The 253,202-nt window shown below is 50.8% G+C and overlaps 70 protein-coding genes across 70 annotated transcripts; 33 read left to right on the top strand and 37 right to left on the bottom strand.

Moving 5' to 3' along the window:
* The first annotated feature begins 32,584 nt into the window (after window positions 1-32,584).
* On the top strand, window positions 32,585-35,189 carry CDEST_10139 (Putative BAH domain, AAA+ ATPase domain, ATPase, AAA-type, core, AAA lid domain-containing protein). The gene is made up of 4 exons (XM_062926297.1): window positions 32,585-33,096; window positions 33,147-33,583; window positions 33,665-34,296; window positions 34,352-35,189. The coding sequence occupies exons 1-4, from the start codon at window positions 32,677-32,679 to the stop codon at window positions 35,089-35,091; spliced, it is 2,229 nt and encodes a 742-aa protein (XP_062782348.1). The 5' UTR covers window positions 32,585-32,676; the 3' UTR covers window positions 35,092-35,189.
* A 1-nt stretch (window position 35,190) lies between these two features.
* On the bottom strand, window positions 35,191-36,809 carry CDEST_10138 (Putative WD40/YVTN repeat-like-containing domain superfamily). The gene has a single exon (XM_062926296.1). The coding sequence runs from the start codon at window positions 36,647-36,649 to the stop codon at window positions 35,192-35,194; it is 1,458 nt and encodes a 485-aa protein (XP_062782347.1). The 5' UTR covers window positions 36,650-36,809; the 3' UTR covers window position 35,191.
* Window positions 36,810-37,070: 261 nt separating this feature from the next.
* On the top strand, window positions 37,071-38,831 carry CDEST_10137 (Putative ankyrin repeat-containing domain superfamily). Its single transcript, XM_062926295.1, has 9 exons — window positions 37,071-37,251; window positions 37,326-37,404; window positions 37,475-37,500; window positions 37,562-37,690; window positions 37,754-37,856; window positions 37,931-37,944; window positions 38,017-38,254; window positions 38,326-38,420; window positions 38,488-38,831. The coding sequence occupies exons 2-9, from the start codon at window positions 37,350-37,352 to the stop codon at window positions 38,545-38,547; spliced, it is 720 nt and encodes a 239-aa protein (XP_062782346.1). The 5' UTR covers window positions 37,071-37,251; window positions 37,326-37,349; the 3' UTR covers window positions 38,548-38,831.
* CDEST_10136 (Putative TATA element modulatory factor 1, TATA binding protein) lies at window positions 38,683-41,419 on the bottom strand (the record flags this gene model as incomplete). The annotated part of the gene is made up of 3 exons (XM_062926294.1): window positions 38,683-39,639; window positions 39,715-41,177; window positions 41,266-41,419. 3 exons carry the CDS (start codon window positions 41,417-41,419, stop codon window positions 38,683-38,685), a joined length of 2,574 nt encoding a protein of 857 aa, XP_062782345.1.
* An 898-nt stretch (window positions 41,420-42,317) lies between these two features.
* Window positions 42,318-44,902, top strand: CDEST_10135 (Putative alkaline ceramidase). Its single transcript, XM_062926293.1, has 8 exons — window positions 42,318-43,359; window positions 43,430-43,468; window positions 43,525-43,672; window positions 43,750-43,889; window positions 43,967-44,032; window positions 44,099-44,360; window positions 44,428-44,430; window positions 44,503-44,902. Exons 1-8 carry the CDS (start codon window positions 43,255-43,257, stop codon window positions 44,631-44,633), a joined length of 894 nt encoding a protein of 297 aa, XP_062782344.1. The 5' UTR covers window positions 42,318-43,254; the 3' UTR covers window positions 44,634-44,902.
* A 227-nt stretch (window positions 44,903-45,129) lies between these two features.
* CDEST_10134 (Putative prefoldin beta) lies at window positions 45,130-46,468 on the top strand. The gene is made up of 3 exons (XM_062926292.1): window positions 45,130-45,310; window positions 45,396-45,562; window positions 45,708-46,468. Exons 1-3 carry the CDS (start codon window positions 45,281-45,283, stop codon window positions 45,868-45,870), a joined length of 360 nt encoding a protein of 119 aa, XP_062782343.1. The 5' UTR covers window positions 45,130-45,280; the 3' UTR covers window positions 45,871-46,468.
* Window positions 46,469-47,972: 1,504 nt separating this feature from the next.
* On the top strand, window positions 47,973-49,670 carry CDEST_10133 (uncharacterized protein). The gene is made up of 2 exons (XM_062926291.1): window positions 47,973-49,198; window positions 49,259-49,670. The coding sequence occupies exons 1-2, from the start codon at window positions 48,122-48,124 to the stop codon at window positions 49,490-49,492; spliced, it is 1,311 nt and encodes a 436-aa protein (XP_062782342.1). The 5' UTR covers window positions 47,973-48,121; the 3' UTR covers window positions 49,493-49,670.
* A 1-nt stretch (window position 49,671) lies between these two features.
* On the bottom strand, window positions 49,672-51,073 carry CDEST_10132 (Putative mitochondrial carrier domain superfamily, mitochondrial glycine transporter Hem25/SLC25A38). The gene is made up of 2 exons (XM_062926290.1): window positions 50,827-51,073; window positions 49,672-50,641 (listed from the first exon to the last, which is right to left on the bottom strand). The coding sequence occupies exons 1-2, from the start codon at window positions 50,996-50,998 to the stop codon at window positions 49,704-49,706; spliced, it is 1,110 nt and encodes a 369-aa protein (XP_062782341.1). The 5' UTR covers window positions 50,999-51,073; the 3' UTR covers window positions 49,672-49,703.
* Window positions 51,074-51,540: 467 nt separating this feature from the next.
* CDEST_10131 (Putative oligomeric Golgi complex subunit 8 protein) lies at window positions 51,541-52,860 on the bottom strand (the record flags this gene model as incomplete). Its single annotated transcript, XM_062926289.1, has 1 exon — window positions 51,541-52,860. The coding sequence occupies one exon, from the start codon at window positions 52,858-52,860 to the stop codon at window positions 51,541-51,543; it is 1,320 nt and encodes a 439-aa protein (XP_062782340.1).
* A 676-nt stretch (window positions 52,861-53,536) lies between these two features.
* CDEST_10130 (Putative TRAM/LAG1/CLN8 domain-containing protein) lies at window positions 53,537-55,485 on the top strand. The gene is made up of 3 exons (XM_062926288.1): window positions 53,537-54,344; window positions 54,412-55,080; window positions 55,145-55,485. The coding sequence occupies exons 1-2, from the start codon at window positions 53,862-53,864 to the stop codon at window positions 54,928-54,930; spliced, it is 1,002 nt and encodes a 333-aa protein (XP_062782339.1). The 5' UTR covers window positions 53,537-53,861; the 3' UTR covers window positions 54,931-55,080; window positions 55,145-55,485.
* On the bottom strand, window positions 55,425-60,259 carry CDEST_10129 (Putative SH3 domain, SLA1 domain 1, SHD1, sterile alpha motif/pointed domain superfamily). The gene is made up of 6 exons (XM_062926287.1): window positions 59,828-60,259; window positions 59,093-59,537; window positions 57,810-59,027; window positions 57,680-57,734; window positions 55,793-57,619; window positions 55,425-55,733 (listed from the first exon to the last, which is right to left on the bottom strand). Exons 2-6 carry the CDS (start codon window positions 59,288-59,290, stop codon window positions 55,708-55,710), a joined length of 3,324 nt encoding a protein of 1,107 aa, XP_062782338.1. The 5' UTR covers window positions 59,291-59,537; window positions 59,828-60,259; the 3' UTR covers window positions 55,425-55,707.
* A 387-nt stretch (window positions 60,260-60,646) lies between these two features.
* Window positions 60,647-64,319, bottom strand: CDEST_10128 (Putative AMP deaminase, metal-dependent hydrolase). The gene is made up of 4 exons (XM_062926286.1): window positions 64,162-64,319; window positions 62,477-64,080; window positions 61,301-62,421; window positions 60,647-61,241 (listed from the first exon to the last, which is right to left on the bottom strand). The coding sequence occupies exons 1-4, from the start codon at window positions 64,316-64,318 to the stop codon at window positions 60,881-60,883; spliced, it is 3,243 nt and encodes a 1,080-aa protein (XP_062782337.1). The 5' UTR covers window position 64,319; the 3' UTR covers window positions 60,647-60,880.
* A 213-nt stretch (window positions 64,320-64,532) lies between these two features.
* On the bottom strand, window positions 64,533-66,282 carry CDEST_10127 (uncharacterized protein). Its single transcript, XM_062926285.1, has 5 exons — window positions 65,933-66,282; window positions 65,843-65,868; window positions 65,767-65,783; window positions 65,366-65,709; window positions 64,533-65,303 (listed from the first exon to the last, which is right to left on the bottom strand). The coding sequence occupies exons 1-5, from the start codon at window positions 66,191-66,193 to the stop codon at window positions 64,704-64,706; spliced, it is 1,248 nt and encodes a 415-aa protein (XP_062782336.1). The 5' UTR covers window positions 66,194-66,282; the 3' UTR covers window positions 64,533-64,703.
* A 600-nt stretch (window positions 66,283-66,882) lies between these two features.
* On the bottom strand, window positions 66,883-70,659 carry CDEST_10126 (Putative protein phosphatase 2A regulatory subunit PR55, WD40-repeat-containing domain superfamily). The gene is made up of 6 exons (XM_062926284.1): window positions 69,114-70,659; window positions 68,981-69,021; window positions 68,777-68,874; window positions 68,054-68,705; window positions 67,401-67,996; window positions 66,883-67,314 (listed from the first exon to the last, which is right to left on the bottom strand). The coding sequence occupies exons 1-6, from the start codon at window positions 69,155-69,157 to the stop codon at window positions 67,291-67,293; spliced, it is 1,455 nt and encodes a 484-aa protein (XP_062782335.1). The 5' UTR covers window positions 69,158-70,659; the 3' UTR covers window positions 66,883-67,290.
* A 99-nt stretch (window positions 70,660-70,758) lies between these two features.
* Window positions 70,759-72,529, top strand: CDEST_10125 (uncharacterized protein). The gene has a single exon (XM_062926283.1). It carries the CDS (start codon window positions 71,526-71,528, stop codon window positions 72,525-72,527), a length of 1,002 nt encoding a protein of 333 aa, XP_062782334.1. The 5' UTR covers window positions 70,759-71,525; the 3' UTR covers window positions 72,528-72,529.
* A 729-nt stretch (window positions 72,530-73,258) lies between these two features.
* Window positions 73,259-74,098, top strand: CDEST_10124 (uncharacterized protein). The gene is made up of 2 exons (XM_062926282.1): window positions 73,259-73,547; window positions 73,641-74,098. Exons 1-2 carry the CDS (start codon window positions 73,261-73,263, stop codon window positions 74,083-74,085), a joined length of 732 nt encoding a protein of 243 aa, XP_062782333.1. The 5' UTR covers window positions 73,259-73,260; the 3' UTR covers window positions 74,086-74,098.
* Window positions 74,099-74,117: 19 nt separating this feature from the next.
* On the bottom strand, window positions 74,118-76,386 carry CDEST_10123 (Putative Mg2+ transporter protein, CorA-like/Zinc transport protein ZntB). Its single transcript, XM_062926281.1, has 6 exons — window positions 75,697-76,386; window positions 75,533-75,646; window positions 75,155-75,462; window positions 75,072-75,095; window positions 74,679-74,990; window positions 74,118-74,609 (listed from the first exon to the last, which is right to left on the bottom strand). Exons 1-6 carry the CDS (start codon window positions 76,202-76,204, stop codon window positions 74,274-74,276), a joined length of 1,602 nt encoding a protein of 533 aa, XP_062782332.1. The 5' UTR covers window positions 76,205-76,386; the 3' UTR covers window positions 74,118-74,273.
* A 378-nt stretch (window positions 76,387-76,764) lies between these two features.
* Window positions 76,765-80,280, bottom strand: CDEST_10122 (Putative DNA mismatch repair protein MutS, core; the record flags this gene model as incomplete). The annotated part of the gene is made up of 5 exons (XM_062926280.1): window positions 76,765-78,061; window positions 78,115-79,195; window positions 79,251-79,480; window positions 79,535-79,894; window positions 79,956-80,280. 5 exons carry the CDS (start codon window positions 80,278-80,280, stop codon window positions 76,947-76,949), a joined length of 3,111 nt encoding a protein of 1,036 aa, XP_062782331.1. The 3' UTR covers window positions 76,765-76,946.
* Window positions 80,281-81,077: 797 nt separating this feature from the next.
* Window positions 81,078-81,772, bottom strand: CDEST_10121 (Putative membrane magnesium transporter). Its single transcript, XM_062926279.1, has 2 exons — window positions 81,562-81,772; window positions 81,078-81,503 (listed from the first exon to the last, which is right to left on the bottom strand). The coding sequence occupies exons 1-2, from the start codon at window positions 81,615-81,617 to the stop codon at window positions 81,116-81,118; spliced, it is 444 nt and encodes a 147-aa protein (XP_062782330.1). The 5' UTR covers window positions 81,618-81,772; the 3' UTR covers window positions 81,078-81,115.
* A 725-nt stretch (window positions 81,773-82,497) lies between these two features.
* Window positions 82,498-84,170, bottom strand: CDEST_10120 (Putative High mobility group box domain-containing protein; the record flags this gene model as incomplete). Its single annotated transcript, XM_062926278.1, has 2 exons — window positions 82,498-83,739; window positions 83,799-84,170. 2 exons carry the CDS (start codon window positions 84,168-84,170, stop codon window positions 82,498-82,500), a joined length of 1,614 nt encoding a protein of 537 aa, XP_062782329.1.
* Window positions 84,171-89,734: 5,564 nt separating this feature from the next.
* Window positions 89,735-93,015, bottom strand: CDEST_10119 (Putative Zinc finger, PHD-type, Zinc finger, FYVE/PHD-type, Zinc finger, RING/FYVE/PHD-type). Its single transcript, XM_062926277.1, has 5 exons — window positions 92,438-93,015; window positions 92,285-92,379; window positions 92,109-92,226; window positions 91,961-92,059; window positions 89,735-91,907 (listed from the first exon to the last, which is right to left on the bottom strand). Exons 1-5 carry the CDS (start codon window positions 92,600-92,602, stop codon window positions 90,117-90,119), a joined length of 2,268 nt encoding a protein of 755 aa, XP_062782328.1. The 5' UTR covers window positions 92,603-93,015; the 3' UTR covers window positions 89,735-90,116.
* A 922-nt stretch (window positions 93,016-93,937) lies between these two features.
* Window positions 93,938-101,876, top strand: CDEST_10118 (Putative EF-hand domain, voltage-dependent calcium channel, alpha-1 subunit, Ion transport). Its single transcript, XM_062926276.1, has 6 exons — window positions 93,938-96,148; window positions 96,203-98,587; window positions 98,643-100,414; window positions 100,465-100,554; window positions 100,614-101,563; window positions 101,654-101,876. Exons 1-5 carry the CDS (start codon window positions 94,559-94,561, stop codon window positions 101,113-101,115), a joined length of 6,339 nt encoding a protein of 2,112 aa, XP_062782327.1. The 5' UTR covers window positions 93,938-94,558; the 3' UTR covers window positions 101,116-101,563; window positions 101,654-101,876.
* A 2,729-nt stretch (window positions 101,877-104,605) lies between these two features.
* Window positions 104,606-106,086, top strand: CDEST_10117 (uncharacterized protein). Its single transcript, XM_062926275.1, has one exon. The coding sequence runs from the start codon at window positions 105,423-105,425 to the stop codon at window positions 105,708-105,710; it is 288 nt and encodes a 95-aa protein (XP_062782326.1). The 5' UTR covers window positions 104,606-105,422; the 3' UTR covers window positions 105,711-106,086.
* Window positions 106,087-106,796: 710 nt separating this feature from the next.
* Window positions 106,797-107,114, top strand: CDEST_10116 (uncharacterized protein; the record flags this gene model as incomplete). Its single annotated transcript, XM_062926274.1, has 1 exon — window positions 106,797-107,114. One exon carries the CDS (start codon window positions 106,797-106,799, stop codon window positions 107,112-107,114), a length of 318 nt encoding a protein of 105 aa, XP_062782325.1.
* A 169-nt stretch (window positions 107,115-107,283) lies between these two features.
* Window positions 107,284-109,085, bottom strand: CDEST_10115 (Putative large ribosomal subunit protein uL2). Its single transcript, XM_062926273.1, has 3 exons — window positions 107,801-109,085; window positions 107,665-107,738; window positions 107,284-107,605 (listed from the first exon to the last, which is right to left on the bottom strand). The coding sequence occupies exons 1-3, from the start codon at window positions 108,786-108,788 to the stop codon at window positions 107,501-107,503; spliced, it is 1,167 nt and encodes a 388-aa protein (XP_062782324.1). The 5' UTR covers window positions 108,789-109,085; the 3' UTR covers window positions 107,284-107,500.
* A 346-nt stretch (window positions 109,086-109,431) lies between these two features.
* CDEST_10114 (Putative cyclin domain-containing protein) lies at window positions 109,432-113,261 on the top strand. Its single transcript, XM_062926272.1, has 6 exons — window positions 109,432-110,237; window positions 110,316-110,582; window positions 110,768-110,821; window positions 110,897-112,114; window positions 112,166-112,304; window positions 112,357-113,261. Exons 3-6 carry the CDS (start codon window positions 110,813-110,815, stop codon window positions 112,494-112,496), a joined length of 1,506 nt encoding a protein of 501 aa, XP_062782323.1. The 5' UTR covers window positions 109,432-110,237; window positions 110,316-110,582; window positions 110,768-110,812; the 3' UTR covers window positions 112,497-113,261.
* A 520-nt stretch (window positions 113,262-113,781) lies between these two features.
* On the bottom strand, window positions 113,782-115,310 carry CDEST_10113 (Putative chitin-binding, type 1, NodB domain, glycoside hydrolase/deacetylase, beta/alpha-barrel; the record flags this gene model as incomplete). Its single annotated transcript, XM_062926271.1, has 7 exons — window positions 113,782-114,127; window positions 114,199-114,239; window positions 114,289-114,339; window positions 114,390-114,447; window positions 114,502-114,817; window positions 114,873-114,892; window positions 114,955-115,310. The coding sequence occupies 7 exons, from the start codon at window positions 115,308-115,310 to the stop codon at window positions 113,782-113,784; spliced, it is 1,188 nt and encodes a 395-aa protein (XP_062782322.1).
* A 1,904-nt stretch (window positions 115,311-117,214) lies between these two features.
* Window positions 117,215-117,648, bottom strand: CDEST_10112 (uncharacterized protein). The gene has a single exon (XM_062926270.1). It carries the CDS (start codon window positions 117,489-117,491, stop codon window positions 117,231-117,233), a length of 261 nt encoding a protein of 86 aa, XP_062782321.1. The 5' UTR covers window positions 117,492-117,648; the 3' UTR covers window positions 117,215-117,230.
* Window positions 117,649-118,582: 934 nt separating this feature from the next.
* On the top strand, window positions 118,583-120,848 carry CDEST_10111 (Putative phosphatidic acid phosphatase type 2/haloperoxidase). The gene is made up of 2 exons (XM_062926269.1): window positions 118,583-119,434; window positions 119,502-120,848. The coding sequence occupies exons 1-2, from the start codon at window positions 119,187-119,189 to the stop codon at window positions 120,595-120,597; spliced, it is 1,344 nt and encodes a 447-aa protein (XP_062782320.1). The 5' UTR covers window positions 118,583-119,186; the 3' UTR covers window positions 120,598-120,848.
* A 263-nt stretch (window positions 120,849-121,111) lies between these two features.
* Window positions 121,112-123,148, bottom strand: CDEST_10110 (Putative casein kinase II, regulatory subunit, casein kinase II subunit beta). Its single transcript, XM_062926268.1, has 5 exons — window positions 123,031-123,148; window positions 122,791-122,967; window positions 122,410-122,724; window positions 121,950-122,195; window positions 121,112-121,827 (listed from the first exon to the last, which is right to left on the bottom strand). Exons 3-5 carry the CDS (start codon window positions 122,467-122,469, stop codon window positions 121,342-121,344), a joined length of 792 nt encoding a protein of 263 aa, XP_062782319.1. The 5' UTR covers window positions 122,470-122,724; window positions 122,791-122,967; window positions 123,031-123,148; the 3' UTR covers window positions 121,112-121,341.
* A 1,010-nt stretch (window positions 123,149-124,158) lies between these two features.
* Window positions 124,159-126,295, top strand: CDEST_10109 (Putative fumarate lyase family, L-Aspartase, fumarase/histidase, argininosuccinate lyase). Its single transcript, XM_062926267.1, has 6 exons — window positions 124,159-124,455; window positions 124,519-124,736; window positions 124,786-124,979; window positions 125,032-125,424; window positions 125,483-125,573; window positions 125,652-126,295. Exons 1-6 carry the CDS (start codon window positions 124,395-124,397, stop codon window positions 126,096-126,098), a joined length of 1,404 nt encoding a protein of 467 aa, XP_062782318.1. The 5' UTR covers window positions 124,159-124,394; the 3' UTR covers window positions 126,099-126,295.
* Window positions 126,161-126,656, bottom strand: CDEST_10108 (uncharacterized protein; the record flags this gene model as incomplete). Its single annotated transcript, XM_062926266.1, has 1 exon — window positions 126,161-126,656. The coding sequence occupies one exon, from the start codon at window positions 126,654-126,656 to the stop codon at window positions 126,162-126,164; it is 495 nt and encodes a 164-aa protein (XP_062782317.1). The 3' UTR covers window position 126,161.
* Window positions 126,657-126,940: 284 nt separating this feature from the next.
* Window positions 126,941-130,821, bottom strand: CDEST_10107 (Putative ribosome control protein). Its single transcript, XM_062926265.1, has 3 exons — window positions 130,103-130,821; window positions 127,864-130,041; window positions 126,941-127,811 (listed from the first exon to the last, which is right to left on the bottom strand). Exons 1-3 carry the CDS (start codon window positions 130,484-130,486, stop codon window positions 127,110-127,112), a joined length of 3,264 nt encoding a protein of 1,087 aa, XP_062782316.1. The 5' UTR covers window positions 130,487-130,821; the 3' UTR covers window positions 126,941-127,109.
* A 333-nt stretch (window positions 130,822-131,154) lies between these two features.
* CDEST_10106 (Putative WD40/YVTN repeat-like-containing domain superfamily, TREX component Tex1/THOC3) lies at window positions 131,155-133,319 on the top strand. The gene is made up of 7 exons (XM_062926264.1): window positions 131,155-131,706; window positions 131,771-131,844; window positions 131,911-132,149; window positions 132,204-132,570; window positions 132,627-132,671; window positions 132,733-132,969; window positions 133,029-133,319. The coding sequence occupies exons 1-6, from the start codon at window positions 131,594-131,596 to the stop codon at window positions 132,894-132,896; spliced, it is 1,002 nt and encodes a 333-aa protein (XP_062782315.1). The 5' UTR covers window positions 131,155-131,593; the 3' UTR covers window positions 132,897-132,969; window positions 133,029-133,319.
* A 1,076-nt stretch (window positions 133,320-134,395) lies between these two features.
* Window positions 134,396-138,221, top strand: CDEST_10105 (uncharacterized protein). The gene is made up of 7 exons (XM_062926263.1): window positions 134,396-135,171; window positions 135,291-135,657; window positions 135,713-135,790; window positions 135,871-136,140; window positions 136,195-136,858; window positions 136,909-137,151; window positions 137,202-138,221. The coding sequence occupies exons 1-7, from the start codon at window positions 134,874-134,876 to the stop codon at window positions 137,982-137,984; spliced, it is 2,703 nt and encodes a 900-aa protein (XP_062782314.1). The 5' UTR covers window positions 134,396-134,873; the 3' UTR covers window positions 137,985-138,221.
* A 288-nt stretch (window positions 138,222-138,509) lies between these two features.
* CDEST_10104 (Putative glutathione S-transferase, Thioredoxin-like superfamily, glutathione transferase family) lies at window positions 138,510-140,820 on the top strand. The gene is made up of 6 exons (XM_062926262.1): window positions 138,510-139,230; window positions 139,297-139,822; window positions 139,887-139,981; window positions 140,046-140,229; window positions 140,295-140,375; window positions 140,439-140,820. The coding sequence occupies exons 1-6, from the start codon at window positions 138,539-138,541 to the stop codon at window positions 140,817-140,819; spliced, it is 1,959 nt and encodes a 652-aa protein (XP_062782313.1). The 5' UTR covers window positions 138,510-138,538; the 3' UTR covers window position 140,820.
* Window position 140,821: 1 nt separating this feature from the next.
* Window positions 140,822-143,996, bottom strand: CDEST_10103 (Putative major facilitator, sugar transporter, major facilitator superfamily). The gene is made up of 8 exons (XM_062926261.1): window positions 143,449-143,996; window positions 143,141-143,229; window positions 142,809-143,079; window positions 142,705-142,726; window positions 142,557-142,639; window positions 142,051-142,495; window positions 141,470-141,943; window positions 140,822-141,401 (listed from the first exon to the last, which is right to left on the bottom strand). Exons 1-8 carry the CDS (start codon window positions 143,533-143,535, stop codon window positions 140,986-140,988), a joined length of 1,887 nt encoding a protein of 628 aa, XP_062782312.1. The 5' UTR covers window positions 143,536-143,996; the 3' UTR covers window positions 140,822-140,985.
* A 1,071-nt stretch (window positions 143,997-145,067) lies between these two features.
* Window positions 145,068-147,306, top strand: CDEST_10102 (uncharacterized protein). Its single transcript, XM_062926260.1, has 4 exons — window positions 145,068-145,920; window positions 146,077-146,201; window positions 146,257-146,925; window positions 147,018-147,306. Exons 1-4 carry the CDS (start codon window positions 145,709-145,711, stop codon window positions 147,224-147,226), a joined length of 1,215 nt encoding a protein of 404 aa, XP_062782311.1. The 5' UTR covers window positions 145,068-145,708; the 3' UTR covers window positions 147,227-147,306.
* Window position 147,307: 1 nt separating this feature from the next.
* Window positions 147,308-149,690, top strand: CDEST_10101 (Putative aliphatic acid kinase, short-chain, ATPase, nucleotide binding domain-containing protein). The gene is made up of 2 exons (XM_062926259.1): window positions 147,308-148,875; window positions 148,935-149,690. The coding sequence occupies exons 1-2, from the start codon at window positions 148,112-148,114 to the stop codon at window positions 149,419-149,421; spliced, it is 1,251 nt and encodes a 416-aa protein (XP_062782310.1). The 5' UTR covers window positions 147,308-148,111; the 3' UTR covers window positions 149,422-149,690.
* Window positions 149,691-150,235: 545 nt separating this feature from the next.
* CDEST_10100 (Putative Zinc finger C2H2-type) lies at window positions 150,236-152,221 on the bottom strand. Its single transcript, XM_062926258.1, has one exon. The coding sequence runs from the start codon at window positions 151,957-151,959 to the stop codon at window positions 151,060-151,062; it is 900 nt and encodes a 299-aa protein (XP_062782309.1). The 5' UTR covers window positions 151,960-152,221; the 3' UTR covers window positions 150,236-151,059.
* A 10,034-nt stretch (window positions 152,222-162,255) lies between these two features.
* Window positions 162,256-164,271, bottom strand: CDEST_10099 (Putative U4/U6 small nuclear ribonucleoprotein Prp31). Its single transcript, XM_062926257.1, has 2 exons — window positions 163,865-164,271; window positions 162,256-163,765 (listed from the first exon to the last, which is right to left on the bottom strand). The coding sequence occupies exons 1-2, from the start codon at window positions 164,192-164,194 to the stop codon at window positions 162,257-162,259; spliced, it is 1,839 nt and encodes a 612-aa protein (XP_062782308.1). The 5' UTR covers window positions 164,195-164,271; the 3' UTR covers window position 162,256.
* Window positions 164,272-164,438: 167 nt separating this feature from the next.
* On the top strand, window positions 164,439-166,825 carry CDEST_10098 (Putative tetratricopeptide-like helical domain superfamily, pre-mRNA-splicing factor Syf1). The gene is made up of 2 exons (XM_062926256.1): window positions 164,439-164,964; window positions 165,020-166,825. Exons 1-2 carry the CDS (start codon window positions 164,616-164,618, stop codon window positions 166,687-166,689), a joined length of 2,019 nt encoding a protein of 672 aa, XP_062782307.1. The 5' UTR covers window positions 164,439-164,615; the 3' UTR covers window positions 166,690-166,825.
* A 1,926-nt stretch (window positions 166,826-168,751) lies between these two features.
* CDEST_10097 (uncharacterized protein) lies at window positions 168,752-170,887 on the bottom strand (the record flags this gene model as incomplete). Its single annotated transcript, XM_062926255.1, has 1 exon — window positions 168,752-170,887. One exon carries the CDS (start codon window positions 170,885-170,887, stop codon window positions 168,752-168,754), a length of 2,136 nt encoding a protein of 711 aa, XP_062782306.1.
* Window positions 170,888-174,138: 3,251 nt separating this feature from the next.
* On the top strand, window positions 174,139-175,439 carry CDEST_10096 (uncharacterized protein). Its single transcript, XM_062926254.1, has 3 exons — window positions 174,139-174,379; window positions 174,451-174,933; window positions 175,007-175,439. Exons 1-3 carry the CDS (start codon window positions 174,306-174,308, stop codon window positions 175,227-175,229), a joined length of 780 nt encoding a protein of 259 aa, XP_062782305.1. The 5' UTR covers window positions 174,139-174,305; the 3' UTR covers window positions 175,230-175,439.
* Window positions 175,440-178,775: 3,336 nt separating this feature from the next.
* On the top strand, window positions 178,776-182,132 carry CDEST_10095 (Putative la-type HTH domain, winged helix-like DNA-binding domain superfamily; the record flags this gene model as incomplete). The annotated part of the gene is made up of 2 exons (XM_062926253.1): window positions 178,776-180,986; window positions 181,050-182,132. The coding sequence occupies exons 1-2, from the start codon at window positions 179,637-179,639 to the stop codon at window positions 182,130-182,132; spliced, it is 2,433 nt and encodes an 810-aa protein (XP_062782304.1). The 5' UTR covers window positions 178,776-179,636.
* A 3-nt stretch (window positions 182,133-182,135) lies between these two features.
* CDEST_10094 (uncharacterized protein) lies at window positions 182,136-183,619 on the top strand. Its single transcript, XM_062926252.1, has one exon. It carries the CDS (start codon window positions 182,205-182,207, stop codon window positions 182,604-182,606), a length of 402 nt encoding a protein of 133 aa, XP_062782303.1. The 5' UTR covers window positions 182,136-182,204; the 3' UTR covers window positions 182,607-183,619.
* Window positions 183,620-183,878: 259 nt separating this feature from the next.
* CDEST_10093 (Putative vesicle transport protein, Got1/SFT2) lies at window positions 183,879-186,123 on the bottom strand. The gene is made up of 5 exons (XM_062926251.1): window positions 185,798-186,123; window positions 185,165-185,710; window positions 184,827-184,947; window positions 184,320-184,470; window positions 183,879-184,258 (listed from the first exon to the last, which is right to left on the bottom strand). The coding sequence occupies exons 2-5, from the start codon at window positions 185,385-185,387 to the stop codon at window positions 184,106-184,108; spliced, it is 648 nt and encodes a 215-aa protein (XP_062782302.1). The 5' UTR covers window positions 185,388-185,710; window positions 185,798-186,123; the 3' UTR covers window positions 183,879-184,105.
* A 1,145-nt stretch (window positions 186,124-187,268) lies between these two features.
* CDEST_10092 (uncharacterized protein) lies at window positions 187,269-187,532 on the top strand (the record flags this gene model as incomplete). The annotated part of the gene is made up of 1 exon (XM_062926250.1): window positions 187,269-187,532. One exon carries the CDS (start codon window positions 187,269-187,271, stop codon window positions 187,530-187,532), a length of 264 nt encoding a protein of 87 aa, XP_062782301.1.
* Window positions 187,533-187,794: 262 nt separating this feature from the next.
* On the top strand, window positions 187,795-191,058 carry CDEST_10091 (uncharacterized protein; the record flags this gene model as incomplete). Its single annotated transcript, XM_062926249.1, has 6 exons — window positions 187,795-187,893; window positions 187,990-189,091; window positions 189,173-189,177; window positions 189,302-189,900; window positions 190,213-190,313; window positions 190,585-191,058. The coding sequence occupies 2 exons, from the start codon at window positions 187,795-187,797 to the stop codon at window positions 188,185-188,187; spliced, it is 297 nt and encodes a 98-aa protein (XP_062782300.1). The 3' UTR covers window positions 188,188-189,091; window positions 189,173-189,177; window positions 189,302-189,900; window positions 190,213-190,313; window positions 190,585-191,058.
* A 227-nt stretch (window positions 191,059-191,285) lies between these two features.
* Window positions 191,286-193,663, top strand: CDEST_10090 (Putative myc-type, basic helix-loop-helix (bHLH) domain-containing protein). Its single transcript, XM_062926248.1, has one exon. It carries the CDS (start codon window positions 191,477-191,479, stop codon window positions 193,103-193,105), a length of 1,629 nt encoding a protein of 542 aa, XP_062782299.1. The 5' UTR covers window positions 191,286-191,476; the 3' UTR covers window positions 193,106-193,663.
* Window positions 193,664-193,849: 186 nt separating this feature from the next.
* Window positions 193,850-196,748, bottom strand: CDEST_10089 (Putative nitrogen permease regulator 3). Its single transcript, XM_062926247.1, has 3 exons — window positions 195,572-196,748; window positions 195,128-195,524; window positions 193,850-195,073 (listed from the first exon to the last, which is right to left on the bottom strand). The coding sequence occupies exons 1-3, from the start codon at window positions 196,395-196,397 to the stop codon at window positions 194,098-194,100; spliced, it is 2,199 nt and encodes a 732-aa protein (XP_062782298.1). The 5' UTR covers window positions 196,398-196,748; the 3' UTR covers window positions 193,850-194,097.
* Window positions 196,749-198,364: 1,616 nt separating this feature from the next.
* CDEST_10088 (Putative protein kinase-like domain superfamily) lies at window positions 198,365-200,483 on the top strand. The gene is made up of 2 exons (XM_062926246.1): window positions 198,365-199,542; window positions 199,617-200,483. The coding sequence occupies exons 1-2, from the start codon at window positions 198,799-198,801 to the stop codon at window positions 200,136-200,138; spliced, it is 1,266 nt and encodes a 421-aa protein (XP_062782297.1). The 5' UTR covers window positions 198,365-198,798; the 3' UTR covers window positions 200,139-200,483.
* A 1,110-nt stretch (window positions 200,484-201,593) lies between these two features.
* On the bottom strand, window positions 201,594-202,173 carry CDEST_10087 (uncharacterized protein; the record flags this gene model as incomplete). Its single annotated transcript, XM_062926245.1, has 2 exons — window positions 201,594-201,749; window positions 201,829-202,173. 2 exons carry the CDS (start codon window positions 202,171-202,173, stop codon window positions 201,594-201,596), a joined length of 501 nt encoding a protein of 166 aa, XP_062782296.1.
* A 3,390-nt stretch (window positions 202,174-205,563) lies between these two features.
* On the top strand, window positions 205,564-210,673 carry CDEST_10086 (Putative Zinc finger C2H2-type; the record flags this gene model as incomplete). Its single annotated transcript, XM_062926244.1, has 4 exons — window positions 205,564-207,140; window positions 207,213-207,308; window positions 207,385-208,209; window positions 208,257-210,673. Exons 1-4 carry the CDS (start codon window positions 206,948-206,950, stop codon window positions 210,671-210,673), a joined length of 3,531 nt encoding a protein of 1,176 aa, XP_062782295.1. The 5' UTR covers window positions 205,564-206,947.
* Window positions 210,674-211,416: 743 nt separating this feature from the next.
* CDEST_10085 (Putative methyltransferase type 11, S-adenosyl-L-methionine-dependent methyltransferase superfamily) lies at window positions 211,417-214,347 on the bottom strand (the record flags this gene model as incomplete). The annotated part of the gene is made up of 1 exon (XM_062926243.1): window positions 211,417-214,347. One exon carries the CDS (start codon window positions 214,345-214,347, stop codon window positions 211,417-211,419), a length of 2,931 nt encoding a protein of 976 aa, XP_062782294.1.
* A 1,433-nt stretch (window positions 214,348-215,780) lies between these two features.
* Window positions 215,781-216,723, top strand: CDEST_10084 (Putative SUI1 domain, DENR family, SUI1 domain superfamily protein). The gene is made up of 4 exons (XM_062926242.1): window positions 215,781-215,970; window positions 216,030-216,049; window positions 216,116-216,203; window positions 216,263-216,723. Exons 1-4 carry the CDS (start codon window positions 215,904-215,906, stop codon window positions 216,676-216,678), a joined length of 591 nt encoding a protein of 196 aa, XP_062782293.1. The 5' UTR covers window positions 215,781-215,903; the 3' UTR covers window positions 216,679-216,723.
* On the bottom strand, window positions 216,682-218,160 carry CDEST_10083 (Putative borealin). The gene is made up of 3 exons (XM_062926241.1): window positions 217,859-218,160; window positions 217,547-217,805; window positions 216,682-217,492 (listed from the first exon to the last, which is right to left on the bottom strand). The coding sequence occupies exons 1-3, from the start codon at window positions 217,992-217,994 to the stop codon at window positions 216,877-216,879; spliced, it is 1,011 nt and encodes a 336-aa protein (XP_062782292.1). The 5' UTR covers window positions 217,995-218,160; the 3' UTR covers window positions 216,682-216,876.
* Window positions 218,161-218,669: 509 nt separating this feature from the next.
* Window positions 218,670-219,777, top strand: CDEST_10082 (Putative von Willebrand factor, type A, ubiquitin interacting). Its single transcript, XM_062926240.1, has 2 exons — window positions 218,670-219,118; window positions 219,183-219,777. The coding sequence occupies exons 1-2, from the start codon at window positions 218,828-218,830 to the stop codon at window positions 219,774-219,776; spliced, it is 885 nt and encodes a 294-aa protein (XP_062782291.1). The 5' UTR covers window positions 218,670-218,827; the 3' UTR covers window position 219,777.
* A 232-nt stretch (window positions 219,778-220,009) lies between these two features.
* CDEST_10081 (Putative trafficking protein particle complex subunit) lies at window positions 220,010-221,125 on the bottom strand (the record flags this gene model as incomplete). The annotated part of the gene is made up of 4 exons (XM_062926239.1): window positions 220,010-220,373; window positions 220,449-220,574; window positions 220,630-220,665; window positions 221,070-221,125. 4 exons carry the CDS (start codon window positions 221,123-221,125, stop codon window positions 220,010-220,012), a joined length of 582 nt encoding a protein of 193 aa, XP_062782290.1.
* Window positions 221,054-222,203, top strand: CDEST_10080 (Putative RNA polymerase subunit Rpb4/RPC9, HRDC-like superfamily, Rpb4/RPC9 superfamily). The gene is made up of 3 exons (XM_062926238.1): window positions 221,054-221,424; window positions 221,527-221,654; window positions 221,732-222,203. Exons 1-3 carry the CDS (start codon window positions 221,240-221,242, stop codon window positions 221,851-221,853), a joined length of 435 nt encoding a protein of 144 aa, XP_062782289.1. The 5' UTR covers window positions 221,054-221,239; the 3' UTR covers window positions 221,854-222,203.
* Window positions 222,204-222,576: 373 nt separating this feature from the next.
* Window positions 222,577-223,869, bottom strand: CDEST_10079 (uncharacterized protein; the record flags this gene model as incomplete). Its single annotated transcript, XM_062926237.1, has 2 exons — window positions 222,577-223,109; window positions 223,164-223,869. 2 exons carry the CDS (start codon window positions 223,867-223,869, stop codon window positions 222,577-222,579), a joined length of 1,239 nt encoding a protein of 412 aa, XP_062782288.1.
* Window positions 223,870-224,888: 1,019 nt separating this feature from the next.
* On the bottom strand, window positions 224,889-227,434 carry CDEST_10078 (Putative armadillo-like helical, CPL domain, pumilio domain-containing protein). The gene is made up of 2 exons (XM_062926236.1): window positions 227,024-227,434; window positions 224,889-226,949 (listed from the first exon to the last, which is right to left on the bottom strand). The coding sequence occupies exons 1-2, from the start codon at window positions 227,298-227,300 to the stop codon at window positions 225,115-225,117; spliced, it is 2,112 nt and encodes a 703-aa protein (XP_062782287.1). The 5' UTR covers window positions 227,301-227,434; the 3' UTR covers window positions 224,889-225,114.
* A 136-nt stretch (window positions 227,435-227,570) lies between these two features.
* CDEST_10077 (Putative RWD domain-containing protein) lies at window positions 227,571-228,628 on the top strand. Its single transcript, XM_062926235.1, has 2 exons — window positions 227,571-227,764; window positions 227,839-228,628. The coding sequence occupies exons 1-2, from the start codon at window positions 227,698-227,700 to the stop codon at window positions 228,459-228,461; spliced, it is 690 nt and encodes a 229-aa protein (XP_062782286.1). The 5' UTR covers window positions 227,571-227,697; the 3' UTR covers window positions 228,462-228,628.
* A 1-nt stretch (window position 228,629) lies between these two features.
* CDEST_10076 (Putative tetratricopeptide-like helical domain superfamily) lies at window positions 228,630-230,280 on the bottom strand. Its single transcript, XM_062926234.1, has one exon. The coding sequence runs from the start codon at window positions 230,000-230,002 to the stop codon at window positions 228,875-228,877; it is 1,128 nt and encodes a 375-aa protein (XP_062782285.1). The 5' UTR covers window positions 230,003-230,280; the 3' UTR covers window positions 228,630-228,874.
* A 236-nt stretch (window positions 230,281-230,516) lies between these two features.
* CDEST_10075 (Putative ML-like domain, transient receptor potential channel Flc/Pkd2) lies at window positions 230,517-235,238 on the bottom strand. Its single transcript, XM_062926233.1, has 2 exons — window positions 233,981-235,238; window positions 230,517-233,928 (listed from the first exon to the last, which is right to left on the bottom strand). The coding sequence occupies exons 1-2, from the start codon at window positions 234,691-234,693 to the stop codon at window positions 230,973-230,975; spliced, it is 3,669 nt and encodes a 1,222-aa protein (XP_062782284.1). The 5' UTR covers window positions 234,694-235,238; the 3' UTR covers window positions 230,517-230,972.
* Window positions 235,239-239,633: 4,395 nt separating this feature from the next.
* Window positions 239,634-241,959, bottom strand: CDEST_10074 (Putative DNA mismatch repair protein, S5 domain 2; the record flags this gene model as incomplete). The annotated part of the gene is made up of 1 exon (XM_062926232.1): window positions 239,634-241,959. The coding sequence occupies exon 1, from the start codon at window positions 241,896-241,898 to the stop codon at window positions 239,634-239,636; it is 2,265 nt and encodes a 754-aa protein (XP_062782283.1). The 5' UTR covers window positions 241,899-241,959.
* A 2-nt stretch (window positions 241,960-241,961) lies between these two features.
* Window positions 241,962-242,884, bottom strand: CDEST_10073 (uncharacterized protein). Its single transcript, XM_062926231.1, has one exon. The coding sequence runs from the start codon at window positions 242,685-242,687 to the stop codon at window positions 241,995-241,997; it is 693 nt and encodes a 230-aa protein (XP_062782282.1). The 5' UTR covers window positions 242,688-242,884; the 3' UTR covers window positions 241,962-241,994.
* A 244-nt stretch (window positions 242,885-243,128) lies between these two features.
* On the top strand, window positions 243,129-244,280 carry CDEST_10072 (Putative lumazine/riboflavin synthase). Its single transcript, XM_062926230.1, has 2 exons — window positions 243,129-243,586; window positions 243,704-244,280. Exons 1-2 carry the CDS (start codon window positions 243,381-243,383, stop codon window positions 244,092-244,094), a joined length of 597 nt encoding a protein of 198 aa, XP_062782281.1. The 5' UTR covers window positions 243,129-243,380; the 3' UTR covers window positions 244,095-244,280.
* Window positions 244,281-244,813: 533 nt separating this feature from the next.
* Window positions 244,814-249,241, bottom strand: CDEST_10071 (uncharacterized protein; the record flags this gene model as incomplete). Its single annotated transcript, XM_062926229.1, has 3 exons — window positions 248,637-249,241; window positions 247,768-248,288; window positions 244,814-247,409 (listed from the first exon to the last, which is right to left on the bottom strand). The coding sequence occupies exons 2-3, from the start codon at window positions 248,019-248,021 to the stop codon at window positions 244,814-244,816; spliced, it is 2,850 nt and encodes a 949-aa protein (XP_062782280.1). The 5' UTR covers window positions 248,022-248,288; window positions 248,637-249,241.
* Window positions 249,242-250,603: 1,362 nt separating this feature from the next.
* Window positions 250,604-251,905, bottom strand: CDEST_10070 (uncharacterized protein; the record flags this gene model as incomplete). The annotated part of the gene is made up of 1 exon (XM_062926228.1): window positions 250,604-251,905. The coding sequence occupies exon 1, from the start codon at window positions 251,153-251,155 to the stop codon at window positions 250,604-250,606; it is 552 nt and encodes a 183-aa protein (XP_062782279.1). The 5' UTR covers window positions 251,156-251,905.
* Between the last annotated feature and the right edge of the window lie 1,297 nt (window positions 251,906-253,202).

Genomic DNA, 253,202 nt, shown 5'->3' with positions numbered 1-253,202 from the left:
TTTACTTAAATCTAAAGCCTTAAGATAATACCTTTTTTAAAGCTAACTTCTTGCTTACAGCTAGAGAAGAAGATACTTCTAATATAGTAGCAGCTAAGTTCTAGTAATATATATTATCTTCTTAAGACCTTAGGCTTCTTTAATAACTTATGTAAGGTAAGTATATAAGCCTTTATAGATGTATATTTATTACTAGAGGATAGGCTTTTTAAGGTAGAAAGTAGATTTAAAAGCTTTATACTTATAAGCTAGCTAAACTAAGTTTCTTTATATAATCTTTTAGCAGTTAAAACTCTATCTCTTATAACTATTATAAAGCTTAAGCTTATTTACTTTTTAATAATAATATAGAAGTTTAAACTTATAAACTATACTTTAAGTATATATCTCTTTTTAAGAGGCTTAAAGGTAATAGTATATATAGTAACTATTACTACTATAAGACTATATTAAAATGTTTATATAGTAGAGCTAGCATCTAAAAGAGGTTTAAGTATAGCATCTTAAAAAGAGATAGTGTAATATACTATAGTAGTAAGGTAGATAGGTAGAGTATAATCCTTAGTATAATCCTTTAGACTATTAAGAAGGTATAGTATAACTAGTTTGTTTTTTAGCTATACCTTAATGCTTTTTAAAAGCAGAAGGAGATAATTAAGTATAACCTAAAGCAGTAGCTTAAGCTAAGTAACTTAGTTTTTATATATTAGTTTCTCTCTAAAGAGGTATTTAAAAACTATTTAAAGACTTCTTTTAAGATTATACTTTATTGCATTAAGAAGGATAAGTTAGAGCAGTTTTAAGAAAAGAAAGAAGGATATAAAAGTAAGAATAGCAGTTATATAGCATAATTTTAGAATAAAATAATAATTCTTAAATTTAATATAGTATATAGCTTAAGAAAGTAAGGTTATATATTTATATATTAAGTATATCTTTCTTAATCCTATCTCTAGTTTATATAGAAAGGTGCTAAGTAAGTATATAAACTTAAAAAAAAAAGGATATAATAGAGGAATACTTCTTAAATATAGGAAAATAATAAGATGTTTAGAGAATAATACCTTAATGTTTAAGTAATATTTGTAAAATATTAGAAAATAGCACACTAAAATAGAAAGTATTAAGGCTATAACATACATGCATAGTAAGCAGGCTAACATAGTAAGCAAGCTACATTTCCTACCCTCTAACGATTTTTATAAGTTAATTAAGCAGCATTATACAAAATTAATTAAAACTACTTATTATCCTCTTCTTTAGAGGTTTTTTAAACTACCTAACATGTTTATACGTTATATTTAGTCTTTCTATAATTACTATATTATTGCTTGCGCATTTTACCCCCCTTTATATAAGCCCCCTCCTAATGCATATTTTTGCCTCTAGCATTAATAACCCCCTTCTCTACCTAGATTACCTCTGCTTTAGCTGCATTAAGTAACCCTTTAAGATGTAGTTAGGTTTTTTTAGCCCTCTAGTGCTTACTTAGTATCTTATTTGCTATATAAAGCCTATAGCACTTAGCTTTAATAAGAGCTAGTTTATATGCTAACTTACTAATACCTTTAGCCTATAAGTTAACTACTTTATATAAGTGTATTAGTAAACTATATTAATAACTATAAATCCTTTTCTTAAGTAATATAGAGCTTTATATAGCGTTATATGCTGTAGTTAGTGTCTTTAGGTCTTAGGAGCTCTAGCTGCTTAGGCGTAAGTTAGATAGTATTAGCGTCTTTAGCTTAAAATCTAGGTAGGAAATAACTACTTTTAGGTTAAAAGGTATAAGGCTAGCCTATCTAAAACTAGCTTATACATTTTCTTTACCTATTAAAGTAAAAAAGGCTGCCTTAAAGGTAGGAAAGAAGTTATTCTTAGTAATATGCGTAATCTACATCTACATTATTTTCTTAATTTCTTTACTATATAATGCCTTTAGTAAACTAAAATAGCTAATATTAAGAGGCTAGAGCTTATATAATAAATAGAGAGGTATATAAAAAGTAATAATGCTATATTCCTTATAGTAATTATTAAACTTAGTAGACTTATAGCTATTATAGCTATTAAGGATTAGGAGCTGCTTAATACCTTTTATATAAGACTTTATATACTTTTTAAAATGCTATAGCTAATTTAAGCTAATCTTATTTGTAGTCTATCTATTTTTACTAAAGTAGATACACTATTAGAGTAGAAATTAGCTATTAGTATACTAAGAGAGGAGGTAATATTTACCCTTTATAATAACATATAAAGGTAATACTTAGCTATCTATATATATACCCTGAATAATAGAAACCTATTTATAATTACTAAGCTGCTTTATATAAAGCCTTCTACAGCAATTAGAGGTTGTAACAACCTTTATATGCAACAGCATTCCTATTAAGAAGCCTATCTTATTAAAATTATAAATATTATTATTATAAATTTTATACTTTATAATTATGTTTTATGTAAAAGCAAACTAAGCCTATATAATTATAGGATCTTTAGCTAATGCCCTTTAATAGTTAATTCTATATTAAAAATGCATCTTTAGTTGTAGTTAGCGTTATATAAAGTTCTCTACCTATTAGGGTCTAATATACATTGCGTTGCGTTTATTAAGGAGGCAATTAGCTATATCTTATATATTATTAAGTTGTAGTAGAAATCTTTAATTAATTAGGTTAATAACTTATTTAAGAATTACTATTTCTTTTAGCTTAGTTATCTTTATTAATTTTAATTGCGTTTTTTGTTATAGTAGTTATCTAACGCATTAGTATTAAAGTGTTATTTGTAGGATATTGTAGATTAAGGCTGCTTTTTGTATAGAAAGCTTTAGGTCTTTTTTTATAGCTTAAAGTGCAAGGATTATGCAGTTTTTATTTAAAAAAGAACTTATTATTGTATGTAGAGGAAAGTTAGTATAAAGGTAAAGAGGGTAGAAAAGAGGAAATGTAGCCTGCTTACTATGTTAGCCTGCTTACTATACATGTACGTTATTAGAAAATGTTTAGCTAATATTAATAAAATATTACTTAAATAACTTATAAATGCAATAAATATCTAATTCTTAAATCTAATATATTAATAAAATACTTAAAATATAGTCCTTATTTTATAAGGGAAGTTAAAAGATGTTTGCATAGCTAAAGTATAAATAGAAGTAGAATTATATAATAGAAAATTAAAATAATAAAAGGAAATATTAAGATATAAAAGTGCATCTTTAGAGTAGACTTTAGATATTAAAATTACTAAGTAAGATAAAAAAAACAATAGTTCTTTATTATAAATGCATTTATAATAAGAGCTAGTTAAAATATAACGCTAATAAGGTTTAAAGATTTTAGCCTAGTTATTATATTATATTTAGTAGCTATATCTTAAATCTAAAAGGTAATTTTTAAATTTAATTATTTAAAAACTAAGCAATATTATAAGTCTTAATAAGGCTTAAGGTAAGCTAAGTCCTTAGGGCTAGCTCTAGAGATTAATTAAGCTTATTTAGAAGCATAAATATTAAAGACTAAAAAGACTTTAGAAAAGTTTTTAAGCTGTATTTTATAGGTTAAAAGAGGATAAAGAAGCTTAATAAAGCGTTTTATTTTATCTTATTAAGAAAGAAAGTATTATAAGTAAGTTAGGTAGAAGTAATAAATAAGGATATTAAATAAGAAAAGTAGTATAAAGTAAAAAATAAGATTTCTCTTCTCTTTTTTAAGTAGGATCTATTTTAAGTAGAACTTACTATTTATAGTTAATAAAGGAAGGTAGAAGTCTTATAGTTATTCTTACTTATTTTAAATAGAGATATATTTATCCCTTTTAGTAGAGTCTATCTAAAGAAGAGCAACCTTAAAGTTAAAGGTTGTTTTAACCTTATTAAAGGTCTTCTTAATTACATTAAGGTAAGCTATTAATTTTATATATGCTCTTATAGTAGTATTACTTTTATTAATAGCCTATAGAAGTATAAGTTCTTTAATTTCTTCTCTATTATTATTATTAACTCCTTAAAGACTAGATTTAGACTTAAAAGTTAGCTATAGGTAGAAGATATTTAGATCTTACTAAAGTTTAAATCTAAGAATCTCTATATTATTAGGTTTCTATAGTCTATTTAGGGCTTAAATAAACTTTTTTAACTTTCCTCCCCTATATATAAAGCCTTTAATAGGTTTACCCCTAAGGGTTTTTAGTTAGTATAAAGATGTATTTAAAGCCTTTAAATAGACCTAGAAAGGCCTTTTCTAACGTTTCTTTAGCTTTATATCTACTAACTTATTAATAGATTGCTTTGTATTAAAGATACGCACTATATCTCTAACTTTAAGCCTTTCTAATTATATTTAACTAGCATTTTAATAGTTAAAACCTTTTGTAGTAGTATACCTCTTTTTAGTAAAGGTAATAATAGCGGTTTTATAGTCCTTATTAAGTTAGGTAAAAGCTTAAATTCTTATAGTAAGTTCCTACTTAAGCATATAAATAGAGTCCTAGTTAAGAATCCTCTATATATAAGTAAGGGTTTCTATTAGCGTTACTAGGTTATACCTATAGTTAAGGTAGAAAGGTAAAAACCTAGTAGCTAAATAGATACTAGTTTAATCTGCAAAAAGCGTAGTATAAAGGAAAAGCCTAAGGTTTTACTCTCTTTTATTTATCTAGATAGATAAAGCTTTTGCAATAGGCTTATGCTTAGTCTTAATAGTTCTATTAGCCTAAGGGTTGTATGCTAAAGTTACTATATAGCGCATCCTATACTTATTATTAAAGGTAATTATATAGCCTTTGTTTTTTAGGCCTTTATTAATAATAATTATCCCTATAAGACTATAGCGTGTAATAATTTCTTTCTAAATAAAAGTTGTAATAGTCTTTAAATTAATATTCTTTAAGAACTATACTTCTACCTATCTAGTTAGTAGATCTCTTACCTTAATAAGTTCCTATTTCCTAATAAATTAAACATCTAAAGAGATCTAAGTAAAGAGAAGACTAGCAGTAAGTAAAAAGCTATAAGGGTCCCCTATAAATTATCTATTATAATCCTAATAAGCTTTATAGGTCTAAATAATAGTAGCAATCTTATTATATATGCTAGGCTAAAAAACCCTATCTATAAGGTGTATATATGTTCCTTTATGTTAATAGTAGCCTTCTTCTTAGTAGGCTTTAATAATAAGTCTTTTTTAAATCCTTAGGTAGTTAATAACTTTTCTTAGTATATTTCTTTTTACTATAGGCTTAGTAAAAAGAAGTTTATTATAAAGTATATACTTTTATACCTTAACTTTAAATTTCCTATACTATAAGAAGTAAATACTAAGAGGTCTATATATAGTTAATAAGTAATAAGCAATCTACTTAAACTTATAAAACTAAACTTAAGAATTATCTAGTAGAGAGAGTAGAATAATTAAAAGCTTATTAATCTCTTTATTAAGTAAAGTACTATATGTAACTAAGGCTTTAACTATACGTTTGCTATTTCTATAGGTTTAAGTAATATTAAAGAAGTTATTAGATTTAATATTAGTAAAAAAGATTTAAGAATTAATTTAGTTATCTATTTCTCCTTCTGCTTTAGTATTTTAAAGGTTAGAAGGTCTAAAGGGTTTTCTTAAAAGGCTATTTGCAGCTAAGTTTATTATACTAAAGATATGCTTAACCTTAAAGTTAAATATATATATCTATAAGATCTAATAAATAATTAGTACACGTAAAAGGTTAGAAGCAGCTCTATTAAGCTAAGCAATAAAGGTTTTTGCATTAGTCTTAAAGATAAAGTAAACCTTATATAGGTAGTTGCAAACTTTCTTTAGTACCTTAAGAACCTTATAAAGCTCCTTCTTACTAGCATTATAGCTAAGCTTTAGCTTAGTCTATAAACTACTTTTAAATCTAGAAACTACATACTTACTATTAATTATTTATCTAAGGATAGCTCCCTAGCCTAGGCTGCTTGCATCTATAGTAAGGTAAATATTGCTACTATTAAGTTTATAGTTAATAGTAATAAGGATTAAGGTAGAGTAAAAATAAGTCTATAAAATACTTATAGCAGTTTGCTAGTTTAATCCCTATTAAAAGGTAACATTTTTCTTTAGCATCTCTATTAAGGGCTTTATAATAGTTAAAAGGTTTTTTACCTATATTTAATAAAATAAAGTAATTTTAAGAAAGGATTAAATATTTCTAACTAATTTATAAATCTACTATTCCTTAATTTTAATAATCTTAGTATTATTAGGCTTATAACTATTTATACTATAAACGTACCTAATAAGGCTAATAGATTCCTAATACTATTACAACTTAATAACTGCAATTATATATTTAGTAAGTTTAATATTAATAAGCATACTATTAAGGTTCTTAATGTACTTATAGATGTAATAATAAATACTTAGGTAGCCTTTAAGCTTTTTGTTATTATACCTAAAGGTTAGTCCTTTAATTATAGTATTATTAAGGAAGGCCTTATAATTATAGAGAATAAGGTTATAAAGGATCCTTATTATTACTTTTATAAACTAGGCTACTAAGTTTATAGCTCCCTATAGTAAAGCATACATTTAAAAGAGGCTAATAGGTGTAGAGAAGGTAGTAATATCCCTACTCTTTAGGTCTAAAGGGACTTAATTATATCCTAAAAAGAAGTTAAGAAGGGATAAAAGCTAGCATATAGCAAAGTCCTCTAAAAATTTATTAGCGCTAAGCAGCAAGGCTGCATCTTATAGGGTAATACTATTTATTTTAGTTACTAAGTTAATTAGATGCATCTTCTTATCCTTCTTTCTAATAAGAAAGAAAGGGTTTCTATAAGCAGTATAACTCTATTCTAAAATCCCTTTTCTAATTTAATCCTTTAGAATAGTAATAACGTTATTCTTTAGGGCTCTTAAGATAAAAATGCTTTTAGCCTGCTATACCTTATGTAGAATAGTCTTAATAGTTTGCAGTAAAGCAACTAATAAGTAGAGAGATCTGCAGTATAGAAACTCTTAAGTAAGAGCACCCTCTTAAGCCTTTAAAACCTCTATAAGAAGCTTCTTTTCTTATTTAAGTAAGTATAGTATAGTCTTAAAAACCTTATTTAAGCGCTCTTTTATTAGCCTTAATCCTTTCTCTAGAGTAGAGAATTTAAGTATAATTAGATTTAAGAATAAGATGCTAGGCTTAGTCTTAATTCTATCTTTTACTCTCCTCTATACCTTAAGTTTCTACTTTAGGTTGCCTTTAGGTATAGTGCTATTAGATAGGGTATTATTAATAAAATAAACGTTTTTATCTTTAGACTTATAAAGCATAAAAGCTTTAGCTAAAGGTAGTTAAATAAAGTTAATAATATAGTTTATATAGTTAATTTTAGTAAGCTTGCATTTATAAGTCTTATAGTATTTAAGGTTCTTTTTAGTTAAGGTTAGCATTAAGTAGTCTTTATTATTTAAGTATAGTAAGATATATAGTTAAAGCTACAGCTAGAGTAGTTTAAGTTGTATTTTCCTATAGTAAGGATAATGTAGCAAATATCCTTAATAAAAGAAGCTGCTGCTTAGTAAATAAAGATATTAAGGAGCTTTTTAAACTCCTTAACTAAAAAGGATGTTATAATCTCTTTATTATCTTTAAGCTAATTAGTAACCCCTAAGATGTTTAAGCCTGCTGCCTATCTAGGGCTGTTAATAGCAGCATCTAGTTTCTTTAGATAGAGAGGTAAGTAGCTAGATATTAATCCTACTAAGGCATTAGAACTCTAATATTACTACTAAAGTTATTTAAAAAAAAGGAAAGTAGAATATAAATTTTAGCGTTATCTATATAAAAGGATCTTCTAACTTAATCTTTTGCATACTTAAGCTCTATTTGTGTAGCAATAATAAAGAGAGCACTAAAGAGTATGCATTTTAAAGAGTAGCTAGTAAGAATAATAAAGAAACTAATATTATAGATCTAATAGTTACCTATCTAGATGTTTGCAATAAAGGTACCCTTAAGATTAACCTAAGGTATATTTAGGTTAGTAAAACCCTTAAGGCTAAAAGTAGTTAGTATAATAAGGTGCTAAAGGCTGTTGCTAATAACATATTACTTATTAATTATATTAATTATAAAGCTAGTATTAAAAATACTACTAATAATCTCTATAGTGCTGCTGCAGCTACTGCTAATAGAGACGTTAAGGTATAAGTATAATATAATAAATCTTAAAGTCCTAATTATTATTAAAGAGTTTATAATAAAAAGAGATTTCTTAATAAATTAAGTAGTAAGTTAGGTCTAAGAATAAGTTAAAGTATATACTACTGCTCTTAAGGTTATTAAGAGGCCTTTAGAATTATATTTCTAAATCTTCTTAGTAATACCCTTATATGCATTAAAGTACTTAGTAATAAAGGTCTTAAGTTTATTTAGTGCTTTAAGGTAGATATCTTTTTTTACTTTATAAGTAGCCTTAATGCAAAGCGCCTTATAGTATTTAGCTTTAGTAAAATTATTGTAAATAAAGCAAAAGATATTAACTAAGACTAAAATATTGCTTAAAGCCTTTTTTAAGACTATATTAGTAATAGCTTCCTTAAGATTACCCTTCTAGCTTTAAAGACTATAAAGTAAGTCTGCTTTATTTATCTTAAGCTTTATAGGTTCCTTTTGCATTAATAGGAGTTACTCCTTAGCTAGTTCTTAAGCTGTAAGTTAAGCAACTATAGTATCTTTATTTATTAGCTTAGTAACCTTAAGGCTAAGTAAAGTAGGACTTTAGGGAATTTAGGTTAATATTAGATCTAAAAATAATATATTCTTTGCTTACTAGGTGCTATAAGGTAAAAAGCAATTATTATTAACCTTTTATCTTTTTATAATAAAGGCTTTCTTTAGGTAGAGATGCAATATGCTGTTATAGTTGCTAGAATTAATAATAACTATATTAACATCTAGAAAGCTAGCCTCTTTAAAAGTTAGAGCAGGAGGTACTTCTCTAGCCTAAAGTAACTATATAATATATATCTAAGCTTTATTAAAAGAAGTATAAAAGTCTAAGTTATCCCTAAAGTCTCTTTAAGTAATTTTAAAAGTAAGATAGATAAGGTTGTTATATAGGTAGTCTAAAATCTAGTATATAATAATCTTATATACTGCTTAAGGTAGCCTTCTTTATTAGCAGTAGTTATTAATAATACTAAGCTCTAGAGGTATACCCTTAGGGTATTACTTAAGGTAGACTAATAGAAAGAAGATATAGTATAAGCTAGTACTTTAGTCTTACTAGTATATATAGCAGTATATATACCTATACCCTTTATTGCTGCATAAGCTATACTTATTAGGTCTAATATCTAGTTAATAAGCCTCTTAATAAGCTTTAAGGTTGTAACTATTATTATTGCTATATCCCCTACTACTATAGAAGCCTTAATTATTTTGCTTTTAGTAACTACTATAAGCTTAATACCCTCCTTAAGTATTACTATACTTAAGGTAACTCTACTAAGTAGTAATCTTATTAACTTTAGTAAAGTTAGTACTAAAAAGTTGTTTTAGCTAGGTATAAAAAAGTCTTATAATATTATTATTTTACTAAAGAAGTATTTAAATAGTTAGATTAAGGTAGCTAAGTTAGGTTTAATTAATACTTAAGCCTCCTACTTCTATAGTTATATTATTAAGACTATTACTAGTAGGTATAGTAGTATCTATAACTATATGCTTAAGGATTTACTTAGCTGCCTTTAGTTAAGAAGCAGCAGCAGTAATAAATTAGGTCTAAGAATTAGAGGTAGAGATTAAAACTATTTATCTACTAAGCTAGTAATAAACTATTTTATTATTTACTTACGTAAGGAGAACCTATTTAATGCAGTCCTATAAGGTAGTTTAAAGGTTAATAACTATATAGTAGAGGTGCATTGCAACAGCATTAATAGCCTTCTTAGGTAGATAGCAAAAGGTAATATAAATAAGCTCTCTATTTAAAACAATAGAAAGTATCTTAAGGGTAGCCTTAGTAAGAAAGCCCTTAATCTTATTAATAAAGCTAATAAGGGTATTTAAGTTATTCTTAGTAATTTAAGGTCTAAAAGTAGGTCTGCAAATAGCCTTATTAAGGTTATAAAGCTAGTTAACATCTGCAGCTTTATAAACTCTTTTAAGCTTTATTTTAGCTTAAGTCTATATTCTCTTTTAAACATATAATTTAACTATATATTAGTAGGTATTATTATAGTATAGGTAGATAGTATCCTAAAGAGTATTATTATTAATACTAAAGATCTTACTAATAGCCTTAAAGTCCTTAAGAAAGTTAGAGATATTATTGCTAATAAAGCAAGAGGTAGTAAGGTTATTCTAAAGAACTATATATAAGTTAGTAGGAGCTTCTTGCATTAAGGTTATAGCTTAGATTAGGTCTATAAAGTTGTTTTTAGTTATAAAGCCTTTAGTTACGCCTTTAGATTAAGGTTAGTAAGTTAAAGTTAGACTAGGTTAGGCCTCTAGGGCTAGCATATTATATTTAAATCCTCTAGATATATTATATTGTAGGTAATTAGTAGAGCTTGCAGTAAAAGTAGGGGTAAAGGCTATAAAGAGGTTGTTATTATTAGAAGCATCTGCGTTAAGTATATGCTGCTAGATGTTTAAAAAGGTATACCTACTTAAGATTAAGCTAGGTAGAGTAATCCTTATAAGTAGAGGGCTTAAAGTACTAAAGATATTTCTAGCCTACGCCTATAGGAGGTTATTTAAAGAGGAATTATAGTTATTAGATATAATATCTAAGAACCCTTATTATTAGTAGTAATAGTAAATTAGAAAGGTATAAAATATATATTGTGTTTCTATTAAGGTGTATAGTAGTCTCCTCTAAGCAATAGAGGTAGGTAAAAAAAGAGATACTATATAGGCTACCCTCTAACATTCCTTATTATATGCTTTTCTAACTACTTCTAGGTATATTATTCTTAATTTATAGGTTTTAGCTACTTTAATTCTTAGTGCTTATTGCTACCTTACCTCTAGAAAAGGTATTTATTTAATTTAGTATTCCTATAGTATTCTACTTATTTAGGCTTATAAGCTCTCTTGCTTAGCTAATTTGTAGGTTTAATCTTAAGCCTTTTCCTTATAGAGGCGCCTTTTTATACCTTCTTTATAAAGAAACAGCTATATTACTCTTAAGGGTATACTTTCTTTTATTTAGTTAATCTCTATTATTAATATTATTATATTAAGTAGTTATATTTATTAGAGGCTTAGCCTGCTCTTTATTATATTATTATAGCTCCTTTTAGTAATTATTAGGTAGTAAGAGGTCTCTTTCTACATTTGTTAATAGAGAAGAGGCTTAAACACCCTATGCTATTAGATTGCAATTAATTAAAGGTTTTAATAAGTAGAAGTAAGGCCTTTAGACCTAATTATATGCCTTCTTAGCTGCTCTCTAAGCTGCATTACTAAATTATAAAAGTAGATAAAGGAAAAGTTAAACTATAGAAGTAATCTTAAGGTCTACTTTAGTCCCTAATTAAAGTTGTAAGATAATATATAGCTATTTATACTTCTTTTCTTTAGATTAGGTCTAAAAAGAGGTTTATTATACCTACCTTATATTTTTCTTTATGATAATACATTATATTATATTATATTCTTTTTGTTTATTGTAATAGTGTTTATTTAAATAGTATGAAAGTATTTCTTCTCTACAGCAGATAAATTAGCTTAAAGAAACTAATCTACCTCTAGGCACTATTAGAATAGGCTACATATGCAAAAGCAGCACCTACTAAAACAACCTACCCTACTAAAATAGTCTAGCAGCATGCAGCGCTACTAGGCTGTTAGTAAGGCTAAAAGTAAAAGTAAGTCCTACTTTTATATACTTAGATTATTAAAAGTTGTAAGGTAATAGATAGAGGCTTTAATTCTTAGATCTAATTTACTTAAAGTAAGCAAAACATATTATAATTAATTAAGTAAAGTCCTTTAGAAAGTGTAGGTAAAGGTATAAAATTAATACTAATGTCTGCAATAGTAGTAATAAGTCCTGCTGTCTAGCTAAGCTAATCCTATCTATTATATATAATTAGATCTAAAAATCTAAGAGCTAAGTAGATTCTATAATCTTTTCCTCCTTATAGCCCTTATAAGCTATACTACCCTATTCTAATATAGCTAAAGACTATTAATAACCTAAGAAGCAGCAATTTTAACTAGTACCTAAGAAAAGCTAATAAATTAATATTACTAGCAAAAACACCTCTTATGCCTCCCTCTTATAGACTGCATGCTATAATAATAACTACCTTACCTACTAAGATAGTAAAGAATAATTAAGATAGTACCTTAAAGCCTTTAGAACTCTAGCTATAACCTAATTAGGCTATAAATAGATAGAGATATATAAAACCTCTAAGGAATACTAATAATAATATATTAATATCCTTTAATAAGCCTATTAGATTGTAACATACTAAAGGATCCTTAAGATAAAAAAAGAGGCTAAGAAGGATAATAGCCTTAAAAGAAAGAAAGAACCTTAAGAACAACTAAAGACTTTTGTAATAATGTAAAGAGGCTTTAGTTAGAAGCTTATACATAAGATTAAGAAGCAACTTAATAAGATGCTTTAGATATAATAACTTAAAGAAGTTAAGAGACTAGCACTTTAAGGCTTATTAACACTAGATAGCAAAATTAATATTACTATACTTAACTAAGTTGCAGCAGCTAACCTAAGAGATTTATAAATATAGACCCCTTAAGAAAGAAAAGCAAATAAACGCACTACAAGCAACTACCTATAAGGGCTAAATAGCTTAAACTATAATTTAAAAGAAACACTTAACTATAGAATTATCTCTAGTTAGTACTATAAAACCTATATTGCATCTAGCTCTAAAGAAGAGAGCCTAGAACCCCTAAAGCAACTAGAATACTAGATTATCTATCTACCTTAAAAATAATAATTAGTTAGTTTAATTTTATAGAACAGTACATAAAAGGAATTACCTACTTATACTACTTATGCTAAAAGACTACCTTTTACTAAACCTTAACTATAAGGACTATAAAGACCTCTTTTAGGTAGAATGCTTAAATAATAACTATAAGATATATAAGAAGGGTAAGAAGAAGTTCTACTTCTACCTTTACTAATATACTAAAGAACCTATTTAAGATATCTACTTATATAGATAACTCCTATTCTAGATAATGTAATACTATAAGGAAGGAAATATTATAACTTTTACTTTAGACCTTAAATACCTTATGTTATGCTATAATAATAATAAGGGATAGTAAGAATGCAAATATAATAAATGCCTTATTTACTTTAAACCTAAGGTAAAGGCTTAGCAAAAGGCATAAAAAAAAGAGAATTAATAGTTAAAAAACTAAAGACGCCTATAATAAAAGGGTAATATATAGTAACAACCTATAAGACCTTATATGCAACCTATAATGCAGCATATTTTAACTTAGATATTAAGATCTAAGAATAATAGGTATATGCAATTATTAATAGCAGCGCTTAAGGAAACTTTATCTTACCTAAATTAGTAAATAAATAATAAATACTATAGCAGAAGAAAAAACGCCTATATGCATTATAGATAGTTAAAAGAGAATAAGTTAAGTATAGTAGTAGACTTATTATTTTAAAGATAGTATACCTCCCTTTATAAGTTTATAGCTAGAATAAAGAATTCCTATTTAATATTATAGAGATAAAAGATATTAACGTTATTTTAGGGATTATATAGTTATAAAAGTATAACCTATAAATAGATTAAAGAACTAGCTAACTCTAATAGTTAGATTTAGTTACTAAGTAGTACTATAAGAGCTAAGCCTTAAATAAATCCTTTAAAGCACCTCTTAATAATATACTATAATAGAAACTACAAATATAATATATTGCTTATCTTTAGGAGATACAGCCTTTTAAAATAGTAGCTTTAGTAGCATTAGATTATAGATTAAACCTACTTTTAGTTATTTTAGAGAAGTACTAGAAGTATAAAAGACTATTTACACTAAAGTTAGAAATAAGCTTACTAAAATATAGACTTTATAATTATAAGATTCCTCTTATTAAAGGCTTCTATCTAAAGATCTATCTAATATATAGACTAAATAAAATAGAATATAAAGCACTTAATAAGTACCTTAATAAAAACTTTAAAAAGAAATATATTAAACCCTTTAAGTTATTAGTATAATATTTTATTCTATTTATACTAAAGAAAATTAGTAAGCTATAACTATATGTTAACTATTAATAGCTTAATAGCATTATAAAGAAGAATTATTACCTACTACTACTTATTTTAAAACTTTAAGATCTGCTATATAAAGCAAACTAGTTTATAGCCTTTAACCTTAAAGAAGCTTACAACTTAATTAGAATAAAGGAAAATAAAGAATAGAAAACAGCATTTTAAATACATAAAGGACTTTTTAAGTACCTTATTATACCTTTTAAATTTACTAATATACTTACTACTTTTTAAGCAATAATTAACTACATTTTTAGTAAATTTATTAATATATTTATTATTATGTACCTTAATAATATTCTTATCTTCTTACCTACTTTTAAGCTATATAAGAAATATATATACAAAGTCTTTTAGAAGCTTTAAGAAGCTAAGCTATTAGTAGAAGCTAAAAAATGCAAATTTTATACCTAAAGAGTTAATTTCTTAAGATATACTATTACCTTAAGATAAATTAAGATAAAAGTAAAAAAAGTATAGGCAGTTAGAGACTAACTTACACCTTAAAACGTTAAGTATATTTAGTTGTTTTTAGGATTTATTAATTTCTACTAATAATTTCTTAAAGGTTATATAAAAAACATATAATGCATCTAAAGCCTTATATAAAAAAACACTTTATTTAAATAGACTAAAGAATGCAATAATGCATTTAAGAAAGTTAAGTAATAAGTTAGCTTAAAACCTATTACTTAAATCCCTAACTTAAGTAAACCTTTTAAAGTTAAAACTAACGCCTTAAACTTTACTATAAGTAGACAACTTAAATAATATAATAAAGAAGGAAGATTATACCTTTATACCTTCTTCTCTAAAGCATTTTATAGACTAAAGTTAAATTACTAGATATATAATAAAGAACTTATAGTAATTATTAAAGCATTCTATAAATAAAGACTATAACTATTTAGTATAAAATATAAAGTCTTTATATATATAGACTATAAGAACCTTATATATTTTACAACCTTTAAGAACCTAAATAAATAATAAGTTAAGTAGTTAGAATTCCTTTTAAAATACAACTTCTAGATTATCTATAAAAAAAGAACTAATAATAGTAAAGCTAACACTTTTAGTAGAAAGATAGATTAAAAAGTCTTTATTTTAAAGGAAACATAAGTTATTCTTAAGATAAATAAGAATAAAGACCTTATTTTAGTATAGAAGCTACTTATAATTACTAAATAAGTTATAGTTAGTATAACTAATAAAATAATATATAAGATAATTAAAGAGATTTATAGTGCTTAAGCATATAGATACTAAGGAGTTACTAAAACCTAAAAACAAATTTAATAATACTACAACTAGTAAGTAATAAGATAAGATGTTATAAATGCAATCTAAGATTACAAACTCTATAAGAAAAGTAAAAATAGTCTATATAAGCTTTATAGACTTATTTAACTACTGCTAGTACTACTAGCAGCTTAGTATTTAATCTCTTTAGACTTTATTATTAAACTACTAAAGTTAAAAGAACTACTTATAAAGGTTTATTATAGTAGCATTTTAGTTATAATAGATTAACTTACTAAATATGCTTACTTTATCCTATATTTAAAAGTAAGTATAATAAAAAACCTTATGTATACATTTTTAAAATACATTATTAGTAACTATAGACTACTTAATAAAATTATATTAAATAGAAATAAGCTGTTTACTTTAAAGTTTAAAAATCCCTAATTTTGCAACTTAGTATAGACTACAAACTATCTACCTCTTTCTACCTATAGACTAATAGTTAGACTAAATAAATTAACTAAATACTTAAATAGTATTTATAATGCTATATTAACTACAGCTAAAATAACTAAATACTACTACTACTTACAGCCTAGTTTACTTATAATAGTGCAGTTAGAAAAAGCACTCTCTACTCTTTATTCTACCTAAACTATAGATTTAAACCTATAGCATATAAAGAACTATATAAAGGACTATAGGCCCTAAAGGCTGTAGCTAAAATCAACAAAATATGCAAAATCTAGATAAATATCTCTTAAGATTTAAAATTTATTAAAAAATAAGTAAAGAAATACGCTAATACTTTAAGGATTAAAGAACTATCTTTAGAAGAAGGAGATAGTGCTTACCTTATATAATAAAATATTAAAACTAAACAACCTAGTAATAAGTTAGACTATAAAAAACTTAGCCTCTTTAAAATTCTTAAGAAGGTTTTACTAGTTAACTACAAACTAAAGCTACTTAATATAATAAAAATCTACTTAGTCTTTTATATTATACTTCTTAAACTAGCACTATATAGATTATATACTAAAGACTATATTATTATTAAACTTAATAAACTAAAATATAAAGTAAAATAAATTATTAACTATAAGAAAAAAGATAGTTATAATAAATATCTTATTAAATAGAAAGGCTATAGATATAAAGATAATTTATAAGAACTAGTTAAAACCCTTTAGTACGCCTTATAACTGCTTTAAGAATATTATAACTTCTAGGTAACTCCTCTACTACTAATAGTCTTAAGCCTAAGAAATTATTACTAAACCTAAATAAGGACTAGTCTATATTATTAGAAACCTTTATAAATTGCAGCTTCTTTACTATACTATATTTATAAGCACCTAAAGCTAACTTTAAGGCATCTAACTTATTAATCTTCTTTATACCTCTATAGAAAGTCTTAGCCTAATAATTGCAAACTAGTTTCTAAGTCTTTTAAATCCTTACTAAACAACCTGCTGCTATTACTATTAAGGATTATAAGTAAGTAAGCTCCTTATAAAGTTTTAAAAGCTTACTAGCTTTTTCTTCTTTTTTATCTTACTCTTTTTGCTAAGCGTTTAACTTTTAAACTACAACTAAATTAGCTAGATAAAAGGATTTATATAAAATATAGCTACTTATAAGTAAATGCTACTAAGATGCTATTATAAGGCTTCTTTACTTTAATATAAGCCTAGTAAATAGTAAGAAGAACCTTTACTAAAATAATAAGACGCCTTTATGCAAAAATAGTAAGTATAAAGTATATTAGTAATAGTAAAATAAGCATTAAAAAACTTTAGAAGCATAAGATGCTTATAATCTTTTATCTCTATTTTTTAAGACTTAGATTTTAATTTTAATTTTTTAATATAAACTAATATAGTATTAGCATTATGAGAAATTAGGAAGTAAGTTTAATAACTCCCTAACTTAAGAGATACTACCTACTTATGCAGTCTAAAGGATAAGACCTTTAGAGAGGAGACCTAATATTACAACTTAATAAGTTATAAGTAATGCAGCCCTACTAGGCTAGGTAGGGTGTAAGCAGTATAGCATTTATATAGATAAGAAACAGGATTATATAAGTAACTCCTTAAAACAGAAGAACTAAGGAAGGTTATATGCAGATAAAAAGAACTAATAGATAATAAGTAGTCTACGCTAAGGACTAACATTTAGATTGTTAGTCTTAAAATAAAGACTAACTTTAAGATCTTAGTCTTAGTAATAATACTTAAGGATGTAAAGACATTTATTTTATATAAATAGATTACTTTTTATAGCTTTTTAGCAATTAACTTTATAATTATCCCCTTAGATACTTTTAGCACCTTTTACTAGTAACTAATGTTATAAGCTACTTATTAAGTATATAACTAATTACTATATCCTCTAAAGACTTAATCCTTTTAGTATAACTTATAGCACTATTTAATAGCATTATTGCCTTAGCTTCTGCTAATAGATACTACTACAGAAAGCTGACTGTAATATATAAGTAGATATAAATATATACTTTTAAGTTAATCTTATTAGTTTGCATTTAGTATAATACTTAAAATTAAAACCTATAAAGGCTAAAGCCTTAGCCTTAGAATCCTTCTATAGATAGACGTTAAAACCTAAAAGGGTATATTAGCTAACCTTCTTTCTTTTTAACTTATATATGTACCTTTAGAAGCTTTAGCAACTATTTACTAAAGCTTTAAGGCTAAAGAAGGTAGTAGATCTATTACTAGTATAATACTTAGTAAGCTAAAAAGGTATTACTATTAATATAGCATCTAATATATAAAGTTATAAATGCATCTCTATTACTAAACCTATAGCATTTATGCAAAAGGTAATTAAAAATAGCTAAAAAGCCTATATACGTTATATTTTAGGGGATAGAAAGGTAACAGTTAATACTATACTATTGCCTAAGGTTAATAAAGTAGTACTACTACTAAAACTATTAAATATAACATATATATAACGTAGCTGATAAGCGAGCGGATCAGACAAGCGAGCGGATCACCTTAACAGAATCTACGTGTGCTGCACGCAAAATTCTGTTATAAAATTGCTAGGAGTCCTTAACAATTTAGTAACAGAATGTCGCATGCAGCTTGATCAGATTCTGTTAAGGTGATCCGCTCGCTTGTCTGATCCGCTCGCTTATCAATTACGTTATAGTAAGTTACTTATTATAGTAAGTTACCTACTTCCTCTTCCTTTTATACCTTCCCTCTTCTCTTTAGCTTTACTCTATATATAATAATAAGTTTTACTTTAAATAAAAGGTATATTCTCTTTACACTTTAAGCTATTAAAAAAGACTTAAAATTATCTAACGTATATATATAGTAAGCTGCGCATTATAGTAAGCTGCGCATTATAGTAAGCTGCGCATTATAGTAAGCTGCGCATGTCTACTGCCTTTCTACCTCTTAAACCTTTACACCTACTTTCCTCTACATACAAACATAACTTGTTCTTCTAAAGAAAGCTGTATTATCCTTACCCTCTAAGCTATCTAAAAACACCTAAAAATGTCTATATAAAGAGCTGCCTCTACCTTTAAGGTTCCTAAATTAACCTTTTGCATGCAATGCGCTAGTATACTCCTATAAGCTAAAATGCAACTAAAATTAATAAAGATAACTATAACTAAAGAGTAGGTAGTTCTTAATTAAGTTATTAACTTAATTAATTAAAGGTTTTCTTTATAATAAGAAGATATATAAGAAATAGCTAACTAACTTCTAAATGCATGCAATAAGATGCATATAGAACCCTAATAGGTAGAGAACTTTATATAATGCATCCCTTAATTAAAAATGCAATTTTAACATTAAATTAACTATTAGAGGGCTTTAGCTAAAGATCTTATAATTATATAAGGCTACTTTATACTTATGTAAAATATAATTAAAAAGCATAAAATACTTAATAATAATATCTATAATTTTAATAAGACTAGGTTTCTAATAGGAATGCTATTATATACAAAAGTTATTATAATATCTAACTATAAGGAAGGGAAGGCTTTATATAAAGCAGCTTAGTAATTAGAAATAGGTTTCTATTATTTAAGGTATATATATAGATAGCTAAGTAATACCTTTATATATTATTATAAAAAGTAGATATTACTTCCTCTTTTAGTATACTAATAGCTAATTTCTAGCTATATAATGCATCTATTTAAGTAAAAATAAATAAATAATAAATAATATTAGCTTAGATTAGCTATAGCACTTTAATTAGTATATAAAGACTTATATAAAAAGCTTTTACTACCTTTTAATTTATAATAGTTATAATAGCTATAAAATAACTAACTTTAATAAATACTATAAAAAATAAAGCATTACTACTTTCTATATACCTCCCTATTTATTATATAAGCTTTAGCCTCTTAATATTAAGTGCTTTAGCTTATTAAAGTATTTATATAGTAAGGAAATTAAAAAGATAATATAAATATAAATTTTATATATTACTAAAGATAACTTTTTTTCTACCTTTAAAGCAGTATTCTTTACCTTAATAAGTAACAATAATATATAAGCTAGTTTTAAATAGGTAGGCTTTATACCTTTTAACTCTAAAGTAGTTCTTTCTTACTTAAATTTTAAGCTAAAGATGTTAATACTATTAAACTTATAGCTAAGCAGCTAAAGCTTTTAAGATGCAAAGATACTAACTACAGCACTAAAGGGTATATAAAGTGCTTCCTCTCTTAAAAAAAAGATTTAAATATATTAAGGTAGCTTACTAATACTAATGTATAAAGTAATTAACTTTTAGGCTAAAGGTATTAGTAAGTTAGCCTATAGGCTTACTATTATTAAAGCTAAAAACTATAAGCTTTATATAGGGATAAAGGTACTAAGTAAGCGCTAGAGGGTAAAAAAGAACTAACTATATCTTAGAGGGTTACTTAATACTACTAAAGCAGAAGTACTATAAGTAGAAAAAGGTAGTATAAATGCTAGAGGAGAAAATAACCTTTAGAAGAAGGGTTATTATAAGCCCTAAAAAAGAACAAAACTACTCTAGGGTACTTATTTTATTATAAGTACTATAGGGTACTTATAAATAGTATTATAGGGTACTTATTTCTATAAGGTACCTAATACTAAAATCTAATTAACTTAGTAGACATTTGCTACTATTACCTAATAAGGTAATAATAGCAATAGGTTAATAAGGTTAAAATACTAGTAACTAAGGTTAATAGGCTAAAATAAGCCTTTAGTCTAAGCGTTAACGTTAAAATAACCTCCTTAGTCTATTAAGGTTGAGATAAAACCGGATCTAAGGAATCCCTTAACTTTAAATAAGATAAAACCGGATCTAAGGAATCCCTTAACGTTAATATAGGACAAAACCGGATCTAAGGAATCCCCTAACGTTAATATAGGATAAAACCGGATCTAAGGAATCCCCTAACGTTAATATAGGATAAAACTGGATCTAAGGGATCCCTTTAACGCTAACCTTAATTATAACCCTTAAAAGGCCGGATAACTAGAAATCCGTAAAGTATAACGTTAAATATACTGCGGATCTAATAAATGCCGGTTTAAGGGCAGTTTCTAGTTAAAGTATAATAATAATCCTAAATAGGGCATTATTGCGACTTAGAAGGACTTTTATTATATATAGAGACCTTTTTTCCCTACCTAAGGGACTTAGAATTATCATCCTTATCACTATTACTATATAACAACAATAAAGCCACCTTTTAACCTATTTACCTCTTTTTACCTCCTTTATATTAGTCTTACAGTTATATAAGAGGTGCTAAACTATACATACAATAATATAGTAATTGTAGAAAGTCTAGATATAACGTATAAACCTATAAAGTAGTTTAAGATAGTAATAAAGAAGAGGGTAATAAGTAGTTTTAATTAATTTTATATATTATAGTTAAATTAACTTATATAAAAGATAGAAAGGTGGTAGATGTATGCAGCTTACTATAATGCGCAGCTTACTATATATATATATTATATAAAAGGCTACTTCTATTTATAATATCTTAAGAACAATACTTCATAACTAATATATTAGATAACTACTATAATAAGAAATTTAATTAAAATTAATAAAAATAACTAAGCTAAAAGAAATAGTAATTCTTAAATAACTTACTAACTTAATTAATTAAAGATTTCTACTACAACCTAATAATATATAAAACATAGCTAATTACTTTTTTAATAAATATAATATAATATTTATTATACCTTAATAAGTAAAGAACTATATGTAATGCTAACTATAACTAAAAATGCATTTTTAATATAAAATTAACTACTAGAAGGTATTAGCTAAAGATCTTATAATTATATAAGCTTAGTTTACTTTTATATAAAATATAATTATAAAGTATAAAACTTATAATAATAATATTTATAATTTTAATAAAATAAGCTTTTTAATAAAAATACTATTATATATAAAGGTTGTTATAACTTTTAATTACTATAAAAAGCTTTATATAAAGTAGCTTAATAATTATAAATAGGTTTTATTATTTAAAGTATTTATATAGATAGCTAGATATTACTTTTATATATTATTATTAAAAGTATATATTACTTCTTCTTATAGTATACTAATAGCTAATTTCTACTTTAATAGCATATTTACTTTAGTAAAAATAGATAAACTATAAATAAAATTAACTTAAATTAGCTATAGCATTTTAAAAAGTATATACAGTTTTATATAAAAGGTATTAAGTAGCTTCTAATTTTTAATAGCTATAATAGTTATAAGTTTACTAAGTTTAATAATTACTACAAGAAATATAGTATTATTACTTTTTATATACCTTTTTATTTTCTATATAAGCTTTAGCCTTTTAATATTAGCTATTTTAGTCTAATAAAAGCATTATATAGTAAAAAAATTAAAAATAGAATATAAATGTAGATTATATATATTACTAAAGATAACTTTTTTTTATCTTTAAAGCAGCTTTCTTTACTTTAATAAGTAAAAATAATATATAAGCTAGTTTTAGATAAGCTAACTTTATACCTTTTAACCTAAAAGTAGTTTTTTTTATACCTAAATCTTAAGCTAAAAACGCTAATACTATTTAATTTACACTTAAGCAGCTAAAGCTCTTAAGACCTAAAGATACTAACTACAGCATATAATGCTATATAAAGCTTTATATTACTTAAGAAAAAGATTTATAGTTATTAATATAGTTTATTAATATACTTATATAAAGTAGTTAACTTATAGGCTAAAGGTATTAGTAAATTAGTATATAACCTAGCTTTTATTAAAGTTAAGTATTATAAGCTTTATATAGTAAATAAAATACTAAGTAAGTACTAGAGGGCTAAAAAAACCTAACTATATCTTAAAAGGTCCCTTAATGCAGCTAAAGTAAAAGTAATTTAGGTAAAGAAGGAGGTTGTTAATACTAAAGGCAAAAATATATATTAAGAGGAGGCTTATATAGAAGGGGGTAAAATATATAAGCAATAATATAGTAATTGTAGAAAGACTAGATATAATATATAAATATATTAAGTAGTTTAAAAGACCTCTAAGGAAGAGGATAATAAGTAGTTTTAATTAATTTTATATAATGCTGCTTAATTAACTTATAAAAATCGTTAGAACGTAGGAAATATAGCCTACTTACTATATATATATATACTACTTTATTTTCTTTTTCTAGTATTTTACTATACTTCTTTTTTAAGAGTAAAGTATTAGTAAACTTTTACTAAAAAATATATTTTCTATTTTATTATATTCTATAATAGAAGTTAATACTTCTTTAGAGGGTATTTTATGCTAAAATGTTTAAACTAAATTAACTAAATTCTTTTTTATATAACTAAAAGTTAATAATACTTTATATTTTACTTAATAGTAAACTTATTTTAGTTTTATAAGCATTAAAAGTTATAGCTTATTTATACTAGTAGCTTTTTAGTAAGTGCTTACTAAAGGTTTAGCTTTACTTAAGAAGAATTTACTACTCCTCTATATTTAAACTTATACTAATTACTTTAAAGAGGTAGAAGCAAAAGAATTATAAAAGTCTAGCTAAATGTACTTAATTAAGTAAAGTCTTAATAGAAAAAAGTAAGTATTAAGCTATTATATAACTTTTACACCCTTTAGAGTACTATTATATAAAAATCACTATATATTTAACAACTATAGTAATAATAACTTCTTAACTACTACAATAAGTACTAATAACTTTACTTATTCTAGCCTTCTAATATCTATAATTAACTTTTATGCAAAATATTACTAATTACCTCCCTTACAGCTAAAAACTACCCTTTATACTTATTGTAATCCTTTATTAACGTCTCTAAGGCCTCTTTTTCTAGCGTTTTACACTTCCTCTTTAAGATCCTACTTTACCTTCTTATTAACTTATTAATAATACCCTTTAGCTTATTATTCCTTTTACTATATTATAAGCGTAGCGTTTTAGTACTAATAATTATAATAGCAAACTACTATAACTTTATTTATATTATAGTTTTCTTTAGGTTTATATTTTTAGCGCTATATTATTTAATTTTGTTTTTTTATAGCTAAAGATCTAGTATTATTATCTTAGTTAGATTATATACTTTATTATAGTTAGTAATAATACCTTATAGATTAAGGGCTTTTAATTTAGTGCATTTAAGTATATTAACTTAGTTTGTAGCAGTAGGTAGAATATAGAAGCGCTACTAGTAGGGATTATATTTAAGTAGTAGCGTAGTTTAGTTTTAAGCTTAATAATAGTATAACTAAATAATAAGTATATTCTTAGTTTAAGTATATTTTAAGTATTATAAAGGATTTAATAAGAAGGAAAGAAGCTGCTAGTGCAGCCTTATATTTAACGTTAATAATAAAGTTATCTCTATTAAAGTTGTAAAGCTAACTAACTACCTTTACAACCTTCTTAAAGCTATCTCTACAACCCTTATAAGCCTTTTGTAAAAGTAACTTATAGGTATACCTAATAAGTACCTTACTGCTAAAAAAGGCTTATAGGTAGTTATAGCTATTATTAACTATAGTTATTAAGAAGTTAAAAAGTTAATATTTACTATAGCTGTATTAATAGCGTATTTTAAAATAGAGATAATAGTTTATAGGATTAAGTATAGGATTTGCACTTTTACTATATATTTATGCTATATACCTTTTTAGGCGTTATACTTTATTCTTACTACTTAAGTAGAAGGATTAGGAGCTTACTCTATCTAAATATAACTTTTACTTAAAGATTTTAGCTATATAAGAATCTTCTCTTTCTATATAGAGGGAGTAGTTATAGCTTTTTTAAACAGAGTAAGCTCCTTATCCTTCTAACTAGGTAGTAAGGATAAAGTATAACGCCTAAAAAGGCATACAGCATAAACACCTAGTAAAAGCGCACATCCTACACTTAATCCTATAAACTATTATCTCTATTTTAAAATACACTATTAATACAGCTATAGCAAATGTTAACTTTTTAACTTCCTAATAACTATAGTTAATAATAGCTACAACTACCTATAAGCCTTTCTTGCAAAGGGCTTATAAGTGTTGTAAAGATAGCTTTAAAAAGGTTGTAAAGGTAGTTAGTTAGCTTTGCAACCTTAATAGAGATAACTTTATTGTTAACGTTAAATATAGGGCTGCACTAGCAGCTTCTTTCCTTCTTATTAAATCCTTTATAATGCTTAAACTATTATCTTATTACACTATTATTAAGCTTTGTAACGGTCCAAGGCGTGTGTATTTGCAACAGGCTATGGCGACTACTACGAGTATCCTCAGATGAGGATTAGAAGGGAAGAACAACAAATCTCCGCCTCGCAGCGGCCTGATCAGGGCCATGCGGCCCATGCCGCACTGGCCATCGGATTGTCGGCATCGTGGATTCCGTGGTGGGCCTGACCCGGGGTCGCCCGTGGCCGCGATATCCAGCAAGGCCTCATACGGGCCCAGCCCGTTACAATACCCCCCTCCTCCCCTTCCGAAGGGGGCCGTGTTTCTCTTCGTACTCAGCTAGTGCTATTGTGTCCTGAAACTGGCTGAGTGGTTCCCACGTCGGCTTCGCCCAACCCGTCCATTTCACGAGGACCTTCCAACCCCTACCGTGCTTCTTCTTATCCAGTATCTCCTGGACCTCGTACTCCTGATCAGGTCCAGACACAAGGGCGGCGGGTTGTATATCGTCCTGTTCCTGCGATGGAAAAGGGTCGTTTCCGGCATGCCGCAGGAGGGACACGTGGAAGACGTTATGTATCCCAGGCGGCGTGTCTAACCTGCACGCGTGTGTTCCGACTGTCTCCTGAACCGTATACTTGGCGTTCACCCAGTCCAGTTTCTTTGAGGGCCTGTCTGATTTCACATTCGTTAACCTGAGCCAGACTTTGTCGCCCGGTTTGAACTGATCGGACGGCTGTCGCCTCGCGTTGGCGTACAGTTCTTGTCGCTCTTGAGCCGTGGCCATGGCGGCTTGGGCCCATTCCGTAGCGTCCTTCAATCTCTGCACAAATCCTTCAGCTTTCGCGATAGGGGTGCTGTCGTCCGTTCTCAATGGCTCGTCCACCCTGATCAGGTCGATGTCGTATCCGTGGGTGGCAAAGAACGGACTCATCCCTGTAGATGTCGCCGGTCGGTTGTTAATAGCCATCATTGCCACTAGGGACAATTCGTCCCAATCATCCTGAGCATACGAGCAGAAGGCCCGCAAGTAGGTCTCTACTACTTGGTTAGCTCTCTCCGTGGCTCCGTCAGTCTCCGGATGGTAGGCTGTAGAGAGTCTCTGTTTGATTCTGAGGAGCTGACACAGGCGCCTCCACGTCTGACTGACAAATTGTGTCCCTCGATCAGTCACTATTGCTCTGGGGGTTCCGTGGTGTCTGATCAAGGCAGTAGCAAGAGTGTTCGCTGTTGCTTCGGACGAAATTTCCCACATAGGCTCCAGTATAACGTTCTTAGACAGCCTGTCCGTAATAACCAAGAGGTTCTTGTTCTTCTTCCTCGTTGTAGGTAAGTCGGTAATAAAGTCGAGCGATATCTCTGCCCAAAATCGCTCGGGTATCGGTAACGGTTTAAGAAGCCCTCTGCGCTTCTCTCTCCAGACGTTGCCTCGTCCACAAACGTCGCAGTTGCGGGTGAATTGCCGGACGTCCTGAGACAGCCCTGGCCAGTGGAACGTCCGACTGATCAGGGACTTAAGCACATCTCTGCCCGGGTGCCCTGATAACACGGAGTCGTGAATGCTCTGAATCAGCCGCGTTCGCAAAGGCTCGTAATGCGGGACCCATATCCTGTCCCTCCAGCAAAGCCGGCGTTTTCCGTCGACTGTGCACTCCGACAGCATGATAGGGATTCCCCACGTAGAGGGCAGCTGTTTGGCTCCTTGCTGTACAGCGTCCCTGATCAAGTAGTACCGGTTGTTGTTCTCTAACCCAACGTCCCACAGGCTCTTCAAAGGGTCGTCTTCGAAGGGGTTCACTGGTGGCTCAGTCCATTTAGGAGACTCGTCGCTTCCTCCATCAGCGTCCCCGCTTGATACAAAACCGGCCCTGATGGTCGTCTTGGTCTGATCAGGGCACCTCGGCCCCAGGCTCAGTACTGCGGCGCGGTTTACGCGAAGGCTCTTCCGTCCTTCTTTCAACAGCTGTAACTCTCGTCCTTTCAACCTGTCGTCCTCTTCCCCTAGGGGCATATCCTGCTCCCTTCTCGACAGTGCGTCAGGGGTAACGGCTAGCTTCCCGGGCCTATACTGGATAGTGAAGTTGTACTTAGACAGTGTCTCTGCCCATCTAACTTGACGTTCGGTCAGTTGTCGCTTTGTAGTAAAGTACTTAAGGTTGAGGTGGTCTGTGACGATGGTGAATTCTCGGACGCTTCTGAGCTCTGCGTCCCAGTGCTCTAAGCACCGTATTATGGCAAGCAACTCCTTGTCGTGAATAGGGTAGTTGCATTCCGCGGGGAGATTCTTCTTCGAGAAGAACGCTACTGGACGTAGTAGACCCTCTTCATCGTACTGAGAGAGTGTACCTCCGATCACATATCCGGAGGAATCCGTCTCTAGTACGGTTTTTCGTTCTGGATCCCAGTGCGCTAGTACCGGCGCACTGATCAGACGGGCCTTTAGGTCCTCAAAGGCGTCCTGGCACTCTTCAGACCATACGAACGGGGTGTCCTTCTTCGTCAGGGCAGTGAGGGGTCGGGCGACGGCTGAGAATTGGGGTATGAACTGTCGGTAATAGTTGGCAAACCCCACAAAGGATCGGACTCCCCTTACTGATCGGGGCGTTTCCCATAGCTGTATAGCCTTGACTTTCTCAGGGTCGACTCTTAGACCCCTTCCTACCTCGACAATGAATCCGAGGTATTTCACGCTTTTTGCCTCGAAGTCGCATTTGTCGATATCGATCTGTAACCCTGCCTCCTGCAATCTGATCAGGACCTTCTTAACCTTGCTTCGGTGATCTGCGAGCGATCCGCTCGAGTAGATCAGAATGTCGTCGATATAGGCAGAACAGAACTCATCAAGGTAGTCCCTCAACGTGTGATTGATGTATCGCTGAAAGGTCGCCGGGGCCCCAGTTAACCCGAAGGGTGTGACCATCCATTCGTACAGGCCGTACCGGGTGCGGAATGCAGTCTTCCATTCCTCCCCTGCCTTTATCCTGATCTTATGGAAGGCTGCAATAACGTCTAGCTTTGTTAACCACTTGGCTTGTGATACCGCCCTCAGCGTCTCGCTGATCAGGGGGAGAGGGTATCGATCCTTCTTCGTGATTGCGTTCAGACCTCGGTAGTCAACACAGAATCTCAGGCCTCCGCCAGGCTTCTTCACGAAAAGTACGGGGGCGGAGGCCGAGGAGCTGCTAGCTCTAATGAACCCTTTGTCCAGCAGGTCGGTAAGGGTCTTCCGCAGCACTATCAGTTCCTCCCTGGACATACCGTATAGTGGTCCCCAGGGGGCTTGATGCTCTCGGCCGTTGTTGTCTTTTTCCAGGGGGATCTCGTGGTCTATCCCCTTCCTGTGCGGCGGAAGCTTCTCGGCCTGATTACGGTCAAAGACCGGAAGGAACTGGTGATAGTGTTTAGGGAGCTTGTCTCTTGGGTCCGTCTTCTTCTTAGGGGCCAAGGCTTTCTCGATATCCGCGATACTTGCGGCAAAAATTCTCATACCGGTACCTTCCGCCGGGTTTTCCCGTCTCTCGCGCCTGATCAGGGCCATGAACACTGATGCCGCCTGCTTCTGTAGAGGAAACCGGTGATCCTCCTGCCCGGGTTTCCTTCCTTGTACCGTGTGGTTTGCTACTCCAATATGCAGGGAGTTGGTTGCTGGGCGGACGACCACATCATCGTCTTTCATCCAGGATTGTCCAAGGATCACGTCGTCCTCCTGATCAGGGATGACGTAAAAGAACAATCGTCGTCTCTTGTACCCGTCGATGTCGATGCTGGCGTACGTGACGGTGTCTATAGCCCCAGGCACTGTGACGTTGACCTGTTCGAGGGCTCTCGGTGGTATGCTGATACGCGGCAAGCGGAGTTTCGTAGCGTAGGTGTCGCTGATTGTGGCGTAAGTGAGGCACCCGTTATCCACCAAGGCGTAGGTGTAATGGGTGTTATTGATTCCGATGTTAACATAAAAGGGCTCACTATCCATGTTCTTCCTAACACTCCGCCACTCCTTTCTTGCTTCTACCTCCTGGCGGCGCTTTTCGCCAGGAGTTACTCTTTTCCCGAGTCTTCTGAGGTCTGGTCAGACTCCGTCTCGCTCGATTCCTCCGAGCTACTCTCGGCAACAAGCTTAGTCTTGGACTTCTTGACTTTCGACTTCTTAGTCTTTGCCTTCGGAGGTTTCTCTTCTACGTCCTCACAGTGCCGAGCGAGGTGCCCTGGCCTCCTGCACCTATAGCACAGGAAGTCTTTGGTCCTTACGTCCCTCTTCTTCCCTCCCTGGTCAGGGGCCTTGGTCTTACTGACCTTGGTAGGCTCCCAGTCCATCTTGTCGTGAGGTGGTCTTGTAGGGGACTTAGGCTTTGCCTGACCAGGGGTAGACAGCCTTCGTCGCTGCCTCTCTTGGCGTTCCTGAGAGGACTGGTTGTCTAGGCGAGATCCGATCTTCATTAAGAGCCTGGTGTACTCGGGGTAAGATTCCGGGATATCAGCCACGCTGATCAGGTGGCTGCGTAGGGTCGCATTCAAGGCTCCTTCAAGGTAGTTGATTCTTACAACGTCAACCCATTCGCCTCCTCCGCTCTCGGCCAGTTCCTTCTCGAACTTAGGGAGGAAAACAGCAAAGCTCTCGTACTCTTTCTGGCGGAGCGTTCGTAGTCGGCTGAGTGCCCTGGCCTTGGCGTTTGGGTCTCCATAGCAACTTTCCAGGTAGCTCATGAACTGGTCGGGCGACTCTTCTCCGTTTGCTCCACCCTGAGCGTAGTACGCTGACGCCATTGCTTGAGCTGTACCATCCAGCCTGGCGTATATATATCCAAATATATCAGCGTCACAGTCAAAGGCTCTCCTATCTAGGCGGATCTTTCCTTTCATCTCCAAGAACCAACGTCGGAAGTTTTTACGGGTACCATCGAACTTCGGAGGGTCGGGTATCTGGTGTTTTCTTCGGAGCGCGGTTATCGGTTGAGCCTGATCAGGGGGGGTGGAGGTTGCAGTCGTTGTAGGGGTCTCGTTTGGGGTCGTTGTCGGGTGCCTAGGTGCGGCTAGGGCTTGCTGCAGCAGTCGAATCTGCTCTCCGTGGGCCTCTCGTTCGGCCGCTTGGGTGGTTCGCATCTCCTGTAGCTGGGCAGCCAGCTGACTGATCAGCTGCACCAGCTGCTGTGGATTCTCAGATGGTTCGGCATTCATATTGCCCTCCATGTCGATAGCTCCCGCAACACACTGTGTTCTCTGGGGCTCTTCCGGTCTATCCTTTGTCCCGCAACCACAACGTGGTTCTGTTGAGACTGGACGGGGTACTCCTGATCAGTCCTACTCTGATCGGGTCCACGGGTTCTGTAGCTATTTTGGTTGACGGTCCCTTTTTCAACTAAGCTACGAGGCTCTGTCCTCCAGCCTCCGCCAGACCGCTACTTCTAGAGAAAGGCTCCGACGTCCTTAATCGCGCAGACTCTGGCCGTCCTCACTAGACGAACCGACCGTCTAGTATAGAGGATCCTGGTGTTTGGGATCTGAGGATAATGTAACGGTCCAAGGCGTGTGTATTTGCAACAGGCTATGGCGACTACTACGAGTATCCTCAGATGAGGATTAGAAGGGAAGAACAACAAATCTCCGCCTCGCAGCGGCCTGATCAGGGCCATGCGGCCCATGCCGCACTGGCCATCGGATTGTCGGCATCGTGGATTCCGTGGTGGGCCTGACCCGGGGTCGCCCGTGGCCGCGATATCCAGCAAGGCCTCATACGGGCCCAGCCCGTTACAAGCTTAAAACTAAACTATGCTATTAAATATAATCTCTACTAGCAGCACTTCTATATTCTACCTATACAAACTAAGTTAATATACCTAGATGTACTAGATTAAAGGCCCTTAATTTATAAAGCATTATTACTAACTATAATAAAGTATATAATCTAACTAAGATAATAATACTAGATCTTTAGCTATAGAAAAACAAAATTAAATAATATAGCGCTAAAAATATAAACCTAAAGAAAACTATAATATAAATAAAGTTATAGTAGTTTGCTATTATAATTATTAGTACTAAAACGCTACGCTTATAATATAGTAAAAGGAATAATAAGCTAAAGGGTATTATTAATAAGTTAATAAGAAGGTAAAGTAGGATCTTAAAGAGGAAGTGTAAAACACTAGAAAAAGAGGCCTTAGAGACGTTAATAAAGGATTATAATAAGTATAAAAGGTAGTTTTTAGCTATAAGGGAGGTAATTAGTAATATTTTGCATAAAAGTTAATTATAGATGTTAGAAGGCTAGAATAGGTAAAGTTATTAGTACCTATTGCAGTAATTAATAAGTTATTATTGCTATAGTTATTAAATACACATTAATTTTTATATTATAGTACCCTAAAGGGTAAGTAGTTGTAGCTTATGCGCCTTAGCTAGGGTATCTCTAACTAGTTACTTTTGTAAACTCTTATAAATAGGTAACTTACTATATAAATACATTATATAAATATATTAGCTATAAAGTTTATAATCTTTATAAGCTACAACCTTTATAGCTAAGGCTTTTTTAATTTAATTAATAATAATATTTAATATAAGTTTATTTTAGTCTTCTATTTATAGTTAAAATAGCCTTATAGAGTTTAAAGGTTAAGATATAGCGCTAAATATATTTAAGTCTTATTATATTAACTATATAGATTATTTCTCTAGAAGCCTAAGTTCTTAATAAATTACCTACTATATATTTATTAAGTTTATTACTATTATAAATACTCTATATTTTACTTCTTATAATATATATGCATAGTAAGTTGCCTATTATAGTAAGTTGCCTACTTCCTTATTATATATAAAACCCCTAGTTTTTAACTATTTTCTAAAAATCTATTATAGGTCTAAAAACACTAGATTTTAAGTCTTAGTATTAGATAAGAGTTAAATTATAGGAAATAATACTCTAGAAACTATAACCCTAACCCTATACCTAAATCTTCTATCTAGAGAGTTAGATAAGCTAACTTACGTAAGGCTGTATAATAACTAGGGTAGGAATTTCTAAAGTATTATTTCTTACAATATAACTCTTATTAAATACTAACACCTAGGATCTAGTATTTTTAGGCTTAAAATGGATTTTTAAAAAATAGTTGAAAACTAGGGGTTTTACATACAATAAGGAAGTAGGCGACTTGCTATGCGTATACGTTAAAGCTTAAGAAGTTATAATTTAGAATATATAAAAGGGTAACATACAAAGGGAAAGTGCTATTAAAAGGTAGTAGTATAGAAGTAAAGGGGTTTTTAACTTAGCGTACATTTTCTAGTAAAGGGTATATAGTGTAATGTTTGAATTCCTACTAGGTATATCTAGCGACATCTAACTGAACCCTGTTCTCTATTCACCCCCTCCTAGCTTGAGAATCACGCATGCTTTTGCGGCACATCACAATTCGACATCCGATCACTCACTCAACACTCGATGGCCTCTACCATTTCACCAGCAGCCCGCCGGAACCGTCGCCGGCCTGTCAAATCTACAGGGGTCGCGAGAGATGATTCAGACGACGAGCTCGGTATCGACGACCTTCCTTGGGAATGGATTTACGAATCTACAGACGCTGGAACTCCAGACCACACTAGTAGCGATGCTCAGAATACTCGAAAGCGCAAAAGAACCAGTGGCAAGGCTCCTCTGATCAAAGGCGCCCGGATGGGCAAATTTCAATGTCACATTGGGGATTGCGTTCTCCTGAAGGCCGAAGGTTCGAAAGAGGCCTGGGTCGCGGTTGTTTGCGAGTTCATGGAAGCAGATGATGGCGAAAAGGCAGCTAGCTTTATGTGGTTTTCGACAGAAAAAGAAATTCGCAACAAGGAGAGGAAACGGTTGGATTCTTTGCCTGTATGTTGCCCAGACGCAAGAGCGCCCATGCCGACGCTTACCATCAATAGAATGAACTATACATATCCCCCTCGTGGGACGTCAACCCCCTCGCTGCTATCAACGGCAAAGCTCTGGTTTTGTCACATCGAGACTTCTCATCAAGATACCCGTCAGGAAAGGTGCCGCGATCCTCGTCCGACTACGGGAAAACGTTTATATGCCGCCGTGCCTGCAACACGAGAACGGCGACGTACACCGACGAGTTTGAATGGGAAGACATTTATAATGCCAGTGAACGGGGCGTCTACAACTTGATTGAGTTTGTGAAAACCCATACCAAGTCGACTCGAAGGCGCCAGTTAGCACGAGACTCAACACCCGAGCAGCCGTATGCAACCTCGGATGGAGCCCAGGGTGCCGTAACACCTAGACGGACAGCCAAGTATGGGACTTCTACACCACGAGGAGGCAATCGTACAGTTACCACACCGTCGTCTCGCAAACGGTATGCAACCTCCTGTTTGCCAGCCTGGCTGAAGGGCTTCTTGTTCTCTCCACTGACACTGAACGTCCTTATTACTCCTAGAATCATGGTTAAGAAGACACTCGAATTCACGCCCTTGGGCACCAGAAAGCTGTCTCTAGACTACCTGCAGTCGTCGCCATTCCAGCTAGCCCGGTCCCAACTGCATGTTGCCTCTGTGCCAGCAAGTTTGCCTTGCAGGGAGAGCGAGTTCAGCATGGTGTATTCGTATTTAGAGGCCGCCATCGCGGACGGTATAGGAACATGCATCTACATTGCTGGAACGCCTGGAACTGGGAAGACAGCGACGGTACGGGAAGCTATTTCCCGTCTGGATGAATGCGTAAGGGCTGATGAGCTTGACGACTTCATCTTTGTGGAGATCAATGGCATGAAGATCACCGACCCTCACCAGTCCTACAGCCTTCTATGGGAGGCCCTCAAGGGCGAACGTGTCAGCCCCACACAAGCCATAGACCTCCTGGAGAGGGAGTTCAATAACCCCAGCCCTCGCCGCACGCCATGTGTCGTTCTGATGGACGAGTTGGACCAACTAGTGACGAAAAACCAAAGCGTCATGTATAACTTCTTCAATTGGCCGGGCTTGCGGCACAGCCGACTCATTGTTCTGGCTGTCGCAAATACAATGGATCTACCCGAGAGAACTCTCAGCAACAAGATTAGCAGTCGTATAGGTCAGTTCGATGGGTTTGTGAAGGGCATGTGAACAGAGAACTAATCTGAGCCCAGGCTTGACAAGAATTACTTTTCCCGGCTACAATCACGAACAACTCATGAAAATTATCCAGTCCAGACTTGAGGGTGTGCCTGGAAATGTTGTCGAGGCAGATGCCATTCAGTTCGCTAGCCGAAAGGTAGCTGCGGTAAGCGGTGATGCCAGAAGAGCCTTGGACATTTGCAGGCGAGCCGTTGAGCTCGCCGAGGCCGAGAGTCGGACCGAGTCTTTAGCAGCAGGCCAGAAGGGGCGGCGGCCCGTGGCGAGCAATGGCAAGGCATTCGTGTCGCCGGTTAAGGTCACAATAGCAACAATCAAGAGGGCGATCAATGAGGCAACCACCAACCCCACGCAGCAATATTTGCGGACTTTACCACTCGGACCCAAGCTACTTCTCAGCTCGCTTTTGGTCAAAATACAAAGAAACGGTACTATCGAGACGACATTTGGGGACGTCATGGATGAGTTGCATCGCATCATGAAGCCGGATTCAGGAGCAATGGATTCCGTCATCTCGGCCCTCACAACCAAAACGCTAGTAGGCGATGCCGGTCAGGTCAAGGAGAGCATGCGGGTGGCTGAGGCTCTGGCTCTTAGGCAGGCGGCGATCGAGCTGGTGAGTGCAGGCATCATTGTCTTGGAAGCGCACAAAGCGGAGAGACCTAGCAAGATGCGCCTCGCTGTGGGAGACGAAGAAATCAAAATGGCGTTTCGGGACGATGGCGAAGTAAAGGCCCTGGGGCTGCACTTTTAGGTCACTATACCACAGGAGCACATGTAGTAGACTCAGCAGTTGGGTATCTATTATTATGGCAATACAAGCCTTTTCCCATTGCTGTTCCGTACTTAATCAGCTAGTATTTGCGTCGCGCAAGTGTCGGCTGCCAATTAACTGGGTGCGATTCAGGGGTCGCCTTCTCATCTTGCTTCCATATTTTGATCGTCTTGTCAGCCTCTCCACAGATCAGACGCAGCCCAGAACGATCAAAGGTCGAGCTCATGATGCCTGCCTCAGCGTCTAGGGACCCTGGCTGTGCCGTGGTGTCGAGGGCTTGGAAGCGGTGACCTGTCTTCCAGTCCCAGAAACTCATGGAGCCGTTGTCGCCACCGGAGAAGAGTACATTTTCTTGGTTGACACTAAGAGTGTTGATGATGGCGTTATGCCCGTCAAAATTTTGCATGAATGCTCCTTCGGGACATTTCCACTGCTTGATGCTGCCTGTGCTCCCGGAAGCGAACGTGAACTCTTGAGGATGCGTCGCCAGCGCCCTGACGCCCTTCTTGTGGTGCGTCAAGACACCCATCGTCTTTCCGGCAGCTAGGTCCCAGAGCCTTACTGTTGCATCCAACGAGCCGGTGATAACCTGAGGATCAGCCTCCTGGCACTTGACGTCTGACACGGTCCCTGTGTGACCAGACAAGACATGGATGTTGCTTCTTGTTCGCATGTCCCAAACTCTGGCAACACCATCTCGACCACCAGTAACCAGTACGTCAAGAGTCGGATGGAGGGCAAGAGTGTAAACGCCACTGAGATGCCCGTGATAATGGCGGATAACCTTGTTCGTTTCAAGATCCCAGCACTTAACCATCTTGTCTTCGCCGCAGGAGAACAGATAGGGGTGGCGCGGGCTGACGGCGAGACCACGTACTGTCGAGATGTGCCCAGTCAGAGTAAGGCGTAAAGAGCCCGTGGCGAGATCCCATATCTTGATGGTCCTATCTCCAGCACCGCTAGCGAACCACTTGTTTCCAGGCTCGACGGCCAAGCTTCGTACCCAGCCCAAGTGACCCGAGATGACTCTCATCAGCTTCCATGGAGGATGCCACTCGGGCCCGTTTCCGTGTGGTGTTGAAGCATCTGGTCGAGTCAGGCTTGATGAGTCGGAAGACGGACGCTGGGAACCGTTTTCAATCGTGGCCACCTGTCGATTATTGGCAACAGCGACTCCGCCGCTGCTACTCTCGAGTAGCTTCTGGGCGGCAGGCTTCCGAACGAGTGCCTTTTCTGCATTGGGATGCGCCTTGCTTCTCCGGGATTTGGGAGGTGCCGGTTGTTTCGCAGCGAGGGCTGACGGGAGCTCCTGGACATCGACATACTCAAGTCTGAAGCGGCGTTCGGCGGTCGCCCTGTCGATAGGGTCCTCCTCAACGGCAAGATCGCCGACTTCAATCCGCTGTCGTTTCTTCGTGAATAAAGCAGGCGAGTCGATGTAGAGGGATTTGGTTGTCTTCTGGTTGCCGTCGAGGAGCGTTCCCAGGAGAGCTGTGTCGGACGCTGGCCCTGTCGTGTCGGACATGGCTACGTCCATCGAGGTCGAGAGCTTTGATTCGACAAGTTGTTCCGAGCAATTGGTAGCTGCGAATTAATCGTCAAGGCCTCGAGTAAGAGTCCCTCTGCCTGTTCACTACGATATGGTGGTTTGATGAAGTGGCTGAATATGCGAACGGCTAGGGTAGGTTGTGACGAAGACACCCTTACGCGTAAAACCTCTACTTAGAAATGCGCGTCCTACAGACTACCTATCTATCCGTAAGTCGTGAGCAAAAGTGAACGCACAGACCAATCCTGGCCAGAAGATAGATGATACCTTACCATATGTACCTTGCCCAGGACAGAAAAAGTACACAGTGTGACTTGAGAGTGGGACAGAGCACAATGCACCTGAGCTTCCTGTAGTTGAAGGCGTCTGTCTACTGCGCCTTATACTGACTGGCAAGGAGCACAACAAGTCATCGTTCCACCCATTCATTCCCTTGTCGCACTTAACTCCCATCGGCGTCCCGTCATTTGTTTCAGACCTGAGTTCTCACTTGTCACACTGCCTCATCCTTGAACATCGGCTTAGCTTGAACCTCCTCTTCAAGAATACACCCTCACACTCGGCCAAATTACCGTCGCCATCGTTCGCAGGTAGTACCCTCTTTGTCGCATGTACATTTAAAGCACACTGAATGTCTCCAGGAACACTTACATTACCTGTGCAGAGGAATAGTGGACATCAAGACGTAATGGACGAAACTCAAAACCGGTTCCCACTGCATACCGCTGCACGAGAGAGAAGAGGTGAGCCTCCATGCTTCTCCCAGCGGCATACGGCCTAAATGCATTCATTTTGGCTCACGAATCGGCATAGTATCGGTGGCTGAGACTATTCTCAAGGTGCTCCCTACTACGACGCTACTTCGAGGAACAGTGTGTGCTGATGGAAGGTGTTCTGTAGACAGAGCCCAAGCTCGCCACTCGGGAAGACGAAGATGGCAGATTGCCCATTCACTGGGCTGCATCATCCAACTGCATTGATATCATCGTGTTGCTTGCGCAATACAGCAACTTTGACCCGAACGTTCAAGTACGCCAGCTCGCCTTACCTGCTGTGCATCTTTCACACTAATCTTAACTCCTCTATGTATAGGATGGCAGCGGCTGGACGCCACTGATGATCGCGGCAAGTCTAAAGGACGGCGAAGCGCTCGTTAGTTTACTGCTTCAGAAGGGAGCCGATTCGAATTTGAAAAGTGAGATATCCACCATCATACCCACCCCCTTCTCTTTTCCTGCTATTGAGTCGTTTAACAGTTGCATGACACAGACCACAATGGACAGGTTAGTAAAGCAAAGCATCCCAGGGTTCTTCCCCTCAAAGGAAGCATAGGTGTCCTAAACCAGCCGACCTAGAATGTCCTCCACTTCGTGGCTTCCAAGAACAATCTAGATGTCGCGAAGACACTCATCAGTCAGGACTCTCCTGTGTCTACCAGAGTCCGCGACAAGCGCGGCCAATATCCCATTCACAGAGCTGCGGCCGTAGGCTCAGTGCCCATGGTGATGCTTCTAGTTAAAAACAAGAGCCCTCTCAACGCTGTCGACGCTTCGGGCTACACCGCACTGCATCATGCCGTTGCTGAGGGTCACGGTACGTGCCAAATATAATACAGACTTCGGTTTCGCATGATACGGCGGCTGCTTACATGTACGTGGCACTAGGCGATACAGCAGTGGCCTTACTCAAAGCTGGGGCCGAGTGCGACAAGAGAGACAACGACGGCTACCTGGCTTTAGACCTGGCTCCAGACAAGGAGGTCTCTGAAGATAGCAGTTCTCACCCCGTTGGATTGCAAGAACGACATCGCTAACAATTATTTCCAGGTTCGCCGCTACATAGAACGTGCTGCCGAGGAGGAAGGCATAGATCTGGGGACTAGGTAGTCAGGCGGCAAGCTGGACTAGCACGCCTTCTTGCCTTGACTAGCCGTCGGGGTTGTTGCCTCTTCATGTACATGCCATGGAACGCGGTTTGCCTGTCTCTGCTCCGAGCGGTCAACACCACACAACGATATTGTATTACCTGACCGTTCGCTCTACCAGGTCACGATACATGGCCTTCACATCCTGTACATCGGCACGCAGCTCGTCTACTAGTTCGCTCTTCTCCCCAAGTAGTTCAAGCGTCGTCTGGTATCTTGAATTCAAGTCTTCGACCTGACTCTCCAACTCAGAAACGCGCTTCGAGGCCGTCTTGCTGGATTCCAGCTCCTTCATTAGTGACACAATCTCGGCCCTGGCTTCGTCCCTTTGACCCGATATTCGCGTCAATTCCTCCCGTGAGGTCACCTTTTCCGCCTCCAGTCGACGGATGGCTGCGCTCATCCTCTCTACCAGCTGCACCGACGGCCCTGCGCCAACCGTTGATACCGATATCATGTCCTGTACCATCCGCGGAGACGAAAAAGTCTCTATGCCATCAAACATGTCTTCTTTCTCGCCCGCATGTGACGTGGGTGTTGGCAGTGAGTCCGGAGGTAACTCGAAGGATGTTATAGACGGAGCCACGGGGCGACTCGAGCCGCTGGGTTGCATTGGTGGCCTCGTCGGAGGTTGGCTCGACATTCTCCTACCTCCCGATGAACCTTCTTGAAAGCCGTCTGTTCCGTTGGTCGGAGTTGAGAACTTACGACCCTTCCCGGATGTACTCTGCAGCAGGAGGAGATCGTTGCTCATAGTGCGCGTAGGCACAGATAGCAATGGTGACTCAGGGCGACTGTGTATTCTAGATCCGGGCCCAGGTAAGTGGTCTTCTATCCAAGGCCGACGGTCAGAATCAGTTCTTTCACCCTTCCACACTGTTTGCTGTTGCTTTTCCAGCTCGGATTTCGCCTGTGCTAAAGCAGCCTCGGCGGCATCTGCCCTCTTCTGAAGTGCATCGATACGTTCTTTGTATGCTTCGATATCTCGCTGATGGTTGGGGAACTTGCTCGTCAGTTCCTGCAACTCCTCATCTTGACGCTTGCATCGGCTCGCCTGTCATACAGTCAGAATAAAGTTACACTGACTGAAGCCTCGGTCTAGTGCTCCGAGGTAGGTTAGTGTACTTACAGTTTCTCTGGCCTTTTTTCTCATCTCTGACTCTCGTCGCAGAGCATCATCCCGCTCACGTTCAAGGTTGCCAACCCGAGCAACCAGACTCGCTTCGATGCCTTGCCAATTCTCCGCGGCAATGGCATGCTGTGTTTGCAATGTTTCTACTTGGCGCAATAGCTTGGCCTGGGAATCCCCCACGGCGCCAGAAGACGCCTCCTCTGCGAGCGCACGCATCGCTTCCAGTTTACCTTCCATGGCCTGGATCTCCGTCTTCATCTCAATCTCCACCATACGGGTGCGCTCAGCCGCACGCACCGCCATTTCCTCTGCTTCGGCGGCGGCGACCTTTGATCTGTCAGCAGCCAAGTTCTTTTCTACCTGCAGTACAGCAATGGTGTCTTCGAGGTCCTTGACCCGACATTTCTCTGCCGCGAGCGCCTCCTCATTGGCCGTCGCAACGGCTAAGTGAGCCTGGTCTGAAGCCTTTCGAAGATCATCCCGCAATCTCTGGATTACAGACTGGTTAGCTGACACTTCGGCGCGCAACGCGTTTAACTCGTCCTGCATTCCATTTGAATGGATCAGCAGGGCTTGGTTCGATTGCTCGAGTTCCTCGACGCGATTGGCCCTAGTACGCAACGTTTCCATGTCGACTATCAGCTTGTCGTGGCGGGCGCGCAGTTCTGTTGCCGTCTTCTCGTCACCAGTGATTTGTGACCTGAGCTTCCTGATGATGGTTCGGTGTTTCTGCTCCATGGCAGCCAAGTTCCTCCCTTCTTCCATGAGCACAGCAATCTTTTCATCTCTTTCAGCGAGCTTCCGCTCGTGGCTGCCTGCCGGTGCTGCGGTAGCAGACTTTCGGGCGGCGTCAGTCGCATCCCGTGCCAAGAATTGCAGCTTTGCCTGGAGAGCCTCAAATTGCTCGACGTGACGATGTATCTCTTCCTGTTGTTCCTTTGCTGCCTGTCCAGCCATTGTTTCTAAAACCTCGACACGTGCGCGAAGCACAGAACATTGCGTGCATTGGTGGTCAGTACCCGCCGCAGCTTGGAATGATGTGGTTTCTGACATCACGGGCTCGGCTCTTGTATCGCACGTGTCGGTCACATCGGCAGAGGTAGTAGTCTCAGACTGTACCTCGATCTTCGCAGGGGTTTGAGATCGTTTGTAGTCTTGAGAGCCGCGTGGGGAAGCCGACTTGGGCTGCGGTTTGGGCTGTGTGGGATTATCCGGGGCGGTGGCCTCAGCCGGGGGTGATGCCAGGGCCGAACTTGAGACTGGACTGCCAGGGGCGTTACGATCCATCTGCAGCATACCAACTCCGGGACGTCCACCGTCAACGCTTGGCCGGGCACTCTGGGGGTCCGAGGTAATACTGCGAGCGTCGGATGCTTGATTGTTCTTGACGGCCATGGCCTTGGCAAGGCGCTCCTGCAGGCGGTCATTTGTACGACTACTAGTAGAGGATCGAGGCTGGTCTGTAATTTCGAGAGTCAGTCTTTGGACGAGAATGGCACGCCAGAGTTGTACTACGCAACAACAAGCGGGGAAACAAAGCCTGCTCACTGATTTGTTGCTCCTTGGCAGATGCTGGAGCAGATTGGGGCAGGTTGGAGCCGTTCTCGCCTTCTGCGAGAATGTTGTCGAGCCGGGCTTCCACGCCGGCGACGGCTTGTTGTAGAAAAGAACCCCAGCGTGTCGACTTCGCAGGAGCTGCCATGGTGACGACCGGATAGCTTGTAGTCTCCGTTCCGAGCAAATATGGACGGGGCTGGTTATGCCTTATGGCTGTTGCGGGATCCGACGACCATGTACATTTCGAGCCCAGTCACGATTTTGAGTGAGACTGGCTGTAGTTCGCGTGTTGTTGGTTCACGATCGATGTGAATGGCTACAACCGATGTGGTCGCTTTGGGAGCTGGTCGCGCGTTGTTTGGTAAGCGGACTGAAGTCGGATGGCAGATCGCGGGGACGATAGAGATGAATGGAGGCTAGAGACAGATGCTATTCCTCTTGTTGGTAGCTGGTGATGCACTCGATGCCCACTGAGTGACAGTAGATTTGATGGTTGGGCGCGGTGACAATGTGCATCCCTCGTCAGAGGTCTAGGTGGCATGCAAGGGAACCGGCGCAATGTCGGCCTCGGCGTATCTAGGCAGGAAGGGAGGGTTTGCCCAGAGACAGGTACGACGAATATGTATGTACCTTACCTTACCCTACTTAGGTAGGTAGGTAGGTAGGTTGGTGCTTAGCAGAGCGCCAAACTCGGGGCCTAGGTACCTACCCGGTGGGTGGGGGGCACCTTGCGCTGCGTACAATAGAGGGCACCCATGTGTAGTAGGCTAGCAGCCCACAGCCTGGGGAGCTGAGCTGGTTGGCATGCGAATAGAGAGGAGTTAATAGCATGCGTTCCTAAGGCGACAGAAATTAAAGCAACCCAGACACCAGAGGCGGCCTCGCAACCCGAAGTTTGCTCTATCAACCCAAGTCAGCTACTCGTCCCACGCTTGTCCGTTATATATTAGGTCGTCACATGGGACTGACGTTACTCGAACCCGTCTTGACGCCTACGACTCAAACACTCATCAATCAGCCTCAGCGAGTCAGCGTGAAGTACTCCGCTGCCTGGTTTACATGGCCCAGTACATTCGTCTCCGCACTTCAAAATGGTCCTACCACGAGCTCAGCCAATGTACCTTGCCCCGGGTACGTCATCTTACTAAACGTCGGACCTCCCACACCACAGACCGTAGGCAGTTCACTGTCAATGGTTCATAGACTAGGCGGTAGACAATGGACCGGACCCGAGTCGTGGTCCCGCGCATTTGCAACTTGCAACGTGGAAAGCGTGGAAAGCCCACACCCCGAGCGGGCATGGTTCGGGTTGCAGTTCTTAGGTTCCCATTCCTCGGGAGCTACGTTACGATCCAGTCTTGTGGGACGAGGCATTTGCTTCCCTTACTTGCCTATCTACACAACGAGTACTTTGACCTTTGCAGCCACAATAATCACCCCTGTATGCTGCTTGTTTCCATCTGTTCCGGTCTACATGCGTTACTGTTACTGGCGATCCCTTGACCTTGCGTTACTTACCTGCTTCTGCCTTGTGGCGCCCTAATTCAAGGTGTAGCCAATCAACCATTCTCGGGCAACGCCTCTGTTATTCAAACCTCCTCCGGACGACCCGGAACATCGCCGCACAGAGTCTCGCTCTCCTCTTCTTGCCAGCCCTCCTCCTGCTCTTGCCCTCTCACAGCCGTGTTTCTGGAATCCGGGGCCTGGAACCCGGGACCTGGAGCCTGTGTATGGAGAAAACTTGAAAATCCCTTCAGAGTATACGAACGGCCCTACAGCATTAACGTGCCAGTTTCATAGCCCTCCTCGCCCGAAGCAGGCTACTTCCTCTCGCCTCAGTGCCCTCCAAACGCTCGCTCGACGTTCAATAGCCAAACATAGCCCGGAACCGAACTCGGTGAACAACCACCGGGCTTTTGCTACATTGTCCGACTCTTACCTGCTTGACCCGCAGACGATATTCTCCAGTACCCGACCGCAATGGCATCGGCTCCGTTGTTCAAGGCTTTGCGCTTAGCCTACAACGATGACGTTTCGGACGGCTACTGGGGTCATAAGACGTCTACATTGAACTTTTGCGAAGAGGTGAGACGTGTCTTGCTGCTTAGTCGAGCCGGTGAGCACTTTGTCATTGACCTCTGCTCACATCACCCAGGACTATGTAGTCTCATACTACTGTGCTGAAGTTTGTAATGTGAGTAACCAACCCTTGGAGCGACGATGTTGCTAACCACGGCCCCTCGCCGCAAGACATTCACGAACCTTCTGTTCCTCTGGCTCGGTTTCAAAGGTGTACACAACTGTGTCTCTCAAGGACACCCGCGTATATTCCTCATTGCCTACATGGGTTATGTTATTGTCGGCCTTGGATCTACAGCCTTCCACACATCATTGAAATGTAGGCTCTTCACAATGGAATGCGCCCGTCGGCCTCCTTGTTCGTATTCGAGTACACTGCTCACATAATATACCTAGATCCAATGCAGATGGTTGACGAGCTCTCCATGATCTACACGACGTGTCTGATGGTCTTTGCCACCTTCTCGTTCTCGAAACCACCGCGTTTCGCCGTAGTTCTGGGGGCCGGCCTCGTTTTCCTGGCCGCCTTCATCACGGTGTGTATCTTTAGTCCCCTCAACTAGAGAGCGGTATCCGACGCCAGTGCGGGCCGAAACTGACAGCATACTACCAGTTTTACTACCACATGACTAAAGACCCCGGTTTCCATCAAGCCTGTTATGCGGCGTTAACGGCAACGGTAAACATGCCTGGTCCCAGACTCACACAGTGGGGTTTTACTCGTCATGACACTAACGCCGTACAGGTCGTTCTCCGCAGCCTGTATGTAATGGAGACCCAGCTGCGCCCGGTTCTTACCAAGAGGAACGGCGTCAAGGCCCAAGCTATCCTAAAAACCATGTGGATCATGGTTGGCACAGGTCTCGGCATATTCCTCCTGGGTTTCTTCATTTGGAACCTGGACAATGCTTTCTGCAGCCGCATTCGACATTGGAGGCGGCAGCTCGGTCTGCCCTGGGGAGCTCTGCTTGAGGGTCACGCCTGGTGGCACTTGATGACAGGAATTGGTATGTATGATGTCGTCCTTTCGTCCATACTTGCCTCTCATCGCCAACAACGCTAACATTATCTTAGGAGGTATGGATTACACGAGCCTTCGTGTCCGATGGCGGGGTTTCTGGCATCTCCATTGTGCTAACCTAACATTAGCATACTACTACATCACTTGGGGAATATGGCTCCGTAGATGCCTCGAGGGCCGCGAGGACGAGTACAGGCTCGTTTGGCCTAGGTCACTGTCGTCTATACCCCTTGTCGTTAGAAGAGGAAAGGCCGAATGAGAGCTGCAGTGGTGGGCAGGAGTGCCATGATAATGATCGAGATCACGGCACGACGGTGAGATTCCAGGACACAGCTGATGGCTTCAATGGTGAGGTAGTGTATCTCTGGATAAGATGCTGGTTGGATACCATGGCGTGATGTCCTGTGGTTAGATGTTATTCTTGCCGGACGCCGGGGACCTCTAGGTTTTAGAATTTCGGGTGCCATAGACAAGTCCTCAAACGACTTTATCTTATTGGAAGCTTGAGGCTCTATATTATTGATTACCCAAGATTACCCGATGTGAATGGTTCTGGGATGCGACGGCCGTGTCGTGCAGTGTTCGACCTATTGCATCATTGGATTGATCATAGCAAGAGCTTCAGGTCTACGTATATCTAATTAGCCACGTATGCATTTAAACACAATGCCGAGCCAATGAGCATATGCACTGACCCTCAGGTCATAGCCTGAGCTGTTGCCAATCTGAATGTGTACCCACAGCGATCGGTAGTACCTTACCTAAGACATCATTCACCACGACCTCGAACCCCAAATCGCAGCGACGTTCATGCACCGCTGAGCCACTCTAAAAAACACAATAGTCGTCCGGTCTTCGCCACCGCACCCAAATCCATCTTCAGAGGCATTGCAAACCTTGGTCAATATGTCTATCCCAAACCAAGCGCTCGAAAAGGTGAGAAAAAAGAGGGCAACCTGGTGCTCCTTCACTGGCCTGGACAGTTAGTTTCGGTCATGCTTACCCCCCCCCTTCCATCCAGTTGATCCGTGAGATCGAGAGCCAGGCCATCGTAGCCCAGCAGCAGATTGGCCAGGCTCGCACTCAGATGACGGCAAAGCAACGAGAAATGCGCATGGTGCACCTAACCTTGGATGAGGTGTCGACCGTGCCCTCGAGCTCGGGTGTTTATGAGGGTGTTGGCAAAATGTATGTGAAGCCCTCATTGTTAGTGCGCTGTCGATCCGCCCGTTCCAGCCGACATACCGTCCTTGACGGATGGCAAGGTGGTGGGACGGAATGACACAGCTTGGTGACGATTTTGCTAACGCTGGGCTCTCGAGGGCCGAAAAAGGTTCGTTTCGATACCCACCCCGCAGTTGAAAGAAAAGTTGGAGGGCCAGATCAAGGAGAGGGAGGGCGAGGTTGAGAAGCTGAGCCAGAAGTTGCATTACCTGGAGACGACGTACAAGAACAGCCGGCAGCACATTGACCAGATGCTCAAGGCACAGTCATGATGTGAATGTGCTTTATCGAGAAGAGCCAATGTCGGAGACGGACACCAGACCGCCAAATTATACTGAAGTAAGATGTATGGAAGAAAGATGAGGCTTTGCCCATCCTAAGGTAATCGACAAGGCCGGCGACAAGACGAACGTCTGTTCCCCAAGAACCAAACAATTACTGTTACAGGGCTCGACTCACGGATGGCCAACCCAACGTTCCCAGAGGGTCCCTCTTTGGGCGACTGGACATGTCAACATCAGGTATAAAATTGACATGGCCTATTCTTCTCATCTTTTGGAGGCACATGCTTAGCGTCATTGGAGTGTGACGGGAGGAAAGGGCCAAAATTAGTATAAGCAGAGCCAGCCATGTTATGCAGGCTTAAAGCAAACGAGAGCCTTGCTCTAAATGCAAAGCTGATACCATCTACATGCATAACTGGGGGTTGTATGGAAGACTTGATGGTGGTCTGGGTAAGGCAGTCTGGCAGGACAGCGAATCCCGCGTGACTGCGTGATTAGAGTATGGGATTAAACATGGGACGGGAAGTGAAGGTAGGATGAATCGATTGCTTCCAGACATGTTGATACGAGGGGAATAATACAATTCGGCCAAAAGAAGAAAGTGGTAGCTCGTAAGCCATTGACCCTGGCCCGATCCGAAAGCCGATGTTGAGAATTGGGTCTCATCCTTCAGCTCCCTAGGGCTACTTCAGTAGCCGCTGAGAGCGTAGCGACAGGTAGTTCGCGACAGATCCTATGCTCAGCCCCCTCTCACTCCGGACCTGTTCTTATATTATATTCTCTCCATTTACTGTTTGTTTAGATACATACGTACATAATAATGTACAAGTATATGTATATGTATAGTTGAGATGACGGACCAGAGGACACTGTTCTTAATGCAGACAAAATGAAAGTTGAGCCAATGGCAAGAAATCTGTCATCGAGAGGGCGGCAGGTAACAAACACCCCCCACAGCTGAACGCACAAGTCGTCATGCTGCCAAGGTAGTGCTGGCATGGAAGCCTTGCTCAACGCATAACAGGCGAGATCCTACGCTATTTGCCAGAATATTAGCCTGCGAGGGCTGATATTCAGCACTGAGGTTGTATGTGAGTGTAAGATTACCTGTTTGCGGGTAGGTACATAAGGAAAGGTGGGACGCAGATGCTACCTTACAAGCGTTGCCGTCGTCCCAAGGCTGCTCTGAAAATGGCTGCCTAGTCGGCTGATGTCCCAGTTGGCGGTGTCGTCCCATTTCACCATCACTGTCCAATCCCACTGTTGACAGGAAAGTGGGATCGAGCGTTCCGGCCCCCTAACGTTGGGAAGGAGAGTGGAAGCTTAAGCCACCCGTGGCACCGTACCCTGAACACTGAGTACCCGCCAGTCAGTAATCGTGCAGCCCTACAGCAGAAGGCTAGGCTATATTTAGCTAGAAAGTGGAGGTATGGTAAGAAGCCACGTCTTTGGACCACCGCCGGACGAATTGACTGCCTAGGATTGTGTCTTGTGCACGCCGACTGGCCCTCTAGCACGTACCGCCGACCGCACGTGAAGCGACACCACAACAGCGTCGAGATCCTCCGTCTTGGATGGTAATGATAGCCAGCATCCGCTGCTCGCCGTCCGAGCCACCAAAGCGGCTGTTGTCCCTAGTCCCAACTTGGGTACGATAGGCCAGTCAAGAGCGGAATCAGAAGTAGGCAACACACTGGGTGGACGCCATAATTACCAGCCTTACCAGCCCCTCCAGAAAGACCGCGTCTCTTCTCGTCTTGGGCTACTGCGTGAAGCAGCGCCCCTTCCCTCCTTGGACCCCTCCCCTGCCTCCTCACACTACCTGCCTGTATTCGTAGTCCGTCCTATCGCTTCCGACCCCTTGTCTCTTCCTCATCCCCCCTCCCCCTCCCTCGCACACGAACGTGCATACCGTGCGTCCCAACCGTCCTTCTCGACCATGTAAGCCGACTATCATGTCGCGCGCCAGACGAAGAAGGCATCTCGCCCCCCTCTCACCCCTGGTCGTCTTATGCCCTAAAACCAGAGAAAGCATAAAGGGCCACCAGAACTCACACCCCGCCCCCCTTTCCTCTGCTTATCTACAACCGCAGGTCTTGTTTGTCATTTCCTCTCGCCTCATCTGTCGAGAAATTGGACTATCGGATTTTCCTTCCGGCGAACAGCTCAAGGCTGACCCTCTTCCCAAGACAATCTCCGTGCACATTGTACGAAACTCGTCGTATCGCGTTATTTTGCAATGAGTAGTTACTACTCGGACTCGGATGACGTTGACATCCGCTTCTCCAGGCGTCGAGCGCCGTCACCTTCACCCGTCCACTACGTAGAAGCGAGGCCGAGGCCGAGAAGCTACTACCCCTCAGCTCCTCAGCAACCAGCTTTCCTGGCCCCGGAGCGCACAGTCATCACCACTCGCACCCGATCAAGGGAACGTTCTCGTGAGCGCCGCTCTACTCCCCCAAGCAGCGCGCCCTCGGCCCCAACACCAGCACCAGCACCACCTCCGGTCATCATCAATAATCGCATCTACAACGAACACTCGTCGGATGAAGAGGATGACCGCCATATGCAGGTCTATCACTCTCGTCACCGTACTCATTCGCGCGGTCACTCCTCTCACTCCCGATCGCCATCATCCTCCTACATGACCCGAGAGGACTACGAGGCGGAAAGGGCTCGCCAAGAGCTCGCCGAGTTGAGAATCACTCAAGCTCGCGAGAAGGAGGAACGTCGGATTCAAAAGGAGTACCGAGAAGAGGCCGAGCTACAGCGGGCAAAGCGTGATCTTGACGATATCCGAGGCCGCGAGGCCCGCGCGGCTGAAGAAAAGCGTTTCAAGACGCAGATTGAACTGGAAAAGTACCAAGAGGAAATGCGACTAGCAGATCTCGCCAAGAAGCGAGAAAAGGAGGCTGCCGACGCCGTGGAGCGTTACAAGAGAAAGGAACAAGAACGACTCTTGCAAGAGAAAAAGGAGAAGGAGGAGCGCGAGAAGGAGTTCCAAAGAAGACTACAAGAAGAGCGCCAAAAGGAATTAGACCGCTTGGCTAAGGAAAAGAAGGAGAAAGAAGAGCGCGAAAAGGAGTATCAACGACGACTCCAGGAGGATCTCATCAAGTCGGGTCTCGACGAAAAGGCGATTGCCGCTATTCTCAAAAAGGAGAAAATTCCTGAGTCTCCCAAGCCCAAGCCAAACCCCAATGCCGCAAGTGGCACTCTTGTCGCAGGCGGCCGTCCGACCTATACGCGCATGGCTCGGAGGCACCTGTCCATTGAGACGTTGAGAACATATCATGTTGAGTGGGAGCTGGATGTTGTACGTGGACGTCACCCTATGAAAGCTCTCGAACTGTACTTGCTAACTTATACGACTCAGGATCCCGACTATGTGCTCATCAAACGTTGGGTTCCAGAATGGGAACAGGACACGCTGTGGAGGCACACAAGATCACTTCGCGAGAAACGTTCGTCCAAGCTTGTGCTCGAGATTGAGGACAAGAAACCGCACAAGCATGAACCCGAGTTCGAGTGGGTTAGGAAGAAGAGTGACCGCAAGCGAAGTAAATCGCCAGCACTTCTCATGTACCTTGCGGGGGCCAAGCCGGCATGATTTATGAGAACCAAGTTAGTTGAGAAACCGTGCCCCGAAAACCCGTTAGGTGATCGGGATTTGGGAAATGGAGCCTTGAGAACTCGTCCAAGCGGTTCCCAGTGCCATTAGGCAACATATACCAGAAAGGGCGTCTTGTATCGGCGGCATAGTGCTCGTTTTGTGAGTGGGATGAGATGGGATTATTCATTCGGAGCACTCGGAGTCTATGCTATGGCTCTACTCCTGCCCTTACCAAGCTGGAGGACCAAGTACGCTCGGCTCTTCTAATCAATTCTTCATACACAGTCCAGGCCAACGCCGAACTCATTGCTTTTCTGCTCATACGGAGTGCCACTCCGTCTAACAGTGACCGTACTCCCTCCTCGCCAACCATCTTGCGGCAGGCTTGGTACATGTTCCGGTAGATGGCTGGCTGTAGCTGGATCCTCGTCTTGACGGCGTCAAAGGGATTGGAAACGACGGAGCAAGCGGCACCAGCCATAATGGCAGAGCTGAAGTTGACCAAGGTTGCATGCGATGTTTTGATGGTGACGGGGTAGTTCGAGCTCTGCCCCCCACTATCGATGGACAGACCACTCAGGCGCTTCTTAAGCAGCTCGTAGAATAATACATACATGCCTGCGTACGGCGCATCGCGGACCGCTGTGGCGCCAAAGCCCGCGAAGAAGCCTCGCAGGCCGTTCGTTCTGTAGATGTCGGATGATGCGCCGATCAGTGACTGGTAGGAATACAGGTTCGATTCGTACCGGACTTTGATGACGGTAAGAGGCATCAAGACGAAGCCGGCAAACGTGCGAGCCCCGGCGCCGGCCATAAGGTTCGCCGTCGGAGTGAGCGTCGGTAACGAGGATGAATGGGCCATCCTGTTAGCGGCGTCCTGACCCAAAAGATGGGATTGAGCGACATGTTCGCGGATAGAGTTGAGTGATGTGAAGTAGAGGGCCGAGCCGAAGCCGGTTCTGAGGGCCGACGGGACTGTGCCGCGCCAGAGTGTCTGAATCTTGTTGGGGGCGGCGGCAACGTCTCTGAGATACGACATCAAGGACCTGTGGCCCGACTGTTGCACGCGCGTTTTCAGTAGGTCGAGCGGTTGCAAAAGCACCGCCGATGCAACGCCGGAACCAAGTCCGGCAACAAAATGGCGAGCTGCAAAAAGCGGGACAGTAGATTAGCTTGAGCACCGGCAAGAGATGATTTGTGACTTGGTGTGGGCATCAGCAGCATCGGCGGCGGCGGCGGTGACATCACTCATAGTAATCAAGACAATAGTGAAGACCCAGGTGCAGTAGGTTCTCAGATAGATTCGATCGGAGAGTGAGTCCGTTACTTACATGATTTTGCCCGGCCAGAGGTAGCCGTCTGTTGAGACATTGGGTCGAGCTGCCGTGCCGTTTCGAATGTGTCGTCAAGAACTTTTTGGACGCAGTCTTCGAGCGGCTTTAAGTGTGAAGATGATTGTTGAGGTTCGGAGCCATCATGTCGCAATGTTGAGACTCGGGGCATGTGCGAGGTAATCTCAATGCTGTTGTGAGGGAGTTAAATCATGAATAGGGATCCCGAAGTCATGATGACTTTTTAATGAGTGACTACAGGGGTGTCCACAGTAGCTAGGGGGCGCTTGGCAAATGGTCAGGGATCTATGTGATCCGTCCTGACCCGGGGGGGGGGGGTTGTTATAGTGACAAAGGTGTATTATGTCTGTCCTCTCTCTGAATTACCAATCGTCTCGTGACCCGCCGTCAGCTCAAGGTCACCTGAGAGCCGAAAGCATCGTTAATTGTCCCAGCTCTTTCCTCATAATACATAATATAACGAATACTGATGTCTCCCCCCCGGAGGCCGCATATCTTATATATCAGGTGTGGTGATGCCATTGGCGGTGACTCCTTCACTGGCTATCGCCCATCCGCAGCCCTCTCTGTGCGTGTGGCCGCAGATGCAGGTAGTCATCCACTTCATCGTAGTTTCCCGTCATGTTTGACCAAAGAAGCGAAGCAGTACCAGTAAATCTCGGTAGTCTTGATGTTAAGCATGTTTTCCGTTCCTCATCCTTTCACCCCAGCTGACCTGTAATCACCAATGACCGACTCAAGGCGCCCTGACAGCAGCCGGTGTCGCTTGACTATGTCGACCCATTCGGATTGTTTTGTTACTCCCTCGCCTTCCTCGCCGAGCCCAGCTAGCAGCGTGCCGAAATCGCCACCAAGCCTACCCAAACTGCCTGAGCAGTATAACACCTGCGTCAGAATGCTGTCTCTCGCGACCTGGTCCTTAACCGTGGGGAGGTATTTTCCCAAAGTCTCGAGGAGCATCTCAATGAGATGGAGTGGGAACGTCGACAACGTCGACGGCAGGGGCTGGAGAGGATCTTGTGTGTCGGTGTTGGGTCGGCTGGCCTGATGGCCTGTAGTGGGGAAGATACTCCTGAACATGGAGACGACCCCGAAGCTTTGCTCACGAAAGATCTCGACATACCGTTTGAGGTACTTTTCTGTCTGCTGACCTCCGGACCAAGACTGGTTGCTAGCACCTTGCTGCCTGTGCCGCTCCTCATCGGCCAATTCACGGAGGGGCTGTAGAGCTCCCAGAGTCGCGTCCAAGGTGGCTACGCGGCAGCAAAGAAATAGCAGGGAGAGGGTATGCTCCTGAGATTCGCGGCTTGCGGAAGTCATCGAAGATAGATCAGGAAGTACTCTTCTTAGCCAGCTGACAGTGCGGAGTGACGCTGCCAACTTGAGCCCCGGGGACTTGAGGGCCGTGATAAGATCGGCCGTCATCTTGACGATGGCTTCATCGGCCTGGCGAGAGACTAGAGCGACTAGCGGAGAGTCCGGGTATAGACCGTGAAGCCTCCTGATATGGGCATTGAGGTCAAGGGCGGAGGCGTAGTTGGCAGGGATGATATTGATGGCCGAGGAAAGGAGTGTAGGGAGTTCAAGAACGTCAACGAGGCGCTCAACGTTGCGCAATAGAAGCAACGCACGTTTTCTTTCGGCCAGGTCCTCATTTTCGCCGGATTTGCTGTAAGTTGTAGAAAAGCGCAAAGCTTCCGCGTCAAGCTTGGGTATCGCATTGCGTAGGTCGGTGGTATCCGCGACCAAGGTAGGCAAGGCGCGGGTTAAGCTAGCATGATGTGAGGCTGAGTCGATGACTGATTTGTGAGAGCGCTTCGAGACGCCTTGTAATGAGAGGAGAAGTGATTGTGATGACTGAGCCAAAGATTGAGGCTCGGACGATGTCAGAGCCGCCGAGCTTTGATCAGCAAGATGGGACAAATAAGCAAGCTTGGTTGGCCGTGGTGTCGAGTTGGCGTCGACTCCGGGGGCGGGCCAGGTGTCGAGAAGATCAAGGAGAAGGTCAGCCATGATTGCAGTTGCTAAAGCTTGATGGTCACGTTTCAAGGACGCGATTGTAGTTTTGGGCGACGTTGCCAATGATGGGTATTCGGAGATGTGGACCGGAGGGGACGTAAACGTGGCCATGCGAAAGATACTTAGTCCTCTGAGCTGAAAGTTCCCTATCCAAGGTAGGTAGGTAGGTACCTAGGTGGTAGGTATCCATTTGTAGAGGTGGAGAACTGGACAGTTTGTATATTCCGGAACAAGTTTCTAGCTGAGGTAAGCTTGCCGATCCATACCTATCAAATGAACGAACATGCAAACGCTACCTGTTTGTACCTACCGTGATACGTCTCAAAATATACGAACAGCTTCCTCTCTTTCCTTTACGTCTTCAAACCAAGCTCACACACATGATAACATCATGGGGTACTGACTTTGCGGCGCATCCCATGCCGGTGTCACGGCTGCCGCTGTAGAAAACCGGAAACACCTGTCAAAGCCCTCAGTTGCTGCTCCGGCCCACCTGATACGACCACAAGCCTAGATCGCTTGGACTACACTGTACATGATAACCGTTTGACGCGACGCCTGCTCATGACGATTGCTGAGCCGTCGAGGTACGTACTCGAGGCCCCACCACACCTACCTCTTCAAGGGCTCCAAGCCTCCAAGGGTCCTCCTCCATCAAGCTTAGCTTCCCCAACAATACTCCCAGCTCCTCCCGCGCCGGTATTCCTCATCCTACGCCGCCCACGCTGTGTCGTACACGGGACCCTCGCTTCATACGCCATCTCGGCCCAGCATCGTCAGCTTCCAAGCATCTGACGGACCCACGGAATACCCGGTGACAAGGCTTTCTCCGTTCAACCAACCGCCGCTACATATTGAAAAAGAGACCACGCCCCTCCACCCAGTCCGGCGAGCAAACCAGCACGACTGTCTTTGATTCTTTTTGCCAGCATCTGTACCGCCTGGCCGTTTGCTTCGCCAAGCAGCATCGGGACAATACAAAGACGAACGATAGAATGAAGGACCCCTTCTTCATCGAGCCACTACCATGGCTTGTCAAGGCGACACAGCCTTTGGCTGACTACTTCTCGCTCCCGACTCTGCCAATACACGTCCACGAGGTCTTCGCCTCCGCCTTGCTGTACTCAGTCATATACTATCCGGTTTCGCCACTACTGTCACGTTTGATCGTTGGCCGCAAATACCTCGATCTTCCCCGAAAGAGAAGGATCAATTGGGACGCCCACGTTGTCTCTCTCGTCCAGAGCACTCTGATAAACGCCCTGGCCCTTTGGGTCATGTTTGTGGATGAGGAGCGCAGCCAGATGGACTGGCAAGCGCGTATGTGGGGATACACTGGTGCCGCTGGTATGATCCAGGGCCTCGCTGCTGGCTACTTTCTTTGGGACCTTGTGGTAACGAGCTGCAACATGGACGTCTTTGGCTTTGGCACATTGGCTCATGCCATCAGCGCCCTATTTGTCTACTCACTTGGATTCGTAAGTATACCCACTCGAAGCTCGTCTCTCCTAGTATTTCCCCTGACCCTGACCCTGACTCTTCCAGCGACCCTTTCTCAACTACTACGGCTGTGTTTTCATTCTTTGGGAACTGTCAACGCCCTTCCTCAACATCCATTGGTTTTTCGACAAGCTAGGAATGACTGGGTCCCGCGCGCAATTGTACAACGGCTTGATGCTTCTTTTCACTTTTTTTTCCTGCCGCCTTGTCTACGGAACATACCAATCGGTTAAAGTGTTTTCGGATATTTACGCTGCCATCAACGCTCACCCTGTACTGCCCAAGGAGATATCCCCAGAAACGGGCGCCATTCTTGCTCCGACAGGCGTGATGAGATTTGCGACAGATGCATCGACTGTTCCGACATGGCTGGCAGTGACGTACCTGATCAGCAACCTGACACTAAACAGCCTTAACTTCTACTGGTTCGTCATGATGATTCACGCGGTTCGCAAGAGGTTCCAGCCGGCCAAGTCGACAGACAAGGCAGCTCAAATCGAGCCCTCGTCTACAAAGGCTACCGCGCGATCTGGGCAACCCTCCGTTCGTCGGCGCAAAGCATAATATGGTCCAGGGGCTTGACGTCTCTATGTTTGAGCAGCTCAAGCAAGAGGCGTGCAGAGGGCAAACTGTGGACGATGCAGTCGCTTGGAGGATGCGACCAATGGTAATGACGTACGGATAGGCGAGGGAGATCTGTATTAACACATATCGGTATGATATTGCATTGCTGGACTGCACTGGATACGTACGGCCTGGAGTTTAACATTCTCGGTAGCCTTGGTCATGATTTAGTTTTGATGCTGGCCGCAGTGTCTGGTTGGGCTACGCCTCGACTTGTTTCTTTCTCTAAACGGCTATGCTGTTCCGTTGCTCTGCACGTCATCGCCTAGTAGTCTCGATGGAACGCACATCTTAAAGACGCATACTCCTTTAAAGGAGCGACATGCTCTAATCGAACTGTTACAGCCCTGGGGCAGAATGGCAACGACACTGTTGTTCATAGTGCTTTTACACACCATGGCGCAAACGTGTCTATCATATGTCGGCGCTGTTTCGGAAGGAAGAAAAGGGGCACACGATAGACTGGTATATACTGCATCAGGTCGTGGGTTAAGTAGGTTACTGATGACCGTACGTCCATCAAAGATCTATTAACGTTCTTGCTGAATAGTATTAAGTACATCTAATGCGTTTAGACTGTTGCGATGGCAGCGAGGATGTCTACAGTACACCTAAGTCATACAGTAGTGTGTCCAGGAAAGTAGAAAAACACAGCCGATGTATTCGCTCGCTTCGATCTGTGACATACGCGCCATCTGTACGTGGAAACATTCACGACTAGAAACCGAAAGGGTTGTTGGGAGCTTGTAGTCAAATTAGTGAGCTGCCACCTAGGAACCTTGGCCATGGCGTGTTCACTTACTTGCTTGGGAGAGATTGGCCCGCCGCCCCGTTGCCTGCGGCATCAACTTCTTTGCATCTCCCGTGACACCGAACCGGACCGGCGGAGGAGGGCCTGTCTGCTGCGGCATCAGGGGCTGGGTTGAAGGCTGCATAGAGCCAGCGCTGGCCATGTTGGTAAAGCCACTCATACCAGTTTGCTGAGGCTGGAACCCCGGCATGCCAGTTCTTTGCGGCTCCATCGCGGGAGGCAAGTAAGAGTTGATGTTGCCAGTTGGTTGTTGGTTGAAGCCCTGCATCGCACCAAATTGTCCCGGGAAGCCCGTAGGCTGTGATTCCATCGGAGAGAATTGGTTTTGTCGCTGGGGATCAGCGAAAGGGCTTTGTGTAGGCGCACCCGTTATCATTGGCTGCATTTGCTGCATGAACTGCCCACCAGTCTGCTGCATGCCGGGGTTGAAGCCCATGACCCCCGGAACAGGTTGCTGCTGAGGGATAGGGTAGGGATTCATCTGCTGCTGAGGGATCTGATGTTGCTGCAAAGTATACTGTTGCTGCAACCGCGCCTGACTGATGTCGTTGAGGCTCTGCCCTGGTGGTGCGACCTGCGTCTGGAATGCTTGAGAGGAGACGCCAGTCATCTGAGGCATTAAGGGTGGGGGCGCAAAAGCGCTCGGCTGGGCCGACTGAGGCGCCGACAAGGGTCTGGCGGGCGGAGGAGGCATCAGAGAGCCAGGACTCGTGGTGGCAAGAGGCGGAGCCGGCCGTTGCCTTTGCATAGTTTGCTGTGGTGTCTGCATGCCAGTCGGGTTCGGTCGGATGGTATCAAAGAATGACGGTGTGGCTCCCGCGGGCTGGGAAGCTTGCAACGGCGGCTGGCTAACAGCCGAGCTTAGGACCGTGGGCTGAGCTGTCCGTTGCGGTTCCAAAGGCTTTGTCAACAGCGACAGATCCTGCATAGACCCAGTGAGGGCCGGCACTTGGGCGGCCGGGGCTGGCTGTTCCGTTGATTGGGCAGTTACGGATGCAGATGAAGGTGCAGGGCGTGGCGGCTCCTGTGGATGTTTTGATGGCTTTACGTCCCATGCATCGTCGTCGAAGCCACCAGTTGCTGTGGACGTCGCAGGAGTTGCCGAAGTGGAGGCAGGCGACTTGGAATTGGCGTCTTCGCTGGGGCCGGTGCCCTTCGCGGCAAATGCCTTGGGGTCAACGACATCACTCGTCTGGACCGCTGGGGCCGGCCTCCCCTTCCTGGTGTTGTTCCGCAGGGCACCGCCGGGGCCGGAGAAGAGACCTCCAGATGCGCCATCACCTTCACCATTGATTTTGTCGGCACTGCTCTTTGTGCGACTGAACTTCTGATCCAGTGTTCGCATAACCTTGAGAACATCTCCCTCGCGAAGGCCCAAGTTACGAAGAACCGAGGCGTCGACGTCCGGGAGAACGCTTTCGTCCATAGAATCCTTAGCGAAGGCCTGGGCATATCGTTCGCACAACCCCACCGCAACGTCGCAAGAAAGGAAGAACTGAAACCAGTCGTACTCGGGCTTCTGAGGTTGTCCGACGGAGGCGCCAAGTCCAGCAGAAGGCGAGTCCCTGGCTGTATTGGCCTGGGAGGCCCTCGCCTTCTTAACGTTTGATAGTGGCTTGTCCTCATCCAATGAGATACCCGTGACCCGTTCGACATACTCAAGATCCTCGACCGACATCTTGGCGACGGGGACTGCAATCTTGACACCGTTCATCTTGTGCAGGTTAATCTTGCCGTCCTTAAGTCCCAAGAACTGTGCATCGACACTGAAGGATTTTGAACGGTCTGTCCAAGTGCGTACTTTGGCAGGATCCGGCTCTGTCATGAACACATCAGCAAAAGATGCACCATGCATGGACCGCGACATATTGTGCTTACTGGATTTGCCAGAACGGCTGCCGCCTTCGCCACGTCCGTTTTCTCGTTTGCTCCGCTGCCCATAGTTATTACCATTTTCTCTCGCCATAAGACTACTGCCTCGCTTTGGTAGAGGCATTCCTGGCCCTACCTGCTGTGAGCTGTCTCTTTGAGCGGCCTTGACAGCCTCTTTCGTCAATCTGATCTCTTCCAGTCGGTTCTGTTCGACAGTTGACCTCGCCGCGTTCAGGCCGGTGGTGCCGGAGGGCGGAGTGATGGAGCCTGTGACCTCGATGTAGCTGCTTGGGACAACGCCCTCCTTTCCATTCTTGACACGTCGGACTTGCCACCATTCCTCACTCTTGGAGTCGTCAATAATGATGACATCGTCGCCAACGGCAACGGTCACCTCGTCGTCACCCTGGGCCATGAAGTCATAAAGCACTTGACCCTTCTTCTGGGTCTTTCCGGAACCGGCCAGGATGACCTCGCGTAGCCCTTCAGCTTTGACGGCCCCAGCCAGTTCGCCCAGGGCGCCCACGATCTCTTCGGCTGTATCCTTGGCGCCCGCATGGAAGTCAACACTCTTGCTCGGCCTCACAAGTTCCAGAAAAACGTGTTTCCCCTCTCGGGAGTAGTGGGTCATTTTTTCCGCTGTCCACTCCTGAGACGGACCGTCCGACGCACGTTCTGGGGCAATCAAGATGTTTCCTGTCGCCAAGTTAATGCCGAGGGTAGTAGGCATCTTTTTGCGCTTGCCCATTACAGACACCATCTCGTTGATGTTGTACATATGAAACCCGCCGGGAGCGCGGTAGGGTGGTTCTTCGATGATTTCTGGGGAGTTGTCGTACAGATGAGTATCCATCGACCTCTGGGACTGAATACGCGCAGGTGCAGCCGGGGAAATAGGTCTAGCGGGAAGAGCAGGGCTTTTAATCGTCTCGTCGTCTGATGGTTCCGAAGCCGGAGACTGCGGCATCATGGGAGGGGTGGCGGCACGGGGAGGAGGGGCAGAACGGCCAGCCATTACGCCTGCCAGAGCTGCCGCGGGGTTATTGGCTTGGGAGCTGCTGGGTGCGTAAGTGGACTCAGACCTCTCGGAGTAAGTCTCTGTGTCGGTAGCGGCGGAAATAGAACGTGACGGCAGCGCTGGAGGGGGTGAGGGCAAAGCCACTGGCTCTTCGACCTCGCCCAGTTCAATGTAGTTGGCTGGAACGAATCCAAAATCGCCATCCAGGCCAACCAAAATCCAGTCGGGGTCCGACGTGTCGTAAACGTCGAGTACAGCATCCTCGGGGAAGGAAAGCTCCTCATCAGTCTGTCGGGTATATTCGAATAAGGCGCGTGCCCTGGCGACGGGTTGTGCCTGAAGCGCAATTAGGTATGCGATGCGACACGGAAGAGGGCGAGAACACTGTCCAATGCGCCTACCTCTTCAACGTAATTATTGGGGACAAGTCCCTCTGGTTCTTCTTCGTCATCGGCACTGGCCTTCTTTTTGGCTTTCCACCAGTCGTCTTCGGCATTCTTCTCAGTGACATAGAGGACATCGCCGTCTTTGATAGTGAGCTCGCCTGCGGCCTGAGGCACGTAATCATACACGGCCTTGTAGACTCCCAAGAAACCCATGTTGTTCGAGCTCTGGGCAGCGTGGTGTTGATGATAACGCGTGAGATAAAAATTAGGAGGGCGTCGGCGGGAAAAGACCGCAGATCATGGGCTTGAAACGTGTGAACGTAGACGGCTGCTCGCCAAACACGACAGAGCCAAACCCTCTTCGGTGGGTTCGCTGCTCGCTGCCGGCGGCGCCGGAGACAGGTGGAAATCGGAACTCGCTCGTGTCGAACAATCAGATGTGAAGGTGCTCCTAGATGCACTAAGCGCCTAAATTAACTCTTGCGCTGCAAAGCAACTAGGTCTTCCCAGTTGGGGGCGCGTCGGGATTGACGGGGGACGAAAAACCACTCTGTGTAACGCAAGATCAATATATGCTATGCTCACTTGCTGTAAACTTCCACTGGCCAGAAGACAACGAGTGCTATAGCAAGTCAGGGGGAAGGAAGCGCGGAAGCGCAGAACAGCAGGACGTAGACCGGGGCAACGCAGAACAATGCGGTGTATGGGTGATGAAGGAACCGCAATGAGAGGAGCGTCGGGATAGCTTACAAGTCGTGAAATGTGGCCACGGCTTTACGGCGCGTTTGTGTGTATCGGGTATCGCTATCTATCGCATGGGGTCGTCGGTTCGTGAGGAATGACGACGCTGAACCGGACAATGTCACGCTGTCGATAATTGGCACGTCGTGCTGTGCCACGGAGGGTTGGGGTTGGGCGGTGATGTATCCGTAAACGTAGGACGGATGCTGTAGGAGGCAAGGAAGCCAAGACAAGACAGCGAAAGAGGGAGATGCAGGTTTGCGCTCGAAGCGAGGTGAGGTAAGGAAGGTTTGCGTCAGTCGATCTGTGGTTGTGTGGAGTTGTGGTTATTCGTAAGGCATTCTTCTTGTGTTTGCCGGTAGTTGGTGAAGGGGAAATTCGGGCCCGTGGCCGATCGTGCTGCACCTGGAGTCGGAGAAGCTGGGCTTGGGGGGATTGTTTGATTGAGACTGGGCCGGAGCCTGTGGAGAAAGCGACAACAAGGAACTTTGGGGGAGGGGGTGATGTTCGCTGATGCTGACTGGATTAAAATGGGAGACAGGTGACGACTGCGGCCTGTATGCTAGGAATACAGCAGGTGAATGGCTGGAAAACGACTGTGGTCATTACGAGTGCATGCATAAAAAAGCAAGGCCCTTTCCTTGCTAGGTCAGTAGGTAGGTACCTGATGGAAGTGCCAACCTAAGGTATCTACGTGTAGAACCCAGGTACATGACGACATGACACAGGTACCTAAAGGTAGGTAGCGGGAAAACAACCGCCATCTGCAGCGATTCGTTCCCCGCAACCAGCCTCGTTTCTGGGCTCCCACGTAGTAGGTAAGTATAGGGATTGGATACTGATTGTTGCCCCCCAAATTGAATCGATGCCACTTCCAGCGGACTCGTAGATTCTAGCCAATGTACGGCGTAATGCAACTACAATTCAAGGTATCTCGATGGCCCGACCCCAACCAGCCAAGTACCTGTTTACCATACCATTTCCCGATTCCACGTTCCTAAACCTTGACTACATGGCGTCAAATCGACCGTGACCCTGTCTACAAGCAATCCTATCGCCTCACTAACTGCTGCCCGTTTGGCTTCGGCTGAAAACACCTGGGAAAAGCTTGGGATCTTGGCCTGATGTATGCGGATCATTCGGCCATGACCCTTCTCTGGACTGCACAAGACTGGAAGGAGATGCCACCACATCGTTCCGGAAGACGGCCGCACTGCCGGGCCCGCCCGGCCCCGCCATATTCTCGTTTTGCCCATCGGAATCAAGGGCAGGTACAGCAGCGGTCTCGCTAGCTGCGCTGCCGTGTTCGCGGTGCACCACGGCCTGGTGCCCGCCAATGATGCTTTGAGCTACGCTCTGCTGGTCAGCGGTAACAGTAGACTCAGAAGATCCCTTGGCGCTGTAGGCGATGTACTTGTGAAGCCTGCCATCTGAGTTAGCATACTTGCATCATTTGGTGAACACCTCTACCGTAAAACTCACATGTCACGTTCCTCCCTCAGGGTCTGGTATCTGAACTCTTCTCTACGGTCCGGCACGTTCGTCTTGACCATGGCATTGCCCGCCTTACCAGGAAGCTTGAATTTGGGACCAAGCCATTGTTCCTTGATAGCACTTTCAAACCCACTTTGCTTGACAGAGTTTTTTGCAAGCTCGCACATATCCACCGGGCTCAGCTTGTAGATCTGGGCCGCCACCGCGTACTCCTCCATCAGAGGTTCCTTGGTGAAGGCAAACTGCAGTGGATCATCTGTCGAGAGAGACACGTTCAACCCGCGGCGGAAGTACTGGTAAAACGGGTTTCTCTCGTAGGCGAGGAACAGCGCGTTGTTACTCAGCGGAGACATGGCAATCCCAATCTGCTCAAGGTAAAAAATGTACTGCAAGAGCGGAACCTTGCGCAGCAGCAGTCCATGGCTGATGCTGTGGCAACAGAGAAGAGCCACAGCAAGATGCTCGCTGTCACCGGCTTCACCGCAGTGCGGCCGCAACACGAACGTGTTGAACCCCCGGCGCTTTCGTAACGCATTAAGCGACGACATGTTGGCGAACAGATAGTAAAGCCAATAACTGTAGGGAGGGTTCTGCTTCGAGTCCCACACCTTCGGCACCGGGAACTTTTTGAACAGGCGACGCTCAACCTTGCTCTCGTCGTCGACGCTGTCGAAACCAATAACCCTCTGCAAAAAGACGTGAAGCTTCGGGTGGCTCGAAGGATCCCTAGATACCTCAAATAGAGGCTCGAAGACATTCTTCACCACCTGCTCAAAGGTGTCCATGAGGCCGCTCGCCTTGTACACATCATACAAGCGCGGAATCTGAATCAGCCACCGAACGTTGTGAGAGAAGAGCTTATTGTCGACAACCCAGGCTGCGAGTTTGTCCCACTCGTCGAGAGATTTACCGTAGATGGAAATTCGCCACTCCACCATCTGGTACTTGCTCGACTCGAGATCAGCAATGACCTCCTTGGTGATTTCGGCCAAGTATCGTCCGTTGATAAAGTTGTCCGTCTTAAGGAAGATTGTTCGAAGTCGAGACTCGCCAATGGGGTTGTACTTGAGGTTGAACTTGTCGAATCTGTGGAAAGAGTCGGTGTGCGCCTTTGGGGTTGGATTAGCCATCACGCTCATGGGCCCAGAATGGGTGCAAACTCACATGCATATCCAGAGTATCGATGGAAAGATCGTATGCGGTAAGGTTGATACTCTGGAAGACCTCTGCTAGAGTGAGATGCCGATCATCGCGATAGAGCACCACCTCATCAGGACACTTCTTCATCTTGCTCTTAATGAAACGCAGGAGATGCTTCTGGTTCATGCAGGCAGAGTGATGAACGTGGGTGTCGACCTTGCGCACATTGTAAAAGTCTCTGTGGGGCACTTTCTTACTGTCTGCCGTCTCTTGGTACTCGTTGAGAAGGGCATATAGATTGAACTTGCCCTCGAGGTACTGAAGTCGGCGGAAGGCAAAACTCTTGCTAGGCCCATCTGAGGAAATGCTAAGAATCTGGTCCAGATCCATGTAGAACTCTCGGATGGTAGGAACACGGACAATAGGAGCTCCGTTGGCCTCGGCTTCCTCGTCCTCGAAGACTTGGTAAACACCGCTGTCATCTAGCTTGAACGTCATCTTGTCGGCCGAGGGAAGGGGAAGTAGATCGTCCATTTTGAAGTCCTCGCCAATGTCTTGGCCGGGCTTTCGCTTCTTGGGTGTTGGCTTCGTCTCAACGTCAGGCACCTGACGACCCGCGTAGTCGCCAGCGGCAGGGGGCAAGACCATGCTGCCGGCTAGGCTGTTGGATGCACTAGTGATGTGCTCGGCGGTGGTCACAGCTCTAGAGCGCTCAGTTCCCCATGCTGGCTGGGGTGGAGGGGGGTAAATCGACCAGGACGGCTCATCCCTTGGGTTGTCATCCGGCCCCTGCAGAGAAAGCCCAATGTACCTCTCTCGGAGATCCATGATGCTCTGAATGTTCTTAGAGATGGCACTGAGCTCGGCTGTGATGTGAGGGTCCGTGTCCGAAAAGGCAGCTACGCCGAGGGCGGTAGGATGGTTCGGGATACCGGTATTCGAGCCAGTGTTGTGATCAAAATTCAAGTCGCATGGCTCTTGGTTTGCAAGTGCTTGTGAGCCTTCTTGAGAAGGACGACTCCGGGGAGGGGGCAAGCTCTCCGCCCCAAAATATTGGTAAACGCGCTGCTGAGTCGGTTCCGGTAGCATCGCGTCCTCGTGCGGCGACGCCTTCGCACTCGACGTACCGCGTTCCTTGCTCAAAGGGGACGAATCCATTGGGTGCTCGACCGCTCGCGGGCCGACGGTGAGATCGCGATGCTCCGAGCCGACGATGACGGGGCTGCCATGAGGAGGCGTGGAATGACCCTGAGACCACACACTACTCCCCGTCTTGAGCTGACCAATTTGGCTCCGTTGATAGAAAAGTTTGGCGTCCGTCTGGCTCATCTGGCGCTCCGCAACTGGGTCGTAAAAAGCAGTTCGGGTGGGAAGGTCGCGAGGAAGCATGCCATCCTGCAGACCAGCGCCGTCGTGACTCTGTCCGCGGGGTGATACAGGATCTGCATCTGACGGATGTACATCGTCCTTGGTTTGCCCTCCCGACCCCTCGGAGCCTGTGTCACCTCGGGAACCCTGAGCGGCTAGTTCGCCGTCAGAATCGGTGTCCACGTCATGGAGTAGGAACGTATTGTCTCGTTTGGGAGATGTCGAGGCGGATGTTGGGTCTTTTTCAAGGAAACTTGTGTCTAAATAGAGTGGTTCTATCAGCATGAAGCTCAGAGCTGAGGGAGGGATCTCGACGGTCGCATTTGGGACGAACGACTTACCAGCGTAAACATGCCAACTATGTTGATTTGGGGGAAGAGGCTTCAAAAGGGTACATACCAGCCATTTCGAGAACCTAGCCTTTAAAACCCTGTCGCAAAGTGTTGTAGAGCGCTCCCCCCCAAGAAAAAAAAGAAGAAACCCCGAAGCAAACATCATGAGCGATGGGCAGCCGAATTATGATGATAAGATTTTGGCCTATCGCTATCGCTGTACCGGTTAATCGCATTGATGGAGACACCATGTGGGATGTCGATTGGATAAGAGGCTTGGAGAGCGGTTGGCTCCGATCTCCGGCATACAGTCACGGCGGGGTCCTATAAGGGTGGAGTATGTCTACAATTAACTAGTTGGGTACCAAGCGGTAGCCATTGTCACGTATCTTATCCGTCCCTGTAACTCATTCCAAGCCGAGTTTGTGACTCAACCAAGACTCAATTTTTTCACGGTCCAGGCCCGTCGTGCCGAGTCACCATGATAAACATTGGTCAATTTATCTCTAATACTTGATGAGCACATCTACACCTTTACATAACGCAGGGCTCTATTTCGTATCCGACCCCTTCTGTACTCTCGACGTCTTGGCTCTAGAATCTAATGAGTATAGTCCTCCGGCACCGAAGACGATGATTGCTCCAACCAGCGTTCCCACGGCCAGGCGATTTCCAAAGAGCCATATGCTCAAGAGCAGGCTGACCAGCTTGCGAATGTTCAGCACGATGGTGACAGTCAGTGCTGAAGACACAGCAGCCAAAAGGTTGACACCCCTGATGCATGCGTACTGTGTAAGAACATTTGTTGCGAGGTACGCAAGTTGGCTCGGGATGCGAAATTTGGCCATTCCTCCTCCAGCATCTTCACCAAAGCCAGGGCCAGTAAGCTGTGCCAGCAACGGCAGCGATAAGGGTGGGCTGTCGGCCAGTCGTCGAAATTGACGGATCAGCGAGGGCGCAAATGGCAGGAAAAGTGGCAGGGATAACAAATGCGAGTAGAACAGGTTCTCTCTCCACTGAGGTCCGTATTTCTTGTACGTCTCCTCAGTGTAGAGACCCATGATGGCAGAGAGAACTTGCGCCACGAAGAGAATAATGAGACCGGTCCCAAACGCGGGTCTATCGCTTTTCTCGGCTGATTTTGATGAGTCCTGTTTTTTTTTTGGGGGCAATGTCAGCGCCTCTTCTTGATTAACCTTGTATTGTGGCTTGCCTTGGATTGTGCGTCCGACCACGCTGCAGTGATGACACCAAAGGTTAGAAGGACAACCGCTACAATCTGTATGCGCGAGTACTTCTTCCCGTAGAGGGTCCCAGCAATCATTGTTGTGATGCTTCCACCGGAGCGCAAAATAATGTGAACAGGAACGGAGATGTCGTAGCTGAAGGCGTGGTTGTTCAACACGTTGATGCTGAAGAACAGCACAATATTAATGATCCACCGGCGCAAAGGAACCCTGTTTTCCCGGATAAAGAAGGGAGGCCTTGATCCGTCAAATTGAGAGAAGTATCCGGTGATGGCTACGAAGAGAAATTGGACGAAGGTCAAGAGAGTTCCTATACACAGCGCTCGTCAGCACGCTGTCGCAAGTCAGCGACCTAGATTGAACATACCGCTCGCGGGTTCGACTCTAAGGAGGCGAAGTTTGGTGAGCAAATGACGACAAGATGGGGAACAATTCGCACTGACTTGATAATAGCCTCTAAGGCGTAGACCTATGTACAGGGATGTCAGCGCGTCGATTCCCTGGAGCAGTTGAAGAGGTACGGGATAACCGACATTGGAGCAGCATCCGCCAAAGATCAGACCAAGCATAACACCAACTGCGATCCATTGGGCAAATAGACTTGTGACGATGCGGCCAGCTATTTGTATGGGCTTCTCAGTCGAAGGGTGTCCGTTCATGGCCGATCCATTGGCGTTGTCGGTGATGTTCTTCTCGTCATCGTCGCCCCGGGGGGCGGGTTCCATCTTCTCCGAGGAGAGCGATGAAATGCCTTTCGGCTGGCCGCGTCTTCGGGTAGGCGCCGAGGAGGTCATCGAGGCCGTCGGAGCCTGTGTAGGAACGGTAACAGTAGGGTGTTGTACTTTTTGGGCGGGTTTCAAAATAGAGAGAGAGAGAGAGGTGTAACGTGCCCGGCAGATTGCAAGCAACCAAGACTCAGAGTGGCCAATGACAGCGGAACAGTTAACAGAAGCTGCCAGGCTGGCGAAGCGGGGACTCCACTTAATGCCTAAAACGAGCAAGCTTGCATCTGGTCTAGTGTCTTCTCGCGCCTTACTTGCCGCACTACAGCTTGGTCCAACGGCACAACCAACTCCAAGTCGCGGGTATCAAAGTCACTCAAGTCTGTAAAGAAATTGGGCGTCAGCTCGTGCAGCTATTACCAATGAGGTTCCTCACGTGTTTGTACTGAAGCTAGACATTAACAACTAAATAAATACACAGAATGACCGTTACTAGGTAGTGGGCGGCGCGTCATTCCCTGATAAGATAAGGCATTAAGCATATCAGAAACCTCCTTACCTACCTAAGTGCCTTAGATACCTACCTAGGTACATAGGTAGATACAGGCTGGTAGAATTCTACCTAACTACCTCTAATGTTTTTGGACTGATCACACACACACACAAACAAACCAGAGGAGCGAAAAGGCGGCTCTGGAGGAAACGTTTAGTCCGTCCTGACTCAATACAACCAAACATGCACATACATCATTTCATTGTGAGAACTTCGTTGCCTTCAATTCTGCGAAGAAATCAGCGAAGCATCGCCACCGTGATACGGTTGGCGGGTCCATCTATCCATAGTGCTTCTTTCATGTCATCCACCACTTCTCAATCCCATGCTTCCCCCAAGCGCCTTTCGATGGCCCGTTGTACCCAGCAGGTTCCTTCCTGCTGCTCGTATTGGCCTCTCAGTCCCCGAGTTTAGCTGGCAGTGACGGCGGTCGTATCAATCAGCCACGGCTGCGACACAGATCACGGACGGCTCTTCCTATCGACAAAAATTGCTTCATCGTGAAAGCCGACGCCCTCGACCCGCATTTTCATACCGTCCTGCCACGCCATGTTCCGTCACTCATGAGCCCTCCCCACTCAGCCTGGTCCTCAAGGAACCCAGTCCTTTGCCGACTTTATAGTGCAGAAAAGACGAATAACTGCGCCAGGAAATGACATGTCAGCACGTTCAATATTTCGGCGACAACACGGAAAGGAAATGGAGTGTGCAGCAGAAATATCTTACGTTGTTCGTCGCCGCAATCGCAATGCTATCCTCAAATGGATGCCAACTCATGTGTAGGATCTTCTTGTTGAAGTCGATCTGGTCGGCATCAGTTTCCTTGCGCATTCTTTGTCCCTGGCCGCCAGCTCCAGCAGCAGGGCTACCAGCACGAGAACCTCCCTTCTTGCCACCGTTGGTTGCAGTTGGGCTGGTAGATGAGTTGATGGGCGTCGGCACGCCAACCTTCTTGGCCTTGAATGCCGACTTATCAGCCTGCAGCACCACCTCGACTTCTTTCTCTGGGTCCGACGGGTAGATCATGAAGTTGTTGTTGTAGCTGCCAGTCATGACATTCTTGGCGTCTCCTGAGAAGACTACCTCGAACTTGTCAAATATGCTGTCATTCTCATACGTGTCGCAGAGCCGGGGACGCAGGTGTTCGTGAATGGGAATCGTCTTGACTGGCTGGCGCTCCATGTTGATATCCCATATCTTCACAGTCAGGTAGTCACGAGAAAGAATGTAACGGCCGTCGTAAGAGAAGCGAACGTCCGAGATTGACGAGATAATTTCGGAGAAGAATGACCTTGAAGATGGGTCTTCTTCTTGTTCGAAGACTGGTATCCGTCAGGCCGCGTCAGCTACAATCAGATGGGGACAAACGCTAAACGTACGCTTTGCATGACTGTCGCACAGGGCGCTCTGACGCATGTCGGCAAGCTTGATGGTGCCCTTGGAGCTTGCATACATGAACCAATTACAGCTCAGGGGATGAAATTCGGCGGCAGTTATCACCTCGGTTAGCTCCTCCATGTTGGCCGGCTTGATATCGACAATGTTGAAGCTCTGATCCTGAATGTTAAGGTTCCACAAGTTGATGCGGAGGTCGTCGCTGCTGATAAATGTCTCGCCATCGCTATTGACTGATATACTGTTGATGTGGTAGGCGTGGGCATTGGCATAGGTCCGGCGGGGCACAGCGGCGACGACGGTGTCGTGGTGAGTGAGGCGAGGCATGATCAGGTCCTCGGCGTTTTTGAAGCGATGCGCAGGCGACTGTTTCGGAGCGCCTCCACCTCCAGCGAGGTTTGCGGGAGTCAGGTCGTCAGACAAGTTGTTCTCGGCAACGACCTTGAGCGACTTCTCAAAGACCTTCCATAACTTGATTGTCTTGTCATTTGTTGAGAGCAGGTAATGGGATGCATTCTGTCGGCGGCACCACTTGATCTTGTTGATTTTCTCCTCGATCTCCAAAGATTTCAGGTAGTCGAACTCGGGCTCGTGGGACTGAAACTCCGTATGGAACTTGTACTCGCATGTCTTTTTCTGCTCGAGGGCATCAGTAATAGCCGCATAGCAAGTCGTCATCGTATATCAACGGGCCAGGCCAGACTCACCGTCTCGTTCCGTTCGAACAGCACAACACGACCGCCCTTGTCTCCTGTCGCTAGGTAATTGCCCGTGTGATCGAACTCGACCGTCGAGATGATATCAGCTAGACGAGAGGATGCCGAATTAGATATACGCAGGACGAAATGGGTGCAGCATGGACCTCGCGGAAAGGGTGGCGGTAGACACGGGTGTACAGGTAGGTGACTGACCTTCGGTGATGTCCTCCACATCGCCCTTGTCGCCAAAGCATCTGTTGCGTCGGGTAAGCACTCAGTTAAGCAGGGGTGGGGCAGCCATGTCGGAGATGAAAAGAAGACAGGGAGCAAGCAGACGGGCACATACTGGGTGAACTTCCACGTGGGGGAGTTCGTGTCACTGTCCACCATGATTGCTGACCAGCTCTGAGATGTCTAAGAAATGGACCTGTAGATGTTGAGATGGACGGAGGAGGCGAGGTGGCGGGGCACGTCGAGGAGGGGCGAGCTCTAGTCGTGCTGTGGAGGGGAAGCTGTCTTTCAGCACGGGGCGAGGCGGATAGGGTTGGGATGAGCCAAACGAGAGTCGCACTTCGAGAGGCGTATCGTATCGGCGGTGTTGAGAAACTTCTGCGACGATATATGCAGTCGATGTAAAACCACGCAGGCGAAACGGAGTAGAGAGCGAGGGGCAATTGCGGCGACGTACGGCCAACGATTTTCTGTTTCCCTTTGGGATAAGGTAGGGCCGGCGGGTTGAAGTTGACGGACGGGGGAGGGAGGGGAAGAAGGGAGGCCAGTAGGTAGCTCGCGGAGATGGGTTCCTTAACAGAAAGGAAGCTTGTGCGTGTTGCGGTACTGGACAAAGCGTATGGGGATTGTGACTAGCAGAGCAATTTCGTCGGATGCAGCGACGGGTGAGGTTTTTGGGCGACCTGGGGATGTTGGTCGGGAGTTGTACTTTATTTCTTGGGGGGGTATCGCAGCGCGGCAGCGGGCAGACCAAATACAGGGTGCAGGAATGCGCAAGGTTGAGGTTGGGGGTGCGTTGTAGTAGGTGTGTGAGAGAGTGGGAGAGAGGCGGTGCGGTGGGTGATGGATGTGATGGAAAGAGGTGACGCTAGGAAGGGCAATGGATGTTGCGCTGCTGCTGTCCCCGACCGGTGGTGGGCTGTCTGCGGTCTGCCGGTGCTGTGGTCTGTCTGCTACACTGCGATGGGAACGGGAATGGGGATGGAAATGGGCAGTGAGTGAGTGGGATGAGCAAGTGAGGTACTTCCGTTCCGTCAGAGCGGACGGAAGGTACCGCAGGTAGCTTAGGTAATCTGACAATGTAGCCAGGAGGCAACTAAGATGTGGGCGGCATCGTGTGCGTGCGGCAGCTGCCCTGCATTGCTTGAGGTGGCATCGCTACATTTATCCCGGGTAACTTTTCTGCTACGCCGACATTGTTCAAAAACCATGATGCCTTCCATTTCCATTCGACACGCAGATGCGGAAGTGGAAGCTACCTTCCGTCCTCAGACTTCTCAGCTCACTCGCCTCACGCATATCCTGGGTGGGGTAGGTAAGGAATCCATTTATATTTCTTTACTCTGTCGTGTGCCGGAACCGTTCAGCAGGCGACCCAGGCACGGTGAGGGGTGCTAGGCATCCCGATCGCATCCACAACTCTGAAGCTTAAGCTGCGCTACCCAGCTGAGCGTCGTCACTTTTGACCTCGCTCGATTACCTACATGCCTGCCATGTTCACGATTATTACATCGAAGCAGAGGAACAGAACGCACACAAAAAGAAGAATGAGAAAAGAACGTGTCTGAAGGCCGAATCGCTTGTCGCCTCAATCATCACCCGTCCCTCCCTCCGTTCGTTCACCGCATCAATCACCACTTAGTCTAGGTAGGCAACAAAAAGCCGACAACAGCAGGGTTCGAACCTACGCGGCCGAAGCCATCAGATGAAGATATGAATAATTCAAGTCTGACTCCTTAACCACTCGGACATGTTGCCTCCCAGATCGATACCGATACTAGCCTTGATTCATAAACATGTTGGCTAGCTGCGGGACGCTCAGAGGCGGTTGCGGATATGCGAGGAAGAAAACAGATGCAACTCCACCCCCCTCCCCCCATTCTCTGGGCAGTGGGTACTAGCCGTCCGCTATTTCCGGCAATCTGAAAAGAGGCCAATGCGATCCTCGTTGAGACCTGGGCCAGGTGCTTGGTGAATTGATGGATCAATATCTTTACGAAGTACGGATAGGCAATATTGGTATACTATGTGCAGATAATGGTCATTACACATTGTTAGGGCGGACAGGTGCCAATTAGCAAGTACATGCTCAAGATCAAGAAGTGTTTGCTGGCAGACCAGGTTCTTTCTACATTTGCAACCTCGCTTCTTTATCGTTTGTCATGTGCCTGTTATGCTAGAGTCTTTCTCCCTTCCATAACTTTTACTTGCAGCTATGTAGTGGTTTCAACCGAATCTAAGCACGCCATGCATGTGTAACTTAAAAGCTCTGGTATCGGCTGATCGGAGCTCGCTGCGAGACGCCCGGCCAAATGGAGCGATCAGCGACTGGCTTCTCGCTCTCGATTCGGGCCCGTTTGGGTGCCAACCTACTCGGAGAGTCACGAGCAAGAAATCTCGGTGGCCCGACATTCCCCCAAGCCATATCTTGCCGGCTGTGCACCGTAGCGTTTAGTCATTTCCAAGCCAACACAGCATCATTGCTCACACCGGAACCCACAACCGATCGCTCCTGGCCGCCTCTACCATGGACCAACACAATAGCCATGACGCCGAGAGCAAGTTCAAGGGGAAGGGAAGAGAATCATCCTCTACAGCGCCCACCAGGATCGAGGGCGAAGGAGACACTCGAAACCAGCAAGGAGAAGGTGATGCACAACCCGAGCCTTCATTCTCAAATCGCCTTGCAACGTCAGTAGTCAACCTCTCCCGAGTTGCCCTGGCAGGCCGCCCTGATATTGATGGGCTCCGAAGCGGGACTTCTTCGAAGGCCGAGGCAAGCACCGGCACCAACTCTGCCCAGGACTCTGGGAGCCGGGGACAGGCTGCTGTCTACCGCGGCGCAAATGGCGCCGTTGCCGGCCTTGGGACTGCGTTCTCTTCGTCGCGGAACTCAGGCACAGGCGGCGAACGGCAGTTCGACGGTTTCATGGATGCCCAAACAGCGCTCGACAATTCGGTCCAGTTACAGACACCAAGCGAACTCCAGCCAGGCCTCGCTGGACCGGGGAACATTTCGCACAGCTCTCGCTCATGGAGCGTCGAGTCCGACGTCAAGGAACAACAGGCCAGGGACGGTCAGCAGGTCATTGACTTGCTGAACGCTCCAGGCGAGTCGGATGGTTTGGATTTCATGTACGACAGCATCCAGACCTTCGTTTCACTGGAAGAAGAAGAGTCGTTGAGAGAGGCGCTATTTGGCAGCAGTGGGGATATCACCGTCTCCAACTGGACTCCCCTCCTCGACTTTGAGCCCGACTTCCTCCAGGGGAACAGCGCCACGGAGCTGCAGCAGCATTTTGGCGTCGCCGATCCTCGGCAAGCCAGAACCATGTGGATGGATAGCTGGAACGACGTGCTCACAAGCTACACGGACGAGGTTTGGGGCGACCTCGGTTCCCTCGCCCGAGAAGCGCATCGAGAAATCCAAGAGGCGCGCGGGCAGGGGACACTGACGACTGTGGATTCTGGGGGGATGCATGCGCTTCAGCGACTCCGACAGATTCTAGCGCACGTCCGGGGCCATTAATTGGCGCGAACATGGCTGGTTTTGAAAGCCATGGACCGGGAGCCCAGCGGTGTGAGAGCAGGGGTTGCTATGCCAACAACGCCCTTGACCCAATGACATCATGCCATTGCAGCTCTTCGTTGCCCACTTGGCCAGTGATGCCCAGCAAAGCCCAGCCACCTACCTAACCCATCCTTCCTGTGTCCCCTCATGGCCTGGCTTTCAAAACCGAGAAGAGGAGGAGGCAAGGAGAGAGCCCAATGCATGCAACCCACCAAAAAGACGCAGGCGGGGTTGGGCGTCTTACCTTACACGCAGGCTACCGACGGACACTGATACACGAACAGGGAAGAAACATGGGGGTGATTGATAGCAACGGCCGTGGCTGGATGTGAAGCCGGTTGGCAGCTGAGGCCTTACCGTCGTATTGGATCATTCGTGGATGGAAATAAAAGATCGCTATTCTAGCTCTGTAGCCCCTCCCTCACCTCTTCCTCTTGCTGCTTTTGCTTTTGCTGCCACTGCTTCTCCCCAAGCCTGCATCGATTCCATGGTCAGCCTGCTCGAGAGTCTCCAAGATAAACTCGTGAATTGAAAGCTCTCAGCCAAAGAGAAGACACCGGATTCTGCAACCCAAGCAACCTCTTGGCCACCGGCCGTCCGGACGCTGCACTGCATCGGGCTCCATCACCACTTATTAGCCACCAATCTTGACTCGCTTGCTTGGGCTTTACGCTGCTGGACAACCAGAGCGATGAGGTTATCGCGGTGGACGACACGTCTGGCATTTCTCGCAGCGACCAGCTCGTTCTTCGCAGCTGCGGAGCTGACCCCGACGCCAACCCGAACCAAGGCGCCGATCCCGACGGCGGCCTACGTGGCAGGTGGATCACCATTGAAGCTCTTCAGGCGGCAAGACTGCCCGGCCGGCACTTCTTTATGTTCAGATTCGCTCGGAACAGCCTTTGAGGGCGTCTGTTGCGCAACGGGACAAGCCTGCGAACTTGACGATAACAACCGGCCAGCATGCTGCCCTTCAGGGTACGGATGCGCCTCTCTCTCTTCCCCTCTGCAAGGAGTGGGAAATATTATGTTATCACGTCGACAAAGCTGACAGTTTATCTCACACTATAGGGCAGTATGCACTGGCACTGCTGCGACGACAGCGCCCAGCGCTCCGACGGCCGTCTCCTACGTGCCGAATGAATACTTCCCATTTCCGTACATTGCTACGTCTCTTGACCGCGGCGAATGCTCATCTGCCGTCAGCCAGTGCTCTCGGAATTACCAGAGCTGCGTGACCCAGCTCGACGGAAACTCGGGCTTCGGTGTGACTGTTGTCGTTCCCGGCGGAGGCGGCACCACGGTCGCCGCCACTCGACCGGACGTCGGAACCTCAGCCACCCCAATCTGCTCCAGCTTAAGCTCCCGCGCCTGCTATGGCTTGGAGAACGAACAGTGTGCGCAATCGACAACGGTTAACGGTGTTGTCATCAACGCTGCGGCACGTCCAACGGCGGCTTGCATGGCCGGTATCGCTGCCGGCGTGGGAGTGGCCGTCTTTGGCGCTTTGCAATGAGATTGCACGACATGATGGGGATCTGCTATAATCACTGTATGAGGATGATTACGATGCAGATGTTCTCTCGCTCCCTTTCGTCATATTTCCTATTTGGTTTACTGTACGCGACATCGGCGGGGTGTGGTGTGGCGGCGCAGGCGAATATCCCCGTCGAGCTGTCACATGCATGTCGGCCTATGTACATCTTATTGCTCGTCTCTATCATGATGTACATTCGAGCCAATGAGGCCTCTTGCCCTTCGCGAGACTGAATCAGCCCAGCCTTCGAGGGTGTCGCTAACGGTCTCCAGCATTCGGCCGAAGAAGAAGAGGCTGATGAAGGAAAGGCCAGCGATGATAGCGAAACAGATCCAGTACATCTTGGGCGTGTAATGCTCCACCAGATCGGGTATCTCCACGGAGAAGTAACTGGTCATGAAGGTAATGGGGAGGAAGAAGACGCTCAGTTTGGCAAGGAGGGTTGCGCTCCTGCTCAGGCGAGCAGTGGCTTGCGAGTCCTTCTGGGCCGTGAGGCTGAAGTACTGTAACGTGGTGGACACCCTCAGCAAACATTGAAAACGGCACGTTGTGTCGTTTCGGTGGCATCTTACCGTATCAGACAAGGCCTTTTGCTCTTCCAAGCGTTCTTGAATCGTGTTCAGCATCAACAGCTGCAGTCTGTCTCCGAGGCGTTCGAAGCGGCTCCTAGCCGATGAGGATATGTTGACCTCGCCGGACACGTTTTCTGATGGCTCAAAGTAACCATGTTGACCGTCTCGAAATGCATCAGCGGATCGCGGCCAACAGATACGTCGGATGAGGTTTCTGTAACTCTCAAAAAGATGTTGAAGTTGGCGAAGTTCCTTTCTCAGCGTGTGGAGAGACCTAATGACATCTTCTGTCCCGACTTTTGTTCTTCGGCCCTGTAGAGATAGATATCAGCATTGACTCATGCGTTTACTTGGCATATATCCGGCAAATGAACGTCTCCTTCCCTTACTTACCCTACTTCCAAAAATCTGGTCGCTCTGTTGGGCCACGTAGTACCTCATTAGCGGGCACTCCAAGATGTTTAGTTCCTACTTACCAAGTGTTCGAGCTGGAGCTTGGAGGTTTTTAACACAGGCATGGCTGCTGAATAATCCTCGAACAAATAGTAGAACAGATTACTTGAGCCTTCACATGCGGCCTTGGATCTGGGCTCCGTGATACTCAGCGCTTGCCTAACTCGTTTGAACGAGACGAGTCTGTCGGTGAAGTCCGCTATGCCGTGATTCGAGAGTTGGCATAAAACACTCAGGGTGTTAGATCTCATGCTTTGTAGTTCATCTCTGGCCCAGTCTTCTCTTCCAGGCTGTTCCGTCGGCGGTATCTCGTGGAACGATATAACAACGACTGAGGCAGCGTTTAGCTTGTCGCTAGTGCCGCCATCAAGAACAGGTATGGGGTTTCATTGACGACGTACAGTCAGAGCAGAGAGTAAGCCAAGACCAGTGCCAGGGCGGCAACACTCTCTGAGCCTTTTCGGTATCACCAACTGAGGGTCGACGGTGCAGCCAGTTGGCGCCGATGCAAAGAACTGCCACACATTAGACGGTTGCGTGAGACATAATCCTTTTTCGTACTCACACTCCTTGCCCTGATCTATCGACGTGTAGTTGACCGTCTCTTTGACCAACTGGTAGATTTCGATATCTTCTAGGCTCTGCTCTGTTGTGTGAGTTGACGGCTGTACCTTGGGCTCGTCATGCATCAACACCGATTCGATATCGCCCTGCTTAGAGCCTTGTTTATTGTCTACCTCCAACACAGATGCTAGATTAGGAGCCACCATTAGGGCCTGTAGCCTTGGAGAGAATCCATAGCGGTTGCCGATCTGCTTTACCACCGATGTTTGCTTGCTCGGAGACCAAATGTTGATCCAACGTACCATGCCCTCGGGAGCCTTCAGACCGAGGAGCACTCCAAACTCGTCAGAGCTTAGGCCACAAGCAATTCTAGCCTCATCGTGATTGAACTCGACGACAAAGTTGCGAGCCTGATTACTGGCAGCCTGGGCCTTGACGCTAGTGTAGACATCATTGTTGTCGAGATCCCGGAATTTATCCCGCAGACTGTCTGTTAACTTTGACGCCATGAGTTCGAGTCTGCGACCAGAAATTGGGCACGTGTGGACTGCGAAACGTTCACGCGCGCGAGCAGCAGTTTGTTGTTGTTGTTGTTGTTGTTGTTGTTGTTGTTGTTGTTGTTGTTGTTGTTGTTGTTGTTGTTGTTGTTGTTGTTGTTGTTGTTGTTGTTGTTGTTGTTGTTGTAACAGGTAGGTTGGGATTGGATAGGCAGCCACCGTCACATCTTATAATTAGATATCTTGCGGCAAGCTGGATGATGCAGCTAGCTGGTTAACTTGAGTAAGCCCCCCACTCTCTGTCTGGTTCCATTCGCTGTCACAGCCTGTCAGGGCCAAGAGCTGAGAAGGTTGTCTTCCGTTGGTTCACAGTGGCTATGCCCGTCAGCGCCAAACTTCGAGAGGGACAGGGGGTCGGTCGGCATAACGAACCAATGGCTAGATGGCTGGTACATTGTCTATTTTCCTCTTTCATTCAATGTAATGTTTACTCAAGATGACGAAGTGCTTATTACCCGTGGGCCGTGGTTGTCACACATGACATGTCTTAATTTGATATTCGATATGCACATGCGACTATGTCCTGAGTTGCGGTGGGATGTACCTTGATCATACGTACCTACTCTCCGGTGCTTGACTTGGAACTGCCAACAGTGTGACGTCCTAGCTTCTTCAAAACACAAATATCTGTACATGAATAGGTCGTCGTCCATATTAATACACTGCCGCCAACCATAAGCCCCAACTCCCTTGCTCAGCCGGCAATATTGAATTTCAAGAGCCTCTGAAGCAAATTTCGTATAGGCTCCTCGCCAGTAACCGCTCCATGCTGTGGCCGGGTCGTCCTAGGGGTTTCCAGAGAGAGTTGAAGAAACTTGCGGGCAACATTCTCGGACTCTTTGAGCCGGGCCTCGGCTTCAGCATCCAACTTGGCACATGCCAATCCGAGGTCCTCGTTGCGAGCCAGGAGAAGTACAATTGCTTCAGCTCGCTCCACAACCGCGGTGTTGACCCCATTCAGTGCTGCACACCGACTTCCAAAACTCGACATGCTTCTTCCTGGAACCAAGCAGTACATAGCGACCACCTGGTCCTCGGTGCGCTTTGTCTCGAGATCAAGGCGAACGTCCATGTGTGCGAGAAATAGCCCTGGCCTATCCCCCAGATAACCATCCTCAAATATCTCGTGACAGTGCGTTGTGATTAGGACCCTTGGTGTCTGTGAGCCGAGAGCGGTGAAATGATCAATAAGGGCGGTCATGAGTCCGGATCCATCGTCGGTTGCTGTTCCTTTTCCGAATTCGTCGATTGCAATCAGAGTACGGCGGGTAGAATGTTTCAGCAGGAATGCAACCTGCCTCAGGTCAGTGCCAAAAGAACTCTCTGCGAGTGACACAGTTTCTCGCGTCGAGATGCGGGTCAGGATCTGATCAGTGATGCCAATGGTAGCGCCGTCCGCAGGCACAAAGCTGCCTATGTGGGCCATGTAAACTATCAGAGCGACCTGCTTGATATATACGCTCTTTCCAGAATGGTTGGGCCCTGTGACGACGAGCATGCTGGCTTTCGGATTCTCATTCGCGGGTACTTCCATCCGTACTTCCACGGAGCCGCCAGAGCCGCCAGCGAGCTGGCAATCATTGGGGATGAATCTTGGTACAGTCAACTCTTGGAGCGGATGACGCCCTCCTTGAACTGACACAACGTTGTCGGTTGTCATCTTTGGGTTGGTCCAGCCGTAGTTGAGTGCCCCTTTGGCTAGTGCTACTAAGCAATCAAGCTCGCCGCAAGCTTCAGACGCACGACTGAGCGTCGATTCGTATTTGAGAACCTGGCAGGCCAGGTTGTGCAGTATTTCGACTTCCAAATCTAGAGAAAGGTCAGCAATGGTCTTATACCATGGTCATAGTTTGTCTGCTAACCGACAATCCTACTGTATGTGTCACCAAGTTGGTCATCTAGTTCCAACATGCATCTGTTCTTGTAATACACGTTTCCGTTGGCAACGAACCGTTTATCCCACCGGTCTTCATGTAATCCTTGTCCTTCGTAACCTGCCTCGCCAGTGTTGGGGAGCAAAGGCACAACGGTGAGGAAACCCAGTTGAGGCCAGAACACGCAACCGGTAACGTATTTCCGGGCCCACTCGGGGAGTTTGCGGGACATCGACGTACTGACATCACTCAATAAAGAATCCAGCCCGTGGTATGTTTGTTTGAGCCTGTCGAGCTGGGGATTGACGTTCCATCTCACAGCAACCCGAGAACTTGCTTTGGTCTCCTCAAAATCGACAGTTGTCCCAACCAGTTCTCCAACACTCTTGATAATGACTACGGGAGTAGCGTCGATCATCTGCGCGAGCGTGTTAGTTAAATACCTGGTGATTGTGCTATGACTTTTGGTTACCTGCCGAAAAACGGCGATATCGTGCCCTTCTCGTAGCTGAAGGACGGCATCCCTGAGACGCAACATGGATAGTGCAAACCGAGTCAAGGTCCACCACACGCCGCGTTCGACCGACGCAGTGCTAGTAGGGGATTCAGCGCCCCTTTTCAGTTGAACCAAGGCTTTTTTGATATCCGTGACCTTTCTCAGGGTCTTTGAAATCTCGGCAAAAACTTCCTCGTTCCCGGGTTGTAGAAGTACTGATATAGTCTTATGCCTCTCTTGAATAACTTCGATATTAACCAGTGGACGCAGGAACAGCTGCCTGAGCTTTGCCTTTCCCTGGAATGTGCCGGCTAGCGGATGGAAAATGCCGTAAAGGGACAAGCTCTCTTTCAGCCCGGTGGCTGCTATGCCTGTACCCGACATCAGACTGTTGGGATGTAGCTCTGATTGGAACACCTGGAGGGACGATAATGTGTCGGTGTTGACAAACATGAAGTCAGTCAGGGTGAACATTCGGATGGAGGTGATGAGGATATTTTCCGGAAAGCCTGGCGGTTGTTCAATCTCCCCCAAGCGCGTGATCTCGCTCAAGACGGCGCCGGCACATCTAATCTGACTCCTGTTAGGGGTTGGAGGCATATATGGCTCGCACTGCACGGTAACTTACCGACATGACGCTGTCGAGGTCTATGAAAGTGCCTAGACGCATGACTTTGACATTGTGGCATTCTGCCTGGGTGCCCTCCATACTGTCATGGGCGAATTGATTGTCTGTATTTGTTACGAGGGCGTGTTCTGTGCAGATCATCGACAGGCCGGTGAGCTTGTCCAAGGAGGCGGCGTGACTGAACTCGTTCGATCCAAGTAACCGAATGGTGTATTGTTCTACCTCGGAATCTAAAGAAACATGCGATCAGTGGTTACACTTCAATCTGGTAAGAACCGGCCCACCTCGATCCACGGTGCTATTGTGCTGCTCTAGAAACTGAAGCACCGCATCCGGTATTCTCAAGGGCAGTAAGACTGTCGTGGGCTGGCAATGAACAATGATCGTCTCGATAAACTGTAACGGCTCGGTACACGGCATATCTTGAAGCAGGAAAAAATGGCCTTCGTCGGAGTCGTAGTAGGCGCAGCCAAGTACGCCCATCTCGCCGACAGAAACAGCTATGATGACTTGCTTCATCCGATCAGCTTCGGTCAGGGACCGCCCCCTGATAACCGGATGTCCTTCGCGCCCGCTCGATGGTGTGGACCGAGACCCATAGTGAGGTAGGCTGTGGTCTGGCACAAGACGCAAGACATCATTGCCTGTAGTTGCGCCAAATCAGTCGATTCATTCCGTGAAGCGGATTTCGTCGATGCTCCAAACCTTCGATGCGCTCTGCTCTAGAAGTTGCATTCCTTCGTCTTGCGTCTGACTGCTGACGGGCACTGTGGGGGGTCGAGAAAATGGGCGAAGTGGGCGTTGGGCCGATGAGACCAGAAGCGCCTCGTGACCCGCGAGATGCACGAGTAGAGCGAGCTCTTGACCGGGCAGGGGCCCTCGAGGTTCCCCTCGGCCCCTCCATTGGACTGCGTTCAGAACTACTCCAAGAGCCTCCTCGTGAGCCGCCCCCCAGTCCACGGCCTGAGCCTCCCCCGGATCGAGGTCGACCTCGCCAAGGACCGAAGTTGGTCCTGCCTCGTCCTGGCATGTTGACTTACAATAGGCGAATGTGTCTAAAACAACGAGGGAGAGTGCCGTGGTGAGGGACCGAAGTGTTTATGAGCCCTACACAAGCAAAATGAATTACCCAGAACAAGACGAGATGGAGTGGATTGGTGATTGGAGGCAGGAGTTGAAGGGTTGAAGACAGCAGGCGCAGGAGGTGGAGGTTCCTGCCGGTAGAGTTGACAGGATAATATCGGTGTCCATAGAAAGTGCCTACCTAACTCGGCCAACGCACCTGCCGCGTCGAAATGAGAAGCAGAGAAGCAACCGCCAAAGGCCAATTCGCAAAGGGGTCCGCCAATCGCAAACAAGAGTTCATAAAGTATCACCCGGCGATACCGACAATTCGAGCCTATAGTCTCTCAATCAGACACAGCTTTATGCTCGGATCAGGTACAAAAGGACCAACCGATATTATTCCCGTCTTACAACATCTTCAACCACTCTACTTCCGGATTCGGACGGAAGACACAGTTCAACGTATAGTTTGCTTGGCACCCCAAGCCCCTTTCTTCCATATGAATGGCATGATGCTGCCCGTTCAAGTGGGATGCATGTCAAAACCGTACCCAACGCAAAGCATCATAGAGATAGACACATGAGACTCAATCCCGGATCAGGCAATTCTCCAGAGCGGTCCCCTAGAGCCGACGAGTTTTCCATCGTAAATTACATGGTCATCGCCCCACCTCAGGATGGGTTGACAAGCAGGTCGCGTGCGTGGCTTCGAATCAAGGTCTATAGGTTGGTAGTGGCACTTTGAGCTGGCTATGATAAGTACGTTGCATCTCCGTCCACAGGTGGTCGCCGTCTCGTTTTCAGTGTGAGGCAGCCGAACTCCCAGTCTTCTTACCGGCCTTGATCCAGTTGGTGAAGTCGCGTCTCTGTTTCCGAACATCGGCAAAGCCTGGTCGACTCTCGAGAATGCGGAAAGGATTGCCAACATAGTCCTTCTCAACCTCACCACTGCCCGTCAAGAATCCTGCCTCGCCCTCCCTCTCAATCTTGCCAGCCCATACGCGCCACTGAATCGGTCGGAGGTTTGGGGCACCTAGTACGAGGCCGATAATGATGACCACTGTCGCCACAGCCGTCTCGATGGTGATATCCGCCGGTAGGGAGGTGTTGACCGCTGGCGTGGACGTCGCCAAGGGCGACGCAGCCCGGAAGGATTGCAACGCGGAATGCTCTTGTGCCGAGTAGCAGCTAGGTTTTCACCCATATATTAGCGCAGTCGTCACTATGGCGAGATGGCTGAACTTACGCGTGACCGAGCAGCAAAAGGCCAATGGCCGTGATGGAGCGTGAAATCCAGGTCATATTGCGAGTTTGAATGAGAGGACGTTTCCAATACCGGGCGCAAATCGTCTCCTTGTCGGTCGAGGGTTTTGGTGATGAAGCGGCTCAATCGCAAGGTACTTCCTTCACCACAGGAGCTGATTGCTTTTGGCGGGGGTTGTCGTCTGTCACTAAAGCTATGGCCAAACCTACCTCGTAAGCACTCATGTGTCTCGAGCGAGGCTTATATACCTCTTTATATGCATATAACTGTTAATTCAAATATGCATAAGTGAACACAGGTAGCTATCATGTATGGCGGGATATTGGACATCGATGCAAGTGTCAAAGCGCCAATAGAGCCTATTATTCAACGTCGCCTCACCTCTCTAGGGCGTGACAGCAGAACACAACAGGTGAGATTCAATCATTTGTCGCCAGAATCGCAACTCTTTCCACCTCAAGCCAAATAGCACCGCCCCCCCAGTTAGCTCCTATTATCGCATGTCGTCTCGCTACAACTTTGTCTGTTCGCAGCCAACAGCCAGCTAGACATCATCAACCATCACCACTCAAGCATCAGCTATCACCGATAGTGCATTTCTCCAGGCTGAATCGACCGATTTTGTCTAGGCGAACCTGTTTTTACAAGCGAGGGCATATGGCTTCTAAATTTTTTTTCTCCCGCGCCGTACAAGATGACATATCTGCTTCGTCATGCTTACCATCTCACCCTTCCGAATGGCCGTTGGTCCGTCCGCTCTCAACGGTGCCTTCATCTCCAGTCTCAACAAAAATACAAGAGGAAGAAGAACTTCGCCGACGTTCTAAGATACCCAATACTCCTGACGCCCATACTTACCAAAATCAGATCAGAACACAAGACGGAGCAAATCGGATTTCAAGCCGCCTTGGAGCTCGCTCACTCTGGGTCTATCCAATTGTTGAAGTGGCTGCCTTCAAGCTCCTCCACTCTCCAGCTACTTTCCTGCCCCCTCAAAATTTGTAACTGGGGGTCATGCATAAGGTTATCATCGTACCCAGATAGACCTTCGAGGAGGTCCTGTCTCCCGTCGCCGAAACCAAGAGGGTTCGTCCATCTCGGCTCCAGCATGGGATCGCCATACGGGTCTCCATACGGGTGTCCTCCGTGCCCCATCAAACCCGGATCAATCATGGGCTCTAGGCCGTCATGATGCGACATGGGTCCATACTGACCCATGCCGTCGTAACGGTTGTCCATCGACGGCGCAGCATAGCCCATCGCTGGTGATGGCGACTTTCGGATGAGCACGTCCTCAACGAAGCCAGTTGCGTCCTGACGCTGATGAACACTTTGCTGGTAATATTGACCACCTCCAAGGCCAGTCTGGCTATATGGCGCTGGCAGAGGCTTTCCCGGGTTGCTGTAGTGGTACATGGACTGCGTTTGCACCCCAAGACCCATCGGGCTTGTCTGGAGCGGTGGGTAGTTGTGGAAGATGGATGCAGGCGCTTCGTTTCTGCCGTGTGCTGGCTTCCTCAGCTGCCTGCCCCTTGAGCCTGCTCGGCTACGGCCCCATTCCATGTCGTCCAAATCGCCCTGATCGGACTCATCTTCTTCCCTCGCCTTGGGTCTCGGTTTTGACGGCGTGAACTTGTATCCGGGGTGGGCCTTCTGGTGATTCGCTCGCTCCTCCTTGGCCCAGTCATTGAACTGGTCACGAACATGTTCGGGCTCCAAGGGCCAGCCGCTCCCACAGACCTGGGATACCACCTGGTGGTTGTTTTGTGTGCATAGACCTTTGGCAAGGTTCTGGTAGGCCTTGCGGTACAACATGAAGGCGTTCATGGGCCGCTTGATCCTACCGGGCGTCTTGCTCTCTTCCACTTCCTTCATTCGTACCTCTGCAGACCGTTGGACGTAGGCACCGATGTCTGCCACTGGAATGTGAGGTTGCTCCTTGGCCAACTCGCTCAGGGGTTTCGTTACGCCGTCGATCTTTTTGGACGACTTGGCTCGCTCCTTCTTCTTCCTGGGCGTCGACTTTTCGACACGGGTTGCCCGAGCCGCGAGCGGCTTGATAGTCGACGATCCCTTGTGGATGTTGAGCCCACTACGAGTGGTCAACACATCCGACGCCCGCGAAGGTGTAGGCGGTGATGTGTCGGGGGTGCTGTATGGCTACGGTAAGGGAATTTGTAAGCGGTCACCCATTCATCAGCGCTCAAGAGGTTACTTACCTGATGGCTTAGTTCCCCGGACATTGGGCCGTACATGGAGCCAGCGCTAGTGTCATAGCCATGGTGATAAGACTGCGGCATCATGTCAGTGGGGGTTCTTGAACCAAAGGTGTGGGTGAAGAAGGTGATAATTCTTACCATCTGACCATCATTTGCGCGGTGCGAGTACGGGGTGTGGTGACCGTAAGGCATATCCTGTTGAGGTACAGGTGTGCCGTATCGAGAAGGAGTCTGCAAACCCCCCATATCATTAGGGTGCAGATGCTCTCTGGGGTAAGACGTGGTTCCGATCGGGCGTATCAAGTGATGCAGTCCGTTGGGGTGAATATCATCGTTTGAAGGAGCTGGAGACGGAGGGCCGTTGTGTTCCATTCCCAAGAGCTGAAGGCAGTCGAGTTGCGTCTGAAGTTCCCAGCCGCAGATGGTCAACCAGTGTGGCTGAAGGAATCGAAGTTGGTAACGAGGGCGAAGTCGAAGCTGTCCAGGGTGCTATCAATGCGATCCGGATCTTTGATGTTGCAGATTTGCTGAGATCCCCGCTTCTTGTTTCCTCCTCTTCTATCTCGTTCTACTGGCGGCTGTCTCGGTACTTGTGGAAGAATAAAGTAGTCGTTAGAATATGAGCAGACTGAAGTCTCTGATGGTAGCACCAGGTCGGGCCTAGGCCAGGTGATGGTTGTGTATGGCAACAGATACAGGCCTCCGGGTGGGTGAATGCTTGGGAGGAGAAAACAAGCAGCAGCTGTGGGATGGCAAATGTGTGAAAGAGGCCGCTGCACCCGCAGATTATCTACATTCAGTAGATGTCGAGCAGCCGGCGGTAGTGGTGGTGGTCGGGAGGTGGTGTGTGCATGAGAGAAAGGGAGAGGGTGGGCTGGGAAGAAGCTGAGAAGTAGTGGTGACCCTGGCGACCAGAGTGAGAGGTACAGTCACAGGCTCACCCGGAGAGACACAGACGGCTCTTGGCTTTTACTGCTCTGGAAGTATCCAGAGCCTAGCCCTGTCTGTCTATCTCTCTCTCTCACTCTCTCTCTCTCTCTCTGTGTGGGTGTGGGTGTATCTGTCCGAGAGCCTGTGTTCCGTAAGCCTGTTGCAGTGGCAGCTGCAGGTGTGGTATGCGGTGAAGTGCAATGCAGTGCTGCAAGGACCAGGGAGGACGGGGATGGAGGGAGATGGAGGCGAGCGAACGTGGTTGCAAGCAGCCGAAGAGCAGGAATCAGCGGAGCGCTGGAACCGGTCCCCTGGATTATGGGTTGCAATGGATATTGCCCAGCTGGGAGGACTGGATAGGCTGGGTAGGCCGGACTGGTTTGCCAGGGGGCGGCAGTATGGCGATGGCTAAGCACAGCAAGCTCTATGAATAGCTTTGGGTTCCCTTCTTCTTCAATGATAGGCGAGGAAGGCTGCTGAATGCTGGGCTTTGGCGATTCTGGGAATTCTTCTTGCTGCTGCTTTGGTTGCTCCTCCTCTTTTTCTTATTCTTGTTGTTATTATTGTTACTGTTGATGTCGATGTTGCTGCTGTTGCTGCTGTCGTTGTCTAGGATGCTGTCTAGATGACTTGGTTCAGTCCCCCTTTCTCTTCTCCCCTTTTCCCCTTGTCTCTGCAGTGTATGTGGGCTGTGCTTCTGGTCCTTTTCTTCTTCGGGTCTCAATGTCGAATAGGGCCAGGTTGTATTGTCGTCTCGCGTCTTCGGCCAGTCCTTTCTTCTGTTCTTTGTCCTTCCTGGTCCTCTTTTGGGTGCTGTCACTCTGACCATGCAAACACTGGGTGGGACAACAGTGTTGCAGAGGAGTTGGGCCAGGGTTAGGCTAGGACAGAGAGGCAAGGGTGGGTTGAGTTGAATTGAGTTGATATGATAGAAGGTGGTAACTGGGAATCTGAGAGCCTGCTTCTGTATTGCAGGTGGTGAGAATGAAAGTATGCCTGGTTGTGGTTAAAGGAAATCAGAGGCAGGTGGTGAAAGCCGAGGGATGTCTGTCTTTGTGACAATGAGAAGGGGACTTCATTCATCTGTCCTTTGGAGGAGGGGAGGGGCGGGATGGGAGTGAAAGAAAAGCGTTCTGCCAGGCCGGGTGGTTTTATGTGTACATGTTACGCATACACATCTCGCAAGATGGGCCCTTCTGCTTCTTCTGACCTAGTCTCCCTTCTATGCCGCCGCTGGCTTCTCTGTGTCCGAAAGAGCATTTAGCTGATTGCCGCATTCGGACACAGGGTTGAAAGCGGCGCCAGGCGACCGTACACCAGTTTTTCTAAAGCCCCTCACTCGCTAGATGACGACTCCTCCGTTGGCTTTTCGGATACTGCTCTTCCTGTTTGACCGTCTTTGGTTAAAGCGAGCGAAGAGCCTGGCTGGCACTGCTGATACTGGGCGCTGATGTCTCTTGCTGTTGGACTGTTCCGGTCTATGGGTAGGTAGGTGGCTAGTGCCCATTACTATGTCATGTCATGTTCTGCAATTTGCCTTGTATGCGGAACTGGTACACATCCATGGAGGCGCGGTAGACGCGTGCTGCGGACAGGGAGAATAGCAAGGAAGAGGAGGAGGAGGACAGGGAGAAGCACATGGTGTTGCTTGCCAAAAACTAACAGGGGATCTGAAGCAGGGATTCACGGCTCTGTTGTGGTCATGCTTGCTGCCGCAACGGCATGCATGGGGGGGGGGTTTGGTTGCATCTGCATCTTTTGATGATGATGGCAGCAGCTTGACGTCTAGATGAGGGCAAGATACGCCGCTCTCTTCGTTATCCGTGTCGCTCCGTTTACGAAGATTTTCGCATATCTACTTCATAACTGCATCGAACCCCCCACTGGTTCACGTTGGTAGCCGGACAGCTGGATGGGGGTTCCATCCAGTTAGGGACAAGAGAGCACAGTGTCTTGCATCCCATGTGAGTCTCTATTTTGGTTCTCAATACACACTTATAAAATTTGAACAACGTCCACTCTCTGATTGATCACTCTTGGTCCACCCCTCTCTGTGGTCAAGCCACACCTCGTCACCTGTTTGTGTGCACATCCTCGCCTATCTTGGTATGTGTCTGTTTTTTTGCCAAGGCCAACTCAGGGTGGAAAAGCACAGATAGAAAGGCAAGGCGGAGAGGATGTATAGAGGCGGGAAGACCAAGGCTGAAATAAGGGATCAAGTCATATATTGAGAGACCAAGGTTAGTATATCCACAGCACAGGCTTCGGGGCTTAGGCTGAAAGATGAGGATGGAGGCATAACAGCATCGACAGCAGCAAGATGAGACGGCGCGAGCAGAGAGATGGGAACGAGAGAGCAAAAACTGGGGTGATAGACGTGTGGCGAGCGAGGCCCTCCCCTTCGTAGGGAGGTGGAATGTTTGTTTGCTCGCTCCGTTGCCGGAATCGTTGGTGGCGGCTTTTATGATTGGTCTTTTCCTGAAGCAGACCGTGGTGCATTCCGCATCTCTTGTCCTTTGCCTCTTGCGCTGACACTGTGGATGGAGCGCAGCCCCCCCTCTCCCCCCCTCTCTTTTCCTTTCCTCAAACATACACACTAGCGCTGCCCGCCTGTGTTCGTGTTTCTCTACGTCTAATTCTCTTACACGTCGTCTCCTCCCACGCCGTCTCAAGTCTTGTTCAACAACATGTTCAAATTTGATGCTCATGTTGCATCTTGAACAGCTGCCCACAAGCTCTCATTACTCACTTTTACTCTGCATGCCGGCCAAACTTTGCTCGAGGCTAATAAAGGTTCGTAAAATTACCCAAACCAACGGGGTACACTGCAAACATCGCACGCCACCTTATACCTAACCGCTCACCCGGGATGTATCAGAGTGACTTCCCAGCATCTCACCAGGCACCCAGGACATTTCACCATACAGTACAATTTTGTTTTCTATTCAGGCCACATGAATAGAAAATAGCATCGAATCAACGCCCGGGCGTCCGGGGGCTGCCATGCACACAAGATATCCAGCACGCAGCAAGCAGGTCAACACGGGTTCAATCGATCCCGCACAGATTGTTCCTGGGTATCGTATCATATCAGCCCTTAGCCATCTCTCCGCCTCCCATCTGCCTACTCCGCAACCAATTCGCTGGCTTCAGTGTTCTGCAACCTTAGTCTCTGGCCTAGAGCCAAGTTCAGGAATGCTAACCGAGTGAGAGAATGTCACAAAATCCCACAGACAGGCGGCCTATGTAGATGTTAGGATGAAGCCGAGAAGCCGAGAAGATACAACCGGGAGGGTGAGCCCCCGATCCATACGGTAAGCCCGTCGTCGTCTTCCGCAGTAGCTGCAGATGCAGAGTGCGGGAGAGCATTCGTCCAGTTCGGCTCGACCCAGTCCATTCCACTCCGTCAGCCTCTGATCATGCCGTCTAGCCCTGGATCGACTTTGGCTCCGTCTTCTTCAAGACTAGTCGTGCTTCAAAACGCCACAAGAAGCCGCCCAAGAAGGTCCGCTATTTGCCCTGCCTGAATATTGTCCTGTCTCCTCTCACGTTACTCGCCCGTCGCTCAGTGCTTGCAGCTTACACCTGCAAGCTACTCCACGCCATGTCTTCGTCCGTGCCTCTTAGCTTTGCGTTTTCAGGGCTAGAGGCGATTCAGATGCTCTGCTAGTAAGCCTTCTAGTGCCTGGCCCTGACTCTCGATGGCGCCACAGTTCGCTCCCATCACCCACCCCACACATACAGGAACAGTGACGATCCAGCAGCGGCGGTGGCTTGCCAGCTACCACATCGTCAGGTTTCATCCCCATCAGAGGTGCATGAAATAGGGCCCCGAGCACGAATTTACATACCCTCGCACCAAGCTCTGGCTCCTCGCCTGCCACCACATGCACATGCCCATTGACTCACGTTCTATTCATGCAGTGTACATACCCGGGTTTTTTATTTATTTTTTTAGCAGCAGCTATGCATATTTCAGTTTGCAACGGCGATCCACCTACTTGGTCCTATGACCTGGCAAGCCTGGCATTTGTCACTTCGATGGCACTTACCGTGAGCTGCCCGGGCACTGGCTATCGCTTCCTCCGATGTTGTCGCCGACCTCCGCCTAGCCCAACTAGATTGTGTCGGTGTCGGCGTTTACCTCAGGCCCAAGATGACTGACTCTTGCACTCTTACCTTAATATTGAGCCGGTCCATGTTTCCCGTCAAAATGTTCCGGTCTGGGCCGGGACCCCCGCCAGCCACTACACCCTCCTGCATGAACGTGCGTCGTACCTGGTAGACATCCGGGCAGCTCCTGTTCGGCCGTCATCTCAAACCCTGCATGATAAGGGTCGGGCGAGAGCTGTGTTGCGAATCCGGCCTCAACCGCCCTCATATGTAGTTGGATCCATCGTTGCCGCGAGACCCAGACCTGGTGAGCATGGGATATTTCAACAATAATCGACCGCCGCGGCCGGATGAGACCCGTTGAGGAAGGATTGGGGGGGGGGGGGGGGTAATGTGTCGCTTTCCCTGTGCTGATCACCATCATGTTGGTGAGCTCGTCAATAATCTCGGCAAGCCGAGACATCCTTCGAGAGCAGTGAAGACGAGATGCCGCGTAGTTGCTCGAGCCGAGACTGAGCGTATAGTGGCCGCCCTGTCTCTTCATTCGCTTTACTTTCTTCCTCCTGTGGCAAGAAGCAATCACTCCAGTCTGTTTTGAAGCTCGGGCCATTGGTTCAGGGAAATGATAGCCAGAATGACAACTCATTTTGATCTCTCCCGGTCTTCTTGCACCCACAAAGCCGTCAGGGCAGGGCATCGACAGACGAAAACCGGCACAGCTGTGCGGCCAGCCCTGTTGCGGCCAAATTCTTCCCGGCGAAGGCGGGCAACCACTGAGACATGCGACAAGAAGTCTTGTTTCTGTCAACCCTGCAAACAAATTATCTGTATGGCCACTAAGAAACCCGCCCCCCCCCCCCCACTTGTGACGTGTAATTGCTTTGAAAATGTGAGGTATGGTATACTGAATAGGTGCGACTACATAGTTCATGGATTGTCTATCAAGGCGAACCACTCGGTGATCTACCCCTGAGGCCGCTGGGACTCCTGGAAACTTACGTTTCCTCGTCATGAGCTTGTTGATGCAGGCGAACTAGGTCGAGCTGAGGCTCCTGGCGTGCGCATCTTCCAGTCATTACTAGTCTAAGAAGTCGTTGGTCGTACAATTCTACATACACATCCAAGCACATCAAGCACCGGCCGCTGTGAAAGACCTTCTGGCGTCCGTCCAACCCACAAGCATATGGCCATGTCGTTGCCACCAGCGCTGCCGGGAAGGCCTTCCCAGCAGCGCTGTTATTTTATAAATCCCAGTCATTGAATTACCTTTACGCTTCAAACGGACCCAGAGCTTGCCTTTGACGGCTGCGGCCTTCGAACCGGCTCAATCGGCTTGATCGGCGGCGTCAGAATCTGTTGTCGAGGGGACGGCGAAAGTGTTGCTACAGGTGGCAGTACAGACGGAAGCGCAGGAGTTTTGATGCTGGGTGGCTGGGGACGTGGCATGGGGGGGGAGTGCTTGGTTGGGGACAGTCCACCCTCTGGAGCGGGCAGCGTGAAAGACGAATGTGCTGATCCGGGAATGCCATGCTCTCGACTGATAATGGGCGTGGCCATCAGGCTCGAGTTCCCATGCCTGGGTGATGTGGCGTCTATGGGGCCAGGCGTCCTTTCCACACGTATTGGGCTTGCTGGCAACTTGTCGCCACCGCCAGGGAGTGCTTCGCTGTCATTAGAAAGATAGTGGAACTTGTGATGATCTCCCTTGCCCCCCTTCTTTGGGGTTGTTGGTGTAGGGCTGGCCTCCTTGGCTGGTTGTGCTTGATTGGCTTGGTCCAGGGACACAGAGGATCTGGCCGGAGGAGTATCTGCAGCTGGAGTCCCGTTCGCTGTTCTCAGGAGACTCGAGCCACGATGTTCCATCGGCGAGTTCGCCTCTGCCTTAACTTGGACAACTCTTGACATATCAGTTGCGGGCGCTGGCCCTGCCGTTGCTTCCACAATCGGAGTTGGAGCCTCCACTACCTGCCTTGATGCTGACGGGTGGGTGATATTTTCCTTTAGGGGCTTTTGATTCGAAGGGGATGATGAGGTATCCGCTGGACGTTGAACCTTGAGCTTGATGGTCGTCTTGGGCTTTGCCGCTGCCTCGGCATCACGCCGTTTGCAAGATTGGCAAATGAGATGAAACTCTGGCTTCTCAGCTTCAGTCTCGCTGATGCCAAGACACTTACTGTGTTGCCAGACGTTGCAGTTCTCGCAAGCCACACTATGTGTACCATCGTCAACTTGACCGTAGACCCCACAAATGCAGTCAAATATCCAGTCGTCCTCTTCCACTTCAAGCTCCTCGAGTGCACGCTTATTCTTTTCGATCTCCGCTTGCAGTCTTCGCTCTGATATACGACTTGAACCACTGCGGTTGTCTTCCGAAAGTTGGGAAAGCTCGCGTTCGTGTTGTAAACGTCGGACTTCCCGCTCTTTGAGTCGTTTCTCTCGGGACATCAGTCTCGAGTCCCGTTCCTTCTCGAGCCTGACTCGTTGCTGCTCCTCCTTTTTTGCAACTGCCCGTTGAGTTTGCATGAGCTTCGCCTCTTCTTGAGCCTGTTCTTCTTGCCTCTGTTGCTCCGCCTTGTTCGCAATACGGCTGGATCGCTTCGCATTTGCCATCTTGGCCAAATTCAGGAGCTCCCTTTCTCGCTGTTGCTCCTTGCGTTTCCTCGACTCCTCTTGCTTCTCCAGAATCGGAAGCAAGTGTTCCTGAAGCTGGTTCCGAAGAACCCTCTCGTTGTCGTCCTTGGTCTTGTGGAATGAGGCGATTAAGTTCTGTACATCTTCCAAGCTAACGGCGAGACATTCCCACTCCATGCCGCCAAGACCATCCTCCTCAGGTGCAACAGAAGCGGCTGGATCGGCTGGTTCTGTCACAGCTTGGTCTGCATCATCTGCGCCAATTGCTGCAGAGGTACGCCGTCTCTTGTTTGAACGGGAACCGTACTTGGCACTCTTTGACCTCTTCTTGGGTGTCGCCGGCTTTGTGGGTGGCTCGGTCATGCGGTAGACTCTATTGTCGTCGAGAACGAAGTAGGTACGGTCATCTCTGTCCCAACCGATGGGCTCTATCCTCTATTCAGGCAAGTTAGAATAGAGATTTCAACTCTAACGGCTCATGTGCTTACCCAGCTAGCTTGGTCGACGTCCTTCTGATCTTCCATCTTGTCTCTGACGCGCTCGGGGCGGATCATGACCCATTGTGTCATTTGCTGAAGAACTCGTATCTGCAATTGATTAGCAATGCGCAGACGCCAAGTTTCCCGTAAACAGTACCTTGGTTAAAACATGTAGATCTGCAAACTTGGCTGCAGTCTCCTCTGTTCCGAATGGGTTCTTCTCGGGAGCTCTCGCCAGATATTGTCGCCGCGTGTACTCATCGAACATTTCGTGCCTGCAACATCTTAGTATGTGGGTTGATTATTTGCGTACAATCTCACTCGCCAACGTACGTCAAACCGCGATGCGACGAGATAAATTTTAGCAAAGCAAGTCCTATGTCTTGGAGGACCGGGGCATTCGGCTTCAGGCATTCGGCCTCGATATCCTGAAAGCGTATAGGTCAATAAACGAAAGCGCTGGCAGAGAGACAGGGAGTAGCTGACTTCTGTGTCCAGACTGTCATCAATTTTGACGACCTTGCCGAAGAGATAGATCCACTGACACAAGTTGGCGAATTGCCATTGATTTCGTATGCGATGGAGCATTGACGGCTCTTCGGAGGGAACATCCTCGGCCGCTTGCAATGCCCTTTTGCGTGATGATACCATGTTTGTCGTTATGGTACGTTTGTGCACCCAGGAAGATAGAGCCACACAGGTGCAGCTAAGGGTTCGAAGGACAGGTTCGTCAGCTTAGAGGTCACCGGCAGTGGCGGTGGATCTCGTGGAATTCGTTCCCAGCTGTCGCGTCATTGACACGATGTCGTCGCGCGAGACTGCCCCCAGTGAGGCTGCAAGACGAAGGTCTTGAGCAGACGAATGGAAGGAGTGATTGGTATCTAGTCGGTCGAGGCAGATGTTCCAATTGAGCTGTGCGGATTGACTGTGAAGGCGAGAAGGATGTCGTTGGTAAAATAAAATCAAAACAATCAAAATCGACGTTAAGAGTAAAATGCCCAGGTCTAAAATGAGAAAAGCACAGAGTAGAGTCGATTGGCGAGATGGATGTAGTGGAGGTTTGGGATTGGGGCGTCGTTGCGCACTGGCTCCGGCTATCAGTACAGCATGATCTCACCAGGACGCGTTTGGGCCGCGGCGTCTGCGTGTGGGCGGCTGTCTGGCGGGTGGCATTGGAGGTTCGTACAACACGCGCCGCGCTAGCCTGCTCATATTACATAATGCAAGGTTTACCTTTCTGGGGTGGAGGTAGTGCCGGGGTTCGAATCGGAAGGGAAGACTTCCCTCATTGTGTTTTCCCTTCGCTAGATCCAACCAACCATAGGTGTACATCCGGATACCTTGCGCGGAGTTGTACGGAGCATTGAATATCACTACTTCCAGCCAACCGTACAAGGAACAGCATGAGATTCAAACAGTGCGCGGCTAGTTATTTTTAGGGGTACGGAGCATGGCGATGGCTTACGCAGGCGGCCTCCACACAACGGATTAATGTACCCGACACGAGCTTCGCGGTTTCTCATGGCCTATATTTTTTGCCTTCGACTTTCGGATGGCGAGCAAAGTGGATGAAGAAAAACATCCCTTGGAAAGGGGGACTCTCCCTTGCCGCAACGTCTCCTCCGAAGGCTGTGGCGTGGATTTTATGCGTGTGCCGTACTTCCACAGGCTGTCGTCTCATCCCCGTCCCGTCGTCTCAGCCTTCCTAGACACCTAGAGGTGTAGGCTAGGGGTCAGGGACATATCTTGAGAGGATGCCGGCTTAGCCCGGCAGGACGGTGGCCACACACGACGCAGCCAAAGACAGGGGTCCAGCTGAACTCGACAGGGCAGTTTCAAGATTCGGTGGAGACAGTGAAACATGCTTTTTCGCGCACTGTTAGAATACTTACCTGTAATACCCCTGACGGACTTCTGCTGCCCCCGGCTCCAGGCAACGGTCTGGTCCCCAGTCTCCCTTACAGTGCTTCGTCATACCACTGTTCAGATACTACCAGGTAACTAAGGTAGGTAGGATGGATGGCAGTATGGACTGTGGTTAAGTCTCCGTCCCTCTCTCTCGAGCTGGCCACGGACTTCGACACGAAGATTCGACTGCCAACGTTGCTGAGACGGTCCCTTCCAACACATCGCTCTTTATTGCACCTCAAACAACGGCCCCGGACCGACCAAGACGGAATTGCAAACCCTTCGCCCCGCTCGTGCTAGAAACACAGCAACCAAACTGCGTTCGTTGCTTTAGTGGCGCTCGGGTTTACGACACTCACTGACCACAATCTCGACGACTTCAACACCAAACTTCGACGCTTCCTTCGATTTCCCGCCGGTGTTACCTCCTCGTACGCCAATCCTCCTACGTCAAGCAACCCGCATCAATCACATCTTTCAGCGCAGTGCGATCCTTACATCGAGCCCGTCCCATCGAACACGATAAGAACCCCGCGCCTCGACATGCGCTCGAACGAGTTTCTGCAATAATTCCGGACGTGCGATCCATGGTTTTCGCCGTTTTTCAACTGGTATAAAGACAACCGCACAATCGCTCGCGTACACCAACGTCGCTCATTCTTCGGGTCGCTCGTGTGTTGTAAAGGGGAAGTATTGGTTATGCCGCTACCTCGAAACTCGGCCTCAATGCAGAACAATCCACCACACTCTTACGAGATGAGTTCACGGCAGGATCAGCATTCGGGCTCCGACAGCGAGCGTCTGCAGGCAGACTCTCAAGCCGAATCCCAGCGTGGCCGTCACGGCCACCCCTCCTCGACAGCACCGCAGCAGCAAACGTCTGGCAATGGACTTGGCATGTCAACATACTGGGAGCAACCCTATGCGCAGTCCAGCAGCTCTGGCGGTCCCGAATCACCAATTGACCCTTCGGCACTGCAGTTCGCCCTCCCGCCGGAAATCAACCAACCTCCGCCGATACCGCGCCTGAACTCACCGTCTCTCGACTCTCTCGACCGGCCATCGCCTTACTTTGACGAGGCAACCAACCCCGACTACTACGAGGATAGGGTGCCGCTCACCTCAAGAGCACAGCCTATTTCTGGGTCTCTCAGCGCAAACACGGGGGACCCTCATCGTAGAGACAGCTTCCAGACAGTATCCGACCTCGATAACACCCCCTCAAGAACGCGAGACGCCAGATCGCTCGGCTATGATTTGGAACCAGGCGGTCGGCGCCCGAGTTACGGGGCGACACTCAGTCCCGGAGGGGAGCAAAGACGCTCTCGCTCGCCCTCTACTGCCGGCGCACTCTACAGAGCAGGCTCTATCATGCGAGCCATGTCTCAGCGTGTCGTCAATATCAGTGGTGAGGGTGAGCTTGTAGACCACAGGACGTCAAGGAGCCGCTCCCCATCACCGGCACCGGATCATCGCCAGCAGCTACACAATTCTGCTCAAATGTTCACTGACCCTTCGTACCATTCCCATGCCTCCCACGTACCCGAGAAGGCTCCCGAGCCGGATAACGTCTTTGCCGAACCCCCTCCACCTATGCAACCACGCGTGCCAATGAAGAATCCGCTGAAGGGAAATTCATTAGGCATCTTCCCTCCTGACCACCCGATTCGAACCAAGCTTTGCGACCTTTTGGTGCACCCGCTCACCGAGCCCTTCATTCTCATACTCATCATTCTACAAGCCATTCTCCTGGCGGTAGAATCGGCTCCAGATGTCTTTATTCATCCGCGGCCCGCCACGTGGGGAGTCACATGGATCGACTGGGCAATGCTAGTTCTATTCGTCATCTTCACCCTCGAGTTGATCGCCCGCATCCTGGTCTCAGGCTTCCTCTTAAATGCCTCTGAATACAGCACCATTGATCGCCAAAAGGGCGTGCGAGCTGCGGTCGTCGATCAGTATAGGAACATCTTCCAACCTCAGCGACAAAGGTCCGTCAAGGCTCCGCGACAGATCCACCTTGGTCCATCTGCCTTCCAGCGATCATTCACCATCATGCAAGGTCAAACACTGCCCCAGACCGTCGAGGAGCAGCAGAGGTTCCAACTTGCCCGCAGAGCGTTTTTGCGCCACTCTTTCAATCGACTGGATTTTCTTGCCGTTGTTGCCTACTGGATCTCTTTTGCCCTAAGAATCACCGGAATCGAGAGCGAGAAACATCTGTATGTCTTCCGAATGATTGCCTGCTTGCGCATTTTGAGATTGCTTGCCTTGACCAACGGCACGGCAGTGAGTAACTCATCCGTCCCCCTAGATTTTGGTTCATACTAATGACCCTGCCAGATTATCCTTAGAAGTCTCAAAAAGGCAGCGCCGCTCCTCGTTCGGGTGGCTTTTCTCATTGCCTTCTTCTGGATTTTGTTTGCCATCATAGGAGTACAAAGCTTCAAAGCCAGTTTAAGTCGGCAGTGTGTTTGGCTTGACCCGACAGATCCGACCAACAGGGAGAAGTCCTTCACAAACGAGATGCAATTCTGCGGGGGCTTCCTCGATAATGAGACAGGGAAAAGCATGCCTTGGGTTCTCCTCACAGACGAGAATGTCCTGGACAATTTCAAAAATGGGAGAAAAGCAGGCAAAGGTTTTCTCTGCCCTCGTGGCTCGATATGCCTCCAACAAGAGAACCCGTACAACAGCACGGTTAGCTTCGACAATATCGCCCAATCGTTGGAGATGGTCTTTGTGATTATCAGCTCCAACACGTTCAGCGACATAATGTACTATACGACCAACTCCGACTACCTTCCCGCCGCCCTCTTCTTTGGCGCGGGTATTATGATTCTAATGTTGTGGCTCGTCAACCTTCTCATTGCTGTTATTACATCCTCTTTCCAGGTTATTCGAGAAGAGAGCAGGGCGAGTGCGTTTACAGCGACCGAGGAGCCGCCTATTCCAGAACCTATGGACGAGCCACCGCCAAAGATGTCTGCTTTGCAGCGGATATGCGACAAGACCTCGCTGATTTGGATCGCCGTCATTGCTTTCGGCTTGTTGGCTCAAGCTTTCAGGAGTTCCAGAATGTCGAACAGTCGCGGACGGTTTATTGACTCTGTCGAAGTTGCTGTCACATTGCTACTGGACGTCGAGATAATCATCCGCATTGCTGCTGGTTGGCGCACTTTTCACAGGAGCAAACGTAACATCATCGACTTCGGTCTTGCGGTCATCACAACCATCATTCTCATACCACCAATTCGCAACTCCGGAGAGACCTACGCCTGGCTGACGGTCTTCCAGATCGTGCGAGTCTACCGACTTGTCTTGGCTGTCCCGATGACCCGGAAACTGATCGTCATGGTCCTTGGAAATTCAAACGGTATCGCCAACTTGATGCTTTTCGTCTTTCTTATCACGTTCCTCATGGCCATCCTTGCGGCGCAGCTATTTAGGGGCGAGATACCGAAGCACAGCGACGATGGCGACCTCAACGAAGTGTCCTTCTTCACTATTTACAATTCTTTCCTTGGCATGTATCAGATCTTGTCGAGTGAGGACTGGACCTCGATGCTCTACAACGTCACTTCTCATATGAATGAGCATGATACAGGCTGGATCGGTGCGGTTTTCCTTGTGGGCTGGTTCATCCTCTCCTTCTTCATTCTCGTCAACATGTTCATTGCTGTAATCCAGGAGAACTTTGACGTATCGGAAGACGAGAAGCGCCTCGAGCAGGTTAAGGCTTTTCTCCAGAGGAAAGAGCTGGGTAAATCATCCAGCAGTCTTACTCTGTCGAACATATTTACATTTGGCAAATCGAGGCGGAGAAAAGACCCTTTGGATTATGGACCCGCCATGATGGAGATGCTCCTAAAGGACGCTGTGGTACACGAGTTCCTCGACGACGCCACAGATTTGCCTCATGACGGCTCCAACGAGGAGCTTTCGCCTACAAGAGCTCAAACACACCATGTCGGCGAAGTCAGGCCCGGAATCTTGTCATCCATGTGGGGAAAAGTCAAGTCGGCATTCAGCAGCAAGGACCCGAATCCATTTTATTCGAACCTACGCTTCGACGGCCCAAATGATACTCTCGACCCGCGGCAAATGGCGCGGCAAGCCGTGTCGGCCACATCTGCGCGCAAAAAGGCCCAGCGCGATTACCTTGCTAGGCACCCCAATTACAACAACTCCTTGTTCATTTTCACACCCAACAACCCAATCCGGCGGTTCTGTCAAAGAATTGTAGGACCCGGTAGAGGAAATGAGCGGTTCGAGGGCGTGGAGCCGAATAAGATTGCCTGGTACGCCTCTTCCGCATTCATTTATGCGTGCATCGTCGCCATGGTAGTCATTGCATGTGTCACAACACCTCTCTACCAGAAGCAATACCAGGCGGAGCACCCCGAGTTCAGCATCACGTTTTGGTATGTCTGGACAGACCTGGCCTTCGCGGTAATCTTCTCAGTTGAAGCTGTTATCAAGGTCATTGCCGATGGTTTCTTCTTCACGCCGAACGCCTACTACCGCAGCTCGTGGGGTTTCATCGATGGCATCGTTCTCATCACCTTGCTGATCAATGTCGGTACTCTTCTCGCCAATGATGGTGCTGTTTCTAGAGCCATCGGTGCCTTTAAGGCGCTTCGTGCTTTGCGTCTGCTCAATGTCAGTGACAGCGCCAGGGACACGTTCCACTCGCTCATCATCGTGGGCGGCTGGAAAATTCTCAGCGTACGTTTCATACTCTGCCCCCGTCCACATGGCTTGTCTCTAATCTAGCTTACAGGCTGCGTTTGTTTCTATATCCCTGCTGATTCCTTTCGCCATCTATGGACTCAACCTCTTCAACGGCCAAATGATATCCTGCAATGACGGCGATGACTCAATTGTACGCATTTCCGACTGCTTTGGCGAGTTCAATAGCACACCTTTCAACGACGACTGGCCAATGTTGGCGCCTCGCGTCCCAGCCAACGACTATTTCAGTTTTGATGACTTTGCGTCGTCACTCTTCATTCTCTTCCAGATTGTCAGTCAGGAGGGATGGATCGATGTCATGTTTGCTGCGCAGGCAGTGACAGGCCGCGGGCTTCAGCCTAAGGAACTCAATCGACAGGGCAACGCCATGTTCTTCGTTGTATTCAACCTGTTGGCTACTGTCTTTGTTCTCACACTGTTCATCTCGGTCTTCATGCGCAACTACACAGAGCAGACGGGTGTCGCCTTCCTGACCGCGGAGCAAAGATCTTGGCTTGAACTGCGGAAGCTGCTGCGACAAATCTCCCCATCCAAAAGCTCTTACAATGAGTCGGAAAAGACTTGGAAGAAGTGGTGCCACAAGCGTGCTATCGAAAAAAGGGGTAAATGGTATACAGCCGTCACCTACGTCTTGATCTGCCATCTGCTATTGCTTCTCCTCGAATACCACGGCGAGCCACAATGGTGGACAGACTCCCGGGACGGAATATTCTTAGCATTTACCCTCGTCTACATGACCAACATTGCTATCCGCATCACTGGTCTTGGCTGGGCACGTTTCCGGAGAAGCTCTTGGGACCTGTATTCTCTGGTGGTCGTCACAGGCGCGTTCGTCTCTACCTCTGTTCTCATCATCAGCAGAAGCAGCGACACCTACGTGCAGCTTCACAAATTTTTCCTCGTCGCCATCCTTTTGCTTCTCATTCCCCGGAACGACGCCTTGGATCAGCTGTTCAAGACAGCCGCCGCTAGTCTGACGACTATTGGCAACCTGCTCGCCACATGGCTCGTGTTCTTTCTCGTCTTTGCCATCGCCCTGACGCAAGCCTTCAGTCTGACACGGTTCGGCGAAAATGAGGAAGCCAATATTAACTTCCGCAGTGTGCCCAACGCACTGATTCTTCTGTTCCGAATGAGCTGCGGCGAAGGCTGGAACCAGGTTATGGAGGACTACGCCACCATTGAACCGCCGCTATGCGTTGACAATCCTGACTTCTTCGACAGCGATTGCGGCAGCAAGCCCTGGGCGCGGTTCCTGTTCGTGGCGTGGAACATTTTGAGCATGTATATCTTCGTCAATCTCTTCGTTTCTCTGATCTATGAGAGTTTTAGTTACGTCTATCAACGGTCTAGTGGGCTAGCAGCTGTAGACCGGGACGAGATTCGACGCTTCAAGGAGGCCTGGCGAAGCGTTGATCCTGCCGGAACCGGATTCATCAGCAAGGAAGCTTTCCCTAGACTTCTGGGAGAGCTTTCTGGTGTGTTCGAGATGCGCATCTATGATGCCGATGATTCGGTAAGGCAGATTCTGGAGGATGTTCGGAATGATGCAGCGACGACGGGAGCACGCCACATGTCTATCGCTTCTGCGAGCAACTACAGTGCCGGTGTTGACATTCAACGACTTAACCGACGACTGGCTCAGATTGACGTTGACAAAGTCCGCGAACGCCGTCGTCGCTTCAACATATTTTTCGAGGAAGTCATGGTTTCAGCGGATCCTGACAAGGGAATCTCCTTCACTTCGGTTCTCATGATTCTAGCCCACTACAACATCATCAATGACAGCAAGAGCTTGAAGTAGGTATTGGCACCACACTTTGTCAATGAAGACACTAATGAGTTCCTAGGTTGGAGGAGTTCTTGCGAAGAAGGGCCAGGCTTCAGAGAGTGGAAGAGGAAGTTCGTCGCCGAGTCGTTCTTGGCTTTTTTGATACCTTGTAAGTTCATCGGAGTAAACCCGGCGTATAAGCCAATGACTGACATGGTCTCTCTCCAGGTATTGGACGCGCAAGTTCAAGAAGCACATTGACATGAGGAAGTCGGCCAGAATGACGGCCATTCCTCAACTTGACATTCCTCACATCCTCGTAGACGATGACGAGCTTCGACTCAAGTCGTCGCCAGTGGCAGGAACCGGGCAGACGCGGTCGGCATTGCTGACGGTGGACGATGCTAACAAATCATCACACAACAGTTGGTCTGGACCAGGACCGACGGACCTACCGTCCGACGACTACCAACACCCGCTCAGTCTGGCGAGGTCAGGTCCAACAACACCGGGTCATCAATCGACACATTCCGCCTTCAGCTTCGAGTTGCAAGAGGGCGGGCAAAATTCGGCCCAAAGCAGCCGGCGGGGCAGTGCCGTCAGCCCGGTGCAAAGTCCCGTCAGCCCTGCACAAGTCAATAACATGCTGGATGACTCCATCTGGCTCGAGAGCATTCGGAGAACTGCAACAGTCCGAAAATCCGTCCGAAAATCCGATTGGGGTAGATAAACGCGCCAAGTGGTGCACTGTGAATTTTGTTCTGCAAGCGACGGCGTTTGGGCTCAAGAGCAAGTATCATAAAATCTGGGCGCGGCGCCTAGACCATTTTTGATCCATGAATCCTATGAATGTTCACCAAGGCCCCTCACCCCCCTCCTTGTGCTCCTTGTTCGATAGGCGGATAGACGGAAATAAGCCCAAGGCTATTTCCTCCTTCTGGAGCTGCACCTTCAGAGGCGATACTGTAGACTATCTAGAAATAATAATGGCAGGAACACCACCGACAACACATCACCGCTGACCTGATGAAGTGTTTGTGCGCCGGTGGACGGACATCCGAGAGGCAGATGACTAGACGCGATTAAGAGGAGTCGCGAATCCCTGACGGTTCCCTCGCATCTGTCGCTCGTTCTGCCATGGACTTGTGCTCGGGTCAAGAACCCGCCTAGACATGGCGATCAGATACTGAAGCTTTGGGAGTCGGGATCGGTTTCTCGTTCATCCGACATCTAGGTGAAGAGCAACGAAAGCGAAACTCACCATCCCGCTGGCACTTTTGCCAGGAGTTCCAGAGGGTGAGAGGCCACGATGGTACATCTGTATTTTCCCTTGATGCAGACTCGAGATGGGGAAAGGCAAGCCGAGGCACAAACGCCCGCCATGTCGTCAGCATGGCAAAAGCTCAAAGCTCCCGGTATCGAACTCTCGTATCGAAGGGGCCCGCGCGCCCTGTTTTGTGCTCGAGACCCCGTCTGTACTTCTCAACACAGTAGCTTTCCCTTGGCAGGCGTCAAAGTGAGGCAAAAGGTTGTGTTGCAAGATCCGGGCATCAATGAAAACGCAACATGAGTGGATATCGCAGTCTTGATGGAGGCATTTGGGAGCATGCCAAGACATCGCCGGGGAACGGAACAATGAGTACCTGCGACGTCAAGGCTCGGGGATGGGGAATAGCACATACAGATAGGTGCTGAGGAGTCGCCAACCCTCCTCTTCCTCTTCCTCGTATCCAGACCGTCAAACTCGTCGCCCCGGAAATTTTTACTTTTGAATATTGTCTGTTCAGCTGAGTGATGCCTTTTTCTCCTTTCTTAGCACGCGGTTTGCGTGGAGGTTACTCCAGACCAGGAACAAGCTGGTCACCCGATGCCGTGATACCGTGATGCCGTCTTCCACCAAGGGTACTCTTTCAAGACTCTAGGGGTTAGCACCTTCTCACCCCATCTTACCTGACTTCCATTGTATATCTTCCTTGATCTTGGGGGTTGATGAGAAAAGATGAGACGGAAAACCCACGAGGAGGAACAAGTAAGCATCGGCCTGGTCTTCGGGACTTTGCTAAAGTCCAGTCCAATCAGAACAAGTTCTCGTATTTCGTGACCCTCGTCTTGTCTTGTCTTGTCTCGTCCGGTGTCAGTCACAGTGTGGTCTAATCTTGTCTTGTCCGCGTCTCGTCGTTGCTCGGCTCTTCCTCGTTTCACGCTCGCAAATGTTTCAATGTGCCCCTCCTTTCTTGGTGTTCTAGCAAGGGGGAGCATCGAGGAAGAAAGAACTCGGCCGTGCTTGCGTACGCTACTAGCAAGCCTGGAGAAATGTCTAACACTCAAGTAGAGTGAGCAAGGGCGGAAGAGTTGAGAATGTGGAGGGAGCAATCCCCCTTTCCCTGTCGCCTCACGCTCCCCTTCCTCGCCTGTTAGTGGGATCGACAACCGTCATTGCCGACGGAGAATATATTGGTTACGCAACGGTGTAGGATGATCAGAGATGCAGAGAGCCAAGGGCTGTTGATTCGAAGCGAGTCCGTTGTATTTGACGGCGCTTGTTATTTGCACAGCTTTTGAGAAGGTGGGCGACCATCACACACACGTAAGACTTTCATTCTGTGGTATCCTCGTTCTCAGTTAATAATTTGGACATAACTTTGGATTTCACCTTGCTCAATAACAGCACCCTGAGAGATGGGACACGAATTCCTAACTATTGCCTCCCGTAGATGGCTGGACCAGTACCAGTGTGGAGTGAGAGCAATTCTCCAGGGCAGATCCCGGCGCAGCGTTGCTACGGAGTTTCTTTTCCCCTTTTGCTTCCCTTCTTTTTCTTTTTCTTCTCTTTTTCCAGAAGGCTTCTATTCCCATGTCCACGATCACGGGCTTCCAAACAAGGAAAAAGGGCCCAAAGATGTTGAGAGGAAACCCCCCCTTTAAGTGGCACGAACATCTGTGACCTAGGTAGAGTACACTACCTACCTATGCCGGTTATGGGTACCCGTCCATCCTCCCTCTCCATACACCATCCCTCCATCCCTCTCCTTTACGACCCAGTGGCTGGCTACTCTATGCCAAGGGGTTGAGTGAGCTGCCGGGGGCAGGCACAAGAAGTGATGGGCAGAATCACCGCCGCGTCAACTATAGACTTTGCATGCCGAATGAGTTTAGTCACAGCGCAATATTGCTCGAGGGACCAAAGTGTCAGTGAGAGGGTATGCATTGGGGCGAGAGGAATATGCAGAACACGATGTGTAAGAGACTAGTGGGCACTTGATAGGGGGGCCCGGCAGAGTCGTCAATGTCAGCCATGGAGCATGACATCGGCAATTTTGCTGGGGCGGATGCCTTTGAAACAGCCGTGCGTTCTTTTGTCTGCATCAGAGCCTGTCGCACCGTCTGTCGTTAGCAGTAGGGCGCCCACCCCTGACGGCCTCCTCTGCGTGCCCCGTATCTTATCGGCTCGCCGTACCTATGCACCAAGTGACATAAGGTAAGATACATCGATCGCTAGTACTTTTGGCAGTGGCACGCCAAGACTAGGCACGCCAAGGTGACGGCCCCGTTCCCATCCGTACCCTACGTATGCTTGTGTCAGGGAAACGGTACATCCACTTGCCTTATGGCCCCTGTCGCTCTCCCCCCTCCCCAGTGACGATCACACAATTCTGCCCGTTGAGGACTGACGGAGCTTGAGGCTGCTACAGACCTCAGACTGCCTTGCGCCGTTATCGATGCTTCGTATGCAGGCCACTGCGCTGCAGAATCTCCAAGTATACCTCTCGCTCTCAGTTGCACTTTCACTTTTGTTGACTCTCTGATGCCTCTCCCTGGGTCCGTCCTCAGCGATCCATCTCGTGCACCATTGAAGGCGTCGCCTCGTCCCTGACTTTGATCTACCCACGTAGGCCATTAACAAGTAAAGGAACGGGGCCGGAACAGCATCGCCCACACAGGGGAATGCAGGAAAGTTCCGACCATAGAAAACGAGCCCGAGAATGGACGGACGGGCTGTACTAACGCCTAGCTTGGTCTCCTCGTCGACGTTGGCCTGCCTGTATTATCTCGATTCACTCCCCAATGTGTCTAGTGTTATCCCACCCGCCCCATTCCTTAGCTCCTCGCATTTGCGTTATTGCCTCGGTGACTTGCAGAAAGGCAGTACATTTCACTCCGTCTTCAGCGTAAAAGATGCACACGAAACTTGCAGAGAACAAATTTTGCGTCGTCTGAACAACGATCCGTCCACCGCTTGATCCCCCAGACCAAGTTGCCATCTGCCTCACGGGTGTCGGTGTCCCTGCTTTCCTCGTCAGACCATCCGGAGGACGTCTTCTCCTCCCCTGTCGCCAAAAGAGGCAACATCCTGGAGGGGCCCTCTCGCATTGATGCCGTCTGCGTCACACCCCTGAGCTACGAACCCGCGTCTCCATACTGCCTCTTAGTCTTAACCCCCCACGACCTTCTTCATTCCCCTATTCTCGACCTCCTCATCCGTTCCCCAGCCCACCTCCCGCAACCCCTTGTTCCCTCTTCGGCAACTCGCTTCACCTGCGGTTGATTCCTTACCAGGGGGGCCTATCTGCTTGTCATTGCCGGGCTACAGTGCTGCTTCGGCTGCTGGGCTACTCTCCACGTCACTACCGGCTTCTTATTCTCTCTCATCCCTCAGCCCCCTCGGTCCTTCTTAATACTTGATATAATCTCACCCATTCCCACTCTTGCACGACCAACACAATCCACGCACCCTCAATTCTCTAATCCAACTTCTTCACTTCGAACTAGGCCCTACCCGGTGGCTGACATCTGCTCGTTCCCTAGTCCTTTCGCGGAACCAACTGTCCTCCCTTCATCGAACCATTTGATTCTCGACATTCTTGTCTTTTTTAACAACCTGGGCTGCGCCTCTCTGTCCAACCACTTACACAAGAACACCTCTAGGCGCTTCCTAGTCGGACGCCCACTATCTTCTTCGCCGCAATCCTAAGAATCATCCTGCACCTATAAACCATCAACGAGGAGTCGATAGCCTTCAACAATAACGCGCCCATCATGCAGTCATCTCGCTTTCAGTCCATCGCCTCCCGCTTCTCGCCAAGCACACTACGCACCACCTTCCGCCGCTCGTCATCTGCCTCCTCTCGTACAAGCAGCGACAGGGGCTCATACGCCACCACATCATCGTCTCCCGTTGGCACCATCAACAGTATCGTCTTCCGCCAGCCCTCGATGCTTGACCTCGAAGAAGAACGCAAGAGCTTCGGCAGCGAGCTCGACATCCTCGAGCCGCGCCCCATTGTCTACTTTGGCAGCGTTGAAGAGCGCATTGGGTCACTATGAGCGCCAGAACCCACTAGTATGTGTTACGAATGGAGGATATGACGAGGTACGACACGTTATCCGTCATGTTTGAAGGTCTTTGAGCTCTTGGGGGGTTTCTTTCCTCTTTTGTTTGGGTTGGTTTGGTTAGGATTAGACTGGGAGTTTGACGGGAATGGTCGTCAACAACAACACGAGCGGCGTATCTTGGAGTTGGGGTCTGGAATTCAAAACGGCTCGATTGAACCCGGAATGCTGGGTCAGCACCTAGAATAGGCTCCCCTGAGTGAGAAAATTGTACATGGCTGTCAGAGGAACGCTATCCATGTATCCTGGCTGTTGTAGGAACTCGCCAAGTTATATACGACTGGCATACAACTCGATTGCAATAGTGCACTAAACGTTGCCATTTTGTCACCCTCCCACTCCCGTTCTTTTCCAAGTTGAATACCGTGGGCGGGCATGATAAACGGTGCATCTGACTCCATTGACATTGACCCATTTGACTGTTCGTAATCAAGCCGAGACATGGTGACTGCGATGGACACCTGGACTCATTTTAATGCAAGTGTGTTCCTAACCAAGGCTCTTGTCGTCCCATAGAGGCGGTCCACCTAGTGTGATTCACTCATCGTTGGTATTGCTATACAAGTAAAACCTCTCCCTTTCGTTGATCCGAATCACCACAATCGGTGACGAAAGGATTGGCATGTCCGTCGCCACAGCTTCAAAAAGCCACTTGCTGGCCATGTTGATCGCAGTGGAAAAGCCAACGGCAACCAAGGGAACAACAGAGAGCGAGCGAGCGAGCTCTTGGCTTTCTCGGTCCAACCAAAAACGCCACCGGGATAAATTTTGCAGCTTCAAGTTGGCCCAGGCAACCAACGGGTGATGCTTGACTACCCGACTCGACGACCCGTTGATCCAGCATCGACCCGAAACAAGCCAGTTGTTCTTGTCAGATGAGGCATCAGCGCGTCTGTGGAAAACCATCAATCAACCCCTAAACCAAAGTGTCACACACACACACACACACACACACACACACACATATATATATATATATATATATATATATATATATATATATGCAGGCCTCTGATAAAGATGTCTAAGAACGCCGTCTCCGGGGATAAAAAGGTCCCGAAAATATTTTGGATCATAGTCGGGGGGAACAGCCTCTCCCCGCCTCCAACGTGGAATCGCTTTCTTTCCATGATGGATGAGCATGACAAGTTAGAGCGAGAGGCCAGGGCCGAGAAGGAAGAGTTCAAAGCTGCCAAGAAACAGGCCAAGGAGGAGCTCGAGGCGATAAAAAAGTCGAACAAAGAGACATTCAAGGGGGGGTTGGCGGCCTGGAGACAACGGAAGCGCGAGACAAAAACGAACAGTGACGATGAGTACGGAGCCGGGACGGGCCGATAGGCTCGACGGCCGGAGAACAATACCGGCAACGACGGGACCGAGGCAAATGGGTGAGCGTGCCATGAAGCTCGCGTCGACGCAACCAACAACCAACCCATCATAACAAGCGAGCGGTGGTACATCACAAACATAACTCGGGGTGCGAGTCTGACGAGGACCGGAGGAAACGTTCAGGTGCAGAAAGTGGTGTTACAGTAAGTCCAGTTGCGGCATCTTGGCAGAGTGCGTCCATCATCAGTCGACAGCTCAGCGCAAACCTCTCTATGATACAAATACATGTATGCCATACATTTACAACAAGCATTTCGAGTCTCTTCTTCCCGTGCTCGGCACATATATCGTTTAGCCCCCTTCTTCTAGGCCCACAATCGAAATGCGCCAGCAGTTTAAGAGCTGCTCTTGTCTCTCCTCCGGCCCATGTTGCGTACTCTGGGTTCAACAACCCACTTGTTGAAGTTGTGCTTACGGCGAGTCTTGAACCCTCCCTTGGCCTGTAGAATACATCGTTTAGCAATGTCCCGAGCCGGGCTCCAGATGCAGCGTGACTTACCGGTGTGCCCCACGGACTAGTCGGGTGACGGTTACCCTTGGACTTGCCACGTCCACCTCCGTGAGGGTGATCAACTGGGAAGCGGTGGTCAGAATGGGCGTTCTCTGGTATAATGACGTGACAAGGGACCACATACCAGAGTTCATGGCAAGGCCACGAACAGTAGGGCGAATGTTCAGCCATCTGCTTCTTCCGGCCTTACCTAGCTGCCTGTATTGGTGGTGCGGGTTGCTGGCAACTCCAATGGTGGCGCAGGCGTCCTTGCTGACTCTGCGGATTTCACCACTTTGGAGACGGACATTGACGTACTTGCCCGTCATGACCTTGGTTCCGTCATCCCTGGTCTCTTCCTCTTTTGAGACGACAATCGCGTAAGTGCCAGCACTGCGGCAGAAAACAGCACCGCCCTTGGCCCTTGAGCCAACATTGAAAACCACGGTACCGATAGGGATCATGTGCATGGGCAGGCAGTTACCTCTCCAGGCAGTCTTGGCGGCCAAAATACCGGGATCGACGACGCCGCCCATGCTGTCGAGCAGGTCCTTGGGGATGCCTGAACGGTAGCTGTGGACAACGTCACCAGCGCGCATACCCTCGGCCGCAACAATGTAGCTCTTGCGCCCATTTGACTTATTCGTGAGCAGCGCAATGTGAGCACTACGCCCCGGATCGTACTCGATGCGATCGACCAGATGGGGGCCGGGCAGCCAGCGGTTGAAGTCGACGGTTCTTATTCTCCTCTTGGCACCGCCTCCACGGTGTCTGACGGTGATCTTTCCAGAAGAGTTGCGACCACCCTTGCCGTGACCTTTCTTGGGAAAAGTCAATGGCAGAAAGGGGCGTCCCTTCCACAGATGGTCATTGATGGGTCGCTTGAGATGGCGGACACCGGGGGTTCGAGGCTTGTAGGTGCGCATGATGACGGAGTCGTTGCTTTTGGTCGGGGCAGACCCGGGGGCAGCAAAATCGCTGGCTGTCGTTGTCGGTTTCTCGGAGGCAGGCTTGTCGGCAGATTTTCTCGTGGCGGAGGCATACTGTCTGATTACAAGCCCCCGGAAGGCGGTCGAGCCCAGAATGCTTGCGCAGCTCCTCTGGGCCGACATCAGCTTTCGTGGTTGCAACATGCTGACGATAAAACGTTTTCGAGACCCCGGATGTACGTTGTTCTCCCTGCTCGAATTGGTTGGTTGTTGTCAGGAGAGGCCAGTCAGCGCGACATGGCGTGGGAGAAGGCGAACTCGACAAGTTAGGGCGACGACACGGAGCGGGAGAAATGAGTGTGAGAAAAGTGTCGATCTCATCAATTGAGCCAAGTATTAACCAAAGCTGGCTCAAGGGGCCGTATGATCCTCGAAAATAGGTCCCTTGACGTGCTCGGGAATCGCTTCGAACCCAGGTGTGTTGGATGGGGTTGAGATCAGTGCAGATTTCGAGCTCTGGGAAATAATTATTATCCCGATGCCGATGGATTGAACGAGGCTCGGTACGTACCGCAAGCTAGCTTCTCCTTCCCTCCCGTGAGAGAAGCTCTAGCCACAGTCGCGGTCATGGGAGTGGAGTAGTGTGGCTGGTCAACTAGTTGAGCCTCAGACGCCTTGACACGACCGCCTTCAGGAAGCGTGACGGGACTGATGGAGACGTGGTTGGAAACTGAGCCAATGATGAGCCAGTTGCTCTGCGGTTGCTACTGTTGATTGCTATTGTGGCCGGGGTAGTGCTCCATTCTCCCAGTTCTTTTCACAGTGCTCCCCACCAGACCTCACAGCTTCTTTCGCGTGCAGCCGGGGCAATCGCGTAGCTACTCTCGCTTGGCCACGACCGCGACCACGACCCTCGACTTTCCTCATAAGCTGGCATTATCTCCGGGCCTTGTTGACTATTCCTTACTGCACTCCATATAGAGAGATCCATCCAAACCTTGAATTACAACCTGAGCCACACACAGCACACAACACAAAGTCAACAAACACATTTCCCACGAAAGTACGAATTCTACATTTACTCGTCCTTCCAACCCACCTACCCACCTTCAGGTACACACATCACCTTCCTGCGCCTCCATCTCATCTGGCTGCAAGAAACACTCATCGCTTTTTGTTAGTACCACCAGGTCCTGTGCACCGCTCAAATATACGCGCACCGCCATCGCATCAGTCCAATATCAGGACAACTCACCATTCACCACCACCACCTAGACATTACTAGAGCTTGTGCTTTAGCTGTATATCTTGGGGTCTCCCCTCTCTTTGCCTCTCTCTTACTCTTATTCTCACTTGCATACAAACATCCACAAAGAGAATTTGAAAAAGAGTTGAAACACCCTTGTGTGTAGAAACCATTCGAGTCGCGACCAAGCAGGCCCTCCGTCATCCATCACGACAAAGACACACCCCTAACACCTGACGCGCGCGACTTTCCTTTAGCGAGAGTCAAGAAGCTACTCCCTGTCTGTCGTTTGCGCGTGCTGCAACTGCACACTCCAAGGACCGACGTGCGCTACTGTGGTGACCAGACCCAGACCAGACCAGACCAGACCAGGGCCACCGCGAGCGAGCCGCGACTTGAAAATTTCGGTACGTACCCCCCTCCGTCGCCCCGGTTCCAATACCCACTCCATACCACATCACGTCCTCTGGTTCCCACTACCTCAGCAAAACACATCACACATCGTCCTGCATCTCATCTTCTCACATAAACAATCTTGTTCCCCCCGAGTTCCAGTCTCTTAACCTCCACTACCTCTTCCGCCGCGATACCCTCAGCTCCCTGTCACCCTACAAAGTTCTGCATCTGCCGATTGGCACTGGGAACGCGACTAATCCTCCTTGCTCTTCATTAGAGCCCAACCCGTGTTTTGGCGTCGAACCTGAGCAAACGTTTTGCCCGCGTTCAAGTCGCCCGTCATCATCATTCCCAAGGTACGCATGTCTCGACCCCCGTTTACGTTCCTGATCTCTCTCCCTCTCTCCCTCTCTCTTTCCTGAGCAGCCAGCCTGCTCATCTGCCAAATCCTTAGTGGCGCTCCCATTTTCATTGCATTGTCTCTGCCACAGTAGCGCTCCATCCTCCCAGACGCGTCCAAATACTAACCCCGTCCTCCTAGACTTCTGCATCTCAGATACACAACTTCACATTATCAATCGACAAAATGCCACCAGTAAGTATCTACCTTTTCCTTATCTACACTGATCAACTATCGTCGCGTCGACATGTTGCTCACCAATGCCTCCAGGGTACCCGTCCGACGCGTGCACGCATCGTGTCAAACGAGAACGATGAGAACAGTGGATCAATGCGCATGACGCGTGCCAAGGCGGCCGCGTTGAACGTTGATGAGCTTGCTGCTCCTGGAAAGGCCGCCCTCGCCACGAAAAAGCCTGCCGTCAACGCGAACCCAGCAGGGCAGCGAAAGCGCGCCGCCCTCGGCGATGTCAGCAACGTCAACAAGACAGAGACCGCTGTCCCAGGAAAGAAGCCTGCGAGCAAAAGCGGCCTTGTCTCAAAGGCTGCGCAACCCACCGGTATCACGAAGAAATCTAGCACCGCTACAACCAGAAACGCTGTGCCCAAAGAGAAGAAGGCACCTGGCTCCGGATCCGGCGCGATTCCCAAGAGGAAGCCCAACAACGTCTCATCGAACGCGGACGCTGCGAAGGACGATAACCTCCTCGCCGAGGGCGAGCCCCTGCGCAAGAAGCATTATGCCACTCAGCCCACTGAGAAGCGTCGAGCCAAACCTGAACCCGAGCTTCCTCCCTCAACGGCCCCCGTTGAGTCTGTGCCTGCCGGCAGCCACAAGCCGTTTACCTACCCGTCTGGTGTTAGGAATCTGGATGAGGAGGACCTGGATGATCCGTTGATGGTAGCCGAGTATGCTAACGAGATCTTCGAATACCTTCGCGATCTGGAGTGCAACTCTATCCCCAACCCCAACTACATGGAGCACCAAGACGACTTGGAATGGAAGACGCGTGGAATATTGGTCGACTGGCTGATTGAAGTGCACACGCGCTTCCACCTCCTCCCCGAGACTCTCTTCTTGGCCATCAACATCATTGATCGCTTCCTCTCCGAGAAAGTTGTCCAGCTCGACCGCCTGCAGCTTGTCGGAATCACGGCCATGTTCATTGCATCTAAGTACGAAGAGGTTTTATCGCCTCACGTCGCCAACTTTCGCCACGTTGCAGACGACGGGTTCAGTGAAGCTGAGATCCTTAGCGCGGAGCGCTTCGTCCTCGGAACTCTCAACTACGACCTGAGCTACCCCAATCCTATGAACTTCCTTCGACGCATCAGCAAAGCAGACAACTACGACATTCAGTGCCGCACCATTGGCAAGTACCTTATGGAGATCAGCCTCCTTGACCATCGATTCATGGCCTATCGCCCCAGCCATGTTGCAGCTGGCGCTATGTACCTGGCTCGGCTTATCCTCGACCGAGGTGACTGGGTACGTTGGCTATAAACCCATCCGTCGCTGCATTGGCTAACAAAACAATAGGACGCTACCATCGCATTTTACGCTGGCTATACGGAGGACGAGATTGAGCCTGTCATTCGTCTCATGGTCGACTATCTTGCGCGCCCCGTCGTCCACGAGGCCTTCTTCAAGAAGTACGCCAGCAAGAAATTTCTCAAGGGTAAAATACATTCCGTCGGTCGCTCATGCGTTGCCAAACTGACATGGTCCAGCATCCATCCTGACGCGCCAGTGGGCCAAGAAGAGTGCCGAGCACTTTGGTGTTGTTGACGTTCATCTCTCTTTGGATCAGATCTCGACCCGGGAGGAGGACAACTACCCCGAGGAGGATGAAGAACAAGACGACTACTAGCGACATCGCACGCATTCTGTTTGTCTTGGAACGTACTCTGGACTTTCAGGATATCCTGGACCAGAGTGGTTGGATGAGCATCAGCGTTTACGGCCACTGTTACGAATGCATAGATCGACGACCCGCACGTTCATGGTGCAGCATCATCCCATCGTTGCGCTTCATTTGGTCTCTAGAAAAACGACCCATGGGTTAGTGTAGGGAGGGAAGGATGGTTCGCCCTATTGCTTTTTCTGTCTGGATTACGTGGTTCAGACTCTCAGCTGTCGGTTTTCAAGCAGCTGTTTTGCGCTGCTTATTTTTGTCGGTTACACATCTTTCCAGTGCATTGGGACTTCGTTTCTCTAGTCTCACGAATGGCGCATGGAGTCAGAGGTCAAGGATATCACGAAAGCGGACGGTCTGGCTGGAGTTCGTTGACTCTGTCTTTTACTAGTCTGGCAAGACACGAGGCCCATTGGTCTGCGTATTCCAGGCCAGGTTCGTCGTCTAATCAGTCCTCCAGTCCGGGGGGTATTTGACTGAGGGATATTGGAGGATCGGTCCTCGAGAGGAAAGGCAATACACACACTCTCACACTTGGAGGGGGTTGGGGGTTGTAGGCGACAACAATCGTGCAAAAAGTTGTACATATATCTGTTCGGAGAATTGGGTTCAGGGGGGTAAATATATTGCATTGCGTCTTTCTGTTCGATCATGAAGGGTTCAGTCACATCCGGTCTGAATGAACAAGGCCAAATTGCGCAGAGGATCTAGTGACTCTAAAATGGATGGGTTGAAAGAGCCGGGCCGGACCATGAGATATTATGTGTGCTCTTTCTTGGACATACAAGCAAGCAGCCAGGCCGTCATAACAATTTGGATGTTTCGTTTTGTTGGTTTTGACCATGTGCTTGTTGTATACTTGCTCGTGTCATCCACCCCATCCTCATCCACGGCAACGCCTCAGATCGAACAGCGCAGCTCACTTCTTTAAGTCGACAAATGATAAAGAATTAACGTCAGTTTACATACAAGAGTCGCTTAGATTGGGCAGGCAGTCATGACAAGTACCAGGTTAGTCCTTTTCGCTTCAATATACTTGTGAATACACAAAATCAGTGAGTGAGTGTCTCGACTCCAGACCACATATTGAAGCATACAGAGATAGATATACATATTGTTTGCAAAATATTCACATTCCGCCCTGACCGGCAGCGGGCTTACGACTCCGTGAACACACAAGTTGGCGCCGCCGCTCAGGCGACATCGCCCTGGGGTCCATGTCGCCAGCGTAAGACACACCTTATCCAAGGGTGGTGCGGACGTCGGCGCGGTACCAATTCGCCTTGGGGTCGCCAAGGCACTCACCGACGGTAACCATCTTCTTGCCCTGAAACTTCTGGAGCATGTACTCTGTCAGGTTGTAGACGGTCTGCTGGTGGATGTCGTGGCCGATGACGAGGAAGTTGTCAGTGGTGGCGGGCTTGACCGAAATTGACTGGTCGACAATGTCCTTGGATTGTTGTATCTCAGTCGGGCTGTCGTGCAGGTAGTCGGCCGTGTCGAGGTCAAAGTAGATGATCGAGTATCCTAGGGCCCTCATGTCATCTTCGCAGCCGCACTCTGCCGTACAAGAGGAATAAGGGGGCCTTTCGGATAGTAGTCAGTGGGGGTTGCAGCGTATGTTTGGGGTTTCAAAATATAGGGGGAAGGGAGCGACCTCATATAGGTAGGGATGACGCCGATGATGTTGCGGATGGCCTCGAGAAGAGTTAGCCAGAATAGAGATTGTTTTCACGACACAACATACCATTTCCAACTTGTACATCTCATCTCTGCGCTGAGCCGATGTGATTTTGCACTTAGAGGGGGGTCAGAATGGTAAATTGCTAACATGGCAAGAAAACAGACCAGATCGGCATGAGACCAGGTATGGCTGGCAATTTGGTGGCCATCAGCGTACATCCGCCTGTCGTCTAAAATCAGCCATGATAGCAAAGGCAATGCGACGAAGATAGCATACTTGATGGTGCTGACCCAAGGGAAGGCTGCATCGTCAATCTCTCCCTTTGCGTTGTTGTTCCCAGTAATCATAAACGTTGCCTTGGCATTGTACTTTTTCAGGAGGTCGAGCAAGTCGTTGGTGTACGAGGCTGGGCCGTCGTCGTACGTTAGGGCAACGTCACCGGGGTTAACGCAGCTGTAAACACCAGGACCGCCATACTCGACCTGGCCGAGCTTGGTTCGGACGATACTGGAGGTGTTGAGGCCCGGTGGAATCTTGTTAGCATCACATGCTGGGCCAAATTGGAAGAGGCAGTCCGGGGCCTTGCAATGGTCTGCCACGTGTTAGGCGATCTTTCTAAGGTCAGCGGCATGTCGGCAGTATCTAACCTGGTGTTGTTCCGCAGTAGCTAGGAATGTGTTAGTGAATAAAACTTTGACAACAATGCACACTAGATGGGTAGTCACCGACCCGGCGGCAGAACAGCATTCATTTGTGGCGCAACTAACGTTCCCATTATCGGGGCCGCAGAGTCCAGTACCCGAGTTGCCATCATCACCCGAGCCTGTCGGCGGGTTGCCGTCCTGCTCACAGGTTCCGAACACGGCCTGGCAGCCGTTGGACGTCAAGCAGTAGTCGCCGGTAGAACCGCACCAGCCATTGACTGAACAGCACGGCAAGTCCGCCGGGCAAGTGTATGCCGAAGGGTTACCCCCATTTCCAGTCGTGCCGCAGGTATTATCAGGTGAGACACCTCTTAGGAAAAGAGAGGGCGAGCCTGCCACCGTGCCGGCGAGGGCGAGTACAAGAAATTCGAGCGCTGTCATGTCAAGTATCGGGAACAAGAGAACGAGCAGAATCGCCAAGGAAATCTTAAGATAGAACGAGCGCGATGTGGATGGGAAGAACGAATGGATTCCGCGAAGCCTGCGGGGATTGTATTGTAAGTCAGATCTAGCCACGAAGTACGGTGGCGGGAAGCGATTTAAGAGGACTGGGACTTGGCTTCATGGAGCGATAGATGCGGATCGACACAACGGTGAGGCGCGAGTCCTGTCGCAGGGGCTCGAGAGGTGTTGTCTTGGTGTCATGGCGCGGTTGAGAGGGAAACGCTTGTGATTGAGAACCATTTCGATGCTAGGTTGATTTTGGGTGTAAGCCGCCGACTATTACTACTGCTATGTCGTACGTGATGGAGGCGAGTTCGGGTGTGCGGAAAGCATTCGTTCACATAAACTCCTCCTGCCGTCGCATTGACTGAGATGAACCGAACGATGGATGGGCAGATTGTACACTAAGGGGACTAGGTAGAATGGGCTTTGACGGAAAGCAAGTTCACTCCTACCAACGGGGTCCAGCTAGCGAATGCTCTTCAAGAGGAGCGTCTAGAGGTCTAAGCCCTTCGGGACCAGTGCAACCAAGCTTATTGTGTGGGCGGATGGAGGCAAGACAGGAAACGTACCCAGTCGTTTGTAGAAACAAATAGACCATGGTTGTGTATAATGAGAAACTCAGGTCAAAGTAGGTGGCAAAGGTAGCGACCAGAACGACACACAAGGAGCACCGAAAATGGTCGAACATGGGCAAGTCCAAATCAACGACCCATACTAAAAGGGAGTGCTTCATCAGTAGGGATCGTCGGGGGGGCTTACACTCGGGACTAGGCCTTAGGTGGGTGATATGGTATTTCTTCTCCCTGCTTCACGTAGTGGTCATCGTTGAAGAGCAAACTCGCTCTTACGGCATGCCAAAGAGGTGCGAGGAGGGCGAACGCTTGCAGATCAAAGTCCGGACTCTGCAGGATGCAGCCCCGGACGGCGGACGTATGTGGCGGTTACTTGAGCATTGACCGATGCGCGGTCGTGATCCAAGCCAAGTTGAAATGATGGTCTCACAGGGGCCCGGGTCACGGGGGATGCGGGGCCGATTCTATCGGGGGAGGTGCTTCGCTGTTTGTGCTTGACATCAGGCGGCGAATACAAACCTCGATTGATCATCTCGGCTTGGCTGCACTACCAACATTCGAAGCCAAAGCAATGAGCAAAGACAGGCAGCGAGTTTTGTTGCCAAATTTACAGCTTATGGGCGTACCGCCAATCATCAAAGTCATCGGAAATTTCCTTCTGCTGCAAAATGCCACCCTCCCTGCTTATTCCCCTCACCAGGGTCACCCTTCTAGAAGGCGAGGGCCATCAGGCACAAGCCGAGATCTGCATAGCCAATGAAAGCCCCTGAGCACTGCAGGTCAGAGGTGGAATCGGGGGTCTCGAACGAACGACATTTCGGGAAAATTCTGAGAGCAGAGGCGTGTAGCGAAGTGGAGGAAGGAAACCTGACCAGTCACGATGTTGGTGGTCGCCTCTTTCACTCAACGTCATCGTATTAGTGAACTGATCGTGTTGGATGATACTCAACGCAGAGGGAGAAGTGCCGAAATCAATATTTGTATGACCTGATGGTACGGTCATGTTTTGCATTAGATGACGGGATTGGACCACGGCGGTCTCCATGACATTATTGCCCGGAAAGCCGGCGCATCATGGTTGGCACTCGCAAAATGCCGTCTGCCGAGTCCAATCAGTCCGCAAGTGCCTTCCTTGTGTGGTAACTTGGGGAGGTGGTGATGGCCGCAAGATGCCAAGAGTATGCAAATCCTCTCGCCATCCAAAGAAGGAGCCAGGGCCATACACACAATGCCAGCCACTTCACGGGACGAAAGGCCCCGCTCGCTTCGTTAACAGACCAAATTAAAGATTGGAATACGGATACTGTTGAGAATACCCCGGCGGGCCGGGCGGTGGACAATTGGGCTGAGTATGGTGGGATTCGGTGAAGGCCACGCGTTTGTGACATTGGCGAGGTATTGTAGTGCCGCACTGCCGATGAATCCGGTCCGAAGTACGGACCAAGACGGAAGGATAGCAGATCCAAGAGTGACGAGAAGAGAGTCTAATCGTGGCGGGTTGACAGAGACGAGGTTGACTTGGCTGCTGGACTGCTAGAAGCATGTGAGACGAGTGTTCCCCAGCCCCGGATGGTGGGCAATTGAAGTAACACTGCTGACTTGGCGGGGTTGTTGATTCACCAACAACATTTCGTTGCGCAATCCTCTTGCCTTGACTCCTTGGTTCACATAATGATGGCAGCAGTTGCAGGTTGAATACTCTAGATGGGCGTGTCAGGGAGTGAAGCTGACAAGACTCTTGGCAAAGGGTTGAAGTGACAGGATCGACTGTCTCCAGGTCCACCGCCAAGACCCAAGCCACGCCGCAGCGACCAACGAGAGGTGATTTCCGAGGCGAATTTTACGGGGCTGCGACGTCGGGCCAGCCACTAGCGACAGCAATTGGAATTGAAACGATACGTACCTGAGCAATCCTCCCTCCCCTTTCGGCTCAAGTCGCACATACGAAACGGGCTCCCTTCGGCGCCTTCTCAAACATCACTTGGGGGTTGGTTTTGTCTTGGTACAGAACCCTTTGCAATGTCGCCTGCGTCTGCGCCGGTGCCTATTTGTTGTATGTTGTATGTGTATCTGCACAGCCGGTTGGTTTGCCTGTCCTATACCCGGGGCTGTGAACCATCACTGCGTTCGTTGGTCGAGGGAAACATGGCGAGGCTCAGAATACTGAAGGGCTGAATGGAGATGGTTGTCGAGCAAAGTAATTGGTGACAGTGCAGCATTCGTGCTCGCGCCCATCCATTGATCGTCTGCAAAATCCCTTCGCGAAGGTTCGCGCATGTATGTACGGATGAACGAGCCTTAGCGTGGCCAAAAGGCAATTCAACAATTCGCTGCGCACTGCCGGCAATCCCTCATCACATGGATTGTGACGTCTCTTCTATAGCATCCCCCCTCAAACGGATGCATTTCTAAACATGGACGCTATGTTTGCTGCTTACGGCTCGACGCCCTGGAATGCCGCCGTCGTCGCGCAGCACTCACACCACCAGCACTGCCACGCGACTGCTTACTACATTCGTCACCTCCTTACCGTTGTCTCAAAGGATTAGGTAGTGTGATTGTCAGCTCAGTACAATTACCTGCTACACTTGCTCTCATCCCAACTCCCGCGTCTCCTACACATTCACGCACATCTTTCTTTTTCTCACCCCTGGCCACTCAAACGTCTGCTGGACAAATCCTATTAGAAGAAGAACTTTTTCTTGCCCAACAGTACCTTGACTGACCTACCAATAAGCCCGCCGCATCTTTTAGGGACAACACTAGGCTCACTGCAACCACATCCATACACACAAACACACACACACACACGAAACAAGCCGTTGGTTCATTGTCTGCTTCTACCACCACGGGGAAACGCCTTTTCTTTTCTTTGCTCATTTCCCTCGCGCCTCGACTCAAGTAACCATCACCGTACATCCTACACCTGATCCGACCTCACCTTACTCAGAATACCGCCACGTAACTTAGCACATCCACTATAGCCAGTAGGTACCTGTACCTCAGCCATCCACCCTCGTCATCCCCCCAGCCGGCCACTACCGCTTCCGCGCGCGCGCTGTGCCTTCATCGCCTGCCTGCGGATCCCTTCCCCATTCCCACCCCCATAACACTAAAACTCTCTTTCCCCCTACCTCTCTCGTTCGTCCACCTGAAGTAGCTTGGAGCCACACTCCTCCCGGATGACCTCCTGCTTCTTCTTGCCTTCTCTCTCCTTCTTTTACATTTTCAACCCCTCATGTCCTCATCCATCCCTCTCGCAAACCTATCGCCCTCGTCGAGGCCTTCGTACTACAAAATGCCCGAGTCACCAGCGCCCTACAACAGGCGCTCTGCACGTCCGCGCCGCGGTCACTGGACGCCCTCCTTGATCGGTTCCTACGTCTTCGATTGGTTCATCCTCGCCGTCGTCGGAGCCATTGCAACTGTTCTGGGTTTTGTCGAGCCGAACAAGCGTCCGTTTTCTGTTCTCGACCCCAACATCTCGTAAGGCTGGCCTTAGCCCCCTTCGTGCCTCTAATATGCTTTGTCCGCTGACCCTCTCATCTTGCAGCTTTCCCTTCACCGAACATGAGACGGTCCCCATGTGGATGGCCGGCGTCATCGCAGTCGCCCTCCCCATCATTATTATCGCCGTTGTATGCCTCGTTCTCGTTCCCGGAAATACCGTTCCCAAGGGAACCCCGAAGTCGCTCATCTGGAAGCGTAAGCTATGGGAGTTGCATGTTGGTTACCTCGGTCTCGCTCTTGCCCATGTCGGCGCCTTCTTCATCACGAACGGCATGAAGAACATGTTTGGAAAGCCTAGGCCCGACCTCTTGTCGCGATGCCAGCCCGACTTGGACCACATCCAGGACTACATCATTGGCGGCACCTTCGCCAACATTACCGGCTTGACCGGCGCGACTGGATTTGGTCAGCTTGTGTCTGCCAATATTTGCAAGAATACCGACTCGCACACACTTGATGACGGCTTTCGCAGTTATCCGTCCGGCCATTCGAGCTCTGCCGCCGCTGGCTTGATCTACCTGTCTCTCTTCCTAGCAAGCAAGTTTGCCGTCACCATGCCTTTTGTGGCTTCTGACAACGGCGCCGAGTCTCACTCGGCATTCCCCTCCCGTCTGCAAAAGTCTGGCGCCAGCTATGAGGAAGTACGGTCTGGCGAAAGTGGCTCTTTGAACCCTGACTCGGCAGGCACTGCCAGGAACTTGGCCGAGCACAACAAGATTGTTACTGCTGTCCGTCGTCAAGCCGCTGCCCCACCTCTCTACCTCTTGACCATCGTGGTGCTCCCATGGTTCGCATCCGTCTTTATTGCTGGCTCTCGCTGGTTTGACTTCCGCCATCACGGTTTCGATATTCTCTTTGGCTACCTGATCGGCATCTTTACTTCCATTTTCGCGTTCCGTTACTACCACCTCCCCATCCGCCAGGGTGCTGGCTGGGCTTGGGGCCCTCGAAGCCACGACAAGGCATGGTGGTCTGGTGTAGGGTCATATAGCTATGCGACAGAGAAGGGCGACTTTGTCAGGGCAGGGGACGAGGAGGAAGCATACATGGCCAGGCCAGTTGTAGGCCAAGCATCTTCGACCCAGTATATCAGCAAGGCTGGCTCTCATGAAGGGCCGGAACCTGAAAATCGCTTCTAATGGGTTACGGTGGCACCCATTTCACTTTTTTTTTTTTTTTTTTTGCATTAGGCATGTCGGACATTGGAGTTTTACGGTATACCACCCGCCTTGAAAAAAAAAAGGCTTGGCGGCTTAGGGCAATTTGTTACTTTTCGGGGGCTAGGCATGGCATGCAGATACGAACGTTATGGAATAGAACTTGTGGCTATGACAAATTTTTATACCCTGTTCTAAATAATTATTACTGCCAATTGCACCAGAGTCGCCTTGGCCATTCATGTGATGCGCTTTGGCGCCAAACAAATGTTGGTGACGCTTAGTGAAACGGGTGGCATTCGTTTGGTTACTTGAGGAAAAAGCAGGGTCTAAACGCAGAGAAGTAATGCCGTTGTGTCTTCTGAATGTATCATCATCTCTGAAAGATGCAATGGGTCCTTGACAACGCAGTCTTAACCAGATACAAGCCCATTTGATCGGGCCGTCTTGTCTCTGATTGAACGGTCGGAACACATTATAGGCATGCAACTTGATCATGAAAGCCATCATATCATTATACTGGAGGTCCGAGTCCACTAAAGCAGGACAAGGGCAAACTAGGAAAAGCAGGCCAAGCAGAGCATAATGGGGCACAAGACAGTCACTCACCCCCTTTGCCCTTTTCATAAGTGCGATACTGATGTGACTTGCTAGCCATCATGCCTATCAGGAGCATCCTTAGTGAAAATGCCGCACAGTATGTTGGCCACCTCTTCCTTGGCCTCTTCACGTCATAGCCACGCCCTCATCGGCACCGGCCGGGCGGGCAGTCTCTATGCCCTCAAATTCAACGTCATCCTCCTCCTCCTCCTCCTCCTCAAGGACGTCCTCATCGCGGAAGCCGCTGTCAACCTCCATCTTGCGTAGACGGCGGCGCATCGTATCCTTCTTCTGGTGCTGCCACCGGATGAGGGCGGCCGGAGCGTGGACCTTGAAGCCGTAGACGCGCGGGACGTAGCGCTCGGCGCTCTTGGTCGGGATAAGGGCCGGGTAGGCCTGGAAGATGATGTTGTGGAACGAGGTGCCAAAGTAAGCGCCGTCGATGGCGGCGTGACGCGACGACTTGGGGTTATAGATGTCCTCGCAGCGGGCGCAGTAGAGTTTGACGGGCTTCATATTTGGGATGTCGGCGAGGCCCATAGGTAGGAGCGGATGCGAGTGGCACATGACGCGGGGGCATTTGCCAAAGTCGGCCTTTTTGTACTTTTCGAGCTGGGGCGTGCATGTTAGCCGTGTGGTTCGTCCAAAATTCCGACTCTCGCGTCACGTTTTCTCCGCCTCATCTGTCCAAAACGGGGATGAGGAAGGGAAACCCGGAAAGAAATGCAGCATACCATCTTTGCAAGGCCTCTTGTCGTGACAATGAAGCGGGCGTGTACCAAACCGTACAAGTGCCTCGCGGACTTCTCAATCGTCTCCCTCATCTCATCGTCGCAATCCAGGTCGAAGACGTCGGTGATGAGGTCAAGGGCATATTGGTAGTACTGTACTTCCGTGTTCAACCCAGTCAGGTTGAACCGGTCTGTGAGGTAATCTTCGTCAATCTCGCAGAAGTACTCGTTGCCCCGCGAGGAGATGAACTAGGCAAAGGCGCTCATTAGCTGCTGTTTCTCAGGTGGCTTCTTTCGAGCGGCCGAAACTGATTTGCGGCGGAGTTGAAATCCCGAGGAAACTTGCGCGACGAGCGCAATTGCGTCGCACCCAGCCCGCCGCGTGCGCCTTCTTGCTCTTGGAAGCCCTTCGCGCGCAGATCGTTGACGAAAGTCTACCAGTATATACACGCTGCAAACTCACCCAGTCTCGCCAGTAACTTGTGTAGTCGCTATCCGACTCGCTGACGAAGTCGTCCATCATGGCGGAAGAAGGTGCGACTCGTGCCCGTGACGGGTCCTCAGATCATGGCCCAAATCCGCGAAATGTTGTCGAGTGCGGGTTGTAAAGCTCTTGTGGATATCGATTTGCCCCCCCGTTGCGGTACGGTGGTATGCCCGGATCGTCGATGGACGTTTGGAAGACGGACCAGTAATAAATGTCTTCCTTTCGTCGGCTGGGTGGTAGTTGACGCCGGATCTCTGCGCTCGCCTGCAGGGCAGAAACCAGTTGGCGGGGCTGTACGGATAGCGAGCCTGGTCAGCCAGGCCACCGAGGGGGCGGGGGCTTGACGAGGGTACGTACCTACCCACACTGGTTCTAAAACAGCTCTGCATAAATGCATATGCCGTATATAAAAGTTGCTTTGCACTCCCACTACCCACTATAACTTTCTCTAGATACCTACCTAGGTAGTCGGCTACGAAACCTAGGAGACCTGCCGCTAGGCTTGGTTAGCTAGCATAGTCGCTCTTAATTAGGCTATTATTACTCTTAATCAGTAAGTATTACCTTTAATTACCTTAATCTCTCTCTCCTACTTACAGGCTATATACTAATAAGAATAGGGTAGGTAGATAAGATAGGATATCTTAGATAAGGATAAGATAAGGGTAAGTTAAAGGTGTAGGCAGAAAGTCTGTATATTGCTTGTATGCATATATCTATAAGGTCTAAGTTTTTAGGTAAAATAGAAGAGGGAAAACTCTTTATTTATACTCTTGCCTAAGGGATAAAATCCTAGATTATTAATACATATTATTATATATAAAAATACGCTTATAGTATAGTGTATTTATCTAGTATGTAGGGTTAAAGTCCTTAGTATGTAGGGCTTACTTAGAATGTTAGTACTAGTCTTTATACAGACTAGTATGTCTGTAAGTCCTTATGTACAAGATATATAGATAAATTATACACTATTCTGTAGCTAAAATTATAAGGATTCTAAATATTAAAACCGTTTACTTATATCTCTTTTAGTTATAAAGATATATGCAATTAAGCATATAGGTATTCTTATAGATAAGCTTCTTTATTCTTTGTCTATTTTCTAGCAACTCTCTTTATTACCTTAATACTTAAATGCTTACTTAATACTTAGCTACAAGACTTAGGAATTAGAGAGGTTCTATATATACTATATATAAAACAGCGCTCTATATACTAAGAATATATAGATAAGGCTATAGCTACCTATGCTTATGTTAAAGAAATTAACTAAGTTATATTGTAAGATTAGGACTCTAAATTGTAGATCTCTAGCTTAATAAAATATTATCAATATATATATGTAATAAAGATAAAAAATAGTAGCTAAGTAAATCTTTTAATAGTTACTAGTATTAAACTAAGCGATCTTTTAAAGCTTAATAAAATTTTAAAATAAAGTAAAAAGTAAATGTTCTAACATAATCATTATAGCCATAAACATTATTTAAAAAGTTAAGTAATGTTTAATAATAAAGATATATCTAATAAACAAGTATAAACTCTTTAGTAGTAAAGAGTTTATTATATTATGTGTATAACTCTAATTAATAGGTATCTGTCTAGTAGTTAACTAATATTATGCAAGGATGCTTAGGGTTACTTACGTGCAAGCTCACGTGCAAGGTGACTCACCGCCGGTGTCGGTCCTACTAAGTTTTCCTATTGAGTAACTGCCCTTAAGCTCAACCATCGTCACGTCCATAACAAAACTTTCGAGCTTGATCAGGCCCGCCCTCCTTTTCGACCTTTTCAATCAAGCAACATCATCCGAATTGACTCGCGTCCGTCAATTTGAACGTCAATTGCTATCCACGCGCTCTACCCTCATTTGGCTCCATTAGTTATATCGGGCTTGAAATCGCAACGAACCAACAAACGCAACGATCGCGACGAGCGCTGAGAACAAATACTCCAACATGGCTGAAAAGAAGACGGACGCCCCGGCAACCAACATGCTCTGGGGTGGCAGGTTTACAGGTTCGATTGTCCCCGGACAGAAGCTTCAGATCCAGTATACTGACCTTGCGATACCTACTATAGGTGGGATTGATCCGCTCATGCACAAGTACAATGCCTCTATCCGATACGATAAGGCTCTCTATAGAGAGGACATTCTTGGATCGATCGCTTTCGCTAGGGCTAACTCGAAGGTTGATATTATTACCAACAACGAATTTGAGACGATTGAGCGTGGCCTGCTCAAAGTGATGGAAGAATGGAAGCAGGGAACTTTTGCTATTATGCCAAACGACGAAGATGTAAGACCAAGCCTATAATACCTAACCTGAGGCTAATGTGATGAATCAGGTTCATACTGCAAATGAGCGTCGATTGGGAGAGCTTGTCGGAAAGGACACCGCTGGCAAGCTTCATACAGGTCGTAGCCGTAATGAGCAGGTCGTCTGTGATATGCGTATGTGGCTACGTGACCGCATCCGTGACATCGACGGCCAACTCGTTGCCTTTCTTCAAGTCCTCGCCAAACGCGCTGAGGCTGAAATGTAAGCTTAGCACCGCATCCGGACAAAGCCCCTTACTGAATAACATCCCTAGCGACTACCTCATGCCCGGCTACACCCACTTGCAACGAGCGCAGCCAGTTCGCTGGGGTCAGTGGATAATGTCACATGCTACTTCGTTCAAACAGGATCTCGAGCGATTGCGCCAGGTCTTTGAAAGGGTCAACCTTAGCCCACTTGGTTGTGGCGCATTAGCTGGCAATGTGTTTGGCATTGATCGAGACGCAATAGCTGCAGAGCTTGGTTTTAGCGGAATCACTCTGAACTCCATGAACACTTCAGGCGACCGCGACTTCATTATTGAGTTCCTAAACTGGAACTCAATGTTCACCAGCCATATCAGCAGGTGGGCTGAAGACCTCATATTATACTCTACTTCTGAGTTTGGGTTTTGTCGTTTGGCAGATCTTTATAGTACCGGCAGCAGGTTTGTTATATCTTTTGCGAATCCCAGACAATCCTACAAGACTCTAATCCACGTCTAGTTTAATGCCGAACAAGAAGAACGCTGACAGTTTGGAACTCTTGCGCGGCAAGTCAGGCCGTGCTTTCGGTCAAATGGCTGGACTGATGATGGTGAGTTCAAATACAGACATATCAGATCATGAGTGATTCAAAGCGGATCAAGAGCAGCCACTAATAGATACCTAATAGAGCGTGAAAGGCTTACCAACTTGCTACAACAAGGACCTTCAGGAGGGATGGGAACCCATGCTGGATTCAGTCCAAACTGCTTTGGACAGTCTAGGCATTGCCAACGGGGTTTTCGCTACCATGACCGTGCGACCTGAGCGGATGTTAGCTGCCCTTGACAAGACAATGCTTGCTACTGATGTTGCAGAGTGGCTAGTGCGAAATGGATGTCCTTTCAGGGAAGCTCATCATATTTCTGGACGCATTGTTGCATTATCGGAATCCACGGAAACCCCGATGGATAAGCTATCCCTGGAGCAACTGCAAGCTATTGATTGTCGATTTACAGCCGATATTGTCAAGGCTTTCGAATACGAGTCGAGTGTTGAGGCAAAATCGACCAAGGGCGGTACAAGTCGATCAGCTGTGCTGCAGCAGATTCAAGAACTCTATGCTATCTTAGATTAGAGGTCTGATGGCCCGGTGCTGGATAAGGATGGAATAAGGGGAGATGTTTGAGGTAAATATGCTTTAGTCTATAGCTGAAAGGCATCTTGAACTCGAATCAACCACGGAATCATCCAATGTATGCTTCTCCTCAAATCTCATTAAGAGATCCCCCGCATGTTCACCGTCTAGGATGTCCTCCAGAGGTTCATCGTCTGAGAAATCCTCCCAAGTTTCCTCGTCGTCCAAGAGCTCATTGATGCCACTTTGGCTGATCGCGTTATCGTCGGCTTTGCTTAGGGGAATAGCAGCGGTTGCCTTTTCGAGAAGGCTAAGCAACTTCCCAATGTCCAATTCCCATCCCTTCGCGCCACCATTAGCTGAGGAGAAGTGGAAATCAATTTTCTCAGGAAGAGGCATGCTGAAGGCCCTCAGCAGGTATGCCTCGACTAATCGAATGGTCATTGTCACATCAACCCCGGCGTCGTGGGCATTCAAGGTCAGCCTCCAATGCTCAGAGAACAAGGTCCCGTGGAGCTTTGAGAGTTGCAAAGACAGCACTCTTGCGTCAAGTTTCATTTGATGCCGAATAGTATGATACCATCCCAGTGGCCGATCGCTAAATTTCCATTCAGGAATCAGCAGATCTTCGGCGCCTGCAGTCTTAAGAATGTAGCATAATAAGAGTCCTGGAGCCTGGAGCGGGCCTGTTCTCGGGTAGTGATCACCCACCTGATCACCTCTGCTCAGGCTAAAGCAACGACAACTCAGGCTTAGCTCTAAAATGGGTTGGGAAGCCGAGATCTGTCAGGTTGACTATAGAGGTAGGCAGGCACTAATAGGTAACTTGAAGATCGACCGCTTTCACATCGAGGATATTCCGACTGACCATCATGAAGCCACTGCAACTCTTAAGTAGGGGTTTTTCTCCGCCTTTTCTCTTCTTCATCCTATGCTACCTCTCTCCGCGGGTCCAAGAGCAAAGATATCCTCCAGGAATACTAAATCTGTCTGCTCTCCCCCCACAGACGTCTAGCGACCATCAGAACTGAAGCTTGCAGCATCGCTGGTGGATTGGCCCTCCGACTCCATTTCGTCGCTTTGTTCTGCATACTTCAGGCCCAGACCGTTGACACCTCTACTGTTTGGGACATCAAGCCGACTCATGATCCCAGACCGGTCCTCATTGCTCCTCAGTGTAATATTCACTCCCTCCATAGCCTCGCGCAGTGTGTCGCCCGTCTCATCCATGGCCGCTAAGAAACGTGCCAGTTCCTTGCACAAATCCCAATCCCCCTCTTTCATTGCTCTCGACAACAATCGCACTGTTTGCTCTGAAGCAGACCCCAGCTCGTCCAGTGTGTGTAAGATGATGAGATAGCCACCAGCGGTCTTGAGGGAGCCTCGCTGAAGCGACTCTTCAAACAGCTCTTGCACCGGCGGGAGGTATGCAAACAGCGTCCGCCACTGCCTCACCTCGGTCTTCCTTGTACACTGTACCACAATGTCTAGGTACTGCTTGAAAGACGACAGCAGCGACAGAACTCGTGGCAGGATCGCCTCCTCCGGGCTCGGTCCAGAATCCACTTCGTCGTCCAGAACCTTGTGAAGCAAGACCTCTAGGGCATGCGCGAAGTACTCTAACTTCTGATACTGTTCCGACAGCTTGACCGCGTCTACGGTCCTGCCCTCAGTCAGAAAGAAGCGCAAGATATCGGGTAGAAACAGATGTGTCTATTAATCGTTGTCAGCAGTATTCTCCTCGCCAAGGAAATGGCAAACCTGCTCTGATAGCGAAGCGGAAAAATGAGAAACTAATGTCCCGCCTCTGAACAAGATCCGCTTCGACTCCAAGAATTATACCCTTGCTCAGAAGGGTTGAAAGTGGATAATAGTCCAAAGGGACTGATATTGTCTTCGGCATGTCGCGCTGGGCCTCATTGGATGCTGCTCGTAGCACCTCTTGTATGTCTGGCCAGAGCTTAAATTCATGGCCATCAAACACCCAGAGTGAGTTCCGGAGCGTCACATCTGCCCCAGTCGACAGAGACTCTTCTGCTTGCGTAGCTATGGCATCAAAATGCGGCTGGTCTCTCATGCTTACATGAAATTCCACGTTTTGAGCAATAACTTTCATGTCGTATTTCAGGTTTCCCTCGCTGTTAAACGAGGGTTGAAGCAACACCAGTTTGGCATCAACCAGAAACAAGACCGACGCAACAGCGACATCTTGCGACGGATCGCCGTCGACGAGTTGACTATCTGGCAAAATCCAGCTCAGTCCACGGACTCTAGCGGGCGATCGAACTATTCCGTGGAACGCAATCTGTCCCAGCTGAACCAGCCTAATCGAACCGCCCGTAGGCGCGAAGATGAAGTGGTAAAGAAGATTCTCGTATGTGTAAACAAGCAAGGAATCCTCCCCTGTTGTGGTCACCAACACCACCGGTGCCGGTAACGGCTGAGTGTGTAGCACTTGAGAGCTGTCGAGGCCCGTCTCTCTAGAGTAGAGGCGAAGTTCATGCGCCTTGTTGGCCTCCACCGCAGCCACCAGAATATGCTGGTACCAACACATGCTGCCTCTGACCTGAAACTCATTTTCCATGGCCTCGTTGGCGAATGTCTTCCACCGGCCACTGTTGACACTGTAGTGAGCCAGACCTCGGCGTCCAGCCACCGCAACATACCGTCCGTCCGGTGAAACGACAGTGTGCCGAATCGGCCATTGATGAAGAAGATAAGCCGAGGGTATCTTTGTCGTATGCCATAAATGTGGCTCTGCCGAGATACCCGCCAGGTCTGGCAGGTCATATCCACGGTATATCATGACGTTTGTGCTAGTCTGCAATACCGTGCGCATGAGATTCGCTGCGTTGTAGTTGCCGACCACTGCACTCCTGGCCATTTCTAGCGCCCAAATCGCCTCGTGCTGACGATGCGTGATGAGTATTTCTGAGCCGCTCCCGAGCCAGACAGCATCCCCTACACCAGCGATCCACTTCTCACCATTGGCGTCAATGATCGCTTCATGCGCGCCGAAACTATGGCTGCCGGGCTTTCCGTAGACGCTCCAGGTAGCCCAGCCGTTTTCGAAGCCGGCAAATAGACAGTATCCGTCAGGGGAATAGCTCAAAGTAGTGATTGAGCCAGAAACAGACGTTGACACCGGGATGGTGTGTGTATGCGAGGGCGGAATGTTGCCGGCATAGTCTCGAGCAGAATAGACACGGATACAACCATCTGCGCATCCAACAGCAACCAAGGAGAATCTAGCGTTAATGACGGCTCTTTTGGCGGCTTCTTCCGGTTGGCTCGGTGTGTGAAAACAGTGACCTTTAAATAACTTCTTGGGGTCCACTGCATGTGAGTTTCCTTGGGACTGGTCGCGCGGATGCAAACGCTGGACTGCATAGACCTTGCCGTCACTTGTGATCCAAGTCGATAGGTTCATGGGTCGATCATAGGTCATCTCGACGACGGTAATCTTCTTATCCAGCCACCCCATTCGACTGAGAATCTCTGTCTTCGTCTGGCTGCCGCTTTGATCCGGGGTCCAACGGATGCACTGAACAGCCGCTGGTTTGCGCGTAGTCACAACCAGCTCGTCATCCAGTGCCAGGGCGCTTTCTATGCCGGCGTCGACTTTGATAACCATCCTGAAGCGAACGCTCACGTCACGGACCCCTTGGCCTTCACCAGGACCCCAAAGATACTGATCCGGAGCCGTGCTCCCAGGCCCGCCATGGTGGTTTTGGCGACGTCGCTGGATATTTGCGTAACTCGGAAAGTATGGCTTGTAGACTTGCGCTTCGGAGTCCATCGCCAGAGAGTATGTAATGAGATAGCCTAGGCTTGTTCGAACCACGAAGATGGCCGAGTCGGGGCGAAGTAAAAGGTCGACATTTTCGCCGTAAGTCGACAAGGAGGACTCCGAACGGACAACAACGGCTAGAATCACTGTAGGCTTGGAGGATGTAAGCTTACCTCGCTGGAAAGGAACGGAACTGGGCATGAGGACTACTGACCTTGGCCTGCCATATCGTCATTGACGTCGAGGTTATCACGGCAAAAAGATGACCGGGGCGGGATATGCGCAACGCGAGAACGGGATCTTTCAAGGGAATATTAACGTTCAGTCGAGGCGACAGCCGAGCTGTTTCAGAGCCGTGGGAATCGTCATGGTCGACAGATTGAATGGCGGGTGTAACTGGTGTTAGAGGAGTAGTGAGCTCTATGTCGTCGCGCTGTTGGGAGTGTTGCGACTGCGCATTGAGGTACGATGAGGGCTCGTCAGTCGGTCGATTATCAAAGGGATTGGGCAGCCCATCTTGGGAGACGACAAGGTTGAAAGCAGGACCAGATCTGCTGCTTGTTGCGAAGATTCGGGGGGTCCCGATGGGCCAGTACATCTCGGTAAGACCCTATACCGTCGGTCAATGGGATGGGTTCGGTGCGGTGGTGGCGCCGTCGTAGTGGCAGGCTGTCGTCGGTGACAGGCAGGAGGCTCGTCGAGCCGGCGAGTGGGTATTCTTGGTTGTCGGGCCGGACAATGCTCTGGTCATGGCCGCTTGTGGACTTCAAACAGAAAACGTCATGTTCCTTCTCGATTGTGGCCCATTGACAACCCCAAGCATGCGGTGTGGGGAAGGGGAAGGGGAAGCGGCTGGTTGTAGAGAATTGGTGAAGACAGACAAGGTGATAATCATGGCCCTGAGGAGCTTCCAGCCAACGGCGGGCCGGGAGCTTGAGGGCGTAATGTTTTTTGGGGGGGCGTCCGGCGCTACCTATTAGGTAGGTGCTTAGGTACATAGGTACCTTGGGTGACGTACCTACGTACCGGATGTCTACCCGCTACGCACTCGCCTTAGGCACCCATCCACCTGGGAGTTTCTACACATGATACACAATACCTACCTACCAAACACTTACCTAGATAGGCACTTTGTTTTGCCTACCAAGGTAGGGAACGCTTATCCGACCAGGCCAATTCGGCTTATGTAACCGTGAGCGCCAGTCTTCTGGCCAGGAATGAGCAAGCGAGCCCCATAAAACGCGTCTATGTTTGCCCGCGGTTGAGTGCTGGCATTTGTTGCAGCTTCCAGACCAGCATACCTACCTATGCAGAGGAACAGTATCCACCCGAAGGTATACCGCGCCTACAACATTCCGACGCTTCGCAGCCAAGCATAAACGTTGGTGGACTTATTCATGCGATCCCTTCTCGGTTTGGACGATCGCCAAAGATTCACTTCGAAAGATCCGGGATATACTTGGGTCTTTTGTCACTCCTGCAGTGTCAATCAATCCAACTGACACCCTACTCGCCCATGAGTAGCTGCTATTCACCGGCCCTTGGCGTATCATCGCTACAAACAAGCAATTGAGACAGGATACTGATACGAGCCAACTTGGAGGTGTCAACTGGTTCGGTTGTAGGCATCAATCAGTACAACCATTGTCTTGACGCAGTTGAGTTCACACCGCTGCCGCAACGACATCTCTCACCAGCTGCAAACATGCCACCACCACGAACACGGCTTAGTCTTTCCAAGGAGAGATTCCCTGCCTACTTGGCCAATCTCAAGAGCCAGCCTTATCATGATCCGAGCTCGAGTTCCAGAGGACAGACGTAAGATGCTGCAGCCCAAAGCCCCTTAAGTCAAGCCCAAAATGCTGACCGTCCATCCGTAAAGCATACGTTCAATTGCTTGGAACCCCCTAGGAACTCTGGTAGCTACAGGATCTTCAGACAAAACCCTCCGTGTTTGTACGTAACAATTGGTGCACTCATTCAGGTGCGTGAATCGAGGAAGCTGACTCTCCGCCTGCGCAGGGAACCCCGAGAAGCCAAATGTACGGTTCTCGACCGATTTAAAGGGGCATTCGGCCCCCATTGAAAAGGTTGCCTTCAATCCGGTAAAAGACGCCGAGCTGTGCAGTGTCAGCAATGACGGAGTCGTCAAGTTTTGGGATGTTCGATCCAAGATGTGTATCAATGAGATCAAGGGTCTGGGAGACGCCTTCACTCTCGTCTGGGCACCCGACGGTCAATCGTTAGTTGTGGGAAATAAGGTTTGTCGTTTCTCCCCCCTGATACCCAAGGGCTCGACACTCATACTTGGCCAGACGGACAATATCTTTGTATTGTCGCCGACCCAGTCGACACCTGTGGCATCGCATCAACAGCCGACTCAGACGAATCAGATTGCCTTTTGTTGGAGCGGCAAGAAAATATTTCTCACGACTGGTGAGGGCAGAACCAGGATCTTACTGTATCCGGATTTCAAACCTGCCTTCCAGTTCGGTGATGGGGATGAGGCCAGAGAGTTTGCCCTCAATGGCCATACGTCGTCCTGCCTTTCAGCCGAGTTGCAACCAACAGGACGCTACCTCGCTACTGGTGGTTCTGACTCCATCATTTCTTTGTGGGACACCACGGATTGGGTTTGCCAGCGGACCATTACTAGCATGATTGGCCCGGTACGATCAATTAGTGAGTTTTCGCTCAAGAGCTTGTGTGTCATGCATAGCATTCTGACCGCGGGCTAGGTTTCACATTTGATGGCAATTTCTTGGTCGGGGGCAGCGACGAAGGTGGGTAGAACGGTGTTACCTTGTCCAAAAGACTCTGAAGAGACTAATGATGTGTCGCTAGGTCCTGGGCTGGATATTCGACATGCCGAGTCAGGAGACCATATTCACACATTCAAGACAGCCGGGCCTTGTCCCGTCGTGTCTTGGGCGCCTACGAAGTATTGCCTAGCCTACAGCGATCTGGGGATTCTTCGCATCGTCGGAGTGGACGCTGAGAAGAAGTGACCATAAAAGCGTGGCATACCCGTCACCCGGCCCTCGGGAAGTGCTCGTTTAAAGTAGACGCTGTCCAAAAACGGCAAGCCGCCCTTGAAGAAACCCGTTTGCCATAAGAGGCATCTAGCTGACATAGTGCAGGCCCTCATCTGGGTGGCTGCTAGTTATTCAACAGCTGAAGTTCGAGAATGCTGGCGATATTCTCTGGCCAGGATGGTATGGGACGGCTGTCATGGAATGAACCAACGTTGGAATTGAAAGAAAGAAAAAACCCAGGATTGGAAAGGTAAAGTCAGCGCGGCTCAACTTGAAGCCGAGCGACGTGAGTGAGAGGGCTAGGATGTGAGCTGGCGGCTGGTTGCCCACCGATCTTGTGCCCTTCCCATGCCATGCTGCTCAACGCGGATAGATGGTAGCTTGAATGTCAAACATGGTATTCATACGAAGGTGCGGGGGATTGTTGCTTATACTCGCCACTGCAAGTGACATCGAAGTTGGCGAGTGGCTCGACTTGAGGCGGACGGCTGCAAGTCTTCTCAGAACTTACGGTTTATGCTGCTTGTCTGCACTCGGCACACGCCCAATGTGAGTGGACGGAAGTTCAGGGGAAACGCCCCTTCGTGTCGCTCCGCGTTGGGTACGGCTGGCGAGAGTAGGTCAGTTCTTTGGAAAAGGGGTTTGAGGAGGAGTGGTGTTGTGTAACATGTGGAGAACGGACGAGACCAAATAGGACGGACACGTCAATTCAATAGCAGCAGCAGCAGCAGCTAGGGTGGCAGAGAGTCGGTCATACTGGATAGGTTGGGCTGAGCTGGGCGGGCCGTTGCACCTAGCGTGGCTAGTGTGGCTGTGGTGCATGTACATGCGAGTGGTGCGTGTTCAGATGTTTGCCTAGGGCTTATTTCTGCCCTTGGCTCCTACTGAGAGATGCTGATGTCAACGTTAGTGACCTAGGATGCGAGAACAATCCAGGATCTGAGTCGTCGAAATTGATATGAGCATGCATCAAACGGTGATCCAGCGAAATGTGTACAGGCCGATGTACTTTATACGCAATTGCAGGCTAGGAGAACTCCTTGGGGCGACTCATAACAACGAATACGACTTCAGAAGGACACAATTATATTGGCTAGCAACGTAGGATAGCCTAAGAGAAGCTTTTTAACCTAGCAGTCCAATGCCATATCATGGGCAATGCCTGCCTTGCAGTGGTAGAGGAGGCGTAGGTACACTGGTACCTAGGGACCTTCCTCTCATGAGGGCTGTCCCAATCCGCGGGTCGTTTACAGACTACCTATGCACCGCATATCATGCTGGGGATCCATGTCTATACTTTGTTATTGATCGCTTCCTCGGCTGCAAAGGGGATGGCCCCATCCCGTCCCCGGTACTGGACCACTGCACCACGGCGCTGTGCTCCATCGGTACTGCTCTTGCCTGTATACCATTGCGAAGTACCTACTGGGTGTGCATCCTGTGTCGTCTCGACCCCAATCCCTGTCCGCCTCCTCTATCTTTACAATCCGCACTGCCCCCCAGTACTCTGTCACCCTTCCTCTCCACCGCACCCAACCCAACATTCGTCTCCTGCCCCATCCTTTGCCCTTTTCGCCCTTGTCGAACCAGCCCGCCGAATTCACTTTCTTCCTTGCTCCGTCGACGCCTACAAACACCAAGAACACCATCACTCTCAAAGAAGTTCCTTCGACAAATGCTCGGTTTCGAACGCCATATGAGGTTCAACACTCTGCGCGACGCCAAGTAACCCCTCCTCCTCCTTCCTGTAATAGGCTACAGCTGTAACTTTGCGCGCCGCGACACTTCCCGCAGTCCTGCCCAAATCCCTATCCGACCTCCGACAATTAGAGACCCCGTTATCTCTGCCTTTTCTCGTAAACTTTCCACACCACAGCCCCTCTTCTTGAACGCGAACCCTCGGCGCGTACTTGGATTTGTTGCAAACCGGCGTCACCTGCCAGTCTCATCATGTCGTCAAGTACACCCACGCCGCCAGACACGAACGGCGCCAGCTCCCACAAGCGCCCCCGAAACCCAGGGGCCGATTCAAACGGCAGAGAAGCGGCCACCGACAACAATAACAACAATGTGCCTAAGCCAAAGCGCCTGGCGTGCATGATCTGTCGGAAGCGCAAGTTGAAGTGCGATGGAGTTAGACCGAGTTGCAGTACCTGCGCCAGACTTGGCCATTCTTGCGCATACGACGAAGTCCGCAGGAAAAGCGGCCCGAAGCGAGGATATGTCAAGGCTCTCGAGGAACGATTGAGTGAGCATTCCCGTCTTGCGCCTTCCTCTTCTCTGTATTGCTTTGTCCACAAGCCTGTTCGCCCATTCTCTTCTTTCAGTGCCTCATGACTGACTGTATGTGCTTGCGCCCATCCGTAGAACAAGTCGAGACTCTTCTCAAGACTCAAGACCCTCCAGTGGCACCTGCCGACCCTTCCAGGAACACGCCTCAAAACCTGGATGCTACGGCTCCGAACCACAACCAAAGCGCTCCTGCACCGACGAGCTACAGCATCCCCAATCCTTCTTCTCTTGGTATTGGAGCTGACCACGACGTGGACCAATGGCGCTTCACCGGCGAATCTTCGCCTCAGACCCAGAATGCCGCTGCTCCGCCCATGGAGGATTTCAATTTCAACTCCAACATGTCGATGGGCATGAACAATGCCGGAGGCAACTTCACCTGGGAGATGATTGGGCTCGGCCTTGAGGAGCCTCTTCCACCCCAGGAAACCATCGATGAGCTGTCAGTGTTTCAAACATGCTGTGCCTGTGATGATGGGCTAACACGTATCTCGCAGCCATCAAATCTATTTTGAAAAGGTCCACCCGTCAGTGCCTATGATCCATAAATACAGATACCTAGCAGCCATGAACCTGTAGGATGACCCTTGTTCCAAGGCACTACCCATTTGGGGTTTGTCTAGCGCAACAGCACGCTCACTGACACGCTTTGCAGAGCCCCGAACCAAAGACCCCCAGTTGCACTGAGGTATGCTATATGGACGCTGGCATGTTCCATCACAGAAAAGTATCTTGATCTCAAGGACCTCTTCTACCAAAGAGCCCGGAAATATGTGGAGGGAGACTACATTAAGGGTTATGGCGAGCACATGATCTCGGTAGCTCACGCTCAGACGCATGTGCTCCTGGCCTCCTACGAGTTCAAAATGATGTATTTCCCTCGAGCTTGGATGAACACCGGGTCAGCTGTGCGTCTTTGTCAAATGTGAGTCGACGTTCTCCATGCTGGTGGCCCGAAGGTATGGCTAACTCTTGTTAGGATGGGCTTACACCGACTTGATGGAGCTGGTTTGGATGTCAAGCAATGCCTTCCGCCGCCAAGAGACTGGACTGAGCGCGAGGAGAGGCGACGTACTTTTTGGATGGCTTTCTGCGAGGACCGTTACGCAAGCATCGGTACCGGGTGGCCCATGACTGTCGATGAGAAGGACATCATGACAAACCTGCCTTGTTCAGAAGAGGCGTTCGACATGAGCCGGCCCGAGCAGACGCAGTCTCTGCAAGACTGCATGAGCCCTTCTGGGGCGGGCAAGCTCTCTTCCTTTGGCGGCATTGTGCTGATGGCATGTCTCTTCGGCCGAAATTTGATTCACCTGCACCGGCCCGATGTTGACGACCGAGACCACGACCTCAACGGCGAGTTCTGGAAGCGGCACCGCAACATGGACAACATCCTTCTTAACACGTCCCTCTGCCTGCCGTCATACCTCAAGCTACCCATTGGCCTGGGTAACCCAAACATCGTCTTTACCAACATGAGCATCCACACGTCGACAATCTGCCTACACCAAGCTGCTATCTTCAAGGCCGACAAGAACAGGCTTCCCTCTTCAGTCAGCGCGGAAAGTAAGGTGCGATGTATTACGGCGGCCAACGAGATTGCGAGCATCATGAGGATGATATCACATTTGGACCTTTCAGCAGTACGTTGTTCCTCGCGTTTCACATCTCCGCATCTATTGACACGTGTCAGATGAATCCGTTCATATCATTTTGCTTGTACGTGGCGGCAAGGGTCTTCGTTCAGTATCTCAAAAGCCGCCCCGAAGACAGTCAAACAGCCGACTCGCTCAGGTTTCTCCTCTCTGCCATGAATGCGCTCAAGAGACGGAACCCACTTACCGAGTCTTTCCTCGTCCAGCTGGATGTGGATTTGGAAGCTCTTGCGATAAGGATACCAAAACTAAAGACGGCATTCCCGCGAAGCGGTGAAAGCGTATGTATCCTCCGCCAAATTGACACGCATTCAATCTGACTTGTTTGCAGCCGGGTTTGAAGACAGGTGGAGGCAACGGCCCCGTTTGCGACGACCCCGAGGGTGTACAAGGCATCATGTCCTACCGCAACGAATGTCACTTCATGAAGACTGTGGAGGATGACGGCAACCTCGCCACGGCCCCAAACATAGTCGAGCCCGAGCACACCAGCGACGCCGCTCCCAACTCTGCATCAACTGGCTTCGGTGGCCAAGGTTGGCTTTCGGCGGAACAGGGCATGTCATACGGCACGAACACAACACATGGTGTCCCCGTGCACGGGAACGCGTTGACACCAAGCTCCGGCTCCATATACGACAAATCTGGCTCAAGCAGCGGGCACCTGACAGGGTTTGGACAGAGCGAAAGCAGCGGCGACAATAACATATCGGGATCAACAGATGGCGACAACTCGAACCGACCGACACCAAATTCAAGTTCGTCGGACCAGCGAGCGAACATGGCGGCAGGAGGTCTCGAAGGACCCAGCCAGAACTCGTTCGACACCAGCCCGGTCACAACGCAACAGAACACCAACACTCGCGGTAGTACTGACAGAAACGCTAGCTACTTCAACGATGCAAGTGCGTTCGGTATTCGGACCGGGCTGACGCCAACTCAGAGATTCTCCATGCCCGAAACACCGGGAGCGGATTTTGGTATGTCGAACGGCTGGGGTGAGCTGCAAGGGCAGCCTGGCATGACGCCTGGAGCTGAGGGAGTGTTGCGGTCACTGATGAACATGGGCCCCATGGACGCCATGGACCTTTCGTCGTGGGATGCAGCAAACTAGAGCTGGGCAGGCTTGGATTACTTACGGAATTTGGAAGACACGGCCATGAGCCACGTAGGCCCTTGTTACTAATTCTCAAAGGGGGTTTCTTCGACTGGCGCTTTGCGGCTTTGAATGTGGACTACATTGAATGTGGACGACGCGTGGGCTGGACAAGCCTCAACGCAGATATGTGAAGATGAATTATTTAGTTACGTTTGGAGTTACGAACATAACACATGACTTGCATGAACCATGCATCCGAAATCCCAGGGTCAACTGGTTCGTTCAAGTGAACCATGCCTTTTAAATGATACCTCATCCTTCCGTTAGTACCATCCAGCGTTGCCATCCAGCTTTGAGAGGACGTACATCCATCCAGTGGCCGGAGCTTCCCATCCTCATGGGCTGGCCCGTGCACAAGTTGCCGCCTTGCTGCCCATCACTCCCTAGCGCACCCCCCCCAGTGTAAAACCACAACCACCTAGCACCCCCAGCCATCCACTTTTATTCATCCCTCATGGAATGCACGACACATTAAAGCAGCAACACTGCGCCTCCGCCCCCTCTCCCCCATGCTGCAAATGCCGCCAACAGCTCCGGTATCCCCCTTTGAAGTCCATCCAGCCAGGAGCGGCGTAGCCGTCTCCTCCTCCCCGCACGGTAGTCTCCACCTGAACGCCCCACAGCAGCAGCAGGAGTTCGGTGTCTCGCCTGCGCCTACGCCGGACGACGTTGCCGGTGACGGCACCGTGGCTGCAACCCAATTCCGCCTCGGCCCTGGCATCGGCCCCAACGCTGCCATCGACATGTCCGGGATAGAGGTCCCCGGGCCGGTCTTCCATCCGGACCTTACACGCAGCCAGGACGTACAGTCGTCGTCCAATAGGGACGAGCAGGATGACCATAATGAACGGCAACAGCAGCATGTGGTCGTGCCGAGCGATGTAGGGCCTTTCGGGCAACTAGACCAGCCGGCTCACGTGCAGCAGGCTCGCCATCACCAAGTCATACCGGTACCGGATCAGCATGGCCAATTTGGCATTCTGACGCCGGGCCCCGCAATCCCTGATCAGAGTGCAACTGGGATAGCGGAGTCTCTCATTGGGCCCAGCGGCTTCGTTCCTATTGATGGCACCACCGCCCCCGGTTGGAGGCCGCACGGTAGTCTCCTTAGTAGTAAATGGGTTATGGATCCTCCTAACCTCGACGAGTGGCGTCAGAAGCTGTTTGACGCAGACGGTCTCATCGTTCTTACTCACGAACAGTAGGTTCTCGTCCTTCGCAGGCTCGAGAATTGACAGTTCGTGTGCATCCGCTGATACATGCCCAGATTCGAAGCCTACTTCCCGCACATAGACAATGTCTACTCCCACAGGTCCACACAAACGTACAAGAAGAAGCCCTTCATCTCGCACTACTGGGACTGCCGTCTCAAGGGTCGGCCACCGGGGACCAAGAAGTCGGACGACCCCAACAAGAAGCGCCGCAACCGTGTCTCGCGTAAGCTCAATCTCTGCGACGTCAAAATCAAGATCACAGAGTACTTTCCCGGCGCAACGCTTCACGACGTAGATGATGGCACTTATGTGCCTCTCAACGGGGAGCAGATCCTTAACGGCGCCCACACCATCCTCGCACCGCCAGGCGAGAGGGATCTGCGGGTCGCGCCGGCCACGTCGAGCAATCTGCCGGCACCGGGTCAGAAGTTCTGGACGATTCAGAGGGTGAACGGCCATATTAGCATCAGCGGAACCCCCGGGCCACATCAACATACGCTGGCGAAGAGCGACGAAGTGAAAAGGAATAGTATCCAGCGGTATCTGGCCAAGCACAAGAACGAAACTGAACTTGTCAAGGTGAGATATCACAGGTCACTCATGGGGCCGATGCATTGATTGACCAACTGAATGGCGATTGTAGAACGCCGGACCTATGAAAGCGACCGGAAAGGCGCATTGGACAGTTAAGAAGCGTGAAAAGGAGAGCGACTTGAGGCTGTATTCGGCGTGTTACTGGTTAGTCTCCTCATTGCGAGATTGCGATTTTGTGCTGCCGCCCTATTGACGCGAACCTCGGCAGTCCTTTTTCTCAGCGTGTCTGGATCGCCCTCGAAGCAAAGGGGCTTCAGTACCAGTACTGCGAGGAAGACCCGTACAAGGCGCCTGCATCACGGGAGCTGCTGGAGGCCAACCCGCGGGGGACTGTACCTGCCATACGGCAAGGAGATTGGGCTTGCGCAGAAAGCGGTGTCATATTGGAATATGTGAGTCCAATGCTCATTTGTCGTCGCCTAGAGGATTTCCAAACTGACTATCATTTCTGTAACAGCTTGAGGAAATGGACAGCAACATTCCACTCTTCCCCACCGACGTGAAACTGCGAGCAAATTGCAGACAATGGATAGACCATGTTCGCCGTCCCCCCTCCCCATGTCTCTCTCACTAGAGTACGTGAAGCTCACCCAGACGACAGATAAACTCCCGTCTAGTACCAGCTTTCTACCGCCTTCTCCGCGAACCGGAGCCCGCCCAACAACCACAAAACATCGAGAGACTGCAGGAGGCCATCAAGGATCTCGTCCTCGCCGCCGACGAGGAGGGGCCCTTTTTCCTCGGAAGCAGTCTGTCTCTCGTCGACGTTCACTTCGCCCCCTTCGCTGTCCGCCTGTCGCGCATTATGCAATTCCGCTGTGGCTGGACGGCGCCCACGCCGGGGTTACGTTGGGCTAGGTGGCTCGATGCGCTGGAGAACAATGTACACGTTCGTGCTACGACGAGCGGGAGGGATGTCTATGCGGAAACCGTTGAGCTCTTACAAATCGCCCTGGATCGTGAGGGACGCTTGAGTTTTTGACAGAAATATATACGGTCGGGTGATGTAAAGAAGCTATAGGAAGAAACCATGTGACGGACAAACGAGGACCCCCCCCCCTCGGAAGGACGCGTGTAGACTTGCTGAGCTGTTACGGTACAGCCGATGGTTAAGTACCGCGCATGTCCGCTGTCTTCATGCCGCTCAATCACGGGTCCGCAGCCTGGGATGGCTCCGGCGACGCCCTCCTCCGCTTCAGATCGTGCCACTTTTCTTTGACGGTGATGACCTCCCCTAGCTGCCGCGCTCGCTCGCGGCCCTCACCCAGCTCCTCAAGCGTTTTTTGCTCCAGCACCCGGCGGCCGTCCTCGTCTACGGTCCATCGCTGTGAGTCGGGTAGGTACGCCCACGAGAAGACGGCGCCGACGGCGACGAAGGAACCAAAGAGCAGGAAGATGAGCCCCTGGCGGTTGGCAGCCGTGTAGGACGAGTTGATGCCATAGACGACGAGGAGGGCCACGATGCTGCCCAGCTTGCCGGCGGCGGCGGATATGCCGTGGCACGTGCAGCGATAACACGTCGGAAAGATTTCGGCAGGGATGATGAAAGTAAGGGTGTTCGCCCCTGATGGCGTTGTCAGTTCCTGGCCACGGCTTGGGTATCTGAATATGGAATGGAGGTGCGTGACCTACCAAAGTTGAACATGAAATGACACAATGCCACAAACACAACTGTGGCCGGTGCGCCGGGGGTGCGGTTGACGCCGTAGTACACGCAACCCGTGATTACGAACAATATGGCTAGAACAAAAAACGAAACGGTCAGCCACAGCCTGCGTGGGATGCGGTTGGCGGCCATAACGAAGCAGGCGCTTCCAGCGATGGAAGCGATGGACACGGTCAGCAGGTACTGCTTTGCCTGTTCCAGGAGCACGTCGTAGATGGTGTTGCATGGCAGTGTTGCATCTGTCTGCCAGACGGGGAGGCCTGTCTGGCTCCAAACCCGTGCTGTTGCGTTTCCGTCCGGAAACTTGGAGTTCCAGCACGGTAACCTATCGTCGATGGGCGTCGGCCCGGTAGTCGCCCACATGTCGGATAGAGTGCCTCTGTTGTCCAAGCTGAGACCATAAAAGCTCACATCTAGGAAGAACCATGTTGCAGCAGTACCTGTAGCGTCATCAGCCTCAGTAGTCGTTGGTCAGGTGTGATGTGATGGTGATAGTGAGCTGCAGGCCTTATTACACCAGCCATGCGACGTAGGGCAAGGGGATTACCTAACAAATAGTACCAATTCCCATCTTCGATAAAATACTTGTACAAGTCGTCCTTGGAAAACTGGATAGGCATGGGCTGCTGTGAGTCGGTGGCATGCACACCGTCGTTGGGGGTCATGGGATATCCCGCCGTCGCGCCAGCAGGGGCGCCGTAGACCCTCTGCGTATTTCTTAGGGCTATCCCAGGCTTATTTCTGACTTCAAGACTGTACAGTCCACAGTCGAATAGGAAAAAACGGAATATGATGGCCAGCAGGGCGGGGACGGCCCCGGAACCAATGACGATGCGCCAGATACCGTCCACGGTACGGCGGCACTCCCTGTCGAACTTCAAATCGAGACCGCACTGCATTGCCTGCAGACCTTCACTTTTTTCGCGACCGAGGAGTACCCAGAGACCTACGAGTTGGGCCAGTGCTTGGCCGATGGGTTGCATCATGAATGTCTTGCAAAACGCCGTCAGTATTGAATCACACATTCACCAGCAGGCGTCAGCAGCAGCTTACGGAAGAGATCATGGTTCCCCTCGACTGGGTACTGGACCACTCAGAGGTGATAACAGCGCTGAGAGGATATTCTGCGCCAATACCTGTGTTGCCGCGTCAGTTGGGATATCCATGTGTGCAGGCACCGCGTTATAGAACATCCACTAACCAATCCCCATCACAAAGCGCCACTGTTGACCCATCATATATTAGCAAGTATCGTATGATCCAGAAATGGTCATCTCCGAAGTGGGCAGGCAAATGATCACGCACCCAGATGAAGAGGCCCAGAAAGCTCATGTCGTCGAAACCGTAGCTGCTAGTGGCTACACCGATTGTCGATACGATAACCAGTACAAGCTCGATGCCGTAGAGACGGGTTCGACCATAAAAGTCGGCGAGAAAGCCAAACAGTAACTGGCCGATGACAGAGCCCAGTAGAGTAAAAAAGTTGATGAGCAGCCCTTGCCACCTTGCACCAGGGGAAGGCCAGTATACAAAGGCAATGGATGCGAGAATGACATTGGTGGAAAAGAGATTGTAGCTTGAACACAGCGGTCAGTTGAGGATAGTTATGATGAAGAGCAGAAAAGGGCTGGGCCTACGAGTCTGTCAAGAACCCGGAGGCGGCCACGCCCCAGATCCGAAGATTCCATGAGTTGAGATCGAGCTCATAACGCAATTGGCTGCGGTCCTGGGGTCGATAAGTTAGTGGTGCATTGAAGAGGCAGGTTGCGAGATAAAAAAAGACGGAGACAGAAGAATGATGGGATGAGATAGAGAAGACCACAGAATATGGGACGACGCCCGAGATGCGGCTCATTGAGGCGCGGCGCGGCGTACGGAGCGGAACCACACAAGTGGCACAGGACTAGATTGGAATCGTTGACAACGAGGACCGGACCGGACGTACCTGACGGTCTCGGGCGGACAAAGCGGAGCTGTCGCCGCCTAGGAAACCCCGATTCCTCCTCACTAAAGGGTCGGGCAAAGCCGACATTGCTCCGGCGCAACTACTCCAGGCCCGGTTCGCTACCTTGGGTCAGGTCGTCTATGTTCGGCGAGGAAAAGGGAGAAGGGGAAGCACGAGGGTAATGCAACCCACATGGGCCAAAGCCTGTCAAGCGAAGCGTTACTGTGTCTGTCTACCTACCTAGGTGTCGCAAGATTCGGCGAAGCTTGTCGGCAAGTAACTAGGAGGTGGTAATCGCAGATACACACAATGAGGTGGGAGCTTGAAAGATGGATCACGGTCAGCGAGGACCCGTTTTCGAGGGTACGTTAGTCGCGGTTAAGGAAAACCATTGGGCAATTGACGTGCGATGTGGGCTGGTTTATGAGTTGAGAAGGAGGCAGAAACGGTGGAAGTCGATCGGAATGGAGCAAGTCAGAAGTTGGTGGCCGGCCACAGTTAAAGTCTATCTAGGTAGGCAGCCTAAGCAAGGTAGGTAGGCAGGCAAGGGAAGGCAGGCGAGGAGGCAAAGTCAAGTTTGGTTCTGTAAAAGAGGGGGGTAAGCAAACACAGGTGCACGCCGCGAGGACGCTAAAAGCAGCCTGCGGGTTGCCAAGCGCGGCTTGATGAGAAATCGTTGGGTTTTTTCCCTCTATTATCCATATCACACTTTGGTTGGAGATTCCGCATCTGCCTTTACCTGATACCACCTGATTTTATCAGCATCTGGATTTGTATGTTGGATGCGTGAAACAACCCCCGCCGACAACCACTCAGACCACCGAGTCTCAACGAGATGCAATAGTCTTCAGAGGCTGTGGTCCCGACTCAGATATCATTCATGGATGCGACCAACGGAGCCCTTAGCGGGGGCTCCGTCAAAGTTTTGCTGCTTGAGCCCCCCCCCCTCCCACCTTTCAAGCAATACACTGCCTCTCGACCCCGTCCAGCTCATGAACCAGCGGATAATGTAGAATCTCCAGCCAGGCGCCACGTTCCTTCCGCCGCATCCGTAAGATGGGCTATCGTGGGAAGTGGGTGCGCAGGGCCAAAACAAGCAACGGCTGAGAAGCACGGCGGGAAGCACAGTGCTTACCTACCAGTCCCTTGGGCATGCAGTCGCTTTTGGCTCTCTCATTGGCTGACCTGAATCCGCGGCAACAGCCCCTTTCTGGTTGACAGGAACACCCACATCTAGGTAGGTACCTAATAGGTGTCGTTCTGAATGAGGTACAAAGGGTGGTGCCCTGTGAATTGAGAGTTGGACTTGTGTGCAGAGGTTGCGCAGTAGTGACTTTGAGAATCGTGTGTGCTGTGGAACTCGCTGGTTGCTTCAAGCCGAAAGGGCTGAAAGCACATACATGCTTCGTCTCGTGTCGAAAAATATGTTGCACAGATTAAGATGCATTGTAGTAGTGAAAATTAACCAAAAGTTGGTAGAAAGGTACTCGTACGTACCTTAGCATGTAATCAAACGGGCCATCCCGCCGCTACACTACATCCCATTTGCACCGCCCCAGCTAAGGTTTCTCCATGCCTTTTCTATTTTATTTTTATTATTATTGTTTTCCATCTTTCAGGGACACTCAGCACCCCATTATGACCCCGCTTCGTTAGTCCGGTCCCTTCCCTTCCTCGCTTGACCTTAGAATGCTGCTGGCTGCCGCGTACCATCCTGTACTAAGAAAATTACACCATCCTACGCTTTCAGCCTCTCCAACTTCCACACTGCGCCGTGTTACCGGCACGAGGTCTCAAGGACGGACGGAACTGCTGGCGAATCATCGGCAACAGAGCAACTGAAGGTCCTCGGCGCACCGTCTCTCACAAAACTCAAAGCTCCGACCGACCGGGACACCATTTCACCCGCCCAGCGCCTCGGCGATCCTTCTTTCCTCCACTCAACTCTTCCTTTCAGAAGTCATCCCGCAACCCGCTCCGTCTTAGCGCCCCTCCGTCCCAGCGCTCCGGAATACACGTCGCTCATGCTAGGCGATACGTCCGCCGCCAACGCAGGCTTGGCCACCCGACGCCGCACCGTTTGAATGCATTGGTCTCTGGATCTCTGCCTGCCTACGATACCATCGACGAAACAAACCGACCACATGCCCGATCCGCATATACCATGTCGTGATTGTGCCCTCGACCTTACACATACCCGTTTGCTTAGTTGACCAGAGCTAAGAGTCGAGACCAAGGCACGGGTGAAAGCCGTCCAAGCATGGCCGCCTCGTCCTCTTCCGGCTCTTCCTTCACTTCTTCTTCTCTTGGCCGTCCGCCCTCATACGGCCAGTCATACACGAGCCCTCTCGACTCGACCTGGACACCGACTTCGGGTGCCTCAACAATATCAGCTCTTACATCCGAGGCCTCGGCGCCCCATGCCTCTCTCCATCCTCTAGATCTTGGCCCTCCTGGCTACCAAGCCACAATGTACGATCGATCTATGTAACCCCTTCTGTGCTTTCCCTTCCCTTCCCTGTCGTTCTGTAGATACCCTTCACAGGCCCATCTTCCCCAACATTCTTTCTCCATCGTCGCCAACACTGTGCATCCTGACACTCCTCTCTGACACCCCCCGTACTCCAGAACCCTTTTCGAAAATACTCCCAACGAACGCACCGTCTACCTAGGCCCTTGGGAAGTGGTCGGCTCCGAGCAGCGCCGCGTGCTCTGGCAATGCAGCTACCAGAGCGAGCTTCTGGAACATTTTCGTACCTCGCCTCCGTCTCCTGTACAAGCGCTTGCACGAGTCTGACCGCGACTTAGTTCCATCCGACGTCCCAGCCGATATCTTTCCTCATACCCTCCACGCCCGCCATCGCCCTTATACGGACCCATGCGAGCTAGAGCTTTATGTCAGTTTTCGTGAGCCACACCGGGTTCGGTACACGACTGGCGAAGGCGTGGTAGTTCACGATCACCTGATGGAGGTTAAGTATGAGTTCACTACCGTCGAAAGTTCGATTCGCTTCCAAGGAGACGTCCGTCGGAAGGACTTGGTTGACTACTACGACGTTGACGTTGTTTGGTCCGACGTACACGGCAGAACGGACGGCTTTGGAAACATCAGGGGTATGGGACTCGTGCAAAGGTTGAAGTTTTGGAGGGACCGTTATTCGACTTACCACTCACTGACCGTATTCGCCAATCGCGCGAGCGGTCGCCATTATCGGGAGTACGAGATTCACAATTTCGACGGCGAGCTGCGCAACCGTGACGATCGCCATCGTCAAGTCCGCCTAACAGTGCGCGGAAGCCGACGAGGTAGTGCCCCGGACAGCAGCGGCTCGTCCCGTTCGCGCTTCACCTTTTCGCATCGCATGCGTCCGCGAGTACGGTCGGGTTCTCAAGGAGGGCAGTCCACCGAGGAAGCTGGCTTGTCATCTGGCGCTCTTGATTTTCGGTATCTGGGTATCCAGTTCAGTAAGCGTGAAGGTACGTCATAACCGCCACGCAATTGGGCTCAACCTGTTCCATTCCCGTCCATCGGGTTGATCAAAATGACTAATCATATCTGTAACCAATAGATTATCGCAGGTTCCTCGACAGTTGGGTCGTGGCGCACAGCTCCGACAGCGAGTTCAATGGTATCCCGTTTCCGCAGCACCACGTCGAGCTACCGTCACCGCAAATCCTGCCAGGGGAGATGTCAGAGCTCCCATCTCCGGAGACCTCAAGAGGGTTGGAGCCAGTTGTTGAGCCGCCAGACTCATACGAATCCGACTCGGCCCCGTGAGTTATGACGGGCATCAAGAGTCAGTTTATCTAAGGTCACAACCATGAGGTTAGACAAAAAGGGAGACGGGATCATAAAATGGTTCGTCTTCAGACTGCGATCGTCCTCGGCAGCCCATCAGTTCAGGGAATTGGATCTTCTAGGACTCGAACGTCCCGCAGAAAAGAAGTCCAGCAGCACCGAGAAGCTCAGAGGAAGTGTTAGCGGCATCATGCCAGGAGCCGTCGGTGGGTAGTGGTACCACAAGTGTGGCCTGGAGGTCATCGCTTTGGCTTCATGTATCGGGCAACACTTCGCAAAGTGGCGTGGTGCGCTTGGCAAGTCGCCGCCGCTTTCGGTTCCTTCCTGGGTAAGGAGGTATCCGTACACCCAACAGGATGTCACATAAGGAACCCACTCACCGCACTTTTCCACGGGCGTCCGATAAGGCCCGGCGCGGGGTTCCGGCGCACTGAGCTACTAGATGAAAGTGGGGGGCGGCGGCCTTAATCAGCCCAATTCCGTCGCATTAACGTCACCATACCCACATACTGCAGCTCGGGAGCATCGTCCATCCACCCTGCTTCAAAACCATGCCACTGCCAACATCTGCTGATAATCCTCGTCACACAATTCACCTCGGCCAACATTGGCCAGCCAGCTGCCTGACTCTGCTTTCTTCTGCTAAGCGTTGTCTGTCTGGAATGCGACTACAAGTTTCGTTCCACCCGCCGTTATTCTGTGAGCAGTCATTGCCTCGCCCGGATATAACAAAGCTACCTTCGCAGGCAGCATCGAACAATCTCACCGACGCATAACTTGACCACGACGACGCTGACAATCTCTGGTCGTACATTGGGGCAAACGCTTCGGACCCCCAATCCTACACCCTTCGGTTTGCCCAGTATGAAGGTCATCCTTGCCATCAACTCGGGCTCCAGTTCCGTGAAGATCTCGGTCTACTCTGCTGAGTCCAAACAGTCACCCCGTCAGATCGCAGAGACAGTCGTCAGTGGTCTGACGGCTCCACCTGCACAAGTTTCTTATACTCGTGGCGGCACCAAGGTCAAGAAAAACGAGGATCTCGAGGATAATGTTTCGACACAGGACGACGCCTTTAAGGTGCTTCTCAAAACACTGATTGAGGACCCCGAACTTCCGCAAATCAAACAAAAGAGCGATATTGCGCTGACCTGCCACCGCATCGTCCACGGAGGCGATTACTCCTGCTCCCAAATAATCACCCAGGACACATATCACCACCTGGAAGAACTTAGTGACCTCGCTCCCCTGCACAACGGTCCCGCTCTCGACATCGTCAACTCGTGCGTGAAGCAGCTCCCCGATACTGTCAACATTGCCTGTTTTGACACGCAGTTCCATTCGACTATTCCCGAGCACGTCCGCACGTATCCCATCGACCAGGAAGTTGCCAAAAAGAACCACCTGAGGAAATACGGATTTCATGGTGTTAGCTACTCCTTCATCACTCGCTCCGTCTCCGAGTTCCTCGGGAAACACACCAAGGACCTGAACATCATTGCCCTCCATCTGGGAAGCGGTGCAAGCGCGTGCGCCATCCGCAACGGCCAAAGCTGGGATACCAGCATGGGACTTACTCCTGTTGCTGGATTGCCAGGAGCCACCCGAAGCGGAAGTGTAGACCCTAGGTCAGTGCTTGCGCACATCACTCGTTTGCTCCAACGGCAGCTAATCTTGATGCACACAGCCTCGTCTTCCATTACGCAAGTGATGTCGGCAAACTGTCTCCAAACTCAACATCTAATCTGCACCTTACCCAGGCGGAAGAGATTCTCAACAAGCGGAGCGGATGGAAGTCACTTACAGGAACAACCGACTTTGGGATAATCGCTTCCTCAGACGAGCCGACCCACAAGCTTGCCTTCGACATCTTTGTGGATAGATTATGCGCTTTCATTGGCTCCTATTTTGTTACACTTAATGGCAACGTGGATGCATTGGTTTTCGCCGGCGGCATTGGTGAGAAGAGCGATAAGTTGCGGAAGCGGGTTGTCGAACAATGCGCCTGCTTGGGCTTCACCATCGACGATGCATTGAACGGCAAGCAAATAACAGGCACGGTCCAGGAGGTTGGCAACGAAGACGCCAAGTGCCGTACGCTGGTCTGCCAGACGGACGAGCAGTACGAGATGGCGAGACTCTGCACCGAAACGAAGGAGCTCTGGCAGAAGTGATTAACCAGCATGTCGCAAAAGGATAGTAAGTTCCTGACTGGAACGCCATAACGTCTTGGGGGGGTACATGTTTCTATTTGCCCTGGGTGACGTTGAGGCAAACGGTGTATGGTTTTACAGAATAGCGCTGGACGGAGACAAGTTCAAGAGTCGCCAGAACCCCGGACCGGTGATGGAAGGAAGCGACATCTGAACGAATTACAATGTGATCCAAAACGAAGAAAAATATCAAAAAGAAAAATCTCACAAAAATCTCGAATCGAATCGACGTCAATACACCAAAGGTTGGTTGCAAACATCGTTTTAACAGCGAGCGGACGTGTGACCCTTGCGTCGTCGTCCCGTTTCCCAGCAACGCCCCGGGGGGGTTGATCGTAATGCATTCCATTGGGTGATGTAGGATGAGGGCAAGTTAGCGGACCATTCTCTCCGGCCATCGAGAATGAGAGAAAGACAAATGTTTCTTCAGAGCGTACATGTAAACCAGCATATCTGCTGGGGAGCCGGGGGGGCGGGAGAGATCTCGATCTCCAACGGCAATCCGAGATGGCCCTGAATGTCACTCCAAGCAAGGGGGCTTGCCTGCTGATCACGGCCCTACATCGCCGGGTCCTATGATTCTTTAAATCACCCACTGATCAGGGGTGGAGCAGGTCTTAGAATCGCCATTAACTTGCCCAAGAGCCTCTCTTATGAACCCAGGGTCAAACACTGACCAAATGAGAGATGTTGACCGTGTGTGATTTATTGCGAAGCCTCACGTTTGACACACGGTTAGCGAGCGAGACAATTTCACAACGTCATCTTTATCCTACAAAAGTATTCGATGAGAAGTGGCTTTTTGTATTTTTGTTCGCCAAATAGCGGACTGAAATAGGAATATGTGTGATTTCGACAATTGGTGGATACCTCTTGGTCATTTCAACCGTATCCAACAACGTTTGTACGAGGAGTCGTCCGCTATGGCATGACCACGTCGTTACATGAGAACCGCCCGCCCTGATCAGTCCCTTGCTTGCCGCAAAGGCAAGTCTTCATCCATCTGTCCTTGGATAGTGTTCGTGTGTATGTATCCTGACTTCTCTCCCCAAAGTTTCCCTTCCCACCCCATAAACAAACATTCGCAGTAATGCGTCTGCCCCTCGAGTAACTGGTTGAATCGAGGATTCGGGTATGTGTACGAGACCGCGAGAAAAACAACGCCGAATAAGAACGATTTCCGCCCCGGGGTAACAAGCCTTCGAAAAAGATAAAAATAAACGCCATTCCTTTTTTTGCCTCCGAGAGTCCACGTCGTGTATGTGCAGGTACGCCATTCGTATGCGTTGCGACCTTCTATTCCCGAGGCCCAGATGAGTAGGAGAAAAGTAGAGAAAATCACGGAAGCACTCGCATCGGTTCCGGCATGGAAGGTATCGTCAAATAAATGCTCAAACAGTGACCCTCTAAGCCCTCTCGCATCCGCCCCTCGCGCAGGAGCAAGATAAAAGGTAAGGATATTAAGCGCGGCGCCCCACAGACGGGGGAAGATCGAGATGAGCTGTGTTGGCCTCCATTGGATTTTCGTGTAGCAAGTGTGCGTAAGATACGGGCTGAGTTGGACCCGGTCGAGTCGTGTTGAGTCTTGTCGAGACTTTCTTACGCGCTTCCCTCTTGACATGCAACAGCCATGGCCAATGCGTCCAGACCGCTGCTGGGTGTCCTCACTGCACTGGGGCGGTTGAGCAGGGGCAGGTTCAGACCACGCATATCCCATGCGCCGGTGGCAGCGGGAGACGGGAGCGGTGCCTGGCCAGGAGGGTATCCGTAAGGGGACTCCCCTTCCCACATGGGTTGATCGCGAGGAGCACGGGTGCTGGCGGCAACTCTGGCGGAAGAAGATGAAGATCGGCGACCCGAAGATGAGAGTCCGCCCAGCGAGGAGCGAGCAGTGGCCTTGGCAGAGGCAGTGGAACGGGACTTATCCTTGTAGTGAGTCTCGAGATGCTGCTTCATGTTGTCGGCTCTAGTGAACTTCTTTTGGCAGCCATGAAATGTACACTGCACCGCCTTCTCAGCGGTATGGATCTTGGAATGACGTGACGCGTGTCCAGAGGTGGTGAAAGTCTTTTCGCAGCCATGGCTGTCACGGTAACGGCAAGGGTATCTCTTTCCAGGGCGTTCGGGCAAAGGTGATGTCGCTGAGCTGTCGTCTTCGTATGAGTTTGCACGGCTGCTATTCGCGTAGGCAGGGCGCTTCGAGGGCATGTCGTACTCGTCGTAGATGGGCTGTCCAGGAAATGCGCTGGCTCTGCTCGGTTCATAAGAGGTAGGAGTCATGGGCGAAAGGGGATCACTGCTCGCGTTGGAGTCGTACGAGTCTGAACGAAGGAGTTCGGGGGTGTGAGGTGAAGAGGAGTTGCTGCGCGGCGCTGGGTGAAAAGGTTGTGAGATGACCTGGCTAGCTGCATGGTAACTGGGGCGCTGAGGAATGGATTGTACGGCGGGTTCGTCGTTGAGAAGGGAGACCTGACGGCCAGTGGCGTCTCGAGCGTGCATTTTGACCAATTTGATTCTATAACGGGAGTATATGAAGCAGTGTAGATCCAGGTAATGTTGCTACTTCGTATTCCGCAAAGTAGTGGTTGTGGTGGTTGATGGGCGGCGGAATTGCGGCACTCCCACTAATGGTCGATATAAAGGTGTATGATATGATACGGCAAAGGCTGCTAAGCACGATGGCGTCAGGTTTTGAGGAGAGGAGTAGGGATTGTAGTGAGGCTGGACACTGGTGGGAATAGAGAGAGAAGGTGGTGGTGTAGTCAACGAGGCGCGAGAGGGTGAGGCGCAACTCAAGTAATATACTACGCAGGCAGCTTCTTCGCAAAATGGAGGCGTGGGCCGCAACGAGAAAAAGCAAAAGCTCGGAAGGTCAGCGGGTTGGGAGGGGACGGGGGTGAAGGGGGGCGTGGGCCGAAACGAAGTATCCCAAGAGGATGTACAGAAAGTACAGGGGAAGTTGGAACTAGGAACTAATCGTATTGAACTGCACAGAGAGAGAGGGAGGGGGTTGGACGGGGTGGATGATTGTATGGGAGTGTTTTGGGGGAGGGGAAAGAATTGGGTATGGGCATGGGCATGGGAAAGGAGAATTGCGCACCTTTCGCACCTTCATCGTTCACCGGGATGCCGTAAAAGGTACGCGGGCAGAGGTACGTGCCTCAACATGCGCTCTCCAAGGTTTAGTTGCGCTAGGTTAGGGGGGTAGTAAGTGAGCAACAGGGGAGGATGGGGAAGGTACTTTTTTCATGTACCCGACATTCTGCGTTAGGTACCTTCCCACACAGGTATTTTGCAATGACAAGTAAAAACCGGGACCTCCAGGATTGAGGGTCCGGCCGAGCCCTGCGACACAACACACCACACTGGTCCCCCCCACTGGTCCCCTCCCCGCTGAGCTCCATCGAGACCTCACTCACACTTCACACTCACGACACCCGTGTGTCATTCTCCGTCCATATTACATTCACCCCTGGTTCCAGCTTCCATGCTTTGCAGGGTAGCTCCCCGAGTCTTCGCGGCAGGCGGCTACGTACCCCGGGGTGGGGGAGGGAGGTGGGTTCCGCGGCCTGGGCTTGGGGAGCTGTTGTTTTTTCAACAGAGAATGGATGGCCGCAGAACCACCACCTCAGTCTCATTTGAGTGCAGTCCGGATGCAGGCGCACTTCGTACGCCGAAGACGCAAAAGGTAGACAGCTTTCCCCCCAATTTATCCTGAATCAAATCCTCCAGCTGCTACTGTGCCATTTAATTCATTTTACATTGTTGAACACACTGTGCGATCTTGCGAGGATCTGCATGGGTATTTGTGTCTTCGCTATGTTCCTGACGGTGTTGCGGGAGCCACCAACTAAGGGATTTTTTTCCTTCTTCGAACCTCCAGTCTGATTATTACTTTCCCTCAAGCCCCACCAATCGATCGGTGTCCCCCTTCTGACGATATACAGGTACATCCTCGTCTGTACACCACCACCACCTACATGCAGACGCAGGCTGGCAATACTAAGACGGTTCCCGGGGCCGGCCCCATACTCGTTCTTGCTGCGTGTCTGGCAAGCCTGGTTTCCCTGGCCGTTCTATTCTGTTCTGGACCCCTCCTGATGTCGATTCCGATCACAGATTGCGCATCCCATTGCATACTTCCTTGCTTTCCGGCCTTGCTTGATGTCAAGAAACCTCCGTTACCTTCTTTCAAATGCTACCAGCCCCACTCGTCTGAGGCGGTGGGAAACCCTATATTGTACAGTCCCTTCTCTTTCGTCGATGATCGGGCAACGGCTCCTGAGCTTGAAGCACAACACAGGAGCTGAAGCTCCGGCCTCGCTCGTGTCGAGCCGAATGCACCGCGGCGATGCGTGTTTTTGGTCATATCGACAGTTGCTCTGAGATTCTGTGTGTGCCCACCCCATGGCCACATCTCCCGTTGACTTTGGAAACCCCACAACCAGCTCAGACAACGATCCGTTTTGTGCCGAGCGTCGTCGATAGTATGCGCTGCGCCTGTGCCTCTGCCTATTTGCTACATGAGCCTGCTGGAGCAAGAAAAGCACATTGGTGCGCGCGCCCTGGGGGGTCGTTCATGAGCTCTGGCTTCCAATGTTTTCAGGGTCATTCTCAACGTTTCCCAAGTTGCTGGGGAAATGAAGACAGCCTAAAGAGCGGGCCGGCGCCCGGCAAACTCACACCAAGCAGGATCTGTTCGCCAGAATCTGCAAGGTATACATACGAGGTGTCTCCGGGGAGGAGTCCGTCAGTATCACATCGACAAAAACACCATAGACAGATCGCGATCACGAACCGAAGCGGACGCCCACCTGACTCGGCCATGGTTCTTAGGCCCCTCAAAATTATTCGAGGCCCTGCACAAACCGAGGGTCCGCAGCTGTGACGTCAGTGGCCGGTCAAGGCTTGCGACGATGTTGCGAAAGTCCGACAAAGGTACCCGTCTGTGGCCCCAATCAAAAGACAAGCCGCTCGTGGTGGGCCCGCTGGTACGAGGAGACCTTTACCGACCCAGCCCGACGGGAGCACGACGACTGGGTTTTAATTGTTGTTATTATCGTGATGATTGTAGATTCGCCCTGCCAAAGTGATAACCCTCGAACATGCCATCGGTGGCTTATTGTCTTCGTGGGCGTGGAGTCTTTTTCGCATTGCCAGTCGGGAGTCGCGATGATTTCTGAATGAAGCGCAACGTCCTGGGGTAATGGAGAGACTACAATGCTTGACCTGGGGGTTAGAGAGTACCTGACTTCCTCGAGGGCCCAGGAGACAGCACCACGGCGTAAGGCACCAGTAGCGGCAGCAAAGCGCCCACTGGCGTGTGACACCCCCCGGTCCCAGTCCCTACGCACGCCCTGCAGGGCGCCGCAGTGCATGCCGCGCTCTCTGGCAGGGAAAACTTCCTCTTACCAATGTCGTCATAGATAGGTCAGGCTGATGGGTGCCATCTTCAAAGACACAGGTATCCGTACTGTCCTCATTGGGTGGTGATTGGAGGAAGCGGAGTACCTGTACCTTGGCGGAAGTCTCCCCTGGCGGTCGTCCACTCCGAGAGGTTGGCGACATCTCTGTTTCGTAACGTTCGTCCTCACCGTTTCAACAAAGCTGGCCGAGTTGGCCGTTACTTGCCGACTTGACAGGTTGTGCTTTGAAGTCGAACTCAGCTCAACTCTTGCCGGCTCATCCGCAGCCCAATTGTTCGTAGGAGCCTGGAAAGTCTAAAGGCGGTTTGTTCATGCTCCAACGACTTTCATCTATGCGATTCCCATGAGGATGGATCTTTGGCTGCTAGGTATCATTTGAAAGCAAACCGGTGGTCATCTGAGAGGCACGTAGCGTGAGCTATTTCGACTTGGGACGAATCGCTGGGCCCGAACTCCTCCAAGTGTCAGTCGCCGGGCCAGCCTGCCCGAAATGGAAGCTGGTCGACCTATTGGCTCTGGGGCCACGAATTGCTTGTGAGGGTGCTGTAACGAATGCCGTAAATATGGATAACACTGCCTTACCAGATGATGTGAAATGTTAAGAAGTCAGGGGCGAGTCAACGAGTTGGCTGGCGGATAAGAGGTAGCGCCAGTCAGCTACAGCTGCAGCGGTGAGGAACGTGTCCAGGTCCTGTCTTACTATGTTTGGCTGGCTTGTAATAAGGTCTTTCTTACAAGTCCCCAAAACAGCTGGTCTGCAGCAAGGCAATCAAGGGGTCCCCGGGATGTATTCTGGCAGAAACGGAGATTTGGGGGAAAGACCCGAGAAAGAAGAAGACATGGAGCCAGGAGGTAAGAGAGGGAGGGGATTCGGGGTTCGAGGGTGAAGCCCAATTAGATTGCGTGATCGAGCGGAAAGGCTCCCGATGTGGTGGAGAACCATTCAGGACGTGGCGTTGAAGGGGTCATTTGGCTGCCCTTTGCTTACATTCTAGGCCGAGAAGGGAAACAATTGACCTCGATCGAGATCTCTCCCTGTGGCTTGTGCGTGTTGGAGGCCCCTCCCTTGGGGGTGAAGGAGAAGCCTAGTGTGCTAACCGGCACGTGTCTCGTTTGTCGTGCGCGAGCGGACTTGGAAAGAGCTCGAGAGTCCTCGATCCAGTTGATTCCCGTCCAACTGGTCGGCGGCCCCAAATCGGTAGCGCCGTTTCAACACTAGCTGGGAATATACTTATCAAGGACTCGGATGCATTCCCCTTGGCCATACAGTCGGCGTTACGCCGTGAGATGTCCATAGGATTGGTTTCGTCACTGATTCTCACTCCATTTCCATCACAGACAGGCTACGGAAAGACAACGGACGCCCACCTAGGTAGAGGAATGTCTTTCGTACATCCCCCGAGAACACACCCTTCCGGATTTTGCGCAGTTGGCTAACTAGCCAGCCAGCCAGCCGCCTGCCAGCCATCCAACCTTGTTTTCTGCCGTGTTGAATCCGAGGCTAGTGACATGGCATTTCTACACAAGTGCATTCTCAATAATTCCTCCATGAACAAACCCTATAGCTAACCCTCCTCGAACTTCCCCCGCCTCCTCGCGAATTCTTCCCATTCCTCTCCCGCTTGGCATCGCCGGATGTGCGTATCTGTAGTGCTTTGCGTTGCTATGGCGTGTCGCGACTGATTAACGACACCTTTTCGAAACAACGACAATGATTGATGTTTGCTGACAGTAAAGTAATACTAGTTGAGGTGCGTGGTCGCCAAGGCGGTGCTTCTTGAGATAGCACAGATACATGGTAAAGCAAATTTACTATCTCTAAAATAAAACATAAAGACGGGTATCATCTTAGGTAGATGGGCAAAGCCATGCGGGCTCACAAGCTCGGTCAGACTCAACTTGTCGAGGCACGCTTGGATACCTACGTGTCCTCCAGACAAGACGGGTTCTGGGATTCGCAAGGTGATTGCGGGCTCCCAGAGCTCCCAGGGCTGTCCGAGGTCTCCAACTTTAGCTCCAGCAATTCAGCAGACTCTGCAGTGCGGCAAGCAAGAGGGTCTGGGTCACCAATGAGAGTCGGCAGCGCTAACGCTTCCGATTTCCAAGGAACGAGTCGGCGGGCTGCCAAAGCAAGTTTTTCTTTCTTGTCTCTCGCCTACTGCCCCCTCTCGTGTCACAGAGTCGAAGGGTCCTGCAGCCGGTTGCTCTCACTAATCGACATGGAGATCTCGGGAACCGCGGTGAATCGGTATCTCAAGCCTACACCTGCTACAGCCAAACAGGCTAGCGTGTATTCGTGTCTCCTCAACTGCCACTGTAAGCCGCCCGGGAGCTCCTGCCATGTTACATCTGCCCCTCCCTCCCATTTGTCTTGCTTTTTCTCACTGGGGATCGCTTCCCACACCTCGGTGGGTACTGAGATACCTTAGCAGGCGTTTCGAGTACTTTGTGTGTATGCTACGCCCGTAGTTAGGTCGAGAAGTACCCGATGGGAAATACCTGTAGCACACGGCAGAGAACACAGTAAGAGACCCCTACTCCAACGTTCGAGCTCCCATTTGTGAAAGTGGGGTATGACCCACTCCCATGTGGTCGCTACTTATCCCCCTCATCGTCGATTTCTATGGTGCATCGTTGGGCTTTTTCGATCTCCAGGGTCCTAGCTGCCCGTCACACCCCGTACCGTTCATTGACATCAGACACGGAACGCACGCAGGTTCCGTTACCCGTCAACCATGCGTCGCCTGACCGCCCATGACTTCTAGACCAACAACTCTTTAGCTCTCCCATCCAGCTATGGATTATGCTGAGTTTTCCGCCGTGCTGCCCCCTCTTGTTTCTACTCGCAGCGTCGCTCGTTTCCTCACGGTGCCAGGTAAGGTCGGAAGTCTTATGCCGTTGCTTTGTGTTAAGTAGTCAACACTGATGACCACCAAGTATAGACCCTTCAAATCAGCCGGGCGAGCTATCGAGTTGGCGCACTCCACACTTATGCTATGTACAATGGGTAGGTAAGTAGGCGGGTACATTTGTACTTGTATGCAAGCTATCCGGTAGCAACCCCAGTAATCCCAAGAGCCCGCAAACATAGACACCCTCTCCCATTTTGACTTTTCCCCTCCAGAACGTCTGGCGCGCCGGCGGACTCGTGCTCCCCTCCTATCATCGCTCTTCCCGTATCATATCCCTTTTCGTTCCCTCCAACAAATAGATCGACGATCACGACCCCTTGGGTATCAAGGTCCCTTGATATCGGCGGGGACCAACCCACCTAATGCGCCATCTTCAGACCCTGATGACAATGTTGAATCAGCCGCTGGACATGTTCACCTGATCATGCCCGATCAACGATCGCAGTTGACACGCACGCTTTCCGGAGTTCTTGCTCCGGCAAGTTGCAACGCGCTATCACATACATATCCCCCATACCAGACCCTACCGCGCCACACCCGCACCCTTACCCTGAGCACCAGATCACAGAACGCAAGTTGATGACGAGGCGCCGACTGAGGAGCGGCTGCACCTCGTCCACGTCAGGCCTTTGAGCCGGCCCTCCGCCGTTGCCGTGCTGTGCATCTTGTTCAGCCAACGGCGTAATTTGTCTGTCCGTCTGTCTCCATCTCCGTTGCTCGAGTCGGGCCCGTCGCCCTCACGGCGGGAGCTCAGATTATCTGGGCCGGTATTTCTCATCCCGTCCTCAGAGTGATGTTGTAGATTTTAGCGACTCCCGGAAACGTAAAGTCTACCCGCTCCCACAGATTTTTGACAACTCCACCTGTACCCTCAGCTCTGGGCGACACACGGTAGCGTACAACGTCTAGCCACCCTGTATAGAGTGCCCTGGCGCACCTATTCCAAAGTGCCTGTACACAAAGATATCCGCAAAGGTTTTACCCTTTTGCCCGTTACTCGGCACTCCTTTACGCACCACTGAGAAGCGGCTGTGTTTTCGTCCTGGCAGAGCCGGATCAAGCTGGCCTGGTGGAGGATTGAATGCCCTTTGGCAAAACTCGACACATCCACACGATAGGAGCAGGAGAGAGCAACACAATCTCACCTCGCCCGGGTTCAGACGCGTCGATGACTGACTAATGTTACATGCGCTGACTGATTCGGTCAATCGATTGAGGGTCAATTTTCTTGCCCCCAAAATTTAGACCCGTTCTAGCCATGGTCTATCGCCTCAAGCCCCCTTCTCCTTGGGCTCTGCGCTGTCGTTCGTACCCCTTGTTCGTGTACTTGTCATTTTTTATGTTCAACTTCTGTCGCAGTCTTCTGTTCCACTCTTCTTATCTTGCTTCCTCTTTGATGTCGTTTAGACTTAGTACTGTAAGTTTAAGTCACTCGCCGTTGTCAACCGAGTTGAAATGCGGTTATGCCTGCCACAGGTGGTGTAGCAGCCGATGTTCATTTGCGGGAAGAAAGGGGGGCGGCCCCCGCAGCAGTTGACAGTTGACCTTTTTAGCCAGCGTCACTCTCACGTCATTGGCTTCTTCCATCAGAACCAAGTGCGTTTTCAAAAATGGCCCGTTCCTTCGGTCTGCTTGATTTCAAAGTCCTTTCCATCTATCGAAAGCCTAGCCACCGTCGACTCTACGCTCCCTATTAATTAATCAATTTGTTGCCCGTTGCTTTCAAACTAGACTGTCGCAGGCGACAGCATCGTGCAACTGATGGTTGTCGTAGCTAGCGCAACTTGGACTTATTTTTGCCTACCTTGGTCCCTCAATGTAATTTTGGAGGCAGGTAGGTAGGTTGGTTGTCAGTCCACCACAGGAGCCCCGATATTGTGCCGATCCTTTCCCAATGGGCACCGTACAAACACGTACCTACCAAGTCTACAGGTCCACTTTTCCCCTAGGGAGGTAGTGTGCGCACTCCCTGGTTGCCCAGGGTACATGGAGCAGCTCCTTTCGACTGGGCATTCCTTGTGGACATCGAGACGATCTTTGGTCCCTGGAGTTCTAGACCTTCTGCTCAACATGGAACTACCCTGCAGCCAGGAAGTAAGATCTCGATGCCACCATCAAAGCGAACTGCCAGAGCATGCTGTTCAAGGGCCTTGCTGTAGGAAGTTTATGTCCATCGTGCAGATGGAGCATGATGAGGCAAGCCACGGTCAGCAAAAGATTTGTTACTTCAGTGGCTCTACGCTGTTGCAAAGGAACCGCGCTCGGTCCCTTTTTCCTCCTTCTCTTTTCTGATTCCGCTTTCAGACCCCCTCTTCCTAAATCCAGGGACCTCCGCAGAGCCCGCCCTCACCGAGGCGGGGAACCCATCCGCTCATTTTTCCTAATGCAATGATGTTACTGCAAGCTGCAATCTCGGTGTCCACTCTGCCTTACAAATTCTGAAGGGATCCGATTGCGACTCTTGACCCTCGTATGTTGTACGTCACTATGCCATTGATAGTGTGCACCGGCCCCGCTTCTCATTCGGCCGCGAAGGGAATCGCCCATGTGGGTAGACAGATGCCGGGTCAACCAACAGGGGGAGGGACAACGGTCTTCCGGAATTGCCCATTGTTCCAACGGATGGACTTCAACAACAGGAAGAAGGCAGACGAAGGAGAAATAGGACAACTCCTGTTTCCCAGGATAAGAAAAAACGATAAGGAAACATCCTAGGCAGCCGGAAACTGTTCACCCGCCAATGTTCTATCAGATGAGATCTGCAGTACTTTACAGCCCGAGGCCTCGGCCTGATAACCCAACTTCTTCGTCATCAACAACAACAATAACAATCATCAACACAGACAAGACTACCACCGGCCTGGATCCCAATCAAAAGCACAGGAGAGGAGCTAGAGGGTCCCTCCACATCAAAATTTGCCCCCAGTAAACCCTGTGATCAAACATGATCTGTTCCTGGCATGGTCTCCTCCGCCGTCGGAATCGACTCCGGTATCCCTGGGGTCCAATAGGAGGCGGCGGAGGGAGAAACCAATGGGGGCAAAGGCTCGAGGGTTCACCTGTTTCAAGGGTGTGCGTACCCCGGAAGTCCTTAGGTCCTATGTGCTCACAAGGACGACAGGTTCGGTCGTTCAATCGCGTGGCGACACGAGCTTTGGGTAGTCTGGCGCGTGGCGACAGATGTGACTGGCGACGGTGAGGGGCTTCGAGCTCAGCCCTCGCCTACCCTTGGCAGTTCGTGCCTACGCACTTTGATTTGCCGTCTCGTGCGCTCTGCTCTGCTCGAGCTTTCAATGCCTTATCCCTAGCTGAACCTTGCGGAGTAAGCTGCCCGGCAAAAGACTACAGGCAGAGAGGGGGAACTTGGAAGAGGAGCCAAAGATGGTGGGAGATAAGCTTCTCCGTAAAACCTAACAATAGCCGAACCTTGGAATCACCATGCTTCTCACCACAAGTACCCCCCCTCCTCACCATCCATCAAGGGGTCTCTGCACCGCGCGCGGATGGGACACCATCGAGGGGAGGAACGGGAACGCACAGAAGAAACGGGACCGTTAGTCTCGACCACAAAAGGCATGGCCCCAAGGGCAAAAGAAGGCCACCACGGCCCCTTCCAAGCTTGAACAGACTCTCGAACTGCCGATGTTTCCCTCGTGGTTTTCTTCTCTCTTACCTCCTTCTTCTCCCGCGTGGAGGTGTGAGCGTTTCTCGTTGTGCCCGTTCGCTCACGCGCCCAACTCACTTTCAGCACAGAACATTTGTGGTCTTGCCCGACGCCCCCTCTCCAACTCACAAGTAACACAATACCTTGCAAACCGCTGCGTTTACATAGCATAAACCGCAAGGACGTCCGAGAAGGGAAAATGTGAAAGTTGCAGTAGAGGGACATGGCGGCTTACTGACAAGAGATGCGTGCTTTCGACGCCATGGGAGGAGGGGGGGAATCGTTTGATCGACACGACCGTTGGTCAGTTAGTTATATCCGATTTCCCAATTCGTATCTAAAGTTTCCAAATCAGATGTCGGGACAGACAGAAAGAAAAAAAACAGAACTGCCGAGAGGGTGTGTAAAGTACGATGTACATGTCAACGTCCTCGGCCCTTCTTGTTCGGAATAACAGCCCCTGGAGCAGTGATATTCTCGTTACGTTTTCACCTCCCGAGAGTAAGGCGATTGCTGATTTGACCTGAACTGAAGAGAATAGAACATGAACATGATGACTCCCAAAACGCCGCACGCCGAGTATGCCGGCCGAGTGCCATGTCTGGCGCGGGCCACGTTCGCGATGATACCACTCCATTCAATTTACCAGGAACGGCTGCTTGAGTGAGAGATATACTCTTCTTCGTCAAGTGGTGTATTTGCACCCCATTGACCCCAACCCGCTCTGTTCCCTGCTTAATGAAGCTTAAACCTCACACCCCCTCCTACCCCCCCTCTGGCCCGTCGGATTCTTGTCAGCCGCTTCGCGGGGGCGGAGGCCCCATCTTGCCTGCACCGGTATCAACCTTTTTGCTGGGCGGCAGCTCGGGTTTCTTGAAGCCTCCTCCGCCATTGGACGAGGAGCCGGCCACCTGCGTAAATGTGCCACCCTTGAACCACCGGTCCTCTTCCGCCTTCCGCTTGCGACTGAGTTCAGCCTGGACCTTGGGGTCGACGAGCTCCAGGCCCTGCACGGGCGTGAAGGCCAGCGACGATGCCGTGCCCGCTCCCACGCCCAGCGACGTGCCGACACCTGATGTCCTCAGGCCCTTACCGCGGAGGTCAATGTTGGAGTTTACAGACTGCCCGAACCCCTTGAGCGACGATGCGGCTCCGTTCATGGACGTCGCACCGCCCCACCCCTTGTTCTTCTGGCTGAGCTTCGCCCTCGTGCGCTGGTCGATCTGCAGGTTGCGAATTCTGCCATCGTTGCCCTGGCCGATCATGCCCATGCCTGCGGTGCTCTCTCCTGTGCCGTAGCCGACCTCCTTTTCCTCATGGCCAAATGCCATCCTGTTCTGTGCCTTGCGTAGCTCTGTCATGGCTGTCGCCTCCTTGGCCTTCCTTGCTCTTCTTCCGCCGCGTTTGCGGGACGGCTTGTCGTCCGGCGCTGGCAGAGCTCGTGGGCCCTTGTTCGGAGGAGGCTCTGTGAGCTTCTCGAGCCGTGTAAGACACTGCTCCTTGAGGTCTTCGCCGGTTGAGCCGTCTGGGCTAGAGTGTATGCGGTCAACACGCGCCGCAAGCACAAGCTTGGCTGCCACAATGCGCATGGCCTGTCTCTTGAGGTCGTTGGGGATGCCCTGGATGATTGGTGAGTGGTAGAGAAACCCTTGTTGTCTGATACCGATGTTCGTAGCCATCCCCGCGGCACCAGCACCTTTCTTCGAGCCCCATGCCGGGATGTTGCACGAGGGCGTTTTGGCAAGGCCTGTGAGGCCACCAGCAGCGTTCAATAGTTGCGCAGCCGTCAACGACCCGATCAAAGCGGTCAGGTTCGGCGCAAACAGGTTCATGCGTGACTGGACGTACTCCGTGAGGGTCTTCTTCGCCTTGTCAAGTGATATCACCATTTCGCATGCTCTGTACACGCGCTCCAGTTCATCCTGTGACATTTCCCGTCCCTTTGTTGTCGTGGCTTCCACCGTTACAATCATCAGGGATGGGCCATCAAGCACTGACCGCAGCGATGCCTTGAGAGGATTTTCCGTTGCATGCTGCAGTTTTTTGATGTTCTCTGAGTCCAAAGGCCCATTGCCCAAGATTGCAACGACCTTTGCGTATTCCAGCGGGTTTGTGATGAGCGTTTCAAGCTCTGGAAACCGTATCGAGTAGTGATCTCGGATGTACTTGTGCACCAGGACTATCTCACTGTCGATGAGTGTAGAAAGACTATTCGACTGCGTGAGGAGGTGGTACTCGGGGTGGTCTTCGATGTTGCCGACGAGCTGCGTTGGAGTAGGTTGTGACTGGTAGTGTACGATTTTCTGTACCGTTCGAACCACGATGTCAGGACTAGTTCTCTCAAGAGAGGATGTAAACACTGCTTCAGGAGAGCCAAACGTGTTTGTAAGAATCTGACTAACCTCTAGTACGGGTTCAAGAGTCTGCATAAGGCCAGCGACACTGCGGACGTCGTCGACGCCGCCCAGTTGCATCTTCTCAACCTTGGCTTTAGTATCTTCTGCATCTTCGGCAGAATCGACAGAACCTTTTGATACACCTCCCATATCGTCGTCCTCATCCCCAGCTTCGCTTTGGTCGCCGTCGATCTCCATGTCCCCGGCGGATTTGCGACCGTTCACTTCGGGCGCATTGTCGAGAAGGCCGAGAGGATCATGATCTTGCTGAGTGTCCTCAGCTTCGGAACCAGAGTCCTCGAAATCCTGAAGAAGCTCGTCTGCTAGAGTGGCCATGGCGAAGATCTCAGCTTCTGCGGTGTTTTTCAGGCCTTGTTTCTACGTGTGATAAAAAGCAGCATGCGCAATGTGAGTTGATAATGGCAAAAAGTTATCATGCAGTCCCACGGAAGCCTTGCGAGGCTGAGTTTCTTTGCTGTGGCAGATGTGTTTTCAGCCACAGAGTCTCGTTATCGGGGTGGCTAGTGTTTTGATAAGAGCTGTTTTTTCCTAGCCACGATTCAGCCTGGGGAGGCATCAACCACGTTTGGGACGCCCCGAGACACCGACAAGACCCAAAAGGCCCACGGCCATTCGCGAGAACTTCAATCCGTCCTCGGCAGCTTCATTCGTGCGTTACAATTTATCATTCCGAAGCCAAATACCACACGACTGCTGGATTATCGACAGCTCCACCTTTCGCCGACAAGTCGCGACAATGGAGGCATCACGAGGGCCGCCAAAGGTCAAGAACAAGGCCGCCGCACCTGTTCAGATCTCTGCAGAGCAATTGCTTCGGGAGGCAGTTGACCGTCAAGAGGTTGCGCTGCAAGCTCCCACTCAGCGCTTTGCCGATTTGGAGGAACTGCACGAGTTTCAGGGAAGAAAACGAAGAGAGTTTGAGGACTATGTCCGGCGCAACAGAGTGAATCTCAACAACTGGATGCGCTATGCACAATGGGAGCTGGAACAAAAGGAATTCGCGCGCGCCCGATCTGTTTTCGAGCGCGCGCTGGATGTGCACCCTAATGAGATCCGTCTTTGGATTAGGTACATTGAGTCGGAGAGTAAGGAAACCATTCGCAGTGTGGACGCTGGACTAGAACGCTAACATTGCTGCAGTGAAATGCCGAAACATCAACCATGCGCGAAATCTACTCGACAGGGCCGTCGCGCGTTTGCCCCGTGTCGATAAACTCTGGTACAAGTATGTTTACATGGAGGAGATGCTGGGCAATGTCCCGGGAACCCGCCAAGTGTTCGACCGTTGGATGCAGTGGCAGCCCGACGAAGCGGCATGGAGCGCCTACATCAAACTAGAAAAACGATATGGCGAGTACGACCGAGCCAGGGACATATTCAGGGCCTTTACGCTTGTTCACCCTGAACCCAGAAATTGGATCAAATGGGCACGCTTTGAGGAGGAATACGGCACTAGCGACATGGTTCGTGACGTGTTTGGAACTGCCATCGAAGAATTGGGCGACGAATTCGTGGACGAGAAGCTCTTCATCGCCTATGCGAGATACGAGGCAAAGCTGAAGGAGTACGAGAGAGCCAGGGCAATCTACAAATACGCCCTGGATCGTTTGCCTCGTTCCAGATCCATGGCCCTCCACAAGGCATACACGATGTTTGAGAAGCAGTTTGGGGACAAGGATGGTGTTGAGGACGTCGTGCTGTCGAAGCGCCGCGTCTTTTACGAAGCTCAGGTGAAGGAGAACCCGAAGAACTACGATACGTGGTTCGACTACACACGCCTTGAGGAAACAGCTGGTGACCTCGATAGAGTTCGAGATGTTTACGAGAGGGCAGTTGCCCAAGTGCCACCAGCGCAGGAAAAGAGGTTCTGGAGGCGCTACATCTACCTATGGATCAACTACGCCATTTTCGAGGAGCTTCAGGCAAAGGATGCCGAGCGCGCACGGCAAATTTACAAGGTGTGCCTGGAGCTGATACCGCACAAAAAGTTCACGTTTGCCAAGGTCTGGCTGCTGAAGGCACAATTCGAGCTCCGTCAAGGCGAGCTCACGGCGGCTCGTAAGACGTTGGGCCAGGCTATCGGCATGTGTCCCAAGGACAAGCTGTTCAGGGGCTATATCGAGTTGGAGCTCAAGCTTTTCGAGTTCTTGCGATGCCGGACGCTGTATGAGAAACATATCGAGTGGAATCCGTCCAATTGCCAGACCTGGATCAAGTTTGCCGAACTCGAGCGTGGCCTCGATGACCTGGAGCGTACCAGAGCCATCTTCGAGCTGGCTGTCAGCCAGCCGGTTCTCGACATGCCCGAGCTGCTGTGGAAAGCGTACATTGACTTTGAGGAGGAAGAGGGAGAGTACGAGAGGACAAGGGAGCTCTACGAGCGCCTCCTCGAGAAGACGGACCACGTCAAGGTATGGATCAGCTTTGCGCACTTCGAGCTCAACATACCCGAAGATGAGGAGGAGGCAGACGAGGAGGCGCCGATCAGCAACGAGGCCAAGGCACGGGCGCGGAAGGTTTTCGAGCGCGCACACAAGAGCATGCGCGAAAGGGATCTCAAGGAGGAGGCTGTCACACTGCTCAACGCTTGGTTGTCGTTCGAGCGGACGCACGGCGTAGACGACGACGTAGCGAAGGTGCAGAAGTTGATGCCGCGCAAGACGAAGCGCAGAAGGCGCCTCGACGATGACAGCTTTGAGGAGTACATTGACTATGTTTTCCCGGCCGACGACAAGCAGACCCAGAATCTATCCAATCTGTTGGCCATGGCACAGGCTTGGAAGCAGCAGGGAGGAGATGCTGCGGCATAAGAAACGGACGATTTTGTATTATACTACCGTAGAGATCGAGTCTTAAATTGGAGTTGCCCTATGTAGGGAGAGGGCGACATAATGGTTCGGCCCAAGGCATGTCTTGCCTCTTTGCACGAGAAAGAAAAAAAGAAAAAGCCACGTTCGTTCCATGCATGGGTATCCCAGGCTGCCATTCATTTGAAGCTTCCGCCCGAAACTCTCCATTCATTCGCTCAGCTTGCCACACCTGTCGCGATAATTGCCAACCCGACGACGTTGCATCCTAGCACCCGGCATGAGACCAGGGTGTCTAGGCCCGCGACACGAGGATCTTGCCATCGAGATGGCGGCACCGGAAAAACGAGGCATGTCAAGTCAGTCATCTCACGAGGCCTCGCCAATCGCGGCGGCAGGCCCCACGTCGAAGGGGGCGAGGGGTTGCGATGATGTCATGTCTCCCGCTCTGTGGGTGTCTTGTTACCAACACTCCCGATGCCACCCTTGGGGGGCTGCCGGAGGCCCCGCATGCTCAGCGCTCTGTATGTCGGTGCCCACCGAATGAGAAATAAGCAGGTCAAGCAAGGCAGTCAAGCACCACAAGCGAACTGGGCAAGATATGCAGAACGGGCCTACGGTTAGAAGCCTGGACGTCCCTCTGCTTCTCGGTCTGCCGGGCGCTTCACTATCGACCCGTATGCTTCCGAGAAATGCAGGAGACAAATAAACTGGGCAATATCGCTCCATGGCTGACACCTAGGCATCTGCACCAACAGCAGGGCCATTCGCCGGTGCCAATCTTGCATCCCGGGTGATCAGGCTACTCGTCGCGGGGCTTGCAGCTCCTTGGCGTCTGGGCACTGCCGGAGGTGGACATCGTGGGATATGTTTCGGAGTCACCCGCTCTCGCAAAAGAATTCGCTCAAAGTATCCCATTCGGCGGTGTCGGGTTAAACGGGTGGCTGGTACACAATATGTACACAGGTTATGAGGCAAGTGCACGCACGCTGAATGAAATTCATATCTCGTCAAAATGCTGCATACCTAAATTCATGGCTAGTCTTGCCAGTGCAAAAACATAAATCATAAAGCTCGTCTCATCTCTTCCAAAGAAACACTCTAGAAGATGAAAATTTAGACAGAGCCCAAAGAACGAACGTTTCGCGGTAGTTCCGATGAAGGCGACAAGCACTCCGGGAAGTGCACTCCCACCGCCTATTCATTGCAGATCGCGCGTTGGCGTGAGCGATAGAGACCCATACAGCCATCTTTTCCAGCGACGTATATCATCATCTCGCATTACTGACCCCTCCTTCCCTTCCCGTCCTTTCCCCGAACTTTCCCAAAGGAAAATATAAAAATAAAGTGGTCGCCATCCCTCACCGCCGCTTGTCCGTTTTTCGCACTAGCGAAACAAGTGTCCGTATTCTGTCTCGGGAACAGGGGTGTCTTCTCGTTGGTTTCCACTGAGCGACCGGGCTTTTCGATCAGTTGAAACCCTTCATTCCAATCGGGCGCTGGCTACCGGTCTCGATCTTGGCCCCATTCGTGTGGCTCGTTTTGTCTGAGCTGCATGATACCAGATCCTCCCGAGTTGGCGGTGCGACCGTTATCCGCAGGACCCGGCGGCAAGGAGCAAACAGGTTGGCAAGCGAATTTGGCTTTGAATGTAGACGTGGGCCGATTAGTAACGGCGGCGATGGTCTGTCACAACCCAATTAGAATCAGTCTAGCTCGTAGTACAATAGAAAAGAATGCGTGTAGATTTGGCAAAAAGAAGGGGAAAAGGGGAGGGGTCCATCTATCTGAGTGACGCAACGCAAGGCGGCGGCTCGTCGAGGGCATGTGTGGAACGCCAATTCTACATTCCCATTCTCATCCAGTCTTTCCAACTCTTGTCTTTAAAGCAGATGCGGCTGACGGTGCAAAAACATGATTCGTGGAAACTGTCGTGACGTCGTGAAATCTTGTACAAATGTGAAATTTGAAATAAGACTGGTGGTGCGTCGGAAGGGCAGGGTGTGGAAGACCCTGCAATCCTGTGTTTGTGGCAAATTCCAGACATGACATGATGACTTGATCTTTAGTCCCTGTACCTCCTGTCATCGTAACCAACAGGAGGTGCGGGCAAGCGTCCGGCAGAGTACGGGTTGTCGTCGTAGTATGTGGACCCGTAATCGTATCGATCTTCCCGCGGAGACGCTGAAGAGTGCCAGTCGCCAGCCCTGCTTCTTCGGTTGTCATAGCCGCTGTTGAGTCTCCTTTGCCGCTCTAGTCGTTTCTGATGTCGAAGTGCCTTTTCTTGTTGGAACTGCTTGCATTCGTGGCTCATCTCCTTGGCCTCTTTGAGTTCGGACCAGGCACCCTTTATACCGAGAGCTGCGATGCCGACAGATGCGGCGTCTTGCACCATCGCCTTCGTCTTGAGCTTCTTGGCCTCTTGTGGACTGAGACGTCCTTCCCTCACAGCCTTTTGCCTTGCATTGCGCTTCTCCATGCTCTGATAGACTCCATGTGCCGCGTGGATGGTTGCAACAGCCGCGAGGCCCGTAGTGATGACTTGCTTACCTTTCATTTTCCTAGCGCGCTTCTCGTCGTCGTCCGAGTCCCCCAGGTCCGACTCCGAACCCACATCCGATTTCCCTCCTCTACGGCGGGAACGGTCCCGGCGCCGGCTCGTGTACGAAGACCTGTCGTCGTCATAGGCGTCACGTCCACTGCGGGCGTATCCTCGATCGTAGTCGTCATCGTATTCATCGGAATATCTTCGGCTCACACCACGACGGGAGCTGCGGTCATCATAGTGGCTGTCATCACGGGCGTATTTGTCCCTCTCCTTCTCCTCGGGGTCGCTGCCAATGCCAATCTTGGCGAGCTTCTTGCGCGCCGAATCGACAACGCTGCGGCTCCTGCTCCGCTGGCGTCGGCCGTCGCGACTGCGACTAGAGGCCCGGCTATCGTAGGAGTCGACGCTGCGGCCTCGGCTGCGCGACCGCACATTTTCGATTGCTTTCTTCGCGCCAAAGGCGCCCAGTCCGGCAGTGGCCAGAGCGGCCAGTCCTGGCCCGCCACCTCCGCCATCAGAACGAGCGCGCGACCGCGATCGACTTCGACCGGTTTTCCGGTCTTCTTCGATGTTGCTCTTGGATCCGTTGATGACACGGTTACCCAGCAAACCACCGATGACGGATTCGGCCAGTCCCAGCTTGCTTTGCTTCTCGCCACTTTGAGCAGCATCGATGGTGGCAGCACCGGCAGCCGCGGTAATGATGCGCTTGGTTTTTTCACCCTTCCAGCCGCCGGGTTCCTTGGCCACACGGAAGGCCTCGGTGGCTCCGGCAATAAGGGAAGCCATGGCCGCCTTCTGCATCTTGTTGGCGGCTTCTCCTCCCGGCCCTCGGGATTTGGACCGAGAGCCCCTGGAGTCCGGGCTGCCTCGCCGGCTGCGAGTGTCACTGCGCCGGTCATCACCACCACCAGCTCCTGTGAGGGCCTTGACTGCAACTCCTAACCCGGAGGCTGCCAAAGCATTCTCCAAGAAGGACTTGCTGCCTTTCTTCTCCCTCTCGCCCTCATCATCGGAGTAGTACTCGGTTACCCTACCGTCGCGGCCACGATGGACGACGTAGGTGGACTTGTCCTCCTCCTTTTCCTTGCGTTTGCTGTAGTACTCGGCTCCCTGGTAGCCGGCCAGTGCCCCGGCGGCGCCCAAGGCTGCAGAAGTCAGGTAGTTACGCTCAACTTCGCTGCCATGTTCCTTGGCTTCTTTTCTGTCGTAGAGCTCCTTACCACCGAATGCTAAGGCTGCGCCGGCAACGGCGGCTATGATCTTTTCTTGCTGATTGAGTACGCGCCTGCGAGACCTCTCCTCCTCGGCGTAAACAACACTCCCCGCCTTCCTGGTACGACGGTCATATTCGCGGTCGCGGTCGCGGTCGTGGTCGTAGTATCGGTCTCGGTCGTCGTAGCCTCGGTAGTCATCGTAGTAACCTGGCTCTGCTGAACGGGTTCTCCGGGAGTCTCTGTAGCCCGGGGGAGGGAAATCACGGCGGACTTCTTCAATAGAAAGATCGCTGTTCTCTCGGGCCTTGGGAACGATTTCGCGTGACTGGTAGACCTTCAAGTAACCATCGTCTGCATAACGAGGGTCGATCCTCTCCTCACGGCGCTCTTCGCGCACGTAGCGGCGTGTGCGCGGAGGCTCGTAGTCGTAGCTCATGCTGGTCGACAAAAGTAAACAGATATGCTAAGAAGACTCGGTAGAATGCTGTGTGAAGCGGGGTGTTGTAGGTATCTGGGCCAAGTAATGAAATGCTGATATGATGTTCAAGTGTAGCACCGAAAAAAGAATCACAGCTGGTCAAGGTTATAGGATGGCGGCGGCGCGACGAAAAGTCGATAGCAAGACGACGCAAATGTCTGTGAGCTGTTTATAGGATGGAAGAATGAATGGTTCCCGGGAGAGAGGGAGGAGGGGGAGATAGTGACGGTAGACCGGGGGGGGCAGGGCTGGAAATGGTGGGTGGTGGGTGGGCAGGCCCAGGGTCCAGCAGAGAGCATGATGTGGATAGTTCGGACAGATCAGCCAGCCAGAGACAAGGGTAGGGCAGGACAGGGTCGGGTGGCCAAATACATGGATGCAACATCTCAACGACTCATCACCATTGCCTGTACTTGCAGAGGAGGTGCCGCAGCTGATGTAGCTGTAACAGAGACGGACGGAGGATGCGAGACTCAGGGAGAGATGCACCTGTGCGCTACACAATTGCGCTCAGTAACAAGAAACAAATGTAGCTCTTCATTTGCGTGTGAAACAGCTGTTATAATTTATAAGCCAAGTAAGTACATATCTTGAACTGGTGAGCTGCCCACTCATCAAGAGTACTTCTTTCTCCGGTACATCGTGTAAATAGATGTCCTTTGTGCGGCCTCCGCCGAGCTATTGAAATGTATCTCTTCAACCTTTTATGTGTGTAGGTAGTGTACAAAACCCTCAGTCCGAGGGTAAACTGCCCCGTGTATTTGGTGTCGACTAATTTTCCACTTGGTCTCTGTCAGTTTTCGGCTGGGCACCAAAGAAGTGGTCAGGCTTTCTGGTGCGCCGAAAACTGTGTCAGTGCGCTTACAAGTGGCCTCCAAAGACGGGCATTCCCTGCGACAGCCCGGCGCTACAGCGCACCGAAGATACCCATGTCACTACCTAGGCACAACACCAATGACGAAAGTGGTGGCTTATGTGGATGGTTGGGGCCACTGCCACCTCTCGGAATCCAGAGCTGCATGCTTCCAGGCTCCTCGATTTGAGAGCAGAGATGGCGAAGGCGAAGAGGGAAAAGACGGAGGGGGGATAGGGGGTTGTACTCGGCCTCGGGTGTTTCTGAAAGTGTAGCCAGCAACTGGAGCATCGGGCCCATCCCTCCTTGTGACCTCTGTGTGACCTGTGGAAAGAGGGAGGGACAGCGAAGCAGCCGTGGAAATGACCTCATGGGAGCAGGCATGTCGGCTAGTGACACATCGGGACTGGCCTGAGTCTTGCCCATGCCCATGACCGAGCGCCAACAGAGGAGAGGGGCGCTTGTACTGGTTACCACGGGGGGCTCTGCTGCAGGTGCTCGCTCGGTAAGTCCGCGAGTATTTTCGCTACCTACATGCCCTGTAGGCATACATAGAATGTACCCAACATCTGGCCAGCGTTGGCGACTTGGTGGGGATGGTTTCCGCTGTACAACTTGCCTGTATTGTATCGCGAGTATGACGGCGGTTAGGAGTGCCTGTGCTGGGCGGGCATATTGGCCATTTTCTTCTCCCTTTTGGGCCACAATACCCGTGGCATTACTCGACAACCTCAAGGCACTGAGAAATCATCAGCTACGTGGGCGAGTACCAGGATGACGAACGGGCAGAGATAACTGGGACAAGCGAGGTGAGCTGGAAAGCGGAATGCTGCCCCGCAGATTTGAAGAGGGGAAGCCTGCAATGTGAACCAGCAGTGCCGGTGACGTAGGTAGGTAGCTTCCTCGTCTGCTGAGGCTGCGCTACGTGGCGCAGCTGCCTGAACATTACTACTAGGTATGTTGAATACTCGGTACGGGACGGGGCCCAGAAGCCACACGTGAATAACAGCAGTCGCTGTGGCTGCGCAGTGCGCGTCACGCAAGTTTCCCGTCTTCCGCATCTAGTCTACAGAGTACAAACATCGACTCCGTGACGATGCCATTGAATGGGTAGCCCCTCTTGAAGTGCTCTGTCAAATCACGTGTTCTGAGAAGAGAAGCTGGGGTGGTACTGGCAAACCGTTGCCGGGCAGCAAACGGCAAAACGGGGACGCCGCCGAGAGTGGGGGTTCCTTGTTCCCGACACAATGCTGTTGTGTGACTTGTTCAGGGGGAAACGATGACAGCCAATTAGGTAGGAGGAACCATAGAGGCAGCTTAGAAAGTGGATCCTCCCGCTAACCGCTAACCACATCCCTCCACTGGTCGCTACGTCTTCCCTGTTCCCTTTTCAAGAACACCAGTCGACAGAACGGGGACGACATCTGTCGACTTGCCAGGCCACCAAGGAAAACTTGTCAAAGCATTGCAGCTTCTTGTCGTGCTACTTGCAAGCCTCTTCGATTCTTCTAAATGCCTAAGTGACAAGGGACAACGGGGAGTTAATACCAGCTCTTGATTGAGTCACGGACTGACTCCAATGCCATCTGATCAGTGTTGGATACCAATGCAATCTACAACAAAAAGAGAAGAGGGGGCTGACGTATTTCCTCAACGTCGTGTATTGATTGACCCTTGCTCTGGTTTACCAACCTTGTGCTGTCAACTCATTTCACGATCAAGGCCGGTAGACACGCAACCTGGCGCCAATCACGTCCCCTGCCCGCTCGGGAGCCAACACCACGATGCCACCACCCGGTGCACCCTCTGGATGCCATCATTCACGTTGTATGAGGCCGGCCCTCGATATCCCTAGACCTGATTCGACGGGTTGCGTACTACACTCGAGCAAACGAACCAACCATCAACGTCACGCCGGGAGGCCTGGCCCGGCCTAACTGTTGCTCTGCCTTGCTTTCTCGTCGTCCTGGTTGTTGTTTTCCCTTGTGTCGCTGTGCCGAGCTTCCTCTCTTTGCTGTTTTTGCGGATGTAAAGGGCGTCGAGCATCTCTACCCAACCTCCTCCGCTTTGCAGGGAAGGCAAGCCAGGGTCGACACCAAGACTGTTTTTGCCCACTTTCTAGCCTTCTCGCCCCTCACAAGCGCAGCAACACCTGTTCTCAGCTCTCGCTTCCACCGCTGTCGCTGTTGCCATGCTCCCCAATTCGTGCTGGCCTGGTCGTACCCAGTCTGTTCGACCGCGTACGGCGTCATTTATTTCTTGACCGCGTCACCGACAAGACCTACTTGGTATCTAAACAAACGGCCAACCAGTCGAAGCTATCTCTCGCAGCTCGCTCTTTCTACACCCTATATATACCTGCATCCCTCTCTCTGTTTCTCTCCCTCCTCTCCCCTCTTGTTTGCTCCAGCCAACCAGTGATACCCCCCAGGAAGCTCTGTCGTACCCGCCCTAAAGAGTCTGTGATACCCAACCAACCTTCAGCTTCGAATACACCCCCCAACCCTCAAAACAGCTGCCAATATGAAGTCCGCCGTTCTCTCCCTGGCCCTCGCTGCCAATATTGCTGCTGCCAACCCTGTCCAGCCCCGCCAAGCGTGAGACACTCCTGATCAAGACACTCGAGCCTCAAAAAACAAAAACTGGACATGGACTGACAAAGACATAGTTCTGACGCTCCCGCCTTCACCCAAGCTGCCGATGCCCTCATCTCCCAGTACATCCCCGAGTCTCAGTGGGACTCTTTGACCTCGGCTTTCGGCTCCGCTGCCAGCGCGGCTGGGGTCACAGGGGACGTCCGGTCCTACGTATACTCGGTCCTCAAGGCCACCAGCACCCCGACCTGGTTCCTCGCCGCCATCCCTACCGCCTATGTCAGCCAGTACGCCGCTCTGGAGTCGGCAATTGAGAGCCTCCGTCCTACCGCCGTCATCGGTACTGCCGTGCCCACTGTCATTGCCGTCACCACCACCGACAGCGAGGGTAACACCATCACCACCAGCATCTCTGCTACCGTTACGCCTATCCCCACCGTCATCACCACCGACTTGCTTCCCTCACTCTCCCCCAGTGTCGTTACCGGCACCGATTCTGCCGGCAGCGCTTTTACCTCGACGGTCCTGAACACCAGCGAGGAGGCTGACACCACCGCGTAAGTTGCTTCCCGGCGCCCTTTTCTACTTGAGCATGCTTCTTGCCAGCACGTCGTTAACGCTCCACAACAGTACCGCGACTACTACCGAGACTGTCGCCACCGAGACCGAGACCGCCACTGGCGAAGCCTCTGCAACGGGGTCCGATGAGACTACCGGGTCTGGTGAGGCTACCGGATCCGGTGCCTCCGGTACCGCCCCGGCCTCCACCAACGCCCCTAACGCTGCCCCGACTGCTATGGTCAACGGCTTCGCCGGCGTTGCCGCCATCATCGGCCTTGTCATGGCCCTTTAGGGGATCTCTCCGACAGGGTAAACCCCTCCTCAAGATTTGCAATCATGAGGCAACCGTATGACAACCTGTAGATAACGACTGTTTGGACTGATGCCTGCTTCTTTCGATGTTCACGGGCACTGCCCCGGTTGTGACCGAGCGACCTTGTATATATTGAATGGTAAAGGAATAATGATTAATGCGAGGGGATTTTTATTTCAATAGAAATAACGCACATCTGATGCTTTGATATGATATGGGGAGGACTGACGAATGCCCAGTGTGTGACCAAGTGAGCTTTACCCCTGTTATTGTCGATAAATCTCTCAAATTTGCACCTTTGGAATGGGAAGATTCAGAAACACGCGTGTCGACTTTGTAAGTTGGGCACGTTGGCTTCGTAAACGCTTTACTGACTGACTGGCCAGGGCGGTCGTTCGAATTCCAGAGCCATCCTCCTCATCATCGTTACATGTACACAGACGTTGACCAGACGGGTGTCTCTATACAGGGCCCACTTTACTGCTACTATTTATCTGGTACATGCTTGAAATGATCAACGGACCGTACCGACGGTTTCGCGGAGTTACTGGCGGGGTTGAGAGGCATGCCTCGAAGTCGAAGGTCGAATTCTGAGGGGGAACTGACAAAACTTGCATGGCTTGCCAACGGATTGGGCTCGTTGTAGCAGTTTGATTTGACATTTTCATTTCCGGAGCGTTGTTCCTACTCAAATAAATGGTGTATTTACGCAGTCGGTTCGTTAGACGATGACGGCCTTCCGGCACCTGGTGACGCCGTGACTTATATCAATATGGCAATTCAAAATGCTTTGTAGTTACTAGAACAACACGTTTACCGAGCAGTACGTGACAGGCCGTTGGGCCACATCATTACTGCAATGGGGATGGAATGTCAAGACGCAGCCGGAACCACCGCCAGAGGATACTAGTAGCTCCATCACGATATTAGCATGCAAGCGGCAGCCCAACACGCCCCAATGCTGGCGAAAACAGTACAGCAATAATTTCATTGCGCTGGAACAAGCCCAACTCTCTCTCTTTCAGAAGTGTTGTCTAGGCTTTTCTTTCCATGAGTCTATCGCTCACTCAGACGCATGCACCTGCAATGATTACACGAAGTCCTTGCTGTGCGCCGAGAGAAAAAGCATATTGAGACATTTTGTCCTGGGGATCGTTGACGTCCACCCCCTCCCTGCCCACTAATGATTTCCTTCGTTTTTCTTTTATTCGTCGTACCACTTTCGCAGATAGGGGCCATGGAAGGACCCCGCGGGGACGGAGTTGAATGTGGTTCCCACGGACCGGATGGTCGAGTCCGGCACGGTCAAGAAGCTCGGAAGACGAGTCATTTCACTTTACTCAGATAGAAGAGAAGACAAAGAAATTTTCTAGGGCCCCCTGGTGGAGAATCAATGACTGTGAAAAACAGAGTAGGAACCCCCGGTCACCGAAGGGGATGAAGGGAAAATCGATTCTCAATTTTCGACTGCGGATAGGGTCACATACAACAAGACTGGCCTGGCTAGTAATCGACGTGGAATTGAATACTATGAAGCATCATTTTTGCATTCACATAGACTCGGCGATTACGAGGTTCACCTGCAAGCATTATAGGTGGTGTCTCCCTTCAAGACCAGACCGCAAGACCACGCTCCATCCTGCGTACTCTGTAGCTACTGAAACTTCCCGTGAAAACTCTCTGAAGGGCACCTTATGTTTATCACTGTGTAACGTCCCTAACATCATCGTTGTCAAGGCTAGAACTGTTTTCGCCGCCCGAAGCATCGGAACCGGGGTGCTCGAAGCTACAAAGCTGCCGTCAGATCGTGCATCTTCCGTCTCCTCGTAGGACAGAAAAGTAACAGTGTCTGTCTATTGCAGTACAACCCTCCCCCTTTCTACAGATTTAAAGCACAGCCCCCCTCCCTTTCCCAGCTAATTAGAATGCGATGGGCATACAATCAGAAGGCCAGCCCTCAGCGTGGGAGGTGTCGTCGATGACTAAGATATAAGCAGGGATTGCTGCTGATCCTCAAACGCAAAGAAGATCAAGGAGTTTAGTACTTGGTGGACAGCGTTGATGCTTTGATACACTCAATGATTGATGGCTAGGTGACGTTGTCTTCTGGTACGTTTCCGTATCTCCTCATGACCCATGAACGGAGAAAGGCGCCGAATGATCAACCCGAGGATGGTAAATGGGGGTCTTGGCGCGAAAGAAGCAGCAGTTGCCTAACTTCGCCGCATGGTGTTGTTAATGTTGCGCTTGAGGGGCGCGCTTTTGAGAGCCAATGCTGCAGTGCGCGGGGGATGGCTGCAACGCAGGCTCGCAAAGGTGGGAATCCAGCCCTTAGCCCTGCTATTGCAAATGGCAAAGGAATTGTGCGTGTGAAACACAACATCTGGGACGTAGGTATGTACGTACCGAGAATACTCAAGTGGGGGTGTCATGAAATTCGGAAAAATGCAGCGGGGTTTAATTGTGCATCCTACTGCGGCACGCACCGACGCTCAGCGCCAGTTGCTGCCCACAAGACTCGGCAGGTTCGCCGAGCCGAGCACACATTAGACGAGAGCTCTAGGGAGACGTGTTTTGGTTGTCAGTGGTCTCCTATGAGTAAGATGCGAAGAGGCAGACAAAGGAAGCAGAAGCTATCCTCATCGAGTGGGTACGCTTTGAGCAGAGTATTCAGTATGATCTACCTATCTAGGTCGTAGGAAGCGACTTGGCCAAACCTCGAATATCTATCTGCCCGATCGAGCGGATGGTGCAGTGCATCATGTACAGTGCGTTTCTTGGTCGGCAACACTCGCATTGCGTTGCAAACTCCCATAACATACGAGAGCAACGAAGGATTTATATAGCAGAAAGCTATCACACACAAATAGCACATGAAAGGGACCAAAAATCCCTTGGCCCAGTCAACAACCGAGATATATTCGCGCAACCCCACCAGAACCGACAATCAACCGGAGGGATGGACGCAGGCACAACTGTGCAGAAGGTCGCAGTGGGCAGAGCAGCAGTGAGGGTAATAGAAGGAGAACCTTGGACAGCCCGAAACTAGACTGTTGCGAACCGAAGATGGAGTGTGTCCGTAAGTGTATGCAACAGACCAACGTTGCGGCGGTGGCGATTACATAAGCACTCCGCGCTGCTGTTGTCGGTTCGCCATAGCACTTTAAAATCTCCCCTGCCCTGATCGCCGGAGGCCGTCAGGTATTTGTGTTTTCTGACTGGCCAAGACACCTTGCCGACCCTGCCTCAGGTGGGAAATTTTTCGGTCACCGCCCGCACCCCGTGAAGGACAGCCGGGACACTGGAGAAATAATGGGACGGACAGGCAGGACCCCCAGGGCAGGGCAACTAAGGTACTGCTCCTCTCATTCATTTCAGGTGCATGATTCACTGTAACCTGCCTTGTCTGGGCCACACTATCCTGCTTAACATTGAGCAGTGCGCCCTGAAATTGATTCACGGATAAGGCACCTCCCCCTAAGATGCACTGAACGACCCCTTCCTCAACCTGCCCGCCCTGCCCGCCTCAAACATCGCAGTCCCCACCTACAACCTGAAAAAATTCGTTCACCAAAAGAATTTTATTCTGAAGGTTTTCTCCCCACCACACAATCTTCTTAATTGTCAGGCTTCTCTCCTCCTCCTCCTCCTCCTCCTCCACAAACTTACCCATACGCGGCATCTCTGTGGTCATTCTTCAGTTCTCTCGTCCTGCTCCGGCCGAATTTCTATTCGCCATTACACATAGCGGACGGTTCGCACACGACCGGCGAGACCCTTCAAGCCAACAACGAAGTCGTCCAATCGAACGAGGCCTTGCGTTTGCCGTCGTTCAATTTTCCTTGGATCGCCGCAACCCGAGCCTCTCCGGAACGCCTCGCTTCTTTCCCTTCCCACCCTAACCCGTCCGGTTGACTTACCCTCAACCCAACTCCGCTACATCGTTGCGAGGGACACCACTTCCACCACCCCTCGGACACTGTCAGTCATACTCGCTCCTGCTGAGATTCACCACTCGCGTGCCCCCGTCGGAACTACGTCCCCGCATTCACCCAACAAAAGTCACCACGTCGGCTTCACTGGACTAGCAGCTCCCGCTCGTCCTGTTCCCTTGGGTGCCTTTCCATTTCGACTTGCGACTCCTGACGACGTCAATCGACACCTAATTCTCCCGACGGCCCTCCAAGCCGCCCGACCGAACTCTCCTCCCCCCGAGCCCGCGGATAGGCTCGGTCTGTCCACCCAGGGAGTTGCTGGTAGACCTCGGTTTACCCTACGGCAGGATACAAAACAGCCCGTTCGTGGCTACCCACCTTGGGGCCTGGCAGGATTGGATCCGTCGATCATCTTTCCTGGTCCGACATTCCCACAACAGTTCTTAGAGGCATGCCTATTTCTGCATCAGACCTAGCATCAGACACGATGGCTACTGCATTTTCTTACGCCCAAGCGGCCAAGGGTCAGGCGGCTACTACATCCGCAACCCAGCCCACTGAGAGCGGCAAGGACGCCGCCAACTCGGTAAACGGTGAACAATCCCCTGCTGATACCAACGCCGTCAAGAGCAACGACTCTGTTGACGACGAGCCTTCGAGAAATACCACCTTGAAGGCCCAACTCGCCACCAAGCAGGACGCTCCCTCGGCCCCGACCGAGGCCAACACCAGCAACACATCCGCCGCTGCCTCCGTCACCGACTCTCGACGCGATGATGAGGACGCCGCCACCGAAGGCTCGGCGCGCCGAAGCGAGAAGAGCGTAAGATCGGCAAGTGCATCCACTCGCGTGACCGACGATGCCGACCCGAAGAAGGGCTCTAGGAAGCCGAAAAAGGGTAAGACAGGAAAGGAGTCTAGCGAGGATGCCAAGAAGGAGAAGGCCGCGGAGCAGGAGAAGGAGCAACCCAAAATCGAGCTGGTCGAGGCGCCGCTCCCTTCGGTCAACATCTGGACCCAACGAAAGGAGACGCAGGCTGCGAAGACTTCTGTCACCCTCCCCGCATCTAACGGTGTCCCCAATGTGTCCAACCCCGCCGATGCTTGGCCCAACAGCCAGGAATCAAAGAAGAAGAGCAAGGCCGCCGATGCCACTGAAGCGACCAACGGTGCTGCCGGCACCAACAAAACTCAGCGCAAGGCTGGCGACAGCGAAGCTGCCGTCCGCAGGAACGGTGCGCGTGGCTCCAGAGTGACCGAAAAAGACGGCCGACCTACCGAGGTACCCCCCCCGGTTGGTGATGTCCAGTCGTGGCCCACGCCCGAGACGGCCGTTAAGGAAACGATCAAAGAGGAGAAGCGAAAGCCCTCCGACAAGGTTGAGCGGGCAGAGGCCGAGGCCCAGGAAGACGCCGCCTCCAAAGGACGCTCCAAGGACAAATGGGAGCGCATGGACTTCGTGCCTACTGTCCAGTTCTCTACCCCCATCCCATCCGTGAGAGGGTCTCGAGGAGGACGAGGCGGAGCACGTGGCGGACGCGATGTCACCTCCCGCGGTGGCCACGGTGCCGCCGCCGCTGCCGCTTCCGATAAGCCTGCCGGTGCTGCTGCCCAAACCAAGAGTGTTGCAAGTGAGGGCCGCGAGCGCGCCCGAGATGGTAACGCTCCGGCCAGAACGAACTCCCAGCCACCTGCCGCGAACAAGCGTGCCTCCATGGAAGGCTCCAACAAGGAGCAGCGCAAACCGTCAGCACCTAGCTCTGGCGAGCGCAACAAGGATTCACAGTCTAACGCCACCAGCGTAAGTTGCATCCTGTTATGCTGTCGTTTGCATCGTTAAACACCAGTACTAATCACGACCTAGGAACAGGCTGGACCAGTTAGAGAGAGAGGCGAAGGTCGTGGTGACAGGGGCCGTGGCGGATACAGAGGCCGCGGAGGCCACCCCGGAAACGTGCCCATGCACACCCAGCAGTCTTCCTTCATTGGTAACGGCAACTCTTTCGGCTCTCAAGGTCCCCGCCAGTACACTAGCCCCCCTTTGCATCAGAACGGAAGCTTTGCCCCCTCATACGGCAACTCTCAGTCTCGGGGCGGCCGCGGCGGCCGCGGTCAGTCCAACGGTTCCGGTGCCTTCCGCGGGGCCGGTGGCCCTTCGAACCCTGGCCGCATGCGACAGGTTCAGACAAGCATGAGTCAAGGCTCCTGGGAGTACGGCATGCCCATGACCCCCGGCTCTTACCCGGCGTTCTACGAGCAAACCAGACAACTCATGATTCCTCAACTGGAGTACTACTTTTCTGTCGAGAACCTCCTGAAGGACGAATTTTTGCGCAAGCACATGGACAGCCAGGGTTTTGTGCCCTTGGACCTTGTGCTTGGCTTCTCCAGAGTTCGGACTGTGGCTGACCCTCAGACTTTGCGCTCAATCTGCGCCGAGTGCCCCCAGCTGGACTACGTTATCGGAGACGATGGCGTTGAGAGGCTGCGCTCCCGTACGCACTGGCAGAAGTTCGTCTACTCCAAGATGGAGTTGCGGTTCGAGTCTGCGCGCAATGCTGGACCTCAATACTTCTACCCGCGCTCGCTTCATGCCATGGCCCCGTATGACCACGGAATGCTAGGTGACTACCCCGTTGTTTCACCTTCCGCTTACCCCAACGGCACTGAGAACAGCTATGTCGCCTACCCTGCCGAGGTGCCTGCTGGACAGACCAATGGCGCGGCGAATGGTTCCGGGCCTGATACGCAGCTTTCAGCCCAGGTTCCCGAATTCCAGCCGGGAACATCTCCTGAGCAGACGGCTGAGGCTTCACCGGCCGCCGCTCACTCGCAGCTGGAGTCCAAGACCCAGCCTCTCGTCAACGGCTCAGCGGAGGGTCACGCGGAGGCTGTGCCCTTGACCAACGGCAATCACGCCCAGCCTGCTGAAGCCCTTGAGTCCTAGTTGGATGAAGGCAACGTTGTGTGCTGTAGCGACGAAGTAGCATCAGGTGGCAGCGGCAGCACCAGCAGCAACATGTCGAGCCCGTCTCAACGCGCACACCTGGTGATGCGTGTCCGAGGCGAGAAATCGGTTACGGAGTCTCCCATTGACGACGTCCCATATCCTGAATTTCGTACACGCGCGCTTTCTAAAAGGCGGGACGCTCTAGCTGGGGAGATTCCCGACGACATGATATCCCTTTATCGTTTCTGGTCTCATTTCTTGGCTCGGCATTTTGATTTGGACATGTTTGAGGAGTTTCGGTCATGTGCAGTGGCGGACGCCACAGGGAAGATGGTCAGCACAACTGGTCTCGAGAACTTGATTGCCTACTACGAAACGGTTCTCCAAGGCGAACAGGAAAAGCCCCTGGGTAACATCGAGTTCCTCTACGGACAAGCGATAGAACTGGCTGCCAAGGCCGATATATCCTGAAAGCCGAAGGCGACAAGATAAGAACGTTTTACGAATTACGCAGCTCGTGTGGGGGTTTCTTCGACAGTTGCCGGGTTCTGGAGGTTACGATTACACACCATACCACCTGACCTGATCTTGGGCAATCTTTCGCTCTTTCCGAATACCGTTGAATTTGCAGCGTTTCTTGGGATCCGTCGAAGCGAACCCGCCCTTACTGTCGTCACTGAACGATTGGAAAAGTTCTTTGCTTCTTTCTCGTCAAGGAGGGGAGGGATTGCAAAGAGATTGCTGCCGGGTGGCCTGTAATGCAATATGCCCATGGAGGGGTCTGGATCAGAAATAATCGAGACGGGGCGGATTAATCAGAAGATCGCATGAGGGACGTTGGAGAGAGGTGAGATTTGGTCCTGGGATTGAAGGAAGTATGCTGCTGCTCTCCCACAGGGAGAAAGCTCCGGCCGCGGGTTGATGGAAATTTCTTCCGACGTACTCGACGTAGAACCGACATGTCATATGAATCGGCCTACCCCCCCCCCCCCCTGGCTCCCTTGGGTGGTTTCTACCTCATCGTTGATGGGTTTCCCTTCTCTTTCTCTCGCCTCTTGTTGCTAGACGAAGAAAAAAGTTGTCTTCCTTTTTCATTTGCTATGTACATAGCTTCCACTTGGTCTTTTTTCTTTCTTTTTTTTTCTAGGGAATCAAATAGGGATAGGATGGGGATGGGCATGAAATGCATTTGAGCGGTCACAAGATGAGGTTTTGGAGGTGGTGGTTCATGTTTTTACTAGACTTCTCGCTACTCTGGTTCTTCGGCGCACACGAGAACAAGAATGAAAGCAGAGCGCATCACCATGTAGAACAAGATACGTTGGTGGTGGGTTTGTACGGGCACGAGCTACACAAACAAAACAAAAAAAATGAATAAATATGGAATGGTTGGCGTTAATGTTTTTTGGGTCAAGAACTTGTGGATTTGCTTAGTCGCCTGCACTCCTACTATGTATGTATGGCCATGCCATTGAACGACAGATGGGGCCCCTGGTGCTGCGTTCCTAAGAGAGGTTCACAAGAGGTGGCCAGGACGGAAGGCTCCTGAACCTCAGCTTTATATTCACTCTCCCCAAGTATTTAGCAAAAAAGGCAAACAAAGTACATCCTTTTTTCTTCTTGATCTTGCCACACCGTTTTTTCTCTCCGGCGCATAATAGGCCTCCGAGCTATATCTCCAGGAGAGAACGTATGGGGGAAAAAAGACGGTGATTGCAGACAGGACACACCTAATAACGAAATCGAAAGGAAAGGTGCCGCCTTTTCTTTTTCTTTTCACTTTCTCTTTATCACTACTTTCTCCTCGTCAACCGCTCTTCTGATTGATTAGGTGCAACCACGAGAAGCAACGCCAAAAACTGATGATACATGTTTTGCCCTCTCCGCCTCACTTTTATGTTGACTGGCCGCTGTTGGCCCGCCGTGTTTTCTCTCTCTGGTGATATATAATGTACATATGTCTTACACCCTTACCCGGTCATCCAGGCGGCGGCCCTTCTGGCTCCGAATGTGGTAGCCAACCGTAAACCACTTGAGCCCATGGGAAAGTAGCTAACAAGGTACCACACGAGGCAAGCGAGCTGGACGAGAGCCGAAACCAAGGTGAGAATAGTGCTGCGAAGCTGTGACGCGGAATGTCAACCAGGGTTCTGCCAGCATGTTTGCGGCTGCATTCCAACTTACACCGAGCGAAAAGTACATGGATAGCGCGAGCGATCCAAAGTAGGCCGCAGTAAAGGGCAAACGTGTACCGGAGATGAGGTGCCTCGCGTAAGCCATCGGGCCCATTACAGCTGCAAAAGATGCCAGGAAAAGCAGGGAACCAAGCGTCCATCTAAAAAAATAAAAAAAGAGTAATCATATCAGCGACTAATGGGCATTTCGAGGAACCGCCATCAGGACGGGACGAAACCTGACTTCTAGTGGATCGGCTAATCACGTCGCCCTGTCACCGGACGAGGTATCCAAGCTAGCCTGCCATGCAAGATCATCTGGCATGAGAAGCGGCTAGGAGTAGGGGGGCAGAGCTCTGCGATAAGGCGCCTCGTTGCCTGATCCAAGCTTTGTTCCGGCGATCTGCCGTGCCGGCAACTAGCCAGGCTGAGAGGCCTATGGGTTGGGGAGGGGAGGAGAGGGGGGGTAACGCCAGGCAACGAGTTACAGTTAAGAAGGAACCATACGGGCACTCACAGAATAACAAACTTGCGCGGCCGCACTGACAATACCGGGAGGAAGGCGAAGCAGAGGACGAAGCAGGCAAGGGCGCCCAGGTTGCAGGCACCGAAGATGAGCAAACGATCCCATCGACTCACTAGAACAGCAAACACTACGTCAGCGGGGCTGTTGCGGAGGAGAAGAAGCGAGCACGACACCACCACCGTGCAAGCCCGCCTGCTCACATGGCAAACCAAGACATGGTGACCAGACTAGAGATCATAGCTGCTGCAGGGGACCCGGAAGCCCTGGGGCTGGGGCCGACTATCCTCGAGCTGCTGGGTTGCGAGGTGGACGAAGGCAAGATGACTCACGGGTGGCGAAGCCTTCCTCCTCTTCCCTCCGGTTGGCAGCAGGTAGAGGCGCGCCGGCGCCCTCGGTCGTCGGGAGCTGGATATAACTATTGTTCTGGAATGGGTTGAGGGACTTGATGGATGACATGAGGCCGCTCTGCTGCGCTGTGTTGACGGGCACATCCTGGTCCCGCCGCGACCAGCCCAGGGAGTTCATCGAGTCTCTGAAGGAGGTGGACGCCATGGTGTCGATGAACGCCAAAAAATCGCGAGATGTAGAGATGACGCAGTTATACGCAGCGACTGTTTTCTCCAAGAGTCTCGGTAGACAACGAAGGTGAGCGCAAGAAACAGGAACGTTTCCTTCGTATCGACGGGTATGTGGTCAAGTGACAGACCTTAACAATATCGGGAGGGGCAGCTTCGCTCGCGATCGGTTTGCGACAACAACGTGATTGGCCCAAGGACTAGACCAGGGTGATATCTGTCGCTAGTTGCTAGGAGGGCGCAGGAAGAAGAAACCGGTGTAGCGTTGTAGACGAGCGTCCAGGAAACGGATCTGAGCTGCTTCTCCACAGCCAAGACGATCAGCTTGGTTGATATACAGGACCGTGGTCGTGAGCATGATAAGAGGGAGGGTCGGAAAGCACGTACGACGAGAATGCGCAAAGAGGGTGGGCTATCCAGTGGCCACCTGTTTGAGCTGGGATGCGTCGTATGCTGTCGGTCGTTTGGATGGTAGCCTAGTATCCGCGCGTACCGCACCACGTAATTGCAACGTAAGTTTGTCGTCGACGAGGAGGGTGAATGCGGAGGCGAAGGCGGAGAAGAAATCTGGTAGATTAAGCAATATGGAGGTATAGGAGGAGGAGGGGTGTGCTGAGGCGGCTGCTGCACAAATTCGGAAGGGCTGGCTCGTTAGGAAGGATGGTGTTGATGGAATGGAACGGAGGTTGAGATGGATGGAAGGCGAGGCAAGGCAGCGCAAGCTTGATGATGTCTCAGTCTCTCAGAGCGAGGCAGACCAAGCGCAGTCAGGCCTAGCCAATCAATGGTGGCTATCATCCCCCACCTTGCACGCCAAGGGGGGATACGTACTCCTCTACCTACCTTTGTGGTAGGCTCTGCAAGAATTGATCAACCAACCAACAAGTACTGTCAAGTCACAACCCCTTGGACCCCACCCTGTTCTACTAGCCATCCAACCTGACTTGATGGCTTGCTTTGGTTTACCTTCTCTCTTGTGCGTCGGATGGGTCTGCAGGCCACTCTTATCGCCTAATCGGCAACACATGATTGGAAGGCCCCCCGTTCCCTCGTTACTAGGTATGCAACCCTTGGAAGACTTGTACATTCACGGGTAGGTTGTGATGGGTTGCGGTTGTTATCCAGTCGATGGGTACAGTACAGCTGCAGCTTTGAGACCTGCTGCTGGTAGCCGTGCATGAAGGGGAGGGTCAAGGCCATATCACGAAGGTGAGGGCGCCCGGCATTTAGTTGTGGTACCGATGGTCACCTCTTCGCCAAGGGCGTTGGAGGTCGAAGAGGTAAGAGCGGACTGCTGCAAAAGCCCTTCGTTTCAAAATACACTCCCAGGAGATAGACCCTGCCTGAGGGGTTTGTCGGATTTGTAATACAGGGAACACGCGGTGCTGGGCAGCCTCGATGGCGTCTTGCATCGCATCACAGCACCGCGACGGCACTTCCTTGATTGCCTGACAAAAATGTGTGAGTGGGTGTGTGCCAGGGCAAACAAAGCGGTCAGTCCCATTGTGGTCGAAACTGGAGGGACGTCGGGAAGGAAGAAGGCCCAAGGTAACAAAACGAGTCAAGACGGTGAAGTGTGTAGCGCTCGGTCCGGAAGTAGGCGGCTGTCTCGACGACGTTAAAAGTCTCAGGATTCGGATACGGGCTCTCCCTTCCATGCCAGCCGCCAGCAAACCAACTATCTGGGCAGATACTGGCAGAACTTTCCCTTGTAGGAATGAGAAAGATGACAGCGATTGTGTAGGCCTCAGAAGGCGATGGCGCTTCCCTGTCGTCCAACCAGAATCTTGGTTCGGCGTGTATGCCATGGGTAAGGTGTTCTCGCAGCAGAGAAAACTGGGTTTCAGACAAGGCGATAATGGGCTTGAGACAGAATCCCATACCTCGAGCCAAGGGCATTTTAAGGCGACTCTGGCCCCGGGTTCCTGGCCTCCCACGTCTAGGAGTCATGGAGCAGCCCAGGACAAAGCAGTTCGTGATGTTCACTGTTGAGGGCATGCCAGACACTCCGAAGTGCATGACCATCATGTTCTGGCCGATCCTTAAGCAGGTCCCGATGCGCGTCGTGAGTCGTCGCGGCCGGCGCGGGTCCAAGAGGTGGGTTGGTGTCTTAGTTAGCTGACTGGAGGCATCACGGGGTCCGGCCGGTGCCCTCCCTCCTTTGCTCCACCAACCCTCCACCAGGTCCCGACTCGAGCGAAAAGGCGGACCAGAGGTTGCCAAAACGCTCCGGCGAGGTGCAAGCCGGGGGTGCCACCCCCAGAATATGGGACGAGTCAGGAGACGCAGGTGAAGTGACAAGCCTCGACCAGATGATGTGGTGTTTATTGGTAGAACGCGGCCTTCCTTTGTATAAATGCTAGCGTGTTTCCCTCTCCTATGGAATGGGAAAAGAGAAGAAAAGTGAAGATAGAAGGACAGAAGCGAAACCAAAAACAACAGAACGAGTCCATGCTGATTTGGAAGCGACTGTTGAAGAAGAGGTATGTGCATGTGGCCCTTTGGAGTCGGGAGACCATCTAAGGGGACGAAGAAAAATAACAATAAGGACAAGAATCTAACATGAAATGACATAATAGAAACAACAACGTCCCGACAACTATTACTACCTACTTCCTGATCCGATGCATCAGAAATCCACGTGTACTTGGACTCCCCGACGCACAGCTCGCCAAGACTACATAGAAGAGAAACGCACCCCCGGATTCCACCGTCGCCAACTGCAACCCAGACGCTGGGTTAGAATTGCAAGACCAGGCCGAAGGGAAGGCACATAGCCGGGAACAACGCGCTTGCATCTGTATCAGCAGCAAACAATTGTGGCTGTGATTTTCCAGCCCAAACAAATCTTGCACACAGCTTGCGCAAGCTGTCCAAAAAGACCCAAGCCCGCCAGCTCCGAAACCCCCGCCCTGCTCTCGATCCGCCTCTTGGTACTGCCACTCCGGCCATTTCAGCAACCCAAGTTGTCTGCCTGCTCCGCGACTATCTCCATTGCCCAGGTCGTCCGGACCACAGCAACATCTGCGAGACAGAACAGGCAAATCCCTCGTTGGTGACTCACTCCACGTCCCCTTCCTCCGTTGGCCAACTAGGTACCTGCCCACCTATCTACCTACCTACCTATTTACCTTTCCACCGGGTGCTTTGCTCCAGCCATCGGCAGGCCGAAACTCAATTTGGCGCTTGCCTTGCTCGACTCGCAGCCGCTGGACATTAACGGCGCAACCTCCCCCGACGGCCACCTCATTGCCATACGTCGCTTTCTTTTTTACATCCCCTTATCATCTCTTCCTTCCTGTTTATTTTCACCTACCCGAGCTGAGAGATCCCCTGCACGCTGCTCTCCCCTCTAACCCTCGAGTGCGCCCGCAGTGACAGCAGCCCCAGAGACAATCGTGGAAAGTCGCACAAACAAAGAACGATCGGCAGGGATCGCGGCGCACTGCAAATCTGAGCCGGCTTCCGACCCCGATCTTAGCCTAGCCACCATCCATCTCCAGTTTCTCTCATCAACACTTACCCAGACCGCATTTCCCGCGGAGGAACCCTTTCGTCTCCAAAGCTCCACTGCCCCAACAGGCGGCGCTCCTTCCATTGTACCACACGCTCGGGAAGTTTCGAACTGCTACGCTCAGAGTGTTCAACCCTTGCTCCAGAAGCAAACACATCGCCATTAAGGTTAGTGGATTACTAACTCCCCATTACTCTCTTCCTGCCTCCCGCGGCTCAGTCTTACGCAACCGCCTCTTCCGCCACCAGTTCTTGTACGGACATAGCGGCCTGGCTCTTTTCCCTCTCACACCAACCCCCCCCCCCCCCCCCCCCCCCCTTCTTTTCCCTTGCTTCTACCACTTGCGCGACGCATCTGATATCTGACTGGTGCAAAAGAAAGCCGTCAGCCCAACTTGGTTGCACGTTCCGCTTTGGTGTCCGCGCATCACATAACGCTACACTGTCTCGTCCCCAAGTCCCGAGTACATTCCTTGACGTCAGCAAGTCCAGAAAATCGAGGTACTAGAGCCCCGAAGGTCGACAGCAACTGAGTCGAACGACTGTTAGTCCCCGACCCGTCCGAACCGGCGACAAGTACTCCGCCCTATCCGTCTCGCACACTTCTCATAACCACATACTGCTGTTCTCTCTCTTGCCCGCCGCCTCTTACCACCTTTGCCTCAGTCTATTATCCTGCCTCTTGGTAGCTTGTCAGAGAGGAAGCGGCAGTCGAAAAAGCACAGTAGCAATAGCAGTATCAAGACCACACACACCGCCGCCTTAGACCCCTCATAGGCCCCCTCCTCCCACCGACACCAGGAAGAGTTGCCCTCCTCCTCCTCTTTCTCCTTCTCGTCCACCACCGCCGGTTTTCACTTTCTGCGCAACGTCAAGCGTCAGACGCAGGCCAAGCCAAAGCATTCTCGTCACAACTCAAAAGGAACAACAGCCGCCGTGCACCTACATCATTACCCACCACTCATCCTCTCAAATCCGTAAGTCAGCTTCTTTGGTTTTTGCGTCGCGTCGCTTCATCCCTCTCCTCTCCGCTCTTCTTCTGGCCCATGCCCTCATCCACCCCAGCCCGGAGACTTGTCATGCCCTAAGCACACCCGACAATACGTTAAAGTCCTGGACCCCAAGTCGTCTTGTTGCATCCTAGCAAGCCCTCCACTCCAAACCCCTTCATGGCCCCTTGTTTCTAAGCCTGGAACCTGCATCGCCCACACAGGCTTGCCCTCTCATTCCACATTCTAGAGATAGTATCCGGACGATGTGCTAGTCCTAACCCTTTTACTCCCTTGCAGCATAGCAGAGAACAACCCCCCTCTCGTTTTCAATCTACGTACTCGTCAAGTTACACTGGACGGAAGGCGTTTGTCACTGTCCACCTATTCTTCCCCCAAAGGTACATTCTACGTTCTAGCAGCCCACAAGCTCTTCCTCTCTCTTCCACCTCCGCAGGCAACTGTGTACCCCATTTTCCCACCCCCAGTCCCCATCTCCCCCCCCCATACGAGGTACCTTGGTCACCCTCGCCCCTCCATCCCCCTCGTCTCCCTCGGCGTTGGTGTCCCGCATGGGCTACCTTAGCTCTTGTGCATCGTGCATTTAACGAATACTCGACACCACACACGTCTGTCCGTAAAACACGAAGTACCAAACTAATTATTCGCCAGCCAGCCAGCCCAGTCCAGCCCAGCCTCGGGGCTGCTCCTCTTGCACCGCACCACCACTTCCACTTCCTCTTACTCACATTACGACCCCCCGGCTCCCCGACACCGCATTTCCATCCCGTCGCAGCAAAACGAGCCAACTCCTCTCCCTCTTCCATCTCGCTCCAAAACCCGACGAACACTATTATTCTTTTCTCATCTGCCTTGTTCCAATAGCACCAGACAGCTATCACCCACCCTTGGACATATTGTGCGACAGCCGGACAGAGCCGTCCTCTCCCTCAACTCTCTTCCACCCTCGCATCGCTCCGACTCCAAGGCCGCCTTACTTGCCTAGGACGCCACCCCCCTCCCCCCCGCACCTGACTGCACTGCATTGAATGGCCGTGTAACAACGGTTCTGTTTGCTGTCAGCCAACACCGCATAGTCTCGTCCATTCTCTCTGACACAACCTCTATCTCTGCCTCTCTCGCTCGGTGAGTCAGTCCTGCCTCGGCCTCGTTCCCTTGTCTGCATTTTCGCTCTCTTGCCTCGGTGGCGCTCGGAGCTGTCTGTAACAGTGTGGAGAAGATCCGCAAGACCAACCACCAGTTCGTGTGTGCGACGAAAGGGAATCGTCGCGCGCGCTGCACGTTACGGCGCAACTCTGATCTGCGCAACATTGCTACCATGTAGGTCGCATCGCTAACTCGCAACTCCCCAGAACTACACCCTCGAGGTCGTCCTTGTCCGAATACTTCTCAATCGTCGCAGCTTCGTCTTGGGGTCGAAATCTCACCCGAAAGAAGCGGTGTGAGCAACAAATACCAGGTCTGCGAAGGCTCTCGAGAATCGCGGAACCACATCCTACCTCTACCGCATCCCTTACCCAACTCTGTACGAGTAGTACACACAATGGCACAACACGGTTTCGGCCAGTTTAACGGCGCCCACGGTGGCGGCGGGAGCATCGATCCCAATGACCTGGCCATGGGCGGAAACTATGGATCATCCTACTCAAACAACTACAACTCGAACTCAAACTCTGCGAACAACCCAAACGGCTTCTCCAGTGGTTCCGCCCTCTTCGGCGACGACGAGCTCCTCGATGGTCTGGGAAGCCCGACTGAGGCCCAGCCCGGCATGCATGGTCATGGCCAAGACTTTGCCGGCGGGATGTCGGACATGGGCATGGGCTTTAACCAGACCATTTACGGTTCTCACCACGGCCTGGACCAAAACCACATCAATGGCTATTCTAACACTCCGGACGGCGATCCAATCCAGAGCCCATTCGTTCACAGTTTCAACAACTCGCAGTTCGGGCAGATGCACCACCGCCAGGCGCTCGGCACCTCGCTTCAATCTCCCATATCCTATTCCGGCTCACCTTTGGCTGGTTCGGAGCTGACTGGTGATGCTGCTGACGCCAACTACCTCAACGCTAAAAACCGAGCTAGGATGGCTCAGGCGATGCAACGGAAGAGCTCCTCAACCAATACCCGCAGCCCCATGACTCCCAAGTCGGCAATGCACTCCGTGCCCATGGCGACACAGGAGTCTTCCGGCTTCGGCGCTCAGTCTATCCGGACCCAAGGTATCCACGAGAAGTCACCCTCTGGAGGCCAATGGATACAGACCCCTGCGGGCAGCATGGCAGCGTCGTATGGCTCCGGTTTCTCGTCGCCTATCCAGCCCGGGCTTGCTCAGCTCAACGAAGTTATGATGAAGGGTGGCACTTCGATGCCTGCAAAGCTTGGTGTCCAGCCTGGCGGCGCAGTTTCGTCCCAGGAGATGAAGCGAAAGCGGCGCAGAGAGTCCCACAACCTAGTCGAGCGACGTCGACGAGACAACATCAATGAGAGAATCCAGGACCTTAGCCGACTGGTGCCTGCGCATCGCTTGGAGGATGAGAAGATCCGTAAGATGATCCAGAACGGTACCCCTCTGTCGCCTACGCTGTCCGGCATTTCGAACCCTTCCCAAGCCACCTCCGGTCTCGCCGGTCCAGGCGCGCGCCGCGCAGCTGGCGCAACAGGCAACATCACGACCGGCCTCCCTATCGAGGACAAGGACAAGGGACCTAATAAGGGAGATATTCTCAACGGCGCTGTCAGCTGGACAAGAGACCTGATGTGGATGCTTCACTTGAAGCTTCAGCAGCAGGAAGAGCTGATGAACGCCATTGCGGAACTCGGCGGCCATTTTCCATTCGAGCTGACCGAGGATGAGAAGCGCATGCAAACCGAGCTGATGGAAGCCATCTCCAAGAACGACACAATGGGCTACACGCGCACGAGCGGGTCCGGCCTCAGAGTACCCCATCACACTGACTTCCGCGGCGAACCCCTCAACGGTTCAGGCAGCTCGGCCGAGGCTGTCTCTGTCAGCCCGGGTGACAACAACAACCGCAATGGTACGGGTCTGACCAATGACCTCGGAGCCGGCAACGAGTTCTGGAACGACCCTGATGACGATGACAGCGGCCCAGCATCACTCAACTTCAAGGAAGAGGACGAGTTCGGCATGGATCTGACACAATAGGACTGTGTCGTCCATGGCAGCTTTCCTCCATTATGGAAGTGATGCTAGCACCACCGCGGCCATGTCTCAGCAGGGAGGGGCAGCCATTCATATCCTACTCCCCCATAATCACCTACCCGTTTCTTTGCATCAGCGCAGGCCTTCTTCCTTTTCTTGCATCCATCTGGTCGTTGAGGGGGTTCGAGGATTTCGGTTGGGAACGGCGTTGTGGGGGACACCTACCTGGCGGCTGGAGGCTTGCAACTGGGCAGCGAAGCATATCGTGGAGGAAAGGAAATGATTTGTGTTTTGATTTTCATGGGGTTCTTGCTTGGGTCTCAATTCTGGTTTCTTCTGGGTTTCCTTATCGAGCATTCATCTATCGGCAGACGTGATACCTCTGGTGGGATCGGATAGGCATTTACACTGGCTTTTTCTTCATCTTCTTTCGCCTTTCACCTTATGTATCGAGAGCGATGTCGCAGGTTATTATCTCCGCTGGACAGGTGGTCCCTATTGCAGTTTGTTTATCCGTTTTATGGAATTGCTTTCCATCTTTGGCTTCTATCTATCTTAATGCTCTCCTGCGCCTTCGTGCGTCCAAATCATATTCTGTTCAGATCAAGTTGGTTCTTATATACCCGTACTTACCCTGCATCCCACTGATCATCCATCCCCTTTCGTGAATCCGTTTCGCCTCAGCAAAACATAGCGCTGTGGTTGCCCCCCTCCCCTTTCACGCACATACAATGATGCCCCCCCACCTTTTCTCCGAAGTGCCCCATATCTCCTTGGGCTATTCCATATCAAGATGACAGTGGTCCTATATCTTGGTGATGGATTAAACGTTGAAATTTCATTTCTCCTCGGAGCGGTATTCTACGACAGCGATTACCATGACCCCGCGGAGCACGACACAGGAAGTTGTGTCCCAGACATGTTTTTCAATCGTTGCCCTTTGAGAAGCACGACTGTGGCCTCTTCCCCACGGGAGACAACACCAAGCGACATACCTACCAGTGTCTTACGCAGATAAGATGCTCACTCATCGCCGTCAGCAGATTCCACGCGTCCTTGCGCTTCATTTCCTCCTGCAATGCTATTCTCTCGAGTGCCGTCTGCCCGTTGAAGTACTTCCAAAAGGTCTGCCATGCCTTGGCGACCTTGGGGTCTTTACCAAGCCGCGTACCGATGGCCGCAAGGTAAAGCGACTCTTTTCCGGTTGCCTTCTTGGCGTCCACAATGATGCACGGCGATATGCGCGCCAGGTGTGGTGCGTTGTTGGTTGACGGGTGATCCGTCGCGGCAGGCGGCACCTTGCGCGCATGCGCCGTCGCCTTCTCGGCCGCCTCGCGCTGTGTCTTCTCCGCGATGCGCTCGAGGCGCGCCTTCTCTGCTGCCTGTTCGATCTGCGTCGGCACATGCGCGGCTATGCCGCCATTGCCAGCGCTGCTGCTGCTCGCGCCCATGCCGCCGCCATTGCCATCATCAGCCTCGGAGTGTTCGCCAACTGGTTCAGTACCCATACTGCCCAGGGTGTTGTTGCTGGTGCCGAGGGACGACGTGTCATCAGCCTTGCGTAACTCGTCGCTTTCGATCTTGTGCTCGACTTCGTAGATGATTTCGGGCCAGACAACCACGTAGGCAAATGTGCACAGTTGCGTTACCCAGGCGCCGCGCATGAGCCAGGCAAGCATGGCGAGGTACGTCGGACGGTGGGCCTTGCTTGGGCAGAAGTGCTTGTACGGTCGCGGGGCGTATGATAGCTCGGCGAGGAAGTTGGTGAGCGGTGGCGCCAAGGGAAATGTCTTTTGCCACTCGAGGCTTGCCTTGGGCAGGTTCCGCGTGTCGCAGTTTGGCGACATGATGTAAACGTCGCGTGCGTGAAGAGGAGGTATGGCAATGGCACGGCGCCAGAATATGAAGTGCTGGGCGTATTTGCGGACCTGGCTTAGCGTCAAGACGTTGCTCTGACCGACTTGACAGAATCTAACCCAATTAGCGAATACCCCAGATAGAAGAAGAAGACAGAGTGGCGCGTACGACTGCGTTGGCTTTGATAGCCGGGCAAACTCAACCATGGCGACGGTGCTAGGATCCGGATCGGCCTGCAGCTCGGCGATGATCTTCTTCTCGTCGCCCATCAACAACAACGCAAAATTGCGATCGAGAAACCCAGGCTCGTCGATGGTGTCTTCACCAATGAAAGAGTTGGCCGTCGTCAGCCACAGACCCCTCTGCTCCGTCTGCCCGTAGTTATGCAGGTCCGTGATGTAAAACGGCACGGGGATCTGAACGGACGGGGTTATGGGCCCAGCAGCCGTGTCAAGCTGCAGAGCAGCAATCTTGTTTTGAGAGACGGCCTCATAGATGTCCTGAACCGAAGCTGCGAGAGAGGACGTGGCTAAAATCTCGTTCCATAGTGAGCTCATCTTGCGTTCTACCTTCATGTCAGTACAGCAAAAAGCGATCCGAAGTCCGACTTACTGTCCTCTCGGCCCTTGTCTTTCAAGGCCGATATGCGCTTCGACTCCTTCCATACAAACTCGCTGTGCTGCTGGCAGTATTTGTAGGCCTTGTTGACCTTCTTGATGATGTTCAGATACAGGGTAGCAATAAGTTCCTTGGCCTCGTGCTTCTTCGGGTTCATGATGAAGACCAGGTTGAACATCGTCATGGAGGCACGCTTATCGTCAGCCTCGTCTTGTTGAGTGGTTTCTTCCTCTTTCGAATCGATTTGCGACGCATCAGCGCCATTAGGCGTATTTTCATTGTCCTCGTTTGGATCAAAATCGACCAACACGGCCGACTCTTCTGTGCGGACGGATTTGGCTCTTTCCGTTTTGCCCTTCTTCTTCTTTTTCTTCTTCTTCCACGTCCCGCTCTCGGGGACGTGTATAGGATAAGATACACAGTACAATGGATCCAGAGATAGCTGGAAGAGCTTCTTGTGATAGGCCCTTCCCGGCGTCAGAATGCTGGCGAGGTCCTTTGTAGGAAAGCCTGCCACATGTTCCCAAGGCACAATTTGCGTGCCATCCTCCGTGACCAGGTGGTCGTCTCCGACCGTCCATTGCTGGAGGTCATCACCGTTGTTATCGGCATCCAGCGATCCAGGTTGGTTCAGACGCTCCAGCAAGATGTCGTCATATTCGGCTGACCCGTCGGATGGCTCGTGATTTTTCGACTGGGCGTTGGGCGGTAAGACATGTGGCGGGTAGTGAAAGACGAAGTTAGGGCCATCACGGGATCTGTTGATGACCAGTGCCACGGCCAGGAAGTTGGACGGGCTCGGGAGCACGGGCGGCGCCATCTCGGGAGCGATAAGAGATGGTCACAAACGTAAGGGCGCACATGCATGTATGGGCGTGAACGGATCCGGTCTGTTAATGTTATTCTGCTAACATTGCCATTCCCCAACGGTCATGGCTAGGTCCTGGCTGTGTCAAAGGCAAGGGAGCAATAAGTAGAGTGAGAAGCGGCGCTGGGCCAGGTAGACAGGCCGGCGCTCAACGTTCTCCGATGTTGAAGTTGGGCGTGGTGTGGAAAAGGCGGATATCGGGTTCTCTGCTCGGTCAATGGGATGAAATAGGCTGCCGACTTGACTTAGTGTGATGTCTGAGGAGGTGCGGAGTAGGACGGTAGTGGTCTGCCTGGTTAGTCAAGCAGGAGGGTAATGGATCTGAGAATGGCATTTGAGACGAGGAGGAGCGTGGCCAATGGGCGTAAAGCCACCTAAGGTCTAGCGGAGGGCTGTCAAGGCGGTGGAGCACAACGTGGTCCGAGCACAGCTAGCAGCAGTGGAGGTTTGAGGCTCTCAGACCAAATCTACATACGTACAGTACGAAGTGTCTAGGTGTCTGTGGCGTACAGGCTCTCCCACTGCGGTATTGCGGGACTTAGGCATGCAGTCACATGCCTTTGGAGTTGGGGGAAACCCGCTACCTACCTAGGCAGTAGGTAAAGAATCCTTGTGTGTTAGAGGTACTGGTAAGACATAGCATTCGACTTCACCTAGAGGCTGGGGCTGGGCTTTGATTAGACTGCATGGAATGAGAGACACGACAAGTCGGTGAGAACCTCCCAATCCCCAACTTTTATCGATTTATCGAGGTGGCCGATATTTACGACGTGGAGATGCAACAAATGGGCGGGTCTCACGGAAACGATCCGAGAGACGCGCTGAGTGCGCACTCCTACCTAGGCATGCATATTCAAGGCTAAACCTTCCATTTCAGCGCTGCGCTGGATAGCGTTGGCGTACTGAGTAAGTCGTTCGCGTTCGCAGCGAAAATTGAAAGCAATTTGTTCCTGTTTTTTCGTATCGATCTTTCCTCGGGAAGGGAAGAGGGGAACGTCTCGGCAGACAATAGAGAAGAAGGGGAGGGAGCACCACAGTACCAAAACCACACTGGCCAGCCCTGACGACGACGACGAAACTCCAGCGTAGAAGCTTCGAATAAGGCGCGTGTTTTGCTGGGTGGGCATGGAAGGAAAGGCTCAGTGACCGGAGGAGATCAGATGGGAATTGGGGCCATCCAGGCCAGGCCGTTTGTGGCTTGTCAGACGGCATGCGCCGGCAGCTGCAAGGCCCTGAGAGGTGGTATCCAAGTGACTCCTCTTTATAGGTGACGACGGGGAGCGAAGGGGATGCGGTTTTATTGGCGGATGAGAGGCAACAATGACGGTGGAAGGCTATCGAGGCAGGCAGAGGCGTGCCACGCTTACTGCCCACAGTGAACTTGCTGGCTGCTTCTATCTCGAAGTATCAACTCCCTAAACTTTACCTACCTGCTGTAGAGTTACAGCATACAGAGTAGGTACAGAGTAAATGTGTTGGGAAGTGTCACAGAGACCCCCAATCTCGCCCCCGCTCGACCACGACCCTTACTGCGGCAAACCCGTCAGTGGATCCGTACCTACCTAGGCAATCAGCAGAATGGTGGTTGGTGGCTTGCTCTGCACCTTCACATGCTCTCTGTTTCCTTCTCGCTCTGACTCTCTGACCCCCTTCCTGCCTTTTCTTGCCCCGATTTGTTGACCGACGACAAAAGAAGAATAGCCACGACGCAATCTCTCCTCAGCGACGATCTCGCTTTAGCGACCACCATACCATACTGTGCCTAGCCGACGACACCTTTTTATTACAATTTTCGGCTCCGCACGAGCGAAGGAAAAGGTCTCGTGCCCCTCTCTCGTAAACAAAAAGCCAAAGCGACTGGGGTCGGTCAGAAGCATGACAGAGGGATGATAACGGCGGCACTGAGGGAAAGAAGAAGGAGAAGAACAAATAAATAGAAACATACCCGACGACTCTCTACTTCCGCGACACTTTTCGAATATCAACCGTTCAATCCCCACCCACCCACACCCTCCCGCCATCACTGCTTCCTCTCTTTCATTCTTTCTCTCCCACCAAGCACCCTGGCCTTTTGCGTCGCACGACCTCGTCACCGCCCACCCCTCCCTCGAATACCATCTGCCGCTCTCGCTCTCCCTTCATCTTCTACCCCTTAACATTCCCAACCCGCGTTTAACCCCTTTCCACGACAACCCAGAGTCGCACGACATATTCGACTAAAGAACCCCGTCGCCGTCGTTCTCAACATTCACCGGGGCAATTTCCATCTTACAATTGGCCTCTCGGTATTGTCCCTGCCCTCTCGACATAGCAGCACGTGCCCTTCCCCTGCTCAGTCCCCTTCGGTCAAATCATGACCCAAGGTGCAAACAACGGCCACCTTAACGGGTTGGCGTTGCCCCACGTCCGAATACTTCCCCTTTCCTACGACAGCGAAGATTCCCAGCAATCAGCGACTCGTCTAATCCTGACTGTTCGACCAGACTGGGCTTCCGACGACTCCAACATCGAATTTATTCGCTTCACCGACGGCATCACCAATACCTTGCTAAAGGCGATCAACAAGCGGAAGGGCTGGTCCAAGGAGGATATAGATAGGGAGGCTATCCTCCTTCGAGCATACGGCAATGGAACCGCTGTCCTCATCGACCGCGAGCGCGAGGCCCAGAACCACGAGCTTCTCATGAAGTACGGACTGGCTCCCGAGCTTCTTGCCCGCTTCCAGAATGGCATGATCTATCGCTTCATTAAGGGCAGCGTAACATCCCCCGAGGATCTGAGGAAGCCCGCTATCTACAGGGCTGTCGCTAGTAGATTGGCCCAGTGGCATGCGACCGTGCCCTGCATTACGCACCCGACGTCAGCGAACAGCCATGTCGACGAGAACGGTGCCAACGGTCACCAAGACCCAGATGCCATCATCGAGAACGCTGCACCTGGCAAGCCAGTGCCGAACCTGTGGACCGTAATGCAGAAGTGGATACTGGCGCTGCCTATCAACACTCAAGTCCAAAGGGAGAGACAAGAGAAACTCCAGAGGGAGCTGGAGTATATCGTGAAGGAGTTCAGTCAACGACCCGGCCTTGGTGCCGATGGTGTAAGTGACACTTGCCTGAAACCTGTTAAGATAACACTGGATGCTGATGGATTGCTCCCTCCCTCCCTCAACAGCTCGTCTTTGCCCACTGCGACCTCTTGAGCGGAAACGTGATTGTGCTGCCGAGCAGCCTGCCTGCGAAGGGCAGTAAGAAGGAAGCCACAGTGACGTTCATCGACTATGAGTACGCTACGCCCTCACCGGCAGCATTCGACATCGCCAATCACTTTGCTGAGTGGGGTGGTTTCGACTGCGACTACAACGTGTTGCCCACCAAGTCCCAACGCCGAGAGTTCATTGAGGAATACGTCCGCTCATACTTCAGGTGTTCCCAAGGTAATCCGGGAGTTGATATTGAGGCGGAGACCCGGAAACTCAACGACGAGGTTGACCTGTTCCGTGGCGTGCCGGGTTTCTACTGGGGCATCTGGGCGCTGATCCAAGCCGTCATCTCGGAGATTGACTTTGACTATGCCTCGTATGCGGAGACGCGTCTGTCTGAGTACTGGGCATGGAAAGAGGAGAAGGAAGGCGACCGGGCGGCGGCCGGCAAAGAGATGCCCCTGCGCGAGAGACGATGGGAACAAATGGAATAACGCGACGAGGAGGTAATGTGACCAGACTCATCAGGTTTCTGCCATCGACGCAGGTCTTGACGACAGTACCCAGCTGAAAGCACACAAACAACATGATAAAAGACAAGCTAAGACAAAAAAACACGCCGCAGAAGTTTGGCAAGGGTTTCTGTATATAAACTTCAACTGCGAAACAGAAATGGATCGGCGGGAGCGAAGCATAATATCGACACGGGCCGGCGTCATTCAACATGAGCTCGACGAAGGCCAGGAAAGAGCTCCGGGGCGTTTCGGGCGGGTTCCTTAGATGGGGTTTCATTGCATGCAATATTAACATTATAATTACTGTGATGAGGGAGAAATCGAAAACCGTCACCGAGAAGTGGGGATGCTCATGGCCGACAGACCCAACTGACAAGGCGATGCTTTGCGCTCAATCTAACATGCTTTACGCGAAGGAAGTTCACGAGAAACTATGGTGGCTTATACCTGTTGCGTACTTGTAGGGCGTAGTACCGAACAGGTGAGGAGGGGTTTTGGGATGGGTTCCAAGACTACAGATTTGACCCGAATGAGGATCAGGTGCTGATTCGTCTAACAGTAGCTCCACCCTCTTAGCCAAGAATCGATCCCCTTTTTCAGCCTGCCTGCCAAGATAAGTTGAGGTGAGGTGAGCCAAGGCCCATGGCGCGGCACACGGTCGTGGTTTCGGCTCTCCTCCCCCCCTTCGAGTTGGGGGCGCTGCGCTGTGATCCTGTGGACCTTGTGCGTCTTTTGTCAAGTGTTTGTTTGTTTGCTCCATCAGCCAATACACCCGCGAGTCAAGCTATTAGCAAAGGCAGTGGTAGGAGATGTGCGCAAAAAGAGAAGACAGTTTGGCGTTAGCGTTGTGAATATACATGTGTGCATTCGTAACCTCTTATCATGTGTTAGGATATGAGAAAGTATCGCCCGTCTTGCAGTTACAGCAGCCATTACTTGTCCATCCTCACTTCGTTTTCCCTCTCATGTCGACCGTTTTCAGCCTCTGCACTGACCCATCACCCCAACGGCATTCGGTCAGGAGGGGGAGGGATGAGGGGTAGTCGTCTGGTTCAGCCATGCTCTTTTCTGCCCTTTGGTTATCTTTGTGCTGCCGGGACAGAGGTACATTGGAGTACGGGGGAGCTGAGCATGCTGAGGTTCAAAACCTCACAAAACCCCCCACACTTTTATTCAGCTGCACCGTTGGCGGTGCACCCTGCTTGACCTAGTTGAAGCAACATCAAGGGTATGTCCCCTTTGGATAGACCATCGCAGCAATGGCATTCGGGTGACTCCTCAACCAGAGCAGAGCAGCGCCGGCGGCAATACGGAGCCTTGATGGAATTGAGACTTTTAAAACCCTGGGTTGAGCGAGGCAGCCGACTGCCCACGTGTTAACTAGAGTGAAAGCAGGCGGTCCACATAGACGAGGGACTCAACAAACCAGGAAGCCTAGGAACAGAGCAACGATTCCAGTTGTTCCATCCCATTCATCAGCACGTTGCAGAGGGTTTTCGTTTCGGATGCATGAGTTACTGAACCAACCATGCTGCTCCAGGCGGGGGTCGCCGGTGACGGGACCCCGATGCGCCGTACGAAATCAGCTGGCTGGTCTCATGGAGGCTGTACGAGGTTAGTCGGATGAGACTTGCTCGGCGTTCGACTTGGCATCCGACCTGTGAAGTACAATCTGCTCACGAGTAACAAGGCCGATTGACCGAGAAGATGGTGTCTTGTTCGATACCAGATCCAAGGATCGGGATGCTGGGAACCGGGACCAGGACGAATGGGCCTGCAACGAGGATGAACCCTCACCTAACCGAACCGGATGGGGAGGGCAGCAAAAGGTCTGAGGGCTACACTGGTCGGTGCGGGTGTCGATTCGAGGGTGTGTGTGTGTGAGTGGGTGGGTGGATGTCAGCCAGGCAAAAAACACACTGTAGAAACGCCAACGTTTGGTGCAGAAAGGATGGATGGCTATGTGAATTTCTGCCCACCCCCTGTTCTCATTCTTCAACCTCCACGATGACATCCTTACCTCGAGAAGCTTCTGACTATTTGGCAGAACATTGCTGATGTCACATGGCGATCGGGCTTACGTGCGACGCCGTCATAGTCGACCTGTCGGTGCTGTAACACTCATGAGCACGCATACCAGGTCGTCAGGGTGTATCCATGGCAGTGCAACTAATTCATGTCGCGGGCGTTTGATTGTTGTCGAACTCTCGTTGCTTTCGCCATCGATGGGGTCTTCCTGATGTTTTGTGGACCCTATGAAAGCCCTCCTTTCCCCAAACGCAGCTGCGGTCGACTTAACCCGTAGCATCGGATCACTTGTCCTGTAGAGTGGCCCTTCGGACGAAAGTTTTTTTAATGTTCTTTTGGTACCTCGATGGTGCTGGATGGCTCGAGACAACAGATGCGAACTGGTGGTTGTCCTGTATGTGGGGAATTCAGAACGTGTGGCCAAGACAGTGTCGGGGACGAGAGACAGATAAATAGAGAGGCAGAAAGAAATGTCCAAATACCGTCGGTCATGTGCTCTTTTTCGTGTCTCGGTTAGTAAGTAGGTTATTTACGTCCCCCCATCGTTCGAGGCCGTGGGTTTGTGAACCGCGAAAGGGGTGATCGGAAGGGCATGAGGAGGGCATCGCCTTAATCATGGGGGATGGCTCGAACTTTCGCAACTGCATGCCTTGTCTGGCCCCAGCGACCCCATTCGCCATGCGACGTTCAACGCAGGCATCACGCCGCTTTAACGGGAGCTTGTTCCCGACTTGGGAGCTGCAAGCTGTAGCTGTTGCTCCCAGCCATCTGCAGGTTGTAATGGCGACTCGGCACATGCTTGTTTCTGCCGGGACTGGCCCCAGCATCGTACCACGGACTCTGTAGCCCACGTGGAGTCTTGGTCCGTGTGGGTGTGGGTATATCGGTCATGGGGTTGGCGCGTCCGTGGTGGGAATTTCCCAAGGGGAAAGGGCAATAAAACAAGATGAAAGTCGAGAAGGGGGGAAGCCAGTAGTCAGGTGTGTGGTTGCGTAGGGCCGTGGGCAGGCGAGCAAGGCGGAAATGTCGCAATCTTTCGCCCACGGAAGGATTCCCCTGCCCTTGCGTGATGCTTCGAAAACCGCCCCAGACCTGGAAGAGAACCGGCGTTGCGAGCTGGACACATCAAGCCCACGCAGCGTGACAATAGAGCACGGCCAAGTCCAGTCGTCCGTGCTTGAACTGTGCTTCCCAAGCGCCAACACACGATGAGAAAAAATGGCCAGTCGAAGGGGCGGTGGATTCCATTATGTTGCCAATGCAGCTGATAGACGTCAAGAGCCGAGCGAGGAGCAGACAGTCTCTCTCGAGGCAAGGCCGGAGGTAACACAGAGTAACACAGACAGGACGGGTGCTAACGGGCAGATTGCGAGGCCAAGCAAGCGTCCGTTTGGTCTCGTCTCATGTCTTGTTCCTTTTAGCTTTTGTTTGACTTGGGGGGGCGGCCAGCGGTCGGCGGTCGGAGAGGCGCAAGCGACCCCACATCGACGTTAAACGTTCCCTTGTTTGTTTCTCCACGACTTTCACTCGTCCATCCTCCGACATGTAAGTACGATGTACTTGTAGTATGTATTCGTATAGAGTATACGTTGTAGAGCATCGTAAACGCTTCTTTCGCGGTGCCTCCACCTCGAAGACGGGAAATAAAGCGGTGCCTGTAGAAGACGAGGCCCTGCAAGGAAGCCCTGCCTACGCGTGATGAGGGCGATAGCTGAGGAACCACAAGATGCGTGCTGAAGGGGCTGGAGCCAGGCCAGTCGTGGCCGATAGAGCGTTTCTAACCCCCCTTCCTCAGGACCCAACTGCCATAGATCCTCTTTGTTACCCGTTCTGCACCCACAGTCTGCAGTGGGCCGATTCTTCGTGCCGAAACACTCATCATGGAGGAGCTGAATACCTCACTGCAGTCACGGCATCGGCATGCAGCGTAGATACAGCCTCCTCCGTCGCGCTTGGGAGCCAACCGGCCAAGCAAGTGGCTAATGTAACCAAGTAGGGGAGTCGCTGGGATGGACCGGGGGCGTGGAATACCTACAGGATACATCCAAGACCCGTGCGAATTAGAGGGTGGTCCGGTCCCAAGGCGGGCGTAACGGTATCAAGACGGGCGAGGTAGGGCCGACGGGGAGCTGATAAGAAGCGCAAGGCGTGCTAGGCCAACTTCTGTCACGTTGTCTCCGTGTCGTCGCACTGCCTGCGAGACTTGGAAACGGCCATCGCGGAGTCGTCGAAACGCTTCACAAGCGAACAAGCTCCAGGCTCGAGTTTCGCAGGTCAATGAGTGAAGGAAAGAACGGTTGACGAGCTAGTCGGGAGATGGCGGACGACGAGCGTCAGTCTGGCTGTTCCGCCGCGGATCGGATGCGCGGGCGCGGCGAGGATACTTCAGGACCCTTGAATATATCGGTCGGATGACGGCCGAGCTCTCCCACAGGGCGCCGACCATGTTTGAGAGAGGTGAGGCCTTTTTAGTTATTCGCACTTTACCATTCGATAAGCAGACTTGGGACTGCCGTGTTAGTTCCTGGTTCCGTGTGAATATGAAAGGAACAGGAACCCGAAAATGACGCCTGCGGCAGGCAACAGAACGAAGGGCGAGGGAGGGCAATATTAGGAAGTTACGAAGCCCACGATACCGATGTGTCGCTAGACCCCCAGACAAGGTTAGGGTTCTCTCTTGGCGAATCAACAATCTCGCGACACACAGTAGTGCTCGAAAGCCGAAGGGGACAAGTAAATATTGGGAGAGAAAGCAATGCTGTGAGACACATCAGGTGTTGGTGAGATAGACGACAGCTTGTGAACTACGTAAGGCAACCTGCTATCTGTGGCTCAGTTAGCACCACCTATGCACCGTGTAGACGGCAAAAACCTGTATGAAAGTGACAAGAGGCGGGTGGGTTGGCGGCCGAATGTAACAAAAATTCAACCTCTCAGCGGAGCCAGACCCGGGGTGTGCCCGAAGTTTCCATGGAGATGACTGGCAGATGGAATAATGCGACTACCTAGGATAGGTAGTCTGTTCACGCAAATCGACTACGAGAGGAGGCTTGGAGCACCCACCTCATGATCTGGGTGACGGGCATCATGAATATCTAGATAAGTACAGATAGGTACATTAGAAAATAGAAAGGACTTGGGAGAATACAGGTGGAGACTAGCCAGGAGAAGGGAGGGGATCAGGACGAGGGGCGGATGAGGAGTCTAATGTACCCGTATTATGTACCTTGCTCCTTTCCTCACTTGTTGGTAATCCATCTCCGTACCTGCCTTGCCTTGCCTTGCCTTGCTATGCCTTGCCTGCGGGCAGCGGATACTTCTGAGGACCTAATCCATCCAATGCTTGCGCGGGCAAGTGCAACCTTTCCAGATCCCGGCCGGACCTGTCGCCGCTATGTGAGTGCCATCAGTCCGTCAGCCGTCCCCAACTCTCACTCACCTCACACCTCCTCCCATCTTACAATTACACTCCAACCTCGTTCGCACGTCTTTCGTCTGTGAAATCCATCCAGTCTTTCTCGTCAGGTCCCCATTCTCCAAATCAACACACCCCTCCCCTTACAGCTAGCTACAAGTTTAAAACCCAGTTCGTCCCCCTCTCCCACCTCCCAGTTGTATGTACATAGAAGGTAGGTACCGGATCCTCTTTGCCTCATCCCCCCTCGTCACCACACTCCACCTTGACCTTGTCGCCGTTGCGGGCTCTCTCTCAGTAGTGTATCTCTTGGCTCTCCATCGAGCACCGTATCTAATCGACGTCGTTGGCCACACGCCCCACTTCCCCAAATCAACCCTGGCTTGGTATTAAGGTAATAAGAAGAGCTTCCACCCCGATCAGGGAGGGGACCAGCAGTGCGTTCGAGGGACGGTGCTTTCACTCGCTATCCTTTCCAATATTACCGAAAAAGAAGAACGATAAGAAAAAGAAGGAGGAGAAAAGAAACAAAATCCTCAACTATCATCACCACCCACTTACCTTCGTCCTATGTCATAATTTGCCTTCTAGTGGTTATCTGATTTTGCCTCTTCTTCGGCCGCGTGCCTCTGGCCCCGGTTCTAAGAAACAAAATCAAAAAAAGAGACGGGATAGCAACGTGCCTGGCAGAAAGGCTCAAGCCCAAGCTCGATTCGGAAAACAAGACCGACATACTAGATTTGGAACTGGAACAGAAACTTCGACGGAGCAGGTCCGGCCCAACACGCAATCTGTACCAGTCTCATTCGATCCTGACGAGACACTCCTTGTGTGGAAGAGGCAAAAGGCGGCAAAAAAAACCAAACCGAAGCGCAAATCTTCCTCTAACTCGCCAAACAGAGGAGGACCTGCATAATCCAGCCAGAAAACAAACAAGGGGATATCAAAATCCAGATACGCATCTGACGTTAGGAAAGCGATGAGCCCGGTCGTTTGGTGTACAGCCCAGTCCGACTTTCCACAACGACCACGGCACTACCAGCAAAAGCAAAAACAAAAACAGCAACAACCCCGTTCCAGCAACTAATGGCATCTGCAGTACGTGTGCACCCAGAGGCCTTCTGAGAAGCAACATGGTACCGCCGCCGCCACTAGCTTCCTTCTGATGCATACAAGACGAAGCGAGGTGTAGACAAGTGATTCTTCCAAGAGTAGGAAACACCATTCATGTCGATCTGTCCCGCTTCCTATACGTGCTGTCTACCTACGGATTCGACCAACTCTCAAAGTGTCGTCGTCGTCATCGTCGTCGGCTGGAGGAGGACGCCCTCGAGGCCCGGGAGGAATGGCGGCCGACCCTCACAACCTCCCCAATCCGGGCCTCGACAGCGCCATCCGCCAACTTCTCGACCAGCAGGCCGATATCCAGGCCCGGCTGGCCGCCTTGCTACCTACAAAGTATGGACCCAATGTCAAGCTGGAGCTCAACATGCTCCGCCATAAACTGCGAGGTTTGCAGGCCTACTCCGAAGTGCATCGTAAGCCCACCCACCTGTTTGGTTTTGACGCTCGCCACTGCCTGGTTCTGACCATTTTGCCTTCTTCTCTAGGTCTTTCTTCCAATGCCCCTATCATCTCCGAGCTTGAGGAGGCCAGGTCATTGCAATACCGGTGCGAGTGCATCGAGACTGCGTTCCTAGAGCAAGGTGAGTTGCTTTTACGACACCAAACTTGTCGTTTGAAGCACGAAGCCTCCTGAAAAATGCCTAATTTCGTATCCAGGTTTTGACTTATCAGACCCCAGAATGGTAGATGCCCTTAAGCGGTCGCTGTACGACGAAGCACCGGCAGGATACGCAGCCTGGTTGGATCGAAATCTTACTAGCTACGATCCCGTTGTACGCGGATGGAAAATGAGAGAAAGCCTGTCACCGTCATCTCGGTCCACATCGTCATTCAAATGCTGGGACGAGCGTTGCATACATTACATCTACGGCTTCTACAACAAGGACGACCGAGACAGCCATTCACGCGAGCACACTGTTCACGCCCATCGTGACTCGGGCTTGTCTGTTGGCAATACCCCTCCGCTCCCCTTTCCAGACCACACGACAGCCCGACCGTGGGTTTCCGATGTTGGAAAGCAGCCCCGAGCGCTTCAGCTCCCGAAACCGTCCATCGGTGCACAACTGGCTCCGTTAGTGACAGCAAGTCAGTCCAGGGACCGCCGTGATACTTTACAGTCCTACACCATGGCATCGGAACATTCTGGCCCTGGGCGAGGCTCTGTCGATTCCGAGGTCGATCCTTTGCTCCCCCCTCTTAAGCGTAGTAGAGTTGGCCAGTCTCGACTCCAGTCCATTGGCGAGCTGAGGTTGCTTCAGGACTCGGGGCCTTGTTTGCGCTGCATTGCAACAAGGCAGCCAGTAAGATCAACGATCTCTAGCAGTGATCGTCGTCAAGCAACTAACCATCGATGGCAGTGCGACTCTAACGAGCTGTGTCACTACTGTGCAGACCGCCCCCTTAGTCCAGGCAGTGATTTTTGGAAAGCAATCGGTTGTCATCGCGGCCCTCTCGATGTTTTATCCGACGTCATGCTTCCGAGTGAGTTTTTCTCATGCTCTCAGAGAAACGCATGCCTAGGCTGACAGGTGCAATAGCGCCAGTGTCTCCCATACAGACCCAGACTCCGATCACATCACCGCTCACTCAGCGGAGAAGCATGAACGAGCATCTGGAAAACCACTGCCGCATATCACCGGACATCCTCCATGCTGTCAAGTCGAACCTTGACTTTGATGACGGCTTTTGGTGGACAGAAGGGCTGATGAACCTGCCACTGGCTAACCCCATACTTCCAAACTACTCTAGGGAAGCGATCGAGCGACCACCACCGATTCTGAGTATACTCACAGCGAGTTGGAACGGAGGGGCAACTGCATACAACTTTCTCCATCTTTTAAAGACGAGTGGCTTGATTACACCAACACGAGAGATGGAAGAGACGGCATACCCAGTGCTGTATCGAGCGAAAGTTCTCCTGCGGGAGGTCATATTTTGGGATCTCGAACAACCGGAACCCTCAATCTATCTGGACGGCGGCCCGCCGCACCGGTCCCCCTTCACCGACGAGATAGACCAAGAAGCGCATCGTCGGCTGGTCTACAGCTGTATGGCACAATTTCTCCAGGCATTCGAGAGCGCAACTGTCAGAAAGGGACCACAGGACCCGAAAAGCTGGCTCGCTGTGTTCATCGCGTTGTGCATTTTCAGCATTGTCCGCACAATCATGGTGGACATGACGTCGTGCCTACACAGACGCCAATCATCTCAGACACCACCGACCTGGAGCGGAACAAGCAGCGTACACGCCATGCACAGCGTCTACAAGCTCTTGGTGACGATCTTCGCTACTTCTGGGCCAATGCTGCTCGACGAGCAACCATTCGACCTAGATGAACGGGGCAGGACTGCAATGGAATCCTTGAATGCGATTGTACGAAGGGATGTTTGGATCCAGCATGGTTTTGCGTCCTCGAAGGATTTCCTGATGCACCTTGGAGATGGTGAAATGGAAGGCACAGTCACGTTCAACGGCTTTCTGAGACAGAGGATTCCTCTGCAGACAGGTATAGTCGGTCTACCGTCCATTGTCAAACTTGGCGGAGAACCAAGGCATGCCATGTATGATCCCCGGGCTTTGGGCGATCCTTGGATCCCGCACCCGGCCCCTCTGTCGGAACGAGATCCTTTTGGGACGTCGGGAGGCCCCGAATTCCTCACATCTCCCCAGGGGTTAGACTCTTTAGGTCGCAGGCACACGGTTGGGGAGAGCCCAACGTTCCCTCGAGGACCAATGCGGCCCCTGGAATCCCCGCTGACAGGCAGTAGAGGGCGGCCTACGTACCAGCGGCCGCCATTACGTCGGGTCTACTGCATCAAATGTAACGAGTATCCAGAAGGATTCAGGGGCGAGCACGAGCTACGAAGGCATACCGACGCCAAACATGCCTCCCTAGTCAGGCGCTGGGTGTGCACCGAGCCAGACAGCCATAGCCCGACCCTTCCACAACCCGTCATTTCGTTATCGAAATGCAAAGCATGCGTGACGCAGAAACGGTACGGAGCGTATTACAATGCGGCGGCACATCTCCGGAGGGCACACTTCAACCCACATAGGGGTGGAAAGGCCAGCGGTGACTGGCCACCCATGACTATCCTGAAGGACTGGATGAAAGAGGTGCGGCAATCTGTCGACATCCAGGATCAAGACGATTCAAGTGGAGGGGAAGACGTTGACTACAAACCGCCACCGGAATACTTAACTCAGGCGCCGCCCCCGCCCCCGCCTCCGCCGCCACCATTGGCGGCGGTCCGTTCTCCCACTTTTGGATCAACAATTCTTGCAGCAGCGCCGCCAAAAATTCCCTTGACGATCGCTCCCGCGGAGCCGATGAGTTTGTCCCAGATGAACAGCCCGTCGAACAAAACACTAGATAACCGCACGCGTTGCCCTCACCCAGACTGCGGTCGGGTATTCAAGGACCTAGCGGCACACATGCTCACACATCAAGAAGAACGGCCAGAGAAGTGTCCCATAGAAACGTGCGAGTACCACACCAAGGGGTTCGCGCGGAAGTACGACAAGAACAGGCACGCCTTGACACATTATAAGGGAACAATGGTTTGTCCCTTTTGCCCAGGGGTGGGAACTGCATATGAGAAGGCATTCAATCGAGCAGACGTCTTCAAACGCCACCTTACGTCGGTTCACAACGTGGAACAGACGCCACCCAACAGCCGGAAGCTCATCATCGGCGGATCTGGCAACATCCACAGCGACGGGGCCAAGTGCTCCATCTGCCAAGGCTACTTTGGGACGGCTCAAGAGTTCTACGAGCATCTCGACGACTGCGTTCTCAATGTCATCGTACCAACGTCGGCGAAAACACACAGAGATGCATCCGCGTTGCCCTCGACGTCAGGTTTAGAAGAGAGGGACCGACTCGGCGAGGAGAACGCAAAACCCAGGTCACCTATGGGCGAGAAGATGGACATGAACCTATAGTGATGCGTTTGAAGTTGGGGATCTGTACCTCGAGATGATTGTCTTTATTCATGTGCCATGTGAAGGATGGCTATCTTTCCGAATACCCCCGGTGTTTTCAACTTTGCATCATATTTTCGTTTCGATGCAGCGTTACCTGATAATAATGCAATATACCATAACCCACGTTGGTCCGATTTCTTAATAACTTGCAGTGCTTCGTATCGACTATTCTCCGCTGTCCACTGTCCGCTAATTAGCTGCCAGAGACCAACAAAGACGTGCGCTTATCAGCATCTGGAAAGAGTTCCCCGCCCACCCTTTCTGGGGACAGAGGCAAAGTCACGCCGTGGATCACATCTGGAAACGGGAAACGATGTAGCAGGTTTTCGATATGTTGTGACACAGTATCGGTTCGGTACCTTGCTTGACCCGAGGACCGCATCCAAGCAGCAGCTATCTGCATCGTTTGATTGAAAAGTATCTGGTGCCTGTAAACAACACTCACGTCATGTCATACAATCCCATTTCCCGGCACCAAAGCACACTCGTATCCACAAGCGCGCCTGTAACTCGAAGATGCTTTACCCATCTCATGCTGCATTCATCGCGTGCTAATACAGAAGAAATTGTGGCGAAGTAGAGGGTGAGATAAAAAGACAGACAAACAGACAGACAGACAGACAGACAGACAGACAGACAGACAGAGGTAGGAAAGGAGATGTGGGGTCGAACAGAACGTCGGTGTTCTTCGAGAAAGCTTCTCAAATCTCGAAGCCGACAGGGATGAGCCCCGTGCCGGTCTTGGGTTTCCTCGCATACCCATTCAACATCCTCCACCCGGCGCCACAAGCACGCCCCTCTTCGACAATGGCAGCGACGCCCTCAAGGCTCTTGCCAGCCTCTCTCATCGCGGGCCCAGCCGTAACTGTATCTGCGAGGCGCAGTTCACCGCTGACCTTCTCCATCTCGCACCGCAGCAGCCAGCGCTCCCAGCTCCAGCCGCCGACAACGCCCGTGATATTGGCGACGCCGTCCGTGCTGCCAGTGACCATGGCCTCCATCGCCACTGTCCTGACCTCCTCACCCGTCGGGTTGGGCCGGAAGACGGGCAGTGAAGGCAATGGTTTTTCTTGTTGTTGGGATGGCGAGCGGGCGCCCATAGGCAGGCACACCCACGCGCGGCGCACATCGTCGAACCCCGCGCGCGAGAGGCGGCTGAGGAACATTTTTGTCGGATTAGGGTCATACCCCAGCGTCTTGAGGTCGAAGCCGAACTCGACGCTCTTGGCAAGGCCCAATGGTCCCGCGTTCATGATGTCCGAGTCCAGGACGGAGAACTCGAGGTAGCCGCCCGGCTTGAGCACACGTAGGCACTCTTTCAGACACGTTTCCCACTCGTCCTCGCCATTCTCGCCAACGAACTTGAGGGTGGTGTGCAGCTCGCGCGCCGAGATGAGATCGAACTGGTCGTCCTTGAAGGGCAAGCGTGTGAGGCGCTCGACGGCGACCTGGCGGTGGTTGGAGGGGCCTCGAATATTGGAGTTGGACAACTGCCGGATGACCTTTGTGGTGACCGTGTAGATCTTGGTGTTGGGGTATTGCAGCGCGCAGTGCCAGGCCCAGTCGCACGTCGACTGGCCGCCCAGGTCAAGGACACGCGCCCTGTCGCGGGCGACGCCGTCGCGGCCGGGGGCCATCCGGGACAGGCGGCCAAGCCGCTGGGCGACGGGGGCCGAGATAAGCTTGCCGCCGTTGAGCATCTTGACGGCGGCCACGTGCCAGGTCGGCATGGTCATCTGGGACATGGCCTCGTGTTCCTTCTCGCGGCGCAGCTTCTCCGGGTCGTCGACAAGGACATCATCTCCGCGGGCGACGTTGGCGCTGAGGCGCTTCTTGGCGGATTGCGGCACAACGCTGAGTTGGTATTTGCCGAGGAGCTGATTCCGGTGGAACTCGCGCAGACAGACACGTTGGGCCTGGAGGACCTCGAAGCGAGGGAGCTGGTGCACGAAGACGTCTTGCTTGCTCGAGCGGATGATATAGTCCTGGAAGGCGCGGTAGTAGGCGGACTCCTGCCTTGAGAGCTTGGAGGGCAGGCGGCGGGGGATGTCGGTCTTGGTAATAATATCGGAGAAGCGAACCATCTTCTTCCTCGGGGCCAAAGTGATGTCCTGCTCAGGGAAGCTGTCGGCTTCCTCGTCGGCGGTCTCGAGGATTGTATCGAAGTTGCGGTCTTCTTCCTCGGTCTGATCGGTCTCTACGGGCTTCAGGTAGGCGCGCTGAGCCATGAGCCAAAGCTCGGTCCGGTCGAGGTTGGAAAGGGCGACCTCCTGTTGCTTGCGCGCATACTCAGGGTCGTAGACCGTGACAATCTCCGTCGGGGCATCCTCAGTCTCGGGGGAGATAGGCTCGGCCAGTATCACGGACGAGCTCGATGTGTTTGTGGGAACGGTCGGTCTGGCAGTGGGCATGTCATCCTCGTCCATCCCCTCGTCATGGACCTCGACCACCTGTTCAACTATCGCCGAGGTAGATGGTGCCGAGATGCGGTAGAACTGCTCTGCTGTATCGTTGATGGTGAGCCTGGCAGGCGCAGCTGGCACTGGGGGCACCGAGGCGTCCATATTCCAGGGGCAGCGATAGAATTGCTCTGCGGTGGTTGACGTGGGAGGCACCATGTCCTCGGGGGATCTGATTGGCATATGCCATGTCGTTCTCGTTCTGGGCGAGAGGCCGGAGAAGAAGCCGCCAGGAGAAGGAATATCGAGCTTGGTGAGGTCGGCAAGAGACCGACGGTGGGAGCTAGGGGTCAGCTCGGCCACGCGTGCGGGCTGGGCAAAGATATTAGTCAAGAGACGTAGAGGTTGTTGGCGCATCTCAGGGACTGGTTCGGGAGCAATCTCAAGAACCTGATCCTGTTGGTAATGGTCGTGCTCGTGCAGGCTGTCGTTGTCGCCAGACAGTGCGTGCAAAGTCGCCAGAGCGCCGGGTTGAAGCCGCACACCGGACCAGTCTGTCTCCTTGCCGTTGTCGCTGCCGATGATTGGGGTTGGCGGGGCTGACATTTGGGCCAGCTGCTCTGAACTCAAGCTCCCATCGAGAGATGGCGGGGCCGAAATGGTAGGCACTTCTTGAGCCTGCTTCGCCTGCATGAACGAGAAGACCTGTGGGGACATCTCGACACGAGTTGGTGGTGTAGGAGGCACTGGTGATGCGAGCGCCTTCTTGAGACTGGCAGCAGACCAATCCTCTGTTGAAGTGTTTCGACCGCCGGGGATGACCAAAGGGGGCAAGGCTCTGCGAGCACCAGCTGCAGTCTGCTTTGCCGTCTCATTACGACCAGAGTTGCGTCTCCTCACCGACGCTTTGCGCGACAGGACTCGACGCAATTCGGTGGGCTCATCCTCATCCGTAACATCGTACAGGTCGTCAAACTCGGTGACGTCGGTCATTACGCTTGATCTATTGTTATTCCAGGGGTTCGAGGACGTCGAAGGCGAGCTGCTCTCATCTGCCGAGACGGTTGATGGAGAGGATGGCAAGATCGGCGCGGAGAGGAAGTGGAATCCTCTTGGGGTGGGAAAATGGTCGCTCAGCGGTGATAGCCAGGCCTCAATCTTGAGATTTGAGGTTTGACTCCGGAGCTGTCTGCTGTCGGTGGCGTACTGCACATCCTCGCTCTCTTCCTCCATTATAGTATTAAGTGACCTCCCCGGCCTTCGAGCCTGCGTAGGAGAGGGAGGTCTGTATGTCGACGAGGATAAGTGGATAATTTCAGCCATGTTCGCAAGTCAGATATCCTGATGTAGACTTGCGGCACAATGTGCTGTACCGGTGCAAATATAGGCAAAATACGACGATGTTTGTAGAAACAGTCTGTCGAAAGACGACCGGCGTCTTTGTGTGGATAAGAAGCGCAAAGGAAGAAAATTCGTGTAAACGACAGGCAGCTTCGATCAACGAAGCCTTCAGAAGGGGTTTGGCAATAGCAATGGGTGCAGCGAAAGAGATGAGAGAAGGAAAATGGAGAGTGAAGGAGGCCCGGCGGTTGACTCGGGGCGAGTGATATAGTCTCGCGAGACCTTGCTCTTTCACTCCGGGAGGCGGCTAACCTGGCTAGCTGGCTAATAGTGGTGGTGGTGGTGGTGACCGCACGAGTGGGTTGCGAGCTACGCTATCCGCACGAAGTGCGGGTATCCAAGAGTCCAAGGCCGAGAAGGCAGCATCACATCGCAGGCCGGATGCATTCAGTCGGTAGCACCCATCATGCAGCGCGTGTGCTGCGGAGACTGCATTCGCCTGAATGGGGGTGCGTAAGAAGCGTGATGGGAAGACGACGAGCCCATCTCCGTCTCAAAAGGCCATGCCATCGATCCAGGGGCGAGACTCCTGCCCAATGGGCGTCCGCACAAGCATGTCTAAATTTGGGATACAGAAGCTGAGCATGGTCTGAGTGAGAGGGCGAGTGGCTGGCGCGCGCGAATCTGGGAGGTGAGAAGTGGGAGCAATCCTGATTGGAAATGCAGAGTTGTCAGGCCACCAGCCAATCGCGATGGCAGACGCTCGGCGGGCGCTTAGAAGAGACCTGGATTGGACGGCCGACCAGTCAACCAAGCTCCGTGGCCAAGTTGAACGGGCCTCTGCGTTGGCCTTATGGAGGAGGAACTATTGAGTATCGCATGGGATTCACCGAAACTCATCACCTGGAGTTCGATCGTATGTCGGCCTTGACTGCTCAATACCCCAGACATGGCGAATGCAACTGGCGATGTACATTCCGGTCCTGTGATGCGGCAAATTATGAGCTCCGGCGGCTTCATTTTATAAGGGGTTGGGAAAGCAGTCCTCCGTTGGCCGCAGCTGTATGCAGGTTATGTCACTTTGCAGGTCGAGTTGGCATGACTTGTTGGTGATGCCGGTAGGGTCGTAGGCCAGATAGAAGCAGATCGGGGAGCGAGCGCGGTATGAGGTCGGCGGTCGTCGACTTTCGTGGCTGGAGCTCTCCGTCAATATCCAGCCACGATCTATTACCTAAACATGCGCCCCCCCGTACAGTACGCGCACACATATACACATGGCTGTGGCGGTCCATGTGTGCCCCGCCAATAATTCAATCAACCCCGCAGTCGGCCGTCCTTGGAAGAGAGAAAGACAGAGAGGCACGCGTCTTCTGCGCCGTTGGTTCCTCCGCTTGACATCTTTTTGCAAGCGATCCCTCAACTTTCAAAATTGGCCCTCTTAAACCGTAATGGCCGATAATGACAAATCAGAAACCTCTGGCGAGCCTCAAGGCCGCCATGTAACCTACTGCGGTGGTGAGTCTCCTAACGTTGCGCACCAGGATGCGAATTCTGACCAGTTACCCCACGTCTAGTCTGCACCCTTCCCCCAGAGGTACGTTTTTGTCACTCGCCGAGAGGCCACCAGACTTCGAAATGTTTGTTGATATCCGTGATATAGTATTGCGAATATGGTGGTACGGTAAAGAAATGCCAGGACTGGCTTGAAAAGCATCACCCCGACCTATATGCCATAATCTGGTCACCAGGTATGAATCTCGCACCACTTCGACTTGGAACTCTTGAGATGCTTACAAGCTGTCTACAGAGGCTTTGGAAGCCGCGACTGCATCCCTCTCCGTCGACGCCCAAAAGCGAGCTGCCAAAGACGCACAGAAGAAGGCAGCCAAGGCTGAGGCTGCAGAGGCCAAACAAGCCGACAAGCTAGCCAAGAGTGTCGTCACCATCAAGAGGATCGAACGCAACAAGAGAAAGTACGTCACGTCTGTCTCCGGTCTGGAGTCGTTCGGCTTGGAGAACAAGAAGGTTGCCAAGGAGTTCGGAAAGAAATTTGCGACTGGATCATCCGTAACCAAGACTCCGAGCGGCGGTGAGGAGATCGTGGTGCAAGGCGACGTCAGTGACGAAATTGAGGAGTTTTTGTTGGAGAAGTACAAGGAGATACCCGAGGATAACATTGAGCTGGTGGAGGACAAGAAGAAGAAGGCCAGCGCGCCGGCTTGAGCCATCAGGAAAGGGGCGAAGACTAATTCATCAATTGATTATGAGTATGCCTGGCCGTCAATCATTTCTGTCATAATTGCCAAAACGCCGTGTAAATCCAACAAGTGACCTTGCTCAAGTGCGCCGTGCAACCATCCTCTATACTAGCAATGCCGTATAGGTACCCAATAATGCTTCTTTTGGTTCTTCCGTAGCAAACTATCCCCGTTTGCGCAAAACTCTCGTGGTTCCCACTGTAGAGGCCGGCGCCGACTTGGGCGCTGCTGGCTTCCTGTTTGTTGCCGCACCGACGCCCTTCCTGATTGTTCCCATGACAGTTCTTTTCGTGGAAGTCGACGTGGTTGTCTTCTTGACAACCGTTCCTGTGCTATCCTCGCTAGAGTCACTCACTCGTTTGCCTGTTCGCGTCCCAGGTCGCGATGGCGCTTTGACTGCCGTAGTGGTGTTGGCCCGTCGTGTTCTCGTGGGAGGCGCGGTGCCTGTAGCAGGTGCAGGTGCCGACGCGTTGGAGCTGGCTGTCGAGGCGTTTAGGGGACGCGACGGAGCTGCACGACCGGGTTTTTTCGCTTTCTCAACCATGTTCGCAAGAGCCGATCGAGTGCCGGTGTGCTGTTTGGCAGGGGATGACGTGGGCCGGGCGATCTGAGAAGACTTCGACGGCGAAGAAGGTGGTCTTTCGCGTGCTAGTGATCGAGTGTTTGACGACGTTGGTGACAGTATCTGAGAGGAACTAAGGGGCGCTGGGGCAGCACGATGCTTCTTCTTAGGGTTGAGAATCTGCTCGTTCTCCTTGTCTCCGCCTACCATAGCATCACTAGCATGCGTCATTAGCATACGCCCATGTTATATCCGAGTAAAAAAAACATACCTTAACCGCTTAGCAGACCGCGCTGGAGGTGCCAGCTTGTATGGGCTCGCCCGGGGAGGGAAATCCTTTTCAGGTACGGGTGGTGGCACCGAAGCACCCTCAAGACGCTTTTGCTGCTCGACGGCTCTTGCAACCAAGTCGGCCATGGTCATCTTCAGCATAGATCTGGGGACGCGGTTGACGCGCATCTGAATACGTGATCGAAGGGTCTGTGCTTGCTGATTATATTGTGCGCGAAGTCGCCTGGCGCGATCGGTCACTTTCGGACTGTTAGGGAATGCACTCAGATACCATTGGAGCAAACAAACTCACGCTCCAGTTGCAGGTTATCGATGATTGCCTGCTTCTGCTCGAGGCTGATCCCAAGCCTCTGCCGCTTGATGGGACTGCTGCTCAGCAGGGGAGGCGTACCAGCCTTCGTAGAGGCTCTTTGGCGTTGCTGGGACATCGTTGGCTGGTCTTCAATCCCGTTCGAAGACCTCTACTTCATTCGTATGGGGGGTATGATGTCTGTAAAGGTTTTGCAGCCAGTTGTATGCGATGGCGGTTGGCGTTGAGCAACACTGGCGATGAAAGCGTGGAGGATGTAGAAGCTAAGGATGATGGGGCAGAGACCATGTTGTGAGTGGCTAATGCCCCAGAAAGTAAACAAACCTCGTAACAGGACGAATGCCTTACATAATATGCCCGCTTGTTAGATCCCCAATCAGTGCCGGCATGGGGTCCCGTCCCAAGCCCGGTGTGTTTAGAATACAGGGGCTGCAACACTTACGACCTGATCATCAGGTATCAAACATCGCCCCAATGCTCGAGCTGCACAAGGGATTTTAGAGTCCAATACTTATATAGAATTAAATGTGTAAAACAAACCATATGATGGTAGAATAAGTTCAAGTGCGCCGCTGGTGTTTTACTGAATGGTTGAGACACAGACCCGGAATGGGGATTTTCACAGTGCACCTGCCAATATGGGGATTTGCTAGAGAGACCATTCCAAAGTCTTAGTACAAAGATCAGACACAAGGCGACCAGCGCTCCAAAGTACCAGTACTTACACGCAAACAGCGTCACCAGGCTGAACTGCCTTACGCAGGAGCTCTCCCGCCCTCCACCAAGCTTCCCTCCGCCATCCGAAGCTCTCCCATCCAACACCACACACACCACGTCCTTCAGTCCCTACACAACCTCAACCATTTGACCGACATCGATCACAGCAACGATTACATCCATTACCCAACTCGAAGAGTACATCTCACGCGGCTATCCGCCTAAATCGTTAAGATGGTCCTTGAAGCGGTGATGGTCGTTGTCGACAACAGCGAGAGCAGTCGCAACGGCGACTACCAACCGACGAGATACGATGCCCAGGCCGATGCCGTCAACGTCATTTTTCAGACCATTACCAACGGCAATCCCGAGTCTTCAGTTGGCTTAATGAGCATGGGAGGGAAAGGCCCCGAGGTGTTGGTCACCCTTACGACAGATCAGGGAAAGATCCTCGACGGTCTGCACCGCACGAAGACCAAAATCAAGGGAACGTCACACCTGGCTACGGGCATTCAGGTTGCTGGCGTAAGTCTGAGCTCATTCTATCCGTCTTTTCTTTCGGCTTCTGCTAACCTGCCGGTTCCTTCAGCTCGCCCTGAAGCATCGTCAGAACAAGTCTCAACGGCAACGGATAATTGTCTTCGTCTGCTCGCCCATCGAGGAGGAAGAGAAAAAGCTGGTTCAGCTGGCTAAGAAGATGAAGAAAGGCAACGTTTCGGTCGACTTCGTGTTGTTTGGCGATCTGGACAACGATGACACGCAGACGAAGTTACAGGCGTTCAACGAGAGCGTCAAGGGCAGTGAAGGCTCTAACCTAGTTGTCATCCCCCCGAGCAGCAAGCTTCTCAGCGATCAACTTATCTCGAGCCCGATTCTGCTTGGTGACTCCGCGGGTGGTGGCGGCAGCGGCGGCGGTGGCGGCGGCGAGAGCAGTGGCGGCAACTTTGGCGAGTTCGACTTTGACCCCGCCATGGATCCAGAGCTCGCCCTTGCGCTGCGCATGAGTATGGAAGACGAGAAGGCACGGCAGGAAAAGAAGGCACGCGAAGAGGCTGAGGCCGGACAACAGGGATCACTTGAGGACATCAAAGAGGAGGGCGAGAATGCTCCGCTCATCAACAAGGATGGTGAGTCGAGCAAGAAGGATGACAAGAAAGACGACGACACTATGGACACCTCGTAAGTTGGTGGCCTATGACCCGTCCCATGCGTTACATTCGCATGAACGCTACTTCGAGTTTGTAAAATAGAACATTGGCTGGGTCCTAGAGGCAATCGCTGCCCAATAGAAAAGGCCCTGGTACTCCTGCAAACGCCGTTTCACAATGATGAATATTGCCCAACCTGAACGAAATCAGACTCCGCTGCTGAATGTCCTCCCATGTGTCCGTCATCCGTGGCAACTTGCCTCGGAGCCTATCGATTGTTGATCTCCCTGATGTACGACAGCAGTTTGCGCTCAAACATTTCGCATCGAATTGGCATTTCCAATTGGTAGAAGGGGTTCTTCATGACGTAGTCGCTGTAGAGGTCGTATATCCTCCGCAAGGTCACGTCGATATTGGTCTGTGTCGTGTCGGTGAAGAGCAGGAACTTGGTGCCGGTCATGGTGTTGAAACACTGCAACCGGAAGTTCTCCGTCTCCATGACCTCCAGCCCCGTCGGCGGCTCCGGCCGTGTCGGGATGCCACCCGCCGCCGTCACGCTAGCTGCCGTGGCTGCCGCCGCTGCGTCTTGCCGGCTCATCAGGGGGTTGAGACGAGCGGTGATGGCGTGAACGCTGGCGATGCGTGTGAGTATCTGTCCGATCCTTGACTTGACCAGATTGAAAGAATGGGTTCGGGCTCCCGCTTACCCGTGAAATGTTCCTGCTAGCACGAGATAGTCATTTGTACTCAGTTGATTGAGGCCACCCTCGTGGAATGTGCGGTTGTAGATTAAGCCTCCAGCCTTGTTGATGACGATGAGCGCAAAGACAGTCCTATTGTCAAGGTCAGCGAGTGATCCAGTCACTTTCTAGGGGGTGGAGATCATACATGGCTTCAAGAGTCAGGTCTACCCACGACTGATGCCTTTTAATGATAGCTATATATGGAGATGGGTCCTGGCTATTGTCATCGCACGCACTTGATATCGATATCACATCTGGCCTCAGGTTCGGGTAGGTAGAACACGCACAAGAGGTATGTGGGTAGGCTGTGTGTTTGCCTTTCCAACTGGTGCACGATTCGTACCCAGCGAGCCTTAGTCGCTAAATCCACACCAATGTCCCTGAGTCGACGCCCCCCCCCCCCAATGATGCGGCGTGCCTGCGCTAGCCCCAAGGGACACACGCTCAGCGAGAACACCTTTTCCCTGGCGGAACGACAAGGCAGACGCCAGAGCCGGCTGGGAGTGAGTGGACTTTCCCAGCAAACCACCTTTTTGGGGCAGGAAATTATTCTCAGCCTCATTCACAACCCACTTTCCGTTTTACTCCATCGTAGCTTCCGCCGACGATTGCTCCACGACCAGCTTCTTCTCAATCACCATTTTACCTGCGCAGCAACCCCAACTCGATCGGCTTGCCGCTAGCAACCCACCTCCTCGATTCTTCTTCCAGATCTGCCATCCCCCCCTCCGACCGATTCATAAACGCCGACGACGATGTCGCACCACGCTCCCACTTCGCGCCCAAAGCCCCCTCCCCCGGGCAGCGAAGAAGCCTCGACCATTCTGAACCTCGGCGAATTCCAGCATGTAGATACTTTAACATTGTCGGAGGCGTCTCTCGTCATCAACGCGCTTGTGACGAAGCGCAAGATTGACCGCAAGAACATCAACGAGACTGAGTAAGCAATGATGCGCCTGCCGTCACGCGACACGTCTTTTCGCCAAGGTCAAAACAAGCCTACCTCGTGGGCCTGAGTAGCTAATGCTTTGCTTCTCTGCAGGATGTTGACACAAACCCTCAACTATCTCGACGCCTTCTCTCGATTCCGTCAGAAAGAGAATGTGGAGGCTGTTGAGAGATTGCTCAGTGCACACAAGCAGCTTGCCAAGTTTGAACGTGCACAAATAGGTAAGCAGAATGGCGTCTTGATCCAGGCACCACGTCACAAGCTTCAATAAAGGTGCTTCCTTGCTAACCAAAGACAGGGTCCCTTTGCTGCGAAACCGCCGAGGAAGCAAAGACACTCATTCCTTCCTTACAAGACAAGATTAGCGATGACGATTTGCAAATACTTCTTGATGAGATCAGCAAGCTCCAGAGCCGATGAGAGGCCGAGACCCTTTTCTCCCACAATGAGGAAGACCGAGAGAGACAAGCATCTACAGCAAACGTGCGAGGCGACGTTGGGGAAATAACTTTTCCCTTTTTTTCTGCGTTGCCAGCACATACAGCCAACGGTCAAGCAAAGTGGGAAATAGCTCCACTATTTGGGGCAAGACAAAAAGAAGGAGAAAAACGGAAATGATCACGAAAATGCTTCTGCACAGGAAGCCTGCACTGCATGTTTGGCGTACATAGGGGGAGGGGATCAAATTGTTTTTAAGTATGTGTTGAATACCAAAATACCCCTGAATTCGGCAAGTAAGGCCATATATACATACCCGCTCACCCATATTCGGCTACTGTCAAACTGCATTGACTCTTGTAGGCACCTATCACATAACTTCATCAAAGTTGCGTTTTTCTCGTCGGGTGCAGTAGAGACGATTAATAGTAGATCTAGCTATGAGTGACCCTGTAGTGTCTCCGGGCCCGTTGTTAAGTAATCCATCCCAATTTGAATTTACTCTGACAAGAACCAGCCAGATCAGGCAAATCGCGTATCCGAAAAGCAACCCTGGGTATCTTCCAACGCCTGCCGAAGTTTATAATCACCTCCAACTTGACCAAATCTCGAATCCAAGCGGCATCGAATGCCCTCAAGCAGCATTGGTTGACGTTTTCAAAAAGCATATCTTGAGGTCTCCTGACGAGCACCCTACGGCGACTCTCAGCCGACAGAATCCCACTTGGCCCAACTGTTCACGTATTGGCCCTGGAAGCGCTCATTCTCGGTAGCGTTCAGCGTTCCTGTGAGATAGCTTGGGGTAGTCTCAGCGACAGGGTACAGCGAGCCACCATTGGGGCGGTACGGCTTGTACATCTGCACGCCACTGCGACTACTGTGAATTTCAACGACCCTGGGTAGTCCAGGAGAAGCCAACTCCGCGATGGCCGCCTGCTGAGGAGGGCCATGAAGCTCAGGGGTAGCTGTTCCAAGGCGACACATGAAATCCGGAGTCGCTGTTGCCACCCGGGACAGATCAGGAGTCGCGTTGGCAGTGCGGCAAGCAAAGTCAGGGGTCGCGTTGGCAGTGCGCGGTATGAAGTCGGGGCTGGCGGTTGTAGCTCTTGCGATCACAGCCGACTGCGGTTGTGGAACCGCAGAGCCACGGGTGTCGGGGCTGACCGGGTGGTTCATCATTCTATCAGAGCCTGTGTCACTGACTCGGTTGAAGCGAGTCTGGGGCTCCTCGTAGCGTCCTGTGAGTGATTAGCATTATGGACCCCAAAACCAAGTCATTGACAACAGCCTACCCCCAAAAGAAGAGAAAACGTTCTCATGCCGGATCGGATCAGCAATCATTTGTGGGCTGGGACGGTCCTCTTCTGAGCTATTCTTGCTTTCATCTCTGCTGATGGAACTTATGGACTCCCGCGAAGTTCTTAGCTTCTTTCTCTGCTTGGTGCAGAGGAACCAGGCTGCGATGATTGCTACAATCCCGATCAGAATGGAGGCGGCAATGCCACCCCGCACGCCAGCGGAGAGGCCACCCTTCTCAGCCTCGGGCTGGGGAGTAGCGATCGAAGTCGAAGTGACGAGAATCTGAGGCTCAACAAGGGTAGCTGTGGGGGTAGGGTAAAGAAAGGGATCCAGAGAAGATATGGACGAGATGCGTCGACCCTCTGAGTCGGTGTACCAGGCACCTCCAGGACCGGTAGAGCCATACATGAAAATGGTGGTGGTCGTGCCTTCGGGCGGCTGGGTCTTGTGCGTGGTGGTGGTTATAGTCGTGGTGACAATGACCTTCTTCGATAGCCCTGAGTCAGTAGCAGAAACGAGAATAGGCGCGGCAACAGATGCGACGGTCTTGATCGATTGAGTCGAGGTCGACTCTCGAGAGCATTCGGTACCAGGGCAAGGGTTGAAGTGGCAACAACCGCGGTAGCCTTGGTTGCATTCATAGTAGGAGAGGCCGACTTCGCAAGTCTCTTTGGCCTTTGCGACGATCGAGACGCGCATGTCGGCGGCAGGCAGGCAGGTGGTTTTGTCGAAAGATCGCTGTAGGTTTGTAATAGCAAGCAGGCACTGTGGGATTGGCCTGGTCAATGACTCCAAGTTGCAAAAACTACCATCTGAGCCAGGTGGCAAGAGCTCACGAGTGAGGCCGGAATGAAGTAAAAGAATTGGTGACGATGGGGGTCTAGATTGGTAGGTAGAATGAAGTCGAAGACGGTACGGCTTTCCAAGTTGGTGCTAGGAAAACCCCAGTGATCCTAAGGTACTCTACTCTACCCACCTCAACAGCCGGATTACTTTTCAAAGGGCAATGGTGAAGGAAAAGGGAAAGAACTACCAAGGTGGTTGACGGACAGGCAATTTGGGATGGGTAGAAGGAAGGAAGGGGCGATCGGTGTTACCGGCCTCACCTCGTGCTTGCCTGCCCTACATCCCTCTACTACTTTCCTTCCCTTCCTCTCTCACTCATCCATACCCATACTGTCGTTGATCTCGTCTGAGTGGCCCACTCCATGGTTTCAACCAACTGTTTGTCTCCTTTCCCTGCGGGCAAAGCAACCTACCCAGAGCATTCAAATTCGGACAGATGACCTCGCGCCAAGGTAATACCAGTCATCGACATGGACTCATAGACCAATCCAGAGCCAACCTCCGTCCCAAATGAGAGATTTACACTGAACGCCAACTTACACTACAGGAAAGAGGGACGGTCTTCTTCCTTTGACCACCATCCGTCTGGCCGTGTCCGGAGGAGGTTCGCCGCGTGGTGGTTGTTCCCGGACGAATGCTCTTAATAGACGAGTCGCAAAGGCCGTGTGATCACTCCTCACGACTCGACGACGCAAGGGCCAGAAGCGAGGCGACGGAAACGGACACGGTAGGACAGCCAGGTGCAGCAGACCCGTTGCAATTGCCACCACGTCACGGACCGAGCCAGTGGCCCTCTACCCGACGGGAAAGAATCGATCGCTTGTCGGTTAGATCCATGTCTCTCGCTCGTCTCAAGGACGGTTGCGAAAGGCAAGGTTCACGATGACGGCGCATCGCTTGGGGACCCTGTGTCTCACTTCCTACCCTTCACGGTACGTTCAAGTCACTAAACTCCGTCTATTTGAACACCCTCCCCCGACTAAGCCTATTGCACGCCATTGTTGACACTTTCTACCACGCGTGTGGGTGGATATTAGAAAATTAGTAGGGAGAACGTTTTGCTCGCCAATCCAGGTTGTTTTTTGTACAGAAACCGCTTTACAACTTCTCCAACAGAAGCTTGCTCCCAAGGTTGCCCACTGGCTTGTCCGACTTCGCACCGCCCTTTTTACCCTTCTTCGCTCCCTTGTCGCTCTTTTCCCTCTCCTTCTGGGCCATGGCCTCCTTGCTTTCCTTCTGCTCGGCAGTCTCCTCCGTCGCCGCCTTCTCGAGAGCCTTCTTGTGCTTCTTGAGCGTCTTCTTTAACGCGGACGCATGGCTAAAGTCCTCGGCCTCCATCATGTTGAGCACAACAAAGGAACTCGGCCCTGTTGCCCAATCCAAGATGTAGTCCTTGATGACCGGGTACAGGATGTCGGCGAACTTCAATGGCGGCTCAACGGGCTCGACCTTGCCGGTCTCCTTGTTGAACTTGCCGCCCGCGATGAGAGTCTTGATCAACCGGCCTCCGTACGGTGTCCGGGAGACGTGAACAGGGGTAGTGATGCCCTCCACCTCCATGGGCTCCGCGCTCGGGTCGCCTTCGGCAACCGCTGCGACAGCCTCAAGAGCAGCCGTCTTGTCGCCCTCGGCGGAGAGGAGAACGTCCGCAACCAGCTGGCAGCCGAAAGGGTCTGCTACCAAAGCCGGCGCCGCCGAGACGACGGCCTCAATCAGCGCCGGTGAAATGGCAGCAACCAACTCCTTTCTTCGCACCTCGGCATCCTTCTTGCTAGTTGCCTGGCGGATCTCGTGGACCTCCTTGAGGATGGCCAGGTTCTCGCTCATGTTCGCGGGAAAGAGTGCTCTGGATTGCCCCTCCAACAGGTACAGAAGGGTGGCCCTCGCGTAGGGATTTGTTGTCGAAACGACAATATTATCTGTTGCTGTCTCCTTGCCGTCACCAATAAGTTCGGGGAAGATGGCCTTCGATGTCATCTTTGTGTCGTCAATCACGTCGAAGGCTGTGAGGATGACGATATGGGCAAAAGCATCGCCCGACATCAGGACGAAGTTGTCCTTGTAAGCCTTAAGCAGATTTCTACGGTCCTTGGAGGTACCGTTGGCCAGCAGCAACGCCACCAACCGGGACCCGGAGCGAGTGAAGGCCATATTCTTCAGCAGATCTCCCTCCTCGTCGTCCTTGATCATCTCAACAAACAGGTTGAAATCCTCGGTGCCTGGTTTGATGTTTAGGAAGTACTGCAGCATTGCGTCATGCAACATGGTGAAACCGGTCATCTTCTTCTGGACCAGCGAGTTGATCATGTCGTGCAGGCTCTTCAGGATGGGTTGCTTCTTGCTGGGGTTCTTCTCGAGGATCTCGGCCAGGTCCGAGGTCGGCTTCTCGTCCTTGCTACGCTCCAGGAGAGCGAACTCGGGCCCGTACCATTCCCTCAAAAGGATGGCCTTTTGCTCCTTCGTCGCGATTTGCCGGTAGATGTCGTCCAAAATCCATGACGCCTCAGGGTGGTTGATCAACTTGCGCACCTTGCCATAGAACTCGGGGATGATGAGGTCTTTGATCTCGCCGTCGGCTTGCACGACCATTTTGGCGATGAGGAACTTGGCGTAACGGCTCTCCGCCAGTTGGGTGTAGGTTCCCTGCAGCTCACGGGTGATTTGTTTCCGTTGTGCGGCAGTGGCATACTTAAGGGCAGTCTGAACGGCGCGCGTGGCATCGTGCTTCATAACAAAGTCCTTGATCCGGCCGGTGATGATGGTGAAGAGCTCGTCAACCAGCTGCTTCCGCTCCTCGGACGGCACATGGGACTTCCTCCGCAGCCTCTCCCAGATCTTCTTGGTTCGTGCCAGCTCGTCGGCGAGAGGCTTCGCGGCCTTGCGCTCGAGGGCCAGCTTCTTCTGGATGGCGTGGGACTCTCTCGAGTTCTGGCCTGTTACAAACAAGTAAATTAGTATTTCCAGTTGAGAGCTTGCAGCAAGCGCATCATTCCCAGGGATAATTTACCTCTCTCAAAAGCCTTGTTCTTGTCGGCACCGTTGGCACCCTCCTTCTTGCCCTTGGCCTGAGCCTGCTGCGCCCTGTCACGAGGATTCAATTGAACGCCTCCATCATCCGAGTCCAGAGATTCGTTGTCGAAATCGTCCTCATTTTCGCTCTCGAGGGTCTCGACCGGCTCCGCCTTCTTCGTCGAGTCGATCTTGGCCTTCTTTGAGAACTTCCCGTCGGTGGCACTCTTGCCGGCGGGGGCGCTCTTTCTCTTAACGCCGTTCGAGGAGGCCATTGTTGTGAAGAGGAGAGAGGGAAATGCGTGGCTGTTGGATAGGACAGTTGTGGTTGTGGACAGCCGCGAAATCGCAATGCGTGGGCTTTCTCTCGGGGAGGGTACAAAGATGTCGCGGGCTGGGCGAGTGGGAACCTACAGCGGTCGCAAAGTTGCTTGGGAAATTCTGAAATTTTTATTTGAATTGCCGGGCGGTCAGAAAGGCGCTAGACTGGGTTGATTTCTTAACCCCACCAAGGTGCATGTACGTACCCGTGCTATCGATTGCATCCTTCTTCCAGCAGCTGCATCTTCAACGGTAGCCAAACAACATAACGCCGTCACCAATTTTCGTCTTTTTGCTTTTCAACCTACCCTGCCAACGAGCTTTTAGGGTAACAGACAAACCATATTAATAATGGGGCGCGAAGAACAAGTCGAGGAGCGCGAGGTGCTCGAGTCCATCTTTCCGGAGGAGATCACAGGTCAGTTGGCGCTGATTACCCCACCATGCCACCACAAGCAACACCGTCACTAATCCACCGGCGCGCCACAACAGACATCTCAGAGACCGAATTCAGAATACAAATTGCCCTCGACGTCCCGGGCGAGGAGGACGAACCGCCCACGATGTTCCTCCAGGTCCGCTACCCGGAAGCCTACCCCGACGAGCCGCCCACGCTTGACCTGCAGTCCGTTCCCAACGCCGCGCCATACGAGTGGTTCAACGTCTCGGACGACCGGGAGCACCTTCTTGAGGGGATACAAGAGACGATTCAAGAAAACCTCGGTATGGCCATGGTATTCTCGCTCGTTTCTGCTCTCAAGGAGGCAGCCGAGGCGCTCATCGAGGAGCGCAAGCAGGCGCGAGAGAGGGAGCACGAGGAGCGCGCCGCGGCCCTCGAGCGCGAGGAGAACAAGAAGTTCCATGGCACCCCCGTCACGCCCGAGACGTTTCTCAAGTGGCGCGCCGACTTCATCAAGGAGATGGAGGAGCAGAAGCACAGGGAGGAGGAGGAGCGCCTCGCTGAGCTGAAGAAGGCCAAGATCAAGGAGCCTGTCAAGCTGACAGGGAAGCAGCTGTGGGAGCGCGGTCTGGTTGGAAAGATTGTTGATGAGGACGACGAGGACGGCGCAGGTCTGACAGAGGGTGTCGATAAGCTCAGGGTCGAGGCTGTGTGATGCCGGGTTTACTACCAGTCTCTGATTTAAAGTGAAAAAATAAAAAGGTATAATAAGAGAGTGCATTTCACTGGCGTTTCATTTTTAGATTCTCTCTGTACTTTCTGCTTTGGGGTATTGAAAGAAACAATTGTGCCTCTAGTACGCATGTACTTCGCCTTTGTGCCCAAAATGAGCCGGATCGTGGGCAACAGGGAAGGAAGAAAATGAAAGAAAGGGGGAAATGGGGGAGGCGGGCGAGGTCCATGAACTTTTGACTTCTTTGTTTTGAGTTACTCCCGGGTTCCAGACTCCCAAACTCCATGATCGTGGATCCACCAACCGAGCCTTCCAATGGTCATGATGCTGTCTTCGTATTCTTTTTTCTCCCCTTTTTCTTTTGTTGAATGTGGAAGAAGAAAGCACATGCCATTTCACTCCTTCATCGCTTCGTCATCGTCGCTTCCGGCATCCTCCCATCCATCATCGTCATCTTCCGCCGGCGGCTCGCCGAGCTCCTTGTTGATGGAAGCAAACAGCTCCTTAGCATGCTCGCCCAACCGCTCATCCTCGTAGCCCTGTTCCTGATAAAGCTTCAGGCATCGCATCAACCACCGCCTCGACGTGTCCCACGTGGTCTTCCAGTCCTCGTCGTCCTCGCTCAGCTGGCTCTCGCCCTTGGCCCTCACCTTCTCGCCAGCGATGAACAAGGCCCAGCCGCCAAGGTACCATGCCTCAACGCTTTGATCATCGTCGCCGACAAGTCTCTCGAGAACCTCGATCGCCTCCTTCTCCATCTCCACCTCGAGCAGCAACCGCACCAGACTGATTCTTGTCGGGAAATCCGGCACGTTGGGGTCCAGCGGTGGCAGGTCGACCCACAGCTCCAGGCTCCTCGCCAGCGCTGCCCGCGCCTCGTCCACCTTCTCTTGCGATATCCTCACATTCGCCACCGTCTGCCACGTCTCGGCTGATTCAGGCGCAACCAACCCCGCCTCGGTGATGAGCGCCTCGCATCTCTGCTCCGCGTCCGCTTCCCAAGACAAGTCCGTCATGTACACCTCGGCTACGGCGCACAGCGCGCCGCCGAGCTTCCTCTTCCGTTCCTCCAGCTGCGCCTCCAGCTCGGCGGTGCGCTTCGGCAGGCCCGCAAGCGTCTGGATCTGACCCCTGAGCGACTGCGCGGCCTTGTCGAACCAATTGACGCTGTCCTGCCCACCATCCTCGCTGAGTTGCGCGAGCCAGAGAAACTTTTCCGGCCCGCCGCCTATGCGCTCATCGAGGGCGCCGTCGGCGTCGAGCTCGACGGCCCGGAGGAAGTAGGCCCGCGCCTCGTCAACTTCGCCCATCTCGATTGTGATGAGGCCCAGGAGGTTCACCGATGCCAGCTCGTAGTCGCCGCCCACGCCTGTGCCATCGAGGGCCTTCTTCGCGGCCGAGACGGCGGTTTCCAGGTCGCCCTCTTGCAACTTCGTAGCGGCTTCGACCAGGAGCAGGGCCGGGTTGATGGGCTTCTTCTCCGTTCTCTTTTTCGCCTTTTTGTTGGGGCGAGTTGGCGCCATTGTGAGATGGTTTTGACGTTTTTTCTCCTTCTTGTTCTGATTTTGAAATGAGCCGTCTGATATCTAAGCGAAATGTCGCAAATGTCTATGATTTGAATGGGAACGGGTTGAAGTGAGCGATGAGAATGAGGGCCGTGTAGCTCGCCCAGGGTGGGTTCGAACTGGGCCATCAAGAAAAATTCTTATCGCACTATTCTCAGCTTATCGATAAGGCGGGCGATATCGATGGTGGGGGTTGCTACGCTGACGGCACTACCCCACCGGCCCTTGGTACAAAGGTAGAACTTAGAGTAAGTCGTCTCTTCCTCTCGACAAAATTTGGGCGTTGTGCAGTTATGCGATCATAGGATCTCATCCCAGCAAAGCGAGAATATCGTATGAATACAGTAATACTGCGAATGTCGAATCCGGCTTGCCTGAATACGGTCGTTCGCTGGGTAAAGACTGAGGATGCGTGCGTCAACTTGTGTGGCTCAGCTTTGCACCATGTGGAATACACAACCGGTAAACTCACTGTCCGGTCCGGTGCTCCCGAACTACGAATGGCGCTGTATCAAGCACTCGTCTTTTGACGGCCACCAACGGTACATACAGCAATGAGGCTTTGCTCCTTGAAGTCAGTAACTTTGTAAAACCAGTTTCATAACTAGGTACAAGTTTGGGCCTCATCGACCAGCGCTATCCGCAAAACCCATGAAACCCCCTCGAGAACGACAAAAAGGCGACCATCAGATATCACCAGCCAGGTCCCATTGTCAGACGCCGTCGCTAATAAACACCCGTACATAAAGAATACCCCTCATAGCCCAAAACTCCACTTTAACCCCAAGATCAGAGGCTTGGTACCGCGGTACCGTTATTCCATTGTTGAGACTCTATACATCGTATGCACCAAGATTAGAAAAGGCCCTTTCCTATGGCCCTAAGTAACTGAAAGGAGGGGGTTTTCATTGGTAAGGGTCATATTTGCTCAAAGAGCCCGGCCCCCTGCCGAAGAGGCTCTGCTGGGGAGCCCTCGTTCATCGACGAGCTCTGCGGAAGTCCCTAAGAGATCAACCTGTTGGTCGGATCCAGGATCCACTCTGCTAATGCTGTGTTGAGCAACAACGCCATAACTGGTCGGCCTGTCAGTGCTCGGCGTCCTGCGGATGTTGAACTCTTCCAGCGATGACCCATTAGAAGACAGCCGTTTCTGGTGCGATTCTGACCGCTGAAAGGGAAGTCGCCCAGGGTTTGGTGATGATGCAGGACCATCCTGTGCAGGGGCCAAATCTGCCCCAGAATATTCGCCGCGTGAAGGTTCTATAGGCGAAGTGGGCGGTATTAAATTGAACGAAGGGGCTGGCGAGTGTCCACGTGCCATGCCAGAATCTCTCTTCGAGCTCTTTCGAGGGATCTCGGGAATTTCGGACTCCGTGGACTGGCGCCTGTACTTCTGAGAAGCAGATCGACTTGCCTTTGAAGGGGTTCGGCTTGGCAGGTTGAAGCTACCCGAACTCGCTATTCCTGGCAAGGTTGGTGGTTCATCAGACACTTTCGGTAGGCCTATCTCCTCAGTTTCCGATTCGGATGATATGACCGAGACACCGTCATTAGTTAGAAGATTTTCCGTCGTCCCCTCCGTGTCGGGATGCTTCCGCGCTGGTTTGTTTTTCGGTTCGTCATCGTCCGACTCGATGGGCCCGTTTCTCAAGACACCCATGGCCACCGGGATGCCCTCTGGCGGAGGCTCTGCGTCGTACTCGGCATCGGCTGCGGCGCGCATGGCTGGTGGCATTCGCGAGCTTCGCACCACCTCGAACCCCTTGCCCTTTTCCTTGCTCTTACCACCGAACATGGTGCGGAACCACCCTGCAGCTGTGGCCATGGGTTTAGTCGGGTCAGCGGGACCAGTCCTTAGTTTACGGCCTACGCCCTCCGAGTTGAGAGCGGGACCTCGAACACCGTAATAGAAATCGACCTCTCTGGTCGAGTAGTCTGCCCTCGGGGTGAGATTGATAGCCTGTGGGGCTGGTGTAGGCCCCCTCGATAACTGGGCCTCCAAGTCCGCCACAGCATCTCCGAGATGCGCGCCAGCTTGGCTGTAGCGACGGGAGTCGGCAACGGAGGCCCTGTGTGGTAAAGACGTGGATGATCCGTTCAGGGTATCGCCACGGCGTCTCGGTGGTCGATAATAAGGGTCTGCAGATTCGACGGTAACAGCCGCGGGGGGGCGGGTGGCGGCAGCGGGAGACGGGAGGAAAGAAAATGTGCTAACTTCACCGGGCGTCGTTGGTGTAAAGTTACTACCGCTGTCAAGGTTGCGAGCTTGCCCAGTATAGGGGTCGATGCTGTCGAGAGCAGAAGAACTGCGTTGTTGGCTTCGGAGGAGAAACCCACTACCTGCGGACTCGCTCCTTAATCTGCCACCACGCATCACATACCCAGTCTTTGATGTTTCGTCTGCATCGAGCATGCCCGTCGTTGACAGCTGACTGGCCCGGGAGGGGCCATGACCTCTGCGAGATGTACGACGCTGCAACTGGCGCATGCCAAATATCTTTGACAAACCACCGCGAGTGAGACCGCGCGTGTCATCGCCCCCGGCGCCAAGGAGTCGTGCCGTCACTTCGATGATGGTTATCAGGGCGTTCAGGAAGAACCCGAGGACCAAAACACAGGCGTGAATGAGCAGAATTGTGTAGCCGATCCACCCCTTGGGACCTTCGGTAACACCCATTTGCGGCACGAATGCGACCATGAGCATGACAGTCGTGAATCGCAAAACTGAGAAAAGGGTATGATAGGCGTTCATGGATGTCGGGGACTGGAAAGGACGAAACGCGTGGAGGGTCAGCACGTGAATGACCTCACAGATGGCGAGCAGAACGATTTGGACTATCCCAACGGGCTGTACGGCGCCGATCGCAATGCCGCGAATAAATGTGAGGGTAACTGGGATGAGCGCGAAGGCCGCGGCCTCGTCCGAGTATGTGTTGTAGAGTGGCCCGTAGAGCAGTACAGTCGGCAGGTCATCGAACAGAACAGCTCTCGGTCTGGTCCTGAAAATCAAGTACAGGAGCCATGCGGCAAAGCAGACCAGGATGAGGAGAGTGATGACCGCCAAAGCCACAGCGAAGTCGCGCGACTGACTGGCAACGACCAGCTGAAAAGTCGACAGCGCCACGATAGGCAGCAGTAAATAGTTGAAAACGACTCGCACGATATTACCCACGGAGAAGGGAATGTTCTTGGCTCGCAGGTCTTCTTCAGGGGTGTCGCTGATGAACCGGAGGACCCAGCGGCAGAAGAAACCGATTTGGATCAGGACGAATAGGGCAGCGACGATGACGCAAACCCAAACCATGGTGCCAGCCCAGATATCCTCGACATCGGCCATGCCCACCATCTGTGCGTAGCGGTGCAGTCCATAAGAGCCGTTGGTGACGTAGATGCCATCTTGAATCGACTGCCAGCCTGGGGACTTGCTCACGAAGCTCTCGTTAAACATCAATGCGGACCAACTCACCTGGCTGACAACAGGTTGATAGAACCCTGGGTAGTTGAGCGTCAGCCCGCCGGTGAGAGCCACGAATTGTATGTATTGGAGACAGTCTCCGAATCCCGGCGTCACCAAGCGTAGCAAATCGGCATCACGTCCATAGTTGGCCGTCCAGTGGAAGATGTCTGTCGAGCCCCACGGGCTAAAGACAGAGGCGAACATGGTTGCGAATCCGACAAAGAGGAGCACAACGAGTGGCAAGTAACGCAGAAGATCGTGGATACCGCCCAAATCCGGGGTTACGGTGGCAGAAGCACAGCCAATATGTGTGGCTAACTCGTCTCCATAGATGATCTGAAGTGTCGCAGCAAGCGAGGCGAAGGCATAGGACGAGCCCATATTGGCTGTCAGGTTTACTGAAGGCAAGTTGCCATACGGAATCGCACTATAGAGTGTGATTAGCAGGGATCGGATAACACGGGGAAACATCGTCTTACATGGTCGTGTTATTGAAGACTGGGCTGAGGGGGCAGGAGCCATTGACAAGGCTGTAGTCACAGAAGCTGGATATATTGCTGAAAGGTTCGTAAGTCAAGACATTGACCTTGCTCGCGAGAGTGGTGACTTTGTTGCCTTGTCTGGTGAAGTCAAGGATTTTGCCATCGGTATAGTTAGGATCGACCCAGAGCGGATCATTCGGAGGCGGCAAAGTCACGTCACGATACGAGCCCGCCACGTTGCCCCATACAATGATCTGAAGAGAGTGGTCCGGGTTTTCGGTATCGAAACGAGCGTCGATGTAAACGGGATTCCATTGCAGAGGCAGCGGGTTGAAATTTCTGTAGCTGTCGGGGAGGCAGTTGTCGAAAGGGATCAGTACGGCGGATACGGGCCGTATCAACAGGCAGACGAGGAGGACGAGAAGGGCGGCGAACGAGCGGGAAGGCAGTACACGGCTGCAAGAAGGCAGTGGCCGTATTCGAGAGGTACGGCCACAGTCCATGATAAGCGATCGTGGGGAAGTATATCGAGATCCTCCTTGATGAAGCGAGCGAATGGTCGGCCTCTCCAGTGAGGGTGAAGACTTCATGAGTGGGAAAGGCAGCGAAAGGGCGGGTTTCCCATGTTCAGGGCGAGCGGTAGCTGCATGTCTTGAAAAACTTTCGGGATAGAACAGGTCTCGTGGAGGAGCGGAAGGAGGCATTCGCATGTTTCGGACTGGCGTATTGCTTGCGGAGTCGACAGGCGCTGCAGGCAGGTGAAAGGCTCGCAACTCGACGGGGTGGCGGACAGGCGACGCACAGATGGGAGGAGACGAGAAAGACGGAATTGGTGCACTAGAATGCCTGCATCTTGGAGGATCTGCAGCAGTCGCGTCGTCTCTGGTACCGTCGCCAGGCCGCTCTGCTTGGACTCGTCTCGATGGGTATAGTTTCGTAGCCTGGACAAACCAGTCGGCGATGGTCGTCTGTTCCAGTCTGCTTCCTGTAGCTAGCTGCCTGGTCTGGCCGATAGCCTTCGACGGGGCAGATAGGCAGTGGGATGGCGTGTGTTGAATAAGAGGGAAGGGAATTAGGGAGAGGAGAGGAAGGAATGTTGTGTGAATGCGAGTGTGAGAGAGATGGGGAGAGGGTGGGTGTGCGTATGTGCGTGTGTCTGACTGAGCGAGGGAGCGGCGTATGCGTGTGGTTCTGAAGGTGGTGGTGTCGGCGGTGCAGATGTTAGTGCAGCAGGCAGGCACGCACGCAGATGCTGTCGCGCGCACGAGAGAGAGCGAGCAAGCAATTCAGCCGGGGCAAGCTGCTGCGGGAAGGAAGACTTGTAGGCAAAGTACAGGGTACTTTGAATTCTCGACCATTTTTGCGCGAGTAGACTTTCAAGGACGTACCTTGCAGGGCCCCTGGCCATAGCCACATCCACAGCCTCAGCAACGCACTTAGGACGTGCTGAAATACAGGTCGAGGTACGACATGAAAACAAAACAGATGCCTTCCTTCGCAACGCCCCTGTGGGTGAACACACCTCCCCTCCCTCACACCATGCTTCCAACATGGCACCCACGGTATCCGTTCGTTCTGTGCTCTGTCTTTGGGCCTAAGTAAGTTCTACCCCTGACGCCCATGGCAAACAGTGTGTAAGCAAAAATCCCTTCGGTCCTCGGCGCTGTCGGCCATCGAGAAGTGACCAGTGCACCGGTCTGGCGTGCATGGTTGCTATTCTGTAGGAGAAGCCCAGCAGAAGATGAGTGATACGGCCCATCTGCCTAGAGATGCATGGGGAAATGTTTTCGAACAGTCCGACCTACCACCAGCTCTGTCTGCCATTTCCTTCTCCCTTTCCAGTCACTTGCACAGAGTGCACAAGGTGAGAGTACCGTACATCGTAGTCAGGCCTCCATCAATTCATCTGGCGTCCCCCCCCCCCCCCCCCCCCCCTCAAAAAAAAAGCCAAAGGTCCAAGGGGGACCCTCGGGCGCATTCATCGTTGCCGGTTGGCTGCCCGTTAGACATCCCCAGTCGGGCTTGTTCCTCCACCCAGGAAAGCGCAGCCGAGCCCCGTCTTAGCCCATTCCACTTCAGGTTATGTTAGCTAGAGTGGGAACGACGGCATATCAAGAGAGGATAAGGAAGTACTCTGTAATAATTGGGATAATTGGTGTGTATGTATCCGTACAGAGTGCCTGGAAATTGCTTCCTAAGGCAGTGAGAGGGAAGTTAAATCTGACTGGATTGTGATTCTGCATGGGATACCACTGTATGAACCCACCCGTCCACCAACCTAATATTCCTCAATGTCGTCTTGTCGCCCATAGCAGCCGACCTTCATTTGGCCCGACCACGGTCTGTCCGCATCTCGGATACTGGATGGACCCTTCCTTTCTCAATCCAGCACCGCTGGCGAAGACGTCCCACGTGCCTACTACACATTGATACGGTTCCCTAAGAACTGGACGTACCGTCGTCGTCCAAAGGGGATCGCAGGGAGCACAATGGTGAAGGGGTTACTCCATGGCCGTGCTCGGCTAGCGCCCAGCCTGAAACCCCAGGACTGCACCTTATGACGAGCCGATGGTGTTCCGCTTAAGTCGACCTACTGCTCGATCCCTTCCGCGCCACCGGCTGTTGTGAGACCTGTCTCTCTTGCTGCCCAAGACCACAATCGTCCGCTAACAGTACACGATGCTACCTGTGGCGCTTTTTTGTTGTAGTGGGCGCCGTCTCACATGGCGGACGGGCACGCCAGGTTCAAACAACCTAGCGAAGCGTCACCTCTTAACGATCGCTCCACAAAAGGCCTTGCTCGTTAACGACAGGTTTCAATCAACCCAAACACCGCACTCTTGCCATCCTCGATTGCTTCAAATCGTGCAGTGCTTGTCACTACTCTGCTGGTCCTTGCCAGCTCAAAGGGGTGCGCGCGAGCGCCCCATCACGTCTCCTTCAGACTGTTGATATATTCTAACATTGTTTGCACTTTAGGGAGGATCGACACCGGCGCGCATTGACCAATCTGTCGGGATGGTCAACCAAACAACTGATGTGTCATTCGAAGAAACATGACCTCAGACGAAACCTAGGCCATGATTTAGTGTCCAGTAGGTACTTGACTCGTAGTCGGCATACAAACGGTTGAGGAGTTTTCTTTGCCTGTGTCTGTGTCAAGAAGGGGAAAGAGCGGCAAATGGCAAAAGGCCGAGAGTGTCAAGCACCAGATAGCAACCGAAAGGGCAAGAGAGCAATCACCGTAGGCGACAAGAGTTGTAGAAACAGTCAAAACACCGACTCGAGACCCCGCGTCTCCAGCACCATTCCCACGGCACGCGCATCACAAAGGATCGTCCAACCCGCGATACCGTAGGCGACGACCCGAACCCAGAAGAGGATCAGCACCACCCTCCACAGCCAGCAGGAGCAACATGCAGGCAAGGACCAGCATTCCTGACAAGGACAGGACCAGCATACAATCTACGGACGGGCTCTCCATGTTTAACATAAGGCTTATGTAACCCTTCATTCATACCAGCCGACGCTTTGCTCGCACAACGCCAGCCTGGACCTTGGTTCTCATACCTGTACATCCACCCTACGCACCCCATTGCAACATAGGTAGACAGCTCCCAGGGACATCCATTGAACTTGTGCTACAACACGCCGTCCATCCACACGCCCTAGACCCAGGAACCATACGCTGGCTGACAGCATACTACCTCGCCAACCTTACCTGTACGGCGCTTGCGTAAGTCGCAAAAGCAAAGGGTCTCCAAGCTTCGCCAGTGACGTTGCCGTCGGTCCCAGCAGAGACAAAAGTAGCTCACATCTCGCCTGTTCAACCCAATCACGCTTCCCCTCACTCCCTCCATCCCACGACGACAATGAATAAAGATCCTCCGGCGCCCGCAATACGAACTGCAGCACGAGCCAATAACCGCAGCCTATACACACCCTAGCTATTCCAGCTATTTTCAGCATCAGTTGCAAATACGATGGTGCCGCAGCTAAACCAGCCAAGGAAACTCACTTCATGAGTCCATAGACCAGTCCTTGTGCAAGCAGGCATTCACTATTGACGGCTGACATCCGGATAGGTGTGGAGTAAACGTCATGTCACCATCGCACTCAGAACCGCCCCGGGCCGTAACCCGGCCGTCTCCACTCTCCTGTCGTCGACCGGAGCTCCTTCTATGCGCTTCCGCGTGCCTGGCTTCACAATCGGCATTCGGAGGAGTATGATGCCTTACTCGGCAGCCCCGCACCATCAGCATCCATCGTCCTTCCTCTCGGCCCATCCCATACTTTTGAGGACGGGACCTTTGTTCCAAGACGCTTTGGTCTGTGGCCAATCATAACCAGATATCCCTTGGGGCGACCTACCTGTCGCAATACGGGGCCCATGGGGCCCTTTTTCGCCATCGGTCATCTGCCATCCAAACCCACAATATGTTCCAGTCCAACCCAGCTGTACTGTGAACACTAGGGAACCGGATCCTTAGGGCGCCGTCACCGGCCGTCCTCACATGCACAGTTACGGCAAGCCACGATGGCCTCCCGAATTTATGACAATCCCTTGTCCGCCGTCAAACGAACCTGGAGGCTGCTGCTGGGGGACCGCCGGTCCTGCTGTAAGAATGATGGACTGACTACTGCAGCTCTTGCGAAGAGCAGGCCTGCACACAACATGAATACGATGCGCACCTTCCTTGACCCCACCCGTTTCCGTTCCGCCTATATCATGCAGTGCTGCCATTCCCGCCCAGTCCAATTGTCCCACACTGCTGCCGCCATCGTCGAGGAACGGAACTGCACCCATCCCACAGTAAGCCACCCTTAGGTCAGAAAGTGCAGATGTCATCGCCTCCTAGCTGTTTGGGTCCATCCCAGTGTAGACACCAGGCGGCAACTTGAAGACGGCCGTTCGCTTATGTGTGAGAGATGGTCGGCCAGTGTCACCGTCGCGACCATCCGCGTCTTTCGTCTTTGCCGGTGGTACACGTGTATTCACCTGCCTGCGCACGACTGACCCAGGACTGGGACGCAATGGTTGAAAGTCGTACACGTCAACCCAGTCACCGCATAGTATTTGTGTGCTCGTCTGCTCGTCCGTCACCTCTATAATTCGTGTGTCGTATCATCGTTGATGGTGAGCGGGCATGAGAAGAAGAAAGATGTAAGAAGATAAAGAGGCCACTCTGCCTACTTCTTCCTCCCCCCCCCCCGCCATGCTTTTCACCAGCTGACGACGTACGTCGGATGAGATGGACCGATTTGATAGCCCTCGTCAGAATCGAGTATCTATCGAGTTCCGATTGCGCAGGTAACTAGTGAAAAACGCCGGACGAGGATGGCTTGTATTGATTACATCCCACAAGCCCGTTCCAAGCTATCATATGGAGGGGCTTATGAAGGGGCTGTTTATTGTGGACAACAAATAGGATACGCTGTCAAGTGCTTCACACACAATAAATAAAGCCAACTGTTGACTCTCAGAGCCACCTGCGACACGAAGAGTAGAAATGACTTGCCTGAATCGACAATTATTCGAGCTTGAAATAACACAACTAGCAAGTCTATGACACGCTCAACACCTCTTATGCATTGCCTTGGGAGCAGTAACGAGTCGATCCGCGCCAAACAACCCCCCAGGCTACTTGCTTCATTCTATCATGCCTTCCACACCATTCCTCTCGAGCATTGCGACGACATCAATCTCAATCTCCAGATCTTCACCGTGCTCCACATACGCCCATGCCCCGACAACCTCTTGGAGCCTGTTGCTGATATCCTCCATCTCAGCCAGCCCCGTTGAAAACGCGGCCTCCTGTTCACCCCTGGAGACGTAAACATCATAGCAAGATGCCTTGATCACCTGCTTGCGTATCTTGCGTAGGTCAAGTGTAAGTAGCTGCGAATAAGTATATGTTTCTGCAGAAAGCCTCTCAAATGCTAGCAGAGTTTTGTTCCTTGATGGGGACCTAGATGCCAGACTCCGTCTCAAATAGCTCCGTGGGAACGTGCCAGGCGCAATAGTATTCGGTCTTCGAGTTTTAGACCTGCCACGTTTCTCATCCTGTCCCAGATTTTCGATACAGTCAGTGTCATCGGTGTTTGAGCGAAGTGCGTGAAGCCTCTCCAGCGCATTCTTCATCTCTTTTTGGGATGGTCCATCATCGCTGACATGGCGAGGGGGCCGTCTTGTTGTCTCGGAGACAATGACGTCGTCCCGAGAGCCTTTGTAGCCCAGTCCTATCGAATGACCGTTGTCCAAGGTGTATTCTGGTTCGAGTGGTTTCTGGTCTTTTCCCGTGTTGAAGACAATCTTACCTTGTCTCATCCTATCCGCCTTAGGGCTCACAGCCCGTGCGACCTTTGGCAGAACGCCGGGAAAACCTTGCATTTCCCGACGCTGCTTGCCGGGTCGAATACGAGCAGGTACCCGAAATGGCTTATGCGATGGGCTTGAGGAAGGGGGCGGCGTGCCAAATGCACTTTCCTGGTCGAAATGGCCAAAAGGGTGTGGTGTTTTCGCGTACGCGCGCTGACAAACACTGTGGCCTCTGGAAGGTTCAACATTCAGGTCGTCGGAGTTATGTTCCACTCCAGTGGACTGGAATGGCTCTTCATCTCTCGTAATTCTTCGCCGGTCTTGGTATCTCAGCCCGTGAATACCACCTTGTTGGGCGGCGGGGTGTTCCAGTATCGGTGGTTCAGAATAGTCCGCCTGGTATGCTTCCTCCCTTCGCACTGCAGGGTTCCGATGGCGTCGAGGATGCTGGCGCCGTATGTTCGCGTGGTCTTCTATACTCGGGTGGACTATGTCAGAGTCTCTGCGCATGAAATTTTCAGTCTCGGAAAAGAGCAGCTGATGGCGAGAAGATGTTCCAACGAAGCTATCGCCTTGAACTTCGAATTCAGCCTCAGCTAGAGAGTTGGGAGTATTGTTCTCATAGTCGCCACGTTTCTCTGCGGCTTTCTTGGCGATAGACCACGGATTTGGCTCCTCGCGCTGTGTTTGACCCAGACGCTGGGACTGCAGGTATTTGGTAAGGTCTGTCCGCGGAGGATCGAGAAGGATTGGCCGGGTATTTCCGTCGGGGCTTGCGGTTACATCCCTTGCCATGTCTACTTCCCATGCGGCCCGAAGGAGAGATTGAGTTGGTTCAGTGCTGCATTGAGACCCTGCAATTACCATAAGGGACTGGTCCTGCGTCGCGAGCTGACTGGCACCAAACACCTCTCCACCGATATGCAAAATTGCTCCCTGTTTTGGGACAAACATATCCGGTTCATGGCGATGGGAAGGTACTTCTGAGCTGCTGTCGATAAGGACTACCTGTCCCTGTTCTGGTGTTCCAACGTCATCGTGAACAGAACCACCTCGAACCCCCTTCTTGGCGGGGCCTGGGTGATGCTGTCCGCTGCTAGGCGAAGGCAGCCCTGCGAGGCCATCTTCCACACTCATCATATCGTCTGGTGCCAGTCGTTCATGGGGGAGCCCATTAAGGCGTTCTTCGTCATTGTCTAATAGAAAAGAAGGATTGCTCTTTCTGGGTCGGGAGTTGTCCACTTGAGCATGATCTTCGACAACCTCCGCCCTGGCCATAGGCTTCGGTGACGAGTACATCTCCTTGCACATCTCCTCGAAGAATGAAAGTACTCTGGACTCGTTATCGAATAGAACCTCATCTTTGGCTGCTGTCACATTCGGGTCGTAGCTTCCGATGAGACACTGTATATTCAGTCGTATAAAAGGCTTGAGAAGGGGCTTTGACGATGCGTTTACTTTTAAACTGCCGCGAATGTAGGTCTTGTATATGTCGACAAGCTTTTTCATGGTCCCTCTGTCAGTAGACATTGGTCTTGAGTCAACGGATATGAAATAACCTTGGCCGGAAATCTTAGAGGCATCTGCATCGGCCATGGGGAGGAAGGCCTCGAGCCGCAGTACTGATGCAGGCGTGGCTGGTCTCGTTGGAATGATCCCAGGAATCGCACTAGTGGTCCCACTGAACGTCTTCTAGACGCATTGAGAGACCAAGGCAGCGCCGAAGACTTGAAGAACCGCTTCTCTGACATCAGCCCCCTTGCCGGAAGCATAAGACCACGAGAGTTTGTTGTCCTTGACGACCTTGAGCGACAGTCTGATATGTGGTCGAGTGAGGGCGTATGTGTGGAGTAATTCCGTGATCTGTTTGAAGGCTTTCCTGCTCTCTTTGATGGCAAGCTGTTTTCGGACTGGTACGCTGGCAAACAGATCGAGGACATCAACTGTCGTCCCCACGGGACCCGATACGGCTTTGCTGTCTGATATTCCTCCTACATCATTCTTGATGACGAGAAAGGCTGCAGCCTTATCCTGGGTTGTTCTCGTTGTTATGGTAAGCTTCGAGGAGGTGTTTATGCTCGCCAAGGCCTCGCCGCGAAAACCAAGTGTCTTCCCCCCCTTGGACTGAAGTTCCTCAAAGGTCCGAAGCTTACTTGTATGTGACCTTCGACCCAGGGCTTCGTAGTCCTCGGGGTTGATGCCATGGCCGTTGTCTCTGACCTGGATCTTGTCCACAGTGTTGGCTGAGAGACTGATCTCAATGTTGGTGGCATTGGCGTCAATAGCATTGTCGACGAGCTCTTTGACAAGAAACAGAGGGGATGGGACGACGGTGGTGGATTTAAGACGACGAGCGGTGCTTTGAGGCAGCTTCAAAATGGACATGATGAACAGAACGTTGGACGAAAAAGATAAAACAGAGCACTCTCTCAACGCAGCAGAACCCCGAGAGGTGGTTGAAAACAAGAGAGCATTACAGTAAGAGGACCATCCGACGATGTCGATGATGAACAAAGTGATTTGTTTAAGGGGGAATCTGCCTTTGAATTTGAAAGGCGGAAACAGCAACGGCAACGGTAACGGCCGTGTGGCCGTGGAAACAGAGGAAGGAAGGTGTGGTGTAAGTCAACTCCTTCCCCTCTCCATGTGACGTTCACGGAATAAGGCACCTGGCGAGGCCAGTCAACAGCTGCCGGCAGGTTCCTTCCCAGTTCAGATCTTTTCCCCCTTGCAGGGTTCACAGCAAGATCCAAGGGAACGCCAAAGCCCCCGCAGCTCACTCCCTGGCACGCATCACCTCAAACCGCATGCCCCGCATCGCAAAGGCCCTCGTTCCTGAGCCAGTCCACCACCGCCGCCCGCCTTACCAAAAGAACATTAAGCGACTCATAAGCCAGACGGCCGTATCCATACGCTCCAGCTCCCAATTCCAAGCTTTACTCATCCCTCCCACGAGACAGAAATACATCGCCCGACGACGCTGTGTCCACGACGTACACTACAAACGAACCCCCATCCCCCCACCCTTTGGTTCTTTTACTTTGATACCCCTCCTTACCACAACTTCGCGCATCCAAAATGTCCGGCATCAAGGGACCGACCCCGCAAGAGCACGAAGGCAGCGCCCTGCGCATCGGCATCGTCCATGCCCGTTGGAACGCTACCATCATTGAACCCCTCGTCAAGGGCGCCAAGGAGAAGCTTCTCGCCTGCGGTGTCAAGGAGTCCAACATTGTCCTGCAGTCCGTTCCTGGATCCTGGGAGCTCCCCATCGCTGTCCAGAGGTAAGTACGCGCAGTCAAAGCAGGCCAATTACCGTGCCAGGCCTGCCAGGAAGCTGGGCCCCCCTCGGAACAAACAAACCGAGACAAGGCTGACTCGACCGGCTCGTTCCCTTCCAGACTCTACCAAGCATCCCAAGTGCAATCCGCGCAATCCGGCACCGGCTCCTCGGCCGGCGATCTCCTCGGCTCCTCGACCACGGACCTAACATCTCTCCCCGCCGAGTCCCAGCACCCCTTCGACGCAATTATCGCTGTCGGCGTCCTTATCAAGGGCGAGACGATGCACTTCGAGTACATCGCCGACGCCGTCTCCCATGGCCTTATGCGTGTCGGCCTTGACACGGGCGTCCCCGTTGTCTTCGGTGTCCTTACCGTCCTCAATGATGAACAGGCCCAGGCCCGCGCCGGCTTGACCTCGGGAGGGCACAATCATGGCGAGGACTGGGGCCTCGCTGCCGTTGAGCTTGGCGTCAAGCGCAAGGCCTGGGCTGCGGGCAAGATTGAGTGAGCTGGGCGCACCTTGATGCTATGCGGTTATGCGGTTTTGCGAATGTACGGATGTGACGCGAGACAATATCTAGACGTTGAAAAAGTGCGGACGAATCCACCCACAATAAAGAGATAAAACCAAAACAAACCACAAGCTACCAAGGGTTTGCTACGGTCAGAGGTCGACCCCTTGGAAGCAAACTTCAGACCATACCTAGTATTGAAGGCCTTGAGCTTCAACAGTGACTTAGAACTGATGCATGCACTTAGCAAGCAAGCAAGCAAGCAAGCAAGCAACCGGTAGAGGAACGGAAAGCTTGTCAGAGAAGAAAGGTGCAACGACCACAAACCAATGTGCTTATTCATGTTCGTGATTTTCTCCAACATTAGTAGATTATTGAACCAAGAGCTGTCTATCAGGACTTCGCAACCAATAACCAAGCCAGTCCATCTTCACTCCCGTACAGACGCCCCCCAACCAATGGTTCCGAAAATATACACAGGGCAGGTAGGGGACGTTTCGAAAACCCCGACGCCCGCCCCGAGGGAAAAGGAAACACAAGGCGCGTCCGTAGAGTTGCGCGTAGTGGTTGTTGGTGTTACCTTTTATGTTGCTTGATATGTCCAGTCTTTTTCGTTTGTTTGCATCTTCCGTTCCGAGTCAGCTCTTCTTCACCCCCCACTACCCTTCTCTCCTCGTCTTTTAAATGGCATCATCGATCCCCTCTTCCCTCTATTTCACGAAATCAGTGCCCCAATCTCGCTGCCAATGCTCTTCTTTGTCCTCCACAAGCCCCTCTTCTTCTCCTTTTTGGCCTTCATCGCGGCCCAGCCCTCCTCGTCATCATCGTCCGAGTTGCCGCCCGACTGATTATGCATCTTCGTCTCCTGTTGCTGCAAAACCTTGGGCGGTTGGTCCCATCCGATGGCTCCCGACATGACAGACATGCGTCGACCAGAATCCAATTGAGGGGGCGCTTGCGTTACGGGTCTGTAACGGCCTGGTAAGCCCACGTTGCTGCGTTCCGAGGGTGCGATCGAGGGGGCATACCCGGCGCCTTGAGCGTGGATGCTGGGTGCGTACCCGCCGCCAACGCCCATGCCTCCGTGAATTGAAGGATCGAATCCTCCCCCGCGTTGGATCCAGGACGAAGAGCTGGGCTGCACCATGCTCATGGTTCTCGTTCGGGGGTCGAGTCGGGGAGGCTCCAGCATGGAATCGCCAAAGTACGATTGTCTTTGGCTGTCATGGATAGAAGGGGTACCGACGTGGCTCATGGGTCGTTGCATACCATTCATGCCGTTCGGATTCTGACCCGGGGTAGCCATCATCTGCATGAACTGCATCTGCATCTGCATGAATTGCTGCATCTGCTGGGTCATTTGGATTTGTGCCTGGTCTCCTGGTGTAAGCATCATCTGGGGCATCTGAGGCATCTGGTGCATTTGTGGCATGCCTCCCATACCACCCATACCACCTCCCATAGCGTTCATTCCATTCATGTTGCCATACATCATCTGAGGTGGGATTCCGCCGACGGGGTCGACCGGGGCGCCCGTGAAGGGGTTGACATTCTGTGCCTCGATATTGGGGCTGCCTCTGCGCAAGGCTCGGGACCGCTCCTCGCTGGCGATCACACCGACTAGACCACCCATGGGGACAGGAGGAGGCTGAGCGCCGGGTGCGGGTGAGCCTCCGCCAAACGTCAAAGACTCCCGGGGAGGGGCGTTGATGAGACCGGCACCCAAAAATGGGTCCTGCGGTAGCCTTCTCGCGAAGGCGGGCAGGTGCCCACCGCTGGTTCCTCTGGGACCTGTTCCCTCGCCCATGCTGGATCCCGGTCTGGCAGGCTGAGCAGGCTGCGAGTGGACTGATGACCGCAAGTCGGGATTCGATGCCATGTTCATGATCCGGGCAGGTGGCTTGTTCTTGTTCGGGAAACCGTGCGCGGCCAGGATGGCAAGCGGAACTTCTTCGTCTTCCTCTCCTTCGGAACCGTCGGACCTGCCCGTCATCGGACCCGGGGGGACGGCCAGGTTCGGCAAATTGGGCGTGCTGAGCGATACGGAGAGATTTGGTCGAGAAGCGTGGCCGGAGGGTCCGGCCATTGGAGACTCGCCCGTAACCTTCATCATCTGCTGTCGGTAGACGGCCATGTGTGCCTCCTGCTTCCTCCTCTGCTTGGCAGCCAGCTTCGCCTTTTCAACATCGTCCTCATCATCATCATACTGATCTTCATCATCATCACGGCTGCTGTTAGAAGCCTTGGCCGTTTGGCTGGCGTTGTCATCGCGCTCCTTGTCTCGTCGGTACTTTTCGAACTCCGCGGGAGTCATGACTTTGTTGCGAGCCGGACTTTGATTGTTGCTGGGCGTGTAGCGATTCGCGTTTGTGGCCGGCTTCGGCTGCTGCGCCCTGCTGTTGTCAAACATATTCTCCTCCTCTTTCTTTCCGTCCGCAGACTCCCACGCCGTTGAGAATGTGTCATCGTTTCTGCGGAACCTCCCGGGCGGGGACGGATTGCCGGGTTGTTCAGAACCACCAAGGAAGCGGCTGGCTGCTAGCGAATCCTTCAAGAGGTTCGCGTCCTCGTCCTCGATGATGTCCGATGGCACATTGTTGCGGAAGGCCAGCGGCGAGCCGTGTCGAGGCACTGGGGGTGGTACAGATGTGCGTTCAGTGGCAGTAGGGGAGTTAGAGCCGGAGTGGTGCAGCAGGTTATCGTTGGAGTGCTGGCTGCTCCATGAGTAGGGCGAAGCCTCCACTTTGGCCGAATGGTCAATCTTGATGGGCGAGGGCTGGGGCTGGTTCACTCGGTTGGTCGTGAGGGAACGGGGTCCCAAGTTGGACTTGTCGTTACCGGGGAGCGTCATTTGGCTGGCTCTCTTATCGAATCCGGACCCCTTGAACATATTACCAAAATTACTACCAAAGTCGAGGGCAAAATCCTCCTCGCTGAGCTTTGGGGGCGTAGCGGTCCTGTCGGTGGAATCTGTCAGGCCTCGAGGTCTCCGACTGTAATCATCCGATGACGCCTGGGGCGGCAAGGGCGGCGGAGGAAGCGGATGATCGTCGACGAGGGATACGGCAGCTTGTTGTTTCTTCTGTCCGCCAAAGGAAAAGGTCCTGCCGGCTTTGCTGAGGAATCCACCAGAGCTGTGCTTGGGAGCTGGCACGTCGGTGTGTGTTTTTCTAATTGAGGATTTCCATTCTTCCTGGGCCCCTTGGTGGCCGAAGTCAGCCGAAGACGGTGTGGTCGAGACGTTGCTGTGGCGCGAAGAAGTGTCTGTCGAGGTTGTTTTGGTGGTATTAGATGACCCACTTCCCCTTAAGCTGAGTCAGTCGATGTTAGACACAATCCTTGCCGTGGCCCTGAAATGAATTGCGGACAAGGGGGAGGAGGAAATAGTGTACATAGAACACTGAGAAAGAGGACCACCAAACAAGGCAGCAATACACCGCTGAGTCCGAGACATGCCGCTGTGGAATGCTAGCCAACCCTTTTTGTTTTTCTTGGGGGGGGGGGGTTGCCACTTCTCTCTCTCTTTCTTTTTTCCCCTGGATTCGGGTCTCTCGCTTTTCCTTTCTGTATGCAACTTCCTTCTGGCCCTCCCCCCTGACCATGGCCAAGAATGTGATTTGAAATGGGAAAGGAGGAGTGATTCAAGGGGGGACGAATGGATGCACATACCGGTTGTTCTTGACGTCGGAAAACATGTTGTCCCCAAGAGACGGGTCCGAGTAGTTCTGCTTGGAAGGAATTACCGTCGTGGTCGCTTTTACCAGCCTGTGCCCACCGTCGAAAGACTTTTGCCCTCCAACTTCGGTCCTTTCCATGACACGGAACGACGTTGGTCTTTCTTTCGTCGCTGTGGGCTCCTCATGAAACTCGTCTGAGTTGACGGTCGAACGCCGCCTTCCAAAAGAGACGGAGAATCTAGGCATATGGAGTAACGGTAAACCAAAGTTCCCGGCGGGATGGGTTCGGTGGGTGCAGCCGCTCGGAGGGCGGGATTCGACAAGATTAAACTAAACCCCTGGGTTCGTCCTTCGCCTCGGGTCGGGACCGCAAAAAAAATTGCGATACGAGGCGGGTCAGCCGATGTGGGATGACGACAGAAAGGTGAGACTCGGACAGGCTTTGTTTGTGGCTCGTGTCAGTCAGTTGGGCGGTGCGGAGAGTGGTACAAAGCTGCCGTAACCGAAGCGATACTGTGTAGCGGAACAATCCCAAATGTCAGCTGCTGCGACTCTGAACTGTATAGATGTGCGCCTGCGTCTGCGTTGCGGTACCGTAAGAGTGTACAGGTATGATAATCGGAGCTATGTGGCCATCCGTAGGGAGCCAAGAGATGGGGGGGGGGGGACGAAGGTATTCCGGTTGAGTAACCCGCCAGCAGCCTGGGCAACGGGCCTGGCCTAACAGTGCAATAGTCTCTTTCCCCGCGCGCATCGTGATGTCGCGGGTCGAAAGGGGGAGGGGGGAAATGCAACTATGTATAGGCTTGGGCCGGTGGGCTGAGGAATGAGGGATGACGAGAGAAATGGCTGATGACTTACCGGAGGAGAGTTGGTCGAACAGAACGAGACAAGATGAGACGGCACGACAGTCCAGAAGACGACGCGACGGCTATTAGTCTATAGAGCGTATGCGAAGGCGTGAAACCACAAAATGCTGTATGATCTCATCCCATAAACCCAGCCAAGTGCAAAAAATGATGCTAGATGATGAAGCCGGGCCGTACAAAGCCAGAGAAGCCGATGAGGATGATGATGAAGATGCTGATGGTAGCAAGGAAGCGGACGAGACGGGGGGGCGCCGGAGGAGGGGAGAGTCAAGCGATCAAAGGGGATGAGGATTGGGGTATTAGGATCTGAAGAATAAATGAATGAACAAAATGGGATCGAGTCGTAGTGACGGGACAGACACGATGCGAGAAGATATGCAACAAATGATGACAGCAACAGCGACGGTCGGCGAAGCAGACCACGGGGAGGTTGGAGCGAACGGGTGGGAATGTGGGAAAGGAGGAGGCGATCCAACCAGTAAGTATCTGTACTGGTGGCGTGTACGGATAGACAAAAGTAATTCGGCAAAGTCAAGGCAAGGCACGGCTAAGGCAGGTCAGGGTAAAAGGCCGAGCAGGGAAGGGGGAAGAGGAAGGGAGGGGGGGGGGGGGGGGGGGGGCCACAAGGGAAGAGAGAAAATCTCAAAGGCGGTTGCTGCTGCTCCTTGGACCTTCGGTCCAGTCCAGTTTCTCTCTCTCTCCTCTTGGTGGTGGTCTGTCACTATGTCTGTCTGCTATTTTATCGACGCACTTCCCTGGTCCCTACATACACCCAGTTGCAGGGCCTATTTTTATTAAGATAGTGGAGAGACCAAGCAATATTTGCTGAGAAAGGTGGGCTTGACCGTAGAGCTTCACGCTCGAAAATCGAGCCAGTCCATCAGTCCACATAGCCTGGCCCAGCTGGCCCGTCGACGACATGCCTGTCCTGCCTCTCTTTCCGTGATATTCTGTGCCTCTTCGCTCCGTGTTTTTCTCGGGCTGCCCTGCGAAAATTCTCTGGGCCCAGCCCAGGAGAAGGGGTCAGGGATACAGGGGAAGGGGGGGGGGGGGGGGGGGGGGGGGTGTGCGGAGAAGGGACGAGGGGGTTGCTTTGGGATGGGATGGCCCGGAGACCGCCTGCACCGCCGCCCGAACAACAACAATGGTTTGTCGGCGACGGAGGCTCGGAGCTCTGCTGCGATCTGGCCCAGGTGGTGCTGTACTGTGTGTAGCCTGCATGGACCACAGTAGAGCCGACGCCCACGAAAATGGAGGAGATGAGCGTCAACAAGTCGTCGCCGCTGACACCGATGAAAATTTCCCTCGCGTTTCCGGTTCGAGTAGTATCCTGTTGTTGTACTGCGAGCCGTCCTCTCCTTTCCCAGAGGCGCATTCTAAAACCTTATGTGTTGGGTGACATTTTGGGTGATTGGACGAATCGCTGCATTAAACGAACCATCTGTCGGGTCGAGCATTGATGAGTACCTAGAGACCTACCCTACCTAGGTACCTATATAGGTAGTTAGGTACTGTAGCGCCCAGACCAAGTCGTCTATAGCCCCTTTCCCTACCCTGCCTACCAGCAGTAGCAATTCTAATCGCGGTGTGTTTCTCTTTCTTCATGCAGAGTAGCGTCGCTATATGGCATGGACTACGGATACAAACGGATGGACACCTTACCTTGCCTAGGTAGTAGACTAACACATTGCACGGCGTCGTCCGCCGCCAAGGTTCCCGTTACCGGTGAACGATTAGTACTCTCAGCTGCACCCGCCACCCAATTAGTGTACAGCACCAGGGCTCCCAGTCCAACCCCAAGACTTTTGTCTTCCGGGAGGTTGCGAGGCCTCGACATCGGCTGAAATGCAATGCGCGACATGACGCTCACAGGGAAAATACCAGCAAGCACCCTGACACATCATGCAAGCGGCACCGAAGAACGCGGACAGAACGTGCCCACCTAAATGATCAGGCGAATTAGACTTTGGAGAAGGAGCAGCCACGACGAACAGACCAGTTCACAGATGCAAGTCCAACTGGAGGTTTAGCGTGATGAGTACTCTGTATTGCACACTGTGAAGATGCTGGTTGGTCCGTTGCAAAGCCTAGACCTCGACCCACCGGCATGGCAGCGTGAGTAGCGAGGCTGCGGAGACGTGTTGAATTAACCTCGGAGCCGCCGCAGTCGAATCCGGAGTTGAATGCATGACAAGATGTCCTCGCCCACCCCGGCAAAGACAACGGTTTCCAGCAACGATAAACGTCCACCGGACTGTTGCCATGTCTCAATTTTTTCTTCTTCGTACCGGCGGAATAAGGCTTCCGGAAGGGGCTGTAGAGACATGTGAATGGATGATGGCTGGTTGCGTGTTGACGCTGGGAGAAGTGATGGCCTTTGGTGGTCTTGGGTCGCCGAAGTTTCTTTCGTAACCATACCCGACGCGATACAGTCCGAAGTCGATACTCGATGCGAAGGAGGATTGCTGGGAGCAGGAGCGCTATGCAGAGGACACTCGCCGTTCTGGTCATGACGGCATGGTCGAATGCTAAGACGTGATTAGACTCGAGCTCGGTCGTCCTGGCAAAGGCTTGACGTCTGGGGTTCCGGTTCGACACAACGCTCAACAGTTCGACGCAGACACCATACGTGAACGGATATCTTTCTGTCGTGGTGTCGCCTGGGCAGTGTTGGTTTGATGGAGGGCGATCGGGTTCGGCCGAACGACATTTCTATGCCGACTTCTCAGTATCGACTAGCCTCCCATTCTTGTCGGGCTTCTGTCGCGCGCACTTCGAGATGCCCAGGTCGAAGAACACGTAAGGGGTCTAGGTGAGGCGCTTGGCAAGACGCCAGGAGGAGGAGTTGAAGAGCATCGAAGGCTGGGGGCGACTACTTCCTTCGATGATCCTCAGGTGCATATGTGATGATACAAACGACAGCCATGGTAGACCTATGGAGTTGATGGCTATTGATCCACACACGAGTGGAGGTGGGACATGGTAGCGTACACACACATACATACATACCAATCAAAACGACGCCTTGAGACGTGTGGGAGCAAAGGCTTGGGGTTTGGAAGAGGGGCGTGGATGAAGGAGACGAGAGAAAAAAGGACCTAGGCCACATATCCACAGAGAAAAATAGCTGGAGCCTCCGAGTGGAGGTTGGGAGTCGGGATGACGGACGGATGAATCTACTTTCCGTCCTTATCCACGACGCTCATAGGACGATTGGCGTGCAGGGTGCTTCGAATTCCACATGCTTTGCTTGAATCTTCCCGCAATCACGCAAAAAGAATAAAGGGAAAAAAGAAAGAGGGGGGAGAGACATGGGACGTTGGCCGTTGCTCTAGCTGAAGACGCTGGGAACCCGAGGATTCCGCTCGGCTTGAATCGAATTCAATACTGGACGATCCCCAACACTGTCCACGGGATGAACCTTGTGCTCTGGCCTTCGCGCAAGCTTGCGTGAGTAATTAAAACGAATGAAAAGAAGACGCGAGAAACCCCACCAGGGGCGTCTTAGCACGGCGCTACCCTCCTCGTAGCCCCAGAAGGTCTCCCCGAACATTGAAGACAATCCTGGAAGCTTGAATAGTGGCTCCTCCGCCGACTGTGCGAATGTTGTCCCGGGGAGTGAGTGAGGGGAGTAAAACGGAGCTTGAGTCTTTGCTGGCTGGGTTGTACGCGTAGCAGCAGCCTCAGACCCAGAGCCGAGGACGTACTTGGTTGCTCTCAAGGTGCTTCAAGGTACTCACCTAGTTTAGGTTGGCACCTATCAAAGGCAGGACAGATTGAAACATGCCGACGGGAAACGAACACGGAAAGGAGAGAGAAGGAACGTCCCGACGGCAGTCTCCCGCCGCAAGGTCTGACGCGGTAATCACGTCCAAAGAAACCTGGAAATGGCTGAGGGGGTCTTTAACCTGGAACGGATCAACTCGCGCCTCTCCACTAGATTCCAGGGAAGATACTGCCAATCACTTGCTTGCCTCCAATAATGTACCTCTTTTCCGCAACACATGCCTCGTATCGCCCAAGACCGCCCCGATCTCACCCTCGACCGCATATACATGGATTTGCTGCAGAAACAAAGAAATTTGCGCTGTCCTCCAACCTGACAGGAAGCCAAGCCCGGACTGCGCCCATGATACACTACCGCTGCCGGTCCGGTTCGCCTCCCTGGGTTTCTCGGTGCAACGAGGATCGCCCACAAATGATGTATTTAAACGATGGGATTCTCCAGCGAGAGGAGCACGTCCCAAAATAAGAAGACGAAAGTGACATGATCTGACTTGAGTCAACCGTTACTGACGTGACTTGCTCCGGGCACTTTGCCCCTTCCCAGTTACATCATATTGCCAGCAAACCCGATACGCACACTTCATGGACAAGACATTACACAGTTGCTTCCATCACGATGCAGCATATCCGTCCGTCCGTCCATCCGTCGGTATGTATGCTTGAGACGAGTAGATAACCACCGTGTACGTCCATGCGCTGCAAGTGTCTTAAGACGCAATTCGATACGCACTTCGACACGCACTGGGTGGGCAGCAAAACGCAGGTAACAGGC

The sequence above is a fragment of the Colletotrichum destructivum genome, chromosome 6 (assembly GCF_034447905.1).
Source record: "Colletotrichum destructivum chromosome 6, complete sequence".
Classification (NCBI taxonomy): domain Eukaryota; kingdom Fungi; phylum Ascomycota; class Sordariomycetes; order Glomerellales; family Glomerellaceae; genus Colletotrichum; species Colletotrichum destructivum.
Note: the sequence above shows the minus strand (reverse complement) of the source record. Positions and strands in the feature narration are given on the sequence as shown.

Coding starts and splice junctions, on each gene's coding strand:
- CDEST_10106 (XM_062926264.1), top strand. CDS start 131,594: ATGCCACCACCACGAACACGGCTTAGTCTTTCCAAGGAGAGATTCCCT. Junction 131,707..131,770: donor TCGAGTTCCAGAGGACAGAC/GTAAGATGCTGC, acceptor CCATCCGTAAAG/CATACGTTCAATTGCTTGGA. Junction 132,672..132,732: donor GGTCGGGGGCAGCGACGAAG/GTGGGTAGAACG, acceptor ATGTGTCGCTAG/GTCCTGGGCTGGATATTCGA.
- CDEST_10117 (XM_062926275.1), top strand. CDS start 105,423: ATGCAGTCATCTCGCTTTCAGTCCATCGCCTCCCGCTTCTCGCCAAGC.
- CDEST_10137 (XM_062926295.1), top strand. CDS start 37,350: ATGGACGAAACTCAAAACCGGTTCCCACTGCATACCGCTGCACGAGAG. Junction 38,255..38,325: donor TGCCGTTGCTGAGGGTCACG/GTACGTGCCAAA, acceptor ACGTGGCACTAG/GCGATACAGCAGTGGCCTTA. Junction 38,421..38,487: donor ACCTGGCTCCAGACAAGGAG/GTCTCTGAAGAT, acceptor AATTATTTCCAG/GTTCGCCGCTACATAGAACG.
- CDEST_10118 (XM_062926276.1), top strand. CDS start 94,559: ATGCCGCTACCTCGAAACTCGGCCTCAATGCAGAACAATCCACCACAC. Junction 96,149..96,202: donor CCTTGACCAACGGCACGGCA/GTGAGTAACTCA, acceptor TGACCCTGCCAG/ATTATCCTTAGAAGTCTCAA. Junction 100,415..100,464: donor AATGACAGCAAGAGCTTGAA/GTAGGTATTGGC, acceptor ATGAGTTCCTAG/GTTGGAGGAGTTCTTGCGAA.
- CDEST_10107 (XM_062926265.1), bottom strand. CDS start 130,486: ATGTACTGGCCCATCGGGACCCCCCGAATCTTCGCAACAAGCAGCAGA. Junction 130,042..130,102: donor TGACGATATGGCAGGCCAAG/GTCAGTAGTCCT, acceptor ACATCCTCCAAG/CCTACAGTGATTCTAGCCGT. Junction 127,812..127,863: donor TTTTCCGCTTCGCTATCAGA/GCAGGTTTGCCA, acceptor AACGATTAATAG/ACACATCTGTTTCTACCCGA.
- CDEST_10133 (XM_062926291.1), top strand. CDS start 48,122: ATGAGTAGTTACTACTCGGACTCGGATGACGTTGACATCCGCTTCTCC. Junction 49,199..49,258: donor TTGAGTGGGAGCTGGATGTT/GTACGTGGACGT, acceptor TATACGACTCAG/GATCCCGACTATGTGCTCAT.
- CDEST_10082 (XM_062926240.1), top strand. CDS start 218,828: ATGGTCCTTGAAGCGGTGATGGTCGTTGTCGACAACAGCGAGAGCAGT. Junction 219,119..219,182: donor CGGGCATTCAGGTTGCTGGC/GTAAGTCTGAGC, acceptor CGGTTCCTTCAG/CTCGCCCTGAAGCATCGTCA.
- CDEST_10132 (XM_062926290.1), bottom strand. CDS start 50,998: ATGCCCCGAGTCTCAACATTGCGACATGATGGCTCCGAACCTCAACAA. Junction 50,642..50,826: donor CTCTGGCCGGGCAAAATCAT/GTAAGTAACGGA, acceptor CGCTTTTTGCAG/CTCGCCATTTTGTTGCCGGA.
- CDEST_10114 (XM_062926272.1), top strand. Junction 112,115..112,165: donor TCCTCGACCGAGGTGACTGG/GTACGTTGGCTA, acceptor ACAAAACAATAG/GACGCTACCATCGCATTTTA. Junction 112,305..112,356: donor CAGCAAGAAATTTCTCAAGG/GTAAAATACATT, acceptor GACATGGTCCAG/CATCCATCCTGACGCGCCAG.
- CDEST_10073 (XM_062926231.1), bottom strand. CDS start 242,687: ATGTCCATTTTGAAGCTGCCTCAAAGCACCGCTCGTCGTCTTAAATCC.
- CDEST_10138 (XM_062926296.1), bottom strand. CDS start 36,649: ATGGACGTAGCCATGTCCGACACGACAGGGCCAGCGTCCGACACAGCT.
- CDEST_10088 (XM_062926246.1), top strand. CDS start 198,799: ATGACCCAAGGTGCAAACAACGGCCACCTTAACGGGTTGGCGTTGCCC. Junction 199,543..199,616: donor CCGGCCTTGGTGCCGATGGT/GTAAGTGACACT, acceptor CTCCCTCAACAG/CTCGTCTTTGCCCACTGCGA.
- CDEST_10124 (XM_062926282.1), top strand. CDS start 73,261: ATGAGGTTATCGCGGTGGACGACACGTCTGGCATTTCTCGCAGCGACC. Junction 73,548..73,640: donor CCAGCATGCTGCCCTTCAGG/GTACGGATGCGC, acceptor CTCACACTATAG/GGCAGTATGCACTGGCACTG.
- CDEST_10102 (XM_062926260.1), top strand. CDS start 145,709: ATGGCCGCCTCGTCCTCTTCCGGCTCTTCCTTCACTTCTTCTTCTCTT. Junction 145,921..146,076: donor CCTGGCTACCAAGCCACAAT/GTACGATCGATC, acceptor CCCGTACTCCAG/AACCCTTTTCGAAAATACTC. Junction 146,926..147,017: donor CCAGTTCAGTAAGCGTGAAG/GTACGTCATAAC, acceptor TGTAACCAATAG/ATTATCGCAGGTTCCTCGAC.
- CDEST_10084 (XM_062926242.1), top strand. CDS start 215,904: ATGGCCGATAATGACAAATCAGAAACCTCTGGCGAGCCTCAAGGCCGC. Junction 215,971..216,029: donor CCATGTAACCTACTGCGGTG/GTGAGTCTCCTA, acceptor CCCCACGTCTAG/TCTGCACCCTTCCCCCAGAG. Junction 216,204..216,262: donor TGCCATAATCTGGTCACCAG/GTATGAATCTCG, acceptor AGCTGTCTACAG/AGGCTTTGGAAGCCGCGACT.
- CDEST_10083 (XM_062926241.1), bottom strand. CDS start 217,994: ATGTCCCAGCAACGCCAAAGAGCCTCTACGAAGGCTGGTACGCCTCCC. Junction 217,806..217,858: donor CGATAACCTGCAACTGGAGC/GTGAGTTTGTTT, acceptor ACAGTCCGAAAG/TGACCGATCGCGCCAGGCGA. Junction 217,493..217,546: donor CGGTCTGCTAAGCGGTTAAG/GTATGTTTTTTT, acceptor GACGCATGCTAG/TGATGCTATGGTAGGCGGAG.
- CDEST_10110 (XM_062926268.1), bottom strand. CDS start 122,469: ATGATGGACGACTTCGTCAGCGAGTCGGATAGCGACTACACAAGTTAC. Junction 122,196..122,409: donor CAAGTTACTGGCGAGACTGG/GTGAGTTTGCAG, acceptor GCCTTTGCCTAG/TTCATCTCCTCGCGGGGCAA. Junction 121,828..121,949: donor CAAGAGGCCTTGCAAAGATG/GTATGCTGCATT, acceptor TGCACGCCCCAG/CTCGAAAAGTACAAAAAGGC.
- CDEST_10111 (XM_062926269.1), top strand. CDS start 119,187: ATGTCCTCATCCATCCCTCTCGCAAACCTATCGCCCTCGTCGAGGCCT. Junction 119,435..119,501: donor GTTCTCGACCCCAACATCTC/GTAAGGCTGGCC, acceptor CTCATCTTGCAG/CTTTCCCTTCACCGAACATG.
- CDEST_10076 (XM_062926234.1), bottom strand. CDS start 230,002: ATGGCGCCAACTCGCCCCAACAAAAAGGCGAAAAAGAGAACGGAGAAG.
- CDEST_10105 (XM_062926263.1), top strand. CDS start 134,874: ATGTCGTCAAGTACACCCACGCCGCCAGACACGAACGGCGCCAGCTCC. Junction 135,658..135,712: donor CAGGAAACCATCGATGAGCT/GTCAGTGTTTCA, acceptor CGTATCTCGCAG/CCATCAAATCTATTTTGAAA. Junction 135,791..135,870: donor TACCTAGCAGCCATGAACCT/GTAGGATGACCC, acceptor CACGCTTTGCAG/AGCCCCGAACCAAAGACCCC.
- CDEST_10126 (XM_062926284.1), bottom strand. CDS start 69,157: ATGGTGGACAGTGACACGAACTCCCCCACGTGGAAGTTCACCCA. Junction 69,022..69,113: donor CCCACGTGGAAGTTCACCCA/GTATGTGCCCGT, acceptor CCGACGCAACAG/ATGCTTTGGCGACAAGGGCG. Junction 67,315..67,400: donor CGATTGCGGCGACGAACAAC/GTAAGATATTTC, acceptor TTCCTGGCGCAG/TTATTCGTCTTTTCTGCACT.
- CDEST_10139 (XM_062926297.1), top strand. CDS start 32,677: ATGGCCTCTACCATTTCACCAGCAGCCCGCCGGAACCGTCGCCGGCCT. Junction 33,097..33,146: donor AACGGTTGGATTCTTTGCCT/GTATGTTGCCCA, acceptor TACCATCAATAG/AATGAACTATACATATCCCC. Junction 34,297..34,351: donor CAAGATTAGCAGTCGTATAG/GTCAGTTCGATG, acceptor ATCTGAGCCCAG/GCTTGACAAGAATTACTTTT.
- CDEST_10090 (XM_062926248.1), top strand. CDS start 191,477: ATGGCACAACACGGTTTCGGCCAGTTTAACGGCGCCCACGGTGGCGGC.
- CDEST_10098 (XM_062926256.1), top strand. CDS start 164,616: ATGGAGGCATCACGAGGGCCGCCAAAGGTCAAGAACAAGGCCGCCGCA. Junction 164,965..165,019: donor TAGGTACATTGAGTCGGAGA/GTAAGGAAACCA, acceptor ACATTGCTGCAG/TGAAATGCCGAAACATCAAC.
- CDEST_10115 (XM_062926273.1), bottom strand. CDS start 108,788: ATGTTGCAACCACGAAAGCTGATGTCGGCCCAGAGGAGCTGCGCAAGC. Junction 107,739..107,800: donor TGGCCTTGCCATGAACTCTG/GTATGTGGTCCC, acceptor ACCGCTTCCCAG/TTGATCACCCTCACGGAGGT. Junction 107,606..107,664: donor CTAGTCCGTGGGGCACACCG/GTAAGTCACGCT, acceptor TGTATTCTACAG/GCCAAGGGAGGGTTCAAGAC.
- CDEST_10080 (XM_062926238.1), top strand. CDS start 221,240: ATGTCGCACCACGCTCCCACTTCGCGCCCAAAGCCCCCTCCCCCGGGC. Junction 221,425..221,526: donor AAGAACATCAACGAGACTGA/GTAAGCAATGAT, acceptor GCTTCTCTGCAG/GATGTTGACACAAACCCTCA. Junction 221,655..221,731: donor GTTTGAACGTGCACAAATAG/GTAAGCAGAATG, acceptor AACCAAAGACAG/GGTCCCTTTGCTGCGAAACC.
- CDEST_10103 (XM_062926261.1), bottom strand. CDS start 143,535: ATGTCGGCTTTGCCCGACCCTTTAGTGAGGAGGAATCGGGGTTTCCTA. Junction 143,080..143,140: donor TCCGGGTTCTTGACAGACTC/GTAGGCCCAGCC, acceptor GCTGTGTTCAAG/CTACAATCTCTTTTCCACCA. Junction 141,944..142,050: donor GAATTGGTACTATTTGTTAG/GTAATCCCCTTG, acceptor ATGACGCTACAG/GTACTGCTGCAACATGGTTC.
- CDEST_10134 (XM_062926292.1), top strand. CDS start 45,281: ATGTCTATCCCAAACCAAGCGCTCGAAAAG. Junction 45,311..45,395: donor CAAACCAAGCGCTCGAAAAG/GTGAGAAAAAAG, acceptor CCTTCCATCCAG/TTGATCCGTGAGATCGAGAG. Junction 45,563..45,707: donor TATGAGGGTGTTGGCAAAAT/GTATGTGAAGCC, acceptor GGGCCGAAAAAG/GTTCGTTTCGATACCCACCC.
- CDEST_10096 (XM_062926254.1), top strand. CDS start 174,306: ATGAAGTCCGCCGTTCTCTCCCTGGCCCTCGCTGCCAATATTGCTGCT. Junction 174,380..174,450: donor CCTGTCCAGCCCCGCCAAGC/GTGAGACACTCC, acceptor ACAAAGACATAG/TTCTGACGCTCCCGCCTTCA. Junction 174,934..175,006: donor GAGGAGGCTGACACCACCGC/GTAAGTTGCTTC, acceptor GCTCCACAACAG/TACCGCGACTACTACCGAGA.
- CDEST_10075 (XM_062926233.1), bottom strand. CDS start 234,693: ATGCGAATGCCTCCTTCCGCTCCTCCACGAGACCTGTTCTATCCCGAA. Junction 233,929..233,980: donor GTCTTCAATAACACGACCAT/GTAAGACGATGT, acceptor CACACTCTATAG/TGCGATTCCGTATGGCAACT.
- CDEST_10121 (XM_062926279.1), bottom strand. CDS start 81,617: ATGACCTGGATTTCACGCTCCATCACGGCCATTGGCCTTTTGCTGCTC. Junction 81,504..81,561: donor CTTTTGCTGCTCGGTCACGC/GTAAGTTCAGCC, acceptor GTGAAAACCTAG/CTGCTACTCGGCACAAGAGC.
- CDEST_10128 (XM_062926286.1), bottom strand. CDS start 64,318: ATGATGTTTGCTTCGGGGTTTCTTCTTTTTTTTCTTGGGGGGGAGCGC. Junction 62,422..62,476: donor TCGATACTCTGGATATGCAT/GTGAGTTTGCAC, acceptor CCAACCCCAAAG/GCGCACACCGACTCTTTCCA. Junction 61,242..61,300: donor CTGAGGGAGGAACGTGACAT/GTGAGTTTTACG, acceptor CTCAGATGGCAG/GCTTCACAAGTACATCGCCT.
- CDEST_10130 (XM_062926288.1), top strand. CDS start 53,862: ATGAAGGACCCCTTCTTCATCGAGCCACTACCATGGCTTGTCAAGGCG. Junction 54,345..54,411: donor TTGTCTACTCACTTGGATTC/GTAAGTATACCC, acceptor TGACTCTTCCAG/CGACCCTTTCTCAACTACTA.
- CDEST_10125 (XM_062926283.1), top strand. CDS start 71,526: ATGGACCAACACAATAGCCATGACGCCGAGAGCAAGTTCAAGGGGAAG.
- CDEST_10078 (XM_062926236.1), bottom strand. CDS start 227,300: ATGGCCTCCTCGAACGGCGTTAAGAGAAAGAGCGCCCCCGCCGGCAAG. Junction 226,950..227,023: donor GAACAAGGCTTTTGAGAGAG/GTAAATTATCCC, acceptor TGTTTGTAACAG/GCCAGAACTCGAGAGAGTCC.
- CDEST_10077 (XM_062926235.1), top strand. CDS start 227,698: ATGGGGCGCGAAGAACAAGTCGAGGAGCGCGAGGTGCTCGAGTCCATC. Junction 227,765..227,838: donor CTTTCCGGAGGAGATCACAG/GTCAGTTGGCGC, acceptor GCGCCACAACAG/ACATCTCAGAGACCGAATTC.
- CDEST_10104 (XM_062926262.1), top strand. CDS start 138,539: ATGCTGCAAATGCCGCCAACAGCTCCGGTATCCCCCTTTGAAGTCCAT. Junction 139,231..139,296: donor ATCGTTCTTACTCACGAACA/GTAGGTTCTCGT, acceptor ATACATGCCCAG/ATTCGAAGCCTACTTCCCGC. Junction 139,823..139,886: donor ACGAAACTGAACTTGTCAAG/GTGAGATATCAC, acceptor TGGCGATTGTAG/AACGCCGGACCTATGAAAGC.
- CDEST_10127 (XM_062926285.1), bottom strand. CDS start 66,193: ATGACCTCCTCGGCGCCTACCCGAAGACGCGGCCAGCCGAAAGGCATT. Junction 65,869..65,932: donor TTGGCGGATGCTGCTCCAAT/GTCGGTTATCCC, acceptor CCCTGTACATAG/GTCTACGCCTTAGAGGCTAT. Junction 65,304..65,365: donor GGTCGGACGCACAATCCAAG/GCAAGCCACAAT, acceptor AAAAAAAAACAG/GACTCATCAAAATCAGCCGA.
- CDEST_10072 (XM_062926230.1), top strand. CDS start 243,381: ATGTCCGGCATCAAGGGACCGACCCCGCAAGAGCACGAAGGCAGCGCC. Junction 243,587..243,703: donor CTCCCCATCGCTGTCCAGAG/GTAAGTACGCGC, acceptor GTTCCCTTCCAG/ACTCTACCAAGCATCCCAAG.
- CDEST_10123 (XM_062926281.1), bottom strand. CDS start 76,204: ATGGCGTCAAAGTTAACAGACAGTCTGCGGGATAAATTCCGGGATCTC. Junction 74,991..75,071: donor ACCAGATTTTTGGAAGTAGG/GTAAGTAAGGGA, acceptor CTATCTCTACAG/GGCCGAAGAACAAAAGTCGG. Junction 74,610..74,678: donor AAAAGGCCTTGTCTGATACG/GTAAGATGCCAC, acceptor ACCACGTTACAG/TACTTCAGCCTCACGGCCCA.
- CDEST_10100 (XM_062926258.1), bottom strand. CDS start 151,959: ATGCACGCTCGAGACGCCACTGGCCGTCAGGTCTCCCTTCTCAACGAC.
- CDEST_10089 (XM_062926247.1), bottom strand. CDS start 196,397: ATGGCGCCGCCCGTGCTCCCGAGCCCGTCCAACTTCCTGGCCGTGGCA. Junction 195,525..195,571: donor AGACAAGGGCCGAGAGGACA/GTAAGTCGGACT, acceptor ACATGAAGGTAG/AACGCAAGATGAGCTCACTA. Junction 195,074..195,127: donor CTATCAAAGCCAACGCAGTC/GTACGCGCCACT, acceptor TAATTGGGTTAG/ATTCTGTCAAGTCGGTCAGA.
- CDEST_10099 (XM_062926257.1), bottom strand. CDS start 164,194: ATGGCCACTCTAGCAGACGAGCTTCTTCAGGATTTCGAGGACTCTGGT. Junction 163,766..163,864: donor CTCTTGAACCCGTACTAGAG/GTTAGTCAGATT, acceptor CGAACGGTACAG/AAAATCGTACACTACCAGTC.
- CDEST_10093 (XM_062926251.1), bottom strand. CDS start 185,387: ATGGCGTCCACCTCCTTCAGAGACTCGATGAACTCCCTGGGCTGGTCG. Junction 184,471..184,826: donor CCGCGCAAGTTTGTTATTCT/GTGAGTGCCCGT, acceptor TTATTTTTTTAG/ATGGACGCTTGGTTCCCTGC. Junction 184,259..184,319: donor CCATGTACTTTTCGCTCGGT/GTAAGTTGGAAT, acceptor TCCGCGTCACAG/CTTCGCAGCACTATTCTCAC.
- CDEST_10101 (XM_062926259.1), top strand. CDS start 148,112: ATGAAGGTCATCCTTGCCATCAACTCGGGCTCCAGTTCCGTGAAGATC. Junction 148,876..148,934: donor AGCGGAAGTGTAGACCCTAG/GTCAGTGCTTGC, acceptor TGATGCACACAG/CCTCGTCTTCCATTACGCAA.
- CDEST_10109 (XM_062926267.1), top strand. CDS start 124,395: ATGGCTGAAAAGAAGACGGACGCCCCGGCAACCAACATGCTCTGGGGT. Junction 124,737..124,785: donor TTATGCCAAACGACGAAGAT/GTAAGACCAAGC, acceptor GTGATGAATCAG/GTTCATACTGCAAATGAGCG. Junction 125,574..125,651: donor AAATGGCTGGACTGATGATG/GTGAGTTCAAAT, acceptor GATACCTAATAG/AGCGTGAAAGGCTTACCAAC.
- CDEST_10094 (XM_062926252.1), top strand. CDS start 182,205: ATGTCGAGCCCGTCTCAACGCGCACACCTGGTGATGCGTGTCCGAGGC.
- CDEST_10135 (XM_062926293.1), top strand. CDS start 43,255: ATGGCATCGGCTCCGTTGTTCAAGGCTTTGCGCTTAGCCTACAACGAT. Junction 43,360..43,429: donor CATTGAACTTTTGCGAAGAG/GTGAGACGTGTC, acceptor CACATCACCCAG/GACTATGTAGTCTCATACTA. Junction 43,890..43,966: donor TCCTGGCCGCCTTCATCACG/GTGTGTATCTTT, acceptor GCATACTACCAG/TTTTACTACCACATGACTAA.
- CDEST_10129 (XM_062926287.1), bottom strand. CDS start 59,290: ATGGGTTTCTTGGGAGTCTACAAGGCCGTGTATGATTACGTGCCTCAG. Junction 57,735..57,809: donor AAAGAGACAGCTCACAGCAG/GTAGGGCCAGGA, acceptor AACTATGGGCAG/CGGAGCAAACGAGAAAACGG. Junction 57,620..57,679: donor CAGCCGTTCTGGCAAATCCA/GTAAGCACAATA, acceptor TGTTCATGACAG/AGCCGGATCCTGCCAAAGTA.
- CDEST_10112 (XM_062926270.1), bottom strand. CDS start 117,491: ATGCTTCTAGCAGTCCAGCAGCCAAGTCAACCTCGTCTCTGTCAACCC.
- CDEST_10119 (XM_062926277.1), bottom strand. CDS start 92,602: ATGGTATCATCACGCAAAAGGGCATTGCAAGCGGCCGAGGATGTTCCC. Junction 92,227..92,284: donor TCGTCGCATCGCGGTTTGAC/GTACGTTGGCGA, acceptor AAGATGTTGCAG/GCACGAAATGTTCGATGAGT. Junction 91,908..91,960: donor ACGTCGACCAAGCTAGCTGG/GTAAGCACATGA, acceptor TTGCCTGAATAG/AGGATAGAGCCCATCGGTTG.